General features: G+C 37.5%; 7 protein-coding genes across 12 annotated transcripts in view; 5 read left to right on the top strand and 2 right to left on the bottom strand.

The window, feature by feature from the left end:
• Positions 1 to 11,357: 11,357 nt before the first annotated feature.
• il1rapl2 (interleukin 1 receptor accessory protein-like 2) lies at positions 11,358 to 56,245 on the top strand. Its single transcript, XM_048179657.1, has 6 exons — positions 11,358 to 15,461; positions 23,914 to 24,043; positions 36,501 to 36,646; positions 39,899 to 40,039; positions 42,865 to 43,035; positions 54,622 to 56,245. Exons 2-6 carry the CDS (start codon positions 23,916 to 23,918, stop codon positions 55,305 to 55,307), a joined length of 1,272 nt encoding a protein of 423 aa, XP_048035614.1. The 5' UTR covers positions 11,358 to 15,461; positions 23,914 to 23,915; the 3' UTR covers positions 55,308 to 56,245.
• Positions 56,246 to 56,705: 460 nt separating this feature from the next.
• si:zfos-2326c3.2 (misshapen-like kinase 1) lies at positions 56,706 to 132,675 on the top strand. 2 transcript variants are annotated; one of them, XM_048179644.1, is made up of 32 exons: positions 56,706 to 56,901; positions 57,351 to 57,416; positions 75,364 to 75,420; positions 78,057 to 78,182; positions 79,448 to 79,558; positions 82,121 to 82,211; positions 82,370 to 82,500; positions 82,714 to 82,768; positions 82,874 to 82,952; positions 85,206 to 85,381; positions 86,838 to 86,910; positions 89,681 to 89,867; positions 90,555 to 90,668; positions 91,699 to 91,764; positions 92,510 to 92,626; positions 92,752 to 92,898; positions 93,664 to 93,783; positions 94,661 to 94,722; positions 94,848 to 94,924; positions 95,037 to 95,110; positions 96,759 to 96,844; positions 98,135 to 98,225; positions 98,474 to 98,596; positions 102,602 to 102,722; positions 102,809 to 102,964; positions 104,110 to 104,253; positions 107,467 to 107,601; positions 108,965 to 109,065; positions 111,976 to 112,125; positions 125,184 to 125,343; positions 129,601 to 129,740; positions 129,939 to 132,675. In XM_048179644.1, exons 1-32 carry the CDS (start codon positions 56,845 to 56,847, stop codon positions 130,020 to 130,022), a joined length of 3,477 nt encoding a protein of 1,158 aa, XP_048035601.1. In that variant the 5' UTR covers positions 56,706 to 56,844; the 3' UTR covers positions 130,023 to 132,675. The 2 variants fall into 2 exon arrangements, with proteins under 2 accessions (XP_048035601.1, XP_048035600.1); XM_048179643.1 differs by having other exon boundaries at positions 98,471 to 98,596.
• A 406-nt stretch (positions 132,676 to 133,081) lies between these two features.
• On the bottom strand, positions 133,082 to 139,783 carry tmem129 (transmembrane protein 129, E3 ubiquitin protein ligase). Its single transcript, XM_048179645.1, has 4 exons — positions 139,353 to 139,783; positions 135,914 to 136,388; positions 135,666 to 135,825; positions 133,082 to 134,705 (listed from the first exon to the last, which is right to left on the bottom strand). The coding sequence occupies exons 1-4, from the start codon at positions 139,555 to 139,557 to the stop codon at positions 134,457 to 134,459; spliced, it is 1,089 nt and encodes a 362-aa protein (XP_048035602.1). The 5' UTR covers positions 139,558 to 139,783; the 3' UTR covers positions 133,082 to 134,456.
• A 335-nt stretch (positions 139,784 to 140,118) lies between these two features.
• Positions 140,119 to 145,088, top strand: LOC125261081. Its single transcript, XM_048179646.1, has 3 exons — positions 140,119 to 141,031; positions 141,573 to 141,770; positions 144,438 to 145,088. The coding sequence occupies exons 1-3, from the start codon at positions 140,620 to 140,622 to the stop codon at positions 144,821 to 144,823; spliced, it is 996 nt and encodes a 331-aa protein (XP_048035603.1). The 5' UTR covers positions 140,119 to 140,619; the 3' UTR covers positions 144,824 to 145,088.
• A 20,486-nt stretch (positions 145,089 to 165,574) lies between these two features.
• atoh8 (atonal bHLH transcription factor 8) lies at positions 165,575 to 169,322 on the top strand. Its single transcript, XM_048179656.1, has 3 exons — positions 165,575 to 166,618; positions 167,227 to 167,418; positions 168,894 to 169,322. The coding sequence occupies exons 1-3, from the start codon at positions 166,019 to 166,021 to the stop codon at positions 168,897 to 168,899; spliced, it is 798 nt and encodes a 265-aa protein (XP_048035613.1). The 5' UTR covers positions 165,575 to 166,018; the 3' UTR covers positions 168,900 to 169,322.
• Positions 169,323 to 175,939: 6,617 nt separating this feature from the next.
• st3gal5 (ST3 beta-galactoside alpha-2,3-sialyltransferase 5) lies at positions 175,940 to 217,012 on the bottom strand. 5 transcript variants are annotated; one of them, XM_048179635.1, is made up of 9 exons: positions 216,222 to 217,012; positions 196,962 to 197,049; positions 196,643 to 196,769; positions 196,402 to 196,522; positions 188,921 to 189,258; positions 177,177 to 177,363; positions 176,925 to 177,083; positions 176,609 to 176,834; positions 175,940 to 176,191 (listed from the first exon to the last, which is right to left on the bottom strand). In XM_048179635.1, the coding sequence occupies exons 3-9, from the start codon at positions 196,678 to 196,680 to the stop codon at positions 176,151 to 176,153; spliced, it is 1,110 nt and encodes a 369-aa protein (XP_048035592.1). In that variant the 5' UTR covers positions 196,681 to 196,769; positions 196,962 to 197,049; positions 216,222 to 217,012; the 3' UTR covers positions 175,940 to 176,150. The 5 variants fall into 5 exon arrangements, with proteins under 5 accessions (XP_048035592.1, XP_048035593.1, XP_048035591.1 ...); XM_048179636.1 differs by lacking the exon at positions 196,962 to 197,049 and having other exon boundaries at positions 216,222 to 216,331; positions 216,550 to 217,011; XM_048179634.1 differs by lacking the exon at positions 196,962 to 197,049 and having other exon boundaries at positions 216,222 to 217,011.
• Positions 217,013 to 238,005: 20,993 nt separating this feature from the next.
• Positions 238,006 to 253,797, top strand: part of LOC125261072 — a 23,286-nt gene continuing 7,494 nt past the window's right edge. The window contains exons 1-8 of the mRNA XM_048179628.1: positions 238,006 to 238,328; positions 238,542 to 238,735; positions 239,539 to 239,648; positions 245,889 to 245,924; positions 251,570 to 252,375; positions 252,459 to 252,592; positions 253,291 to 253,418; positions 253,522 to 253,667. Of these exons, the coding sequence (XP_048035585.1) occupies positions 238,675 to 238,735; positions 239,539 to 239,648; positions 245,889 to 245,924; positions 251,570 to 252,375; positions 252,459 to 252,592; positions 253,291 to 253,418; positions 253,522 to 253,667 (1,421 nt within the window). The 5' untranslated portion in view covers positions 238,006 to 238,328; positions 238,542 to 238,674. The remainder of the gene's footprint in view (positions 238,329 to 238,541; positions 238,736 to 239,538; positions 239,649 to 245,888; positions 245,925 to 251,569; positions 252,376 to 252,458; positions 252,593 to 253,290; positions 253,419 to 253,521; positions 253,668 to 253,797) is intronic.

Raw genomic sequence — 253,797 nt, 5'->3', positions numbered from 1 at the left:
GTCATATACAATACGCTAGTGCAAGTATATAACAATTAGTACAAACTTTGACCTGTGAAGGGCAGTAATACACTTAAGCCGCGCACACACTTAACGATTGTAAGGCCGATTATGAATGTAAATTGATACTTAGGACTGATCGCGCTCAAACGCGTCCAGTCAGAGCCAGTTGCGTTCAGTCTGCGATTACAGTCGGTGTTCAAATTCCATGTATAAGTATATAAATCGGCTCCAGTCGAAGGAAACAATCGGTATGTGTGTTCAGTTCATTCTTAGAATGTTTCAGCTAATCGTTAGGTGTGTCCCCGGCTTTAGCAGTGTCTACACTGATGGAAAAGAAGAAGAAGAGAGCTAGTTCAAGATGAGAATTTATGGTTAAAACGTATATAATTGTATTATTTTTTTTAGAAAATGAGTGATGGTCTCTCTAGATAAGACCCTTATTCCTCGTCTGGGATCGTGTATAACGCTTTGAAGCTGCACCGAAACTGTAATTTTGACCTTCAACTGTTTGGGCTCCATTGAAGTCCACTATAGGGAGAAAAATCTGGAATGGAATGTTTTCATCAAAAACCTTAATTTCTTTTCAACTGAAGAAAGAAGGACATGGACATCTTGGATGACATGGGGGTGAGTAAATTATTAGGAAATTTTAATTTGAAAGTGAACTAATCCTTTAAGAAGACCTTTGTCTGAAAATACAAACATTAATTTAATGGATTCTTATTTGCTACTTAAATCAACAACATTTTAAAAAACATCAAATATTAGATCAAACTACCAAAATTAGAGTAAACTTTGCATTGCTGCCCACGATCACGTCAAGGATCATACAAATTTACATGTGCATTTTGAAAAACGGATGTTTAGGAAAGTGCTACGGCAAGCTTTTGTGCCATCTAGTGGTTTAGAGGAAAATAAAATCAAAGGCGCCTTTTGCCCCGCCTTTAGCCTCGTTGGACCCTACTATCACGTCATACAATTGTGTCTTTGCACTCTGTCGCATTCTGTCACTGTAAACTGGCCTGTCAATCATCTTTCATGTGGAAAACTCTCCTTATATTAATGCATAATGATGCATTTAAAAGTTAATGGCCAATCGAATCTTTTTAAAAGTCCACATTGGTATTGCAGATGAAATATAACACAGATAATATTAAATAAATGTTTTCAATCAGGTTAAACTGATTATTAGTCACTCAGGATATGTCACACATATCCGCCATGTTTTGTAGTTTTTTTTTTAACACTTTTTACTCGTGTTTGTAGTTCTGAAATGAATCCTCATCCAGAGCGCAATGGGTTGTGGGCAATATTAGCCTTTATAGTGTGCACAGATCCACACTTCGAAAATCTACTTTGGTAACACTTAAGGTCTTTAAACTAGTTGCTTATTAGCATGCATATTACTAGAATATTGGCTGTTTATTAGTAATTATTAAGCAAATATGAATGCCTTAAGGCCCCGATATACTTCAAACAAAGTTCTTTTTCATTCTTCGTTTAGGGGTAAAACAAAATTCGAAATATGTGACCAGTGATATACTGTTAACGAACATCTGACGCCGCCCACACTGCTGAGAGCGACATTTAGATGAATATGTAACTATGTGCCGTGCACTCTCTTCTCAGTAAACAAAAATGAGTAAAACAGCAAGCATTTTTTATAGAAAGCATAAGAAAAGTGTGGGTATGTTAGCATGAGCTCTGCAAATTAGTACTCCAGTCATGTTTATTTATATAGCACTTTATTCAATAGATTGCTTAAAATCAAGCAGCATTACATTATCAAACATAAAAAAACAATGTCAGTGCCTCATTTTATCAGAAGCACAACTTCATTTTGTACTATAAAGCAGATATTTAGTGTGTTCATGTTTTCACCCGTAGAGATCTTACCTCAACAAACTCAAACACACGAAATGAGTCAGAGAAGCGTTCCATGCGAGTGAAGGCGGAGTCTAGGCGCACACCTCACGTTATCGTCACTGACCAATGGTAGTACGAAGGTGTTTTGCAGCTGGAGCGAACTTTTCCTGAAAGTTCGCTTTGGCAAGCCATTTCGAACTTCCAAAAAGAACACAAAACGAACTTCGTTTTGGCCTGATTTTGTTCAAAATTATGCTACATCAGTTCGTTCTTCGATTTCGTTTGAAGTATATTGGGGCCTTTATTCTGCATGACCTTATTCTACATTCTTAATCCTACCCAATACCTAAACTTAACAACTAACTTACTAACTATTAATAAGCAGTAAATTAGGAGTTTATTGAGGGAAAAGTCATAGTTAATAGTGAATATATGTTCCCTATACCAAAGTGTTACCTAAATCTTAACAAAAGAAGGGAAGAATATACCTTGCACAATTAAGCAAGGTGTTCTGGGTAGGGTCTCGCTGGGTAGGGTCTCGCAGCTGTGGCAGAGGGCTAGGGAATAAAACATGTATAAACATTACAAAATATATTACCAATTACACAACAAATACTAATTACAAATCTATTACTATTTTAATATTCCATACAGTCTGGCAGGCAGCCATATATAATTTGAGACAAAGAAAATTGTCCATTCAACACTGAATAAAAAAAAAAAAAGGATAATGTTTTTAATATATGTATGCTATGCCATCTAAAACAGTAAAAGGATGTTAGCCAGTCAACGGATTAACAACTCCCTATAGCGGTTCAGACTGTCTGTGGAATATTAGAATAATTTGGAATAGATAGTCTGTGTGGAGACTATATTGCCAACACAATGGTGTTGCATGAGCAATTTACAAAATAACTGTTGGAAGAGAGAACTAGCCAGAGTGTGTGTGTGTGTACGTTATACTCGCATCAGTCTTATGAAAGATGCTATTCTCCTTAAAGTGGGCAAGTAGGCATAGGATAATGCAGATGGCCTTGCTGCCATTCTCTTCTTGATAGGCATCCAAGACTTCACCCACACCTGTTGTCTTGTGTTGTTAAAAGTATTCGATTATGGTCTTCCTTCTTTGCTCAATGGCTGCTGGCAGCTTCTCCAGGATGGAAATACTGGTCAGCTCACTGAAGTGAAAGAAGAGGAAAACAGAAATGGCCAGTTGTCCTTGATTTTGGATATGCTGAGCATGGCACTGGAGCATGTAAGTATCACACAGATCCCTCTTTTTGTTTTTGCATTGTGCTCTCTCATCTGATCAACAACACTTCTGACCATTGCTCTTCTCACTGCTGGATTTGGTCTAGTTGAATTTGTGATAACTGACTATACCTCTGATGGCATCTTCTCCCAGTTTATTTTAAAATTTACAGGCTATGATGTGTGTGCTGATGGCAGAAGTCGTCCTCTGTCATTGAATGTTCTTGGTGTACCTGGGTAACATAGGGTTGAGGAGGTTTGTGGACTTTCCAGAGGAGACAGGGCTGAGGAGGGATCTGGACATCCCAGGGGAAATGAGGCTGAAGAGGGACCTGGAAAAAATATTTTGATCATTAGAACCTTATGATCCAGACACGCTAATGTTGTATTTCAACACCCACTATGGTATTTTCTACTTGAATCAATAACATTTATATTCTTTTTTTTTACAAACCCGATTCCAAAAAAGTTGGGACACTGTACAAGTTGTGAATAAAAACAGAATGCAATGATGTGGAAGTTTCAAATTTCAATATTTTATTCAGAATACAACATAGATGACATATCAAATGTTTAAACTGAGAAAATGTATCATTTTAAGGGAAAAATAAGTTGATTTTAAATTTCATGGTATCAACACATCTCAAAAATGTTGGGACAAGGCCATGTTTACCACTGTGTGGCATCCCCTCTTCTTTTTATAACAGTCTGCAAACGTCTTGGGACTGAGGAGACAAGTTGCTCAAGTTTAGGAATAGGAATGTTGTCCCATTCTTGTCTAATACAGGCTTCTAGTTGCTCAACTGTCTTAGGTCTTCTTTGTTGCATCTTCCTCTTTATGATGCGGCAAATGTTTGCTGTGGGTGAAAGATCTGAACTGCAGGCTGGCCATTTCAGTACCCGGATCCTTCTTCTACGCAGCCATGATGTTGTAATTGTAATGCAGTATGCGGTCTGGCATTGTCATGTTGGAAAATGCAAGGTCTTCCCTGAAAGAGACAACATCTGGATTGGAGCATATGTTGTTCTATAACTTGGATATACCTTTCAGCATTGATGGTGCCTTTCCAGATGTGTAAGCTGCCCATGCCACACGCACTCATGCAACCCCATACCATCAGAGATGCAGGCTTCTGAACTGAGCGCTGATAACAACTTGGGTTGTCCTTGTCCTCTTTAGTCCGGATGACATGGGGTCCCAGTTTTCCAAAAAGAACTTCAAATTTTGATTCGTCTGACCACAGTTTTCCACTTTGCCACAGTCCATTTTAAATGAGCCTTGGCCCAGAGAAAACGCCTGTGCTTCTGGATCATGTTTAGATATGGCTTCTTTTTTGACCTATTGAGTTTTAGCCGGCAACGGCGAATGGCACGGTGGATTGTGTTCACCGACAATGTTTTCTGGAAGTATTCCTGAGCCCATGTTGTGATTTCCTTTACAGTAGCATTCCTGTATGTGATGCAGTGCCGTCTAAGGGCCCGAAGATCACGGGCATCCAGTATGGTTTTCCGGCCTTGACCCTTATGCACAGAGATTGTTCCAGATTTTCTGAATCTTTGGATGATATTATGCACTGTAGATGATGATAACTTCAAACTCTTTGCAATTTTTCTCTGAGGCTCATTTCTGATATTGCTCCACTATTTTTTGCCACAGCATTGGGGGAATTGGTGATCCTCTGCCCATTTTGACTTCTGAAAGACACTGCCACTCTGAGAGGCTCTTTTTATACCCAATCATGTTGCCATTTGACCTAATAAGTTGCAAATTGGTCCTCCAGCTGTTCCTTATATGTACATTTAACTTTTCCTGCCTCTTATTGCTACCTGTCCCAACTTTTTTGGAATGTGTAGCTCTCATGAAATCCAAAATGAGTCAATATTTGGCATGACATTTCAAAATGTCTCACTTTCAACATTTGATATGTTATCTATATTCTATTGTGAATAAAATAAAAGTTTATGAGATTTGTAAATTATTGCATTCCTTTTTTATTCACAATTTGTACAGTGTCCCAACTTTTTTGGAATCAGGTTTGTATTTATTTAAACATTTTTAGTGCCGCTAGTCTGAACTTGCAGGAGAAAGTGAAGTCTATAGTAGAATGGTAGCTACATTATGCTATTTCTATCTAGAAAAAGCTCACAAAACAAGTGAAAAACTATTTAAAAGACAACCCTAAAGAAGAAATTTAATTCAATTAGAATAGAGAGAATATCGTAAAAGATTGGGTGGACTTTACTCTTATGTCAAAAAACATGTCCCTCTCCTACAATATATCATTGAATAGGTAACATAACTTACTTTAAGCAGTGACCACTTGTCTTTTGTTTTCCTCCTTTTGTTCTTTAAGTGTAACTGAATCTCAATCTACTGGGATATATTAATAGAAACATTACCTTTTGGTGTAAAGGCACAAATGAGCCTTCTGCACTGTATTGGATGGAGGTAGATCATAAGATCATCTTCCTTCAAATAGCAGAGGTCCTTCCTGCTCTGCACACCAAGGCTCTACAGGCCTGCCATCAAGGATGTCAAGATATTTGGGGGAGCCCTGGAAAGGGAGCCTTTCTGATCTCCTCTGATGCAAACTGCTCTTGGGCTGGCCCTAATATGCAATAGACCCCAATGTCACTCAACTACACAAACAAATATTTTTCTAAGATGAAGGACAAAGAGCCATGGTGAACTATGACCAGCTCTATCTTGCCAACCTCCAATTCTTCTTCAGTTTTCCCCAACAAGATATACATGCCCTTTTTGTATGAAGTGTCCTTCACTGTCACTGCATGAGATGCTACTGTGTCTTTAAAATTCCAAATTCAAACCAACAACAGCCTCTTTGATTTTTTTCACTGTAGTCATTTACGTAGAATGCTGTGCCCTTATCAAATAACACACTCGGCTGGAACATTTCGCCTGCACTCAAATAGGCTTGGAAGAGTTAGTATCGCTCTGCAACTGTCTTGCAGATGTTTTTGAAATTGTGCAACTTTCTAGCACATCTCTTGAAGAAAGAGTGCTTGCTGTCAAACTTGAGAGTCCAAAGGCGAATTAGGGGGCCAAACAAGGTAATGAGCTGTGGATAATGAAGAAGATAGTGGTGTTTGGGCTTCAGGGGCTGATCAGGAAAGAGCTGCCTTCAAAAGTATATGTAGTCCTCAATAAGTATTTTAAGATAAGCGACCTGATCCAGCAGCACAAGTTGCCAAATAGCATTGAAATACCAGTTCTGGGCTGCATGTCCAGTAAGTTTATTGCTACCTGGTGAAACATCAGCTAGTTTGTCGTAGGCATCATTCCCCTGATACTTAAACTGATCTATGCACCTGTTGAGATGTAGATAACTGAAATGGTTATCCTTAACTAAATAACCATCAAACAAAGCAAGGTCACTCAAAACAATGTCTTCAAACAGGTCATGCCCAAGACACGGGGGCAGCCCAGGCTGGCAAACATGAAAGAAGGATAGTTGGTTAAAAGGAGAATTTGACATAATGCCACTCTCGAAATTTCTGCCACTGGTACCTAATTCCTGCAGATGATTCTGATAGGACTGTTCTGTTCGTGTGTTGCCACACAATAGCAGAGAGTTCTGAAAAGTAGCTCTTTCTACATCACAGTATCTGCAAAAGCAATGGATCTTACTGAAGTTCTCAACAGAACCGCTGATACTAAAATATATAAAGGCCTGCATGTTGCACAAGAGAACAAGTTGCATTTGATCTGTGGTGGATCTGTTATGAGGCAAAATCTGTCATAGTTAGATAAACTGCTGCAATCTTATGTTTCTTTCTTGAAGAGCCAAGTGGATTGACAACTTAGAATGCATCCTGATAGAATATCAGACCAAGCGAGGATGGCTCCATTTTAAGTAAAGGGCTGCATTGAGCTCCCTTCCCATCATTAATGTCCTGGAAAAGACCCTCTGATGATGGTTGGGAACATGTTGCTGCATACTGTTCTTGAATAGACTTGCTTTTAAAAAGTGTAGCCAATGTTTCTTGAACAGGAACATACTAGGCAAACAATTCACTACCTTTATAAGAACAGAGGTACAGGCTCAACATAATTAAAATGTTTTTTTAAAAGTGGTCTTTCTTTTATGGTCTGTGCTCAAAGGCCCACTGTTACAGGCAGTGAGGAGGTCTTCTTTTCTGATTTCCACCAATGTTATTGATTGTGGCCTCTGGGACTCCAAGGACAGTTAGTTTGTCACTTAAGTTATTAAGCAAATTTGTCAGACTGATATCATGGACATCTTGATATTCCTCAATAATAATATGCTGTATTGTAGTAGCAGGCAACAGTAGTTTAGCCTGAGGTGCACACTGAGGAAAATATTCTGTGGCAACGCACATTTCTACATTAGAGGGATCTACATGCACAATACTCTCATTTTTGTATTTCCTAGAAATATGAGATGCAAAACTCGACACAAAACTTGCCATCACATCCTCTAAATGAGCATTGAACTTGTAATCCTTCTTGCAAGTGTGACCTCAAATGACAAGCTAAAGATGAAGATTCACACCTTACAGCACAAAAGTCACATTGTATAGGAGTATCACATAATGGTAGCTGACTGTTCCTCAAAGGCCAATCTGCTTTGTGGTCTCTGTACATGTGAGCTTTAAGAGCAGTAAGCTTAAAGTACTGTATGTTCTTGGGTATTCTGGCACACCACACTGATATACGTGATTAGCGCTATTATTAGGAATCTTAATGTGCTGAATAAACTTAAGCACTGTATCAAAAACACTTCCACTCATGCTAAACTTGCAATGAAACATTTTCAGAAAAGAGACCAAGAGAGATTAAATAGAAGAGGTGGATCCACACTGTTCCTATGCAGAGGCTGCTAAGGGCACATGGCTGGCTAACTTAGCTGGCTAGCTAACAAAGATCACACCACGTGGTGGTCAGAAATGGTTATAGAACACCAAAAGATTATTTATGTATTTATATACGCTATACAATTGATAAATGGCAGGACAACCCCCCAGGGAGGACGTATGGTTAAGTTTGTCCATTTGCTAACTTAGCTCATTTTAATACTACTGATAATTTGCCGCCTTCTCCAAAGACAAGGAGAGCAGTGAAAGCCTTTCAACAGAATCCAGGCTCAGAACCCTTTCAGAAAAAAATATTTAATAACGATGCTGTTTGGTTTAAATTGTGCACACACAGTTTATTTTAGATTCAGACAACTTACATGAAACATGTTCTGCTCTTCCATCCTGGTTCGCCAAGCACAAAGTAACGTTATAACATCTCTCTAACGTAGTTCATAGATACGGGAAGAAGGAGGCGGGAACCAGCGAATGTTTAAACAAATTTATTATATAAAATAAACAAAGAACAAAACGAAAGTAATGCCAGCAGACCCTCACGGACATCTGCCAGCCACACAAACATAAAGTAGAGTCCAGGCCTGGTCCTCTCTCGTCCTTCACTGTCGTCGCTCCTCTTTTTATGCTTCCGGAGCTCCTTTGTGAGAGATTCGAGACCGGTGCAACGCGCAGCTCCGTCACGGCTCTCGCCCACCCTGCTCGTCACAATCTGAAGATACCAGATGCTATATTCAGCTTAGCTCACAATTATGGCTAACTTACAGAATTAAATAAAGATACCAGCACTGTCGTTTAATTAAAGCCCATATTTCAACTGACGTCTGCTTGTGTTTGTGACTGTAATATCTACAAGCTTCGTTACTGTTGCCGATCATGCTAGTGTGCAAACCACAATGACTTCAAGACCCCAGATTACAAGACAGCAAAACAAAAGTCATAATAACATTACAATGGCCTGTCCGTTAGCATGTGTAATCAATGCAATAATAACCTGAGCTTAGGAAGCTGACCGGGCTAATGCTTATTTTTACAGTCCATGGGCTAAAGGCTTGTGCACACCAGGACGAATATTGCGCACAATTATCACCGACGTTTAACGCCTCGTGACTAAACCAAGGGGGCCAATGTGAGTGTGCACACAGACGCACAAAACAGCGGGTGTAAAAGCGTCATTTTTAAACAAACGCCTCGTCTATTTCATAAATGTTTATATGCACTACCGTTCACTTGCACTACTGTCATTGTGACTTATTTACAAGTTTCATTTCTGACTACCATCTCCTCATGTCATGTGTATATATATATATGCCATTTTATATCTGTATTTTTGTTTTATTTACATTCAAGAAATATTATTTAGAATGTCTATTCATAAATATGTTTATTTGCACTACCATTCACTTGCCCTATGCACAAGCACCATATACTGTCAGGGAGTGAATTTGTACTCACTCGGCAAAATCGCTTAGGTATGAACACAAAGACACGTTGGAAAATGTCTTGAATAACACTGGCATTAAGCACACGTGATGTTTGAATACTTCTGGTACAAGAATTTCAAAATTCAAACAGCAGCGATCCCACAATGCTTTGTGGTGGCTGAAAAATAATGCTTCTACAGTGTAGTTACAATAATATTACAGGAGTGTTCATAAATTTCCGATCATGTATTTGCATTTACAATAAAAACATGAATACAATGTGTTGTAAAATTTATTGTAAAAATTACATAAATTGCTAACAGTGTATGCCAGGTTATAGAGATGTGTTTTTAGTCTCAATTTAGCATGTCTCAATTCTTCAACAGTGTGTCTGTTTCCCGAACAATGCTAGGAAGACTGTTGCAAAGTTTAGGTGCTAAATAGGAAAAAGGACCTACCGCCTGCAGTTGATTTTGATATTCTAGGTATTATCAACTGGCTAAAATTTTGAGATCACAATAGACATGAAGAACTATAGTGCGTTAAGAGCTCGCTCAAGTACTGGTTAGCTAAACCATTTAGTACTTTGTAAGTAATTAGCAAGATTTCAAAATGTATACGATGTTTAATAGGGAGCCAATGCAGTGTTGACAGAACCGAGCTAATATGGCCATACTTCCTGTTTCTAGTAATAACTCTAGCTGCTGCATTTTGGACCAGCTGGAGTTTTTTTATTAAGCGTGCAGGGCCACCCAGTAAAGCATTACAATAATCTAGCCTTGATGTCATGAATGCATGAACTAACTGTTCTGCATTTGTCATTGAGTGCATATGTCATAGTTTAGATATATATTTTTTAAGATGGAAGAATGTGGTTTTACAGATATAAAAAATGTGGCTTTCTAATGCTATTTTTTCTGAGACATTCATAATCATTACTTTTGCTGGCTTTGTGGCAAGCTTTATGTGTGTGCTTGAGTGCGGAATAGGCTAAATATTTTAGGCTATATATCTTCAAAATCTTGTGTAAAGCTTTCCCAAAAGAATGGAAGCTGTTATCCCTGCAAAGAGCAGATCATGTATTAAATGCAATGTCATTAAAGTCCCTGTTGATGTAATGATCAGGTGTCCCAATAGTCCATATACAGTAGTGTAATTGCATTACAGCTGGAAACTGACATGTTAGCCCACACCAAGTATGTGTTCTGAGAAGCATAGAAATTGAAGTTAGGCGGAGTGGGATAAGAAGTGGTTGGAAGATTTATATTTAATAGGAAAGGATGGAAGAGTTAATGGGAAATGGAGGCATCAGCAGAAGGGCCACAATGTCCTCAGTGTGTGAGAGGAAGTGAGGCTGTGGATGGGAAGTGATGGGTCCAGATGCACAGGGTCAGGTGTCATGACGTATCTGGACCTCGAGGACAGCTGGTGCTTGCTTGTGAAAGAGAGGCATCAGCCAGAGACAAAGAGATGTGATGCTGGATAGAGATCCATTGTCACGCACTCACTGGTGGAGTGAGTCTGCTCAGTAAGACCATGACCAGAACATTTTAAAGTAGGCAGATCCTGCTAGGCGTGAAGCATACAAGATTAGTTGTTAGTCCTGCTCTTTACAGAAGATTTGTATATGAATCTTAATAACTAGATCAGCTATCTGATGCTCTGAGCTTTTAAGCAATTCTCAATAGAGAGAAGCTTTTTACACACTGTGAACTTAAACGTTGGTGAAATATCCACAAATTTTCACTTTTTCAAATGGCAGGAAAAGACTCACAGATTATTAGTTAAACCTTTTTTAAGGTCTGCCTAAGGGGTGACTGATGAAAATTTAGCTCTGGTTAAGTTGCATGAAACCGTGTTAGCACAATACCAAAGCAAATATGATACTGGGTATACTTGTGCTTTAAATGGAATTCATCTTCATACTGACTCATTGTTGAGGTATGAGGTATTTAAATGTGATGCAGAAAAGTAAAACTTGATGCAATTTGCACACAAATTATCTATTCACACAGAGAGAAACAAATATTACTTATTGAATAATTCAATTACTGCAGGTTTGCAAAAAGTCTAGTTTCTGTATATCCCAAAGTGTTTGAATATAGAATTTCACCCTTCACACCACACCATTTTCTCTTGAACTTTGTGTTAATGCATTAACTACAGTAAAACATTCCATTAATCATTGATCATTTTAATCTTTTGACAGTAGATCTATAAGTAATGGACTTTTTAAATAGACCAAGTAAAACTGCAACTGTATGTCAGAGAATATTGATTTTGGACCTGGTGTATTTTATTCTGTGATTTAATTAACTTGAACGGTGCATTGCTAACATGGATTCTAGAAGATTTTAGCAGGCTTTTCTTCTGGGCAGACACACAGATAGCAGAAGAAGTGAGAGGGGGTGGTGAAGTATTGCACAGGGAGCTGTTTGAAAAAAAAAATGAGAGGGGTGGGTGGAATGGAAAGTGGCACAATCCCATGAAATGGATGCGGATGAGCCGAGCTGTCCTTGTCTGTATTGCCTCTGCCAGGATCTGCCATTGGTTCTGAATTTGTGGTCATTTTCTGAGAAAATGTTAAGAAGCATTGTTCTTTAGTGCTGTTATTCTGTACTGTATAGCATTATAGCTTGTCTAATGGCCCATAGATAGAGTCCAAATGAATTCACTTTACTCTTGTGCATCTAAAACAATTGGAGCTGTCCAAAGAGACGCAGCTATTGCACCATTCAGAAGCACATAAGGTCAAGCTCAGATAGGACGTAAGTCGCTTTAACAGCTCGAGGCATATAGTTAGGGTAGTTTTTATCTAAACTCAGTTTGCCAGAGGCTAATGACAGTATGACAGCAGACCCACTTACTTTCGAACAATGTAATTTGAACATCAAGAGGACTTAATTTTCCTAACATTTTATTTGTTAATAAGCGGAGCTGTTAAAAAATTCTGCCCATGAAAATCCGAAGTCAGCAAAAGAAACCGTGCTGTGGTTTTTGCATCATTGTAACTAATTGCATTGCTCCAGAGACACTGTACAAATGCCAGTGGAGAAAGCCAGTCCTGTTCACAAGTGTTGAATAAACACGTTCTCACCGTATCATAAACACCTCACTGGGGTTCACAATTATCTCTAAACTTTACTGACATGGCAAAATGGTTATCTGATCACTGGCATGTGTGTTTGATCCCAGAGTAGCTGCAAAAAAAAAGAGAAGGGTTGGAGATGTAAAGGGAGTGTGAGCTGATAAAGACATGGAGAAGGGAGGTCTGGTGAACAGTCCAGTCTTCTGTTGACAAGAATGATAGCTTTCATTTGCATGCTAAAGCTGCAGCTGCCCCCTCAAGATGGATGAGGGTCTCGACCTCATCCCTCACTCCTTTTGCAGTATTCCTGCACAATATAGAGAGACAAGATTATACCAAAAGGATAAGCATTTATATAGCACATAATGAACCCAAACTCTCCTTGTAAGGTGACCTCATGGAACTGAGCCTGTTTGTCCTGAAAATTAGCTCAGTAGACAGTATAGCATACAGCAGTGATTCCGATTTCAAACTCAGGTGGCGACCCAACACGGCAACAAAATCATACAAAAAAAACATTGAAATTTATCCATATTTCTGTGTACTGAGCGCTTGGATAACATCTGTTTTCATTTAATTTCTATAACGCTTTTCACAATAGACATTGTTTCAAAGCAGCATTACAGAAATTCATAATATTAATCTTTATAATACCTTATTGCCTTATAGTTCACATTGAGCGGTTTGGAACTTCATGAGCAATAGTATAGTTTACATTTACTGAGATTTGCTATTAGTACAGTATATATCACTTTATGTGAGTATGTGTATGTGTATGTTTGCAGTGATATTCAGGATTATGTTCTCAGTGGCCATGAGTAGTTTTATTCGTGGTAGTGTTAAAAACCACATTTGTCCTACACATGCAATATATTCAGTTACTGTATACTACAGGGCTGTTGAATGCTTGAATATGATTGGTTAACGAAAGTTCTAAGGTGTGCAATTATTTTCAGGGAAACGCACTGCTAAAGTTGTTCCAGGCAGGTCTTATCACTTCGCCAAATGATTTCAGTTTACAGCCTACAACAGCAAAAGAACCGAAACCCACAAAGACATTGACCAAGCAAATAAATATAAACAATAGGATAAAAACCACAAATTATTTCCATGTTTTTTTGTTTTATTATGTACAGAAAGCACATACTCTCTTTCTCCCACTCTCTCTCCCACTCAAACGCACACACATACAGTACAGAGACAGAAAGGTCTTGTCAGCGTTGCTCTGATGATTTCATCAGTAAAATAGTTTAGCAACTAAAAAGCTACATGACATTTCTCACTAGTGAGGTAATATCGGTGCTGTGTTTGAAGCAGTTAAACTTACAGTTTCGCTATTAGTAGAGACACTGCTGTCGAACACTGTTGAGAGATGCAGAGACTCAATCAGGCTTAATCTCTCTCTGATAACTGCATGAGGGGTCATTTGCACTACACCATTTTCAGCTAAAAATGGAAAATTTTTTGGTTTTTGCCATTCATTTACACAAGAAGATGTAAATGGTTTCAAAACAGGTTTCAAAGTGCTAGTTTAAAAAAAAAAAACGATACAGTTATTGTATCTGTGTAGACTACAAAAATGTGAATTTGTGAAAACTGTGACGTCATGTGCATGATTATGTGTTCAATCTATAGGTGTATAGTTTTTTTTTTTTTTTTTTTTTTTTTTTTTTACAAGTGACATGGACAGCTACTGGTCTGGCAGCATAATACATCTTTTTTAATTGTTTTTGCAGATCTGTGTTAATGGGATCATTTTGACAACGTTTTTGTCTGTACATGAAAAAAGTGAAGGAAAAACTACTCTAAAATTCTGTTTTGGAATTAGCAACGGAGGCATGGGATGAGATGCTTAAGAAATGAGTCCGACTCCTATACACAAGAGCATTTTAAGGACAAAAACCTAACAAATGTCAACATCTGATCGATGTCTTGTGGTGTGGCAACCGTAAGTATGTAAGTGGAATAATTGACTCTTGTCCATTGAATTATTGGAAAATAAAGCTCACTCAAAGTAACTTCGCTTCGCATCGTGGCTGCATTACCGCTTCAGGTGTGCATTATTTTATAATAATTCAATGGCCCTTCGTCAATTTTTCCTTACTTAATGCCATATGTGTCTGCAATGGAAAACAGACATTTTATGCACTATAACAGATGGTCACATCCCAGATTGCTGTAATAGTTAGAAAAAACAAAGACGTCCTGTAGGTCATCCCATAGAGCAAGGTGCAAACAACGGCAGTTCCCGCATAGATCTATTTTCTAAATGTTTGTTATAGAGCTTATTATGAACAATTCATCTGTGCATATGTTAACATTGGTAAAAAATGTTTTGAATTCGTAATTTTTCATGAGAATGTCATAATTGGATCTTGTGGTGAAGCGACTTCTCTCTGGTGACGTTTGCAGGACTTCTCCAATCATTCAGTGAGTTTCAACCCACTCCTGCAATCTGCAACGCCTACATCTCAACATCCAATCAACAACGATTAACCACCCTATATTTTTCTTTTTTGAAAATCCACTCCATAATCCACAATATACTCGGATGTACTTCACAATGTGGAAGAAAAGATTTGTTGTTGTTACTTCAGTAAGGGCTCTATTTTGTACCTGTGTTAGTGCAGAGCTAGACACTACAGGCATGCTCTACGTCTTATTCACTTTTTGTGGGGGTATTCAACGAAACTTGCATGAGAGGTTCAAGTTAATGTGATGACAGTCAGTTATGCCTAAACTGAGAGTGTACTTGCACAAAAATGAAAAAAACGTTACCCTTGCCCAATGACTTTACAAATAGAACGTACCGGGTTAGACAGCAAAGAGGATGTAGTTTTAAGTTATTGAGATATATATTTCATTCAGTACCCTATTGCTAAAGTGTGTTTATTGTTTTGCAGCACTTCTTACAACCAGACCACCAAAAGTCTTGTTCCCATCAGAGAGACAGGCCACAGCTATAGACGTCCAACTCGGTGAGTCCTTCTTCACAATCTGACAGACATGCCACCCCATCTCTACAACACAAAAAAAAATGTTTTTTTTTCTTTTATAAAAGTGCTTTGTTACAGTCAGGCATGATGAATATGAAACAAGTAAAACACAAACAACAAATGCGGAGAACCACAGAGCTCATGACCTTGGCTGAATAATTCCATAAAATCAAAATTAAGGCTTTGTGGAATTGAATCCATCTCTGCTAACGTTGAGGTCATCTATACTCTCCTATAAAATGACAAAATGTACTTTAAGCAGATGATTTTAAAATGTAGTCTTTCTCTTCAAGGAAAACGGGCCAAAATATTGATAACATCTTTTTCTGCGGGGATGCGTACACTTGTTTTTGTCCAATAAAATGGTCCGTAGAAAGACAATATCCCTCCCCTTTATTTATACATAGCACATGCACAGATCTAATACTACAACAGTCAACAGATACTGTAATAACTCAGGCATAAAATCATAAGCAAATAATATGACATCCTTCTATTAGGATGCATCATTCCAGGCATGGGCTCTTTATCAGAACCGCCACTCACATATATTGATTTACATATATTGTGGCCGTTCATTAATGGTACAATCTTTCAAGGGCTCTTATGTTATCCTGCACTGTGATGTAAATGCTCTTTTAATTATTATTAAGTATCCAAGTTATTAAGAGTTTGTAACATATCACAATTTCCTCCATATTATTTACATACTATGGCTTGCATTAAAACACTAAAAAAAGTACAGCATATATTGGTGGATATGATTTCCAATGAGACTTATAAATAAACTTCCTTCAGCTGTATAAAAGCATAGTTTCATGAATAGCCAGAAGTTTCTGCAGGTTCATTTACCCTACATGTTTAGCAATTCTTAGCAAATGGACAATTAGGAGAGGATGCCACAAATGTAGGATGTAATTGGTGGTCAAGTGGTCTCTGGTGCTGTGATATGCATTTTATTCATTTTAATGATTAACAAGGAACATTTTTCATTTTTGTGTGAGATCGCTACATGGTGAATAGAAGCAGCAAAACAAGCAGTTTGAAAAGGAATAAAATATTGCCAGATTTTTATGTTCGCATTCATCTGACAAATACTTCTTGAATGAGTTTCAGTATATATTTTGTCTCATGAAAATATTTGTCTAAACTTTAAGATTATTCACATTATTCACAGTGTTAACATGTATATATAATAAACTTCATTCAGAAGTACTAATAGTTCAGTCAAACTATTTTCCCCAGTATTTGTGTGGGCTGATTATTTTTTGACAATTTTATGCTTGTAAAGCATCACTCCACTTTTTGCATTTCTAAAAATATTTCTCTAAAGAACTCTAATAACACTGACACGACTTGTAAGGTGCAGCCGTATCCCTCATGAAGGGAATGCCACGACAGATAAACTGTCTTGCTGCCAAAGGAAATGACTAAAACCACACACCCGGAAATCATCCTCTAATCTGGCATCTGTATTATGAACGTACAGTAACTGAAACATTCACCCCAGCACAATACAATGTAACAAATACTAACAGTAACTTTCATTTAATCACTGTGGCGTGCAGAATTTTTGCAGCATTTATATCATCTGACACAATCAGTCCAGTGCCTATATAAGAGGCATTTCTGTCAAACGCCTCCTCTTTCTTTTCAAAGTATTTACTCCTGTCTGGATGCATTTGTAAGGCTCCTCGTCCAACCTCGGGCTGTTGTCAGAAGCAAAATAGCTTGAGATTTCACATGTTTAATCTGTCGGCTCCCACTAAATTATAACACATTATTCGATGCATTGACATTGAGACAGCACAGGAAATGGACTTTCTGAGTCATTGAAATGTCAACTATTTCTCAATAAATTAACTGTATGCCAGATGACTGCTAGCACTAGAGATCTGCAAGCATTCTACAAGAAGTCCATTTGCTGGTAGTGTTGTGCAATTAAAGCATTAGTCAGAAGTGTCTGTTACACAGTGAAATTGTTTTTACATTTTCTGTCATAGTGACATTTTCAGAAGTAAGCAAACATTTGCTTTACACACCCAGAGCAAAAAAGATGATGGTCAAATTCTCAGACAAGTGCAGTGTTCAAAAAAAGCATACTATGATGTTTCTGAAAGTCTCTTATACTCACCAAGGCTGCATTTATTTAAACAAAAATGCATTTAAAAACAGCAGTATGGTGAAACATTTTTTAATATAATTTAAAGTAAGTTTTTTCCATATTTAATATATTTTAAAATGTAATTTATTTCTGTTATGCAAAGCTAAATCACACGAAAATGCGTATCAATAGTATGAGTTTGTAATCTCGTAGAATATATACGCCAAAATGAGTTTTGGCGTGCTTATGGTACGCAGTTTTTGGCGTGCATATGATACGCACTTTATGGCGTATTATACGTACGAAACCCCCACTCCCCCACCCCCATCCTACCCAAGATCATATACACGCCATAAAGTGCGTATCATATGCACGCGAAAAAACTGTATACCATAAGCATGCCAAAACTCATTTTGGCGTATATATTCTACGAGATTACAAACTCATACTATTGATACGCATTCTCATGTGATCGTGCTTCAGCATCGTTACTCCAGTCTTCAGTGTCACATAATCTTTCAGATATCATTCTAATATGCCGATTTGCTGCTCAGTTATAATTATTTATTATTGGTGCTCAATTATTAATAATGGTTCTTGTCATTATCAATGTTGAAAACAATTTTTGCTGCTTAATATATTTGTGGAAACCATGATAGTTTTTCATTTTTTTTTTTAAAATATGCATGTCATGATTTCTACAAAAACATTAAGCAGCAAAATTGTTTTTCCACATTAATAAAACAGCTGATTGTTTTTTAATTGCTTACACATTAAAAGTGGTACTTGAGGCCCACTCAATAGTGAAACCATTCACTCACATATCTAATCTTCAGACCAAGTCTGCAAAACTGTAAGCACGTTATCTGCTTTACACTCAGTTTGCAATTGTAAAACAAACTTTTTGCAAAACTCTAAACACAGTTCTCTACAGTAGACACATAATTTAAAACTAACAACATGTGTTTCATTTGGAACCTACACCCAATGATCATGTGTATAAAAAAATAATAATAATAAAAAAATAAAAAAACACTTACACCTAATTTGTTCACTTAGAAATCAAATGTTTGGAGAAACAAATATATTTTTTACCATTGCATTTCTGTTTATTTTGTAAATATATACTGAATATGCATATTAGTAAAGTCAAGTCACCTTTATTTTTATAGTGCTTTATACAATACAGACCATTTCAAGGGCTCTTATGTTATCCTGCACTGTGATGTAAATGCTCTTTTAATTATTATTAAGTATCCAAGTTATTAAGAGTTTGTAGCATATCACAATTTCCTCCATATTATTTACATACTATGGCTTGCATTAAAACACTAAAAAAAGTACAGCATATATTGGTGGATATGATTTCCAATGAGACTTATAAGTAAACTTCCTTCAGCTGTATAAAAGCATAGTTTCATGAATAGCCAGAAGTTTCTGCAGGTTCATTTACCCTACATGTTTAGCAATTCTTAGCAAATGGACAATTAGGAGAGGATGCCACAAATGTAGGATGTAATTATTGTGCAAGTGGAAGTGGTCTCTGGTGCTGTAATATGCATTTTATTCATTTTAATGATTAACAAGGAACATTTTTCATTTTTGTGTGAGATCGCTACAGGGTGAATAGAAGCAGCAAAACAAGCAGTTTGGAAAGGAATAAAATATTGCCAGATTTTTATGTTCGCATTCATCTGACAAATACTTCTTGAATGAGTTTCAGTATATACTTTGTCTCATGAAAATATTTGTCTAAACTTTAAGCTTATTCACATTATTCACATCATTCACAGACCATTTCAATGCAGCTTCACAATAGTAACAAATTCAAATTATGCTGTAAAGCAGCTCTGTCATTATTCAGCTCAAGTCACAAGATAGTAGTGTTTTACATTTGTCATATGTGTGTGCATTTTGACATGGCTATTCATTTGATTGTTTGGTAGATTTACCATGCAAATTTTTTTTAGAAGAGTTCAAATAATTTTGAATGAACTGTTTGCTTTTGCAAGAGATGTGTGATGTTTTGCATGTTGTGTGCATATTTGTGTGTAGAGTTTGGAGAAATGGAGCATACTTTCAGAAATTGTGCATAAGCAATTAAAAAAAAACTGTAATAAAAATGTTACTAGTGCAGCAAATCAGCTATTAGAAGGATTTCTAAAGGACTGACACTGAAAACTGGTCTGGAGTAATTCAGCTTTGTATCACAGGAATAAATGACATTTTTGAATATATTAAAAAGGAAAACTTTTTTTTAAGAATTGTGATAATATTTCACAATGTAACTTTTTTACTGTATTTTTGATCAAATAAATAATACAGCTTTGGTGAGAGAATTCTTTCTCACCAAAAATCACAATTGTTCCAAACTTTTGACTGGTATGTACACAGTTCCTGGATCAATGACTACATTTGCTAAAATAGCACACACATGCATACTCATTGTTTGGTCAGACAGACTTGACCAAATGTCAAGATATTTTACACATAATTGGATAAAAAAATAAAATTGCAAAATAAAACGTTTAACTCGTCACATTCCATAAGATCATGTGACAAATGTTGAAAGTCTTGTTCTTTAAAGAAGTCGTTCTCTTGTTCCTCGGTCAGTGACGCTCTCACACTGCTGCCACCTGCTCAGATTCACAGATGTGACAGTGATGCTCACCTCATGGGTCACAGGTCGGCCACAGTCAGTCTGTTCAGTGCATGACAGTAGCTGTCCAGAGCTCAACATCACCTGTGTTCATAGTGTAGATCGACAGCGCTGACTCCCTGGAACCAGAGAGAGCACAGTGAAAAATTTTGCTTATTTCAAGGTGAATTGTGCAATTTCTGCACCAAACAAAATTACAAAAAAGAACTTTTCTGTGGACATTGAGTTTGCTGTTTGTTTGTGCTCAATGCCACAATGCTGGAGTGTCTTTGGTGCTTGTCAGAGAATTTCTGAGGTGTTCTGAGGCTCTTTTGTGTCACTATGGTTGCTAAGATATTGTCGATCTACTGTTGTGTGAAAGTTATGTGTAAGTTATAACTTACCTAGTTTTGATGTAAAGGGCCACTAAGTTATACTCACAAACAGGCAGAGTTATATTTCACTCTTCAATAAACAATTAACCATAAATAAAGTTATTAAAGGAGGGATAAGTAGATTTTGAAAAACGCTGTTGGACATTGTTGATATTTAAAATCAACCCAAATAAACCCACCCTCTCTTCATTGCTCCACCTCCAAAACTCACTCTCCAATCCTAACCACCCTGCTCCGAGTCGGTCTTGAACCCCAGCCCAATCGCTGCTGGCAGGCAAGGCGAGTGCACTAACAATGACGCTAAACACCGCATTCTCTAGCGGTCGTCAGTGCGCATTGGTTTACCTGTACAACTCTCACTATCTGGCCACTGTTACACATGCAATGCGAAAGTGGATGTCTGTGTTTATCACAGCTGATGCGCAACAAAATGCTTCATGAAAAATAAAGCACAGATGATGAACGAATGATAAGGAAGCACAAAAAATGAAAGTACAGTACACAAGAGTAAATACAAACGTTTACAGATATTACAGAGTTTGTTGTTAGTCGCCAACAGCACAGCAGCTCCAGACAATCATGACACACAAAACCAGTGTTACTCACATGTGAAGCGGAATCAAAGCAGCCTCTGTGTCTGTTTTCAGACCTTCCTGCTTAGCTCTCTCCAGTGCTGGAAAGCTTTTCTAATATTAATGCGGGTCCTAAAGTTCTTGCCCAGTCATAACCCTTTGTTCCAGTGATATTCTTTTGAGCTCTTTTGTATTGTGTCTCATCATCTCTCTTTCTGTCTGCAGTTATTTTATTTTTTTCAGATTTCCTCTTACTCATTCTGTCTCCTCGACCATTATAGCTACTGCTGATTGGTTGCACGTTTGTTGATGGTGTCGGCCAACTATGTTTTTCAAAATCTACTTACCTCACCTTTAACACATGCTCATAAATCGTTACTGTATTACAGTTTTTTTCAACTGCTTACACACAAAATCCTTACTTGTCAGACAATTTCTGAAACCTGATACTTAAACACCAGAACCACACACCAAATCTGCAAAACTATACACTAATTATCGGTCTTCGCTTCAGTTTTCAATTTCATAAAACACTTTTTGCAAAACACAACACACAATTCTCTGTGTAACACACAAAAATATAACAAGAATATATCCTTTTTCAAACACAACCATTGTTTCTGTCCAACTACACATTGTTGATGTGTTTATTTTAATTTGTACTGTGTAATACTGTATTCATAACCACAAATTCTTACAGTAAAAAAAATAAATAGTTTGGTTGCAATCTTGCTTTCATGTTTACCGTGAATTTTTTAACATCTCTCAGCCAATTACTTTTAATTTTTTACAGAAATGTACATAGGAGCTCATGAAAGAAGAGCTTTAGGTTTTTTTCATTTTACAAGAGATGCGAGGCATTTTGCGTGTGCAATTCTTGGATTTGTGTGTAAAGTTTTAACAAAAAAGAGGCATAGTTTTGAAATTGTGTGTAAGCAGTTGAAAAAACTGTAATTAGTCTGAAAGGGCCATTTTGAGCTATTCCATGTTTAGTTGTTTTCTTTTAGGTTGAATCATCTAAAACAAGCTTTTACTTCAGTCCAATTCCTAAAATAGTATTTTGATCATGATCCGAACACCAGATGAAGATTGTGATTATTACAGACTATAAAATGAATGTGAAAACTGAAAAATGTGCTATACATAGCTCATGTTTAGATTGTATGCATAGTTGACCCTGATCATCGAGGAAGTATTTTATTATGTATGAGAAACCATCTGCTATTTCTTTAACAATGAATTTTTGTGTGTGTTACTCGGCACAATGATCCTCAAACACACTGGATATGATTACTGGAGCAAACTGGATAAGTATTCACCATTAAAACATTGTGGCTGGCCACAGCCTCATTCATTTGCATCTCCTACCATTTTCTGTCTCTTAAAAGCTGTAATTACAGGCAGAGGAAGCTCTTCACTGCCTGTGCTGTTAATGCTGTTGAAAGGCCTGAAGGGTTTTTAGACATTATTTGCATATAATCAGCATATGTGAGAATAGTGGATCAGTGCCGTAAATAAAGCAGTATTATTCAGCAGGTAACTAATGGCAGTGAGTTTATGCAATCCGCTTGTCTTAGCAATACTGCAACATGAAAACAACAGTTCTCTATACAATCAGCATTCGGGTAATTAAAAGAAAAGCATTTTGACACTCTTACTCTAAAGAACTGTATGCTAAGATTAATAATTTGAAGGATTCAGAGCATAAAACCTAAAAAAAAAAAAAAAAATGGCATGCTTATTAATCTATGCATTTAAAGACCACATTAAAAATACATTTCATACAGAAAATAAGTTGTATCTTTATACCCGCGTTAGATGCAGGATTGGGCTCTACATCTTACTCAATTATTGTGAGAGCACTAAATCTAAGAGCAATTTTCATGCCAGCACAACACAGTAGTGGATGTGGGTGGAAGTGTTTGCGCTATCAGTGGGCAGACGTGCTGAAACCGGAGGTGTATAAAGAGGAGGTCAGTGTAAAGAAACAGTGCCAAACATCTTTTTGTGGAAAATGGGTCATTGCTCTTTAGGTGTCTGAGAACATGATTAGGATGTGTAAGGCACTTTTTATTTTTTACATAAAGGTTGCACCACTTGACATTTACATTAAAATGTTTATTAAAAGATAAAAAAATAAATAATAATAGAAAATAAATATAATTTAAATCAATAAATGCTATGTAAAAAAAGATGAACTTTTTGATTTTTTATTTTCATAATCTTTGACATATACCGAATTTTAAGTGATGCACAGTTTGTCTGATGATGCTGTTGGCAGGCGTCTAAACGGCGTCTTACAGACAGATGCACAGGATGGTGTGGGCACGATTATTTCACCCTGTGAATGTTCCTTTTCTATGTGGGTGAGAATATGAGTCTGTGAGAGTTTCTTACTTTGACCTTTGATTGCTTTTAAAGGGTATTGGCCTGATTTGACTGCAGCAATGCATTAGTTTTTTCAAAGAGCAATGCTTTTATTCATTTGCTGAATTTCTCTCTTATATCTTTCCCTTGGAACAGCAGTTCAGTGTTCATTTGTCTGTTATACATGGGTTTTGTTTATCCAGGTCATTGTAGGATCTGCTCTTGAATCTCCTAGCATGAGTAAAGAAATCAAATATTATTATTTTATTTTTTTATTTTCTTTTATTTTTTCATGCAGGAAGAGATTTGATCTATTTAATGCTGATTAATATCTTATTTTGTTTTTCTTTTTTGACAGGCATGCGTCTCATCTTAGACTGCAAGGCTTTTTTCGGCTACAGCGGTGATTCTAGGCCCATCATCTACTGGATGAAGGGGGATAAATTTGTAGAGGAGTTGGAAGGACACATAAGAGAGAGTGAAGTCAGGTACTGTTTTCTTGGCTTATTACCTGTTACTACTTGAATTAAGAACAATAAACTATAAATAGATAGAGCATGCCTGATTTATCCGAGCTGAAACTGAAGAGCAGACTAGGATTATATAACAGCACACTAACAACCTACAGGGAAACAGGTGTGACAGCATCCATGATGATTACTGAGGGCGTAGAGACCTCTAGTGGACAAGTGTGCAAAAAGATGTACCCTGGATAGAATAAAATAGATTTTTGTTGCCACATGACAAAAAACAAAACAAGTTATATATACTCATTGGTGGGGGGTGGGTGGGGGTGATAACTTCACCCCAGAGAACAGTAATGGTGAGAACATAACACAGCTACAGCTGAATTGAACTGAATCCACTTTTCTGGCAAAGTATGCCTTGTCTGAACATATAAATAAAAATAAAAGTCACATATTTTCCAATATATGACAAGTGGCTATTCCTTATGTGTTATTCGATATGTTGAATAATTAAAAAATATTATTACATATATATATATATATATATATTGAAAAATAAATAATAAAAATATTATTCAATATGAACATGAACACAATTATAATTGAAAATTATATGAACACAATATGTTATTCTGTATATGTTCATTTTCCAATATTCCTTATATCGTTCAAATATAAGGAAATATATGTTCTGAACTCCCACCACCAAATTTCATATTGTAAGTTTTTGTAAGTTTCGTAATGGACAAGCTATCTACCCAGTGTGTTTCCCTGCCTACAGCCCGAGATGCTGGGACAGGCTACAGAACACAAGCGCTTTGGAAAACAGTCATGGGGGGTTGGACCCTTGGTCATATTTCTTGATGCATGTTTGATGGGTGAAGAGCTATTCTACTGATCAATGTGTTTGTTTCCTTGTTATGGTGTCAGAGCTGCCATAGCACTCGATGAGGGATGATGTTCACTCCACAAGAAGTTTCTGACTGACTCTGAATTTCCATAGTAAAGTCTTTGCTATGACTATCTTATAAGTAAATTTGAGTTACGGTATGTTGTAATTTTATAGTATTGCTAATATATGTGCCCAGAAACTTAGCCTGTAATTTGTTGCCTGTTGATAGTGTTTGGGTGTTTAGTGTTTTGCAAGTGTCTGAAATCTACAGTTATTTCAGTAGTTTATGATGTGTTCAAATCATGAAGTGTGACCGCAGCATTACACTTTGAAGGCATGCAGATCTCCAGCAGCAGAACTCAGTGTCTCTGAGGTTGACTCAAACTCACATTTTCTTCAGCTGAACATGGACACACACACACACACACACACACACACACACACACTGTCAGCCAACATGTCTGACAGCAGCACATTCTCCAAATACTGTTGTTAAGCCACCATCACCTTCCTACACTCTAAAGAAAAATGGTTCTAAACAGTACCAAATTAGGATTCTTCAGCTTGTAACAATAGCAGAACCATTTTCATTAGGTTCCATAAAGTACCATGCTTTAAAAGTGCTATGTATGACCTCAATAGTGTGATAAATAACCTTTTTAATAACAATTAATTATTTTCATTAATATTAGTATCTTTATATTATTAATGTTAGTATCATTAATATTATGGGTATTATTTTATTTATTTTTTTCATTTTATTTTTTTGGCCTGGTCTTATAATGTCTTGTAGCCTCTAATATGGTTTTACATAAAATAAAATAAAAAACAGCATGTTGTGTCAAATACGTACTTTTATTTTTTATTAACGTGAAATTGTAGCAAAAATGACAGTGCTCTAACAACAGTTATTAGCTGAATACATTAATAAATGACAATTGACATTGAACATTAATAATTACATAAGGAAGTAAAACAGAAAATAGATGTAGGTCTAATGAAGACCGAGACTTTAAGTCTGTCATTTTTGTGTAATTGAGTGGTACTTTCTCTCTGCAGATGATGAGGTTGTGGGATGTCACAGCATCTGAAACACACAATTGAGTTTAGAATCTGTCTCTTCCATTTGTTTATGTAAAGATAGTTATGTTAATGAAGGCCAAAAGTAGCAAAAATTGACAGAATGTGAGCCCCAGTGTTAAAAGTGATATAAAGTCATGGGATAGCTTTAATGCTTTTTTGTTTGTTTGTTTGTTTGTTTATTTGTTTGTTGTTTCTGGGTATGTTTATGCATAAACCCAAGTAATAATAATAAAAAAAGTCGAACAATATGGATCATAAATTCAATATCTCTTAGTGGAGAAGAGAAGTATCCTTAAAGGGTTAGTTCACCCAAAAATGAAAATTCTGTCATTTATTACTTACCCTCATGCCGTTCCACACTCGTAAGACCTTTGTTAATCTTTGGAACACAAATTAAGATATTTTTGTTGAAATCTGATGGCTCCATGAGGCCTGCATAGGGAGCAATGACATTTCCTCTCTCAAGATCCATAAAGGTACTAAAAACATATCTAAATCAGTTCATGTGAGTACAGTGGTTCAGTGTTAATATTATAAAGCGACGAGAGTATTCTTGGTGAGCCAAATCAGCTGTTCGGAGCGCCAAAGTCATGTGATTTCAGCAGTTTGACACAATCCGAATCATGATTCGATATGCTGATTCATTATGCTACGAAGCTTCCTGAAGCAGTGTTTTGAAATCGGCTAAATAAGTCATTATTTTGTTTTTTTGGCACATCAAAAATATTCTCGTCGCTTTATAATATTAATATTAATATTGAACCACTGTACTCACATGAACTGATTTAAATATGTTTTTAGTACATTAATGGATCTTGAGAGAGGAAATGTCATTGCTGGCTATGGAGGCCTCACTGAGTCATCGGATTTCAACAAAAATATCTTAATTTGTTGTTCTGAAGATTAACAAAGGTCTTATGGGTGTGGAACAGCATGAGGGTGAATAATAAATGACAGAATTTTCATTTTTGGGTGAACTAACCGTTTAACTAAACAGAGCTTGTGGTGGTCACACTAACATGTTCTGTTAAATAAAAAAAAAAAAAAAGGAAAAGAAAAAAAAAAAGACATGATTGGTAGGACACCAGATATTTGATATTTGAAAGTTAAAATGTATAGACATTTTAAGAAAGAAATCATTTACCTGTTGAGAGTAGGCATGGGCCAGTATGAGATTTTGATGGTATGATAACCTTAAGCAAAAATATCATCGTTTCACACTATCACGGTATTGCGATTACAGCTCTAAAATGTGTTATTTTAAAATGTCTAGTTAAAAACAACTTTTTTCCTTTGAACACAATATATTTCTAAACAACATAGAATATTTGGAAAAGTAGTAAACATGTAAATAATTAATATAAATAATTTAATTCTTCTTAATTAAAATTAAAATTATATAAATAAAATAAATGCAGTTATTTAAGTGAGCCTAAACCTGCAGCTCAACAATAATTAGAACGAAATTGAATTTTCTGCACAAAAAAAAAAGTTGCAGTCACTTGAGTTAAACATGTGATCAGCTAAATAAGATATTTATAGTTAATATTTATAATAAATAAGATATTAATAGTTATAATAAAAATATTAAAAAGTATTAATAGAGATATTATATGATATAACAAATGATTATATCATATGATAACTCTATTAATAATTTTAGAGTTTATATTACAGAACAACAGTAATATTTCAATACTAATATTGATGGATATCTTTATTTCTTGCTTTCAAACGTTAAATCATTGAGCTTTTATTTTGACGGAAAACCACAGGGAGATCCAGGAAGATGTTTTTCCTTGACAATAGATTTATAAACTACACTCTCAGTACAGATGTTTTGTGCACATTGCGTTCATATGCAAATGATAAGCGACTCAAACACACAGCACTTGCAGAGCAGCATTTTCTGTGAATCGAAGCTGAAAGCTGCATGTTTTACTCCATACAGTGCGTCAGACTATATATTTCTATAGTAATTACATCACAACTGTTGCAATTTGATGATCGCATTAAGACACATCACATTCTCACATCTATGCATTGTCAAATGCATAGATAAAAAAAGTTTAAAAAGTTACTGGGCAACTGGTGAATTAGCGCTTTAGTGCTGATTTTTACTCTCATTTCGCGCTTTGAACCCTGGCAATCATGCTAATAGTGTTCCGACTAGTGATGTGTCGATCTTGAACGATTCGTTCATTTTGAACGAATCTTTAATGTGACTCGGGAAGAACGAGTCATCTCGGGGATGCGCATGCGCAATATTCTATAGGTTCTGTACTGCTAGTAGTAGTTCACCTGTTTCAGTCAATGCAGTCTGAGCCGGAAAGAGAATTGATTAGTTCATTTCATGAGTCTTTCGGGTTTTTGAGTCGTTCCTCAATCACGTGACAGCCACTTCACTTTGTTGTGAACACCAGTCAAGATGGCATTCCAGGGACCAGTTTACGACAGGGCCCCTCTCTAACTGCTTGTGTGTAGGAAGATGTGCCACACCGTGATTGGATCTTTGGTGAATGAACATTAATAAATGTTCAGCAACATCAGATAAGATGTTGGGACAACTACCAGACACCCCTTCCAGAACAGGAAGGGGGACGTTCTGCACCCACCAAAACCAAGGAGAAGACTTCTCATTGGACGACACATTGACTCTAACCACCAAACTCATTCCTAAGGTTTAGGCAAGGACTGCCATAAAAATTCCTTCAGGACCTCCTGGTTGGAGCAGCGGTGACTGAAATAAAGAAAGGCCACAGATATCTATCTAAATCCATTCATATGAGCTGTTTTTTTATGTCGCATCAAAGATGTAAAGTGCAGGAATCCTCCAGGCTGTGTGCAATGTAGTGAGTAACATGACCCCTCCCCCTCTGTTGGTGCGAGCAGTCAGTCACGTGTGTGTGTGTGTGTGTGTGTGTGTGTGTGTGTGTGTGTGTGTGTGTGTGTGTGTGTGTGTGTGTGTGTGTAGGATGACAGAAGTTGAATGATAAATAAGCAGTTATTTATCACCATTTTACCAGAGCCATTAGGTGGCTCCCATAAGCATTCCCATACGATTCTCTTCCATTCTACATTCAGTTCAACAGCATTGCATTTATCCATTCTGTGTTCACTTCATTTATTTGTTTCTTTGATTTAATTCAGTATTCTCCTTTGATTATTATTTTACTATCTTTTAGAAGTGCATATTCATTATTTCATTATTAAGTGTTGTAGTATTTACTCTTGCATGTCTATTGTTAATAAATTTCATTGATTTTATTATAACTGTGTCTTCCTTGTGTTGATGACCAAAGACTCTACTAGTTGACCGGACTCTCACAAATCCTTCAGATAAATCAGTTGACCGACTCCCTCCATTTTATATTAATTCTGAATTACTGAACAGCTCTTTTGGAGTGTTCTTAAATTGTTAAGATAGTATTCTTAACTGGTGCCCCGTATTACAAAAGGAGGGAGGGGTCATCTGATACACTCATAACCACGCCTTAAGTGACACATGATCAAAAATCACTACGTCACAGGTGAATGGAGTAAAAATCACTACAACTTCATCTTTTTCGATGGGGGAAAAAGTTTCAGGGGTTCACCTCCTTCTGTCATCCTACACACACACACACACACACACACACACACACACACACACACACACACACACACACACACACACACACACACACGTGACTGACTGCTCGCACCAACAGAGGGGGAGGGGTCATGTTACTCACTACATTGCACACAGCCTGGAGGATTCCTGCACTTTACATCTTTGATGCGACATAAAAAAACAGCTCATACCACAAGAACGGTATCATGGAAAAATTTTGTGGTTTTGAAACCGTTACGTTTTCAAATCGCGGTATACCTTGAAACCGGTAACCGGCCCTTAGTTGAGAGTGTGTTGACAGTCTTTGCAATTGACCCTTCGCCAGGAGTTTGATTGACAAGCGATCTAACCAATCCTCAGTGGACTTGAACTTGAAAAATTATGTGTACTAACGTCTTTCCACGTTTGAAACAACATTCCTTCTCATGTACATTCATGTTTATTTGATGCTATAAAGTAACTAGTAGGAAGAGATGATCGATGCACGAGCTGCTTGAGCTGAGGCGCTACAGCAATCTGTCACGACACATCAAAATTCTTAAAAAAAAAACACAATTTGAAAGCTGGGACTTTGTTTAATATCATAAGTAACCTGCTCCGTCTTGTCTGTCGACGTGTTGTTAGTGTCCTCTTTGCTCCGCGATGTATTTTTCACTCTGTGTTGCATTACAGCGCCATGGCAAAAGCAACAGTAACTAAGGGGAGTGGTTCTTTGCGAAGGGTCAATTGGATGACTGAGCTCCAGAAAATCAGTAATGAGGTGGCTTTGACAGTTACAGATTTGAAAAACAAAAAGGCGGGAAAAAAGAACCCTCTAACACAAAGAATCATTTCAGCATATAAAGGGTTCTTCAGGACCATACAGTTCTAAATAGAACTGTTACTACATGTAAAGAACCTTTTAAAGAACCATCTTTTTCTGAAACAAAAGTGCTGGATCTATTTGCAAACAGTTATTCCTTCAAACCTGAAGTGTAATTTTTAATTTAGCTTGAGGAAAAAAGAGAGAAACAGAACAACACCTATAAAATAATGAGATCAGAACAAGACTCACTGAAAACGAGGGTTGAATCCAAAATTGCCCCCTATACCCTCATTCACTATTCCCTACATTAGTTTACTACAGTTCACTTGAAGTAGTGAATGAAAATGAGTGAGTGAATTCAGACACTGCAATGCACCGGAAGGGCTGCCACTTTTGCATAGTTTGTGCTTAGCCTACTGTTTAATAATCATTTGAAACTTAGCAAACTTGCAGCTCCGGTAATAAGATGAAAGGATTTATATTGAATTCTGTCATGAAAATTATGCATAAACCTTAGATAAACAATTTAATAATCAATTAAAAATGAATTTGTATTACACTGTACACCGCGGACGAGCGGTTTGTAAAATGATGAATGGATGAATGGGTGATTCAGCTGTTGGTGCCATCTTCTGGCAAGACATGGGAATTCAAATCAAACACTGTGGCAACAGATAACAGAGACAAAGGAAACTGAAATGGGAACGGTGCAAAACTAACAGGCTAACAACTTAAAACAAATGCACAATCAAACAAAACCCCTCAATCTCAGAAACAGAAGTAACATATCTCAAGATGTGTCCACACCCATTCACACCTGTCTTACATGTTTGCCTTACCACTTTACCAACAATAGTATGTAACAGTACATTGGTAAGGCAAACAGGTGTGAATGAGTTTGGACACATCTTGAGTTCCCTTTCGAAAGGGAACTTCTACTCTGCGTTTGCCATAAACGCACTGGGGAACGTCACGTGACCCAGGTGTCTGAAAGCACTATCCAACAACTCCAATTCCTATTGGCCGGCGACAGCCTATGATGTCATACGGCACGACCCGGAAGTATAAAGGAGCACCTGGAGAGACAGTCACCATGCATATAACTCGGATTGTAGGCTTTATGATATTTAGCCTCCTTCTAGTTAGCAGTTGTTTTCTACAATGCTGATTAACTGATCATGGTTTGCTCACATATGTACAATTTTTGTATGTGAGCTTAATATGCTGCCTCAGGTTGGCACCCGCTTATATATAGCAGGCCCTTTTTAAATAAAAAAAGCGGCCTCTATTTAAGTGTTTGGTGAACCCTTTCCCCAGTGTTACTGAGTGCATCACCTGTTGGATTGCATACTCAGGGTAGCTAGATCACTTTTTGAAGAAAGTTTGTATCTGTCAGCTCCCTTTCAGTTATCTGTTTATCAGCTATATTGCATATAACGGTGATTGTAGGCTGGACTATTCAGCCTCCTTCTAGTTAACAATAGTTTCGTATTGGCTGTTTAATGGATATCAGTTTGCTCACATACTGTTTTATTATTACACTGCTTCAGGCCCTGCAGCATGTCTGTTTGAGGTAGCAGGCTTAATTAGCCTCCCTTAGACCATGTTGGTTGTGTTGGTTCCCTTTAGTCACAGAACTTAGGGTACTTTGCCTGTTTGGAAAGTGTAGCCTAGCACAGGTAGTAGATAGCTTCCCATAGTTAGTGGGTTAGAGCTGGTTCCCTGTAGCTTGGTTCCCTGGAAATTCACGAGCTGAAGCCACGTGTCATTGAATCGGCAGGCCCCTTCAGGCCTCCTTTTTAGTTTACATGTTGGCACAGATTGTGTTTTTTCTGTGCGGCTCAGGATGAGATGTCAGTAGTGAAACCTTACTGAGGTTTGGTTTAACCTATTGTTGCCTCTTTGAGTCGATGATTCTAGTTGAGCTAAGAGCCACCTAGCGCTTAGGTTGGATCTTTGTGCTCCCGGAAACGGCCATGAGACTTACGCCATGTGTCCTGAAGGATGCTAAGCCTGCGGGCCGCCTTTTTTGGCCAGGGGCCCAAGTGGTAGATTCAACCCCCTCTTTTGCAGGTTGTTTACCAGGCTTGGGACTTAAACACTGCCACGAGCTGATGCCACGTGTCTGTTGAGGTTATAGGCCTTCCAAGCCTTCCTTAATACGTGTTGGCGTATGCTGTACTCCTCTTGCTTAAAGAGTAAAAGGTGCTTTTACTGAGTACACTGCTTGTCGGATTGTGTTGGGTGGATTATCATAAGAACACTGTGCAGCTTTCTATTGCTGCCATGGAAGTTGTCTGTCTGCCGCAGGCTTAGACAGATGTTCAGAATGGCTTTACCAAAAACAGGCCACTTTCTGAAGTTTACTTCTGTTTTTATATATATAAAACTGTTGTCATGTTGTAAGCCCCTCTCGGGCCTCCATGAGTATGTGCTCTTGGCATAGTCTACCTGTTAGGTGAGCTCTGCGCTTCCCCCTTGGGGTTGGGTTTGTAATAGTGCTTAGCTCCCTAAGCTGATTATGATGGTTAGGCCTTGATCAGGCCCCGTCTTAAGAATCAGCCCCAGGCTGGTTTGTGCTCCCCTTTTCAGGGTTTTCAGCGCACAGCCTCCTCAGTGCATTAATTAAGCACTGGGTAGATCCTAGGTCGAGCGGATTATCTCCCCTCGATATGAGGGTTCATAGCACTCAGCTGAGTTCTGCTCTCCAGGATGCCCGTCTCTACGCGTGGGTCTGAGCTGGTTTCTGCCTTTCTGCAGTCACTCTTATCTACTATCTTCCTGAAGAATGCGTTTTAGAGGCTCTGTATTCAGACAGGGTTGGCCTGAACTAAGTCTGTTCCCCTAGAAGACCAGGTCGGCCTCCCTGGTGGCAATGAGGGTGACCCCGTTCCCCTCAAGAGTGACGGGCCGAGGTTCCCTTTGGTTCCTTGGCCACATTCCCTTAAAGGGACCACTTTTCTTTACGGAAAATTGGGTTCCGGACGCCTTAGCGATTTCTTTAGGCTCTATTTGTTAAAAGAGAAAGGTAGAAGCCTTTTGGAAGTTCAGCTTGGGCTGTTGGCTAAAGGGAATGCTGTCACTGACAGCCTAGAGTGACCCGAGGGGGAGTTGCTGAGCAGTTTGAGAACTGCTTTGAGGCCTTTGTCTCAGCCATATTTTTGGCAGGCACTCCCCTCGAGCATGGCGGCATGGGTATATCGTTCCCCAATGAGTTTATGGCAAATGCAGAGTAGAAGTTCCCTTTCGAAAGGGAACGTCTCAGGTTACGTATGTAACCATGGTTCCCTGAGAACAGGGAACGAGACTCTGCGTTTCCTTGCCATGCTTCAGGTTGCCTGCCTACAGAACAGTCCCTCAAGACGATAGATGGTGACTGTCTCTCCAGGAGCTCCTTTATATTCCCGGGTCGCGCCGTATGACGTCATAGGCTGTCGCCGGCCAATAGGAATTGGAGTTGTTGGATAGTGCTTTCAGACTCCTTGGTCACGTGACGTTCCCCAATGCGTTTATGGCAAACGCAGAGTCTCGTTCCCTGTTCTCAGGGAACCATGGTTACATACGTAACCTGAGACGTTATTACTCTATAACAAAATATAGGTGAAAGAACAAAAATAATTCTTGGAGTATTTATATAAATGCTAAAACAATTTGCTAATTAGTTTATCTGGGGACATCTTCATTTGTAAAGAACAATGTAAGTTAAATTGTTATAATACTACCATTAAAAAGTTTAAGTTAAAAGTTGTTTCTTTCGAGAGAGAGAAATTAATTATTTTATTTAGCAATGATGCAATAAATTGATCAAAAGTAACTGTAAAGACTTCATCTTCATCCAAAAAAATTTTTTTTTCAAAAATGTCAAATGTTCTTTTGAACTTGATCTAAAAATCCTAAAAAATGTAGTAATACCTGCTGAAAATTCAGCTTTACCATCACAGGAATTACTTACTTTATATATATATATATATATATATATATATAAAAAAAAAAAAAAACATTCAAACAGAAAATCTTTTTTTTTTTTTTTTTTTATAATAGTTCACAATATTACTGTTTTTACAGAAAATAAGTAAAGTAAATGCAGCCTTGGTGGGCAGAGGAGACTTCTTTCAAAAACACTTAAAAAATGACTAAACATTTAAAAGATTTTCTGTTTAGGCTGAATTTACAATTATATGTATATAAAACAATCAAAGTTTATGGTATGTCCCCATTCAGTAATGTGTGTGATACCCACATTGACGGGACCAGATGGCCACAAAAGGATAGTAAAACCTAGTGTAAAAAGTTTGTTATAGGTGGCACAGATTAAATGGGACAGTTCAAGCAATCACAATGTGTCCATTTCAGAATGATCATTCAAAAACAGGAAAAATGGTAGAATATCTGTTATAATGAGCAACCTTGTTTCAATGATCTACAACATAATTCCTTTGAGGGCTTCATCAAGAGGTGTTTCATCTGTTTGAGCCATTATCAGCTGTTATCTCTTTTGATCTTCCTTTGACATCTGTTTGATCTTTATGAAGTACTCTCTCATTTCAGGTGACTAATGCTTGTCAGTTACAGATAGAGACGCAGGATCCTTATTTATAGTGAAGCTTTCTTCATGTTTCACATATGAAGTATAAAGAATTCTCATCAAGAAAACAACCAGGTCTTGAGGCTGCATAATGTCACAATTGACAAGGAGCTTTGGGGAATAATTTATTATTTCTTTGAATTTATTTTATCTTCAGTATAGGCCTAAGTTTTGAAAGGATGGCATTTTAAAGGATGGAACTGGTACAATATCAGTATGTAAATTATTATAAATGATAATAAAATGTTTTATTATAAAAAAGTTTTTCTTTTTTTGATTTGGTTTGCTTGACATCTCTCATTTGTAGGAACATAAAGCATGGTGGAAATGTTGTAATAGGATTCATGTGATCTGAATGCTTTGCTTCTTTTCATTTCTATTTAATTATATACATTTGGAAGCGGTAGTTCACCGCACATCTGTTCCAAAATCTGTGTTTCTTTCTTACTGGAAAAGAAAAGCTATTTTAAAAAATAAGTCACTTGTGTCCCGGTGTTGTTTTGCCACACATGTTCAGATGCGAGAGAATCCAAATATGAGAGCAAGAGACCAATTCATCCTAGAGGATCTTAAAATTGTGAAGCAGCGTGTTTAAAGAAATGTAAAACTGATCAACAGGTATGAAGTTTTCCTATGGGGGCCGTGTTTGTTCAGTATATTCATTAAAGCCATGATATTTCTCCTAGATTAATTTAGATTGTGTTTACACTTTGTCAACACATATTTGTCACGTCCCAACTTTTCTTGATTTGGAGATATATCCAAATCGAATTTTCGTCTTTGGGACTGAAAATTCGATGTCCACTGTTTCCAAAATCACACTGAAACGTGGACACATCTGACCTCAGCACACATTTCCACTGTCTTTTGAACCATCTGAGATGAACTCTGGCATCTCTGCATTGAACTGATGTAAAGCTTTCTCTTTGTTTAACAGAGATTCAAGTTGCATTTCTTGATGCAGTGGCAGACTTTAAATGACAACGGTTTTCCAAAGTACTCCCAAACCAATTTCTCTGGATTCCCTGAATCTTTTTGCAGTATTATATGGTAGATGGTGAAAGACCTAAGTACTTTGCAATCTTGCATTAAGAAGTGAGATTTTGTGAATTGTTTGACAATTCTCTCATGAAATTTGGCACAAAGTGGTGAGCCATGACCCATCTTTGCTCGCAAAACAGAGTCTTTGGTGGATGTTCCTTTTATACCCCAAATACGATACCCTGACCTAATACCAGTTCACCTTCCTATTGTGGACCATTTCAAATCCGTTTAACTTGGAAATTCTGTAATCTTTTCAAAATTATTTTTGCATTTTTGTGTGTTGCAGCCATCCAAATTAATTGTGTTTTACAAAATGTCCCAACTTTTCTTGATTTGGGGGTATATATATATATATATATATATATATATATATATATATATATATATATAAATATTTATAATATAGCATGAAAGTATGCTAATGTGAACATAAGGGTGCCATGTGTGTTTGTGCAGGGTGGTGCGAGAGTTTCTGGGGGAGAAGGAGGTGGAGCTCTCTCTGATTTTTGATGCTGTGGATGAGATGGACATGGGCAACTACACCTGTAATGTGGAGAACCACATTGGCCGTGGCAGTGGAAGTGCCATCCTGCAGAAGAGAGGTAAATCATTTGGAAGAATTCCATACGGCCCATAGATGTTTTGCATGTTTTCAGCTCAGCCATAGACACAGCAGTAGATCTGGGGGGTATTCCAGAAATCAGGTTATGTGACTTACCTGGGTCATTTTACTCAGAGTAAGCAGATAACCTCAAGTTTTGGTTCTAAAACCTGAGGTAACTTTCAGGGCAAGTAGTCATAGCAACATATTTTTGGAACATAACCAGCTCCACAGCAGGTAGCAATGTTTATTTTACTCTAATTCAGTGGTTCTCAAACTTTTTTCCCAGTGGGCCGCACAGTGGTCCAAGTGAAAGTCTCACGGTCCGCATATAATTTACATATGACGTCACCAATGCAAACCAATCAGATTTAATGTTATCGTATTAGCACTATTATAGATGTTGCACACAATAAATAACAAATAAAAACGAACTTACTGACATTAGCTTTACAATAATTATCAGTAATGCTCAATGAACACACAAACTGTATAAATCACTTTAAGTTGCTATTTAATTCTGTATGACTTTATGACTCTCTTCAACAGCGTCGCAATAGTCACCAAACAATCACATAAACGCCTTAATAAGCAAATGTTACTCAGCTCTTTTTACAAACAACATTGAGCGCACTGTAATTACAATCTCTGACGATATCAAGCATTCGGTCACGTCGCAATCCCTCGCGCAGCATCGGAGCGCCCGCAGAGTTGGATTCATTCCAGCCGCGGGTGCGCTGATGCGGTTAGTTTTACTGATTTAAAACACATCAAACAAACACATCGAATTCACAGTTCAGTCTTTTGAAATTGTAGGTTTTGCTTGTCAAGTAGCCTAGTTTACTACAGAGCAAACAGAAAGGCCGTCCATCTCGCTCAACTGATTCTTCCATTCTTCTTACCTTCGATGCTGCGACTCTTCTTGCATGTGTTCCTTCATTGTATGTTCCTCATTTTGTTTTTCTCCTCTAATAACAAATTTGACCATTTTTGACCAGGCTTAAATTTACAAAATTAATGGCTACTGTTTGAATTCTTCCTAAGCGCGCACTTGTGTTTGTTTCGTTAACTGAGTGATTGCATCATTAGCCTACATTGCCTGATGTCTGAAAATAATAAATGCTCACCAAAATTATTTTATATGACAAATAAAGCATTATAGCTCATTTATATTTATTTAATTCACTTCAATTTAAATTTTAAAACAAAAATAAATTGTATGCTATATATATATATATATATATATATATATATATATATATATATATAATTTTTTTTTTTTTTTTTTTTTTTTTAATTGTGATCGGCATATCGCGAGCCGCATTTACATTCGTGACGGGCCGCAGGTTGAGAACCACTGCTCCACACTTTTTTTTACAGTCTATGCTCCACACCCATTCAAATGCTTGCTGCAGTGAAGTGTCGCATCGCGCGACTCGCGCCCAATTACACTCACTGGATGTCATGGCAACTGAATCATCAAGGAAAACTTTAAATATCTCGCCTTCGCTTTAATTTCTGATCATCTCCAAAAAGACATAAAACACTAAACAAATGATTCTGGCATGCGTTTATCAAAGTAGGAAATCCAGACTTTTAATCCCTTAACACAATTAACGTTACTGCTGTTGAAATACGAAATTGAGGCGGGTCCGGATCCGGACCGGAGTCCGGACTTTGAGAAGTGCTGCTCTAATTCTTTTTCTTTTTTTTTTATTCTCATCTCACACATCGTGGCACTCAAAAGGTAGCACTTAACAGTTTTTTTTTAGTTCAGTCATTCTTTTTTCATTTATAATTTACATCAAACAAATAATAAAATCCTTGTTCAAAGTAATAAAAAAAATTATTAAAGATTAAATGATATGATTAAAAATTATTACACAACTGCCCCGTAGGTGGCCATATCGTCATTAAACAAAAGAAGAAGAAAGCAGTATGGCGTGCTTCTTCTTAGCGTCCATGTGACGCTTGGTTGACAACACACATTCAATGAGGATGTTAAAATAAACAAAAAAAACTCAACTTTCAGGTCATCGTCAACACCACTGACGAGTAGACATTGAACAATAAGCATGTCTCAGCCAGGTTCGTCACTTTTTGGGGTCCCCTTGAAACATTTGTCTGTGCTATTTGTACACGTTGCATGTTTCTGTATTTGGTTGAGTTGTGAACTCTTGCAGCGCATTTCTGTATTTGGTTGCATTGTGATTATTTGCAGCACATGTGCTTTTGTGCTGTCAAACTGATGAAGATGTTTTCTTAATTTACTTTTACTTTTAATTTACTTCTTAATTCAACAGTTGCAGCGCATTGAGCTCTCTCGGCCACCATGCTGTACTAGTTAATAATAAACATAACTTAAATTAAGTTTCGGGCACTGACATAAGCTCCACTTGTGCTGTGGGCTTGAAAGAAGGGTTTTTTCATCCTTTTTTTTCCTGCAGTGCATTTCACATATTGCTGCTGGTTTGGGCTTATGAAAGGGATAAAGGGATAGTTCACCCAAAAATGAAAATGATCCCATGATTTAATCACCCTCAAGCCATCCTAGGTGTATATGACTATCTTCTTTCAGACGAACACAATCGGAGATATATTTAAAAATATCCTTAGTCCTCTAAGGTTTGTAATGGTTGTGAATGGGGGGTCACGTTTAGAAACCAAAAATAATGCATCCATCCATAAAAAAAGTAATCCATATGACTCCAGGGGGTTAATAGAGTCCTTCTGAACTGAATCGATGTGTTTTTGTAAGAAAAATATCCATATTTAAAAGTTTATAAATTCAAAAAACTACTTCCGGTGGATGACTGTACACAGAATGCGCAAGTCGATTTGTGGCTTAAGAGAAATGTCGGAGGATTTCGATATAAGAGAAGAGGAGCTTAAATTTGTTGCACAGTATTTGTTTGAACCACAAGAGACATCTCAGCTTACAATACTCCTACATCCTATGTCATACATCACGTCAGAGGATTACTCATTTGGCTCAAGTCGACTTGTAGACAGCTGCTATGACCTTGGCTACAAATTACTGATGATTTTGTGGTGAGATGTGGTGGAAATTACATATTGTTTGCATATTATGACCAATTATCAGTTGGGAAATTTGTTCTTTTTTTTGTCACATTTGTCGATTTTTAAATGTGTAGACATAAAGAAGATTGATTAAATTTTTTGCCCATTGTCTTGCTGTACATTACTGTGGACAGTGAAGATGTGATGAATGTGTGTTTCTGTTCTCATGTAGACATGTACAGGTTGGAGTTGGTTGGTGGTCTGGGTGCCATCATGCTGTTATTGGGGATCTTCACAGCCATCTATAAGTGCTATAATGTGGAGATCATGCTGTGCTACCGCCGACACTTCGGCAGCGATGAGGCAGATGATGGTACGTAATAATAGTAATAATATTACTACTACTACTACTACTACTACTAAGAATAATAATAATAATAATAATACTATTTTTTTTTCTTCTGCATTGATTGATTGTCCTGAACACAAAAGCTGTCCTGGATTAGCTGATTAGCTAAATAATGTCTCTCTCTCCCTACAAACATGCCTAAAATACATGTAACAAACAGTTAGCTATACAATTAGCTGAAAGTGAAAACAGAATAATTCTTCATAAATAGCAGCTTACCCTTACTCACAGAAACTAAACCACAAAGTTCTTACAACACAAGTAAAACAATTCAGTCATTTTACAGAATTAAATGTATCCAATGGCACAGTAACTAAACAGACAAACCAACAGGTCCAGGGCCACGGGAGTGCTTCTGATGGAGTGAGATGCAATTATGTCATTTGACCTATAATGAAACATTCAGACAGCGCAGAGCATAGAGAGCATTTCTGTCCATGTTCCAACATTTCACCATTCACCAAACAGTGGGAGCAAAGGGAGGAGCGATTAATGCTCAGTGTTTTGCAATGGAACCAGACATTGTACATGATTATGTACTTGCTTTTTTTGATTGTGGGTAGGCCTATATGATGTTGTGTCCGCATGTTTTTGGCCATGTCATGTACAGTTTATTGTAATATGGAAATGGAAATAAGAAAACAGGACAAGTATATATGTATAAAACATGTAATGTTGCAGCTGTTTTGTTTGTTGTTGTTTTTTGTTTGTTTGTTTTTGTTTTTTGACATAAGTACTGCCTAAGCAAAATACAATTATTTTATCAAAACACATTCAAAAGGTTTAAAATCCAAACCGATCTTTTTTTCTTTTTTTTTCCAATTTCGTATGAATTTGTACTTTGCAATTCATTAAACTTGAAGCTGCACTCTTAAACCTAACCCTTCATGGAGTGAGAGCATGTCATACAAATAAGATCATCAATTTTCCAAAAATGTAAAATGGCTAAAAATTGGCATGAACTGACCATTTAATAACAATAATATTTCATGTATAATATGATGAAAAGATTGATGCTCTGAATAATATATATATATATATATATATATATATATCCCTTAAACAGGCATGACTGGAAAATGATCAGCAAAAGATCATTTCATGTCACTTTTTATATCATCTGGACTTAAGTAAAACATATCCAAAGGAATTTTTAAAATATATAATGTAGTTTGGGTTTTATAAGTTGTATCTCCCAGTACATGTTGCCTGTTTTTGGGTATAAAAAAGGATTATCCACAGTATTGTACAGTATCCCTGTACTGGTCAATTCATTACTGCAAATTCCGGGGTGATGAGTGAGGGGTCAGTTGTGGGTGGTGGGAGGTCCAGTAGAAATCTCATTCCAGGACCGGGGCCCTTAGGGAAGACACTTATAGGCCCTCCACATGTGGACATTTTTATTTTTTTATCTCAAAATACATAGATTGAGAAGGGGCACTGTGTTCAGTGGGCCCTGAGGCCTGGAGGGCCTATAAGGGTCTTCCCTAAGGGCCCTGGTCCTGGAATGAGATTTCTACTGGACCTCCCACCACCCACAACCGACCCCTCATTCATCACCCCAGAATTCGCAATAATGCAATGACCAGTGCAGGGAGCCCAGTTTACCTTGAAACACCATTCATTGTCAATACTGTTGATAATCAATGTTTTATACTCGAAACAGGCAACGTGTACTGGGAGATACATACTTTTCATAATGCGGTAAATAACAAAGACCATGAGCAACATATAAGTTAATTTTCTTTTTCAACATTTTAAGACAATGTTCATAATTAATAATAGCAAGTTGTTTTGCTTTTTTTTTCTGAAAAAAAGTAAGATTAATATATATTTACTTATCACAAAATCTGAATGTCCTGCACCAGTGGCGCCCAGGCTATGATAAATGATAAAAGGATTTGATGAAAAAAATCTTTCTTATGCCCCAAACAAACACTAAAGACTATGTATCTTGTGGTACATATTGCCTGATTTAGGGTTAATATATATTATATATATATAATATATTCATACTACAAATTAAATTTACCATCTTTTAAAAAATACATTCAAGTGTACTGTACATTACCTAGTTAATTTTTATGAAAAGTTATGTTGCGTTACGTTACTTTTGCAGCACTTTCTCTCATCTGGTCTGAGCTTGCTTGGTTTTTTGATTAAAAAAAAAGTTCTATATCTAACAAATGTAAAGGCTCTTTCACACCAAAAGTGAAATGAATAAGCCTCAGGCTGAAGGAAATGCAAATTTATGCCTCTACAGTAGAGGGCACAGCTCAAACAAACCTTTCAGCTGTGCATTTTTACTTCAGCATAATAAATAAATAAATAAATAAAAATTAAACACAAATGTGTTGTTTATCTAAAGTCATTTTTGCTTATTGGTATGGTTGAATTGGATCACCAAAGGTCAGAAGCAAAGACATTGGTTAATAAACTGAGATTAAATACATAAAGTTTATTTTTATAGTTTTGTTCAGTTTGTCTAAAAGCAAATAACACTCCCCATAGGTTGATTGAATGAATGAATGAATAAATAAATATATATATAAATAAAACAAACATTTTTAAGTAGTTTTTTTGTTTTTACTTTATATAAATGTTTTTGTCTTATATTTTATCGTATATTTTATTGTATATTTTAATTTATATTAAATCAGAATTTAAGGTTTAATATAATTAATTACATATAATTTGGGAAAAACTCATTCATTTTGCCGTAACAAATTAGAATATTTTTTAAGTAATTAAGTTTTTTTTTTAGTGTAAAACGTATCTGTTCCTTTCAGACACCAAGGAATATGACGCCTACCTCTCTTACACCAAAGTGGACTTGGAATCAGTGGAGCGAGAGATGAGCGAGGAGGAACTGTTTGCTCTGGAGATCTTACCTGACGTTCTGGAGAAACATTACGGATATAAACTCTTCATTCCACACCGGGACCTCATACCCAGCAGCAGTAAGAACAACACCCTGTTTTCACATTGTTTCATCCTTTCCCCTTCAATTCATGAGTGCAAATTAGTGCAATTAAAATTTAATTTGGCACACGACTGACATGGCCTTGCGCACCAGCCTGCTGGAGACATACACATACAGTAGCATTATGCAAGTGTTTCTGCCTTGTAACTGCAGCTCTACATTTGTCATCTAATCAATTCTAGGGTACTGGAAAGATGTGTAAGAGATAATGTCACAAAATAAACACTGATAGGTGTCCTGTGGCCTGTACCACAAAGTGAGTAGAACAAACTCAGGATACCAGGATCGGTTTTGCTTTGACAAAACCGACCATGTCCAACCACTCATTATAAACTTTTGTCAGCTCAAATCCTGAGTTTGTGATTAGTCTACATGCACAGAGAATTATGACATTTGCAGAAAACGGAGAGTATTGTGAAACGAGCTGATGATGAAGAGTTGCTTGTTAACAATATGAAGAGTTGAAACACATTTAACACAGAAAGAAGAAACTGCAGAATGGTGTTAATTTCGTCACCTATTTTTAATTTAGTCTTAGTCTTGTGCCAAATGTCCTTGTTAGTTTTAGTCATATTTAGTCATTCACATATCTTTTTTTGTTAGTCAAGTTTTAGTCGACTAAACGTCTCGTCATTTTAGTCTAGTTTTAGTCAAAAGAAAACTCAAGGTATCTTAGTCAAGTTTTAGTCGACTAAAAGTCTTTTAATTTTAGTCTAGTTTTAGTCAAAAAATTGTAGTCTTTTTTTTTGAAAATAACACATTATTACTGAGATTATTACTGATAAACATTTCAGTAAAAAAAGTGTTTCACATATCTCAAACATTGGTTAAATGTCATAATTACCTGACAAAATACACTTGTTGAAAGATTTTTGTTGAATGCAAATGTTAAACGTGTCTGGTTTTCAATTTCTGATTTAGGAGACACATTCACAGATGATTAACCTGTTCTGAAGAGTATTTTATTTTAACCAACAATTCAAAAGCTAGCATGTCGTCGTCGCTCGTCACTCGTGTTCGCTTTGGGTGTTGTGTGTTCAGCAGTTTCGTGTTGCAGCCACAGGCGTATGAGACCTGTAAACAGGGGGGAGCCAGACATTGTAAACATTCGGGGCTTAACCCAAATCTATGTTTGTCCAAAGACATTTTAATTTTCTATTAACAGCTTTACTGACATGAAAGGAGCTTTTGTTGTCGTATTCTTGTTCAGAAAATGTACATTATTTGACACTGTAATTTGTAAAACTTTATTGAACGTACCAGCTCTAGGGGGGTCTGGGGGCATGCCCCCCCCCCCGGGAAGAAAATTTTGTACATTTTAAAGATAAATTCATTAATCTGGTGAACTTTGAGAGTTCAAAATAAAGAGCTCCAACCCATGTTCAGTATCCAAATTGAACAAAGAAAAAGTCTGTGCATTGAGTTGTACCTGAATCCACAGTTAAAAATAAATCATCCACCCGCCCAATGATATTCTTTGATTTTAGATATCTGAACCTGATCATCCCAATTATTCACATTCTCAGTCTTAAGCATGATGATATGGTAACATATCACACTGATCACGTACGACACACTACGTTGCTTTTAAATGAACATTTATTTAAAATGTTCCCTTCAACCTTAAATTGTCACTGTTTCATTACATCATTGTTGGAAAACACTCTTATCAGAATAATGTCTGTTAGTTAAGCTTGTGTATATTTTTAGTTAAAGCTGTTAAAGGTGCTAAAGAGGATGTTTTGTTTTATACATTTTTGCAATATTACTTGAAACTGTCTTTACTAACTGATAAAAGACTATTTATTAGGTGCACTGAAAAGGAATAATATTAATATACATCATCTGTGCACGAGGTAGGGCCTTAAAAGCATCAGCCAATCGTTTACTTTAACGATTGGCCCTCTGGCTTGTCAATCACTGCCATGACGTTCCTTGTGCGAGACGTGTGCGGCTGCGCGCTCCAGTAACTTTCTACACTCTACAGGTGCCGCATGCTGTGTTTTTGTCAGGAGACAGGAGTAACAACTGCAGATTATGAGTTACCTGCGGTGAGTCTGACATAATGAATCCATTAACACGACACAGCGAATACCAGTGGTAAACACTCGTGTTCCAATACTCGTGCACGAGTTTTGGGAGGCGTTCCCTCGAAATGAGCTGTGAAGGAGGGGGGTTGTTCTTACGCATGTGCTCATTTAAAAAACTCTCTAACAGTCTTTGGTTTCTCAGTCGACGAAAAGATCCTCTTTAGCACCTTTAAGTTATAAAGCAATATCTCAAGTAGGGTTTTTCCTTTGTGTTTTATAAAATGACCACTAGGAGGTGCTCTAGGCATGTTTTCCTTGATTGGTTTTACATGAAGAGAAATACGTTCAGTTGAAAACGAAAGTAAAAGAGTGACGCACATTCGTTGCGTCTTACCATGAAATGAGAGTTCCATGTCTTTATTAAAATCAATACATTAATGAATTATCTCTCATCCAACCGCAATTAATTGGAATGTTATTATTTATTACGTGGACCGCCCGACCCGCTGATTATCCGCAGTATCGAACGGTTCGAGAATGGACACAGGCCGGGAACCGCAACAGAACCGTGTCGGTGGAAAATGAGTGTCTGAGTTTTGTCGACAGCCAGAGGTGGCACAAAATGTGATGGAGGCGGCCGCCTCGTAGTTCTCTATACAGGAAAAACCCTGCTGACAGAAAATGTTGCGGTTTAAAGTGGATTCGTTTTCAATGCTACACACAATGTTCTACATTAAATATTTAGCTAACAGTCTAAATAAGAAGTTACTTAGCAACAGAAAATATGATTATCCTGACCTGAGCTGATTTACTGAATCAACCAACTCACATCTCCTTTCTTTCATTTCATCATGGATGAAATGAAAGAAAGGAGATGTGAGTTGGTTGAAGTCATCTGTTGCTGTTTCTGGCGTTTCATCGCTGACTGTGCCGCAACTGCGATACCTGCTCATTAGGACTTTCAATGAGCTGTTTTTAGAGTGTGCATGCGACGTTCCTGGACGCGGATGCGCGCATCGACACAGGCAGACTCTCTGTGTTCTGCTCCTCCATGGCGATGACTGCGTGCGGGTTAAAAAAATCATAAATTAATTTGAAAGTGGGGGGGACACAAACGGGATTTTGAAAAGTGGGGGGGACATGTCCCTCCTGTCCCCAGTGGAAATTATGCCCTTGGGAACATGTATGTACATGTTTGTGTTTTTGAAGGAATAACGTTTATGCGTGGTTATTGAAAAAACAAAAAACTTAAGTCAGTGAAATAAAGCCAAAAAAAAATATATATATTAAATCTGTTCACAAGACTTCTGGGTATTGGATGTTGTAGACTCGAGTTTTTGCTTCAAAATGATGTAAAATTATCCTGCCTACTCGTTCATATAAAACAATATATTGATTTAGTTTTTGTAAGACAATTTTTGTCAAGAAACAAGTATGCATGGAGGCATGAATCATCATGAATATTCCTGTAATCTGAGAACACCTGAGAAGACAAAAGAATCGCATAAAGACTTCTAATGACCTGCATAATAATGAGGCCTTTCAGTCAAGTAGGCTGTGAAAAAACCCTCTGTCATCATGTCTCAAGCTCATCATGGTGAATATCAAACATACAGAAAAAACAGCAATACTGTGAATTAGTATTACAATTTAAAATAATGGTATTCTATTATATACTTTAAAATATAATGTATTTCTGTGATGCAAAGTGTCTGAACAATTATGTTACCTCTATGGACTTTTAGCTTAACAGCATGCACATTTGGAGAAATATTTATGGATTCTCATATGTTTGTCAATTTTCTATACAGAGGAGTAATATTTATTCAATATTTATTGTCATCACTATGAGTGCTGGATACTGTGTTTTTCAATTCATACTTGCAGCCAGAGGGCGCTCTGTGCACATTTAGTCCACAAATTAATCTAAAGAAGAACAGGACATTCCAGGAACTGATGGCATGTCTTCCAGAGGTCTCTAACCATGGCTTTAACATACATATAAACACTTTTCAAGTGGCCGTGGCCGCATTAGCGGATAATGAGCTGAATCACGGACTTCTGACATGTCTCTTTTCATACAGATTACATAAACACAGAATTTTTGTTTTCAATTTGACTTACACACTTTAAAACCTGACATTTCAACGTGTCTTTAGACATAAGTCAAATTTTTTTGTGATTAGTATTCACTAAGTTACACTTCATTTTCTGAGAACTATCAGATTGGACTTTGTTCAGAGGGAGACGACAGATCACACATCATGTTAGTTTTCTTTATTTTGCAAAAAGCACAACATTTTGTTTTGTACACAAATAAAAGATATTCCACAGATTAAAATGGTGTATAACTCTTAATTGTATGTGCGACGTTGACTGAGTATTTTGAGTCTCTTTCACACTGGTAAGAAAAAAACCGAGGTGGTATCGCCAGCGTCCCGAGGGAGTTAACAAAGTTCGGGAGGAGCACATTCAGGTAATAAACGAATCAGCTCGGAGTCCTCCCCCGGACAGCATGCCAAATGTGCATAAATTACTGTATTTGATTTCATGTACATGTGATCTTGTGAGCCCCTACATAGTGCACTATGTGCCATTCACCATGTAGACAATTGTAATTGTGTGAACAAGTGACCGATTTTAGCCGCTGTTACGTACAGAGACACGGAGACAGATGTAAAAGCAAACCAGGTGAGTTTATTGCACAAAAGCAGAGCACTGAGTGATAGTAAGCAGATATGTGGTTCTTGAGAGATGTATGGAATGTAATACTGTCCTTTTCAAACTTGCAGAAGCTGAAGTAGAGATGCACTGGAGGGAGACGGTGGAGACACTCACACACACAGGCAGGTAGGCACACGAGGAGAACAGGAGACGAAGGAGATGAAGGAGATCGCTGGAGCAGGTAAGTATGTCGTTGGGAGTCCTTAAGGTAAGCATACATGTGCTGTAGTGCAAACGAGACCGGACAGTGAGTGTGTGTGAGTGTGGTGGCTTTATAGTGGTGGTGATGATGGTGCTGATGATCTTCAGGTGGCGGTGATTAGTATGCTGGTGATTGAGTGCGTGGGTAAGGAAGTGAGGTGGAACCTGACGTGTCTGTGACAGTACCCCCCCTCCCACGGCCCGCTCCTGAGGGCCGCGGACCCCGACGTCGTGGTGGTCTTCCTCTGGGGCGTGGAGCAGGTCTGTCTGGGTGGTTGGTGTGGAAGGTCTGTAACAGAATAGGATCAAGGATATCATTCTTCGGGACCCATGAGCGTTCCTCGGGGCCATAGCCTTCCCAGTCGACGAGATACTCGAGTCGACCACCACGGCGCCGGGAGTCCAGGATCTCTCGAACCACGTAAGCTGTGCCGTCCTCCAGGATGAGTGGAAGGGGGGGCTCGGCGGCTGTCACGTCAGGTTCTGTGGAGGGAACAACAGAAGGGTGGTGAGGTTTCAGCAGTGATACATGAAATGTGGGGTGAATCCTACTGTACTGTGGAGGGAGCTGGAGTCGGTAGGTGACGGGGTTGATCTGCCGAAGGATGGTGAACGGGCCAATGAAGCGGGGACTCAGCTTCTTGCAGGGCAGACGCATCCTGATGTCCCTGGTGGACAGCCAGACCTTCTGCCCCGGTTGGTATACTGGAGCGTCGGAGCGCCGAAGGTCGGCTGCCATCTTGCGTCTGCGCAGGGCTCTCTGCAGTTGGTGGTGAGCTGAGTCCCAAACCCTCTCGCTCTCCCGGAACCAGTAGTCGACTGCAGGGACGTTGGAGGGTTCCCCATCCCAGGGGAATAGTGGGGGTTGGTAGCCGAGTACGCACTGGAAGGGTGTTAGTCCAGTTGTGGCTTGGCGGAGGGAGTTCTGTGCGTACTCGGCCCAACCCAGGTACTGGTTCCAGGAGTTCTGGTGGCCGTGACAGAAGGTACGCAGGAAGCGGCCTATCTCCTGAATCTTCCGTTCCGTCTGCCCGTTCGACTGAGGGTGGTACCCAGATGACAGGCTGACGGTCACACCCAGGAGGGAGAAGAAGGCCTTCCAAACGTGAGAGACAAACTGGGGTCCTCTGTCGGAGACTATGTCTTCAGGAATTCCATAATAGCGAAACACATGGTTAAACATCAACTCAGCAGTGGCCATGGCGGTAGGTAGACCCTCCAGGGGTATCAGACGGCAGGACTTTGAGAAGCGGTCTACTACCACCAGGATGCATGTGTGACCGTCAGACTCAGGGAGGTCAGTGACGAAGTCCACTCCCAGGTGTGACCAGGGTCTCTCAGGAACGGGCAGAGGAAGAAGCTTGCCGGTGGGAAGATGGCGTGGGCTCTTTGAGATGGCGCACTCCCTGCAGCCCTGCACGTACCTCCTGACATCGTTGGCCATGTTGGGCCACCAGAAGCGTTGTTTGAGCAACGAGAGGGTCTCATTGGCCCCCGGGTGGCCAGTGCCAAGTGAAGAGTGGGTATTGTGCAGGAGTGGAGTGCGACGTGCCCGTGTGACGTATTGCAAGCCTTGGGGGCAACCCGGCGGAGTGCGTGTGGAGGCATTGGAGGAGGGCATGGTCTCCTCGGACCACTGGATAGGGTTTACGAAGATGGACTCCGGTAGAATTGTCTCGGGAACTTCGGGCTTTACTTCAGGGGCGTAGAGACGAGACAAGGCGTCAGCTTTGGTATTCTTAGAACCAGGGCGATAAGAGATTGAGAAGTTGAACCTTGAGAAGAACATAGCCCAGCGAGCTTGACGAGGGTTGAGCCTTTTGGCAGCCTTCAGATATTCTAGGTTCTTATGATCCGTAAGAACTTGAAAGGGATGAGTAGTCCCCTCCAACCAATGCCTCCACTCCTCAAGGGCAAGTTTGACGGCCAGGAGTTCGCGGTCACCGATGTCATAGTTGACCTCCGCCGGGTTGAGCTTGCGGGAGAAGAAGGCTCATGGATGGAGTCTACTTGGTGTCCCCTGCTGCTGTGAAAGAACCGCTCCCACTCCGGTGGTGGAGGCGTCCACTTCCACGACGAATGGGAGATCTGGGTTAGGGTGGACGAGGAGGGGAGCGGTTGTGAAGGCTCTTTTAAGGGTCTCGAAGGCGTTGGTGGCTTGTGGGGACCAGGACAGAGACTTGGGCTGATGACGGAGTAGGTTGGTGAGTGGACTGACGATGGTACTGTAGTTCTTGATAAATCGGCGGTAGAAGTTGGAGAAACCTAGGAAGCGTTGGAGTTCTTTGATTGTTGATGGAATGGGCCAGGACTGGATAGCGGAGACCTTCCCCTCGTCCATCCGGATGCCACTGTGATCAATTACATACCCCAGGAAATGGACAGAGGGCTGGTGGAAGGAGCATTTTTCCGCTTTAAGGAAGAGGTGGAATTGCCGTAAGCTTTGGAGGACCTCCGCAACGTGGTGGCGATGTTCGGCCAAGCTCCGGGAGTAGATGAGGATGTCATCAATATATACCAGTACGAACTTGTGGAGAAACTCCCGGAGCACCTCGTGTATGAAGTCCTGGAATACGGAGGGGGCGTTGACCAGGCCATACGGCATGACGAGATACTCGTAGTGTCCGGTGGGCGTGACAAAGGCGGTCTTCCACTCGTCCCCCTCACGTATCCGGACGAGGTTGTACGCGCTGCGGAGGTCCAACTTAGTGAACACAGTGGCACCGCGGAGATGTTCCAGGGCCGCTGGGACGAGGGGAAGTGGGTAGCGGAATTTGATTGTGATCTTGTTGAGGGCACGGTAATCAATGCAGGGCCTCAAGCCTCCGTCCTTCCTAGCCACAAAAAAGAAGCTTGAAGCAGCAGGGGAAGTAGACGGGCGGATGTAACCTTGTTCGAGTGCCTCCTTGATGTATTCCTCCATGGCCTTCTCCTCCGGTAGTGATAGGGGGTAGATGCGTCCCCTGGGCACTGGCTCACCCGGTAGCAGATCGATGGCACAGTCCCATGGCCGGTGTGGAGGAAGCTTGGAGGCGCGTTGCGGGCAGAAGACGTCACTGAAGGGGGCGTAGTCCGGGGGAACATCCACAGAGCGCTTCTCTACAGGGCTTTCGATGGACGTGGCATTGATGGCGAGAGACTTGGAGCGTGGAGATTTCGGAACGGGAAGCGCTGGGAAACAGTCTGGGAAGCAGTGGTCGCCCCACTTCAGGACTTCGCCCGTGCGCCAAGAGATGGTGGGGTTGTGTTGTTCCAGCCACGGGCGCCCTAGAACCACGTCAGCGGTGGATTCCTCCAGAACCAGCAGATGTATATTCTCCGTATGCAGAATGCCGACACAGAGTTGAAGAGGTCCCACACAATGACGGATGTTCTTACGGCTCAGGGGTTTGCCCGTGATGGAGTGGATTTGATAGCTAATCGGAGACGGGGAGATCTTGAGCTTGAGTTGACGACAGAGGGTTCCTGAGATGAAATTTCCTGCTGACCCTGAGTCGAGGAGCGCCACCACTGGAATAGAGGCATTTGCAGCAGTAAGAATTACAATAGTAGTGAGTGGTTTCATTTTCTGAATGGAGGGGAAAATTGCACTCACCACGGGCCGAGGAGGACGAGTTGGGCATGTGGAGATTACATGCCCCGGAGATCCACAGTATAAACACAGGTTTAGGGTCAGCCTTCTTTGTCTTTCATTCGGTGTGAGACGTGAATGATCTATTTGCATGGGTTCGGTGGCTGGTTCTGGAGGGCTGACGGGCTCGGACCGACGGAGGAGGTTGGTGGTGGATGACTGGCCCTGGTGCTCTAAGAGACACGACTGCATACGAGTACCCACGCGGATGGCGAGTTGGATGAAGCGTTCTAGTCCCATCGAGTCCTCGTATGCAGGAAAGTAGTGATGAGGGCTTGTTCATTCCATCCGCTGGTGGCAGCAAGCGTTCGGAACTGCAAGGCATAATCGTTAACAGATAGATTTCTTTGCTTCAGATTATAGAGTTTCTCACCAGTCGAAGAGTCCGCCAGAGGTTTCCCGAAGACCTCACGGAAGTGAGAGACGAACGCCGTGTAAGACTTGACAACAGGGCCCTTCTGTGTCCACAGGGAGTCTGCCCATTGCAGGGCCTTACCTTGCAGTTGCGAAATGATAAATGCTATCTTTGCTGTGTCGGTAGTGTAGAGGTGCGGCTGCATCTCCAGGACCAGTTCGCATTGGAGAAGGAATCCGCTGCATTCCTCCGCCGATCCACTGTAGGGCGCCGGTTTGGCCATGGGACTGGCAGTGAATGCTGGGGAAGAAGCGGTGATGGTGGGTGCGGAAGCAGCCGCGTTGATGGATGACGGTGATGATGGCTGTGGTGTGAGTGCTCGGCGCAGCGCGTCCACGAGCTCTTGAAATGGATCGTGGGTGCTCATGCTGTGAAGTTGTTAGGGTCCGGTCTTCTGTTACGTACAGAGACACGGAGACAGATGTAAAAGCAAACCAGGTGAGTTTATTGCACAAAAGCAGAGCACTGAGTGATAGTAAGCAGATATGTGGTTCTTGAGAGATGTATGGAATGTAATACTGTCCTTTTCAAACTTGCAGAAGCTGAAGTAGAGATGCACTGGAGGGAGACGGTGGAGACACTCACACACACAGGCAGGTAGGCACACGAGGAGAACAGGAGACGAAGGAGATGAAGGAGATCGCTGGAGCAGGTAAGTATGTCGTTGGGAGTCCTTAAGGTAAGCATACATGTGCTGTAGTGCAAACGAGACCGGACAGTGAGTGTGTGTGAGTGTGGTGGCTTTATAGTGGTGGTGATGATGGTGCTGATGATCTTCAGGTGGCGGTGATTAGTATGCTGGTGATTGAGTGCGTGGGTAAGGAAGTGAGGTGGAACCTGACGTGTCTGTGACAGCCGCAGCTTCAGCGTCTATTTATAATGTAGAGGGCAGGATGATTTAGATTCTAGAGAGCATTTGATTGGACAAAACATCTGATGATAAGCTGAAGTGCAGGGTGATGTCATCAAAATTGTTGATCCATATTGGACAGAAGACTGTAAGCTTTGAATGCTTATATCTTCTAAATGTGAATTTTGTCATTGTTTTGGAGCACACTCTAGCCTATAGATAACAGTAAGACTAACATATTCATACTAAAAGCCAAAAAACTTAAATTTTGATTTCATGGGGACTTTAACGCTTCAATAACATTTTGCTACTGTAGGTGGTTGCTTACCTCCCACCATAGGTGCCGATCCCGTGGGTGCTTGGGGGCTCAAGCACCCAAGGAGAAACAATATATTCGCCATTCATTTTATCCAATCAAAAAAATGATTGAGATCTGGGAATGTGTGTTTTGGTTGGTAATCATAGGTGGAGTGAACCAACTCCAGGGTAAGGCTAGTGAGATGCACTTCCCCTTTAAAAACAAATACTTTTCCTTTTAAGTTTCAATTTACATGTCACCACACAACCTACACAATAGATTATTAGACAACTCTACACAAGACAAGTCTATACATTAGAAGCTTCCAATAAATTATTTGTTATTAAATTGTTCACAAACCACTGTTAATTTTAACAGAAAAGCAAGCATACTATACGTGGGATTTGGCGTGGCAGAAAGCACACAAAAAACAGTCCCTTTTTAATCACTAAAGCTGTCACTCTTCTTAACTCTTAACGAATCTGTACAATGAACCTCTTATTTACATTATGTCTGCACTTTGTTATAATGAGAGGATTTGTGAGCGCAGAACTCAGAATACACTCACCATTTTGTTCAGTGCTAACTTAAACACCTCTGATTGGCCATTGCGTTCAAGAAATCAACAGATATGTTTGTGAATATCAACATTTCTCAACGCTGCAAAACACATTGCAAATAGAAACCTTTGACACTCTCCAGAGTGCAAACACAGATGTGCACTGGATCATTTGACAAATCTGTTTTGCCTTTATGCTGTTATTATGGAGAAAACTAATCCTAGACCAGCAGTTATGGGCAGCTTTTCCCCCTAAAATCAGTCAGAAGCAGCAGCAGGCACTGTTTAATAATAAAATTCTACGCTAGTCTCAAGCCCGTGGCCAGGGGAAGGCTAAGCCTTGCCCAACCAGGCGCTCTGTTGTTAATGTATTTGCAGTCCGATTGGTAGGGAGTGTGGGCACCCACCGGCAGAAACATAACACCCACAGTATCCCCCAGATATGGCTCAGGTCCCTCTTTTAAGTCTAGGTGTGTCTTCTACAATATTGTTTTGCCTGTTTCTTTGTCCATCGGACAGAAATTTATAGCAAGATCTTGTAGAACTTTTCTACAATATGTGACTTGAGATTTTATTTATTTATTTATTTATTTATATTATTATTATTATTATTATTATTTTTTGTAATTGGAGGTATTTGAGGTATCATCACTCATGTCCATCACATGGCACAAATGGAATAGGACAAACCCCTAAATACAACCTAAATTTAGTTGTCATTGCAGATCACGTCATATTGCTTTGCACAAACTTTAAGCTCTTTCTGAATCACCCAATTTATTTGAATCTCTTTTTGTTGTAGCATGACATTTGTGCATGACATCCATAGTCATTTGTCTTTCTCTGTGTCTCCAGCATACATTGAGGATCTGGCCCGGAGTGTGGAGCAGAGCAGGCGTCTTATTATCGTCTTGACCCCCGAGTTTGTGGCCCGTCGTGGGTGGAGCATTTTCCAGTTTGAGCCGCGGCTGCACAGCATGTTGGTGACGGGTGAAATCAAGGTGATTATGATTGAATGCTCGGACCTCCGCAACGTCATCAACTACCAGGAAGTAGAAGACCTCAAACACACCATCCGAGTGCTGTCGCTCATTAAGTGGCACGGCCCCAAAAGCAACCAGCTGAAATCCAAGTTCTGGAAGCAGGTCCGGTACGAGATGCCAGCTAAGAAAAAAGAGATCGTGTCCCGCCGGCAAGTCATGGACTCGGGCGAGCAAGGGCTCTTTAGCGACCTGCAGGCCGTACCTACGGTTGCCATGACTGCGACCTCGGCATCACTAGCACCGGCTCATGTTGAAATACCAGACTATAATGAGCCCAGCCACCTGGAAATGCGCCATTTCTGCCGCAACTATGAATACGAGCTGCCCACCACTGCTATAGCTACGCTCAGCGGCCGTCACATGTACTGCAATTTGCCCATGCCACTGCTGAATGGACGTCTGACACAAAATAACATCGAGAAACCCAAGAAAGATATTCACTTGAACAGCCCATTTGTACAGCTGTCTGGACAAGAACTTTCCAGTGATATCTGGTAGAGCACCTCGCAGCAATCGCCCAGCGGGCCCGAGACATAGCTTTGTCTATATCATTTTTTCGTCCCTTTTATCTGCATGATTTCATCTAGTTAAGATTAAAGAGAAAAAAAAAAGCAAAAGAAACAGAATGGTTTATCTTGCTTTCTTCCAACCTTTAGTGTTTCCATACTTTGTTCAGACAGATGAAGAGCTACTGATATTGTTTTCCTACTTGAATTTTAAGGTTATTATACCATGTACAGTTATTCCATGAAACACTGCATCTGCATCTGCATCTTCAAGTGAACCAAAATTAAAGGTTTTATTTGACTTTATCACTTTGGTTGTTATAGCACAATAATGTAAAGACACATCAGCTCATAGCTTTAAAGAATATTACATTCTATTTATGCAAATAAATACTATTCAAATCTAATAAGCACATTAATATTGTTTGTAGCTAGTAAGGAGGAGGTATTTACATGTTTGATACAGCTTTGTTTTTCCTTGATCAGAATTCTGTTTTGATTGTTTTTCATACATTATAGATAGATAGATACATCTTGTTTATATAGTGTATCTGTACTATAAATTAAGCATTTCAGTGCTGTTAATGATCTAACAGTTTTTATTTTTAAATTTTATTAACATTGATTGATGTTCATTATCAATTTATTGAATTTATATGCAATTTTGCCCTCTTACATGTTTAAAGACATTGATGATAACTAAAATCAGTTATTTCATTTTGTATACTCACGACTTGTATGCCATTTTACTTTTCAGATACATGTGGAATAGTACAAATATCCGAGCTGTTATTTAACAAATATTCACAAACCTAGCAGCTTGTCTGATTCACATGTTTTTAGTTTTGAAGTAGCTTAAATTATTTGTAATATACCTTGCAAAAATAATTGTTATCAGACCACCAAAATAAATAAATATGAGTAATAAAATCTGAGAGATTACTTTTTAATTGCAGGACAAACTGAAGAAATGTTTGGGGGTTTTTATGTTGTAAAACTGACAAAGGTGATAGAATGTTTCAAATGTGCATTTTTGATTAAAAGTTTTTAATAAAACTTATGCCAGTTTTAAAAAGCAAAAGCAAACTCTAATATATAGAGATGGGAAGCTTTGTTTTGTTTTAAGCAGAGGAAGGAGCAGCTTTTCACTTTCTACTCCTGTTCCGCGTTTCCTGTGTTTGTCCTGAGGAATGACAAATCCTACTAAAGTAAAGGACTAGCATATGAATATTAATTAGATCATATTGACGTTTCTTTGTAACTTTCCGGGAGCGTCTAGGAACATGAGCTAATTAATATTTAGCAGCTAAGTTGGACTGATATATTGGTTAATACGCCTGTTGTGAACGCCCACTTACCAATATTAGCAAGTCAGTTCCAACTGCTGGGCGAGAGTTCCGTTATGTTATTAATTATTCATGAGCCAAGCCTTCGCTATAGTAGGATTAAACACGCCGAAGATGGGCAGACATACTGTTCCTTAAACCATGATCAGTTAAGAAACTGATATTGATAGACGAGCTCAAAAAATGGCGAGAGACTTCACTACAACAAGTCTGAGCAACATTGACCTCGCCTCTTTACGGGTAAGTACAAGTGCTACTGTGTTTATTTTCTTAATCCTGTAGTTTTGCATCTTTTCAACAGCAGCGATTGGTCGAGGCTTTGTAAAAAGTTTCTCTCAACGCTTGTGTTAGTAACGATAACTTCTGTTAAATGTACTTCAAATGCAATTTCAAGTTTGGCCCTTAAGTGGCCCTTAAACTCAGCTGACGTTTAACTGTTACACCTTGGGAAATATTCGTGTACTTTTTCTTCACTTGTCATTGTCAATCGTATATGATCTGGGAATTGTCACAGAGGGTTAAGTAGAGCGAAAACATGGACCGTGTCTCAAATCACGGCGAGCTGCCAACCTAGATATCACTGTGGACATCATTGCTTTATTCAAATCGAGTAAGCTACATCATTGTCTCAAACCTAATGAGATGCCTTGTGAATATGATCAGTCAATCCTTGTCATTTTTCATTTCAGGATCCTGCAGGGATATTCGAGCTCATCGAGGTGGTCGGCAATGGGACATATGGACAGGTTTACAAGGTTTGTTCTGGTGTCTCTTTTTATTGCTTTGATTGTTTTTTATTTTTGAAAGTTCAAACTCGCATATTTTGTAAGTGAAACATGATAGTAATGTGCAAGAGAATGCAGCATTGCAGTTGTTGTGGATCAGCCTTTTGTTCTTAAAGCTCTCTGACCACGAGTAGCACTAGTAACATAAATAGTTTTGTGGGAAATTTTTCTAATGAAACCTGCAAGTGTGGTTTTGGTCTTTGACACACTCTCTGGGTGGAGCTCACTTCCTCACAAAGGCCACAACATGCTTCACATAAATATCACATCTTTAAAGAAGTGTGTTCTAAGCCCAAACATCCTGTGCAGTGGGATGTGTAACACAGACATATGTGTTTGATTCAGCTCAGGGTGGATCTGTTACAGTTGCACAAGTCACTTGACAGCAATAGTCCCACTGTGGATCATCTTGAGCAACAGAAACTAACAGAACGCTTTTTTTCTCTTCTTTCTGCCATTCTTCAAAAAGACTGCAGTAAAAGCAGCACAACATGTAGGGTGTTCTCTTCTGATGGGAAGTACACAGATTAGTATTTCTATTTCAGGGTTCGATATTGAAATTGTGTGATACTGCATCAAGTACCATATACCACACATGACTTTTTCCACATTGCTACTAGTGTTGGTCAGTGATCTCTGATACATAGATTAAACCCATCTAAAAAGTTATTTCTCAAAACATTTGCAATTATTTTGTTAAAGGTCCCATTCTTCGTGATCCCATGTTTCCAACTTTAGTTAGTGTGTAATGTTGTTGTTAGAGTATAAATAAAATCTGTAAAATTTTAAAGCTCAAAGTTCAATGCCAAGCGAGATATTTTATTTAACAGAAATAGCCTACAACGAACGGCCTGTTTGGACTACATCCCTCTACTTCCTTCTTTAATGACGTCACTAAAACTGACGTTGACTAACCTCCGCCCACAGGAATACACAAAAAAAGGGGGCGTGGTCTTGTTGCGCTCCCACGGAGAAGAGCAAGAGTTGCGTTTGTAAAGTGTTTGTCGCCATGTCGTCGAAACGCTGTTATTTTCATCCCGCAGTCCAATCACCTTTGTTTGGCCTTTCCAGGGACGCTGTACTTAGAAATCAGTGGTTACAATTTATGTTTAACTCGGTTCCCGAAAATTATAATCCACATGTTAAACTATGTGCAGCACATTTTACTGAGGACAGCTTCCTGAATCTCAGTCAGTTTAATGCCGGATTCGCACAAAGATTATTTTTGAAAGATGGAGCAGTTCCCTCTTTGTCTGGAGAAGGCGTTGTTTGTGGACCACAACCGGTAAGTGCATTTTATTATTTACGTTGGTGCGTTTAACAGTTTCTGTAACTTATCACACAAAGGGCAACGCTGTTTAGCTTTGTTAACTAGATGGCAATTAAAACTTATCCGACCAAAACTTTTAAAAAGTGTAGTAATTCAACCGGACACCATCGATTGTTGGTGTTTGTTATGATCAGTTTAAATTATTTGTTGATTATATCTGTTGTTTACTGTTTAACCACATGCTGGTTTAGCTGCAGCCACGCGAATCATTGTTCTATGTTTAGGCCTATGTAACGTTACCTACTGTAAATAAACAGCTTACCATTGTGACACATCCTGTAAAAGACATGTTTGCACAGGTTCTACTCGATCCTCTTCATCTATGTTCTCCGGGTCTGATTCCGGCTCAAATTGATAAGGTAAAATTAAAGACATGTTTACGATAACACTGAGCGCATGCATCTCCCCGTTATGGTAAGAGGCGTGACCTTTCCGGGCAAGGAGCGCTAAGCTGCTGTCGAATCACAACACAGGAACCGCTGGCACAATCAGAACTCGTTACGTATTTCTGAAGGAGGGACTTCATAGAACAAGGAAGTCATCAGCCCGTTTTTATGACAGTGGAAACAGCGGTATACAGATAAGTAAATTATGTGAAAAATACTGTGTTTTTTTACACGCGAAACATGAACACATGTTATATTGCACACTATAAACACAATCAAAGCTTCAAAAAACCACGAAGAACGGGACCTTTAAAGGTACACAGTGTAGTTTTGGACCTGTTAAAAAAACAAAACTGCAGTCTAAAAATACTGGGTTAAAAACAATCCAATTTGGGTTATTTGGCAACCCAGCGCTGGGTAAATATTGGACAGAACATATGCTGGGTTATTTTTTTTTTTACCAATCTTGCTGGGTTTTATACATTAACCCATTTGCTGGATTGTTTTTTAATCAGTACTGGTTCAGTCAATTTGATATTGGTTTTTAATTTAAAATAAATAAAAATGCACTCTAAAATCTTTATACATATAGGACAGGAACAGTTCATATACAATATTTTTTTATTCAATGGCAAGTCAGTCTTTCACAATCATAAATTTCTCCAAAACTAGTGCACTAGATCAACAGCGCTCCTATTATAGTCAGTGGAGCGCACGCCAACCTTGTTACATTTGACAGCGATGTTGCACGTGTTTCAGCCCTGGTCTCTTCGTTGAACAATTAAAATGACCAAGCAGCTGAGATACAGAAAAATTACCCAGCACCTAGGTAAAAATATTAAAAATAACCCAATAAAATTACCCATCAGGCTGAACCCAGCATTTGGGTAAAAAATAAATAAATAAATAAATAAAATAACCCAGCATTTTCAGAGTGACCCAGCACATGGGTAAAAATAATAAAAATAACCCAATAAAATTACCCAGCAAGCTGAACCCAGCATTTGGGTTAAAAAACAACCCAGCATTTTTTTAGAGTGTGCATGCATTCTGTGGAAGAACATTGTTTTGGTTGTGCTTAGGCTCTGCACTACTCTGAGAGCTACATATGGCAATTTATTTGTTCAATAAAATACCCCACTCACCCGTTGAGTAATAAAAATACCATCTCCAAGTCGCTTTTACAACATTTAAAGGTGCTCTAAGTGAACCTGGGTGGATGTAACTTCCTGTTGACGTTCAAAATGTTGTCAAACAAAACAGAGGCTAGCTAGACCCTCCCTCCTCCTCCTCCTACCCCTCCCCTCCGTGCTTCCTGAAACAGTCATGAATGCGCATTTAAAATCATTCTTGTCGGTTATTGGCTGGAGCTTGTTTATTATGGTTCGTGGTCCAGGCTGCACCAGTTTGTTTTTATTGCCGTTTTTGGAGCTTGTGGCGACTACAGAGACCGCGTTTTTTTACAGTGTGTTCAGGGGACAGGCAGCTAGCGGATAGTGAGGAGATGTTTGCTGTGTGTGACAAAAAATGTTTTGGCCTAAAAACGCGTGACATCACTTAGAGCACCTTTAAGTCCCTCAGGTCTCACCATCTCCGAAAAGCCAAGCCAATGTTGATTGTGGTTTTATTAAGAGCTCTGTCAGGCTCTTCTCTGTTCGGTGTTTGTTTAAAACGGGGAATTTCCTGGAAGTTCGAAATTTAGCGTGTTCCATGTCAATTTTTCTCGTTCGTTGTGACAGCTAACCTATGCCACTCCCACACAAGACATGCCTCAATGTAGATAGAGCAACGTTTCTCTATTTACGAATAGGACAAGACACGGATGGGTAAGTGACATATGTATACAATTTACCATAAAAACCATCCTGACAGGTCTAAAATAAACGTTTATAATAGGCTTACCATAATGAATCAAAAACACGTTTTGGAAGAAGGATTGAGGATGTATTGACTCATTATTTAAACGTAGTTCATTTTGAATGGGAAAAAAAGTTAAATGTAAAGGTACACTATGTAATTTGTTATGTTGTCAAATAATTTTCAGCCTAGGAAAATCACATCCCAAATCCAGGAACCTGCTTTAGCAGCATTCTAAATATGAAATTCCACAGCTAGTTCTGTTTAGAGCTTTCTTACACACAAACTTGTTTCATCATGTATTTTCACTTAAGAACACACATCCAATCACTTTACTTCCTAGAATAGTGTGCTTTCACTGTTACTACATACAAGTTGACATGAAACCGTAATTGCAACAGACTTTTCTTCCCATTGTCTTGAGTCTTTCGGTGACATTGAATAGGCCATTCACGTGATGTGTATATATATATATATATATATATATATATATATATATATATATATATATATATATATATATATATATATATATATATATAATTAAAGGGATAGTTCACCCAAAAATGAAAATTTGATGTTTATCTGCTTACCCCCAGGGCATCCAAGATGTTTGTGGCTTGATGATTTTTAACTGCAACCGTTGCCGTCTGTCAGCCGTATAATGCGTGTCTATGTTAACACAATTTATAAGAGTCAATAAACATGCACAAACAAATCCAAATTAAACCCTGTGGCTTGTGACGACACATTGATGTCCTAAGACACGGAACGATCGGTTTGTGCGAGAAACCGAACAGTATTTATATCATTTTTTACCTCCAATACACCATGTCCAACTGCGTTCTGCACTCGTTTAGTGAGGTCTGATCGCGCTCTGACAACGACAGTGATGTCTCGTGCATATACTTCAATGAGTGCTAGACATCACTTCGGCTGTCAGAGCGCGATCAGACTTCACTAAACTGTTGTTTTTACAGTTGATTTACTGCATGGCTTAAGATTCAAATGTACATGAAATGTTTGAAATGTACATTTATTTATTCAACACTTTTCGAAGCTTATTCATTGACTGTCAATTTTGTCATTTTTTTTCTCTTGCTGAATGCCTTGTAGAATAAAAACGTGAATAAAAGCTCTGTATGCCCTGCTCCACTCGCATTCGTTTCTATTGACAGGGACGCATTCCTCAGCAGTAGAGGTATCCCAAAAACATTATCCCAAAAACATTATGGTAACAATGTGTTTTAGAACAACGTGGAAACACACAAATCTCTCTGCATTAATCAAAAAAGAAAAAAAAAGAGAGAAAAAAACAAGCCTGTATTTGTTCAGGATTTGAACCCATGTCACTGGCATTTTTGGTCAATGCTCTACCACTCGACTATGAATCCTTTCTGTTAAATGCCCAAAAATTCCCTTTTCCAGCAGTAGCCTAACCAGCGTGTCCGCGCATGCGAGAGAGAGAGAGCATGTTCAATCGTCTCACTTTGTAATTGTAAAAACAATCAGCTGTTAAAACCTGTTAAAAATACATCAGTGAAATATTAAATGCAGTTTCAAATGTTTTATTTTTTAAATAATTTGGCCACAATATTGACAACGTAAATAAATCCACCTGTTAGAAAACTAGGCTATCACTGTTCCACCTAAAAATGCTCCCTTTCTGTCATTTTATTTATTTTATGGCATAATGCTCACCTTGTGTAATAATCTAAAATACTGGCTAGTATACTGGCTGCTAAATACTGGCTGCCATCACCGTAGCCTAATATTTCACTGTGACTAGTGTTGTCACGATACTGGAATTTCTAACTTTGATAGGATACCTTAAAAAGTATCGATATTCAATACCATTTTCGATACCATGCGGAAAAAACACTGCATATACTGTCATATAGATATTTTTAATATTATTTCTTTTTTTGTCCATCCATTGAATGTCTAGGCAATCAAAAAACTTCTTCTGAAGAGATCACTTTATATGATAAAGCTTTTAACCTTTTTTAACCCTCTGGAGTCTGAGGCTGATTTGGGGCTTGGAGAAGTTTTGACATGCAATAATATGTGAGGAACATGTATGTACATGTTTGTATTTTTGAAGGAATAATGTTTATGCGTGGTTATTGAAAAAACAAAAAACTTAAGTCACTGAAATAAGGCCAAAAAAAGTATATTAAATCTGTGTTCACAAGACTTTTGGGTATTGGAGGTTGTAGGCTAGAGTTTTTGCTTCAGAATTATGTAAAAAATTATGCTGCCTACTCCTTCATATAAAACAATATATTGATTTAGTATTTGTAAGACACTTTTTGTCAAGAAACACAGTATGTGTGGAGGCGTGAATCTGCATGAATAATGGGCCATTTACACCTGAGAAGACAAAAGAATCACATACTAATGACCTTAAATGACTTGCATATTAATGAGGCCTTTCAGTCAGGTAGGCTGTGAAAAAAAACCCTCTGTAATAATGTCTCAGCTCATCATAAACAGCAATACTGTGAAATATTATTACAATTTAAAATAATGGTATTCTATTATATTCTTTAAAATAAAATGTATTTCTGTGATGCAAAGTGTCTGAACAATTATGTTACCTCTATGGCATTTCATATAGGCTTTTAGCTTAAAAGCATGCACATTTGGAGAAATATTGATGGATTCTTATATATTTATGTCAATTTTCTATACTGAGAAGTAATATTTATTGTCATCACTATGAGTGCTGGATACTGTGTTTTCAATTCATACTTGCAGCCGGAGGGCGCTCTCTGTACACCTTTAGGCCACAAATTCATATAAAGAAGAAAAGGAACTAGGAACTAACAGCATGTCTTCTAGAGATCGCTAACCATTGCTTTAACATCGAAATAAACACTTTTCAAGACAATAAATACACGATTGAGACGATGAATGCATGTATTGCCTCTGAATTTGCGTCTGAATAGCACTGGCTCCATGGGCGTGGCCGCATTAGCGGATAATGAGCTGAATCACAGACTTCTGACATGGCTCCTCTTTTCATACAGATTACATAAACACAGAATGTTTGTTTTCGATTTGACTTGCACGATTTAAAACCTGACATTTCAATGTTTCTTTAGACATAAGTGTCATTTTTTTTGTCATTAGTATTCATAAGTTACAGTTCATTTTCTGAGAACTATCAGATTGGACTTCGTTCAGAGGGAGAGGAGAGATCACGCATCATGTTAGTTTTCTTTATTTTACAAAAAGCACAACATTGTGTTTTTACTCTGAGTGTACACAAATAAAAGAAGACATTCTATAGTTTCAATTGATATATTACTTATGTCTCTATGACAAGAAATGACGGAGTATTTTAAGTCTGTTTTGCTGCAATGTGAAAAAAATCCTGCAAAACGCGCCGGCGCGTTTTCAGACCTCAGGGAGTTAATATAAAAACTTTGATCAATTACCATTACAATTATCTCAAAAATATTTGCCAACTCAATTTATTTGTTTTTACAGTGGGATAATTTTGTTGCAATAGCTTACACACAGCACATGGAAGCTTGATTTCAAATGGTAAATTGAATTTAAAAAAAGTAAACAGTGATAAGAACAAATAAACAAATTACTAACAATAACACAAATAAATGCAGATTTAAATATTAAATAAAGATACAAATGATATAGACTTGCTTTATTTTTCCAGGTAAGTCTAACCGTATTCAGGTAAGAAACTGAATAAAGAAACAAAGTAATCAAATTTAAAGTTAATTGGTCAAGAGCAGTAAGTGATTTTCTCTTTATCTTTTGTTGTTTTGCATTAACAACATAGAGAGCGGCACGTTTATTAGGCTGCTGTCCCTTTATGACATGGTGCATGCATGGATCCACAATACTGTTACTGTCACACATTCTTCCTGAACTGTTATAGACTCTGTTTACATTAATACTCACCAACACTGGCATTGTGACATTATTTTTGAGTTTATTTGGCTATTAATATGCCATGGAAAAATAGTGCATCTTGGCACTTTATGTCAGAGGTGTCTTTAATATGTGTGCGCGCTTTGGATGTGAGCAGGAAATCTGTAGAAATGAGTAGAATTATGCAGGAATGAGTAGAATTATGCGCAATCCTGCACCGAAATTCAGACCTGGTTTAACCAACACTATTTGACCAGAGTGAATGAGACGACTGAATGAGAGGAGGCGGATGTGTGTCAACTCGCTGTCAGAGAGGAGAGCAAGAACGCACAGCTGGTATCGGTGTATCGATACTGCAGAAATTAGTATTGGAATCGTTTTAGATTACGCATGAAAATATTGATATTTTTGACAACACTAACTGTAACAGTAGTCAAATAGCTGTAACATTAAGCACTTATATGATAGGATAAATAATTAGCCAAGATTAAATGTTATAACACTGTTACTATTGTTGTTGTTATTATTATTATTATTATTACCAGTAATTTATTTAGTTATTTTATCTTCATTTATCTTCATTTACACAGACAGTGGTGTTGTTTCAAAACCATGTTGCTAACTAAACAACATTTAGTTTTATTCTAATATCAATTTACAGTCCGTTTTTTTTTTTTTTTTTTTTTTAGAAGAATTTTGATTATTATTAGAGTTAAATTCTCCCTCCTTCTAGCAACCTGCTAGAAAAAAAATCTAAATCTGGCCATGTTCATTAACCATCTCCTGGTTTTAGGATAACAATGCAGTGTTTTTATCCCATACTTATCACAGTTTTAGACACTGGTAAAACATAAGTCAGAAACAATGTATTGTTTTTAATAAAGACTTTAAGATCCTTTTCTCCACAGTTCCTCCCGAGCTCTAATGTGGATCGGTTTTCACAGCTTTTCAACACGGTTTTAAAGAAATTACTGGAGAACTGCTTTTCTCAAGTATAATCCAGTTGTCACCCTTTTTAGACAGCACTTCCTGTTTATGTCCCAGTTCACTGGCATCCTGGAGAACACGAGGAAATCCCCTCAGACAGGAATATCAACTGAAATCTGCTAACATGTTCAGCTCAAAACTCAGTTGAAACTATAATTCATTTTGTTTCACACTCCTAATGTGCAAAACATGGGAGGGTTATGCACCAAAGTTTAATACTTGATGTTCAGTTTGGTTTGCTAGCAACAGCCTGACCATTACTACTAATATGGTCAGATTACTGTCCTGTTTCCAGTATTTTCTTTTAGTTCCTCATTTAAACATGGTGTTCGGGAGGATGATGTCATCGAGGTAGTTTCCTGTCCCTGATTTACGCTGGAGTATGTGTCTGAGCCATGACACAGCAGCCCTCAAAGTGCTCGAATGCTGATTTCCAAACCGTGACTGTTACTTTGAATTACATCATGCTTGGTGTTCAGTTGTCCCTGTGCAGACCGACCCATTTACACTGAACCGCATTACATCATGAAGAACAGGGAGTCGCTCAGTATAGTCTGATCAGCAGTGTCTTAAAGCATAGTTTAGCTCCAACTTGCCTCAACACACCTGCCTAGAAGTTTATGCTTAGTAAGACCTTGATTAGCTGGTGTAGTGTGTTTAATTGGGGTTGGAGCTAAACTCTGCAGAACAGTGGCCCTTACAGGGCTCACTCTGAGCTGTCACTCTGCGCTGTGTATTGTAATCCACAAAAGTGTGAGGTGCAGGATTAATGGGATATGAGAAACTTTAATGAACACAGGAAATCAACAAGCAAGTACACATTTACGTTCACATGTTTATCATTAAGTTCCCTTGTTAATCCTGTGTATATATTCTCCCTGTTCTGTTCAATCCTTTGTCAGTTCTTGTCGTGTGCTAAGTGGTGTTAGTGGATTGATTTCCTTGCGTATCTACTCCTTGTTTATTAAAAGTATTGCCTGGGATTCCTCTGCATCATGCATCTCCTTAACACCTGTATATCCGTGACAAGATCACTTATACTGGACAATTTTTGCACTTTGTTTCATATCAAAAATAACAAAGCAAAAGCTTATTCTGATTTACTGGATGAGACAACAAAAAGTTTTGTTCATTCATCAACTGAAAACATAGACTAAAAGAATGATTAATGAGATTTAAGAATGAATGTTGGTTAATCAAAATGAGAATGAATTAAAATCAAGAAATCAATATTTTCAACTTGGCCCTATTTCGAAATGTGATTTTAAATCAGATACATTTAAACATGTATTTGTGATTCCTCTTATTATCATTGTTGTGTGACAGATTGATTGATCATCATCATTTTGCACGTTTAAGTACACCAGCCAGACAGCTATTATTTAATGTCCCACCGCTCCTGACCTTTAGGAATTGGAATTACTAGGCTGTCTGACCAGTGTAAAAGTTGACTAGGAGGTAAAAATAAATAAGTAAATAAATAAATTATTTATATATATATATATATATATATATATATATATAATTTTTTTTTTTTTTTTTTTTTTTTTTTTTACATTTTTCTTGTATTTATTGCTGTTTGATTGTCATTCTGTTATTGACATAATAGACAGCAGCAGATGCCATATTTTGTTCCATCTGTGTGAATATCTACATTCTACATAGAGCTGAACATAGAGCTGAATGATTGAGACACAACTGTGCTAGTGTTTCTTAGTAAAATGGGAGGGTGTCAGCTGTTGCTGAAACCATATTTTGCAAGAATGATGGAGAAACTGCTAATTTTCAGTTACTAGGTACTTCCCAGTACATTTTTAAGCAAAGTGACTTTGACCTGTCCCAACTTCTTTCAAAAAAGTCTTACAACTATCTCATATTTGTTTTATAATTTATTAAAATAAGCTGAATTCATTGTGGTAATAATAATCATCTAATTTTACTTTCTTTTTTATTTAAAACAATATGTAACAGTACCCCACATTATGTGTGGTACTCCTATTGCAAAAATGTGACATTTCTTGGAATTGTAACACATAGGATGTGACTTAATTTGCACCCTTTCTACAGCATGCGGGAAGTGCAGTCTAGTCATCTTTATTTATATAGCGCTTATTTATATGCAGTGCAGATTTTTTTCAACGTAACTTTACAGTGATAAACAGGAAAATAAAGGCTTAGATATACTTTAAACGAAATTCTTTTTCGTTCTTTGTTTAGGGGTAAAACGAAGTTCAAAATGCGTGACCAACGATATACTGTAATCGAACATCTGACACCAGCCACACTGCTGAGAGCAGCGTTTAGATGAATATGTAAATATGTGCCGTGCACTTTCTTTTCAGTAACAAAATAAATACAACAAAAGTGAGAAAACAGCAAGCATTCTTAAGCAGGATATAACCATGATCCGCACATCACTTTCGTGCGCTCTCGCAGAATGTCCTGAGCGACTCCGTTCAAGGCCAGCAAGTTGGAGGGCCAGAGTGAAAGTGATCTTTTCGGCACAGAACCCCATTTTCTAGTGGGGATGGGCAAAACGGTTCGAAAATGGACACAACGGAACCGTGGTAAAGGGGTATCTGAGCATGTGACTACCTGTCTGAGTTTTGTCAACACTTGACAGCCGGAGGCGGCACGAAATTTGACGGAGGCGGCCACCTCGTAATTCTCTATGCAGGAAAAACCCTGTAGAATCATTCTTCTGAGGCCTCCGCTCACCTGAGTTCCAGCTAGACAGTGACATCAAGTGTTCGGCCCTCTGTGAGGCCACCTTGGTAAACTGTTTTTGATTGGACCCATCTCGGGCCCTATTTTTATTTGGCTCAGAGATGCTGACCTTGAGTCAGGCAGGATTGAGCATGTTCTTTCAGCTCCCCTGGGGTCCTCAGGGGTTGAACCAGATCTCCCTAGTATAGCGACAAGATGAAGGAACTCATTTTACTTTGCCTGTATTCCCTTAAAGGTAATGCCTGTCGGGGACTGGCATTACCAGACCTTGAGCTGGTAAGGGTAAGGGTTCTTCTTTGCATAGAGCATGGGCCTAGGTTGTGGCGTTAAGGAATAGTGTCACTGCCAGCCCCATGTTTGACCTGAGTGAGGGATTGGTCTCTGGCATCTAAGTCCATTGAACCTTTTTTTTTTTTTGCTTATCTTAGCCATTTAGGCAGTTATTCCCTCAGCATTGCAGAGTGGGTACTCATTCCCCAATGTGTCTTTGGAAGCAGTGCAAGTTCCCATTCGAAAGGGAATGTCTCAGGTTACGAATGTAACCATAAATTGTAAATGTGTTCAGCATTCTGCAACAAATATTTTTCGGACTATTTTAAAATGTGAAGTGAGCAGGATATTAAAATTTTACATATGGCTTCGGCAGGCATGTATTATCATACTAAGTGGGGTAGCCAGTCTCAGAGCCCTCCTCAGCTCTACAGCACCCCACAATTTTCCAATGTAAATCTGTGGTGAAAAATGGAACGGCAGCGCGCTGTAATTGTGAGACATTGGGGCAGATTTCAGGCTGTCCCGCTTATTTTCACGTTAGCTAGCGTAAACCTCGCTCCAGTCCAGACCAAAAAGATATCAATCCGCTTCAGCTATGTGTGTATTAGTCTGCATCTGGTCAGTAACTAGTTGGCATGTGGACTAGCGTAAAAAATTAATAAAAAGTAGCTATAAATCCTTTAGTTTAAACGTGCTTGTGTGAATAGCTTTAAGATTTATAGTAGCCTACTGTTGTGTTTGTTTAATGTTTGGAAAGAACATTCCTCACTGGAATTCCTCCACAACTTTTATTTTTATTTTTTTTTTATTAAACTTTCAAAACATTTCAACAACAAGTTCTTGACACATTTCACACATTTTGTAAGTATAAATTGAAACACAACAATAATTTAAATAAAAAAAGAAACAAAACAAATGAACTTAAAATTAATGGGCATCACAAACATTAAATTCATTAGCAAAGATACAGTTCTTTGGGCTTTTCAAATTAAATAAACTTTAACTACTAAATAAACTTTAAAGGCTGTTTCAAAATTGGGTTTTGAGTTACTCCATTTAGTTTGATGAATATAAAATTTTCCTAATAATAAAAACAAATCGATAATAGGCCTAGTCGTATTCATTTGAATGAAATATGTTTCCCTCATTTGAGTGGGACTTTTTTTGGGCTGTTCTCGGGATTGTGTAACAAATGAAACACTGACAACTTGTAATATTTTAAAACAACGTGTCTTGTGTGTTAATCAACATTAGAGCGCCACCCTCAGGCCGAATAATGCAACGTCTGCCAAAAGTGTTCTGCATGTATTCAGCGATTTAGAATATAAAGCATGCAAAAATGTTTAAGCTATCATAAACTAGTGCTGAGACCCAGAATCTGCCCTACTTTAATTTATGGTTAAGAACTGCTATGGGAAACTATATTATGCTTGATAAAGATTGTATCTAGGCCTATTGATGAAATATGTCTATATGATGAAATTCGTTAAAAATTTTTATTCAAAGTCTTCATTCATTAATTTCAAACAATATTTTTTACATAGTTAATTCATTTAAATTAATATTTTTAATAGAGTAATTTATAACATTTAGACATTTATAAATCGACTCCTTTATAAATCGGGCCCCTCCCCCTTTCATACGTTCTGCGATCCATGTGTTGACGTGTACTACAGGTGCCCTCTTATACTCATGGTCACACACGTAGCCACGTCACAGGCTGTCGCCGGCCAATGAAATTGTTGAGTTTGAATCAGGTGCTTCAGAGTCACGCCGGAGGCATTCCCCAATGTGTCTTCGGACACAGTGTCTTGTTCCCCTTCACAGGGAACCATGGTTACATGCGTAACCTGAAATGTTTTCTCCCAACTGTTTACATTCACTTAAGATATAATCGACTGTTTATGTAAACCTTGTGTGTATTTGACAGTTTAAGCACAATGAGATGCGAAAGATAACAGTTCAGTAATCACATGCTGTTTGACAGGCTTTTAGTGTGCACACACTTCAAGTGTATGTGCTCAGAAAAGTACATGTCAGAACTGTGTGAGAATAAAATGTTTAACTGGCAAGGCTTTAAAGGTGCTAAAGAGGATCTTTTCGTCGACTGAGAAACCAAAGACCGTTACTGAGTTTTTGAAATGAGCGCATGCGTAAGAACAACCCCCCTCCTTCACAGCTCATTTCAAGGGAACGCCTCCCAAAACTCGTGCACGAGTATTGGAACACGAGTGTTTACCACCGGCATTCGCTGTGTTGTGTTAGTGGATTCATTATGTCGGACTCACCGCAGGTAACTCATAACCCCGGCATGTTTCCATCCAGACCACGAGACGGAGCGGTAGCACCATTTTACTGTTTCTAGTTGAAGTGAGCAGCTTGTCAAAACAGCGGTGTGGATCACACCACAAGCACTAAGGATCGTTTATGGTAATGATATTTCAGCGCTATATCCTCTAGTAGTTTTATCTAAAGCCAAACGCGCTTCATTCAAGCCCTTTCAGCTCAATGCTCATTCTCTCTTTCTTCAAAAATTGTGACATCACACACTTCTATACCTTCATCATACATACAATACTATATGGTTAACTTCAGAAGAAATTTCAGATTTTCAGACCATTGGTGGCAGGTGACAACTGGACAACGGTGTAGGCCTGCAGCTGTTTATGTGATCAGTGTGTCACTGCTTGATTTATTATTAGTAGTAGTAGTATTTCTTGTAAAAAAATATCAGTCTTTGTCACTTTATCATTAAATGCTATACTTGACACCATACTAATGTAATGTTGACTGTCTTTATGTGAATGTGGAACTTGAAAACAGAAAAGGAACTGTGCCATTTTAAGGTCTGTGTATTTGAGCATGACATATGAAACATTAGCCAATAGCCATAATTAGATGCCATATTTCAGCTCACTGAGGCATCCTGGACCTCTTTGGGTTCATGTATCATTTCTTCTATAATTGCCCAAAGAATGTTTGTTTTTCCCCACAGTAAGTACACCGATATTAGGTGTTCCTCTGTGAAAATATATCTGTTTTGCCTGTTTTCATTTTTCTGGATTCGCTGTTTTATGATTTTATAAAAAATTTTCATCAAAAATGTATGGGTTGTAGTGAAGATTTTACCTGTGTATATATGGTATGACAATAGTTTGGTCAAATGAACCGATGAAATGCTGGTGAAGTGGCTCACAGAGCAGCTCTGCAGATGAAGTTTATGTGTTCATGTCGTCGTCATGTAGTGAGATGCAGATGAGCACCACGTGTGCTTGAGTTTCTGTAGTAGAACAAACTGAGATGTGCACAACATGCAGACTTAAGATTTCAACCAGCAGTCTTTAATATTCACACACACACTAGTCCATATCGGCATTTGATTACGTGTACAGCTCTACTTTTTCTCTATTCATCCAAATTTTACCAAATTCTGTGAAATTTACATTATACAGTAAATTCCTTGGATTCCAGGATCAGGCTAACAGCACAGTATTGTTGAGCAACTCAGATACTTAACCAATATACAGTTTTAAGAAAAAGTATGTGAACCACTTGCAGAAAATGTGAAAAAATGTAACAAATTAAGAGAGATCATACAAAATGCATGTTATTTTTTGTTTAGTACTGTCCTGGGTAAGATATTTTACATAAAAGATGTTTACATTAGGGGTGTAACAATACATCGATATAGATCGATACATCAATCTAATGTCTAACGATCCGATGCATCGATGCAATGCGTAAAAAATCGATACCTGTGGGCTATTTATAGAGGCACCTTTGTTTTAACACTCTCCACATTTTCACACAATATCAGTCTATGCATTATCGCCAACACGTGCATTCTCGTTTAAACTAACTTTCAGAACTTGTGAAAGACACTCGGGACAGTAGATGGAACTGTCACTGGCTGATCGGGCCAGTGCTGAATCTTTAAGAAAGTTTATAATTTGCTTGTGTTTAAAGCCTTGCAAATAGCAGTGCGCACACATCTCAAACAGTGTCCGTTAGATCACAACACTGGAGAATAGAGTGCTATGAATCGTTCTTCACACACACAGTAACTGAAATTAAAACTGTTAAAAGAATATGGTCAATAAACTGCCGCATAAGAGCGTCGCGCACTGTTACTCTGCGTTGCTTCAAGCACATCATTCTGCACACGGGATTGGAGCCTTTATAATAAATTTGCACAATGAAAGAATATTAATAGCCTGTCTTGTTTTGTCCTACCTATAATATGTTGTTGCCTCATTAAAAACCTGCGCTATACTTTTAAAAGAAATGTCTTTTAATTATGTGTATGTGTGTATGTATTCCTTGTTTATCAGTTTTTTGACATTACACATTTTAGCACAGAACTAAAATACTTTCTTGACTGTTGTCATGTCATAAGCTGTCATTAGATTACTGTGTGAATTTTTTATTTGTGGATCACCCAATCAGGGTTCAGGATGTGAAATTTTGAAATAAATGTTTGTTATATATTTTGGTTGCAGTTGTGAGTTAATAAACATTTAACTGGTTGTGTAAAATAGGGTCAAAATATCGAAATATTAATCGAATTGTATCGTAATCGTATCGCAGAACTTTTTGAGGCATCGGAAAATATCGAATCGCTGGCTATGAGAATCTATATTGTATCGAATCGTGATGAACTGTCCGATTTACACCCCTAGTTTACATATAGTCCAGAAGAAGAAAAAAAAAAAAAAAAGCTGAATTTATTGAAATGGCCCCATTCAAAAGTATGTGAACCATTGGTTCTTAATACTGTGTGTGGTTACCTGGATGATCTATGACTGTTTTTTTTTTTTTTTGGTTTTGTGATGGTTGTTCATGAGTCCCTTGTTTGTTCTGAGCAGTTAAACTGAGCTCTGTTCTTCAGAAAAATCCTCCAGGTCCTGCAGATTCTTCAGTTTTTAAGCATTTTTTTTTTTGAATATTTGAACCCTTTCCAGCAGTGACTGTATGATTTTCAGATCCATTTTATCACACTGAGGACAACTGAGGTACTCAAACACAACTATTAAAAAAGATTCAAACATTCACTGATGCTCCAGAAGGAAACACAATGCATTAAGAGTTGGGGGGTGAAAACTTTTGGATTTGAATATCAAGGTAAATTGTACTTATTTTTTCTTCCGGGAAACATGCAAGTATCTTTTGTTGCTTTCAGAGGGCAGTACTAAATGAAAAGCAATGATATTTCAATAAAAAAAGAACAATTTGGACATCTTCATCCTGTTCAAAAGTCCCCCACATTTTCACAGATTCTGCAAGTGGTTCACATACTTTTTCTTACAACTGTAATAAATAAGAGAATAATCAGAATATTTAGCTGCTACAAGTTCATCTGACATTTATAGGGCTTTATTACAGCTGAGCTGTAAATGTTCTAGCAATAAAAGAATTGACTGCTCTTCCTTATTTATTTATATATATATATATATATATATATATATATATATATATATATATATATATATATATATATATATATATATATATATATATATATATATATATATATATATATATATATATATATATATAATATAGAACCCCATTAGCTTCCACGAATGGTCGCTAATCTTCCTGGGGTCCATTTTACAAAATCAAAACATATTATATACAATCACATCACACTTTTTACAATATGTTAGCAAAAGAATAAATACAATTCAATTTGAGTCATTACACTTAATTTTCATTACAGATCATACATTTTTTCACCATCTTTTTAAAATAATATCTGTTGCTTATTTGTCTTATACACATTGACAGTTGATTCCAAGCTACCGAGGATCTAAATAGTACAGTTCTCCTCATACAATTTGACTGTGCAAAAGGAACAACTAAATCACCAGAGCTGACCTGCCGAGTAATATGTTGGTGGCAATACCCACTGTACACCAATTTATCCACAAAAAATCTGGGATTGTTTTTATAGATGGCATTATGCATGTAGCACAGAAGACTTATCTTTAATTTATCCTGTACCTTCAGCCATATTAATATAGTGTGCATCTCATTCACACTGGTCCTGTACGAACAGCCAAGAGCTACCCTGGCAGCTCTATTCTGTGCAAGTTGAAGGTTTTTCAAGTGCTCCTGTGTAGCACTGGACCAAATAACTGAGCAGTACTCCAGGTGTGACAAGACCAGAGACTGGACAACTGTTCTCATGACTGAGGGTGGACAAAACGGCACACACTTCCTAGACAAAGCAATGCCTCTGCCCATCCTGGAAACAATATGATTTATTTGATCAGTCCATGATCAAATAAAACACCTGATTTGTCACTGTATACACTATGGAGCTACTCATTCATTTTGAGACACTTCAGAGATGAAGCACACAAGTGCAGACATTATAAACATTCACATGTTCACGTCCTTCAGAAGGGCCACATGGTCGTGTGTTGTTTCTCATTGTTGTCCTTGTGTTTGACAGGGTCGGCATGTGAAAACAGGACAGCTGGCAGCAATCAAGGTCATGGATGTGACTGAGGTATGAGCTTCTTCACCTTTCTTATGTATAAATGTAAGAATTTGACATTAAAGATGACACATTTATTAAGGTATGCCCTGGAAATCAATGGCATATATCACAAATATGCTGATTTAAGTAAGAGCTGATCGAACACTGATGAGAATATTGATTCAGAATAATTTTTTTCTCAGACATACATAGACTTAATGTCGAGCTCTGCTGAAACATTTTTTATTTTTTTTGTTTGATATTTCTGATATCTAACATTGATAACACAAGCTTTTATGCTTGGGGTTGCCAGATGACAAGAGTTCTAACCCCTCAAATAGAGCTTTGCTCCTAAATGGATATTTTGCCAAATTTTGCTGCATTTAGACCTTCAAAGATTAAACAGGTGAACACGTCAAAACGAATGCAGCATTGCGACCATAAAGCATCATCATTCACCCGTTCATAAAGACAAAAATACCAGCTAAAAAGTATTCCCAACATGTTGTACCTTTTATTTAAAGTAGCCTACTTTGACCTGTTGCTTTCACAAACACCCAAAAGAGCCGGGAATGTAACGTTTGGGGAGCTGGGGGAAGCACAAAGGGGTGTTTTGTATTGCTTTATTTTTGTAATTCCACTGGGTGCTACTAGTGTTGCAGAAACTATATACTTCACCTTTAATATTACAAATTTCACTGATTTAGGTTTTGAGAGAACCATATACATATTTTGTTTTATTTTTTCCAGTTTTCATAATCGAGAATATTAATGTAATAAATATTTTCTGGAGGTCAAATAAACCATGCCTCTGAGTTGATGTGAGTTGACTCTAGATTGACAGTTGTGATTAATAATCACATTTATAATTTTTGAGCAAAATAATTGTTTATTTGTTTGCCCATTATCATGAATCCCTAAATGAAATACACTTGGTAAGGAGAAAACAGCTAATCATACACTAAAAGACCAAAGGTTTGGTGTACTTGACAACTTCTGACATGTCAGAGTGGTGTGCTGTTTATGGAACACATATATTTTATTTTTTTTTAATGCACAGGCCTCTTTCAAACAACAGTGATGTACAGTGATTTACAAAATGTAATATAAGTCTAAGGTGTCCCCTGAATGTGTCTGTGAAGTTTCAGCTCAAAATACCCCATAGATTTTTTTAAATTATTTTTTTTAAACTGCCTATTTTGAGGCATAATTAGAAATGCGCCGATTCATGCTGCGGCCCCTTTAAATTCTCGTGCTCTCCGCCCACGGAGCTCGTGCTTGCCTTGAACAGCAAAAACAAAGTTCACACAGCTAATATAACCCTCAAAATGGATCTTTACAAAGTGTTCGTCATGCATGCTGCATGCATACATCGGATTATGTGAGTATTGTATTTATTTGGATGTTTACATTTGATTCTAAATGATTTTGAGGCTATGCTCCGTGGCTAACGGCTAATGCTACACTGTTGGAGAGATTTATAAAGAATGAAGTTGTTTATGAATTATACAGACTGCAAGTGTTTAAAAATGAAAATAGTGACATCTCTTGTCTCCGTGAATACAGTAAGAAACAATGGTAACTTTAACCACATTTAACAATACATTAGCAACATGCTAAAGAAACATTTAGAAAGACAATTTACAAATATCACTAAAAATATCATGATATCATGTATCATGTCAGTTATTATTGCTCCATCTGCCATTTTTCGCTATTGTCCTTGCTTGCTTACCTAGTCTGATGATTCAGCTGTGCACAGATCCAGACGTCCTTCCTTTGTGTAATGCCTTGAACATGGGCTGGCATATGCAAATATTGGGGGCGTACATATTAATGATCCCGACTGTTACGTAACAGTTTGTTATGTTGAGATTTGCCTGTTCTTCGGAGGTCTTTTAAACAAATGAGATTTATATAAGGAGGAAACAATGGTGTTTGAGACTCACTGTATGTCATTTCCATGTACTGAACTCTTGTTATTCAACTATGCCAAGGTTAATTCAATTTTTAACTCTAGGGTACCTTGAATGAATGAATGAATGAATTAATTAATTAATTATTCATGATATCACAACCAGACAGTCTGCCTGGCCACTACACAAGCAATGTGATAGCCAAACTCATTACACAAGGCAACAAGCCTGTTTGATTCTTTGCGCAGAATTTAATTTTTGTAACTTGACCGTGGATTCAGTGCATGAATATACAGATTTTAGTCAATACAAGTGTTTTTTTTAGTCAATATGAGTCAGTTATAACGGTTTCAGGGAAAGACTCAGAACTCCCCATCACAGAAGTGCTGTTTCCTGGTTCTCTTTCCGTCTTGCATTATCTGCCATGGGAGATAACGGAGCAATGTAGTGCTCATTTGAACCCCAGACTCCAGATTTCCTTTCCCTTGACCATCACTTCCATACACACCTCTCCTGTCTTTCCTCTTAGGACTGTGAAATCAGCCTTTACATATAAATGCTTATGTTTTGGAGTCCCTTCTTTATAAAGGGAGTCTCAATATATTGTTCTTCCTTAAGTCAGTAATGACATTTTCTATATTCTCTTGTTTTAACAGGCATTGTTATTCCTACTGTCATTTTCATTATTTAAGTTGACTCATGGTGAAATAGATCAAATAAAATTTTACAAATGTATTTTGTCTTCCGCAGGATGAGGAAGATGAAATCAAACTGGAGATTAACATGTTGAAAACGCATTCCCATCACAGGAACATAGCCACGTATTACGGTGCTTTTGTTAAGAAAAGTCCTGCAGGTCAGGATGACCAGCTTTGGGTGAGTATCTACTGAACCCAAATAAACAATCAACCTGATTTCCTCTAGAGGCTCTTAACTGCATGTGTATAGTGTCTCACATTACTAGAAGAGCCATAGTTTATGCGTATGAGGTTACAGAGACACCTTCCAAAAGGGTCCCAAACAAAATCAGGCTTTAACGACTGCTGTGTCCAGTTACTGTATGTGTTGTTATTATAAGGTTTCTAGTCATCCACAAAGGGGCAGTTCACCCAAAAATGTCATCATTTATTCACACTCATGTAGTTCCAAACATTTATGACTTTTTTTTTTTCTTTGAAACACAAAAGACTGTATTTTGAAAAACAGAATTAGCATATTTTGGTCAACCATATTGTCTAAAGCAGAACTCACACCTGAAGAGATTTTTCTGACATTTGCACCTAGAACCCAGTGATGGAGAAATCTAGCTTTGTTTGTTTTCTTCTGCTGTTTTTTCCTCACACGACAGAATGGCAACAGCAACCATGGGTGGGAGCTGCGCTTTTCTTGCTCTCTGGACACGTTTTACACTGATGGTTACTTTTGTGCTGTGCTTATCTGTTGTGGATCCCAACCTGCAATAGCTGTTCTGAGATCTTTTCATGGACATTGCTGTAGGCTTTGATTGTTTAAAGTTGTAGCAAAAAATGTAAAGTGTATTATCGCACAGGCACAGCTCTATATGTGTGTATCCACATACAAACAGTATACTCACATAAGGTGATATATACTATGTAGCAAATCTCAACTGCTTGTAAACTATCGCATTGAAGATAAGGCATGAATATATTCATATATAATATCGCGATTTTCTGTGAATCTATACAAATACATTTGACTTGGCAAACTTAAAATTTAAAAGTAAATGCTCAGTACTTCTCCATATTTAGCAGTGTAAATTTACAACAGTAAGTATTGACTATGACAAGTCTGTGTGGCTGCTAACCTCCCACTGCTCTGCTGTTACGATACCTTTTAAAAGGGTCCCTCAAAAAGTTATTTTAAAAGTTCATTAACTGCATTGGGAAAGGGCCTATTGCATTCTTTCCCTCAGCAGACCATATCTTCAGGGCCTTCAAGGCCACTGTGTGAGGGTGTGTGGGGTGTGTTGACGTTTAACTGAAGGACCTTACTATCCTGATTAAGCTACTGAGATAAATAACAATGTAGATAGCCAGTCTAGACATCTATGCTGTCACTTTTTTGTTAGAAGTGAGATGTTAAATGTGCTTTCTGCTTTCTTTGTGTGTCTTGGCCTTCAGCTGGTGATGGAGTACTGCGGCGCAGGGTCAGTCACAGACCTGCTGAAAAAGACCAAAGGGAACTGCCTGAAGGAGGACTGGATTGCTTACATCTGTAGAGAGGTTCTGAGAGTGAGTAATCACATCTAAAGACTATTGATTGGCCATTGAAAAAAAAAAACTAAAACAATGTTAAGGCGTTTAGGTGGAGGGAAATCCTTAAGAGGAGGCAGACTCAGCTACAAGAACCTCTCCTGTGGCATTACAGTGAGCGTAGTATATATGCTATAGTAAATATGATCTAGTTATCTAGTTTGTGTAAAATAAATTATATGTTCATTGAATAAATGAAACAATTACAACTTTCAGTATGTTTGCAAGGACAAATTGAAACTGTAAGGATCATAATTAGTTTGTACTTTTTAAATTAGCTAGAGAGATCAGTCCACCTGGCTGATATATGCCTTTTTTCTTAAGTCTTCTTAACTGACAGTGCTAAGTGTAAGCTCACTATTTTCATGTAGTCTGAATTACATAACACGAATGCAGTATTTTATGACAAAATGCAGTTATCCTTTAATGTGTATTGTACCAGAAAGATAAAAAACAGTTGCATTTCATCATTGGATGAAGTCTATACTTCAGTTAGTGCACAAAAGTTTATGTGGATAACAGAAAACATACATAAAATCCCCCCAGCATATTATAATTGCATTTCATCCACAAACTTTTTTGAAGGAGACATGCATTTTGTTGCCGAAAGGGCTTGATTGGATTATGAAATGCATTCTGTCCACAAAGCATTTTTGTACAATCCATTTCATCCTTCAGCATATTATAAAATGCATTATCAAGTAGAAAATTGTGAAATTTCATCTGGTCTAGAGAAAATAAAGCTGGTTCTTTTATTGATTTTATAAACATAATCTTAAAGGGCACCTATTATGCAAAATTCATTTTTACATGTTGTTTGAACATAAATGTCAGCAGTGCATGTACACAACTACCCTATAATGTATAATAAAAATCTACCCACTCCTCTTTTTTTAATCCCCATGAATCATAAGCATTGTCTCAGAACAAGTCTCGTTTGCAGATTCTAGCTTTTGTGATGTCACAAATGATTAGGCTCTGCCCACAACTGCCCAATTAGCATAGACCCCTCCCTGAATGAGCTGTACACAGTCTGCCATGTTTATGTCCTCACCAGTATTTTTCAGGAACATTTGTGTAAAAAATGTATTCTTATTAAAGCTACTAAGTTATTCAATCAAGAGCAGTGAGTGATTTCTGTTTTTCTTTTGTTGTCTGATTCATATTAACAGCATATATAGCAATAGGTACTGAATATTACGCTGCTTTCACTTTAATTCACAGATTTCTTAACCGACTGTGTTTATGTGAACTTTGTGTGTTTTTGACATAACCTTTTGTGTATTTGACAGTTTAAGTGCAATAACACGTGAAAGAGAACTTGGTTTAATACTCACGGAACATTAAGTCTGACATCCAGCTTTCTGTGCGTGTGCTTCGGATGTGTACACTCAGAAAACCATATATCAGAAATATAGCAGATATTAAACTTTCATGAAGATAAAGACCCTCAATGTCACATGAGCATGATCGCGATAGGGATAATAATCAAAACCAAACAGATTTTTTGCCACAGTATCCAAGGCACGAGCTGTAGGCTCCACCCTCTTCCGGAAAGCGGGATGGGGAGCAGCAGCTCATTTGCATTTAAAGATACATGTACAAAAACAGCATGTTTTTCCTTCCGCTCAAAAATGCTGCTCATTTACAGCATCATGGTATAATAAATTACCTGTGGGATATTTTGAGCTGAAACTTCACAGACACATTCTGGGGAGACCTGAGACTTATTTTATATCTTGTCACAGGGGGCATAATAGGTCCCCTTCAATAAATGACATTACTTGCATACATGCTCTATTCACAGTCAACTATAAGAAAGTGAATCTTATAATTGTATTTAAATAACATTTCTATTAACTCTTCTGTAATTTGTAAAGTCATTTGTTCATTTGTAAAGTCATTTCCATCAAAATTACAAAAAAGTGTTTTTTAAATTAATTAATTAATTAAATTAATTAATTAATAGTTTTTAAAGAAAGGATGGAGCAAGGTGAAATAATTTTTTATGCTGATCAACATGATGCCACAAATGATGTCGACTGAGCTTAATCCGAAATATTCCTTTAATTCCATAAGTGAAAGTGTCCAATAACAGGTAGCTCATGAAATAATGTAGTATTTGGCTGGACACATGTCTGCCCCATCAGGTGACTCACTCTATGTTAAATTAATCATCTAATGCTATGTCTGGGATCTTCGTCTCATTTGACACAGTATTATTAATTTCTTTGTGTAAAACATTTCTTTTTTTTTAAATGAAGCAAAACTGCAAGTGCGCCTAAGATATGTGGTAAGCTAGCATGTCTATCACACCACTTTACAAATTGTCTTGGATTATCATGCAAGCTATTGAAACTAAACATTTTCACTAATCATTTGAAGACATGCACATTATTAAAATAAAGAGAAAAGAAAAGAAAAAATTTTAAGAAAAGTGAAACAGCTATTTTTTTTTAAATATATAAAAAAAGAATATTAATATCTGGTGTGGGTATTTGTCTGTTTGTGACACTGATTTGCTACTGTTTGTGTTCTCAGGGTCTGTTACACTTGCACTCAAATCATGTGATTCATCGAGACATTAAAGGACAAAATGTGCTGCTGACAGAGAATGCTGAGATTAAACTCGGTAAAACCAGAAACAAACCATTACTAGCATTAAACTCTTAAATGCTTTATATGAAAAACAATACATGGTCACGGTCACATGACAAATACTGTAAGTGCTGGTACAGTATATATGGCTGAAGACATTGTTTAACTATTTAAATGATTTCCTGTTTTCAGTGGATTTTGGTGTCAGTGCTCAGTTAGACAGGACGATTGGCAGAAGAAACACATTCATCGGGACACCATATTGGATGGCACCAGAGGTGATCGCGTGTGATGAGAATCCTGACTCTACATACGATTATAGGGTAAGCAGGCAGGCTGTCCATGGACTGAGAGCCAATTAAGCGACTAATAGTATTATTTTGTCATCAACATTTCCACATTTGCTAACTTGATTCTCAAAAAAGGGAATCATTTACTATTCATTGGCAAAGTGATATTTCAGTATACTGTTGTACTGTACATGAGTGGTTTAATATGTTCATGAAATACATTGGAAAATGTTACTCTATTTTTAGAGTGATGTGTGGTCTCTGGGTATCACAGCTTTGGAGATGGCAGAGGGAGCACCACGTGAGTTTACACAATTCCTAGGGATATTCCTGAAAAAACTTTTACATAACTCTATACAAGTTGCATATGATTCAATGGTTCTTTGTTTTCCACATTTCTCCACAGCCTTGTGTGATATGCATCCAATGAGAGCACTGTTTCTAATTCCACGGAACCCTCCTCCCAAACTAAAGTCAAAGAAATGGTAAGATTACTTTTATTATAGAGAGCATTTGCGACACGTGCCAGCTAGAATGTCTTCAGTAGAATTTCCAGTGAGATCTCTCACAGTAGTTTTGGTTTACACTGGTATTGTTAGTTCCAGTAAAGGATTATTTTGCATATTTGACAGCATAGGAGTAATTTATGGGTGGGATGGGTGGGACATGTCCCCACCACTTGTTTTCGTTTGTTTGTGTTAAATAAGAGGTGATCTGACGCTGGGATATGTTGTTTTTTAAATCATGCTGATTAAGTATATTAAGTATTTTTTAAGTATATTTAGGTATATTAAGTAAATTTTTTATAGTATATATTTATATATATATATATATATATATATATATATATATATATATATATATATATATATATATATATATATATATATATATATATACAGGTCCAAAAAATTAGCATATTGTGATAAAAGTTCATTATTTTCCATAATGTAATGATAAAAATTAAACTTTCATATATTTTAGATTCATTGCACACCAACTGAAATATTTCAGGTCTTTTATTGTTTTAATACTGATGATTTTGGCATACATCTCATGAAAACCCAAAATTCCTATCTCAAAAAATTAGCATATTTCATCCGACCAATAAAAGAAAAGTGTTTTTAATACAAAAAAAGTCAACCTTCAAATAATTATGTTCAGTTATGCACTCAATACTTGGTCGGGAATCCTTTTGCAGAAATGACTGCTTCAATGCGGCGTGGCATGGAGGCAATCAGCCTGTGGCACTGCTGAGGTGTTATGGAGGCCCAGGATGCTTCGATAGCGGCCTTAAGCTCATCCAGAGTGTTGGGTCTTGCGTCTCTCAACTTTCTCTTCACAATATTCCACAGATTCTCTATGGGGTTCAGGTCAGGAGAGTTGGCAGGCCAATTGAGCACAGTAATACCATGGTCAGTAAACCATTTACCAGTGGTTTTGGCACTGTGAGCAGGTTCCAGGTCGTGCTGAAAAACGAAATCTTCATCTCCATAAAGCTTTTCAGCAGATGGAAGCATGAAGTGCTCCAAAATCTCCTGATAGCTAGCTGCATTGACCCTGACCTTGATAAAACACAGTGGACCAACACCAGCAGCTGACATGGCACCCCAGACCATCACTGACTGTGGGTACTTGACACTGGACTTCAGGCATTTTGGCATTTCCTTCTCCCCAGTCTTCCTCCAGACTCTGGCACCTTGATTTCCGAATGACATGCAAAACTGAGCAACAGTCCAGTGCTGCTTCTCTGTAGCCCAGGTCAGGCGCTTCTGCCGCTGTTTCTGGTTCAAAAGTGGCTTGACCTGGGGAATGCGGCACCTGTAGCCCATTTCCTGCACACGCCTGTGCACGGTGGCTCTGGATGTTTCTACTCCAGACTCAGTCCACTGCTTCCGCAGGTCCCCCAAGGTCTGGAATCGGTCCTTCTCCACAATCTTCCTCAGGGTCCGGTCACCTCTTCTCGTTGTGCACCGTTTTTTGCCACACTTTTTCCTTCCCACAGACTTCCCACTGAGGTGCCTTGATACAGCACTCTGGGAACAGCCTATTCGTTCAGAAATTTCTTTCTGTGTCTTACCCTCTCGCTTGAGGGTGTCAATGATGGCCTTCTGGACAGCAGTCAGGTCGGCAGTCTTACCCATGATTGCGGTTTTGAGTAATGAACCAGGCTGGGAGTTTTTAAAAGCCTCAGGAATCTTTTGCAGGTGTTTAGAGTTAATTAGTTGATTCAGATGATTAGGTTAATAGCTCGTTTAGAGAACCTTTTCATGATATGCTAATTTTTTGAGAATTTTGGGTTTTCATGAGCTGTATGCCAAAATCATCAGTATTAAAACAATAAAAGACCTGAAATATTTCAGTTGGTGTGCAATGAATCTAAAATATATGAAAGTTTAATTTTTATCATTACATTATGGAAAATAATGAACTTTTATCACAATATGCTAATTTTTTGAGAAGGACCTGTGTATGTATATATATATATATATATATATATATATATATATATATATATATATATATATATATATATATATATATATATATATATATATATATAATTTTTTTTTTTTATTTAATGTAAAGTATATTTTGTTATTTTCACTGCACTATTGAATTATCAGTAGTAGATATTAGTGAATGACAAGTATTGGTAATAAAATAAAAGCATTTAGCAGATATACTGTCACACTGAAGGCATGTATGCAGTAAATCTATTTTTATTGCTCCTCAAGGTCTAAAAAGTTTCTGACATTTGTGGAAAGTTGTTTGGTGAAGAACTACCTCCACAGGCCGTCCACAGAGACCCTCTTACGCCATTCCTTCATTAAAGACCTTCCTAATGAACGACAAGTACGCATCACACTCAAAGATCATCTGGACAGAACCAGGAAGAGGAGACGCGAGAAAGGTGAGAAACACATAGTCTGAAAGGCGAGACATGTAGTATTCTTTTAGCTTGAATGAATAGACATTCTGATTTAGACTGGCGGGGTCATTTCAGGCTATGGTCTTTCTCTTTCCAACTTTTGGGATTTTTGCATATGCCTGAAATGACAGTGTTGTTAAAAGTAGTTTTAATAAGTCTCACACACTCATTAAAGGTGCCCTCGAATGAAAAATTGAATTTATCTTGGCATAGTTAAATAACAAGAGTTCAGTACATGGAAATGATATACAGTGAGTCTCAAACTCCATTGTTTCCTCCTTCTTATATAAATCTCATTTGTTTAAAAGACCTCCGAAGAACAGGCGAATCTCAACATAACACGAATCTCAACTGTTACGTAACAGTCGGGGTGTACGCCCCCAATATTTGCATATGCCAGCCCACGTTTCCAACATTATAAAAGGCATTAGACAAGGGCAGCCAGTATTAACGTCTGGATGTGCACAACCAAATCATCAGATTAGGTAAGCAAGCAAGAACAATAGCAAAAAATGGCAGATGGAGCAATAATAACTGACATGATCCATGATAACATGATATTTTTAGTGATATTTGTAAACTGTCTTTCTAAATGTTTCGTTAGCATGTTGCTAATGTACTGTTAAATGTGGTTAAAGTTACCATCGGTTATTACTGTATTCACAGAGACAAGAGAGCCGTCGCTATTTTCATTTTTAAACACTTGCAGTCTGTATAATGCATAAACACAACTTCATTCTTTATAAATCTCTCCAACAGTGTAGTATTACCCGTTAGCCACGGAGCACTATCAAACTCATTCAAAATCAGAAGTAAACAATATAACAGTATACAATACTCACATAATCCGATGCATGCATGCCGCATGCATGACGAACACTTTGTAAAGATCCATTTTGAGGGTTATTTTAGCTGTGTAAACTTTGTTAAGGCACTGTTCAAGGCAAGCGCGAGCTCTGTGGGCGGAGAGCATGGGATTTAAAGGGGCCGCAGCATAAAATCGGCGCGTTTATAATGATGCCCCAAAATAGGCAGTTAAAAAAATTTAATAAAAAAAAATCTATTGGGTATTTTGAGCTGAAACTTCACAGACACATTCAGGGGACACCTTAGACTTATATTACATCTTTTAAAAACATAATCTATGGCACCTTTAAAAACAAATTGTGTCCTAGTGCTGCAGGCAACGTTTTCCGAGCACCTCTCCCCCTCTTCTACTGTGCAAGCATGAGAAAAATTTTCTCACATACTGGATGAATGTTAATGTCGACGACAACAGACATCAGTTAAATCATGACTTGGGTCCTCGCCTATGTAGTTGACCTTTTATTAGTTGATATCCACTATTATATCCACTATTCAGTATAATTTGCTTTTGGTTTGGGTATCACTGTTGACCTAATTTGTCTCAAGTTCTGTTTGTGACCAATCTTAACAGAGGGAACGGAATATGAATACAGTGGAAGTGAAGATGAAGACGATGGCATAAATGAAGATGAAGGTGAACCCAGGTATGTCTTAATTTATATTTTCGAAAAATAAAACGACAGCAATCTGTATATTACACCTCTTGGAGGGAGGAGATTGTCTGACAACAAAGAGGGCTTGATAGCCATTACAAAAGCACAGCAACTGATTTCATTTTGATGAAAAGACAAACTAGACTCTCTTCCATAATCAGGTTTGGCTAATACCAACTAATGAAAAATGTTGACATTAACATTGTATGTGTTTGTTTGTTTGTTTGTTTGTGAGTGAGAGTGTGTGCATCAGCATTAGTGGTCATAATACACAATAACATTTTCATATAAAATACATTTCTTGAGAAACGTATTTTCTCAAAATTCACAAACAAAAGAAAAAAAAAGAAATTGTTTACTTCAGTGGTTCCCAAACTTTTTAGCGTGGAGTATCCCCTGAAGGGATTACCATCCTTCTGCGTACCCCCTCTCTTCCACACCTTTACCATTAAGGGACAATATTTGCCCCCTAAATTGTTTTTCCAGTGCATACTTTTACCTTTATGAATAACTTTATAAAATGTTTTAAATAAAAATAAAAATGTTCAATTAATTTTCTGGTGCATATTTTTAACTTTATGAATAACTTTATAAAATAAATGTTTTAAATAAAAATGTTCAATAGAGAACATAGTTTTACCATCATTTTGTGCAGTAAAAATATTTTATTATTAATATTTTTTTATTAAAAATAAGAACAAAGAAGCAAATGACCAACAATAAGACAAATACAGTGTAACAAATTTGAATTAAAAAAACGTTTTTCAAGTAAAAAAAAGGTTTATATTGAAAAAATGTAGTTATAAATAGTACAGAAATTAAATAATCAAATGTAAAACAAAAAAAATAGATATTGCATAGTATCTAGCATAGCGTCAGTTCTGGCAGGTCACGTCAGTCAAGCTTGCATCAGCTGACACCCAGGTGACTTGCGTCTACCTATAGGAATACGACGCCTATTACGGCATCTATATATAAGCTCCTCCGTATTATCAGCAGCTATTGCATTTCTCAGGAGCAAATTACCCTCCTCCATCCCCAGCTCCTCCTCTCTTCAGTCAGGATTGGCCTTATTATTTCCCCTGAATCAGACTAATTTTCGAAAAATGTGTATGTTAAATCATGACATTTAATGATATCTGCATGTTGGTCCTGTTCTGTTTACCCTGGGGGGTTTATTGCTGCTCTCCCTGCTCTTATCCATGCTAGGCTGCATGGATGCGCAGGGAGTTCTTGTCCAGAACAGAACCATACCGCCAATACAAACTCTATGCATTATCTATCATATTTGACGATAGTGGTCCTGACAGAACTTCACTGTATGTATTAAATATATTTTTATTCTTATTAAAGCTACAAAAGTTATTCACTCAGGAGCAACAAGTTTTGTCTGATTAACATTAAAGGGGTCATTACAATACATTTTTTTAATTAATTTAATATGTTCTTTGAGGTTTACTTATAATGTTAATACAGCTTTTTGCACAAATAAAATTTCCTGCACAAAATATAATAGCGTTGGCATAGAATATAAAATGTAACAATAAAGTTTACTGTGGCTTTATAAATTAAAGGGTTAGTTCACCCAAAAATGAAAATTCTGTCATTTATTACTTACCCTCATGCTGTTCCAAACTCTTTAATTTAAAACATAAAAAAGCACACCTTCTACACATTCTTTGTTCTTCATTTAAAAAACTTTGTATTTTTGTGTAGTTAATTAAGAGAAGGTACACCTCCATCTTGCTCCAACGAAAGTGACTTGAACGCACCTGACACCTTAAACACAATTTCCCAACTCATAAATATTAACTTCCCAGGAGGACATGAAAGCACCATAATGCTTTTTAACATCAAGCACGTCCTGCTCTTTATTGTCTCATTTATGTTTCATCACTCTAAAGCATCAATAGTGCTGTGCTGTGCGTATATATTTACAATTCCATGATATACACAATATAGCAACATCTCTAACAATAGACATTTTATAGTCTTTACGATTATATATCATCATAGCACCCAGCCCTCACATCATATAATAAGGTAAAATTTACAAATAACATAATGACAAATTAGCTAGTGTGATGTACATGCTACACTTATGAAAAATACCCTACTGTCCTGGAAAACCATCATTGTGTTCTACCAGAAGGGTTAGCTAACCGGGAATGGTTTGTATCGAACTGTGCTGAACTGTTCCTCAGCCTGCTAAGAACTGTTTGGCCTGATGGCGGAAAAACGCTAGAATGTTTTCTTTGGAATAACATGCACTGATGAAGCGTTGAAAATAAGACCAGGAAAGTGCATTAGAAAAGTAAATATCAGTATGGATTTTATGTTGACTTGAGAGATTTGGATTAATGAACTATAGTAGATCATTTTGAAGCCTAAATGATAACAACATGGCATAATCAGCAGGAAGCTCAATGATGTTTGTGCCACAAAACAAAAAAGTAGATCAAAATAAATAAATGAAATAAAATGAAAGTTAAATTGTTACTTAAATTAAAAATTGCCTTTAAATCATAAATTGCCTTGTGACCCATAAAATGACTCTGCAGTGGCCATCTATTCTGATAAGCACAGGTCAGCGAGTGTGTCACCCAATGCTCGGGTTAATGTGCTCTGTCAGTAGTCTCCACATGGCAGATGGCATGAAAACCTGACAGCCCTGCATGACCCTTTGCACAAATGTTCATTTTCAGCATCGCCCTTGTCTTAGGTTTGGTCGTTTCTCATGTTATTTTCTTTGTGCTCATAGCTCTATAGTGAATCTTCCTGGAGAGTCTATGTTAAGACGAGAGTTCCTGCGTCTGCAGCAGGAGACACACTCACAAACACAACTACTCCAACAAGTACATAATCAAGACAACTACAAAAGACAATTGCTCGCGGACCGACAGAAGAGAATCCAACAACAACAGGAGGAAAGACGACGCCTCGAAGATGTATGAATGAATCTTTTTTTTTTTAAGATTGTGTAATGAGTGCATGAGCACATTTCAGAGAAGAAATGTTTGTTTCACCATGCAAATGGAGAGTGACACACTTTGTTTTACTCTACAACACCAAGCTTTATTACAAGTTTAATGTTTGTTTGCTTTAGATTTTCAGTGTCCTTTCAAAAGTTTGAAAATCGTATTTGTAGCATGGTTTATTAGAAGTTCCTCGTCTTTCATTCTGCCTAAATCTTTTAAATTTGTATGCTAGCAGTCAAACATTTGGACACACTTGAATTAATTTGTTTTTCAAGATTTTAAAAACCCTTTGGCCTGAAAGGTTGTATGAGAATTTTTTTCGTAGGCGTGTCAAAATTGGGCCAACATACAAATCTCTTTACAAACCTATCATTTTCATTTAAAAATTGTATGAGTTGAAACAGAAGTGAATGGAAAAGCAGGGTTCAGTGTGCTCCAAGTGTCCAGAATACACGGAAACTCCTTAAATTAGCATCCCAGGATGCACCTTATTACGTTTGAAAGCTGGAATCTATACAAAAGAAGAAGCTGAAATAGACCATTTGTGTTATTTCCTACTATTATGCAAAGTAGAAAATAGTAAAAATGAAGAACAAGTCAGGGTGTCCAAATGTTTTTTACTGGCGGTTCATAGCAGATGTGTTTGTGTTTGGACAGCATCAGGAAAGGCTGTTACACGATACCGGACTCCAGTGGCCAGAGCTTCAGGAGATGTTATGGCAAGAAGAGACTGATGTTACTGAGAAAAGCAAAAGAAATCACAAGAAACCGGTTAGAATTTATGAATTCAGTGTTCCTTTTCATTAGGATGTTTTGTCAAACAGTCACTGCAATGAACAGATTATGATGCATCACTACATGTGTGTGTGTGGTGATTGTTATTGTGTGCATGTACAGTGTAATTCCAGGTGAGGTCAGTTCATTTTCTCACAGCAGTTCTTGCTGCCTTGTGAAGTAACCTTCACTAATCAAACTGAATCACACAACATAAATACCATATTTTCTGTAAAATATTTTTTTTATTTATTTAGTTTTTTAAAATCACCAGTGATGTAGATCTGATTTTTTTTTCTTGTCAAATTAACAGAAATCATTAATGAATGGACAATGCAACAAGTCAGTTGTTTGCAGATTAGACTTTATTGGTCAGTGAGTTCATACTGAAATGTTTTATTTCGTGGGTTTTTGATTTTATCTCTCCTCACATTCAACTTTAATTCAGTTTGTGCTTGTTAGGCAAGGTAAGGCATGTGAAGTTTATTTATAGGCTATAGCTCATTTCCCACATGCCAGTAATTCAGTTTCACTTTAAATTTATTTAGGCTTCCTGTTTATAATAAATGTTGTTTATAATGATTGGCATTATAATTAGTTTATTTTTCATTCTTGTTCTGTATACCATTAAATTTGACATTATCTGTATGTATATATATATATATATATATATATATATATATATATATATATATATATATATATATATATATATATATATATATATATATATATATAATAAACATACAGATAATGTCTGTATATGTCACATTTTATTATTACATTTAGAAATAATGTAAAATACTGGTCAAATGTTTACAAACATTTAAAACACTATAATCATGTATTTTAGTTATCTCAACAATGCAATTTTGACCTGGCGTGACTTATATTCAGGTGCAACCTATTTTCCAGAAAATAACATTTGTTCTTAAGTGCCACTGTCATAAATGTTCACCTCAAAACTCACCGCTGCTTTTCTGGTGTAATGTGCTGCTGTTTGTCTTTTATTCTCATTGGATTTTAGCCCAAAGACGGTGAACATCACAAGACTGAAGTTGAATCAACATCTCTAAGTCTTTTTGCTGAGCAGGTAAATTAATTCTGCTTGAAATTTTTCTCAGATATAGACATTCTGCCAAATATAATGTCATTCTGACACCTAATATAAAGTAGGACCAATTTTTCTTTACTTGATATCAAAGTGGCATCTAAAATGATTAATTAATAAAAGTTTTTCAATTATCTCATCAGCTTTAAAACTACTGATATTTATACAATTTGTTTATAGGAAAGGTTTTAAACATACAATTATGCCATAGTATTTTATTTTAAATTTCTTATTATTAAAACACCATTTTAAATCGCTTTCTTAGTCTGTTCATTTGTGCGGATGGTTGTGCCACCTGTCATTTTGTGGGTTTAAGATACCAAAACATAAAATAATATTTATTGTTTGAATTTACTGAAAATACTAAATAGGTTTTATAAAATACAGAAAGTGATACATGTCATGATTTTTTTTTTTTTAATTTAAAAGCAAATAATGCATTTACACACAAAAATATGCACGTCATGAGATATATATATATATATATATATATATATATATATATATATATATATATATATATATATACACAGTAAGCTGCTAATTTGACTCTTTTTCTCACATAATTCATTTCATTTGAAATCAGTATTTCATGCCTGTTTAGTTTGCTGCACTTTTTTGGGGGGTCCTGATCACCCTGCCGGGGTTTGTTTTTTGAAACCGACTGTACATTACCCCTGTCTTAGTGATGTGTTAATGCATGTCTGTTTGTCGACCACACCATCAGTCTCAGGGCAGAAAACCCCAACGCACGCTTCCCAGAGATCAGTCACAGCTGCTGTTGCTGCAGCACGACCACGGACACCAGCAGAAGAGCACTAGAGCAATCTCACCACACGATGGGGTAAAAACACACTGTCATGGGATTTCTGTCAACACAAGTCTACATTGGTTTATAACATAATGTATTATGAATTTGATTGTCCTGTTTGGATGGCCTCTATAATATTGTGAAACTCTGACATTCAGCTGGCAGGTAAACTGGAATCCCTGGACACCCATCTTGTCAATCTGAATAATATAGCTATCAGGATTCCTCATGTTCAGTCACGTCTGGGATCAGGAAGCAACTCCAGTCCTTGTACTCCAGCGCTCCAGAGAGCCACCAAACAGCCGGTACGACATCACAAACATGACAACTGTCCCTGAATCTACTCCTAAACAATCAAATTATCAAAGATGTCAGTTATCTTTTGCAATAAAGACCTTGATGTTCTATAACAACATGCTGTAGCTTTCAGGACCCAGAATTTCCTCCACAAGAAGTACTGTATGATGAATATAATTAATCCTCAACAGTCTGAAGAATCACATCATTACAAATGAGAGGCTGCTGAAATGTATTCCTGATCCATTTCAGTCTGAGTTTGAGTAACACATTTTATCATAGTGTGTTTTATGAATCTGTAAGTGTAATGCAGACTTTGTGAGAACAGCTTAGTGCTGTTACTCATTTCACAAGTTAGTTAGATGTTGGAGATTGTTTATATAGAAGTCCACTTCGAGTTCAGATTCCAGTGACAAGTTGTATCTCATGGCAAATGCAGTTTTAGTTGTTCTGTTTTCAGTGAAAAAACCTTAATTAACATTATAGGTGGACATCAGGGAGAAAATAGAATGATAAAAATATATGATATTAGATGTTATAGTTTATTTCTGTTTTTCTCTATTTGATTTCAAGTTGTAGCATGGAACATTATTTGCACATACATACAAAACGTATGAACATAATTTACAGAGCTTTACAAAGGCCAAATTCACTGACTCAAGCTATGATGAAAAAAAAATTAATAATTGTTCAGTGTAATGACAAGGATGTAGAATACAGCACTGAAAAACAGTTAAAGGAGTGAAAGACTCTGTAATATGTGTTGATTTCAGAACATGAACGTGTGTCCCAGTCGAGAGATTCATCACAGCAGCTCTATGTCTGATGTCACTGCTCCTCTCTCACCAACACAAGATGAAGTCTTCTTCAACCCTGATGATCAGCCACCAAAGGTTTGTCCTCGAGACAGCATTTCAGTTGTCAGCACAGCATGGGTTGTCCTTAGATATATCTCCACAGTGTGAATAAATATCATGACATTTTTCAACAGCTGAAATTCAAACCTAAGATACTATATCATACTATACTTTTCATTATAGTAATCATTCAAATTTATAAAAGTTTAGCTGTGTCAGAAAGTTTGTATAGGTGGCAACTGCTAAAATTGTGGTAAATCAGCTTCCTCTTCCAAAGGGAGGTGCCTTCCTTCCTTCTAATGTGACAGATCCATTCAAAATACAGTGCAGTGGATGACCTTTGTTAGACAAAGCTTGTTCTCTTTTGCACAGTGACCTCAAGTGAATCGGGATTAAGTCCAATAACCAAACCAGCCTTTCTAATTAAAATTGATTAGAAGGGCTGGTTTGGTTATTGGACTTAATCCTAATTCACTTGAGGTCACAGTGGAAAAGAGAACAAGGGCAAAAATAAAAATGATTCCGTCTTACAAGGGTCATCCTCTACACTGTATTTTTAGTGGACTTAAAAGTTAATTTATTGGAAGATTAGTGATGCCTCAGTGTTCTACAGAGCAATTTAGAAGGTCTTTTATTCCTACTGCAGTTAGGTTTTTCAATGAAGTTGTGTAATTCTTTTCATGTATTGACTTTTTTTTTTTAATGTTTAATTGTCTATTTGTGTTGTTTGTACTGTGAAATGGTGGCAAATGAGTTTCCTTTTACAGGGATTAATAAAGTTTTCTAGCTAAAGCAGAAATATGGTTAACACAAAAAATAAAAATACCACAGAAAAGGCCTAAAATGTAGGTCAAAGGCATTGCACCTAGAACAAGAATGAAGAAATGTTTATTTTTGCAAATATTGTCTCAAGATTCCAGAACGAACAACATCAAAATTCAAAGATGTCACGAGCCATCACAGATATGGATCCGGGTAAGCTGTGTCCTTGTAGGACACAAGAAACTTTTTCAAACCAACATTAATTAGGCTCAGTTGAAGCCCCTCATTATCCTCAGACAAGAAACTGTGGCTGTTTTTGTTTCTTGACTTTCTGTCAGTGGAGATCGTCAGTCTTCTTTGGACAGCAGTGTTAAAATGTCCTACTCTAACAGCTCAACGAGCAGCTCACATTCAGGTGTGTTTTTCTTTAGCTGTAACGTATTGAAAACTATATTAGAACAGAATAAGGTCAGTTATTCAAGCATAATGTCTTGTACACTGTCATATAGACTTTCTTGATCTTGCAGGTTACTGTATGCCGGACATTCCAGCTCATCAAAACAGAAACTCTCAAAGTTCAGGAACATCACCACCAACCCAGGTGTGAATCTGTATTTCATATTTGAAAATGTTGCGACGCTTAAGCCTTAAACCTTGCAAAGCTTTTTACACAGCTGCTTTCAACTTTTTATGTGGAGACTCTTTAAAGTATTTATTTCCCCAACCAAATATATAATATTAAAATCAGTATCACCCGTTTACACCAAGATCAGTAACTATAATGACAACTAAGCTTGCGCTGCAGTTTTGTCGTCTGCCGCTTTGAATGCTCGAGCTCTTTAAAGCAGGATGGATTCTGATTGGCTGTCAAAGTTTTTATTGTTTTTCTTCTGGGGGAAATAAAGTGATTCCAATGAGGTAACACTTTACAATACGGGGGCACTAATATGCATTAATTCATGCTTAACTAATGCACAGATAATCATGTTTTAATGTATGACTCATGAAGAACTAAACCATTAATTAATGAATACTGCATCAGCAACTAATAAAGAGTCTATATGATTAATAGATTAAGTAATATATGAATTGCTATTAATTAAATGTGTCATGATGTATTCATTCCTTAATAACATATTTTATTAACTAAAAGTCTAAATATGTTAACTACCAAAATGGGTTGAAGCCATGTACTTCAACTTCCAGTTGTCTGCTTTAATTAATCATTAACTAATGATTTGAAAATGTATCATTATGTTATGACTTTACTTGTTGAGGCACATGACTATTAACTAAGTAATATGTAATTAATGGGATTTGACAGTTGCACACGCAGTGAGTGTAATGTCAGAGAATGTGTTTGAAGAATGGGTAAGTTGGGCTGCACACAAATATCAGCACACCAGAATCTGAACTACAGACTGATGTTACACTGTGTTTAAACTGGATGTGACCAATGTAGAATCACTATCAATGATTAAAATGGGTTCTATTCTCTTTGTCCGGACTTGACACAGTGTTACGAAATAGCAGTGCCTGGCTGCATGTTCTGCCTTTGAATCCTTGACCTCAAGCTTAAAGGATTAGTTCAAATTAAAGTTTCCTGATAATTTGCTCACCCCCATGTCATCCAAGATGTCCATGTCCATATTCCTGTGCCATGAACAACAAGGTTCTGGATGTGGCAGTTTATCTGGTACAGTGGAGTCCCAGTTGTAGATGATTGGAAATTAAAATCCATGGCTTAGTGTAGATGTCAAAACCATAATGACATTACTTAACAATTAGTTAATAGTCATGTGCCTCAACAAGTAAAGTCATAACATAATGATACATTTGCAAATCATTAGTTATTGATTAATTAAAGCAGACAACTGAATGTTGAAGTACATGGCTTCAACCTATTGTGGTAATTAACACATTAACTTACACTATTAATTAATAAAATGTGTTATTAAGGAATTAATACATTCGGACACATTTAATTAATAACAATTCATATATTACTTAATCTATTAATCATATAGAAACTTTATTAGTTGCTGATGCAGTAATCATTGATTTAATGGTTTAGTTCTTCATGAGTCATACATTAAAACACGATTATCTGTGCATTAGTTAAGCATGAATTAATGCATATTAGTGCGCCCGTATTACCACTATATCTTTATCATTATAGTTAGTGTTCTTGGTGTGAACGTGCCTTAAAGATTGTTTGTTTTTCATATCAAACTGTTTTCATCTTTAAGGGTTTGGGAATGAAGTCGCACTTCAGCCCATTAATGAAGCTTGCAGAATATTCTTCCTCCAGTGATGAAGATGATGAGAAGACTAGGTAATCTCACCTTGACGGTTTGCTCTCCTCTGAAAGTTGACCAAATTAAAAACAATAGTACAGATAGTCAAAGATTACAAGACATTCATGAGGTGACTGACAAAGTGATTTTGAGGTTATACTTTATATAATATACTTCTTTTTTTTAGCACTTTTTAAGGTCATGCTAAGTTTATCAGCCATGTAATGCCTTAAAGGGATGAAAATTCTGTCATCATGTTGTTCCAAACCTGTATGACTTCTTCTTACTTCTGTGGAACATGCAAAAACATTTGTTTTTGTCCATACAAAGAAAGTCAATGGGCTTCAATGTTGCTGGGTTACCAGCGTTCCTAAAAATATGTTCTTTTGTGCTCCACAGAAAAGGGAATACAGTTTTTGGAATAACATGAGTAAATGATGACAGAGTTGTTTTTGGGTGAACTGTCCCTTTCAACAGTGATTGCAAACAATTTAAACTCCATACCAAAATAATCCTAATATGATTTAAATCGATGTGAAAGGAGACATATGGTTGGTGCCGGATGGATAGGTCCCTATGTCAAAGGTTGTGAACACACTGCATGTCACTGAATCAAGACAATGAATACCTCACAATGCAGAGTTGAAGTGCCTGTGGCATTCACATTTCTGATATTCTGCCGATGTCCTACCAACGTCAAATCACATTAGCTTGTGTTGATCATTCTCTGTATGGAAAACAGCTAGTTCTCTAGCAGCCTGACAAAGACATTGCAGCTTTGCTCCAGAGTAGGGCTGCATGATTTCACCGAAAAATCACATTGTGCTTATTTTGACAGACATGATAAACATGAAGACAAAAAAGAACAAAATAAAATCACATTGAAACAGCACTGATCAAACACTACACAAAAGAGAAGTTTATTCAAGTGTGCTAGTCGTATACTTCTTTTAAACTGAAAATGAAAGAGTATACTTTCAGTCTACTTTTTGTATTTACCAGTTATACTTAACTTATACTTAAGTATATTTGACTTACACTGACAGGTATACAGTGAAGTCCAAGTATATTTGACCTAACTATTTTAAGTATATGGTATTCTATGTATAATTGTCTTGTAGTTGTTTACTCTTTTCATAGAGTCAGCTAATTAAATACTTTTTCATACATATTGGCTTCTTTGAGGTAGTATTCCAGCGTTTTACATACCATTTTAAAACTAACTTCATAAAAACATTATAAAATGTTAATGTAAAAAGTGTGGGTGGAACTGAACTTGATCTTTTTCTTTGCTGTCATGAAAATTGATCTGACTGTGTTTTTTCTAGGTCACCGTTGAGCAATGGAAGGCCCTTGTTATCCAGAGGGCAGTTTAATGATATCATTCTTCAGCCTCATCTCAATGTGAAAGCGCAGCAGGTAAAGTCACTTTCAGTGTGTTGGTTTGGAGAACAGGCTAAAACAGCTGACAAACATACCAGTATTTATTGAAAATTTTATTTATTTATGCCTTTGATTTTATTGTGATACTGCAGCTCATTTTCACCAGTGGAGACTGATTGTATTTGTTGTAATTATTCAGTCCATCAGTGTTTCTGAGATACTGTCACCTTTTTCAAAGTGTGATTTCATGTCCTAAAAAACAGATGTTCATGTTTCTCCAGCAGAGTGCAGCAAAGCCAAGGCCTTCTGGATCCCAATCCAATGACAGCTACCACCTGCCGGACCTCCTGCACAAGAGCCCCACACATGAGCTCACCTGCCACCAAGACACCACGCAGAGCTTTGATGTAGGTCTTCATCTTGATATCTTCTGGCTTTTTTCAGACCCCTGATAGCAGCAGTTTAACATCATTTGAGAGTTTTGGTTTTGATAGATGTGTGCTGTACATGCATACTGTGATCATGGACACACGCAATACTCATGTTCCAGATGTAAGCAGTTAGAGCTTTAGTAACGTTCAGCCTCTGCCCAAGCCTAAGGGTGCTTTCACACATGGTTCGATTGCCTGGTCCGAACCCGAGCTCAATTGCTCCTCCTGCCCCTGCCCCTGACCCTGCTGGATTGTGTTCACATTATATTATTTGGGTCCAAACCGTGGTGTGTTTGCATCATCAAAGCACCAGCTGTTTACCTCGGTTGCTGGTAACAACAATGCAGGAGAAGGCGGCAAAATGCATAACGTTGCTCTTATATTAAACTTTTATATTTTGGGTTTTGAAATTTTTTTTTTTTTTTCAAAGTGTCTGCACATAGATGCACTTGTCTATCTGCTGTGAATGTGCTGCAAATGTACTAAAGAACGCGGTAATCCATTTCTGCTCAAGGCAAGCAAAAATGGGATATACATTCTCTTCTCTCTGATTGCAGTGCGTCAGTCACACTGGTCAGAAAAGTGAGAGAGAACACACACAAGCTTAAAGTTTTACAAATCATATGTTATCAATAGAGGTTCACTTCAGAGATTTAGTACAATTGTGTTCATATCAGCAAACCGCATTCACATCATCCAAATGAACCGAACTCTGACGTCAGTCGAACCTGGGTGTGCACCAAAAGTGCTAGCCTGAAAGCACCCTAAGAGTTTGAGAAGGAGATGACACTTTATCAGTTGTACATTTTACACAGATGTGAGACTGTTTTAAGCCAGTCATCATTTCGATGTAAGCTAATAAAGAAGCTAATTGATTGAGGCCACTCTAATTTAAAGCCATTTAAACAGCTTTCACACATTAACAGAAATATTTTAGGTAAGTTAGCCTGGGGGGTAAAATCTTATATCATGATATGAGTAATTTTTTTTCATGATAACGATATATATCACAATGTAGTTATTTTTGCATTAAAAGGTTTTTATAAAAAAAAAAAAAAAATATTGTCACCAATTTCAATATTCCTAAAAAAACTACCAGCCTAAGTAAAAAAAAAAAAAAAAATCTCAAGCTTACTGAAGATGAGTAAAAAAATAATAACAAGGAAATTAATTACAAGCAATTGGACAAAACTACAGTAGAACAAAGAAAGAAACAAGATGAAACAAATGAAATAGAACTACCTGAAAAATTCAAGCACTAAATAAAAAAAATAGACTACATAAATTGTATAAAGTAATTAATGTACAAAAAAAAAAAAAACATGGCTTAGTCTTCTATTAAATATAAATGTATTCTTATGAATGCATGTGTGGCATGAATGCAAATTCCCATGATAAACCTCTGGGATTTTGGAGCACAAACTTGTAACAGTAGGTCAACATAACAACGTGTTCTTTAATTGATTCCCTGTCTTATTCTACCCTCTAGTGGCTATAGAGAAAATGCTGTTATCATCACTTAGTGTAAATAGAATGTATCGCTATTTTCACATAGTTTAAATAACATCTACAGCTATATACCCAATAAATGCTTTTAATATTATTAAACACTCGTCAGGCAGGTTATTTCCACTTTTAGAACATTATTTTCATTTTTCGAAAACACAGCGTTCGCAGTAAAGTGAGCCGACACGTTACTGTTGTGCCACTGAAGACGTTGAAATGTGTGCGTCTTTTATTAAACTTGATATACAATAACAAGTTATGTCGAAATAACGAGGTATGTCGTAATAATGACTTATGTCGAAATAATGACTTAATATCGAGATATAATATCGAAATAACGAGAGTTTTTTTTTCCCTCCCCACCATAAGTTTTCTTAAGTTTTTTTTCTCCACCATGTGGTTCAGGGCTTCCGTAATTTCTTAACAGTTTACATTCACTTACAGTGGTGCTCAGAATTATTGGCACCCTTGGTAAATATGATCAAAGATGGCTGTAAAAATAAATCTGTATTGTTTATCCTTTTGATCTTTAATTCATAAACTTAGCAAAAATCTAACCTTTCATTGAAGAAAAAGAATTGAAAGTGGGGGAAAAGTCACATTATGAAATAAATGTTTATATCCAAAACACGTTGGCCACAATTATTGGCACCCTTTTATTCAATAGTTTTTGCAACCTCCTTTTGCCAAGAAAACAGTTCTGATTTGTCTTCTATAATGCCTGATGAGTTTGGAGAATACCTGACAAGAGATCAGAGACCATTCCTTCATGCAGAATCTCTCCAGAACCTTCAGATTCCCAGCTCCATGTTGGTGCTTCTTCTCTTCAGTTCACTTCACTCATTTTCTTTAGGGTTCAGGTCAGGGAACTGGGAAGACCATGGCAGAAGCTTCATTTTGTGCTCAGTGACACATTTTTGTGTTGGTTTTGATGTTTGTTTTGGATCATTGTCCTGATGGAAGATCCAACCATGGCTCATTATAGGATTTCTAGCAGAAGCGGTCAGGTTTTGATTTTTTTTATCTGTTGATATTTGGTAGAATCCATGATACCATTTTGTCCAGGACTTCCAGCAGAAAAATAGGCCCACAACATTAAAGATCCAGCAGTATATTTAACCCTGGACATGGGGTACTTTTTATCCATGTGTGCACCAAACCCATCTGGTGGGTTTGCTGCCAAAAAGCTATTTTTTTTTTTAGTTTCATCTGACCATAGAAGCCGGTCCCATTTGAAGTTCCAATCATGTCTGACAACTTAATATACTGGAGACTGTTTCTGGATGAGAGCAGAGGATTTTTCTTTAAAACCTCCTGAACAACTTGTGGGGATGTAGGTGCTGTTTGATATTTTTTTTATCGCTTTCTGATACTCAAGACTCAACTAATCTCTGCAATTCTCCAACTGTGATCCTTGGAGAGTCTTTGGCCCTTTGGCATTAGGACGATTTAGACACATGTCCTCTTCCAGGCAGATTTGTAACATGTTTAGTTAATTGGAACTTCTTAATTATTGCCCTGATAGTTGAAATGGGGATTTTCAATACTTTAGCTATTTTCTTACAGCTACTTTCTATATTGTGAAGCTCAGCAATCTTTTGCTGCACATCATATAGCACATCACCCTGGTGTGCTAAAAAAAATGTAAATATGACTGGGAATATACTTTAGAGATATTTTACTCATAAAAAATTCTAGGGGTGCCAATAATTATGGCCAACATGTTTTGGAGAAAAACATTTATTTCATAATGTGATTTTCCCCCCACTTTCAATTATTTTCCTTCAATGAAAGGTTAGATTTTTTACTCATTTTATGAATTAAAGATCAAAAGGATAAACAATGCAGATTTATTTTTACAGTCATCTTTGATCATATTTACCAAGGGTGCCAATCTGAGCACCACTGTAAGACATAAATGACTGTTTATGAGGATACTCGCAAAGATGGGAATTTTGACACATAAGTATTTGTAACTGACTGTTCAAGCCCAAAAAGGTGACAAAAGAACTCAGTTAAGTACTCACAGCAGCAGCTTCATGTACGCACGTCTCTCAGACAATGCTCAGAAACCATCTCACAGAAAGCTCGCACATATACAGAAATGAGCTCTCTTTCGCTTCTTATTGCTATCTCATTTTTTTGAACCGCAATGCTTAAAAACGCATGCAAACGATAAGCTTTCATGACCAACAATGTGACATAAGCATAACTGTAATAGAGACGATAGTCCAAAATCTTTACTGGTTGACACATTTCTACTGGTTAATCGTGTGTACCAGAATATCACCCACCCCTAAGTTACAATATTTGTTGTTGTTTTTTTTCCCCTTTTTTTCATAGATGTAAAAATATTGTAAAAGAGAATTATGTTACATTGTGTCTAGAACCATGATCTTGACCTTGATCATACTTGCATTATCATGTAAAATTCTCCCCCTTGATGTTTGTGCTTGTGTCATTCTGTATTTACAGAAATTATTCAATAATCAGCCAGGAAAAAGCACATCCTCTTCCTCTTCCTCATTCTCACCTTTTATTGACCCTCGTTTGCTGCAGATATCACCACCTCAGAGTCCGCAGGGATACGACCAACGTGAGTCCACATATCTGATGCCCACTGACATGTATAAAATGTCAGTGTATAAAACACATATATAAATCTCTTTCTCTGTCTGTCAGTGAATGACAGGTGTGAACCATGCATTAGACAGCCCCACAGGAAGGGCTCTGTGGTGAATGTCAACCCCACCAACATTCGACCTCAGAGTGATGCCCCAGAGATCCGCAAATATAAAAAGAAGTTCAATGCTGAAATCCTCTGCGCTAGCCTGTGGGGTGAGACATGTTCATATTCACACATCACATTTCAGAAATACATGTAGTGCTGACTTTTGATTTTAATAAAGACCATTTGCATGTTCCTGCTGAAATCAAATATAAAAGAATAAAATAAATGAATGAATGTTATATGAAATAAATGCTACACATCCCTGCTATGGCATCTTCTCAGTAAGGAATCTTTAAAACCACTATAAAACTTGGAAAAGTTCACTTTATGTTCACTTCACTTTATATTATAGAACATATAAAGCTGATATGAAATCTACTTTGTTAATTTTTCATATAATACTATGGAGCAAAATACCTACTGTTTTTCATCTAAATCAGCTGTCTTCTGAGAAATATTGTGCTGTCTAGATTACAGATTATTTTTTTACACATCTTTTCATTATATATTTTGACCTTTGTTTGATATTGTTACTATTTTATTATGGAATAAAAATGTTTGGCCAAATTTCCACATAAAATAATTGGTTTCAGCACTATTGAAATCAGTAAGAAGAGTCCAGTCATTGACTGCTCAGAATGATTGTAATTATATCTCATATATATGGTAGGTTTATTTCAGTAAGTTTGATGATGCACACATGACCCACATCCTGATACATAGTGTAGACACACCCACCTTAGTCACATCTGTACATGAAATAACAGACTTCCTGTGTTAATAACTCTGACTGAATAACTTGTAATTCCACCCATATATTACATGATAACTATTTAAACATGTTTTTATCAAAAATCTTTTCAATGTGTATTTTTTGTTTTGTGGCCGTATTTTTGTATTTGTTTTGTGGCCGTATTTCAGTGCCTTAAGTATTTTTGTTTTTTCAATAACCACACATAAATGTTATTCTCAAAAATACATCCATGTGCATACATGTTGCTCACATATTATGGTAGCCTAGTTCGTGCTGAATACAGTGTAATGACACTTTTGTCATTAATATGTTTATAAGCAACTAAACAAAGCACAAATGTCAGGGCATGTCAAAACTTCTCCAGGGCCCCAAAAATCCTCAGACCCCAGAGGGTTAAAGCAGATATTGCATGCAGTGAAATGCTGTTTTATTTAGTATAATTGTGCTGTTGAACAGGAAGATCTGTATCTTTCCTCACTGTGACTGCTGTGTGTTTAGGTGTGAATTTGTTGGTGGGCACAGAGAGCGGCCTGTGGCTGCTGGACCGTAGTGGTCAGGGCAAAGTTTACTCTCTCATCAGCCGCAGACGCTTCCAACAGATGGACGTACTGGAGGGCCTCAATGTACTCATCACTATATCAGGTACATAGTGTACATAAAGCACTTTACTACAATAAATATTATTCTTATATTTATACGAGCAAATTAAAGGTGCCATCGAATGAAAAATTGAATTTACCTCAGCATAGTTCAATAACAAGAGTTACATGGAAATGACATACAGTGAGTCTCAAACACCACTGTTTCCTCCTTCCTGTATAAATCTAATTTGTTTAAAAGACCTTCGATAAACAGGCGAATCTCAACATAACACCGACTGTTACGTAACAGTCGGGATCATTAATATGTATGCCCCCAATATTTGCATATGCCAGCCCATGTTAAGGCATTAGACAAGGGCAGGACGTCTGGATCTGTGCACAGCTGAATCATCAGACTAGGTAAGTAAGCAAGGCAATAGCGAAAAATGGCAGATGGAGCGATAATAACTGACATAATCCATGATGATATGATATTTTTAGTGATATTTGTAAATTGTCTTTCTAAAGGTTTCGTTAGCATGTTGCTAATGTACTGTTAAATGTGGTTAAAGTTACCATCATTTATTACTGTATTCACAGAGATAAGAGCCGTCACTATTTTCATTTTTTTAAACACTTGCAGTCTGTATAATTCATAAACACAACTTCATTCTTTATAAATCTCTCTAAAAGTGTGTAATTTTAGCTTAAGCCACAGAGCACAGCCTCAAACTCATTCAGAATCAAATGTAAACATCCAAATAAATACTGTACTCACTGGAATCGATGCATGCATGCAGCATGAATGACGAACACTTTGTAAAGATCCATTTTGAGGGTTATATTAGCTGTGTGAACTTTGTGTATGCTGTTTAAGGCAGTCGAGAGCTCGCGGGGGCGGGGGAACGCCAGAATTAAAGGGGCCGCATGCTAAATCGGTGCATATGTAATTATGGCTGAAAATAGGCAGTTAAAAAAAAAATTTATTAATAAAATCTATGGGGTATTTTGAGCTGAAACTTCACAGACACATTCAGGGGACACCTTAGACTTATATTACATCTTGTTAAAACTAGTTCTAGGGCACCTTTAATGAACAAAATCAAGAGTTTTTGACAAATCCTGCAAGAGACCAGGAAGAATTGACCATAAGACTAAAAAAGCTTTATCACATTAATAATTTGGGAACTCTAGTTGGATGAGCCGCACTTGAAGCTGAGATTTAAAAAAAAACGGTTTTGTGCCACTTGGAAAAACGGTACCAAAGCAAATACAATAAAATAAAAAAAATCCTCAAAATATTAATCAAACTAACTAAACACACACACATAGCATTAGCATGCTAATGGATATGACCATTTTAAAAGGGGTAGTTTGCCCAAAAATGTAAATTCTTTTTAAAATGATTGAAAAATAATTTACTCACTTTCTTTCTTCTGTGGAACATAATAGAAGATATTTTAATGTTGGTAACCAGTTTCAGTTCCCTTTGACTTTCATTGTTTTTTGTGTCCAGTTGAACATGTGAAAACATGCTGAATATAATTGCATGAGCGAGTTGTAATTGCATGAGCGAATTCGTTGTCTGTCTTATGAAGTTCATGGAAACACAATATATTTTCATTCATAGAGGAGTTTCCTTAGTGCATTTATTATACAAAGCATTGCTTATATGTTCCATTAGTACATTAAAAAATGTGGTTTCTCGTGCATGATTGAGCTCATTGACTTCTATAAATACATTAAGGCAAAACTCGTATTTCTTTGCAAACAAAATGCATCAGTTATATGTTCCATTTGTCGATGAATTACATTTGTTTCACACTACTTGATATAACCCACTACCTTCTGTTCTTATGGTCAAATGCATATTCTTGTTTGAGTGTACCTGCATGACACTGCTTACTGAAAAGAGTAACTTTGCATGTAAATGCATATCTGCCACTTAGCATTGCCCCTTTGTGAATATGTACTGACTTTTAACACTGTTTCCTCACTAGCAATGTTGTCTTCCTGCTTCTGCTTCTATTGAAGTTATTGAAAAAGTGCATATTCTCGCGCTGACTTTGCTTATATGCGTGTAATTATTTAACTCCTTGCGTCATACACAACTTCATCAGACATGCTTACTTTGAATGTTGTGTATGGTTGCTTCAATTAGGAATTGATAAATGCAGATCAAGCAGCAGTGTTTTGTGATTTGGAATTTGGGGACATAAATCTTGGAAAAAGATTTGTTTATAAATTGATCATGTGACACTGAAGACTGGAGTAATGATGCTGCAAATTCAGCATAGCCTTCAAAGGAATAAATTACATTTTTAAATATATTCAAATAGAAAACAGTTCTTTTAAATTGTAGTAATATTTTACAATATTATTGCTTTCTGTATTTTTGATCAAATAAATGCAGCCATCTTAATTATTCCAAACTTTTGACCAGTAGTGTGTATAGTGTGTAGCGAATTAGCTCAAAAGGGAAATATGAATAATTAATCATAACTTATTATAAATATTTGAATCAGTTAATCGAATTAACCTGATGTAGCTGAATTAATATTATAATCAATTAATCTGTTCAGCCAGCGAACACTCAGTATTGATCGTCTATCAACTCTTCAGAAAGGATATTTTCTGTGGCCACAGGAAAATAACTCTTTCTTAGCATGTAGCTGTGATCTTAATCATTATCAGTGACATTGGTTAATAAGCAGATCAGAATCAACTCGCAAGAATGTGCACACAAGTTTTATTTAACTAAATCATGAACACATAGCTAGACTAAACACACACAGACATACACAAATCACACATACATAGGGAATGAGAGAGTGGAAATGAATTTCAACCGTAGTGTAACAGAGGAATGACGCTATGAAAAGAGTCATTTAACGAGCTGGAAGAACAATCAGTTTCTCACTATAAAGCACCTTTTTTAACAAAGGGGTTCAAACTTAATACTAAATCGCCATTTAGTGTTCAAATGTACGATACTTGCAAATGCATTAGATGTAGAGGAGCATCTGGATCTGCAGGCTCAGGAGAAATTCTTGATGGTTCTGTCCAGTGGTGCCGAAGTTATAATCAGTATCTTCTGCAGTGAATGAAGAAAAGACGACAAACTTGCGCTGTTAATTTGTGTCCATTTATACTCTGATAAATGACATTATGGAGTCTGCATGTTGTGAAGATTGACTTTCACAATTGTGTGTTGGATCGCTCCAGATGCTACAATAGCTTGTAATGTAATTTATACTTTATTTCTTGTGGAAAGGTAAGAAAAACAAGCTGAGGCTGTACTACCTGTCCTGGCTGAGAAATAAGATCTTGCGTAATGATCCAGAGGTGGAAAAGAAACAGGGCTGGACCTCAGTGGGAGAACTGGAGGGGTGTGTCAGCTACAAAGTAGGTGAGTGCAGAGCAAGACAACATTTTAAATATGTTTCTGTTGCAATGGACTTTACCAACAAACATCAGTGTGCTACATCTCAAGCAGTTTTACTGTATAAGAGGGCTAAACTCATTTTAGTGCAGGCATTTGAGGTAAGCCACTAAAAACATTCTAAGTGTTATAATTATAAACACTGACATTTATTATAGACAAATAGTAAGTCTGGATCAAAATGGCTCATCTTTTAAAACGGTAGTTCACCCAAAAATGAAAATTATCCCATGATTTACTCACCCTCAAGCCATCCTAGGTGTATATGACTATCTTCTATCAGACAAACACAGAGTTATATTAAAAAATATCCTTGCTCTTCCAAGCTTTATAATGGTAGTGAATGGCACTCCTGATTTTGAAGCCCAAAAAAGTGCATCCATCCATCATAAAAGTAATCCATACAACTCCAGGGCAATGGGTTTTTGTAAGAAAAATATCCGTATTTAAAATTTTATAAACTAAAATAACTAGCTTCCGGCAGATTGCCTACGCAAGTCAACTTGCGCCAAAAGAGTAACTTCTGACGCAATGTGTGACGTAGGATGTAGGAGTAACGTAAGCTTAGACACTGCTCGCGGTTCAAACAGATAGGGCTGGGCAACAAACTCAAGCTCCTCTTCTCTTATATCAAAATACTCCGATATTTCTCTTTAAAAATACTAGGTTTAGACTTTTAATTCCTGACCAATGTTATGTTTTGCTCTATCCTTTGCGCTTCCGCGTTCGTCAACACATCATGCGTCAGGTCGGAGCTTACTCTTTTGCCGTAAGACGATTTGCATAGACCATCTGCCGGAAGCTACTTATTTTAGTGTATAAAGATTTAAATATGGCCATTTTTCTTACAAAAATGCTTCAGAAGGCCTTTATTAACCCCCTGGAGCCGTGAGGATATCTTTTATGATGTATGGATGCACATTTTTGGGATTTCAAAATCAGGAGAGCCATTCAATACCATTATAAAGCTTGGAAGAGACAGGATATTTTATAAACTCCATGATTATGTTTGTCTGAAAGAATATAGTCATATACACATAGGATGGCTTGAGGGTGAGTAAATCATGGGATCATTTTCATTTTTGGATGAACTATCCCTTTAAGAGTGATTTTTGGTGGTTGTATTTGTAATCACAGAATGACACACAATAATAAATAAATTTCAGTGTCATAATTGTGGTCAGTGTTTTTGCACTAATGGAAAACAATATGCATTTAAGCAGGGGTATGTATGTACTATAATAATGTAGGCTAGAATGGTTTGATAAATGTCTTTCTTCCATGTAATCACCATTTTGATTATCATTTAACTCATACTAACTTCTTTCAGTTCGCTATGAAAAAATCAAGTTCCTGGTCATCGCCTTGAGGAGCGCTGTGGAGATCTATGCATGGGCTCCCAAGCCATACCACAAGTTCATGGCTTTCAAAGTAAGTCTTATTATGTTATCTCTATATGTTAGTAGAGATGACCATTGTGAAATGTCACAAAGGCTGCCAAAATGTTTCTGGGTCATATTTCATAACTGAAAAATAAATAAAAAGAGGAAATTATGAGAAGCGAAAGAGATTGATATTACCACAGTGCAAAATTAATTATTACAAAATGCAAAATTATAAATAAGTAATTATTAAATTATAAAACATTTGTGCTTCATGAAGTATTTGTCGTTCTGCCCATAAGTTAAGCTTTTTAGAAAAAAAATCAGGTGAGCCACGAGAAAGTGTTTGGTGTTTTACTGCCGCTAGTGTTCATTTAATCTGGAAATCACAGTGAAATTCAAGTATAGGGTTGAAATATAAAGCCCTTAATATGTTTCTAAGATTACTAGTACAGTACATCTAATTATTTTTATAGACCAAGGCCCAGGAGGCAGTTATGATCATAACCATACTTTCTAATGTGATATTTCTAATTACCTGCTGTTTACTTTTATATATTGTTCCATTTCAAAAAAGAATAGGGTGGCGTAATGATAGTGTAATAATGCATAATGTAACTGGAAGTTTTTGGAAATGGGTCATTTTTGAGTACGTGTCCTACTTCACTGCTGTCCTAAGAGACTTACTCTACTTCTGACATGAAGTTCTGACATTTATATTTATAACATCGACTCAGATTGTTGTCCTGTCCATTTTTATGGACATGAAAACATAGTATGTTTACTTTTTTCAAAGAAAATATTACCTGCAACTATCTTCCTCAGTTTGGTGTAGCAATGGGCATCACATTTTGCTACTGGAGTTCTTGACGGATAAATCATTATAGCTATATCTTATAAAGATCTGCATCATTATATCTTCATTATATCTGCATCATATCTTGGCCCATTGCATCACACTTTGCATCAGCCATGTTATAAAAAATAAAAAAAATACTAAAACTGAAAACATCAAAGCACTCAAAAGCATTGTGTGCGATCACTTAGCAATCACTTAGACTTGAGTCCAGTTCACAATCACAGACTAGTTCTGGTTACCCTAATAGCAGTTATGAACCTTGCTGCCACTAAGATTTTTCCTTGACACCAAATGAGTTTTTATGCTGCTAAAAAAGGAACATTCCGGAAAAATGTTCTATATTGATTGCACCATTACGTAATGCATTAAGAATGAACACATGGTCTTTGTGACCGCAAATATTGGACTGTGAGTCGACACACAATTAATTGTCATTCGTGCAACACATGATCTTATATATGTTGTTCCACACATCACCCTTATACGTGATTTGATCATCATGTAAAATCAGGTAATTAAAAGACACTAACAATACGTCGACAGACAAGACAGAGAACGTTACTTTTAATATGAAACAAAGTCTCAAATTTCAAATTTTGTAATTTTTAAAGAAATTTAAACAATAATTTCCATTTTGTGGCTGTTTAATGTGTCGTGAAAGATCACTGTAGCACCTCAGTTCAAGTGGCTTGTGAATCGATCATGTCATCCTACTAGTTAGGCTAATTTATAACATCAAATAAACATGAATGAACATCAGAAGGAATGTTGTTTCAACCATGGAAAGACATCAGTACACACCATTTTTCAAGTTCAAGTCCACTGACGTTAATCTACTAACTCCCCTGACTGCTTTGTCTGACAAAACGGTGGATTCGGCATTATGGTTGGTTAGATTGCCTGTCAATCAGACTCCCAGCAAAGGGTCATTTGCCTCACTGCAATATTTAACTTCTAGATCTTGTGGACACAAAAGTGGTAGCTGATAGGAGACAAATCATGTGAGCTCCACTGTCACCACTCTCATTGGTAGTCACTGCGTCAAGTCATTCCTCATTTGCATAAAGCTGAACTTTTCTTAAAACAGGCCCACATCCTGTCACCTAGGGTCACTGCCGTTTATGTCGCTGGAAGTCACCAACTCTCATAGAATGTGTATGTATTCAGATCACACCAAGCCACTGATGTGCACAAGGCCAACTCAATAAACAAGAAACACTTGGAAAGTGTCACCATAATTCTCTTAATAAGCATAAATTATGTTTTTGTCATGGCTGGCAAGACCTTGTATTGTCAAACTTTGACATTGTGTTTTTAATATGCCTTGTCAGGTTTGAAAAGTTCTTTTAAAGATGAGGAATGCATCCTCTGTGTGTAACAAATTGCTGTCTGATATGTCACTCCAGATACTGTCAAAAATGGTTAAACCTTTCACAAAATTCTGTATTTTGTAAATATGAATTTTGACGTCCATATAATTGCACATTTATGACCCATAATTGTTTTCATAATTGTTCTCAAAAACTTCCTATGCAGCCCCAAAAGACCATTAACTGAATCTCAACTGCAAAAACAACTCTGACATCCTCTGGTTTATGATGTCAGAAGCCCAAAAGCTGTGCTTACACCACCAGTGTTTTCTCTTTCACATTATTGAAGACAATACTGTATAAATTGATCTCAGTTCCCCTTTTTTGTTCTCACATTAGCTGTGAATATATAATATATATATTATATCCAGTAACTGAAGATGACAATAACCAAAATGCTGGAAAGTTGACAAACCAAGTCCAGTTAAGGCACAGGTTCATCTGTTCACAGTTCCGTTGACACATCACAAATTAACTGCAAATTTCCTAAAAATGTATGGGTGTGAGTCGGGTTATGGAATTTGAAGCACAATGTTTACAAAGACACTGTTATTGAAACAGATACAAACAATATTAGCCCAATCAGTGTCTTAGTGGAGAAACTCCTCACCCGGAAAAATAAATTAATAATAAAGAATAAAAAAGCGTCATTTTTTTTGGCAATATTGTTTTCATCCTTTGTTTATTTCCCAGTAGATGAGTAACTCAGTTGTTCTTTATCTTTGGTCAGTCTTTCAGCTCACTGCCGCAGAAGCCCCTCTCAGTTGACCTGACGGTGGAGAATGGACAGAGATTAAAGGTCATCTATGGGTCTCACTCTGGCTTTCATGCTATTGATGTGGATTCAGGGACGCCCTTCGATCTGTACCTGCCCAGTCATGTGAGTATCCCAGCAAGCACTTGTCTACAGCTGTAGCAGTCCAGCTATCTGTTGTAATTTGATTTTCCTTTCAAGTTAATGTTTTTGGGTCATGCTAGCATGCTAGGTCACTGAAAAAATCAAGCAAACATCCAGTATGGTCAGCTGTAACACTGTTATGATATATGGTCCCATGTTGTCTGCACTGATGGTGGAACACCACTGAAAATGATTCACAAAAACATAAATTCACAAAAACACTTATGCATACATAAAAACTGCATATGCATATATAAAAACAATCACAGTATAAAATGTGTCAGTATATTTTATTTAGCACATTGAAAATGAGTGTCACAACTGTCCTGCGATAGTACTCCTAGTTTTATAGGAATTAATAGTTTTTTGTCATTTATTTTGTTGGTAGACAGATACAATCAATTTGGCACTCATTCAGAACCTTGATGTCAAAATGGTCCTCACTTGTAACACTGGCTGTCTGATTTTCACAACACTGCATTGTGCATTCATATCTTTAAAGAAGCCTTGCACTTGCTGAATCATTTGTTTATCATCATGAATAGGGTTGGGAACTAAGAACCAGTTCTTATCTAGAAAAGTACCAGAACCGTTCTAAGTTACAGTTCTCGAAAACAGCTCTGATGTGATGGGTGGGCAAAGTGCGAGGAGCATATAGTTTAATAGAGACGTCTCACCTCATGAATATTATAGCAATGAATGCACTGAAAAGCCTTCACGCTACTCATATACGTCAGATATCAATGCAGAGAGAGAGAGATGCACAAAAGAATGACGATTTGCCCGTGTATATTAAATCTTTGACAAAAATAATATTGTGACATTCAAATCTGCGTTCACACTGCCACTGATCTCGAAAGGTTGTCATGTTTAGATATAAACAGCTTCACAAACAATCTTTTCAAACACACAGTATCATTATTTCTGTTACAAATATTCCAGTTATCACAGAAGTAGGCTATACAAAAGTTTATTATTCAGATATAAATGCTGATGTCTACGTTAATAGAATAAATCACCTTTTGAAAGTAACTGTGTGCTTCAAATAACGATTGTATCGGTTGCATTGTTACGCCACTAAGTGGCAACAAATTACTTTTAAAAATGTATATATCACTGAATCTTTCTTTCAGAAACAAGTTTCACTTGTCTGGATCTTACATGTGTGTTCAAGCATCTTATTAGGGCCCGAGCACCGAAGGTGTGAGGACCCTATTGTAATTGCTTTTTGAAGGATATTTTGAATTTTCTCTGAAAATTTTTTGCAGTTTTTGCCAGTTCCAGACATTGTACTTTAATAAAATTCTCCTAGAGATTTTGTCAGATCATATAACATCATATTTGGTCAGTCTAATCTAAAGGCCTTTGTGACATTAAATTGCGAAGATCTTGAGTTTTCGTTGATTTTGACAGGCTCCCAAGGGCTCCCAGGCTGTCCGTGGCAGCCTGTCAAAATCTGATGTTTCACCAAGTTGTTGTAACTCGGCATACAATGTCCAACCTGCCCCAAACTTCACACGTTTGATAAGCATCCTGGCCTAAAGACATCTACATATAAATGTTCAGTTAGTCATAGCGCCACCAGTTGGCAACAGGAAATGGCATGCTGACATGCATAAGTGCTAATGTGATTTAACGCCACGAAACAGGAATTTGTTGTAACTCAGGCATACAATTTCCAGTCTGCCCCAAATTTCACATGTTTGAGAAGAGTCCTGCCCTGAACACATCTACATGACAATATTCAGTTATAGTAATAGCGCCACCCACTTGCAACAGGAAGTGACGTGTTTAACAATGTGATGCACTAGCAACATACTAAAATATGCAATTGAGTGCTAAACATGCTAAAACACGCTAGCAACACTTGTCACAGTCATCGGCTCACTGAGATACCTACATTCTGTTCCTGATCCGTCACCAGTTTTCTGTCTTCCGTCTTCTGTTCCCCATCATTGTCTTCCTGGATCCTCTGTTTATCAGTCTTTATCACCTCGTCACCTGCACCAGAAACACCATTTTAAGACCAGCTAATTCTACAAGCAACTATCATCTGCTAATATCCTCACCTGTTGCTTTCCCACTCTGTTCTCCCTTAATCTGCAATAAAGACTCTTTGTTTGCACTTACCTCGTCTGTCCTCTTCTGCTTGTGACAGCTGAGTGCTAAAGCATGAAACAGGAAGTTGTTGTAACTCAAGCATACAGTGTCCAATCTGCCTCACGCTTCACGTTTGATAAGTGCCATGGCCTGTAGACATCTACACGGCAAAATTTAGTTAAAGTCATATACAAATACAAATGACTGACTTAGTCCTCCTATATTTATATACCTAAATGCGTATTGCCCACCGTGCTCCGTTTTCCTGAAGATACCGGGTGGCGGTGGCACAGGTGTGAGGGCCATTTCATTGCTGCTTGCAGTTTTAATTTGTGTTAATTTGTGGTAGCACTTTACAATAAGGTTTGTTAACATTAGTTAATGTATTAACTAACATGAACTAACCATGAGCAATACATTTGTTACTGTATTTGTTAATCTTTGTTAACCTTAGTTAATAAAAACACAGCTGTTTATAGTTTGTTCATGTTACTTCACAGTGCATTAACTTATGTTAACAAATACAACTCTTGATTTTAATTAAGTATTAGTAAATGTTGAAATTAACATTAAGATTAATAAATGCTCTGGAAATGCAGTTCATTTTTAGTTAATATTAATGTAGTTAACTAATGTTAACTAATGAACCTTAATGTAAAGTGTTAGCGAATTTGTCAATATTAGCAGTCTGTTAAACTCATTTTACAAGTATAATAAACACAAAAAGGACTGTTTGAGTTAAGTATTGTGCATTTTTTCCCTTACTACTACTTTTTATTGGTTGTTTAATAATTTTAATAGAACCAGAATCGTTAGGCGGAACCGGAACTGGAAAATTGATTCCCAGCCTAATCATGAAATACCATAGGAATGTTAATTTAGATCAACCCACACAAGATACTGATTACTGATTACGGTACTGGCAAGTCACACTAACAAAAAAAAAATCAGAAATTGGAATCTGCCAAGAAAATTGGAATTAGTGTATCTCTACAAAGAATTAATAACTGTACATCAGTGACCTTGAGCTTGGGGAAGGCGCTTTATAAACCAAGGCGCCTTGGTTCAAGGCAGTCCAAGGTCATACACAAGAGATCGATACACAAGGGAAAACGCTCAGAATTGTCAGCAGGGCAAAACAAACAGAACCCCGTGACAGTAAATTAAACCAACATGACAAGAACAGAACAAACAGAGAATAAATAGACAGACACTAATTACAGAACTCAAAACAGCTGGATACAATGACGGGAAATGAGTCCAGGAGTGGGTTATGGGAAATGTAGTCAAAAGAGTGGAGAGGAATAGTCCGGGTTGGAGTGCCCTCTGGTGGCTCAATAGGGCACTCCAACCTGTGATCATGACACCTGTGGCCTTCCTACCTGTCTAACAGGTAGGAAATATACAGAAATGAAATAAAGTTATCAAACACTTTGCAGTCTTCACTACATAAATTATTAATTAAATAAATGTAATCCTTATTAAAGCTACAGTTTCCTGTTACCTTTGTTCTTTGATTAACATTGGTTTATTAGGCAACTGGTTTGCTGTGACTTTAAAGGGTTAGTTCACCCAAAAATGAAATTTCTGTCATTAATTACTCACCCTAATGTTGTTCCAAACTGTATGTAGCATTTTTGCACCTTTACTTTGTTCTCACAAGTAATCAAAATGATATTGATTTTGGGGTGAAATGTGACTTGGGTGTGTTTTCTTGAGATTCACCCTTAAACAAAAGCAGGCATATGAAAATGCAGTTACTAGATTTTAAAATGCATCACACTCATTTTCCTTCTACCAAACACTACAGTTCAGAGATGGCATAAATATGTACAGCATGTAGAACAGAAAAATGTGATGATATAGAGCTGCATTTCACTGTATTACTGACGTCCACACACACCCACACAGCAGCATATCCTTTACAGTGAGGAAGAGCGATGACTGTAGTGTTCATCCACGGCTGTGCCGCCCCCCTCCTAGCATCGGCCCACACTCCAGTGAGGTGTCCCACATAGTTACGGACTAGTTCACCCTCACAATCTGTGTGTGTGTGTGTGTGTGTGTGTGTGCGTGTGTGCTAGATTCTCCAAACTGATCTCTCATCCAAAAATAACTCTGCAGCCTTTGCTACGTTCCCAAAGCATAAGCCCATTGAAATGACCTGTTATCTGACTTTTTTTTTTTTTTCTTTTTTTTCTAATAACAGGCAGTAGATAAATTTAGAGTTGAACTAGCGGCAAGAAACAGAACTGGAAGCTGGGCGGCACTAGATCATGTAGCCTTCCATACGAACATTTTCTTATTCATTCCCTCCCATTCTCTCATCATTCTTTGTCACTTTTTCACATTCTCACAGACATTGCTTTTAATGCAATTGCATTTTTCCATCTTTCACATAGCTGTTGTCTTTCACTTGCACATACTCATTATCAAAGTCCTTCCACACTCAAGCTGCTCTTTGCGTGGTGTAATTTTCTCACTTGGGAACGCACTCCCTTTTTGTGGCGGTGTGTTTGCACGGCTGGCACTCATGAGAATCCCACGGCAGAGGATAAAGATCGCTCTGCGGCTCTGGATGCCTGTATTGATGCTCAGGATTGTGGTGGCTCTACAGAGGGATGGCAGTACAGTGTGTGTGAATTTATTTCTGAGTCAGGCAAGTACAGTGGGAGTGTGTAAATGATATAGACATGTAAGTACAAATGATTGAGAATATCTGTTCTAATACTTTACTGTCATGAGCTTTTTAGACATGTCTAAGAAAAGTGGCTAAGATTTTTTATTTTTTTATTATTTTTTATTAGCTATGCCAAAGGTAACACATAACGTTTAATATTAAAATGTGTTTAATTCTTGTAATTGAATGAAAATAATTGCATGGTCATCGCATTTACTTAATTAGAGGTGTGCGATACGCTTCCCTGCCATTGAAAGAATTTTCCAGCTTGTTTTCACTGTAGTATGGTAAGTGGGCACTATTATGCATCTTCTGAAAGAGTAGAGAATCTCCGGATAAAAACACAGGTGAAAAAGGAGCACAAACAAGCGATAAAAGTATTGCTTATGCATGTTGTAGTCTTTGGGGGAAAAAACTTGATTTTCTCAGCTTTTTCTTAAAAAGGTTGTCTTTTTTTATGAAACTTACCCACATTCAAGTGTTGATAAAAAAAAAATGCATGAAGCTAGAATAAAACGTTTTGTTTTTTTTTAAAGCAAAGGCTCTGTTCTTCTTTTTGATAGACACGTTCTACGGAAGCCCTAAACGGCCATGGATTACAATTTTTTTTTTTTTTTTTTTTCTCGTGATCTCGAGATAACAAAAGTTGTTTTCTCGTGATCACGACTTAATTTTCTCGTGATCTCGAGATAACAAAAGTTGTTTTCTCGTGATCACGACTTATTTTTCTCGTGATCTCGAGATAACAAAAGTTGATATAACAATAGTTGATTACAATGATTGATTCTGAAACACACTGTACACGGATTCTACTGTTGCTATAGTAACGAACACAACTTTGACGCGCATCTGATCGACGGATAAAACATGCGCTCTTATATCTTGTGGATATTTCATCTAAATGTTTACTTCATTTAATAATAAAGTTTACAATAAATAAATACATATAGGCTATTTAGTCACTGTTCAATAAATGTACGCTTAACATATTGTTTGTGTAATTAACATAATATTCAACAGAGCATCTCAAGCGCAGGCAGAGTGCCTTCAGAAAGATGCCAGATTATTCTATAATTCTAAAACCTTTTAGATTAAACCAACTTTATTTTCCATACTCATTAAAAAAAAAAAAAAAAAAAAAAAAAATATATATATATATATATATATATATATATATATATATATATATATATATATATATATATATATATATATATATATATATATATATATATATATATATATATATATATTACATAATGTGTATGTTATTTTTATTCGTCATGTAGGATAGGCTATGACATCATGTGCTTTAAACTGTCTTCCTCCTATCTTCCATTAAAAAGAGGTGCAAAATATTTATAATCAGTCATTTAACAGTAGAGTTAATCGCTTTAGGCACACAATACTGCACAATATAAAGCGATCAGGAAAACTATCTCTGTCCGAAACTCGTACAATCTGAGCCAATATGAACTAATACAGTAAAGTGGATATTTACAGCGCATCACCAGTTATATTTGGTAATATACTGCCACCTGTTGGCACATTTGTGTAATTTAGAGCAGAGATTAAGTCGTGATCATGACAAAACAACTTTTGTTATCTCGAGATCACGAGAAAACAAGATAGAAAAAAATAGTAATCCATGGCCGTTTAGGGCTTCCGTACATGTTCAGATATTCATACAACAAAATATTCTGGGGGCCATGAATTTTTTGTGAACATTATCAAAAATGCTGGCGGTGGCTGGCAACTTAAAAATGCAATAGCATGTCACAAAAGCAAGATGACAACATGGCAAGTTATAACCTTAATTAAACTAAACTATACCTGTTCTATCCTCATGCAGCATATTCTCTGGCTCTGTAAGCATCTTAAAACAGTTCCCATACAAGCGATTTATCGATTATCATGACAGAATATACTAATCAATGACTTTACGATATCCCACATCAGCTACATAAATTAAGCAACTAACCATTCAGAAACGCCTTGTTGCATTTTTTGTCACTTCTTCTTGAGTCTCTCCATCATTGTCCGACTTGGGTTTGAACATAAAAGGCTGAACAGTTTCTGACATTCTGAGTGTTTTTGCTCACCCTCAAAAAGTGACAAATTTAACATGCTATAACAAAATTATCTGTGGGGTATTTTGAGCTAACACTTCACATACACACTCTGGGGACATCAGACTTATTTTACATCTTGTAAAAATGGCATTATACCACCCCTTTAAGTTAACGTAAACAGTTGGGAATAAAAACACACATGTAACAGTATATTTGATCCATGCATTCGGTCTTAAAGGTGCCCTAGAACGTTCTTTCACAAGATGTAATATAAGTCTAAGGTGTCCCCTGAATGTGTCTGTGAAGTTTCAGCTCAAAATACCCCATAGATTTTTTTTAATTAATTTTTTTAACTGCCTATTTTGGGGCATCATTAACTATGCGCCGATTCAGTGTGTGGCCCCTTTAAATCTTGCGCTCCATGCCCCCCGAGCTCTCGACTGTAATACAGTGCATAAACAAAGTTCACACAGCTAATATAACCCTCAAATGGATCTTTACCAGATGTCCGTCATGCATGCTGCATGCATGCTTCGGATCATGTGAGTATAGTATTTATTTGGATGTAGTGCTCTGTGGCTAAAGCTAACATTACACACTGTTGGAGAGATTTATAAAGAATCAAGATGTGTTTATGCATTATACAGACTGCAAGTGTTTAAAAATGAAAATAGCAACGGCTCTTGTCTCCGTGAATACAGTAATAAACGATGGTAACTTTAACCACATTTAACAGTACATTAGCATCATGCTAACGAAACACACAATTTTGTATGCCTTCCTAATTTTGACCTAGAACATTTTAGCATGTTATTGCACTAAAAACCTCTCTGAATATTATAGCAACACCTTGGCAACCAACTAAAACACACTATAATGGCTGTCTACGCTGCAAATTTTTGTAATTTCATTCATTAGTAATTTTGTAAATAATTGTTGTGATGTTTACATAGTGTTGTTGCCTAAAACACCTGCAGTGGCTAAGCCTTGGCAATGTCTGCATTTGAGATTGACATTTACATATCATCATATTTACTATCAGGTGTGTTTCATAGTGTAACTCATTAAAGGTTCAGTGTGTAAATTTAGCGGCATCTAGCGGTGAGGTTATGAATTGCAACCAACGGCTCAGTCCACTGCTCACCCTTCCCTTTCGAATTACATAGAGAAGCTACGGTGACCAACACAGGACAAAGATGTTGTCGTTTGAGACAGAAGAGAGTAGCCAGTCAAGCAATGAGGTTTCTTTACAAAGATAAATTAAGAAATTATATTTACTTAATTATTCAGTAAAACGCAATGTTAATGTGAATATTATTGCTACTTGTTCGTCATTTTGTCAGTGTTTTATTCGCTGACTTTAGCTTGCTTTTTTGCATGCTAGTTAGTACAAGGTAAGAGTAGTAAAGCAGCTAGCTAATGGTAAATAGCTGCGCTGTTCAAGCATTTTTAACATTGACAAGGGAAAAACATTACTTCTCTGTGATTATTCCCATCTTGTAGCTAAAGCTATCAAACAACAGTTTTCACTTACATTGCTAAAGTTGGACTAACATACATGTCCTGCAGAAAACAGGCAACTTCAGAGTCGCTTTGAAAACATTTGTCCTGCATCAGCACGTTCCTGCAAAAATCCACACCGTGTTTATCCTGGATTACTGCCGTTGTCTGTCCCGACTTCGTCTGGCTGTATCATGTTTTCACTTCTTTGACGATGAAGATTGATGCTCTGTCGGCTCTTGTGCAAAATAATATGTGTGGTCCTTCATTTGTTCAAATTTCACTTCTCTTCTTACTTCAAAGAACGGTCTCTGCTTCTAATAAACCAGACAACTACTGCTAATACTACTTCTTCTTCATATATATTCAACATAGTGACGATGCAAGCTGCCTCTAAAAACGAAGAAGAAGAAGAACAACAACAACATAGTGACAGTTTGTCCATTTAGGGCTATTGTAGAAACACGGTGCCGCAAAATGGCGACTTCCATGTAAGGGGACCCGCGGTGTATGTAGATAGAAATGACTCATTCTAAGGTAATAAAAACATAACTGTTTAAGTAAGGCCTTTGTACACCACTGAAAATATAGTTATGTATATTATATTGCATTTCTGTCAATAGATCTCCTAAATATTACACACTGGACCTTTAAGGGTCAAGGGAGGTGATAGATAGGCGTAGATCAGAATAATCCCAAAAGTGTCTTTATTGAGAAATATGCAAGGATAGGGGTGCTATTTATAAATTGGTGAGGAAAAGAAAAGAAAAGAAAAGAAAAGAAAAGAAAAGAAAAGAAAAGAAAAGAAAAGAAAAGAAAAGAAAAATATGTACAAACACTAAACTGAGTACACTTCATTATTATTTGCAAAGAACCAAGAAAATTTGCTTTAAACAGCACAAAAAATGATTTTGCTTTAACATCTCACTGACCCACTCCTCTCTCCCCAAAGGATGAGGTTTGACAAACTAAATTCCCCCCAGAATAGGAACTGGAATAAACCAAATCTTTAATAATTAAATGAAGTTGAAAAGGCATTAAACAAATGTCTAAAGGAGAAATAAACAACAGTTAAAAAATGTTACAATTAAAATAGTTTTCATATGACACATTTGTCAAAGTAAAATATCAAAAATACTTATGTCTGGACCTTTAAGTATGCAACCTGCCCCATGTGCCCACCCCAAACATGCAGCACAACCCAGAAGTGGGTAGCAGCTGAGCTATTGAGAATGTTGGATGAGAGCCTTACCCATTACCTGGACCTAAAGAATCATTCAAACCATAAAAATAAATGGTAAAGTACCAACTGTAGGTGTAATGTCCTTATTACGCTATAAAGAATGAAAATTGGAGAGCAGTAATGAAGCCACAGTAATGAATGTGACAAGAAACATAGGAAACAAGGTCTCTCTCTTTCTCTCTCTCTGTCTCTCTCTCTCTCTCTCACATAAACACACACACAAACACACACACACATATATATATATATATATATTTGAGCTAGAAAGTTTACATGCCCCTTGCAGAATCTGCAAAAATGTTAATCGTTTTAACAAAATAAGAAGAATCATAAAAATTGTATGTTATTTTTTTTTTATTTAGTACTGTCCTGAATAAGCTATTTCACATAACAGATGTTTATATAAAGTCCACAAGACAAAAAATAAATAAATAAAAAAAGCTGAATTTTTAAAAAATACCCAGTTCAAAAGTTTACATACCCTTAATTCTTAATACTGTGTGTGGTTACCTGGATGATTCACGACTGTTTGTTTATTTTGTGATGGTTGTTCATGAGTACCTTGTTTGTCCTGAGCAGTTAAACTGTAGCCTGGTAATACCAGACTCTGCTACTTCACTTTGCTTCGTAGACAGAGTCTGGAATGGCATAATAGAGAAGTGTTTTCTCTCTCGCTAGGGGGCGCTTGTCTGAAGTTTAAAATCATTGGTTACCCGTAAGCCAATCAGATACGTTTAGTTATGACGTATGTTATGGGCCTGTACAGCCGCATCGAAGCACAGACATCATGCATCGAACTCAAATCTATGATTGAACTTCCACTGTAAACCTGTTGTAAACACATGATGATGCGAGCGAAATACCGGAGTGAACATGGCTGTAAACGACTTTTGCAGATTATGCGAAGTTAATGCATCCCGAAGTTTGCATCCCGTGTCTCGTTTCCCATTTCCGCGGTCGTTTCGGTTTTCGATTTCTCTAACCTACAATGTAAAACTCGGCGCTTAGCTAACCCTCTGTTCGTTGATTGGCCCGGCTGTTTCCAGACCGGTGGCAAACACAAAGCTCTGACGCTGTATCAGACTGAGTACAGAAGTGAAATGAAATTGAGCGGAAGTAGGAAGTCTGACGTAGTCAGGCTAGTTAAACTGAGCTCTGTTCTTCAGAAAAATCCTCCATGTCCTGCAAATTCTTTGATTTTCCAGCATCTTCTGCATATTTGAACCTTTTCCAACAATGACTGTATGATTTTGAGATCCAGAAAATTATGTTCTTTCCAAAGACTACAGCATGTGCATAAGCAATGCTTCTATTGCTTGTTTCTGCTTCTTTATCGCCTGTGTTTTGATCTGGAGATCCTGTATGGCGTTATTTTACTGTCTAATGTCGAGAGCACATTATTGTGACACGAGAGCACATACAAGTAATGCGCGAGCGCGGATTTCCTTTGCTCTCGCACAAAACTGGATGCGCGCGCTCAAAAAATACATGCTCTCTTATGAACTGTCTCTCCTCTCCCTCAGATATTGCGTGTGCACGCTCAAACTGTGTCCTGCACGCTCGCGAATCTCTCGGTGCTCTTGCAAAAATTAATTTGCTTAACGAATAATATTAAAAAAAGGTAACATTTTACAATTAGGTTTTTATTTGTTAACATTTAGTTAATGTTTTATCTAACATGAACTAACAATGTACAATACATTACTGTAATTATTAATCATTGTTAATTTTAGTTGAAAATACAGCTGTTTGTTAGTTCACAGTGCATTTACGAATGTTAACAAATACAACTTTTGATTTTAATAATGTATTAGTAAATGTTGAAATTAACATTAACAAAGATTAATAAATGCTGTAGAAGTGCAGTTCATTATTAGTTCATGTTAACTAATGCAGTTAACTAATGTTAATGAGATCTTACTGTAAAGTATTACCAAAAATATCTTCTGATTTATAACAGAACAAAATCAGGGTCAGATCATCATTCCCTAAATACTTAAAATGTGGAGATCAAATATACCACCATATTAGTGAATTTCTTTTGAGGTCTGGTAAAACATAACATACAAAAATACTTTGGCTATAAGCTCATATGTATGCACAATTAATCAAAAGAATGCAGTCTTATTCCTAAATGACAATGATTCGTTATGTCTATTAAACCTTTGAAATTACGGAATATTTAAACTTGCTTTTGCATTGCCGCTGAAAGCAGTGGTCATGTAAGCTATATGTTTTAAACAGCCTCACAAAGTGTTTTCAACAACATACTATTGCTACTTCTGTGTTGCAAACATTAAATAATAACGCAAGTATTGCAATAACAATTTATCGTCTGAATATACACTCATTTCAGTAATTAAAACGAGTAAATGACCTTTGAAACTAATGTTATTACACTGTTCTGCCAGTAGGTGGTGACCAGTGACTGTTAAAATGATCAAAATCATTAATTCAAGAGATTCGTTTAAAAACACTGGACGAAACATGTCTTCATTAATTTCAAACGATTTTGTAATGAATTCATTTAAATTAATAATTTTTTCATAACATTTTACACATTTCTAAATAGACTGATTTATAACATTAAATTACTTGTTTAATCTTTTGTTTTAAATTAATGTTTAATTTAATGTTTTGGTCCATGATATTGGCTAATATGTTGGTTTTGGATAAATCGTTCAGTGGACTTTGACCTGTAATGGAATGCAGTTAGATAAGCTTATTAATATAGAAATCATCAATTTCTAAGATAGGCCTACATTTTGATTAATACTATTAAATATTATTAAATTGTAATGAAATTAAATATCCATCTTTGTCGAAAGAATTTCAGGCGCAGTTCACTCTCAGCCAATAAGATTCCACGTAGCATTTTCATCGATCAGTCGTCTATTCTGATTGGTTGATAACATTTGACAGTGTTTAATCCATAAGCAAATTAATTTCTAGTGCAAGAGCACAGAGAGATTCGTGAGCACACAGGACACAGTTTGAGCACGCACACGCAATATCTGAGTGAGAGGAGAGACGGTTCATAAGAGAGCATTTTTGGTTTCGCAGCTCTGGAAATAAAATCATATTGAGGATGAAGCAGAGAATAAATGCTTCCATAAATGAACACATTATTGAAGAAAACATACAGCCAATATTTGCAACTTTAAAAATTAAAATAGGTAGTCCTTTGTTTTAATATTTATTGCCTTAGCATAAAAATGGGCTGTAGTACTTTTATGTTACAACCAGGTGATCCCTGCTGCATTATGTGCTGCAACCAGTAAATGCACTTGAGAGGAGCTATGGATAATTTGAATTCATGGCATATAAAGTACAGTAGAGTGATGTATTTGTGACTTCTATTTGCTCAGACCGGATGGAGGTTAATCTGTATTTATTAAGGCAATTACTGTTATCCTCTTTATAACAGAATGTCTGTGTGTTTCAGATCCCAGGTCTGATTCGGCCGCATGCCATCATCATCCTTCCCAGCAGCAGTGGGATGGAGCTGTTGCTGTGTTACGAGGATGAGGGTGTCTATATTGACACCTATGGCCACATCACCAAGGAGACGGTGCTGCAGTGGGGGGAGATGCCCGCCTCTGTCGGTAAGTTTCAGCACTCGATAAGCACAGCTGCAACGTCTGTTAGTAAGACTATGCACATCGTTGAACTTCAGCTTGTAAATAATGCACAGTACAGACATGCAATGATTTATGATCTATAGATAATGCGGCTTAATTATGATACCTATGTTTTTTTGTTTCTCTTGTTTTTTGATGCAGCTGTATAAATGTGGTCTGGTCATGAGCTATATTACTGCTCTTGAGGTGCAGTCATACTAAGGAAGTTCTTATAATTATGTGACTGATGTGAATGAGATTCTAAATGCGAAAAAGCAAAACAAGTCATTTGGATGGATGAGTCATCTTTCAGCCCACTTCCTACACATGAGCAGATTTGTGTGTGGAGAAAGTCACAGCAGTTCTGTGTTAAGGCCTGTTCACACCAAAAATAATAACGTTTTAAAAATCACACCTGGGGCATTTTCTCCCTTAGTCCTGTTCATTTAGGCTTATTTGAACATGGCAATCACGCTCTGATCCACACTAAAACAATGGCTCCGAGATCGCCTTAACGAGGTGGTCTCGGCCAGGTTGAAAATGAACTCTGGGGCGGTTCGGTTGAGGTCAGAAAGCAGTCTGACCCAACGGACCAACTAACCAAGCGGTATCGTTATTCATAACAGGAAATTGTTTTATAAAAAGCAGAAATGTCTGATTCTGTGAGTGAGCACATTTCACAGTTGAAAACCAAAGAACGCTTCTTTATCTTAAAATGTTGTGTAATTGCTCTTCTTCATGCATTGCAAGAATGCTGTCCTGACGAAGTCTTGATTCCTGCTCTAACAGCATTATAATTTATTTATTTTTTATCAGTTAGAGCGGGAATGTTTTGCATTTATGTTCTGAAAACATATCTGAAGTGTGCTTCAGCTATGTTTTCAGAACATAAATGCAAAACATTTTGCTTAGAATAAACATAATGTGGTCTGACTGTGGTAACTGTGGTCTCAGCTTGGAGGATGTGTTCTCTACTGAGATCTACGTGTTCAGTGTAATAAACGAGATGGCCCACAGCATGTTTAAAGCGAAAATCTCACTTTCCTTTACTTTTCCAAAGCTCAACATTAAAGCAGGGTTCCTTAAAGGGATAGTTCACCCAAAAATGAAAATTTGATGTTTATCTGCTTACCCCCAGGGCATCCAAGATGTAGGTGACTTTGTTTCTTCAGTAGAACACAAATGATAATTTTTAACTCTAACCGTTGTGGTCTGTCAGTCGTATAATGCATGTCAATGGGAATTCCATCTATAAGAGTCAAAAAAACATGCACAGACAAATCCAAATTAAACCCTGCAGCTCGTGGCGACACATTAATGTCCTAAGACACGAAACGATCGGTTTGTGCGAGAAACCAAACAGTATTTATATAATTTTTTACCTCTAATACACCACTATGTCCAACTGCCTTGAGCATCCAGTGTGTGAGGTCTGAATGCACTCTGATGCTGGAAGTGATCACTCGCACTCATTAACATATACACGCAAGAGATCACTTCCGGCATCAGAGCGCATTTTCAGACCTCACCAACCGGATGCTCAAGGCAGCTGGAAATAGTGGTGTATTAGAGGTAAAAAAATTATATAAATGCTGTTCGGTTTCTCACACACACCGATTGTTTTGTGTCTTAGGACATCAATGTATCGTCACGAGCCGAAGGGTTTAATTTGGATTTGTCTGTGCATGTTTTTTTTTACTCTTCTAGAGGGAGTTCCCATTGACATGCATTATGACTGACAGACCGCAACGGTTGGAGTAAAAATCATAATTTTTGTTCTACTGAAGAAACAAAGTCACCTACATCTTGGTTGCCCTGGGGGTAAGCAGATAAGCATCAATTTTTCATTTTTGGGTGAACTATACCTTTAAAAGAGGTTTCAAGACACCTTCATCTCTAAAGTGGTTCCAGACTCTGCTGTTCTCTTAAAGTGCTATTAGTAAGACTATTAGTCTTGTTTGGACTAGATTAGTGGTGATGGACAAGACTAGCAGGTCATCAGGATATCCTGTGTTTTAAATGCATGTCTCTGGCATGGAATGTTAGTGAACTGTTTAGTTTAGAAACTTTACTGGCCACAATGTGGAAAATTGTCAACGATGAAAAAGTTTTGTTTTGAAGAAGTTTTAAAAAGTATTGCAAAAAAACATGAGTATGTAAACATATAAAAACAATAAAAATGATAAAATATATATATAATACAACCTTGATGAGCTAACTACGAATTCGATATTCAGATTTATTTTGGAACAAATGACAGCACATTCTTGGTGTTCCGTGGTTTCCTAAAAATAAGGGTAAAAGCCAGAGTTTAGATCACAGAGAACAGTGCCTTACTAAGACAAAGTTACTGGTAATATTGTGGCTAAAATGTCCTTTACTCAATGTTATCTTGTTAATTATTGAATATCACACTTACAGTAATGCTGCTTACCTGCAGCCCAGTCACAGTCATTCTCATATTCAGAACAACTGCATTCTTATGATTTTGCTTAATCATGAAAAGGATTTTTACCTACAGTTGTGGCCAGAATTATTAGCCCCCTTCATAAATATGATCAAAGATGACTCTAAAAAATAAATCTGCATTGTTTATCCTTTTGAACTTTAATTCGTAAAATTAGCAAAAATCTAACCTTTCATTGAAGGAAAAGAATTGAAAGTGGGGGGAAAATAACATTAAGAAATAAATCTTTTTCTCCAAAACACGTTGCCCACAATTATTAGCACCCCTAGAATTTTTTATGAGTAAAATATCTCTGAAGTATATTCCCATTCATATTTACATTTTTTTTTAACTCACCGGGGTGATCATGAACATGAAATTGTCCAGCCATGACTTCCTGTTCCACAGGAGAATAAACATGAGGAAACACAGACGGCAAATTTCCTTAATCATTCATCACGATGAGAAAAAACAAAGAATATAGTTCTGATGTGTAGCAAATGCTTGTCGAGCTTCACAAAATAGAAAGTGGCTGTAAGAAAATAGCTGAAGCATTGAAAATCCCAATTTCCACTATCAGGGCTATAATTGAGAAGTTCCAATCAATTAAAGATGTTACAAATCTGCCTAGAAGAGGACGCGTGTCTAAATCATCCTAATGCGCAGTGAGGAGGAATGTTTAAGTGGCCAAAGACTCTCCAAGGATCACAGCTGGAGAATTGCAGAGATTAGTTGAGTCTTGAATCTCAGAAAGCCTAAAAAAAAATTATCAAAAGTACCTACATCCCCACAAGTTGTTCGGGAGGGTTTCAAGAAAAATCCTCTGCTCTCATCCAGAAACAATCTCCAGCATATTCAGTTGTCAGACAAGACTGGAACATCAAACGGGACAAGCTTCTATGATCAAGATGAAACTAAAACAAGAGCTTCTTGGCAGCAAACCCACCAGATGGGTTTGGTGCACACATGGATAAAAGTGTCCCATGCCCACGGTTAAATATACTGCTGGATCTTTAATGTTGTGGGCCTATTTTTGTGCTGGAGGTCCTGGACAACTTGTTCAGATATATCGTATCATGGATTCTATCAAATACCAACAGATAAAAAGTCAAAACCTGACCACTTCTGCTAGAAATCTTATAATGGGCTGTGGTTGGATCATCCGTCGGGACAATGATCCAAAACAAACATCAAAACCAGCACAAAAATGTGTCAATGAGCACAAAATGAAGCTTCTGACATGGCCATCCCAGTCCCCTGACCTGAACCCTAAAGAAAATGAGTCGTGTGAACTGAAGAGAAGAAGCACCAACATGGAGCTGGGAATCTGAAGGATCTGGAGAGATTCTGTATGGAGGAATGGTCTCTGATCTCTTCTCGGGTGTTCTCCAAACTCATCAGGCGTTATAGAAGAAGACTCAGAGCTGTTATCTTGGCAAAAGGAGGTTGCAAAAAGTATTGAATAAAAGGGTGCCAATAATTGTGGGCAATGTGTTTTGGAGAAAAACATTTATTTCATAATGTTATTTCTCCCCCACTTTCAATTCTTTTCCTTCAATGAAAGGTTAGATTTTTGCTAATTTTATAAATTAAAGATCAAAAGGATAAACAATGCAGATTTATTTTTTGAGTCATCTTTGATCATATTTATGAAGGGGGCTAATAATTCTGGCCACAACTGTACATCGCCTTCATATAGTTCAGATGAATATATTGATGCATTGTTAAAACTTCACTCATTCTTTTTCAGAGTTGACTTGATGTTGTTTTGCATCTGTTTCTTTGTTTTATGGCAGCCTACCTTCAGTCAAATCAAGTGATGGGATGGGGGGAGAAAGCCATAGAACTCAGATCTGCCAAGACTGCAAGTCTAGAGGGAGTCTTCATGCACAAAAAGGCTCAGAAGCTCAAGTTCCTGTGTGAGAGAAACGATAAAGTAAGAAAATCTTTCTATATGCTTGTGTAATAACACATTTAGAAATGCAAAAAATCTCTCCAAAAAAAGTCTTCCAGAACAAAGAACCATTTTTAAAGAGGTTGTCTGGGCATTATAAGCATATGAATAGTCAAAAGGTTTGGAACATAAAACATCAGGTATTATGTCTAAATGAAAAGCCCCTGTGTTTCTCTGCAGGTGTTTTTTGCTTCTGTCCAGTCGGGTGGATGCAGTCAGATCTACTTTATGACGTTAGGACAGAACTCGCTCTTCAACTGGTGATCTTTTGGATCACCAACAGAGGGTGTTGCTGGGTAAAAGCATCCAAATTACTCTGTATAGACTTTGTCCATTGCACAATCTCTGCAAATAAGATTCAAATAGTAATTTTTTCCATGTTCACATGTTAACGTTTTCAATAGAAGTGATATATACATATTAAATGATTTAATACATGTAAAATAGCTGATATATTGCACCCTGTCTGACAGTGTCAGCATTTGTCGTCTTGATCTGTGCTTAACCCCAAAACATAAACCTTGTTTTGGATTTTAATTTTATTTCTCTTTCTATTGTCATGTCATATCTTGCAAAAATAGGCTTGATATTTTGTTCCTAATACCTAATTATTTTATTGTATAACAACAACCATGGCTGGTACACGGTTTAGTGTGAAACCAATACTAATAGCTAGTAGATGAATGACTAACTGTTATACAAATATTGTTGTTTGCCGACAATTCAGAACTGAATTGATACAATAACTGTGCACTTTCAGCTTTCATTTTATGGACTTTTCAGGTAAACAAATGTAATGATCAGTTTAATTATAACAAATGACAGTTTATCTTCGTTGTATTTGTTTATTATAGCTCTCACCATAATAAAACACAAACATAACTGGACACATAATCATGATAAACATTATATAAATGAAAGGTTTGTTTGGCTGTTGGTTGCAGGTCTTTTACATGAAGACTAAATGTTCAATGTTTCCTTATCTATCTGTGAGGAGTCTGAACATCATTATTTATTTGCTGCTGGTTTTGTTTTAGATCTTGTCAGCATGAGCAAGAAAACTAAATTTGGGAAAGAAAAAATAAATAATTCTTCTGTACATTTGAGAATTCATTATTCGATTACCATCAGTCATTAAGGAAGCACCAGTGCGGCCACAATTTCCATATTTGTTGTTGATCACATTTCACAGATGACAAAGTTTGTTTTATTTTAGCTTCCTTTTCAAACCTTTCTATTTTGTCCTCTGGTTCTGGCTAATCACAGCCTTTGATTCCTACTTCCACAAGTTTCTTTACGCACATCTCCAGTTTCACAGAGCTATATTTCAGCTCAAGTTTAGGGGTGATTGATAAACACAAATCCTTACTTCACAAAGACTGGTATTTTGAAGCCAGACAGTTTATTAAATTACAATATGCTTATGGTGTGTTTTTTTTTTTTTTTGTTTGGGGTTTTTTTTATGCTGTAACATGGAGCCTTAAAATTCAGTGTGAATTAGATTCTCATTTGAGTTCTATGGCTTAATATGTGTTTTCTGTGCAGTATTTGTTAAATGGGTAGCACCTTATTTTACAGTTCTGTTCCCCATGTACATACTAGCAATTACTATAACTAGGTACTAACCCTGAACCAACCCCTAAACCTAACCTTAGCCCATGTGGTACCTTATATTATCAGTACTTTCTTGGGTAAGTACACTGTAAGCACACCGTAAGTACATGTACTGTAAAATGAAGTGTAACCGTTAAATGTTGAAGAAAGATTAAGAAAAAGTTCTGTAATATTTTTATTATGCTTTGCATGAAAATATCATACAGTAACATATGCATGGACGTGAACGTGGTGATGTCTAGAGAAGTGAGTTGAGATGGTTGATTCTTTTGGAAAATGAATGGAGCAAAGAAAAGCACCAGGAAGTGGGAGATGATCATATGAACATTTTAAAGAAAGTTGGAATGTCGGAAATCAAAGTTAGAAAATGAGAGTTAAGGAGCTTGGGATACGTGAGATTGGTAACTGCTGAATTGTTATATCTGAGATTTATGTACTCAAAGCATCTGTGTTTGTAAAGATGCAATGAAAGATCGTTTTAAACCATTCCTTGAAATTCCAAATGTATGCACTTTGCATTGCTTTTATACAGACTAACTTGCTTGTTCATGCAGCTGTTCTATTTTCAAACATTAATGATTTATCTCATTTATGGAACAATAGTAAAATGAAAAATATGATCAGAAATGTAGATCAGAAATGCTGTTTTGTGATCTTGTAAAGGATCATGATCATTGCAGCAGAAGACTGTCCATCACAGTGCACTGATTTCATTCTGTAAATCAGTAAAGCATCTCAGTATATCGTGAAGGAGAGAGTTGCATTATCATTAGCTTTTGTTGTATTGGATGCTGAAGTAGTGTTTCAGTAATTCTCCCATTAGTTTGGGCATAAACAAACCCTAATGTGTGGAAATGCTCATTTAAACTTTTCTTTTCAAATAACTTTTTCATAGTAATTTTTTTTTTCTTTTTTCTGTCAAAGCAAGACATGTCCATATATTCTCAACTGTGCCTTAATGTGTGTTCTGAGTGGTGTCTAACAATTTTATTTGGGTTTTGTTTTAAAATTAAAATGTCTTCTTGACAGTTGGTTTCTGTACTTTCATTTTGAAAGACAATATTGTACATTAACTGCAGCAAAGGTTTTAATTCAAAGTTTTTTTGTAACCGTGTAATTCGACTGTATATTACTGAATATATTCCTAAATACTGTGTTTTATAGACAGCTAATTATCTAACAGCATAACAGCAAGTACCATATAATCATTATGCTTGTTGGGTTTAGATTGTAACAAAGCTGCATATCTATATTTTGTGTCATGTGTGGCTGAATTGAGCCAAATAAATGCTTTAAGAATGGACTGGTCAGTATGTCTGTGTTGTTCTCGTACACTGGATGGAAGGTTTATGCTGATTCTATATGTTAAAACAACACAAAGATTCATAATACACGATTTGCAGGAATAAACCATTGTGGACTTGCATCTTTTTCAAGATCTCAATCACTCCCATTTAAACTCTATCAATTCTGTGAGCTTAGTGTCAGTAACCCAGCCTTCCTTTAGGTTACAGTGATTTAGAAGTTCCCACTGTGTTTTCTGCATGCATAACTTTAATTTATAAAGAAATCCCCTATTGTATTTGAGAAAAAAATTCTTTTAACAAAGTACAAAGATCACTTTCCCTCAAAGAAAAGGAAAAAAAGAAGTTGTGTGTCCAAAACATTACAAGAAATAATTTGAATGAAAATAATACACAAATATGCAATTGTTGTCCTGGTCAGATATATTAGACTTTATTACAAGAATGAAGCAACATGAAGTTTCTCCATTTATGAAAGTTTGATGTAAGGCCAAGTGCATCTGATCAAATTATGTGAACATTTTGTATGCTGTTTCTATAAATTTTTGTAATCCGCTATAAAAATAGTGGGCTTTATTTTGTAAAATATTGCGTAGAAACTGTCTTACATTTGATCTTGCGATCATTTCTCAAATGTGCACGTGATTCATAGAATGAACTTACACACAGAAAATGCATGCATGCCTCTCTTTCAGATGACAATTGTGAAATCTGTATATCACAAATGATTTTGAAGTGTACAGCTGAATGGTTTCTGCCTTAGACGACATCTAATAAACGTTATTTACATTTTTTTTTTTTTTTTTTTTTTTTAAATAAAAAAAAAACACCAGTCATGAATCCTTTAATTTAGAATGCCGAGCTGCAAGAATAGCTTAGATTAGAAACCTGATTACACTGACAAGGAAAGGTGCTTAGGTCTGCTCAGACCCTTATATGGCGCTAAGCACCTTTCTACGTCAAAGACCGTTTTTATAAATATGAGCGTTGGCGTGGATTTATGCGTACACACACTCTTATCTGCGCGTACGCACGCTTTATAAATGAGGCCCATGAATCTCACAAAAAGCATCTAGCTCATATTTCATGTCAAAAAATTACCAGCTATGGTCATTTTTAATTAATTTTTTTCATACTAGAAATATTTTTAATTCTAATTAAATTCTTCACACAAAAAAGTTCAACAAAATATAAATTATACAGCTGTAATGTGACTTTTTTTTAACAAAATCCCATCTATGTCTAGAAAACATTATCTTTGTAACATTACATGTTTAAGCTTGAGTTTGCAAGAGGCCTGACACTCTTTCACACTGACCCCAGGTCAGCATGCCATCCTTGGTATTGAGTCCTGCCATTAAGATCCTTTGCACTATGACAGCACCTTCATGACTTTAGGCACATTCCCTCCAAAAGAAACAAATGAACTGTAAAACCATTGCAACAAATATGATGGTATATACATACATTCACAAAATTTTGCCCATACAGTAATAAGAATATTTTTGCAATACCGCAATGATAAATGAAGGGCAAATCTGCATAACAGTGGAAAAATATAGATTTTTTTCTTTTCTTTTTTTAAACTATGCTTAAGCAAAATCAAATGTATTGTTTCTTCTGGCTTTTCCTGGTCACGAGATTCACTGTCATTGGATATGATTGTAGCTTGGGAGGCACAAAGGTTTTGAAAAAGCAAACAGAAGTGCTCAGAAATACCAGGTTCAGTGTCGTAAAGGCCTACAGACGTGAAAAGACTGAACTGAATTAATGTCAATCCTCAATTAATTGGACAAACATCCAAAATGCAGAACTTGGCCCTGCAAGTGGGACATGGTACCCTGCTGCTTAGCCATGTCTCCGGCTGCTGCTGGTCCTGTCGACTGGCAAACCATTTGCCCATACATGTGAGGCACCACATGGGGCGACAGTAGCACTGCTGGCATTCGCCTTCACGGTCTCCCTGGCACAGTCGCAGAAGCTTTACGTTGGCATTGACTTGCATACATCCAATACATGGTTCAAGTTCCTAACAGGAAATAGCAAAGTTGACAGTTATTTTTTAAAGAAAAAAAACCCATACGTTTCAGTTTCTAAAAATTAACATTCTCCAACCAATTCATGCAGTGTGGTTCATTCAGACTTTCATGTTAATAACTCCGTCCTAAATGCTTGATATTGATATAGTGTGATGGCTGGGTTGCAGAAGTAAAATCCCATCTATAGACAAACCAACAATGTGTTTACATGGACTCCCATAAAGCATTGCAAATGATGCAATTAAGTCGAACCTTGCAAGAACAAATCTCTTCCGGAAGCTCAAACGTGCTGCGTAAAACACGAGAACAAACCTCAGTGGTTCTCGCATGTCAGCTGAACATGCTTGAGCTTCCGTGTACCATAACTGATGTCTGAGTTGATGAATGTTTATATGTGAATAAAAGCCTAAATTCAATCTGTTCATCACATAAAGCAATCATGTCTCTTCAGAAAATTTGGACTAAACCACTCAATTCATATGGGTTAGTTTACGATCTTTTAGGAACCTTTTGAGGCATCAAATTGTCAGTTGTGAAGCTGTCTATATGGAGGGACAGAAAGCTCTCAGATTTTAGTAAAAATATCTTCATTTGTGTTCCGAAGAAGAATGAAAGTCTTTCTTTAAAGGAACAACATGAGGGTGAGTAAATGATGACAGAATTTTCATTTTTGAGTGAACTAACCCTTTAATTGATATTTTTAAGTTGAAATGTTAAAAAACATGTGGAATATTACCCTACATTAATAAATGCTGTAGTCCATGATGCCTATTAATTCATCTAACCGTATTTAATTGTAATTGTTAACAATTACATTGTTGGCAGTGTTTCATAATATGAATTAGTACACTCTTGAATCTTTTGAATCGTTTTCTATTTTGCCCTTCAAGTCTTCAAACTCTACTGAAGAAGTCTGTGAAATGGCTATAAAAGAACGGGAGAAATCTCACCTGGCCACTTGGACACCTGTAGTCTTCATTCAACCTCACATATGACTTAAACGTCTCCAAAAAGAGCTCACTCATTGTCAAATGGATGACAACATTGGCGGCGTTTCTGATGGGTGCGTGCAGTTTCTCTTGCAGCTCAACATATTCGGTGGATTTCAGCCTGCAAGGGAAAGTACAGAGACCCTTGCACATCACTGAAGAAAATGAAAGGAGGCAGTGGCACATCCATTTCCTAAATATGAAATTACCTTATGTCAAAAGGCTTGACTCTGGGATTGATACTGGCAACAGTAATGGTGACAATTTGCACCGGCGTGTTCAATTCAGCCGACAGGCTGTGATGCTTGGAGTCTGTGACAGTCAGATGACAGTCCTGATGCAAGGCAACATGCAAGGAGTACGTCGTGACCTTCATCACCCAAGTATCAGTCACAATCACTCTCGCGCTAGGAGAACCGGAAGCAAATTTATCGATGCGGCGAAACTCTGTGTTGATGGATGAGGCGACAGCCCTCCAGCTGGAGTGTGGTAAGGCATGTGTGTTGAGCGCCTGACATATCGGATGATTCGCCCATCCACGTCTGGACCAATAGAAAGCAAGTGCACAACTCAAAAGCTGGATGGCCAGTGACAACCCAAAGTATACTTGCCATCCCTGATTTGCATGATGGATGTACATGAGATTCTGTTCTGGAGCAGCAAAACACATTCCTATGTAGTATCCTGCAACACAAGTATAACATCACACAGTGATCTGAAAACTGCACAGGGAGCAATGATAAACACTATGTTCATGTGAGGAAAACACATTATTCGATGCATTAACCCTATAGCCTACTGTATCATATTTGATACACAAATTTCTTAGGCCTTTAAATGATCAACTTTATGAAAAATGCACACAATCGACTACATGCCTTCTGTCATCTGATTGATAGTTTATACTTTTTTTAGCAAGTAAAAGGACTTTTAGTATAATTAGAAAAATGTCCCCCTTCAGCTCATGATTTTTTTTATAAAAATCTTGTTCAAATGTGAGTATCAAATATGATCCATTAGCCTTTTGAGGTAATGTTTGTTCATCTCTCAATCATCACTGTATTCCATTGCATTATATGCTTTGAAACTACAGAGCTTTGATCATAAAACTAAGCATTTAAATTATATAAATATATATTATTGGAAGATAGAGAGTGATATCTGATATTTATATGCATTTTATGCAAGTAATCTACTGTTTTGTTAAAAATTTCATTGATTTACATTACAAGCTATCAGAATTTCATCTTACTTTTTGTTCATTTAAATAACAGCATCTGCACCAAATTGCATATTTTTTCCTCAGTTTCAGCCTCTGAATAAAATTTAATGCATTGCATATATAATTGTAACGGTAACACAGTAACACTAATGATAAGGTTCATTAGTTAACATTAACTAATAATGAACTGCACTTATACAGCATTTATTAATCTTTGTTCATTTCAATATTTACTAATGCATTATTAAAATCTTGTTAACTTTAGTTAATGCACTGAGCTAACATGAACAAACAATGAACTATATTTTCATTAACTAACGTTAACAAAGATTAGTAAATACAGTAACAAATGTATTGCTCATGGTTAGTTCATGTTAGATAATAAATTAACTAATGTTTAACTAATGAACCTTATTTTAAATTGTTACCTATGTAACTAATTTTGTAGCATTATTGGATGATAACTGCATGCTATTGTTTATAACAGCACAGTGCACAGCATAAATGAGTACACCCCCTCTGAACAAATACAAAACTGAAATGCTGAAATGTATTAAACATATACTTAATAAAAACAGAGAAATATACGTCATGATGTGTCATATATGTTATTTTATATATGTCAATTTTGTTTAAATGAAGGATTGCAGAAATGAGTACACCCTAGATTTAATTCAACAAATGAATAATATTCTAGTACTCAGTATGTCCTCCATAATTTTAAGTATACTGCTATGTTTACCCTTGGCAAAGGGGGTATAAGTTCATGACAAATTGTCACATCTGTGCTGTTTAACTCCTAGATGATGACCCTCATTAAATGCCCTGATCTTTAATGGGGAGTGTTAATCAACTCGTCTCTAGAGAATACCCCACACAGGTGCTCAAGAGTATTAAGATTGGGTTAAATACATGTCCACAGAAGGCTTTTCACCTTGTATTATTTACATCACACAGTGGTGTGTGGATTCATAACAGCACTGATAAAGCACAACTCCCTCCCACCTTCAGCACTCATACATCCCTATATAAGAGCTTTAATACCACTGAACTTCACTGTGGGAACCAGACACTTCTCACTTTACTCATCCTCTAGCAGCATCATAACATTTTGAATGCTGTTAGATCCAAAATGATTGACTTGGTCTCATGAGACCAGAGTATGGATTCCCAGAAGTCTATATTTTACTTAATTGTGCTTTGGCTACAGTAGGTAGTTCCAGTGTGGACAATTCATGTCACTTCTACAGGCTGCATCTAACCCTGTGAGATAAAAAGTCACTCTTTTCATACCTTTTGCTGGCTCTAAGACACTCACTAGTTATTTCTCCTGCTCTTTATCTAGCAAAAAAAAAAAAAATCCCTCATCACTAAATGAAAGCATAAAATGAAGGCCGGATTATTTCAGGGGCCTTGTCGCAAGTCCATTGTTTTTGAATTTATGTGTTACTTTTGTTATATTTTCACACTTAAAACAATGATTTGGTAATCCTCTTGTACCACAGTTTTTTTGTTTGTTTGTTTGTTTTTTGCTAATAAGTCCCCTGACGATTCTTTCCCAAGTGGTTCCATTGTTGTCAGCATTAAGTCTGAGAATGATTCAGTGGGCTAAAACACTTTTAATTGTCAAGAAATTACTTCTCTTTAAATGTTTTGGTTCAACATACTTACCTTTTGATCAAAAATTGCCTTAAACTTACACCAAAAAATATATATATATATATATTTAGTTTTATTATTTATAACTTTCAGGAGGATGTACTCATTTTTGCAACAACATTTTATCACTTTAATAAGAAAATCGTATTATATACATGCTTCTTTGATAATTGATCAAGCAGACTTGCTGGAACATTATATCTCTAAAGAACCCTCACATGTCCTAACATACGAAACAGCAACTGTTTGCACACTGTATCTCTTAGCAAGTAAAGTATAGCAAGTCAACCGTAAATCATATGCGTGCTGAAAAAATTTTGAAAAATGCTGAAAAATGCTATTCATACTGTCTGTCTCTGAAAGTTGTGCTTTCAATTTATTATCACAATCATAAACACGCTGCTTTGTAGCGCAAATAATTTTTTACTGCACTTTGTTATTCAGCAGTCTCGCACCTTCTATTTAGCTTACTTCCACACTGCAAAATAAGCAAGCAGGATGTATACCGGATACAGTATGCTTTTTGTTTGTTTTGTTTTTTTGGTATAGGGAGAATGCACAGGTGATCTGCATTATTTTGCATCTGATTGGCCATGTGACAACAAGGTCTTTAAAGTAGTAGTATGAAAATATAGCAACTGTTGTCTATACTGCAAGTTTTGGTAGAACATCAACAACACGAGCATTTCAAATGTTGTGATTTTTTAAATTAATGCTACATTAATTATATTTAAACCATTACAGAAAGATTTTTACCAGTGTCATACCAAGCGGCAAGAAGCTGTGGAAGAGCACAGTGAGTGTTGTTCGTCTGATGTGGTGCTGAATGAAGCTGATGTCTTCACTGCCCAGCCACTCTGAGAACATGTGCTGCACCGTCAAACCAGCCGAACGAAACTCATTCGGCGTAAAAACAAAACACAAGACAAATACTATATAAGCCAGAGTAAATGTGGCGTCCGGCCTGTCCATGTTTACATATACACACGCGTGAAGCTAGATACAACTTCGTGAAATAAAAGGACAATGACTCGTAAAAAGTAACGAATATCCTCGATTCTTTTTTTATCCCTCTTGTCGAACATAAATAACTATAAATAATTAAAATTTGTCAGTGAACAGCTTAGTAAACGCAATCAGCATGTTTAAAGCTATTAAATGACAATAGAGGACGTGGCAATGATGTTTTCAAAATAAAAGTCACAGCCGCACTGAAATATAAAATAAAAGTTAAAGGGTCTATTCCAATATTTATTTGTAAATCCATAATTATATCCATAATCCATATCTCGATGTGCAGTGCTGGGCAAGTGAAAGCTGAGATCAGCGCTATCATAATGTGAGGGTTTATTATTATCATTAATGGAAGACAATGTTTCTTACAATTCTGAGCATTTTCATGCAGCATTTGTCTGTGTGAGGGGTCCATATGGGTCAGAAGTTGATAACCCTGTACTAAACAAGCAAAATGTTTTAAACTGTTGCTGAGTAATATTAACATGTCATATATTTGTGAATGAACAAAAAGTAAAGTATACTGATAAAAGCCAAAATGTCATGTATTTTTCCATTAAGAAGCAACATTGCACTTCCTTCTTATAATTGTTATTATGCATAATTATGAGTGTTTACTGACCACGTTTACATGCGCAAGTATTGGGGTCATATTTCTCTCTTTTTTACGTGTAGGATTATATATTCGTCATGTGAGCGCTATAATCCGATTGACATCAGAAGAGTTGGCCGACAATTGATTGACAGCCTACCCAACCTATGAGGCTGCAACCCAAAGTATACAACCAATTAGAGTGGGACACTTGAAAGACTGGGGGACGGGACGCAGCCTTGTGATTGGCTGTATTCTCAAATCCTCAGCCTCGCGGGCACCATTCCGTTCTATACATTACTAGAATCCGAATCAAACAACTGGCGTTAGTCTGAATTTTGTCTCACCTGAACACTTTATTCTGAATACCCTATTAATATAACGGAATATTTCTAAGTAACTGCGGCTTCTGCGAGATATAGGCAGAGATGTCAAGCAATCGAAGAAGCACACATTTCTGGAGCGAGGAAGAGACGGATTTCCTTTTACAAACTTTAAAAGAGATGAACATAGACCGATACAGAGACGGACGGAAGCACCGCAACAGTCTGATCTTCAGGAAGGTTTGCGCTAGACATAAGGAGGCAGGCTTTGCGCGCTCATGTGATCAAGTCAAACATCGCTGGAAAACCCTCAAATCCATTTACTATAAGGCCAAGAAACAAAACACCAGCAGCTCTAATGCGGCATTTAAACATTTTGATACTATGGAAGAAATTTTTGGACATAGACCTTTGGTTGTTATGGCAAATCAAACCGAAGTTGAGATCGACTTAAAAAACGAATCCCCTTTGTCGGACAGCAAATGCTTCACTTTTGAGGATGGTGAATGTGATGATGGTGAGTGTCAATGTAAAAAAAAATAAAAAATACCAAGGTAGTATTTTTTTTTTTTTTTTTTTTTTACAACGATGATATCAGGACATTTATGACATTTATCATGTAGACCTATATCTTTAGTAGCCTACATTAAATTATATATGTATATGTGTGTGTGTGTAGACATTTTGATAAAGTTTTCTCCCAAAATATTGAGAAAATGTACACGATTAAAACAATAAGTGGCCAAAAAGAAATGTTTCTTTTAATATTGGCAAGGTGCATTTATTCATATAGCCTAGCACATTTCAGTCCCATTCAAAGTGCTATAATAAATAAATAATAAATAAACATACATAAAAAGTCCAATTAAAATCATTTACGATCTTAAGCTCATTTTTAAAATGGACAAACAATGAATAAGGATGAATACAAGGACATGAAATAATAATGCAGCACAATAAAAGTAACAGTACTCAGCTGGTGAACACAAACCTTTTCAGAAGAAGTATGTAGTTGTGAGAGATTTTTGAATTTCTAACCTCACATTTGTCTGTTAAAGATAATGGAGTGGATGACGTGGAAGGTGGAATTCAAGAAGTCCAGTCAGTGAAAACGGAGAATGAACCCCTCATCCTCGCACAACCATCTCATGAGAGCTCCACCTCTACAGAAAGCTCCACACCCACCCAGCCATTCACTTCTACAGACAGCATCACATCTACACAGCCATCCACTTCCCAGCAGCCTCCTGCTCAAGGTCTGATTTCTCATCCTAGTTTAGCTTGAACAGTGCTGTGATTCATTACAGGTGTTGTGCCTTCTTTTTAATGATTATGTTCCTTGGGGTTCATTTATAATGTTTGTGAAGTTACAAATTGTGACAGAACAAAATGTAAACAACCAGCGAGTACAGAAATCACCCGTTGTAAAAAATGAAGCAACCGTGAACTGAAAAGAGTCTCTAAACCACAAGCTCCAGTTCAAAACTTGTATCCTGACATCCATCAATATTTAGAGGACACCTTGGAAAATCTTGGTAGTTTACAATATATGTTTAGTTTGCATACCCTGCTGAAAATCCAGCATTGCTAGTCATCAGCATAAGGTATGTTTTGCAAGCCCAAAACAAAATTATGTTTGTTTTATATATCACTACTTGGTGTGTTTTCATAGTTAAATAAAGACAAAAGCAAATTTAAATTGTAATAAATTACTTAAGAAAAACACATGTTGCAGGTTACTGTTTTACTGGTACACAGCAAAACGCACATTGCTAACGAACACTGCTTAGTTTTCATATGGTCTCAATCTATTAAGAGTAAAAGTAACACTGAAAAAACGTTGCAGTGATAAATAGATTCACTCTACAAGTGATGATTGACCATTAGTGATGAACACCTGTGGTTAAGAATTCAAAACTTAAGATGACATCAATAATATAATCATAACTAAAGTAATTAAAATGTTAAGTTCTACTTTCAACAGAGGGATGTTATGATGCATTCACACGGGGCGTCGGCGTTAACGCTTCTCATTTACTTTGAATGGGTGATGTCATGTGTTGCCGAACTGAATTGTGGGTTCCGTCGCACCGCTTCAGTCGCGTTGCAAGCGGCAGAAGTTGAAGATTTCTCGACTTTTCAAGCGCCAACGCAGGCGTCAGCCAATCAGATCACTTTATGCAAACACCCTTGAGCAGTCGCTAGCCAATTGCGTTCGTGCAACACCGGAAAGTAATGTGATTAGCTGTTATCACTATAACTGTCACGTCAACAAGCTTCAGACACACCCTCCGTTAAGCGTTGACGCTGACGCCCCGTGTAAATGCAGCCTTACATGCTAGCCTTTTTTTAGTCTAGGGGTAATGGCATAGCAATAACAAATTTTGGAGACAGAGCACAGGAACTTCTTGTTTCCAGCCCCAGTAACACACATTCAGAACAAATTAGCTTAAATAGGTGTTTATTGAATCAGAAGAAAAAGATAAAGGAAAAACATAAGCTTTAGGACGGGGCAAAGGCCAACACAACAAACAAAAAGTTTCTAACTCTAACGTTAACCAGAACTCACCTATACATAAACAAAAAGAAAATAACAGATGAACTTGCCTATCTCCCTGACTACACAACCAAGAGAAAAGCCGTTTCAAACAAAAAGGATACCCACCTCCCTATAGGTTTCCTTAAAAGAAAATCTTAAATTCTGAACAAAAGTCTCAACTACGTTCATGCAACACCAATGGTTAACACTTGTCAGTTACAGAAAACAGTAGTTATCTGGAGGGTGGAGGGTGGAGGGTGGAGGGTGGAGGGCGGTGGGCGGTGGGCGGTGGGCGGTGGGCGGTCCTCTCCCTTTCCACTTGCTGCAAGGCAGTGCTGGCTTTATATGATGGCTTTCTCCTGGCTGCAGCCAATCAGTGGTGCTGAGGTGAATAGGCAGCAAATCAGAAACAGGTGAACCCAATGACCTCCATGAGAATAGTAGCGGTAAACATGGAAAAAAAAGAAAACAAACACACCACAAAGCACATAGAACAATCACAAATAAAATATGTCTCAGGACGTAACAGAGCAAAAGAAATTACAAAGTTATAATTATATTTAAGAATAAATCATGTTTTAATCTTATTGATTTTCTTTCACATGTGTTAAATATAGAAAAATGGCAGCAAAAAAAGCTTGTTCCCAAAACACTGCTTGCTTACAGACAACTGGCCTGCTCACAAACCCTGCAAGACCGTGCTGGTGAACCAGCTTCACCAGCTTTGGTTGGCTTGAGAACAGCATGACTATGCTGGTCCAGCCGCTAGACTAACACTAAACAGTAAAAACCAGCATGGGATTCGTGCTGGTTTATGCGGAATTTTTCAGCAGGGTAGCCTCTTTCCATTTATTTGTAGATCTGTATTTATTTGCTAACGTGTGAAAGTGAGGAAGATTTGAGAACCAGGGAGGTGTCCTGCTTACAATGCCCTAGTAGGCGATGACCCACACTTTGAGAAGCACTGGCCTAAATGGTGCATGTTCATATATGATGCACTAGAGTTCATTCAGTATGTCCAGAAAAGTTTTGGATATGATCCTCTCACTTGCTGTGAGGACTTGTGCAGTAACGCGATCTCATGCATGTGTGCGATTGTCCAACGTTTTACAAATGTGTGTATAAATCACCTGTGATGAAACGGCGTTCCCGCTCATGAATAATGTGGAAAATCTAATAACATATTGTTCTTTGTATAATTCAGAAGAATATAAAAATGAAATGGCGCAAAACTTCCAAAAATCACCACTTCACCCTAATGTTCTGCTTAATACTGTTGATTTCAACAATACATATCTGTTAACATGAAATTGATAATATGTGTCCAAATAGCTTATGGGGCCACTGTCATTTAGCTGATGGTATCTGTTTCTTCTTCTTTCAGGTATGTTCAGACGCAGAAGGGCTTGTTGCACTGCACTGCACACCCAGTATCAAGACTTTCTTGAAAGAATGCAGCAGACACAAAACACGTGGCTGGAGCGGCAACTGGAACAGAGCCATGCACGAGAGGAACGTCTCGTTGCTAGAGTTCTGGCTGAACATACCCGTTCTATGGAGGCCTTAGTCAACCAGCTGTTTGCAGGGTTAAGAAGCCTCCTGCCCCAGTCCCATCCCAACCTGCAGTCGAATCCCCAGCCCGATATCCTCGATACACACCCTGCAGAGCACTGGCAGCCTGTGCACCAGTCAACATTAAGCATGACTTCTCGGCCAGAAGACGATTCAAATGGCCACACGTCAGAGACTCTGAACCTACCATCAAAGTGATTCAAAGAGTTATTTAAAACCTGGTGTATATTGTTAATATTGATGCATTCGTAGATTTCATTTTGAGCAACCCTTGGACTGGTTTGTAAAACTTAAAGTAGCAATCGATTATTTATTTTACATTAAGTTCAGAAGCCATGTTGTTTTATTTAGCTTACTGTGACATATTAGCTTATGTTTAAAGGATTTATTGTTTTTTTTTGTACCAGCTTCTGAATGAAGTATCTATATTCAGCCATGAATAAAGAGTCTCTGTCTAATGTAATTTATCAGGAGCCATGACATGCTATGTTTGAAAAATATGTTTTCATGAGTCTTATCTATTAATTTTATGATTTCTGAAGGATTATGTGACACCAAAGCCTGGAGAAAGGGCTGCTGAAAATTCAGCTCTGCCATCTTAGGGATGTTACATTTTGAAATATATTTAAAAAGAACATTGTAAATTGTAATAATATTGCACATATTACTGTTTTTACTGTATTTTGATCAAATAAATGCAACCTTGGTGAGCAGAAGAGACTTCTTCAAAAACATTACTTCTTACAACTACTTACAACATAAACATGGTAGAATGTATGAATTGCTATGTCCACAAATCCCCCATTATCAAACATTTAATATCAATGTAAAATAAAATCACAGATAATTATATACATTTTCTCCAAATGTTGCTCTGGATTCTTCCACAATCCAGCAACATGTAGCATATGTGAAATGGATAGATGTGGATGTGTGTGTGAGGCCTGTAATGGACTGTCCATATGTACTGTCCCCGCCTGTGCCCCGTGACACTGGGACAGACTCCAGACCTTACAGAGGACAAGTGCTTTGGAGATAGGTTGGATGGATGTGCCACACTGGGTCACTAAGTGAAGTTCCTAAACGTAATTTAGGGAGGAGCGAGCCCATCTAATCTTCCAATCAACAACCAGAGTATATAAGCAGCTGCTTACCTCTCTTCAGTCTCAGCTGTACCAGCATCCCTCCACCTCCCCAAACTCCACCTTCATCTCAGGTACCTTGCCCTATGTAATCATATCCTATATTTATTCACTGTGGGGGGTATATCAGAGCTCGAGTTGAAGCTGCTTCATCGAGCCCCTCATCAGTGGACAGCAAGCCAAATTAGCTAACCTAATACCCTAAAGATTATATGGGCAAACAAACTCGTTAACTTATGTTTTATTAACAAAGTTTGGGAGGAGTACGTTCAGATAATTAACCTAATTAACACGAAAGGAGCACATTCAGTTAATCAACTCAACGATAAGAGGTAATATATATACAGCAGACTTACCTCTGTTCATTGACAGTTTATCAGCATCCCTCCACCACCCCATCTCCTCACTTAGTTCTAACTAATCTTATCACAACCGGGGGAGTACTCTGGGTTCAGGCCAAAATTCAGAGCTCGGAGCCCTCCCCCTGGACAGCACACCAAATACAGATAACCTTTACTCTATCTAATTATATGTAAGTGTGAACTGATGAAACTCATTTTGAAGTCTTTATAGCGCACACTTCCTTTCAAATGTATCAGTTCCAGTCTTTCTTTTCAAAACTTAAAAGTTACTATTAGTTTAAGCGCCATGTATCAGCTAACTAACATCTTATTGCCACGTTTAGAAACTAGTTTCAGATTCTTGTCAAACAGAACAAGGAAACACTTAGTTGAGCTGTTGTGCATTCCTTTATCTGTGTTTAAAGAAACTGCAACTTTTTGAGCTGTTGTGAACATCTCTATCTTTGTGTATAGCAGCAAAATTGACAGAGATCAGCTGCTCAGTGTGTCTGGATCTCCTGAAGGATCCAGTGGCTGTTGCCATTCAGTTACTGTCAGAGCTGCATAATAGACTGCTGCAATCAGCAGGATCAGAATGAGTTTGCAGCTGATCCCAGCGCAGACACGTCTTGTCTCCATGACCTGTTTTAAATATTAGTGTGTGCTGAAATGCTGGAGAAACTCAAGAAGACAAAAGTCCAAGCTGTTGTCCCTGCTTTCTGTTATGCTGGAGTTGGACATGTGGAGTGTGACGTCTGTAGGCTTACTGGAAGAAAACACAAATCGCTTAAGTCCTACCTAATGTGTCTGGAATTTTACTGTTGAACTCATTCTGATTTTCAGACCAACAACATGAATGGGGAATGAATGCTGGACACCTGGTGCTCAAAAATCACACTCAGCAGTCCGCAACACACTTTCAAGGGAAGTGGGACAAGAGCGGTTCAGTGATGAGGCCCATGGTAAAAATCTGTGGTCTCCCACAAAGACCTGATTCTAGTGTCTCCATTCTTCTCTATTAAAAACTGCACATTGGAGTTGCCTTTTATGATAGATACATGACTCCCAGCTGCCCACTAACAGATGTCATGCAGAGAGCAGCTTGGGAATCAGGTACGGTAAAGCTGCGCCAAAAAAGAATAATAGTGCCCTTAATGTTTGGTGCAAGTGATAGTGGTTCTGAACAGGTCACTGTCCCTGGATTGGGTAAGGACCAGTCTGAATGAATGGTGACGGGAGGTCAAGTCAGATATTATATTTTTTTGGAATGTTCTATACAACACTTTTCTATTCTCACAGTAGCCATGAATAACAAATTTAACAGTTGCAGCGTCCACCTGTGTATCAGAACTCCTATTAAAATCATGACACACGTGATCTGCCATTCTGAGCACAGTGTGGCGAGTTCACCTGCCTATCCGGTCTGGAAAAATAAAGGTAAACGTATTTGACTTGCTGTCCTCAAAGGACAAGCTGACTTAATTTGACTAGAAACTGAATAAGTGCAAAATATTGTTTTCTGCAGTGACAGAGAATAAACATTGGGCAGTAAAGAAAACAAGCACTGGCAAAGACTTACTGAAATAGGTGAGGATAGAGAAAAGGGAGAAGGTAAAGCATTTTTCATTATTATTATACTGACAAAGAGACTAAACTTCTTGTAGTGTCCAGCTCCTGTAGAATAGGAATGTATGTGCAGGAACCCTTCTACATGGTTTCTGACACAATAAAAATAGGTCTGTTCTGAGACAGCAGGGCTGGAAAAAACAATGCTAAATAAAATTTAATTATTAACCATGTTTCACAGCAACAATAGCAAATATGCATCCTTTTTTTGTTTTCTTTTTAAAGAAAATGCTCTGGGGATTTTTCAAAGGCTATGTGTCCAGTTATTATTATTTTAGTTTGATTCATGAGACTAATCACTAGTCCACAGCAATATTTAATAATCTTTAGGTTGAGTTTCTGCTCAAAATTCAGCTCAATATAATCCAACCCATTTTCCCACAACAATACACATTTTGAAGTCTCCTTTAACTGATTTAAAGCCTTATAGTTACATAACAGAATGGATTTTTTAAATCTCCTTGTGTTTAGCCTGGCACAGGTCATACATGTATAAAAGTGATGCCATGGTCTGAAATTATTGATTATGTGGCCCTGGATGATGATAATGTATGTAATATCCAACAGGTCGGCCTATTAAATGTCTGCACAACAGATGTAACTGATGCATAAAATCATGTTGAGGAACTATTACTTTTCAAGATGACTGGACTTACTATTAGTAAATACCTAGAACTATTAATATAACCACCTAGAACACCAAAGCAATCACACAGAAATGCACATTTGACATTAAAGAAATAATATTGAGTTAGGATGCACCAAACTTATGCAGGGCTGTTTAATTCTGGCATTATCACTGACATTGATTTTCAGGCTCTTAATTACTGAATTACATTTTTTCTTTTAATTAAAATTCATAGTGGGTTGGGGGAGCGGTATAAACTATTCATCTCTACCACTAGATGTCATAATAGTGCTGTAAGGATCCTGCAAACACTCTATAAGGCTCACTGTGCTTCCAGTGCTTTGCCTGACATCAACAAGACTTAAACTAAACACAAATAATGGGGAAGTAATAAAGGAAATAATAGTTTAATTTAATAGTTTAATTAAGTATTTTCATATACATGTATAGGGAAGAATGAGGAGTGTTGCAACAGCTTTTACTTAAATGTCTATAACTCTGCTCTGCTATATATGCTATATATACTCTGCTGTATCAAATTTTTATAAAATCTTGTATATGGATAAAATTTAAGTGTCTAAATGATGTAAATTAATGCCAAGTACAATGAGTGCTGTTTTAACCTACCAAAAATTTGTCCTTGACCTGAAAATCCTTCATATTTAAACAGATGGACTTACAAACTCTATTGTCACCTCAGGAGACTGATGATTGTGTTTGACAATGATTTCATCCATTTAAAATTGGTTAAACAGGACATACATGTACTTTTATTAATTATATACTGAACTACATTATTATTATTATTATTTTATTTAGCTCAAACTAGTTTGAATTAATGTGTTTTTTTTTTTATTATTATTATTTTACAGCAGTGAATAAATAATTTGCACCAAAACTGCATTAACCTACATAGTAAACCAAAGTCTTATTGGAAAGTAACTGACTCCTACTATGATTCATTACTTTGACTTCATCTTACCATCACAAGCAAGAAAGCATGATAATCTACAAAACTTATAAGTTTAATAGTTGATAAGATATACATTTGAATGCAATAAACAGACGGAACCCTTTTCAAACATTGTAAATGTGTGAGAATACAATGAATGACCTCACTAGAGAGCATAACAGCACTGACAGCTGGAAATATTTACTTGTGAGTTCTTGTGGAGCGCTGGCGTCAGGCAGGGCACAGTCAGTGCCAGAGGAATGTAATATCAGAAGAACAGCAGGTCGCTGGATGACTGGCACATTGCCCAGGAACAAACGGACGCCCTTATGTTTGGGGGGGGGGGGGGGGGGTGTTAAGAGGAAGAAGTATAAAGGCAAGCAATGTTTAAGTGACTTCTTCTCTCTGAAGAAAAACACTGGCCTCACTGTCCTTTTATTAATAATAATAATAATAATAATAATAATAATAACAACAATGTTCAAATTTTAAGTAACTGGTTTGCTCACATTTCCATGCAGCAGACAGTTTTCTTTGTTGTTGTTGTTGTTGTTTTCTCACAAGTGTCTCACTGTTATCAGAACTGTATTTCAGTAGTTTGTAAGCAGATGTATATCCAGAGCATTTGTATGCAGTTCATTCTGTGACATCACTTGGAACTGCAGGACCTGCCACTGATCACACGCAGTAAACACATTTATCTCTGCCACAAGTTATTTTCCCCCATTTTAAACAGAAGAAAGGCTTTCTTATAGTGGTGGGGACAAAATCAGCCATGATAAAAGCAGCTGGAGATTTTTTAGAAAGTCTTTATTAACAACAAGAAGCTACAACCAACATACCTGGACAACAAAAGACCTGTGATATGGCAAAACAAAACAGAAATAAAATTAGAAAACAATGAAGAGACAGAAGATAACCATACTAGACTAGCTGGCAACTAGGGACATGAGCAAGGATACAAAACAAACCACAAACACTCGGCTTGTGTGCTCACAATGAAAGACAAACTATGGTGCATGAATGTTCGAACCTCAACACTGAACCAAAACCGAACTAGACAGGAGTGATCTGAACACCCCACTCCACATATAAAACAAAGCATGCGAACGGATGAGAGAGTGCATGGCTTGGGCACACTCAAAGCCGCATGTTCACAAAAAGACGAGACAACACATGAGTTGTCACAAAACCAAGAATAATCAGACCGAAGTGACAGAACACCACGCTTTGCACATAAAACAAAGCATGTGGAGAAGAGAGTGCAAGGTTTGAGCACACTCCAAGCCGCATGTACACACAGAGACAATACGAAACATGAGTGTCAGGGCCCTGTCAGAAAACCAAGAATAAACCAGAATGAAGTGACAGAACCCTGACATACTATGTATTACCCTGACACATATGTGTGTCACTACACCAAATCGTGGTAACACTTTAAAATAATGGTCCATCATTAATAAGTAACTATGCAGTAAGTAATGCAGGACTAATGAGCAGTACTACATTAACCCTTCAGCTACTACTATTAACTAAAACAGAAACAAGCTTAACCCATTTTAGCCCACCGGCAACTATAGTTGCCACAGTATGGTTGTCATTTTCCTTTTGTACGTTTTTTTGTAGATGTTTTCCATGTTTTATGTCTCAATTACATGCAAGAAAACAACCAATACTTAGTCAACAGGCCCGGATTAACACAGTGTAGTGTCCTAAAGTGACCACATTTGAAGTACCCCCCAAACCCCCCACCCCCATACAATTTAGTGCAACATGAACATGGTATACTAAATATGTTTATTTCCATCCTAAAAGGCATGTATGAGGACTACATGCAAAACCATTTGTTTAAAAAAAAACAAATAAGCAAGCCCAAGAAAGACTGTTGCAAGCCATCATATTAACAGCTGAATTCAGCACCACAGACGTGCGCAGCAGCAAAACACACACACTGAACTTTACAAGCATCTAAGCAACAATCTAAAAGAGAAAAACCGTTCCACAAATTTCACATCGACGACAGCGTCACATATTTGCCGAGAAATAATAAGCCTTACCTAAGCAGAAAATCTTTTTTTTTCTAAAATTTGTGCATGCAAAATCGTTCATTAATTCTGCCTTCACGTGCTATTGAATTATCGTAAATTGTTTTTGTAAATTTTTCCTAGGTAAAAATTTGCACATCAACATTTACATATATGTGTAATCATTTTAAGCGTATTGTATGTCTTATACACAGCGAAATTTGCCTGCATTTGACCGAAATTACAGAATCGTCAGCCACCGTGACCGGACTACCTAGATAGCACTGTGAATGTTTATATGGTTTTCAGGGCATGGGACACTACATAGGCCTATAATTGTGGTTTTAATAAGATTTTCTCAATAAATAGGCAAGAATAAACCTGGTGTCCTCCATGCAGTGGCATGCACAGACATCCGCGAGGGCAGGGGCGAAATCGCGTTCTGGGGGAGGAGAAATGGGAACGCGGGGGCACCGCGATGTAGAGACCTACATCGGATGGGACGGATTTTTCAGTCCCGCGCCCGCCCGCCCTCTCCCGTAGGATTCAGTCCCACTCTTTTATGCAGCACTAGCTGTCTGCATAAAAACTCGTTTTTAGTGGTGAGAGGATTCTAACATAAACACCTGATTGTGTTGCGTCTCCATTGCGTGTCAGAAATCAACAGATATGTCTGTGATTGGCTACATTGCTCAACACAGCAAACACAAGTTATAAATAGAATCTCGCATATGCTTGCGAATGTGAATAGTTTTTATTTATAGGCTATAGACCCCTTAATCGCCTACGTCACGGTGACGTCACCGCTCTAGCTGGAGGCAAAACATAAATAAGAGCTAATAGCGGGCGCGCTAAAAGTTTTAGGTTTTGACTTTAAAATGTTGTCTTGTTGTGTTTTTGGCTGCCAGAATAGAAGGAACAGGACTTTTGGTTCAAAACTAAAGTTTTACCAGATCCCGGCAGACATTCCTTCACAGAAATCAAAAAGATAATTGTGGTTGAAAGCAATACGGCGTACAGACTGGACAAAGACGATCATAAATAATGCTTGTGTTTGCAGTGCACACTTCATATCAGGTAAAATAATCGATGCATATGTAATGGTGTGTTGGTTTTATCTAGTACAAAAAGGCAAGTTTCTGTTTTATAGGTGAAAAGTCGCCAACTTTCAGCGCACTAGCTAGCTTAAATGTTAAACAAACATACAGCGATAGATGTGTGTGCCATCCTTTGAATGGGCTCTTAAAATAATCCACATTGCTAGCCATAATCATAGTTAGCCCAGCGTTAGGTTAGACAATAAGCCTTTACAAAATTCCCCGAACCACCCGAAAGTAATTCATATGTTGTCTAGGAAATATCCAAAACTTAAGTTAATTTACAAAAATAGCTGTCACGCTCCCGCAGAGTCATTGACTGTACATATTCGGACAGATCCGAACCTTCTTCTGCATCTACGCATCTATTAAATCCCTCCTAAAACATGCTAGCTTACGCTTGTCAACATTGAGTGCAGCGTCTCTTTTTGCCTCCAGCTAAGCCCCGCCCACCAGGAAACGTTGCAATGTTTACAAACTTTTAAGGGGTCTATTAGTTGTTTTTGATGCTTTTTTTGCAATATATAAATAAAAATTTATTAGTTTTTATTTATTTTATGTTTAAATATTTCTATTTTGCGGCAAATCATTTTTCATATTCTCCCGCAACCCGCACACGATAGTGTCTCACCGCCCGCGCCCATCAAATCTTGTCCCGTGCCGCACTCTGTTGCTTTGGGTCCCGCGGATCTGGGAGTGCAGGCCTCTACCGCTATGCGACCTCAAAGGGCACTTTCACTTTCGCGATCAAAGGGGCAGGGCTCTTTATATTCTCTCTGTATATATTGTATCATTAACTGTTAATTTTGTATCCGTAACTTTCCAGATAAATATATACAAAACATGATTAAAAAAAAAAAAGTCTAGTCTTTATCACTTGGTGCCCCCCCTATTGGCTGGTGCCCCAGGGCACTCGCCCAATCCCGTCTATGGATAATCCGGCCCTGTTAGTCAAAAGTCCAAGCGGCAACTATAGTTGCCGTTGAGTAAATGACTTGTAAGGGTCATTTATATTCCACATATATCATGTGGAAATGGGGTATACTGTGTTTAATGGATTAATACATCAAGGTTATTGGTCTTGTTTAGTGCTTTTTGCTTTCATAATATTTTGTATTGTTATTTAATATATATTTTTATTTGTTAATTTATTTATTTTTTTATTTATTTATTTTTTGTTTGTTTGTTATATGTGACACTGGACTACAAAACCAGTCACAAGGGTAAATTTTTTGAAATTGAGATTTATACACTGTCTTAAAGGTGAATATACATAAGCTTTCCATTAATGTATGGTTTGTTAGGATAGGACATTTGGCCGAGATACAACTATTTGAAAATCTGGAATCTGAAGGTGCAAAAAAAAAAAAAAAAAATCTAAATATTGAGAAAATTGCCTTAAAGTTGTCCAAATGAAGTCCTTAACAATGTATATTCACTCACAAAAATATTTTTTTATATATTTACAGTAGAAAATTTACAAAATATTTTCATGGAACATGATCTTTACTTAATATCCTAATGATTTTTGGCATTAAAGAAAAAAAATCTATAATTTTTGCCCATACAATGTATTGTTGGCTATAGCTACAAATATACCCTTGTGAATTATGACTGGGTTTGTGGTCCAGGGTCACATATAGGAGTAATTTTGATTCCCAATGCTCTGTTGGAGCAACTTAATGGCTGCACTTTGTTCTGCACTATGTTCCACCACTTTAAAACAAACGGATTTGTTGTTTGTTGTGTTTTCATATTCAAGAAATTATAAGCTAGATGCAGCTTTTTTTGTGTTCACATCGAATGTTCTTCAACTTTGATTGATCTGTTGATCTGTTGAAAGCAGTTATTTTGAGTTAGATGCATAAATGTTATCCTCCTATTCAAATTTTACATTGAAGGGGTGCATACAACATATTTGCCCACCGGCAACTATAGTTGCCGCACATCCAAATACGTTTTTTAAGAAAAAAAAACAAAAACCTGGGAAAAATAAATGCAGAACATGTTTACATAGGACACTATTAACAGGACTATATGCATGAAACCATTCAGAAAAAAATTTGGGCACAAATGGGTTAACTAATCAGTAAGTAATATCGAATTTAGGAGATAGTTCCTTATGCATCACTAATTAATCAAGTACCTAGTCATTCTTCAAGAACTACTAGTGATCTAGACCTTATCTCTTTAAATATCCCAAAACAGCCATGTCAGTCACTTTCTCAATAAACACAATGTTTTTTGTTTGTTTGTTTTTGTGATTTCAGTGCAAACAGGCTAAACTAAATGGAACTCAGTTACATTCTTCAAATTTAATAGTGATTCAAGAATATGAATGATTACCTGATTAAGCAATAATCAGGGAGCAGGAGTTAAAGCATAGGATACCATCAAGTCCCAGGTCAGGTGATTATGCTTTCGACAACATCTCAAAGTATAATCAATGTCAGCATTATCAGAAGGGTGCTTCTCTTTTTTTTCTCTTTCTTATCTTCATCTGCCTTCACTCCTAATAAAGGAGCAATGTGTTCTGCAAGCACTGATGGATGCAAGACTTCAGCTATGAGTGACATTCTTGCTCACGTTCATGTCTCTTGCACTTCAAAAATACTGTTCAATGATGTTAGAACTTTATTCAGGAAATTCCTAATAAATATTACTAAAACAGTGATCCATTTTGTAAGAATGTAGAAAAATTGATGCTTTATTCAAGCACTTTAAAGACACACTTTGAAGTTTTCGCCTCTAGAGGTTGCTTATTCAAAACAAATGCATAGCTTTATGACACCTTGATTTCGCAGAATAATGGGAGGTGTTGTCTTCACCTCTACAGCAGGTGGAAAAGAATCTGACAGGACTCGGGCAGAAATCATATTCATAGATGAGCTAATGTACTAAATATTTATTAACATTACTGGAGTATGAAGCAGGGTGTGGTTGAAAACCATTGGAGCAGAATGAGGCCACTGGAGCAATTGCTAATGAGAGACAAGTGTGACACACAACACGACTCGAGAGCAGTGGAGCTTTTATTATGCTGCAGATGAGTGCTTCCGCTTCTTCCGGTCATGAGTATGTGGGGTAAAGCAGCACTGTTTTATCATATTAGATACATTTGTGTGTCAATGTTAATACTGTTGAATCAACATTACACTGATTGATTCTACATCACATATGTTGAATCAAAATTGAAATTAACAAAAATAATCAATGGTAATATTGTTGAGTGTTACACTATGATTGATTCTACATCACTGATGCTGAATCAATATTGGAATTAACAAAAATAATCAAATGTACTGTCAGTGAGGGACAGCAATGAGGAAGGCAAAGTTGGCAAAGGTGGGCATGGTGATCAGCTGCTTCGTTAAAATAAAGCTGCAGAATTGGCAAGCTGTGTTCTCGTTCACAATCCTCTCGTTCACAATCACCAGAATACTTATCATCTGCACCTGCACCTCATCACACCAGCACTATATAGAGTATCGTACACCGGATCCATTTGTCGCATGGGTAGATGAGGTACGATCCTCCCTCACACCGCCATCCACGAGTATGTCACCCGCTGTCACTCCCAACCTCGTGAACGCTGTTCGTCAGGCACTCCTCCAACCAGCACCCGCTGCAATGACTTCTTCAGCTGCCTCTGTCAGTCCCAGGGCCCGACCAGCGACATTCTCGGGTATGGCGGAGGATTGCAGCGGGTTTCTCCTCCAGTGTTCACTGTATTTGGAAGCACAATCTCATCTCTTCGCAACCGAATGTGCAAGGGTGGCGTTTATCATCTCTCTGCTATCAGGACGAGCATTACAATGGGCTCAACCACTTTGGGAATCCAACGCTCCAGTAACAGCCACCATTAATGATTTCTTCAGCCATTTCAGAGAAGTTTTCGGACAGAATACCACTGACCTTTCCATGCACAACCAACTGTTCAATTTGCGCCAGTGCGATGAGACCGTGAGTATGTATGCTCATATGTATGCGCACTTTGGCGGCTGCAAGTGGATGGAATGAGACGGCACTTATCACGGCGTTCCGCCAGGGAGTCAATCCTCATGTTAAACAGTTAATGGTCATGTACGATGATACTATGGGATTGGAAAATCTCATCCAGAAGACTATACGTGTGGTTCAGCGCTTCTCAGCATGTTCGGTGCTTCCACCCGCTGCCAGTCCTCTGCCTACCTCACCATCTGTCGCCCTTCCAGCACCTGAACAGATGCAGGTGGATTCCTTCCGCCTCACCCGAGTGGAGTGTCAAAGAAGAATTCAACATCGGCTCTGTCTCTACTGTGAGGGAGAAGGCCATGTCATCGCGGTCTGTCCCATCCGACCACCACGCCCAGCGGTGAGTACCTTTCATGGTCCAGCCCGTATTGCACCTCTTACAAGAACTACTGTCCTACTGTTAAACTCTCATGTCTGTGTTTCAGCACAAGCCCTCCTAGACTCCAGTTCAGCAGGAAACTTCATCAGCACCCAAGTTCTTCAGAAATTGAATGTACGCCAAAAACGATGTCAACAAGATCTCCGGATCCAAACCATCCAAGGAAAGCCACTGAGTCGTGGTCGCATCAAACACTTTTCTCCCACGCTGACGCTCTGCATCAGCTGCCTGCATTCAGAGGAGATCACGTTAATGGTGCTGGAAGGATCTACTGCTGATGTAATCCTGGGACGCCCCTGGTTCACACAACATCAACCACATAATGGAACACTGGTGAGATCCTGAAATGGAGTCCTGTTTATCTCCTATCAAGAAACCTCCTTCGACGCTCCAAGCTTATTCCTCTTCTCTCCACCTCCATTGAGAGTCCTGAGACAGATCTGAAAGTAGAAATTCTTCCAGAATACCAGGCGTTCCAGGATGTCTTCAGTAAGCCGTTGGCCACACAACTACCACCTCACCGGCCACGGGACTGCGCTATCGACCTGCTGCCTGGGGCTACTCTACCCAAGGGTAGAGGGTAGTCAGCCTGTCCTCTGGATACCATCCACAGACCAATGGCCAGACTGAGCAGAAGATTCAGGAGATCGGGAGGTACCTGCGGTTGTATTGCCACCGAAACCAGGACAGCTGGAGCCAGTTCCTGCCCTGGGTGGAGTATGTGATACCGGGTGTGGGCGACTCTCAACAATGGGGTCCAATGCTGGAATACCTTGTCGACTGGGAGGCCCAGATGAACATTCCTGGTCTACTGTCATGACATCCTCGACCCCTCACTTCTAACCCAGTTCCATACCGACCATCCGGACCGTCCTGCTCCTCGGGGTCCAGGTAGACCTCGTCATGACTCTATCAACGTGCTCATAACTGCTACTTACCTGCCAGTGCTGATCCTGTGTTCATACCTCTGTTCTAATAAACTACCTGTTGTTGACTCCTCTTCTTGTTCCCGTCTGTGTCTGACAGGCTGCATTTGTCTAGTGTGCATTCATGCATATCATATGACAAAACAAATAGCATTTTGCTTGTTTTACTAAAACATATCATTTTCAGTAAAAAAAGTAATAATATTAAGTATTGGTCTGCATTTATCATTATTATTGTGTGTAAGTGTTGGGGTGGGCTAGCAATTCAATTAATTCTGAGGTAATCTTAATTTAAGTAGTGATACTTACATTTTTATAGTATAAAATCAAGTCTTCTCCAAAGGCTAAATTATCGAGCAGCTGCCTGACGTCTCCTTTGTGCAGACATTGCAAACTCTGAGGAAAATCGTACTAGGTACAGTTGTTACTAGGTACAGTTGTTACTGTCGAATTACTGGTGCTATGAGGTGTTAGTGCACCTGTCGCTCATATCTTTTTTTTTTTTTTTTATTGCAGATCTTGTAATTACATACAAGATCAGGGAAAATACCATGGTTGTATTTTTAACAATGAGCAATAATAATGATAAATAAACATTGTAGCATATACACACGTATCAGGACAATCAATAAACTTTGGAATGTTCAGAACGCTTTTAGCATGCTGGACTGGGTTGTAAATCTCATCTCGGCTCCGACCAGTCGGCATAAGATGAGCCCACTTGACACCTTTGTGGACCCGTGAGGGTAAACAGAAAACTCCAACTTCCTCACTTTGGTGACTTCAAAAGGAGCATGAATGAGCATGTGAAGAATGCACTCCATCTCGAAATCCGATCTGATAGTCATTAAGTATGCAAATTCTGATGCTGCGCATCTATTGGCCGCTACAATTCAGGAGGTGTGTTAGCTTGGGTTTCCATAAAAACAACGACACACACCTTCTCCTGTGTTCTCCCGATTGTCTCACGAGCACCTCGTGCACGTCTCTCTCGGACGTCTCCGGTGACCACGTGCTGCCATCGCGCTCAGCTTCGGGACCGCCATCTTCCAGCGAAACTCACTCTCAAGTCCTCAGTTCAAACCTTCCCGCGGAACAGAAGAAGCCAACGAACTGCACCAGCGCTAAACTGAAATTCGACACGCACAACCAATGCAAGTATACTGCCGTTTCTCAATCTTAGATGACGAAACTGATTTCCGTGCTGGCTTAGGACTGTTTGTAAGTTTGCTACTTGCCTTCTCTCTTTCCTTCTCTACTTCCACTCTTGTACATAGGTGTGTATATTCTTGTATATATATTTAGACGTATAACCTCTGTATTCGTAGTTTGCATATATTAAAACGTTATTCACGCTCGATTGTTCTGTTTGTTCTTTCAACTGAAGACCAAGTCACTTTAACGTTTTTTCGATCGTTTTATGCTTTGATGCTATAATAGCAAGTTGTTCTCATGGCCAGAGAATAACTCCGTTCATAATATTCTATGAGAAGCAGCGGTTTGCTGGACGAGCTGGTAGTTTCTCTAAATAATTATTGAACCTGAACTAATCACATATGTAATCAATTATAATTTGTTGTAATTGATTCACAATATATGTTTAATGCCCCCTTGGGTCAATATGTGCATAATAATTCATAGAACCTTATGAATTATTATATTCATATTCCACCCATAAATTGATTAATAAACGCTACATCGTTGCAACATAAATATCATGGGTTTGCATACATCATATCATATGAGATTACATACACAGAAAAAAGCACACTGACAAGGTTAAATATCTTTGAATAATTTATCATAATGCATATATACACATATATATATATATATATATATATACACTGCTCAAAAAATTTAAAGGAACACTTTTTAATGAGAGAATAGCATCAAGTCAGTTAAACTACTGGGATATTGATGTGGTCGTAGCAGAGGGGGATGTTAATCAGTTTTAGCTGCTTTGGTGTTAATAAAATTAACAACAGGTGCACTAGATGGGCAACGAGACAACCCCCAAAACAGAAATGGTTTTACAGGTGGAGGCCACTGACATTTTTTTCCCTACTCATCGTCACTACTGGTAGCATGAGGCGATACCTGAACCCTACAGCTCCTCCAGGATGGCACATCAATACGTGCCATTGAAGGTTTTCTGTGTCTCCCAGCACAGTCTCAAGAGCATGGAGGAGATTCCAGGAGATAGGCAGTTACTCTAGGAGAGCTGGACAGGGCCGTAGAAGGTCCTTAACCCATCAGCAGGACCGGTATCTGATCCTTTGTGTAAGGAGGATCACCTCCAGCAGGCCACTGGTGTGAATGTCTCTGACCAAACAATCAGAAACAGACTTCATGAGGGTGGCCTGAGGGCCCGACATCCTCTAGTGGGCCTGTGCTCACTGCCTGGCATTGTGGAGCTCGATTGGCATTTGCCATTGAACACCAGAATTGGCGGCCTGTGCTTTTCACAGATGAGAGCAGGCTCACCCTGAGCATGTGACAGACGTGAAAGGGTCTGGAGAATCCGTGGAGAACGTTATGCTGCCTGTAACATCGTTCAGCATGACCAGTTTGGTGTTGGGTCAGTGATGGTCTGGGAAGGCAGACCTTTACAGGCTAGACAATAGCACCCTGACTGCCATTAGGTATCAGGATGAAATCCTTGGACCCATTGTCAGACCCTACGCCGGTGCAGTGGGTCCTGGGTGGGTCTTGGGTTCCTCCTGGTGCACGACAATGCCCGGCCTCATGTGGCAAGAGTATGCAGGCTATTTCTGGAGGATGAAGGAATTGATACCATTGAATGGCCCCCACGCTCGCCTGACCTAAATCCAGTAGAATACTTCTGGGACATTATGTTTTGGTCCATCCAACGCCGCCAGGTTACACCTCAGACTGTCCAGGAGCTCAGTGATGCCCTGGTCCATATCTGGGTGGAAATACCCCAGGACACCATCCATCGTCTCTTTAGGAGCATGCCCCGACATTGTCAGGCATGCATACAAGCATGTGGGAGCCATACCAACTACTGAGTACCATTTTGAGTTCCTGCAATGAAATTTCAGCAAAATGGACTAGCCTGCTTCATCATTTTTTCTCTTAGATTTTTGGGGTGTCTTTGAATTCAGTCCTCTGTAGGTTGATAATTTTCATTTCCATCAAACGATGTGGCATCCTTTTGTTCCTAACACATTACCAGTCCATATGAATATAGATATCCAGCATGATATTTTTCCCTATTGAGATCTGATGTGTTTTCAAAGTGTTCCTTTAATTTTTTTGAGCAGTGTATATATGCCTGAGGGATGAAATGAGAGTTAAATTCAACAAGAAAAGGATGAAAACAAAGTAGATTTAAATCACTTTTTGCTTGTGGATGAAAATGTTTGCATATAAAATAAAGAAATTAACAACATATTCAATAATATCTTTAAGGGTAAAACTGTGTGTCCGATTAGTTGGGTTAAAAATATAAGAACTTAAATTAACCCAAAATGTATTGGTTATACTACAAAATAAATGGGCAGCTGTTTCTTCAACAAGACCACAAAATGAGCAAGTTTAATCAATATAAAGATATTTACAGATAGGTGAATTAAACCTGTCACTCATATCTTTTAAGTTGTTGTGCTTGTGATAATGTTGTAGGTCACATGATAACGTCAACATGGCGGATGATGTCTGGATCACATACTTAGCGGGATCAGGCTATATATTACCTACCCTTTTAGCGCTTGTTAAGTACACTGTAAAATATCAACAGTTGAGAAAACTTAAAAGTTTAAGGCAACCAGCTGCAGGAGATTTTTGAGTTTTCTCAACTTGTTGTAAATTTAACATGTTATACAACAAGAAGTTGAGAAAACTCAAAAATCTCCTCCAGCTGGTTACCTTAAACTTTTAATTTTATCTTGAAGAATAAAAGGATTAGGTTTTTTCAATGAAAATTTAATATGAAAAAAAAATATATATATATGAAAATTCAATGAAAAAAATATGGATGTCAATGGTCACCGTCAGCTGTCTGAGGCCTGTTGCATGAAGCTAGTTGAACAAACTCTGAGTTTCAGAGTAGGTTTGGAGTTGAAAAATCCATATAAATCCAACCTTGTTTAGATCAGGTTCAACGCGCTCACAACGCTCAGTATAAACTTTCTCTGTCAACTAAGGTTTAATCCAGAGTTTGCGATTAACTCTGAAGCACATGCACCTGAAAGTGTGACACGTGCGGCAAACAGCCAATCACAGGGAACACGGAGAACGTCTGTTTGATTCATTTCTTGCAAGAGAGCAGCGCAATTCACTTCTCTTCTGAAGATTAAGAGATCATTATGAAAAATATCATGAAATTAAATGCTTTTACAAAGCAGGAATAAACACTGCTGCTGCAGCGAAAGTTTGAGAAGGCAACTGAAAGAAAATCTGACTATATCAATGCATGTGAATCAAACAAATAGACCTTATATTTTATATAGTTTCACAAAGAGCTCAAAAGAATACATGTAAGCTTAACCTGTTTTAAAGCTTTATGTTTTAATGCATGTATTATATTTCAATTTAAAAGCAAAGTTTAATATTGTCAATTAATATATGAATATATTATATGAATTATACATAATTATAATTCATATAATATAAATAAATAAATAAATAATAATTAGCAGCAAAAGATGAGCAATTTTGTCTCTAAAATGTTTTAACTACAAACTGATTTAATTTGGAGCAAGAGATACAGGGGAACAGGCTTTATTGCATCAGATACATGTCACTTTACTCACAGCTGATTGGTCGAGTTTGAGTTTGCGATCTCTAACACAGAATAAAACCTGCTCCGGAGAAGGTTAGCCATGTAGCGTAAGTTACCATAGCAATGAAACCTGCTAAAAACCAATCCACTTTCATGAGCCCGAAAAACCAGACTTAAAAACCAAACAGTAGCACCTGTGTTTTCTCTCAAAAGAGGAAGCATCAGTTAGACTACTGAGAAGCGCACATGGAAAACCAAAATGGGCATTTGCCAATCAGTGGCCAATTTCAAACTACAATGAATGTTTTTCAACAGTTTTTCAACAGTCTTGCTAAAATCATGAAGGCCCACCCCTAAACTAAGCCCCCAGTGGATTAGAGCAAATCGAGTAAAGTGGTTGAAAATGCCTATTGTGGTTTGAAAGCACCCCATTGATTGGGAAACACCCTCTAGTGTTCTGCAGAGACACATACCTGCATGTTCTTGTGGGCATCAACTACAAATCACTATTAGTTCAATGTCGCTGTCTCCACCCGTATGATGTTGACTTTCATCAAAATTTCAATGCGGATCCAATACTCAAACATTGAAATGTCAACCTCAACCAAAATGATGGTTTGGATCAAAACTCAACATTGCATCAATGTCACCATGCTATCTTTGCCCCCACTCCCTCTCATGAGGTGCTTGTATATGCACATGAGTACAGTCGATAATCCCAATAGTATTGGGCATATTTTCTAAAAGAAAAATTATACTTGGTCTTGGAAATCTGGTCAACCTTTGGAAATGAGACAAATTGAATGAGCAGTGTGATTGACACAGCTTCCACCACATAATTTACAGTTGATTTGTCCACTTCTATATTGTCTCTAAAAAAAAGTTTCAGATGCATAGTAGAGCAGAACAATAAGGAAGAGAAGTATACAAAGGAAGAGAAGTATACAGAATCAAAAGTTGTATTTGTTAACATTAGTCAATGCACTGTGAATTAATTAACATGTTTTTTTATTAACAAATATTAACAAAGATTAATAAATACTGTGACAGATGTATTGCTCATGTTAGTTTGTGTTAGTTAATACATTAACTAATGTTAACAAATGAGTCCTTATTGTAAAGTGTTACCCCTTAATCTCTTGTTGTGACAACATTTTGCTAGTGACCTTGTGTCACACACAGGCTTCAACATTCAGCATGCAAACAGAACATTTTTTAGTGTTTAAGTGTTATTAAGTGTTCTGTTTAACTCAGACTTTTATACATTTTTTACTTGCTACAAATTAAAGTTCTTTTGAAGTCTACAAATTATCCATAAACTAAATTTATGTCAAGTACAATAATTGCTGTTACAACCTTCCTCACCGGTGAGAGTTGTAACAGTAAGTGGGGTGTGTTGTAAAAACAGACATCAGTTTAAATTTTGTACACACATTCATTTTTAATCAAATTATCTTGTTAAAAATCCTTTTTATACCAACCCCATAAAGCCCTTCTTCAATGCCACCACATTACATTTAAGCAATGTAATTAAAGAATGTGAAATATAGGAAAAATATTATTCTAAAACAGCAAAGCAAGTTGAAACTGTTTAACAAGTACATAAAAAATGTATTAAGAATAAAAAAGGGCATAAAAGACTGTGTGTGTGTGTGTGTGTGTGTGTGTGTGTGTGTGTGTGTGTGTGTGTGTGTGTGTGTGTGTGTGTGTGTGTGTGTGTGTGTGTGTGTGTGTGTGTGTGTGTATGTGTCTCTTTCACAGTTCACTCTTTACCAGAAGTGAGAAAGTAGTGAACTCTCACTGTTTGCTCAGCTATGACATTACTGTATAGCAAGGAAATTTCTAATTTCTAAGTGTGAAATTATGATGTTACAACAACTGATCCTATGTTACAACCATCCCTGGTCTCCCCTACACTCAAAACAAAAAAACAAAAAAATAAAGAAAAAAATAAAAATAAAGAAAAGAAAATTGCTTGTTTAATTTACTTAAAGACACCAAAAATTCAAAATGGACAATTCTTATTTTTAATGCTGCATTGCAGTATTATAAATTATTTATCCGTGTACATCATTACTTTTTTAAAAATGCATGTCCTTTTAAACTTTTGATTAAAAATATGAATGTTCCCTTCCCCTTGTAATGACATCTCTTCCTGAGATGATGTGTGCACTGGCACAATATGACTGTCCAATATCCAGTTTCAGTCCCTCCCCTCCAGCAACCTGATAAACATATGAAATGAATGCAGTAATTAACAAATGACAACAATATTCCAATCAATTCCCAATGGGCAAAATCAAGTCCTGCCCTACACTTTTGGATATAGGTCACAACAGGAAAGAAAAGTTGGTTGCAATGTCCGGTCATGTGTTAATGTCAGTGTGGGGATTAGTGTTTTCTCACTTGTTCATCCCTTTTATTTCACCTGCTCTCCCCAAGAGGCTATTTTGGAGTTTATTGAGCATATTATTTTTGAGTGTACTAACTTTCATGTAGTACATGATGAATAAGCTTTGAATTACTTTTAAGAAATACATTCCAGGAGCTGAAAACAAAAACAAATAGTTGCATGAACTAAAATTAAAAAAAAAAAAAGATTTCACTGTGTGCAACCACCTATTAAAAAGTGTGCTTACAGCCTTTTGACTGAACAATTCAGAATTTATGGATGGGTTTTATTATTGGGTTATGATTCCATGACATTTCTGTTTAATTAGGACCACTTGATAGGTTTAGTAATAACTACTTTGGGGTTTACAGTCAACAATAACCTTGTTTATCCTAAGCAGAAATATATTAATAAATAAAAATAAGATTAGGTCAACAAACTTTTTAAATTTGAGAGATGTTTGCATTTACAGTGTTTTAGGTGTAAAAATTTTGTAGCTTCTGAGATGTAGACTTTGTGGCAACATGCTCCCGAATACATTATTATAATAATTGTGATTATGAATTACTGCCATCAAACCTCACCATTAATTCGGTCCGACCTACTTTTTTTTTTTTTTTTTTTTTTTTTTTTTTTTTTAACAAAGTCTATATTAGGTATGACAATGCCGTAATCATTATTATTATTATTATTATTATTATTATTATTATTATTATCAACATTGAAAAACTGTCGAGAGAATGCTTTCATTGGTAATGTGTCAGGTCCTCTTGAGGGTTTATTTTGGGCGGTCTCTCGGCGCTGACTTATCTCACCAACAGGGGCTTCTGTGTTAACTGAGGCTGAATAAACACAGATGAACTGTCGAGCACATTCACAAAAATGTCCTGGCAATGTCTGCCTGACTTCACAGGACTCTTGGAAACCACAGGAGAAGCACGTCACCTCAAAAATACACTGACATGGAGATTTAAACAAGCGAAGCAGACATGTTCCTCCTAGAAGACTTGACTGCAGCTAACCGAGCGCTGATTTGACACTTACAGCGTGCTTTGTGTATTACCTCTCAACAACATTTCTCTTCCTTTCATTTTTTTTTTTTTTTAGTCAGGGTGGACATCCGAAATGAAGAATCCACATCTAAACGGTCATTGCAAGATCCTAAACACCGTGTCAGGAGACAAGAAATTAAAACGGAAAGCACGAGATCCAATTAAGCGTGCCAGTGACGATCATTTACCTTACTTCAAATTGTATAAGAACTCGCATCTAATGGCCGAGACACTGGGAGATAGTTGTCCAAAAGAGACGCACGGTTCGGAAATCGTCGCGGCGAGTGGCGAAAACGAACTTTTAAATACTGCCGTAGATATGAGGATTAACACCGTGATTTCTGGAGAGATACCTGACTCGAAACTAAGATCCATCTCCGAGAAGACTGTCAATAACAAAATTGCTAAAACAAGCTCGCAAGTTTCGGGTTTGAGCAGTTCACAGGTTTTTCCTTTGGAGCGCGTTGTGTTGTCTCAGCGCGCAGCCTCTCAGGCGCCTGCAGCCAGCGGCATAAGCGAGAGCGCGGAATCACCTAGGAGACGCGCTGGAGAGCAGTCCGGCGTAGTCACGGAGATCAAAGCCATTCAGCAGACTCGAAGACTACTGGCGAACGCGCGCGAGAGGACGCGCGTGCACACCATCAGTGCAGCCTTTGAGGCGCTCAGAAAGCAGGTAAATTCCCGCATGCGAATTATATTATATTGTTTGCGAATAAAAACAAAGGAAGCTGTAAAGAAACTTTATTACAATTTTCATTTTTCAACAAAAGAAAGAAATGGTCCTATATTGCCGATAGCTTAATAAAAAGTAATTTTAGTTTTTGCCGTTTTCATGGAAATGTTATATAATTGAATTATCCTATCAGCACAAACCAAAGTTTAAATTATGAAAAACCTAGGAGTGATGGAGTCAGATCACCAATGAATATAAACACATCCATGCTGCCATCTGCCATACACTCATGCACTGTTTTTTTTTTTTTTCTCCAAGTCTAACAACTTGAGAAGACAGCCATGATCAAATAAATAACTGTTTAAATACATTAACAGTGTTGAATTATTGCAACAAACACCCAAATGCTTTTAGTGTAACAGAGTAACCTTCTTGTGAAGTAGATTTTTGATGAATTACTAATAGATTAAGTATTTTGATTTTTTGTTTTGCGAGAGATACTAGACTTTTTAGGCATCATGTCCTCATAATCATAACAGAATGAAATTGATTTTTATATTCATGGCCTGCTTTTTCTCACTTTATGACACCCTAATCTACTTTTACAGGTACCCTGCTACTCTTATGGGCAGAAGCTTTCAAAGCTGGCTATATTAAGAATAGCTTGCAACTACATACTGTCCCTTGCTCAGCTTGCCGACCTGGACTATACGCCAGACCACCGCAACATGAGCTTCAGAGAGTGTGTGGAGCAGTGCACTAGAACTCTACAGGCTGAGGGTCGGTCCAAGAAGAGGAAGGTAAATAGTCAGTAGGGAAGAAGTTTTCCAGTGTCTCATGAAGGGCTACTGTATCCTGTGTCTAGGGCTGATAAAACCAGGAGACAAACCTCATTTCCCACCTTTGATTTGCTCTTTAACTTTTAACTGTCATGTAATGGAAGTATTTGCTAATGGTTATCTGTATTATATTATTTTGGAAAAGAAAACAAACCCATGTCTTTAGAAAGGCATGTTGCTCTCATGTGAACCATGACATTTGCCCAGCAAACTGTGAATAATTATAGACTGCCTAACAGAAGGATAAGGCAGAACTGCATTCTGTATTCTTAGACATAATTCTGTCATCCATTAGTTATTTTCTGCAAAATAATGATAATGGTAACCAAGGCAGAACATATATTATGTGTATACATACCAATTAGAGAGAATTTCCCCTTGCCTAATAATGATCCCATTAAATGAAATTATCATCAACTTTTGTCAGAGGCAGTACTGGCTGTTCCGCCAGCTTTTTCCTCCACTATGCTGAGAAAGCATCCCGGGCGAATAAATGGAGTGATTGATGTGTTTTTGCGGGGAGTTTTATGACACAGTCATCTATGTAGTCCCAATTTCCTGCAGCGTTATCCTATATCAACATGTGCGTTCCCTCGGTAATGATGGTCTTTGTGCTCATGGTTTGTGTACAGTTACCCATATATTTTCTGTGATCCTCTTGTAGGAAAGAATGGAAAGTTTTTATCAACAATTGAGCAGCTGTGACAAACCTAATCCGTGGTTATGCTAAATAGTTAGGTTGCACTTAATTTAGGCATGAAGGGTCTTCAGAAGCCCAACAAATTATGTGTGAAGGAAGGCAACCCTCCATCCCTATGTGAGCTAATACGTTCCTTCAGCAAAGCACATTGAAAGGAAGCTGTTTGAGTGCGCCTCCCCCTCCCCCCGCTAGAGCCAGACACCAGATGTTCGCAACACTAGTTGGGAAGTCCTGCTGGCGCCACTCAGGGCAGAGGGCAGAGGGAAGGCACGCGAGCTGGAACCCAGAGAACTCGCTCACTACAGGAATTGGCACATTCCCCAGCGCGGTCTTGGCTGACTCCCCAGTTCTCCCTTGGCCATCTGTTCCAAAAAAACACTTTGAAATAAAAAAGCACCGATCATCACTCTCTTAGGATACGGGCTCCAAAGAGCAGCTGTTACAGAGGCGAGGGGGAAACAGGAGGAGGGTTTGGAGGAGGGGCACTGTCCAAGAAAGAAATCCCTTTGTCAAGTAGAGCCAGTGAGTCTGAGGGGAAAAATGTTTTGGCAAAGCAGAGCGATGAAAAGCACTGAGTGAACATGGAAATGTGCATGAGTGTTGCAATTCGGCAACATTTTTCAAAAAGTCATTTTTTAAAAATTGATTAGACCACTATATCTAGTCAGAATATTATCCTTTTTGTGTGTTTGTATTTTTGTCAACTAATTGGTATTTTTGTTTTTGTTCACAATAGGAATAAAATGAAGAATGTCTTCTGTGAATTTTGGGAAAGAAGGACCTCATTAAATTAACATGAAGACACTTTCCCCATGTGGGGGAGAAAAAAACCCTGTAATGTAATGAAAGTGTAATGTGAGTTTTACGCTGCACTATTGACTTTACTACAGATAACAGTGTCAAAAACACAATCTCCTATAAACCTGTCTAGGTTCTAAATATGCTATTGTACAACTTTTGCACAAACATTTTTCAAACAGATGATGTGAAATCAGTTTCACTTTCCATTGTTGCATAATTGGTTGCAACAGTTACAGACTGTTTATTATTTTTATTTTTTCAGTTTGTTTTGCAGTGTTCCTATACAGTATAAAAAATCCCACATACACTTAAAATAAAGGTTCCCAAAGGTTTTTCTTTTCTTTTCTTTTCTTTTCTTTTCTTTTCTTTTCTTTATTATTATTATTATTATTATTATTATTATTATTATTTTATTTTTTTTGCTTTGATGTCATAGAATAATTTTTGGTTCCCCAAAGAACCTTTCAGTGAACCATTTTATTTTCTTAGCATGAAGTTTTAATAATCTAAATAACCCTTTTCCACTATAAAGAACCTTTTGTGGAATGGAAAGATTCCATGAATGTTAAAGGTTCTTCATGGAACCATCAATGCCAGTAAAGAACCTTTATTTTTAAGAGTGTATCTACAAGTTCCTATGCATATTCTGTCAAAAATGTCCTGCCATGCGCTAGATCAAGAAACTGCACATTTTCTTTTTCTTTTAAATTCATATAATTGTTATTTTTCATTTGATTAAATTACATTATAAACACAGATATAAATGAAAATTGCATATAATTAATTGAAAACTCATCTCCTGTCTTCCATTTGGTTTGTATAACATTAACATACTTGTATACAGGAGAATATACTTCAGAAAATGTATGTTCTGAGCTGTGGCTTTGTCAGCCAGTTGTTTATGTTAGTCTGTATTTTATAAATGTATTTACTGTTAAAATACTTAACTATGTTGTAGTTAATATAATACAAGAATTAATTTTCATTACAGAAGTTGTTCTTATTTGGAGGCAGCAATTAGCAATTGTTGGTGATCTGCCAAAAACAAACAAACAAAAAAAATCTAGAGGAAACCTGTGTAGGATTCCTATCAGCAAGTCACAAACATTTAACTTCTGCATCATCAAAACTTAATGAATGTTTTATTTATGCCAAAGTCAGTATTATGTGTTTATATAACATGCCAGAAACACATTAATCACTGCAATAATGATCCAATCATAGACTCTTAAGTATTTACGTATTTAAATTCAGAAGGTGACTTTTTCTGTTTTTTTTTTTTTTTTGGCAAGGCAGTGTATATAATGTATTTAATTGTATGTATTTGTTATGAATTAAAGTCTTACACTTTCTGTTCCACCAATGAGAAAATGAAAAAACTTAGGTTGTTGAATGTTTAGTGTTTGATCAATGTGTTTATAAGCATTTTAACTACTAACACTTTGTTAACCAAACATATTTTAAGATTGTAGACAGCCCAAGGTCATCTTTTTGGACAGGTTACATGATTATTGATTTCAGTAATGAAACTCTACATAGCACAAGCTGACAGGTCAACATTATCTTTTTCCCCAGCATCACCTGTCTAGATCTGCTTCAGGGGGAACTTACGCATGTCTTTTTTCATTACAAGTTTCTTGTTTGCTAAGTTTTATTTACTTACTTTTAAACTGATCTTTTAATGAAAATGAAATCTCAGAAATGTCTGTTAAAATGATTGGAAATGGGGAAGTGATGTCAGAATATTACTAATGTTGTCTCATGTAAAAGGAAATATAAGAGGTCAAATATAGACACTTATCTCAAGGTGTCTATAATCACATTTTAAGTTTAAAAGTAATTTGTAATTATTTTATTATAAGTGCCTTTCATAGTAAGACTAACACTTTAACACAATCACAGATACTTGTTTTACTCCATACCACAGACTTTCTAAAAAGTGGGACATTTCATTATCTGTCTCCAATTGCTGAGAGCTGCCTTAGGAGAAGTCCATCCTCATGCCAAACCTGGGTTCGAGTCTGTCCTAAAGGGCAGACCCTTCAAGCTATCTGTAAGGGAGAAGTGTCTAACTCACATCAGCCGAGGTAGCTCAGGGGTCAATGCTTGGCCCCCTCTTTTTCTATATACCTAACATCACTGAACCCAGTTATACAGGCACAGACTGGCCATAGGGAGCATCAGGATTTTTCCCATCCTGGTCAGGGTGAAGGCTAGCCATGCTGTCATAACTAGTTTTCAATACACAAATTATTTAAATGGAGAAAAAGAATACCATCAAGCTGGCCATTTGTATGACAGGGAGAGTAGTTTAACTGACCTCTTACACCCATTCATACCTTCTTGCAAAAGTTGCTGTCTAGGCAAGGAGATATAGAACAGTGATAAAATAATAAAACAAACCAAATGACATTTCACAATTTGTGTCATCAGCTAGGATAAACAGATGCATCTAAAACAGAGACAAATGAAACAGTCTGATGGCGTATTGGGCAAAAATCAGAGGTGTAAAAAGTACTCAAAAATGTTACTCAAGTGAAAGTACAAGTACTGAGTGAAAATTTTACTCAATTAAAAGTAAAAATATCTGGCCAGAATCATACTTGAGTAAAAGTAAAAAAGTACTACATTAAAATTGTACTTGAGTATTAAAAAAGTAAAAGTAACAGCAAGAACGAAAACTAGAGATTCTTGTTTAAGCTTTTAATCTCTAAAAACATGAAGTGAATTAACCACATACAAAGTTTTATCCTCCTTTAGAACTGTTTGTGTTTAATTGTATTTAATTATTAAAACTATAAGACTACTACCTAATGCCAGTATGCAAAATGCTACTCAAAGTTCCAAAACCTCGGATTTAACTTGAGCAGAAGCTGATTTTCAAAATTGTGAGTGTCAAGCCTAGCTCTTTTGGGGCTAAAAATCAATCCTGCAGTGCCTGAAACACTGGTGTCTGAAACAGAGGCCAGATATCCATCCAACTCTTTGCTGGCTTCATGTGTTGTCTGTTTCAAAGAAGTGAAAAAATCTTTATCATCAGATGATCTGTTGGCCATGGGTGCTCTTGATTCTGTGGCTGATTTTTGACTTCCTCCATTTTCTTCCACTGACTGTTATACAGTGGGTATGGAAAGTACTGTACTCAGACCCCCTTAAATTTTTCACTCTTTGTTATATTGCAGCCATTTGCTAAAATCATTTAAGTTCATTTTTTCCTCATTAATGTACATACAGCACCCCATATTGACAGAAAAACATAGAATTGTTGACATTTTTGCAGATTTATTAAAAAAGAAAAACTGAAATATCACATAGTCCTAAGTATTCAGACCCTTTGTTCAGTATTTAGTAGAAGCACCCTTTTTGATCTAATACAGCCATGAGTCTTTTTGGGAAAGATGCAACAAGTTTTTCACACCTGGATTTGGGGATCCTCTGCCATTCCTGCTTGCAGATCCTCTCCAATTCTGTCAGGTTGGATGGTAAACGTTGGTGGACAGCCATTTTTAGGTCTCTCCAGAGATGCTCAATTGGGTTTAAGTCAGGGCTCTGGCTGGGCCATTCAAGAACAGTCACGGAGTTGTTGTGAAGCCACTCCTTCGTTATTTTAGCTGTGTGCTTAGGGTCATTGTCTTGTCTTAGGGTCAAGGTAAACCTTCGGCCCAGTCTGAGGTCCTGAGCACTCTGGAGAAGGTTTTCGTCCAGGATATCCCTGTACTTGGCCGCATTCATCTTTCCCTCGATTGCAACCAGTCGTCCTGTCCCTGCAGCTGAAAAACACCCTCACAGCATGATGCTGCCACCACCATGCTTCACTGTTGGGACTGTATTGGACAGGTGATGAGCAGTGCCTGGTTTTCTCCACACATACCGTTTAGAATTAAGGCCAAAAAGTTCTATCTTGGTCTCATCAGACCAGAGAATCTTATTTCTCACCATCTTGGAGTCCTTCAGGTGTTTTTTAGCAAACTCCATGCAGGCTTTCATGTGTCTTGCACTGAGGAGAGGCTTCCGTCGGGCCACTCTGCCATAAAGCCCCGACTGGTGGAGGCTGCAGTGATGGTTGACTTTCTACAACTTTCTCCCATCTCCCGACTGCATCTCTGGAGCTCAGCAACAGTAATCTTTGGGTTCTTCTTTACCTCGCTCATCAAGGCTCTTCTCCCCCAATAACTCAGTTTGGCTGGACGGCCAGCTCTAGGAAGGGTTCTGGTCATCCCAAACTTCTTCTATTTAAGGATTATGGAGGCCACTTAAGTGCAGCAGAAATTTTTTTGTAACCTTGGCCAGATCTGTGCCTTGCCACAATTATGTCTCTGAGCTCTTCAGGCAGTTCTTTTGACTTCATGATTCTCATTTGCTCTGACATGCACTGCGAGCTGTAAGGTCTTATATAGACAGGTGTGTGGCTTTCCTAATCAAGTCCAATCAGTATAATCAAACACAGCTGGACTCAAATGAAGGTGTAGAACCATCTCAAGGATGATCAGAAGAAATGGACAGCACCCGAGTTAAATATATGAGTGTCACAGCAAAGGGTCTGAATACTTAGGACCATGTGATATTTCAGTTTTTCTTTTTTAATAAATCTGCAAAAATGTCAACAATTCTGTGTTTTTCTGTCAATATGGGGTGCTGTGTGTACATTAATGAGGAAAAAAAATAACTTAAATGATTTTAGCAAATGGCTGCAATATAACAAAGAGTGAAAAATTTAAGGGGGTCTGAATACTTTCCGTACCCACTGTAATTTCCAGATCAACAAAGAGTATAGAACTCAAGAGGCGACACTCTGATACTTTTTAGGCAACAGTCACTAGATGGCGCTCCGGTAGCGCGGCCGCCATTATGGGGTGAAAATATTAACTGGACCATTGAATCCTTCACATCTTACGCACCCAAAATCTGTGAATTTCACTGCCAAATCAGAAGCACAGTAGAACAGTTTTTTAAATTAAGTCACCAGTAAATTGTATGGCTCCTACAGTAAATGTTGTATTGTCTTATATACGTTTTATTTGACCACTTGTGGAATCCAACCATTCATCCATCTGAGGTAATCTAGTTAGCCTACTTTATTGAGCATTTCCATTTTATGAAACTTTACACATTTATTAATAGTAAATTAATAATTAATTAATTTAAGATCATCATGTTTGCAGTGAACAATATATTTCAGACCTAGTGGAGTAATAATAATAATAATATCTAGGTCTGAATTGAAATAAGCTATATTGTACGTTTTAATGGATCACGCTACAAACATAATGATCTTATGATCTGCTGTGTCCATTATCGCATAATTCCCACTTTTGGACACTTTTGCTTCAATGGACATTAGACAACACTGCAAAATCAAGCTGTTATATTCATATATTTATTGTCCAACATTCTCAATTTTTCTGATGCATGTCATAATTTAATTTCATATGTCAGTATTAATTCAGTGTTTATAAGTCTAATACTAATACTAGATCTTTTAAAGAGTTTTAACCCAAACTGACTGAGAGCAAAAAGGTTTTGTGAAAAAGTTTATTTTTTTTTTTTTTTTGAACAAAGCAGCTGATATTGCCATAGAAACTAGTGGACTGCCAAGTCGCCTTCACCCCAAAATGGCGGAAATGCAAGGCCGCTGCTGGCGCAGGTGTTGCAATGGAACATTCTGTTGAGTGTCGCTTCTTGTTAGTGTATATTCTTTGAGGTCAAGATGCTGTGCATTGTGGTAATTGATGTGACATGACGTCACTTCCAAAGGACCAATGAACATGACTGACCAATTTCATGGAATGTGAAAATGAATCTCATTGAATAAATAACCTTTAAATTAAACTGGTCATCAGCACAATTCAACTGGTTTGGTAATAGCAAAAGAAAATAGAATGAAGTGATCTCCAAAAAATAAGTACTTTTTGACTGTAAATAAAATTGTAAGGAGTAAAAAGTACTCTTTTTTTCTCAAAAAATGTAATCAAGTAAAAGTATTGATTTTTAAATGTACTCAAGTAAAGTAAAAATACCCAAAAATAATACTTAAGTACAGTAATCAAGTAAAATTATTCAAGTACTTTACACCTCTGGCAAAAATGCTGTGAACCATGCAAAGAGGTTGTGTTTTCAGGAAAATCAGAATGACCTGTCTGAATATTCTGCCCAATGTTTTTTTTTTTTACATTAACTGGTCTTCCAGCTACAGTGCTATCTACTTGTTAAGTCTGACATCATGCATCACTGTTTCCAGGTCCAAATGCTATCAGATCCCAAAAGCAAACAACAAATGGTGCTAAAATACTCTTGTGGTGTCCTGTACAGAAACATTTATTTCACTCCCGAATCTCAGTCAAGCAGTCTGGGACACTAAGACTGTAGCATATACAGTTTTTTAAAAGCCTATCTTAAAGGATTAGTTTACTTTAAAGAAAAAAAAGTTTTGAACTGTGAGAGTTTTACACTTTCTTCGTAAGTTGAATATGGAGGGTGGTCTGGTAGAAGCTAGATATTTTTTACTTTAAAACTTGTTAAAAGATTTTCTTACACAAATGCATTGCTTCACTTCACTTCAGAAGGCTTTTATTACTCCACATGGCTCTGGGGGGTTAAGTTTATAATGGATGGATGCACTTTCTTGAGCTTCATACTCGCGTCCCGTTCACTGCCGTTATAAAGCTTGGATGCGTCAGGATATTTATTAACATACCTCCGACGTGTTCATCAGAAAGAAGAAAGTCATATACACCTAGGATGGCTTGAGGGTGAGTAAAGCTTAGGGAAATTTTCATTTTAAAGTCAACTAATCCTTTAAATATAAGCTTTAAATACACAATGCTCATAAATGGATGTTAGGAGAGTATTCTCACTTGAAACAGACCCAGAAACAGTATTTGATGTGTCACAACCGTGGATTATTCCTTAACAGATTATGCAAAATGAACAGTGCCACTGTGCATTTTGGATAATCTAATCCTACAATAAAAAATGAATAAATCACAATATTTCTTTATTTTATTTTGTATTTATTGCATTAATTTGTGTATACAGAATTAAAAAAAAGAAGACACAATTAAGAACTAACAATGTGCCTTATGACTTAATATGGATTTTGAATTGACAATACTATAGGGTTTTAACTGAAAACCTTTTAAACTTAAATGTTTTCTGTGTGTGTAATTATTATTATTACTGTTGTTATACCAATTTAAAAGACCCACACTTGCAGGAAAACTGCAACTGCTCCATCTGTTGGAAAAGTACAGTTATTGCAGTGAAAAATATTACATACATAATTGTAAATGACAAATTTTAAGCATGGTCAGACAAAAAAAAAATGAACAATTTAAATTAAATAAAAACAGACTTTTGCCTGACAGTTGCCAGACAAATTGCTTCAAATAACAACAAAATGTATTCTGGCAAAACATCTTTTTAAAACAAAAGACTAAAATGAAAATTAAAACTTTGACATAAAATAAAAGTCACAGCATCAGTCTCACAGGTTACTAAAACAAATTTTTTTTTCCATTGATAGAGTTTTCGAGTTCTTCCTCCACTTGCATGAATTCTTATACACATGTGCTATTGTGAAAGCTTGGCCCATAGAGGTGTTTGGTGGTAAAGAATACATTTAGCTTGAACAGAAGCTGCAGTGTATCCCACCTGTAAGGTCAGTAATACTGCCTGAAGTTACCAGATGCTTAAGAAAAACAGTCTCGGTCTGTACATCATGCATGGCTTCCTTTAACATGGATGTCATGGGTCTGTCGTCATAGTAATGAAGAGGAGCCTCTTTCTGGCTGAGGTTATAGCCAAAGCCTGCTAAGCTGACCTCATCACATATGTATGTTGCCAGGTTGAGAGCAGAGACTCCTATAGTAGGGACATTCTAGAGAGGGACCAGGGGAAAAAAATAATATATATTTATCTATTGTTTTTTTTTTTTTTCTCCTATAAAAAGGAATTAAAAGGAACTCACCTGGTCCCAGCCCCAGAGCCGTTCTCTAGCATTGGGATAGTGAAGTAGATCCAAGGCCGTCTCTCTAATAATCTCTGGATTCAGGAGACGGAATTGGGAGGCCTTGATTGGAACACTCACTGGCACATTCTGCCAGAAAAACAGCCAGTCCCACAGCGACTGAAAAGTTACAGGTTAAAACTTGATGTTCAGACATACTGTATTGAACAAAATTTTAAAAGACAATCATCTGATGAATAAACAAGCACTCACAACGGATGTCTTGGTAATCATTGCACGAAGCCAGTGGAAGTCCACAGACTTATAGATCACAGTCACATACTTGAGATCTAAATCCCTATCTTCCCACACCTTTGGACAGCTTTCAGGGTAACTCATCCTGATAGAGGTGCGGTTCCCCACATCGGCACTGAAATCTTGGACAGGACCACTGTTCAGTCTGCACAGAAACAAGTTTCCTCTGCTCTTTTAAACATTTACAAACAAACATTTGACAAGTGTGAAACTCAGTAAAAGGACCTTAAAATGGGTTGCAAGACAAAAACTACAATATACAAGTACTACAAAAAAAAAATGCACCTAACCGTTGACCAATTTCATGAACCTGCTTGTAGTGGCTACTAGGAGTGGGAATCAACAAAGACACAGTGATAAGATATTATCACGATTCTATACAATGCGAACAATACAATATTATTGTGATTTTAAACATTTTGCGCTATATGCTGAATATTGCAATAAAATATTTTGCTTTATAGCTTTATTTATTTAAATTTCTTTTATAACTGCAAATGTCCCCAAAGGAAAACTCTAAATAAATTTTTATCTAATAAAATAAAAGTTATTAGACTCTTCATTTCACATCTTCATATCCATCTCGTTAGTCTCTTCCTCGTATCTCAGAGATATTTTTTTAAATAATAATTACAGATGTTACAGAAATAAATATGCTTGCACATTCCAATGTTTGCACAACCAATTCAGTGTATTTGTTTTAAGCAATTTTACAAAGAACCTTACTTACACCCAAATGAACAAGTCAAAGATGTCACTATACACCTTTTCAGTTAGGAAATGTAATTACATGCTGAATAATATTTGTATTGTTGTTTTAGGAAGATACATAAATTTGCCAGTAACAGGTACTTAAAAACATACAACTTGGACGCTAGATGGTGCTATGGGGTTATTTTCGTTGAGAAAAAGGTTAGTGACACTGAGAAGGACTGACTCCTGATATTGGGTGAGTAAAACTCTGAGAAGGTCTACTACAAATCTGAAGTAAAAGTGGGCTGTGGAAACATCTGAATATATAGACAAAACAGGTTATATATGAGTTTTTGGAGGGCTTTTATTTTATTATGCAACATCAGTCCTGACATTGGGTAAGTGACACTCTGGAGAAGGTCTTCTATCAATCTGAAGTGAAATTGGGCTGTGGAAACAGAGACTTCTCTCTTTTTTTTTAGAGCTATCTAAATAATAATAATAATAATAATAATAATAATAATAAAAACAGTGTATGAGTTTTTGGAGGGCTTCAATTTTGTAATGCAACATCAACAAGTCCTGACATTGCGTGAATGATACCCTGAGAAGCTCTACTATCAATATGATGTGAAACTGGTCTCTGGAAACACAGACTCTTCTTTTCACAGTTATTTGAAGTGCTAGGCAAAACAGGTTGTATAGTTTTAGAGGGCTTTTATTTTGTAATTAAAAAAAATCAGACAGTCCTGAGACTGAGTGAGTAACACCCTGAGAAGGTCTACTATCAATCTAAAGTGTTTGTTTGTTTGTTTGTTTGTTTGTTTATGATTTAACGCCATACAAGCTACTTTGGCTATATTCATGGCGAGAACGAGATTTATTTTAATAAAAGGAAAAAAAAAAAAATAGATTTTTAAATTTAATCTTAGATAAAAATTCTAGAACTAAATCAGGCATTACTTCATTAAAAATCTTTTTGTAAAAGTCAACAGAAAAATAAAGAGATCTAACAGATTTCAAACTAACACAATCCATCAAAATATGCTTCAATGATAATGGATTTTGGCACAAAGGAGGATCTTAACCTAATAACAGAAACATATTCGTCATAATCTCCATAAATGCTGGGTGTCAATCTAAAGTGAAACTGGGCTGTGGAAACTATATGAATTTTCAGATTTCAAAGTATTTATTATTATTATTATTATTATTATTCCACATCAGACAGTTGTTTTGATATTTTCTGAACCTTAATTAATATTACTCAACATTTAAAGTAAATGTCACGTTATCAGGCCTATTTTTTATATTTGTATTATTTTAAATTTATTTATGCTGTTTGTGTCATTTATGTATTTTAAATTTATTTATTTATTCATTATTGACAGGTGAAGTGGCTTAAATGTGTATTCCACATCAGAGAGGGACTTTGATATTTTTTTTAACCTAATTATTATTACCCAACATTTAAAGCCATTTTCACATTATCAGGCCTCACTGTAAAAAATGAATCGTCGGCCTTGTAATTTTCATAAAAAAAGTAAGATATTAATTAAAAATAGTGTGTACATTTTATTAATAAAATTGTGGTTCAGTGTTGTACATTAAATAGGCTTGAATTGAGGAACCGATTAAGCTTATAAAATTAAGGAAAGAAGGCTACCTATTTATTTTAATAGAATTAGTTCTATTATGCGATTTTATTTAGAGTTTATTTACAATAACCATTGTTAATTCCCAGCATGTTTTGCATATGGCTGGAAATGGAGAGTAAATATTGAAGTGTTATTTTATGTGCTTTTGAGTGAAGGGAAATATCTGTTAATGTTTAATGTTCAGTTATCTTTGAAATTTGAAAGTTTCTGTTATGTTGAAGTTTTGACTGTTACCACAAACGTGGGCTAGAATGACTGTTTTTCAAATTGGAGGCTGGCCTGACCACAGTCTCATAACAGACATCTTTTACTGCTCCCGCTGTCTTTCTTGTCAAACGTGTTGTATTATGAGCAAGCGCACTGGCAGTGTAGATAAAGACTAATTTGCCAGTGGTTTCTTCAAAATTTTCCTATGGGGTTTTTATAATGGGGTTTTTCAACTTGAGTAAAATAAAGCCACGAGTTGTACACAACTTGATGAAATATTAAGCACACATACGTCTGCAAGATAAATATCTGTTGAAGATCGCTTCACCTGGAAAGCATCTGCTGTTTTCAAACATCTGATAGACGTCCTTAAGACGTCCGTTTTACATACATTCTAAATCATAAACATCTTAAAGACATTTTCTAAACATCTATTTGACAGGAAACATCCTATAGACAAATTGCAGATGAGCAAACACTCTAAAACAGTGGTTGGCAATAGGTGGCCCATGGGCCAAACTGGCCCGCCAGCAATAATATCTGGCCTGTGCCTGCAGCCAGATTATTCTGATAGTGGCTGGATCTGAAATTACGGAGCCCCGGACATGACATGGAGGAAAAAAAAAAAAAAAAAAAAAAAAAAAAAAAAAAGTAGGGTAAATCATGCGCAGGATTTACTAATTCATTCCCTTGATTTACTAAAATTTGTGCACGATTTACCATTTTGTTCCCTCGATTTATAAATCATCGAGGGAACGAAATAGTAAATCTTGTGCACGTTTTAGTAAATCGAGGGAACTAATTAGTACATTGTGTGCACGATTTAATTTTTTCTTGCATGTCATGTGCGGGGCTCCGTACAGATAAGACACACCGGCTTTGCATTCACAAAACCAGGTAGGATGAACACATAGTTGTCTTTGCATTCTTCTTTGTATGCCCTATTTTCGCTGTCAACTTTCCTCTTTGGACTCTTTGATACTGCCATTTTCTCTCACCAGCTAGCTTAAATACTATATTGTTTCTTTTAGATAGACAGTCTATCTAAAAGAAACAATATAGTACTTAACGTAAAGAAGACAGTATGAATCTACTTGAAAGCTAGCTTAAATGTTAACATAACTCTGCACACGACGTAATAGCGTACCTCCAGCATGCAAATAATTAAAAAAATGTTCCTTAGTACGTGAGAATGCCAAGGAATAATTCTGTGTGTAAACGTAGGCTACGTTGAATAATTATTACAATAAGTTAGGCTCCATTGTGTATCAAGCAAATTAAAATGATACTCATTTATTATTCACAATATGGAAATAAAACATAGTTCGTCATGAGCATGACTCAAACATGCCATTAATGGGCTTATTAATGTCCTATTTTATTTTTTGGTTATTTTTATCCATTCCACATCTCCCACATATGTGTGTTTTAACAAGGCGTGTCTGTGTTGGAAGTTGGTGAATGAAGATACTTGCCAGGTTGTGAGTCACTACTCTGCTTTATTAATTTATCTAGTGTAAAACCTGGACACTGCCACACAAATGTGGCTTTTTGTTAAAGACTGACATACTACAAGATTTAACACAGAGTAACAGCTCAATACCAGTTACAAAAGACACTGTAACAGTCTGTCACAGGCAATTCTAGTTGCATTTTTTATCAATTAGCCTAATTTCTTTAAAAAAATTCGTAAAAATTTTCTAGTGGCGAAAATTTTTTTTGGCCCGATGCCAAACTTAATTGCCGACCCCTGCTCCAAAAAAAAATACGTCTTCCAGATGTAAACACACATCAAATAGACGTCTTCGAGATGTATGTGTGCTATCAGGGTTCGACAACATAAACTGCACACACTCAAACCTACTTACTTATTAGAAACATGACTGCTTCAAAATGTGTGTTTTCGGTATGGGTATGTGCAGTTTGCATTGTAGAACAAAACGTCAAAGTTTTGCTTGACTGATGATGTTCGATGTCCCAAACAACGTCTATATTCCCATTTAGCAACTTGTTAGTAACCGCCTTTTACAAAACAAAAGCTTTAAAGGTGCCATAGAATTGAAAATTGAATTTACCTTGGCATAGTTGAATAACAAGAGTTCAGTACATGGAAATAACATACAGTGAGTCTCAAACACCATTGTTTCCTCCTCCTTATGTAAATCTCATTTGTTTAAAAGACCTCCGAAGAACAGGCGAATCTCAACATAACACCGACTGTTACGGAACAGTCGGGATCATTAATATGCACGCCCCCAACTTTTGCATATGCCAGCCCATGTTCAAGGCATTAGACAAGCCAGTATTAATGATCTGTGCACAGCTGAATCATCAGACTTTATGCAGGTAATCAAGCAAGGACAATAGCGAAAAATGGCAGATGGAGCAATAATAACTGACATGATCCATGATAACATGATATTTTTAAATTGTCTTTCTAAATGTTTCATTAACATGTTGCTAATGTACTGTTAAATGTGGTTAAAGTTACCATTGTTTCTTACTGTATTCACGGAGACAAGAACCAATGTTATTTTTATTATTAAACACTTGCAGTCTGTATAATTCATAAACACATCTTCATTCTTTATAAATCTCTCCAATAGTGTGTAATGTTAGCTTTAGCCCATTAGCCACACATAGGCTACTATCAAACTCATTCAGAATCAAATGTAAACATCCAAATAAATACCATACTTACATAATCAGGTATGCTGCATGACGAACACTTTGTAAAGATCCATTTTGAGGGTTATATTAGCTGTGTGAACTTTGTTTATGCAATGTATTATAGAGTCGCGAGCTTGGGGGCAGGGAGCGCGAGCATTTAAGGGGAAGCACGCCAAATCGGCTCATATTTAATGATGCCCCAAAATAGGCAGTTAAAAAAAATTAATTAAAAAAATCTATGGGGTATTTTGAGCTGAAACTTCACAGACACATTCAGGGGACAGCTTAGACTTATATTACATCTTGTGAAAAAAGGTGCCGTTCTATGGCACTGCACGACAGCATTCCATTAAGACAGCACTTCAGTGAAAGTTGCATTCCGAAGCTGTACAGGCAAGTTAAAGATAATATACAGCACACACTAACTTACGCAGAATGAGTCGAAATCACAACAGATGAATGGACATCCTGTACAACCAAAGCTTATGTAACTAAACCTGGCACATAATACCTAAATATCGATAAATCGATCGATATAGCCCTGAATCGAATCGAATCGTAATTGTATCGTGGAATTTTTTGAGGTATCGGAAAATATCGTATCGCTGGCTAACAGAATCGATATCATATCGTATCGTGATGAACTGTCCGATTTACACCCCTACTACTGATGTATTTAACATCGTAGAATAAAATGGGAAAATATCTTGACCTTGTGTTCACCACAGACCTTATTTCAAGCTTTCAACCAAAAACCCATTAAAACAAAAAACAAAAACAAGACATTTAATTCTAGTTCAGTTCCTGGTTTTGGCCTACAACAATACATCCCTATTTCAGTGTAGAGTCTGTAGATGGTTGAGGAAGGAGCGTGCGCATTCTTTAATGTATGACTTTATGAATGATAAAGCAATAAATATTTATTTCTGTCATGGTTAGCATGTGTATGAACTCGAATACGAAGAAGAAACAGGATAAATGTCTTTAATGACAAACTCAGAAGATCAGAGGCGTACACCAATATTTTTTTTATTTGCTAGTTATGCACCTATATGGATATTCAATGAGTGTTAATAATTTAAACTAATTTCATCCCGTACATAGGCAGATTATAATGCACACACAATGAGGGGTGAATACATAAGTAATTGGATTTTTAATACCTAACTTCACAGGTATAGATGTTAACTCATTGACATTTATATACTATAAAATAGGCACCTTTAAAAACTATACAGTAACACACAGAACCAATATGGGGACGATGCATTGGCATTAATTTGTGTTCTTTTAGCGTTGTTTTTAGTTTTTACCGAAAACTTACCCTGTTCAGACCATAATACACAAATGTGGACATGTCCACATTCAAGCATTTCATACAATAGGCTAAAACAGTCAGTGCATTAATTTATTTTCATTTTAATTTAATCATTAAGCAGACGTTTTTCTCCAAAGCAACTTAAAAATGAGAACAGGAGAAGCAATCTAATCAACATGAGGGCTACAATGCAAGTGCTGTGTCAAGTCCCAGTTATTCTAGCAAAGTGCACATTGTAAGGATTTTTTTTTTAAGTAAATAAATAAACAATAGAAATAGAAAAAGTGCTAATATTAATGGGTCAAGTGTTGACAAAAAAGTTATGTCTAAATAAATAAACGTAAGATGTCGCTCATGAATCAAATCAGACACCGCTATTGTGTCTTGGAGCAGGTGACATTTCTTCAGTTCAAAATAACTTGGAACATAATTATATATATACTATATGCAACTTTCATGTCGCTCATGAATCAAATCAGACACCGCTATTGTGTCTTGGAGCAGGTGACATTTCTTCAGTTCAAAATAACGTGGAACATAATCTATAATTATGTTCCATGTAAACATAATATATAGACTTGATACATTTCGTCTTTGAAATACAGGTTTGTGTATGTTTTATTTTATCTATACAATCATTGCTGTGCTGTAAATCATTTTATTTAATGCAAAGCAAACTACAGGGATGCGATGTCAGTAAACGAGCTCTGTCGCATCCGTCTTTCGGATGAAGGAAACTTGATACCTTGCATAAAATTAACAATTTATTCCTAAAGATACTGAATATAAATACTTTGGATATTGAAATGTGTTCTCAGAACTGTGCACTGATTGTTTATGGGCAGGTTATGGAAGCAGCCACAGCATCTTACAAGTGACACGGAGGGCAGTGGTCTGAAATTAGTTCTGCCGCCGAACACGAGCCCATCTCCAGCAGGAGAATCAGCAGCACTGCGGTGGAAACGGCATGGGACTTTTGATTACACTTGAATTACTTTTAGACCTAAATGTATAATTTTTATTTATAAAATGTTTGTTAAACAATTTTAAATGTATGCAATATTTTTAGGCATGGTAAAAACTATATAAAATAAGCTGCATTAAGAACTGTATCGAAAATAAAGTTATTATAAACCAGTGGATGTGTGGAGTATTTTACAAATGTTTAGATCAGTGATTCCCAACTGGGGGTATATATGGGTGTTCCAAGGAGTACACAAATGATTTAGATTTTGCTTGGTTTGTTCAGGCCTGTCGCTTATGCGTAATAGGCTTGCTAGGGGTGCAGTCAGTCGCCCCAGCTTCACCCCAACCTGGCGCGTTAATCGCTTCAAATGTGTCTATTTACGTAGTGATTTTGCAACATTTAGTATTGTAGCCAAGCACATGCTGAAAGCACTGTTGAAAATAATGGCCAATCATAATTGTTAAAGGTAGACTCAGCTCAATATCCCTCAAAACATTAAACAAGTTTCTTTTTAGTGCCAGTTTAATAAGTCCTACACTCACAAATCCTCTCATAAAAAGCGTAGTAGACCTAATTTAAAGATTTATTTGAAAGACATTGCGACTTTTTCTACTTTAGCGCATAAAGTGCTGAACTTTATAAGCCAATAAGTGCATATCTACCACTATCTACTGGTTATAATGGTATTTTTCGTGTCTTTTTTATTTTTAAAATGTTTATTTTTATTTTTAAAATAAGTGTTTGTTTTCAATTAAATGTTGGATTTCCTACATCTTGAAACTTTCAGTTTTACAAATGGGGACAATCTCTGAAGGATGAATAAATATATTTTTTTGTCATCATACTCAAAATAACATTTGAAGTCCTGGAATATCCAATTACATTGTATTTATTTAAAATTTTCCAATATCTTCACGTCTGAATTGTAATCAATAAAACTGGTTTATTGGTAAATTAGACAATGTGATATTTCAGTTTTTCTTTTTTAATAAATCTTCAAAAATGTCAACAATTCTGTGTTTTTCTGTCGATATGGGGTGCTGTGTGTACATTAATGAGGAAAAAAAATGAACTTAAATGGTTTTAGCAAATGGCTGCAATATAACAAAGAGTGAAAAATTTAAGGGGGTCTGAATACTTTCCGTACCCACTGTATGTGAAAGGAGAATGTAAGTGTGTGAAAGTGTTGAAATGAATGTATGTGAAAGGAGAATGTAAGTGTGAGAGTGCCAGAATGAATTATGGCTTATAAGAACCACCTGCAGAAAATGCAAGAAAATGTGAATAATTTTAACAAAATGAGAGATCATACAAAACGCATGATATTTTTTATTTAGTAGTGTCCTGAGTAAGATATTTTACACAAAAGATGTTTACATATAGTCCACAAGACAAAAAAAAAAAGCTGAATTTATTAAAATAAACCTGAAAAATAAATCACAAAAATTCCGTGCTGTGTGCACTGCATTATTAGGCTAATGTTTTTTATGCTATGAAGCCATTTGAAGCATCTGCCTTTCAAACGCGCCTAATTTAAATATTGTGCGGGAAACAGAAATCCGATCAGTTATCCAGATACAGAGGCCACTTAATGTGAACAAATATAAACGCGCTGTGTCCTGATTGCTAATGATCTGATCTGCTTGATCGGATCACGGTGATCGCATATTAATGCCAAGTGTAAACGCAGCCTTTGAGTCACTATTAATGAGCTGATAACCTTAATCAGGTGTGTTTGATTGAGGAGATATGCAAAATGTGCAGTGTTGGTGGGCCTCCAGGAATGTGGTTGGGAACCCCTGCTCTAGAAGGAAACGCGATGCATTAAACTTTTGAACATGAAGATGTCCAAATTTTTCTTATTTTGTTGAATTTTTTTTCCCCCCTTCATTTAGTACTGCCCTTTTTAATAGTTGTGTTTGAGTCCCTCAATTGTCCTCTGTGTGAAAAGATGGATCTCAAAATTATAGTCACTGCTGGAAAGGGCTCAAATATGCAAAAGGTGCTAGAAAACTGAAGAATTTGCAGGACCTGGAGGATTTTTCTGAAGAACAGTGCCCAGTTTAACTGCTCAGAACAAACAAGAACAAACAAGGGACTCATGAACAACCATTACAAAACAAAACAAACAAACCAACCAACCAGTCGTAGATCATCCAGGTAACCACACACAGTATTAAGAATGGTTCCCAAAATTTTTAATGGGGTTATTTTAATAAATTCAGCTATTTTTTTTGTCTTGTGGACTATATATAAACCTCTTTTATGTAAAATATCTTACTCAGGACAGTACTAAATAAAAAAAACTGCCCTACAAAGGCAAAGTGCAGTAACTACGCAAACACTGAAACTGAGAAAAACGCCTTTAAAGTTTTTACACCAGCCAGTCAAACACGTTGTAGGTAGATTAGTGGTAATGCATTCATGTAATGCCTTCTTAGGAAGAAATTTTTTATAGATAAAAACCATGACCACTGATGTGACCTTTGACCTCCAAAATGTAGATACTGCACTCTGCCTTTGGATGACCTTAAACAACTAAAACACTATTGCAAAAGCAAAGTGCAGTATCTACAAACTAAATGTGTTCATCCAACTTTCTTGTTGTGTTTCTTACTACATGTTGATTGTTTTTAATAACTTTAACATTTTTTTTTTTGACGTTTGCATGTTGTGAATGTTAAAATTGCTCTGAGGACTGGAGTAATGATGCTGGAAATTCAGCTTTAATCAGTGGAATAAATTACATTTTACAATAAATCCACATAGAAAATTTAGCTATTTGACTATTTTCGATCAAATAAATTCTGCCTTCCTCTTTCAAAAACATTAAAGAAGTATTATTTCAAACTTGATCACCAGTGTGTAAAATAATGCATGTGAACTAATTAGAAAATGATATATTTTAGACACTTTCCTAACACGGGACATAGGCTACTTAAATATGTTTGGTTAGGCCATGTTTAGTATAAGTTTGCGAATGATATTTCGAGTTTTATGAATAATTTTCAAATGATTGTGAAATTACTGAAGAAATCCTAATAACAGATACACAAACATTCACTCTTATCTGACATGCTGAAACAACGTTAATGTTTCTGTGTCCATTGTGTGACGAATAACGTCATTAAAATATGAAAAATCTGAAAAGGTCAGAAGTGCATGCCTGTAAATGAATGTCCGTTGTTTATTTATTTATTTATGTATTTATTTTTTAATCAAACAGTAAAAGTGCCACGCTGCTCGGTTTCTGTGGACAGTAGACAGACAGACAGACAGCGCTAGAGAGACTGAGCACACTAAGTTTTTTTGGCTGAAGTGGGTCGGCCGCGCCTGCACGAACAATTCGTCTGGGTTGACGGAGGATACACACTACGTAAATTTACTTTTATTCATTCTTCACATATATTTACATCGCAACGGGCCGGCCCACATTGTCCAGTGACCAACCGGGAAAACTCCCGGTACTCCCGATGGCCAGTCCGCCCCTGATTACGTTGAGTGTATAGCCATCAATGGAGCAGCGCAGGTAGGCTAAAATATCGGTCTAATTTGCTAGCAGCTAGCAAAGTTAATGTTAATTGATTATAAAGCTGTCATTTGCTTGGCTAGGAGTTAATATTTTGCTATCTTCCTTTCTCGTCTTTGGATATTTGCGTTTTAATGCGAGTTAAACTATCATGCCGCAGGGTGTCAAAGCCGGGAAAACAAAGCTAGAACGCAGTAACATCACTTACTGCGGTTTGCCTTGGTATTAGCTTCAATTTTGTAGTTACTGCAATTTTGACACCCTCGTTTCTCAGAAACGGGACAATTTTGAACCGGGATACTTTGTCACAAGACAGAACAGATGTTATAGAGCCCATTTCAAGCCATAACTCATTTTTGATCAAATGTGTAGTTACTGCGCTTTGCCTTTGGACAGCAGAAATAGCATGCATTTTTATTATATATATATATTCTTATTATTATATAATTATACTTTAAATATTTAGAATGTATTTGGCTGCTAATGGCTGTTTGGCTGAAATGATAGTTACTCTGATTTTGGAGGCAATTATAACCATTTCAGATCATAACATATATAAATATATATAACAAAACTATATCATCCAGCCCTAGAGGTCCTTTAGCTCAAAAAAAAACAAACAAAAAAAATACACACAAATTAATAGGAGCAGGCTCTCACCTGATGATGACATTGAACTGATTAAGAAGATGTCCAAGTCCTAATCCTTTCAGTATCCCTCCATTTCCAATCACTACACATCGACGACAATCTCGCCCTCCATGTCTCACTTCAGAAGAGGCTGGTAGGAGGTTCAAGATTTCCTGAAGCTTGCTCTTCAAATCCATGAAACCAAATGGTGGGGGATACTGGAATATTTTATCATTTAAATGAGTGTTCTTGTCCAAAAAGGGCTCAACCACTGGTGTGGAGCTGTGATGTTCAGCTTCCATTCTCTGTCGGGCAAAAGACGGTCTGCATTCTTTGGCCAGTATCTCTTTGACATAGGAATGGATGTGCTGTAAGTGAAAATACAGTGCTTAAAGCAAATCCTCATTTCAACACAAATTTGAAAACATTTATTTTTACCTTATACATAACAGCAAAAATAGTAATTTCATGTTTTGGCAATCGGGAACAGGCAGTAGTCTGGTTTAGATCCTACCTAACCGATTGCTACCACTTTGTGAAAATATCTGACCTAACAAAAGGGGGGGTAATTTATGATGTGCCACAAGAATCAAAGGCCCTATTCTCAGTTTGAACATGCTCTTTTAACCCTGTAACGCAGAGAGGCAAGGGAGAGCAGGATGCAAGTGCACCAAATTTTTTAAACAAAGATCAAAGTAAAAACAACAACAAAAAAAACAAACGAAAGGGGGGAACCAAAGTTATCAGAAAATTAATTTATTGCCATTTTCCTTATTAGGACACAAATAATACAATTTCATGATTTAAAAAAACAAACAAACAAACAAAAAACTTTGGAAGCAACAGAAGATACCTGCATGTTTCCCAGAAGACAAATTAAGTACAATTTACTTTGATCTTCAAATTCCAAAAATGTATATACATACATAAACATATATATACACTATATATATATATATATATATATATATATATATATATATATATATATATATATATATATATATATATATATATATATATATATATGTTTATGCACACACACACACACACACACACACACACACACACACACACACACACACAAGCTCCATTCAATATAGCTAACTAAATGATAAGTTAGCATCTAATGTAGTCCCAAAATGAATTGTGTGGTAAATTTTTGGTGTAGAATGAAATGTTTTCTTTAAAAGAACTGTTGGTAACGCTTTAGATTACAGCCCAGAAAGTACCGCATAATTATAACGAATTTACAGCGTAACTTTCGATAATTATAGTGTGCCTATAAAGTAAGTGCATGTAAGTATAGGGGAACAATATGTAAAGTCTTGGGAATAAAGGTGTAAACAACCAGGAAAATAGCAAATTATTTATACTTTAAGTATTTTAGAACTTAGGGGTACTTATACTATTATGATAGACAACAATCTTATGTTTGGGAGCAATTTAGCGAGAAAGTGCACTAAATAAGTTGTTTCAAGGCAAGTAGAAAGAACTATTGCAATCATTTTTAATACAGGGTAAGTATGCCATTGCGGGCTGTAAATTAAAGTGGTGCTTGTTACACTCTTGTTTCATGTAGTTACAGGGTAAGTAATAAAAAAAACCTGCAAACTAGAGGTCTGCGTGGGACTGTTTTTTTCGTCCCGCTCCTGCAATGGTTATATTCCGCACGAACCCGCTCCCGCCTAAAATTCACTCTATGTTCACCCGCTATCCGCATATAGTGATTTTCTTCCCGACCCGACGGGTCCCGCTAAAGATCGTTTTCAGAATCTCGCGTTTAAACTTCCCCTAAAGAAAGAGAGTGATTGAGAATAACATACAAAAAGTTGCATATTTACAAGATTTGTTATTTGTCTATAATGCTGTCAACACCATCCACGCAAGAACAGAATGACGCTGACTAACGACCGTTTCAGAGCGTCTCTCCTCCAAAATCCGATCACAAAGGTTGAATGTTCTCTGAAGGTGCACTCACGCAGACCTCTAATGCAAAGAACATATCTTGCCAGGTTTTTGAACGCCACCACTGCTGAAAGTTTTGTTCACTTCAAGTTCAAGCACAGATGCCCATGTCAATGCATCTCGGGAGCGACCGGGCTCCAGCCTAAAGTACACTATAGTTACCGACCGCAATCCGCCTTTCATTCAAAATGTATTCCTGTGCAGCAAGAAATCTTATCGGCTCTCCTGCGGGAATGCAGACCTCTACCGCAAACAATCTGATATCACTCGGAAAACTTTATTTGAAAAACGACTTATTTCAAAACAGATTTAAAGTTACAACACTTCTTATTCATTTCTCTTGCTTGGCTTCCTCCTCTTGTTCCTCTTCTTTTTCTTTCTAAATTTTTTCAACGCGTTCATCAAACAGCTATGGTAACTCGGATCAGACTACAAACACGTTGTGTCATGTCATCCTCTCCCAGCATTGTGTCCTGTTCCATTTGCCACATGTTCAGCATAGCTCTCTCTGTCAGAGACGAGGGATTTAGTATAGCAATATAGTATAGGTTTTATAATATAGGTTTCATAGACAATTGGAAAAGTTTTTGGGGCAGACCTGACCTGTTGAAAAGAGATGGTATTCATCCCTCCCGGGATGGTGCTGCTCTTCTCTCTAGTAATATGGCACATAGTCTTAGAACTGAAACATGACAAACTGGGGCCCAAGTCAGGAAGCAGACAGACTGGCTAAATTGACCGTCTGCTAGCTGCCTCACGTTACAGAAATCAGATAATTCCCAACACATAGAAACTCTTACACCTAGACATTATCACATAGAGACTGTGTCTGTACCCCGAATTAGTAAAAACAAAAAACTTCCAAACACATTTAATGGTACAAATTTAATTGATGTTCAACAAATAAAAAATAGAGATAATGATAAATGATAAAACTTGGGTTGTTAAATATTAGATCCCTTTCTTCAAAATCACTTATTGTAAATGATATTATCACAGACAATAATCTAGATGTGCTGTGTTTGACAGAAACCTGGCTAAAACCGGACGATTACACTACTTTAAATGAGTCTAGCCCTCAAGGTTATGATTATCGACACAATCCTCATCAGAAAGGCAAAAGGGGAGGTGTTGCTGTAATTTATAGTAATATTTACAGTATTAGTCAAAAGTCTTTCAAATATAATTCCTTCGAAGTGATGGTACTTTACGTAACATTATGTAAGTTGACATTTGTGCTGGCTACTGTATACAGGCCACCAGGACACCATACAGACTTTATCAAAGAATTTGCTGATTTTCTATCTGAGTTAGTACTAGCTGCAGATAAAGTCCTTGTTGTTGGCGATTTTAATATCCATGTAGATAATAAAAAAGACTCATTGGGATTGGCATTTACAGACATTCTAAACTCTATTGGTGTTAGACAACATGTGTCAGGACCCACTCATTGTCATTATCATACTTTAGATCTAATATTGTCACATGGAATCAATATTGATGCTGTTGAAATTCTGCAGCAGAGTGACGACATCTCAGATCATTATCCAGTCTTGTGTATACTATATTTAGTTAAGGTGGCTAAACTACCTCCCTGCCATAAATATGGTAGAACCATCACTTCTACTACTAAAGATTGCTTTATAAATAATCTTCCTGATCAGTTTCATCACCATAGCATACCAGACAGCTTAGAAGACTTTGATGTTGCAACAGAAACTATTGCCTCTGTCTTTTCCAGCACATTAGACTCAGTTGCTCCTTTGCATTTAAAAACGATTAAGGAAATTAATCTAATGGCATGGTACAATGAGCACACTCGGGCCCTAAAGGTAGCAGCCAGAATAATGGAGCAAAGCTGGAAGAAAACAAAAATAGAAGTATTTCGCATTTCGTGGAGAAAGAGAATGATTGAGTACAGAAAGGCCTTAAAATCTGCTAGATCTGCCTATTTTTCAAAACTTTTAGATGAAAATAAACACAACCCTAGGTATTTATTTGATACAGTGGCTAAATTAACAAGAAATAAAGTTTCAACTTCTGATGTTTCCAAAGAGCACAGCAGTAATGACTTTATGAACTTCTTTACTTGCAAGATTGATCATATTACAGAAAAAATTATAACCATGCAACCGTCTACTACAGTATTGCATCAGACAGTGCACTGTAGTGTCCCTGAGGAAAAATTCAATTCATTTACTGCTTTAGGAGAGGAAGAATTGTTTAAACTTGTTAAATCATCAAAATCAACAACATGTATTAGTCAATTAGTCAATAGAGAATTAGTCAATTACAGGCCGATCTCAAATCTCACTTTTCTGTCAAAAATACTAGAAAAGGCAGTATCATCACAACTATGTTCCTTTTTAGAAATAAATAGTATCTGTGAGGATTTCCAGTCAGGATTTAGACCGCACCATAGTACTGAGACAGCTCTCATTAGAGTTACTAATGATTTGCTCTTATCATCAGATCGTGGTTGCATTTGACACTATTGATCACAATATTCTTTTAAATAGACTCGAAAATTATGTTGGCATTGGTGGAATTGCATTGTCATGGTTCAAATCATACTTATCTGACCGTTATCAGTTTGTAGTAGTAAACAAAGAAATGTCATATCGATCACAAGTTCAATATGGAGTACCGCAAGGCTCAGTACTAAGACCATTGCTTTTCACTCTGTACATGCTACCCTTGGGAGATATCATTAGGAAGCATGGCGTTAGCTTTCACTGTTACGCTGAATGATACACAGCTCTATATTTCTTCGCGCCCTGACAAAACTTACCAATTCACAAAATTAATGGGATGCATAGCTGATATAAAAAAATGGATAACCAGTAATTTCTTACCACTAAATTCAGAAAAAAACAGAGATTCTAATTTTTGGACCAAAAAATTCTTCACATAATATCCTAGAATACTGTCTAACACTTGATGGCTGCTCTGTCAAGTCTTTGTCATCAGTTAGGAACCTGGGTGTGCTCTTTGATACCAATCTTTAATTTGAAGGCCATGTTACTAGCATCTGTAAAACCGCATTCTTCCATTTTAAATATATATTTAAACTACGACATATGCTCTCAATGAAAAATGCAAAACAGTTAGTTCATGCGTTCATGACCTCAAGGCTAGATTACTGTAACACTCTACTGGGTGGTTGTTCTGCTCGCCTGATAAATAAACTACAGCTCTTACAAAATGCAGCAGCTAGAGTTCTTACTAGAACTAGGAAGTATGACCATATTAGCCCAGTTCTGTCAACACTGCATTGGCTTCCTGTTAAACATTGTATAGATTTTAAAATTTTGCTAATTACTTACAAAGCACTAAATGGTTTAGCTCCCCAGTACCTGAGCGACCTCTTAAAGCATTATAGTCCTTCACGTCAATTGCGATCTCAAAATTCAGGCCAGATGATAATACCTAGAATATCAAAATCAACGCAGGCGGTAGATCCTTCTGCTGTTTGGCACCTAAACTCTGGAACAATCTTCCTAGCATTGTTCGGGAAGCAGACACACTCTGTCAGTTTAAATCTAGACTAAAACCGCATCTCTTTAACCTGGCATACACATAACACATTATCAATTTATATTTTCAAATCCATTAAAGGATTATTAGGCTGCATAAATTAGGTCAGCCAGAACCAGGAACACTTCCTATAACACCAAATGTACTCATTACATCAGAAGAAGAATAGCATCTATGCTAATATGCTAGTCGTTCTGTGAGACCAAGGACCTGCGCCTTGACACGACCACAGTGCAGCCCTGAAGTATCAGCAGAGATTGAGTCAACTAGATCATCCACTGTGAAGGCCTCATAAACACGACAACCAGTGGCACAGTTCCTCAACAACCGTCCATACCGGTGTGATGAATACGGTCCTCAAATGGATGGAACTGAAATAAATACTTTGAATGTTGCGATCCTATTGGACTTATGATAGCAACCTGAATCGTAACAAAGCACTGTTCGCCAGAGGAGAACTGGCCCCCCGATTAAGCCTGGTTTCTCCAAAGGTTTTTTTTTTTTCCATTTTAACACCTATTTGCCACTTGTTTGCCACCTGATGTCACCTGTTGGAGTTTGAGTTCCTTGCCGCTGTCGCCTTTGGCTTACTTAGTTGGGGACACTTGACATTTGACTTGACATCTGATATTCAACAGTGCTTTGATCTGCCTACATTGACACTATTCTTTAAAAGCTGCTGTGCAGCCAAAATGATGTAACAGTTATCAATGTAAAGCTGCTTTGACACAATCTACATTGTAAAAAGAACTATATAAATAAAGCTGACTTGATTTGACTTTCGTTTCTCTTGCTTGGCTTCCTCCTCCTCTTGTTCCTCTTCTTCTTTTTCTTTCACTTCCTGAATCTTAAGAGGGAATCCCATGTCATTTGCTATTCTGTATTAAGAGAAAATACAGTACACCGGAAATGTGCTCAACGTTTACTCATCTTTTACCCTCATGCTTAGTTCTAAAATACTGACAGTATAAATAATTTGTTATTTTCCTGGTTGTTACCCCTTTATTCCCAAGACTTAATATATTGTTCCCCTATACTTACACGTACTTACTTTATAGGTACACTATAATTATCGAAAGTTACGCTGTAAATTCGTTGTAATTATGCAGTACTTTCTGGGCTGTAATCTAAAGCATTACCAAACTGTTTTAAGTTTTAAGTGGAATTTTTAGAATTTTATTAGTTTTTGCTTAATTATTTTATGCTCTCAATTATTATAATAATAAGCTTATGGTGTAATCTGCAATGTAGCAATGTCCTTTGTGTGTATGCTTTCTTAAAAAAATACAGAAAACTGTATAAATACGGAAAAATAACCTTCCTGATTACTATTAGCCACACTGGCACAGTGAAATGATTAATGGACAACTGCAGACTTTGAACTCAAACTGTTGAATGGTTATTGAGCTCTTGGTCATAACAAATTATTTAACTCCTTGAACTTTATGATCAATGTTTATCGAGACAATAAAAAGGATAAGAGATTCAATGGGAAAGTACTCAATTAAAGGATTTTTTTGGTATATTTAGTCATGTTAGAGTGAATCATTTATTACTTACTATTTTCCACACTGTAGAATAATAAAGTTAATAAAACTATAAAATATCACTAATAGAAGAATGGGAATTATCCAGTGACCAAAAATAAAAATTTTCAATTCAAAAAGTCATGCATAGGCAGAATTAATATTCAAAGCACCCCAATAGTTGTGATGAACCAAATAATTTTAGGACATTGGTCATCATTAATATCACTTCAGTGGTGTGAAGTGAATCAACGGCACAGAATTCTAATAAAATAAATAAATAAATAAATAAAATAAATAAACAGTGTTCGTTACTTAGGATTAATGTCATTTTGAATTCGTCAAACATTTTTATTTGGTTAACCCCACAGAATATTAAATTAATATATATTAATATTAAATACTAAATTAAATTGGACCACAGAAATGGTGTAGATACTTCCTGAATCTGATGTAAAATTAAATTAAATGAAGACATACCTCTCGATATATGATGTCTACTGGTACTTCAACAGGCTTTGGGTCCGTGTGAAAGAGAGGCAGTTTTAAAAGTGCCAGTGAAAGCATTGCCAAGCTCAGAAGAGAAATAAGCAGCCTTTTGCTGAGGTAAAAAGGGTCAGGTAATTAACAACATCAATAACATGACATTTTTAGGTGAATTAATGTTTTAATGGTTTACGGGTAAGGAAGACATTTTAATATTATTATGTCTACTGTTTACCTGGGTTGACAAAGCCACGGTTTGACAGTTCTCCTCATTATGGTATGTGACCACCAAGTCCTCTCTTTATTTCTGCTGCCTAAAAAGGATCACAATGCACAGTGTTTCCGCATGTGACTGATGACACCTAAAAGAGGAACAAACCAGACGGATCACTTAAAATAGCACAAACATGCACAAAAAAGCGGTGTTAATGTATTTAATGTAGTAATGCATTTTAAAGTGTTCAGACTTGGCAGGTTTGGTTTGATTAAAATGAACTCAAATGAAATTGGTCTGTTAGTGTGGTTCATTTAAGTGTGAACGTTGCCATCCAAACCCTGGTGCTGAGATGGGTCTCAGTTCGCTTCCAAACAAACTCCAGTGCAGTTCAACTGAAATATGAACTTAACAGAGGCCAAAGACATCTAAAAACAAACCAAAAACAGGATGTAATGTCAATTTTTTGGGGAGTTTGTTTTTTTGTTCATTTTTAGTTTTGGTCTTAAAATGACAGTGTGAACACTAAGCCAGGACTATGAATCAGGGGCGTTTCCTCCAAGGAGGTAAGGGAGGCAATGCCTCCTCAAAAAAAAAAAAAAAAAAAAAAACTGGATGAGAAAATAATCGATATTACAAAAATAAAACAATGCAAATTAGGGATGCACCGATATGATTTTTTGGGGGCGATACCGATTTTAACAAACAATTATTGGCTGATACTGATATTTGTCACTTACTCTCTTATTTGAAATTTTGTCATCAAAATAGATAGTATTTTGATCATGTTTTAAATAAGCAAAGTTCAAAAACACCTGCATTAAAATATACTAGCAGGTTTATTGCTGCATCATCAAATAATTTTTAATGAACATGGATTAGATCCATTTAACATTCAGCAGGCCTACATAAAGACAACAGAACAAAGATACATATGAAATAAACAGTGCTTTTTAGGTAGGTTTAATAGTTTTTAGGGACAAAGTAAGCAAATGTAAAATAACACTGCATAATCTTCACTTTATAAATAATATACACATTAATCCTTTATTGTAACAGACTTTACTGTGATTATCTTCTAATTTGTTTTTGTATACATTTTAATATTTTTTGTAAGTTTAAAGGTGCCATAGAATTGAAAATTGAATTTACCTCGGCTTAGTTGAATAACAAGAGTTCAGTACACGGAAATGACATACAGTGAGTCTCAAACACCATGGTTTCCTCCTTCTTATGTAAATCTCATTTGTTTAAAAGACCTCAGAAGAACAGGCGAATATCAACATAACACCAACTGTTACGTAACAGTCGGGATCATTAATATGTATGCCCCCAATATTTGCATATGCCAGCTCATGTTCAAGGCATTAGACAAGGCAGTATTAACGATCTGTGCACAGCTGAATCATCAGACTAGGTAAGCAAGCAAGGACAATAGCGAAAAATGGCAGATGGAGCAATAATAACTGACATGATCCATGATATCATGATATATTTAGTGATATTTTTTAAATTGTCTTTCTAAATGTTTCGTTAGCATGTTGCTAATGTACTGTTAAATGTGGTTAAAGTTACCATCGTTTATTACTGTATTCACAGAGACAAGAGCCGTCGTTATTCCGTCATTATTTTCATTATTATACACTTGCAGTCTGTATAATTCATAAACAACTTCATTCTTTTTAAATCTCTCCAACAGTGTATAATGTTAGCTTATGCACTGTTGTATAATTGGGGGATTGTAGGGAAAAGCGCGTGACAATCTCATGCGATATATCGTGCAGCCCTACGTACCATAGTACTGAGACTGCTCTCATTAGAGTTACTAATGATTTGCTCTTATCATCAGATTGTGGTTGTATCTCTCCATTAGTATTACTGGATCTTAGAGCTGCATTTGACACTATTGATCACAATATTCTTTTAAATAGACTCGAAAATTATGTTGGCATTAGTGGAATTGCATTGGCATGGTTCAAATCATACTTATCTGACCGTTATCAGTTATCAGTTATCAACCGTCCATGCTGGCATGATGAATACGAGCCTCAACTGGATGGAACTGAAATAAATACTTTGAATGTTGCGATCCTATCGGACTTATGATAGCAACCTGAGTCGTAACAAAGCACTGTTTGCCAGAGAAGAACTGGCCCCCCGACTAAGCCTGGTTTCTCCCAAGGTTTTTTTTCTCCATTTTAACACCTATTTGCCACTTGTTTGCCACCTGATGTCATCTGTTGGAGTTTGGGTTCCTTGCTGCTGTCGCCTTTGGCTTGCTTAGTTGGGGACACTTGACATTTGTGCTTTGATCTGCCTGCATTGACACTATTCTTTAAGAGCTGCTGTGCAGCCAAAATAATGTACCAGTTATCAATGTAAAGCTGCTTTGACACAATCTACATTGTAAAAAGCGCTATATAAATAAAGGTGACTTGACTTGACAAACCTGCACAGCACAATCCGGCCCAACCAAACTATTCAATTACAAAAACAAAATTAGATTAACTATTGGAAAGATGCCACTAAATTACAAAAGAAGATGGAACTCTAGTTATACCTAAAAAGAGACAACAAACCATCAGAATATCTGAGTTGTGTGAAAGAACAAAGTGAGAAAGACCCTAACCAGATACAGGCTGTGTCTGAGCTGTGTCTGAGCTGTGTCTGAGCTGTGTCTGAGCTGTGTCTGAGCTGTGTCTGAGCTGTGTCTGAGCTGTGTCTGAGATGTATCTGAGATGTATCTGAGCTGTAGAAAGAGGACGGCACAGACAGAGATGGCAGCCGCGAGAACAGAGACCGTTGCCTTGTCCAAATACCAACACTTGCAATCTTGGACACTTAAGAGCTCGTGCATGCGACAGGAAGTGTGCAAGACTGTCCCATGTCTTAAAAATGCCCAAGTGCAGTGCCCTTAATGCACACTAAACCCACACTATCTTGAATACCACTTCTGAGCGGTATTCGAGGCTAAGCGTATCCCATCTTGCATACTCGGGAACTCACGTGCCCCGAAATCGCGAGATGTCAAGGAAAACATACGACTGTAAGTTAAATTATATGTATATTAGGGCTGGGCGATATATTGCATGCGATTCTCACGCGCATTTCGTCAGTAAAGCCGGTTCCCTGATTACCGCTAAATCGCCATCACCTGCTTTCAAATGGAGCGCCTTTTAATAGACAAAGCCGTAGATCACAGAGAAGCCACGCAAAATCGCGTTCAGTATCGAAGATGAATCGACTTCGATAATGAACCCGATTTTGCGTGGCTTATCAGTGATCTACGGCTTTGTCTATTAAAAGGCGCTCCATTTGAAAGCAGGTGATGGCGATTTAGCGGTAATCAGGGAACCGGCTTTTACGTGAGAATCGCATGCGATATATCGCCCAGCCCTAATGTATATGTATATGTATATATATATATATATATATATATATATATATATATATATATATATATATATATATATATATATATATATATATATATATAATACATACAATTTGGTAGTAAAATATAAAGTGCTGCGTATTTTATTGATGCAAAGATGAGTGGGCTATGTGTATTTTGTACATCATTTGCAACTTTTTATCACTCAAAGAAGCACCACAATTTTAAAATAGTGTCTTCTGTTAGTTACATAGCGACCACTGAACAGACATTTAAAACTGTATTTTAAAATGCAGAGTATTGAAAATAATAATTAAAAAAAAAAAAATCTAAACGCTTGCATTTTTTGCAAGACTATAAGTGTGTCCCATCGGGCAATCAAAAGTTCTACACACACTTGCGGTCTTCATGCCCACGTGAGCACTTGGGCCAAATACAGGAAATGTGTCATGTAAAACCGTAAAAGTGTATGTAAAAGTGTGGGTATTTGGACCAAGGTTATTATAGTTTTGCATTTTTCATTAGTTTTTTATTTTTATTTCGTTTTGACTTTTTGTTTTCAAATTCAGTTTAGTTTTAATTCGTTTTTAAATTGGGTTTGCTAGTTTAGTTTAGTTTTTATTTTTTGAAAATACTTAGTTTTAGTTTAGTTTTTATTAGTTTTAGTGTTAGTTTTAGTCTTTTTTTGTAATTTGGGTTATTTGTCAGGGGCAAGATTCAAAAAGGTCAGAAAAAGTATTATGTATTTAATAACTCAACAAAAACATCATACAATTTTAGAAAATATTAATTCAAAAATAAAACCAGTACATGAAATGTACATATGGGCACAAATATGTAAGCAGTCTCAACACTCCGCAGTAAATGCAAAATGTGTAAGTGACGTGTGCCAGTAAAAAACCTAAAGAGCCAACAGACTAAAGAAGACATATATGAACCGCATGTATTCAACCCATTTTTGAGCCACAACAAGACATTTCTGTCAGATTGTCAGGGAGCTCAATGAGAAAAGAACATGACAAATAACAAATAATAATAAAAAAAAACTTTAAATACAGCTTTTCAGTTTTTTTTTAGTGTGTGTGTGACACCTTCACAAAATTGCCAAAAAATCTACCAAAAATCAACACATCTTCTATATAGAATTCACACCCTATACAAATACCACAGCTGTACAATTTTCACACCCTATACTAAATTTACAATAGCCTACTCATCTGGACTTGGGTAAAGTTGGTTTTATATTCGCACATTCGGACTTCTGATAAATTCAGACTTTCCAATAAATGTGCAATAAATTAATGTTTGCGAATTTTAAGCAGCGACATGATATTGACAACAAACGATTGTCAACTTACAACATTTTTCACAGTCGATCAAAATAGGCAAGTATTGTTTTAATGGCATATTTACTTGTGAATGTCCACTGAATTTCCAATGTAGTGTGATTAACAAGGCTATTGAATACGGATGTCCGAATGTGCGAATATAAAACCAACTTTACCCAAGTCTCGTCTGGATTGAAGCAGCAAACATTCAGTGTAAAGGCCAATTCACACCGCACCGACAAACGCCAACAAACTCGTCTGTTGGAGTTTGTTGGATCGGTGTGATACTCCTGTTGGCGCTGGTCTGAGTCGGTTTTCACCAGACTGAACATGTTTAATCGGAGTTAGTTTGGTAGTCTGAGCATCCAACAAACGGCAACCAACTCTGACGTAATCTGACCTGACTACGAACCGTTGCCATGACGATGAGGCAGTCCCCTGCAAAGACAGCTGTTTGATCGCGCCCGCGCCCGCGCCTCACGCACACACAACAAATCAGCGGAAATGTGACATCGCAGCTTGTTCGTTATAAAAAATAAAATACAGTTAAAAAAAAATGAAAACATACAAAAGGTACAATAGTCCATAGTGCAATCCTTGCCATTCAGCAAGAGCACGTTAAGAGAGGTAACGTTAACCACCATGAGCAACGCAGGTTTACCTTCAGTGACACTAAAACTCTGTAAACTTTATTTTTTTCTCACAGTAATTTTCATTTTGGGTGAACTATGCAAACACATTTGGATTGAAGCAGCAAATATTCAGTGTAAGAGTAAACAAATGACATTATTTAATATTTGAATCACAGCTTATATGGTGTTTTGACATCGACAACCCAAGTGCATTTTACCTCAAACTTGCGTCTAGTTAACGTGCTGCAGTAGCAATCGCTTCTCGCGTCGACATCAACACGCTGACAAAGTTATATTCAGAATTAAAAATATTTTTATACCACTTTTTAATGTGTGTTTGTGTAAAGGTGTTCACGAGATACCAACCTTTAGCGAACTTGCTTTCAAAGTCGAACACTCGTTCTCATGGAGACGCGGTGTGCACTGAGGGGAGGGGCTGTGTGTGTGTGTGCGCGCGCGCGTGTATGTGAGAGACGCAGGGAAAAGAAATGCAGCTAAACGTTATTTGCTCTATGAAAGACATTGATAAAGACGAAAACTAAGGACATTTAATCTATAATTTTATTTTATTTTAGTTAGTTTTACTAAACACACATTACAGTTTTAGTTAGTTATCGTTTTTTTTGTAATGCCTCGTTTTTATTTTATTTCAGTTAACGACAATGTTTTTTCCCACCTAGTTTTCGTTTTTTCGTTCGTTTTCGTTAACGATTATAACCTTGATTTGGACAAGGCTAGAGTTCACTGTGGAGACAGAGAAACACTTCCTGCTGCACTGTGATCACTCTCAACATCGGACTATTTAACTAAATTCCAACTATTAGAACCAAATTTTATAGCATTATCAAATACAGAAAAATTAAGTCATATTCTGGGAGAAAACTCCAACTTGATTGCAACAGCAGCAAAATACATAACAGCTCACAATCTAAGAGAGTCAGCCAGTGGACAAAACTAGAGTCAGAAATATTCTTAACTTCTAATGTACAGGTTTTTTTTTTTCACTGTTATGAATGCCCGTGCAGCCGTGGACATTTTAATTTTGCTTTCAAATTAGCTATTTAAAATCGAGGTGCAAAAGAGGAATCCCCCCCAGTCCCGGTGAAAACGTTATTACTGATGTTGTCACACGTAGATTAAACAGTGGTAATATTTCCTCACCATCACAACCCTACTATAAAGAAACCACTAAGGAGATCGACAAGAGTCATGTTGTTTACAAAATAAGCCATTACTTGAGAAACACATTGAATCTGAGAGCTTACTAAACATCCAAACACCATCCGCACTGCTAAGAGCAGTGTTTTGATAGAATATGTAAATATGTGCTGCACACTTTCCTCTCAATAACAAAATAAACATAAAACAAAAATGACAGCCGTGGCAAGAAAGCATCTGATCAGAGTGATGTGGATGCTTGCAGCAGCTCTACAATTCAGCGCTCCAGTAAAGGCACGTGTATTTATATAGCAATTTTATTTATATTAAAATTTGAAATTAACCACTCAATTCATGGATTAGTTTTATGATCCCTTTATGAACTTTTTGAAGCGTCAAAGAGGTAGTTGCGTAGCGGTTTATGGAGGGAAATAAAGCTTTTTTTTTTTCCCAAAAAAAGTTTTTCCCAATGTTGCTTTCAAATGATTCACAAATCATTTATTTCCTGCAATGCATACAGATCTCCTATAACTTAGGAACCAATATCAGAAATATCAGAATAAATTTAGCAACAAAAAAATTTGATTTGACCCCAATACTTATCGAGGCATCTGTGTGGGCAGTGCATTAGGAAAACTGTTCTGCAGCATCATAAACAGCTGTATTGTCACACACATCTCCACACACAACATTTTAAATACACTGTGTTCCAAATTATTATGCAAGTGACACATCAGTAAGATTTCAGTACAATAAACATTCAGATTTTAGTTTTTCTAAGAAAATGTTTGTTTGTTTATTTATCTATGTCTTTTTAGATAACTGGTATCAATCTCAGACAAAATAATTTTCCAGGTCTAGGAAACCCAACTTAGAGGTTTTTCCCTGGCAAATTATTTTGTCTGAGATTGATACCAGTTATCTTATAAAGACATGGATAAATAAATCTTACTGATATGTCACTCACATAATAATTTGGAACACAGTGTAAAGCACAATTTGGATTTTTACCAAAACAATGCACATCCGACCACATCTATTCTCTTCACACTCTAATTAACAAAAAACATCAAGGACAAACAAAGGAAAATATTTGCATGTTTTTTAGATTTTAAAAAAGCATTTTGAAAAGCATTAAAACTCATTTTGGCATGACGGTTTACTGTACAAACTCCTACAAATTGGCATTGGCGGGAAAACTTTTGATATACAATCCCTGTACACCAACAGTAAATATGCGGTGAAAATCAATAACCACAGAACAGTGTTTTTCCGGCAGGGACGTGGAGTGAGGCAGGGATGCAGTCCGCGTCAGACATCTACATAAATGATCTGGCATCAGCACTAGAGCGTTCTACTGTCCCCGGCCTCACTCTACATCACACAGAGGTCAGATGTCTGCTGTACGCGGATGATCTGGTCCTGCTGTCCCGCACACCTGAGGGTCTCCAGCAAAGCCTGTCCCTGTTGGAACAGTACTGTCATGAGTGGGCCCTGACAGTCAGTCTGGAAAAAACCAGAGTAATGGTGTTCCAGAAAAAAATCTGATCTCAGGGAAACAAACACCAGTTCACTTATAAAGGCCAGGTCCTACAGCATAGCACCAGCTACTGTTATCTGGGCATTGACATCAGCCCTTCGGGAAGCTTTGGTCTGGCTGTCACAACACTGAGCGAAAGGGCTCGGAGGGGTTTTTATGCTATAAAGTCATGATGTGGTCACTTAAAGGTGCCCTAGAATTAAATATTGAATTTACCTTGGCATAGTTGAATAACAAGAGTTCAGTACATAGACATACACTGAGTTTCAAACTCCATTGTTTCCTTAGGGCTGGGCGATATATCGCATGCGATTCTCACGCGCATTTCGTCAGTAAAGCCGGTTCCCTGATTACCTCTAAATCGCCATCACCTGCTTTAAAATGGAGCGCCTTTTAATAGACAGAGCCGTAGTTCACTGATAAGCCACGCAAAATCGGGTTTAGCACCAAGCGTTGTTTACATAAGAAATAATAGGTTAGCAATTAAATGTGACGTCGCAGCCATGGAAACATTTTGGTTAATGCCGAATAAGAGAGGTGCGTGAGTCCATACATTTAAGCTTCGTATTCTGTTTTCCGAATCGCGATCTGGTCACCTGATTAGCAGAGAATTTAACAATATTCCATTAGTTATTCCACTGAACATGGAATCTGTTTCTTTTCCCAAATCTTCACTCACGCAGGGGATTATAACGTTTCTTTCGTTCGCATTCGGCTATTCGCATTATTTACTGTGGTAAAGTAGAAAAAACACTGTAGGACAGAAACCTTTTTGCTTGCACGTCAGTTTCTATTTAACAGAGTTTGTGCTTGTTATTAGACTTTATAAAGCGCGTCAAGTTTATTTGTATAGCGCGTTTCACACACCAGTGATTTTTACTTTCGTTTTCTCTGGCAGCGCTAAATCAAACATAGCCTGAATGTCTTGCCCCTGCGGAGGATAAAACACACTCTTCAGACCTTTTACAACAAGTGTCAGTTGTTTGTAACATCAGGAGATAACGAAGATATTATTAAAGAGAAATGGTCTCATTCCTGCTCGTGTCCCACATCCCTCTCAAAGCGCAAAGCGGCTATATTAAAGTAATAACGGGACTTTGGCTATATATGACGCGTCTTTGTGTGGAAATAAAAAACGAATGTGTTACGTTCAGGAGAAGACACACAAACAGCGATTTGGCAGAACGCTACTTTACTCACTGAAACTTCAGCAGCACAGAATACGGCACACCTGAGAGGCATGCGCACAAGTATGATTTCACAACAGTATTACGACAACAGATAACAATGAAGAACTGGTTAACAACCACAACATTTTCCCCCCTCCCACCAAGCTTAAGTATGAAATGTAGCTTCAAAGTCCTGGAAATGCGCAGGACGTGCCCTCGTCCTCACAGGGCGAGTTGACACAGGGGCATCTGCAGATTGTGGACTTTGACAGTGATCAGTTCCCACTTCCTGTCTGATTACTTCACCAGAATCCAGATTCGGTGGGGGCAGAATGGAGTCCATGACCATAGATCGGTTTAGGCTTTCCTCCACAGTGGAAGGTTTGGGCACTTTTCGGAGACAACTGGCATGCCAGCGGGATCCATTAGCAAGCTCAAAAGTGACTGGCCCTACTTGCCGTTTGACCTGAAGAGGCTCAGACAGGAAAGAGTCAAGTTTATTGCTGCGGTGTGGTCTACGGGCTCTTACCCAATCCCGTACTCGTATCTTGGTAGGCCGAGTGTGATGCTTGCGGTCATATCTGGCTTTCATGTTGCGCTGGTGTTGATGAACCTGTGCCCGGGCCGAAGTGTTCACTGGGAGCAGATGAGGTGGGCGCAATCTGGTCAATGGTAACTCCAGCTCTCTGCCGAGCATGAGACTGGCCGGGGATACTCCTGTAGTGGCATGCTGAGTGGCACGATAATGCAAGAGTGTCTGGGAGAGAGCAGCCTTAAAAGGAAAACCTTGGGCAAGGTGTGCGCGTATACCATTTTTCAGACTTTGGTTAAATCTTTCCATGCCACCATTAGCTTGGGGGTGGTAGTAGGCAGTACGTATATGGGCTATTCCCTTGGCTGACAGATAGGATGAAAACTCGCTGGAAATGAACTGCGGCCCATTATCTGTGGTAATGGCACGCGGGATGCCCCAACGGGAAAAGAGTTGCTCCAGGAAATCAATCATTGCAGAGGCTGTAACTGACCCCATAGGCACAACCTCAGGCCACTTCGAATGGAGGTCATACAACACAACTAGGAACCGCTGATGGTGGGGAACAGAGACAAGTTCTCCACAGATGTCCATCTGGAGATGCTCCCATGGCTTGGCGGGCCAGTCGACAGGCTGCAGGTGGCGGAGCTGGAGTTCCTGTTTTACCACTAAGTAGACAAGGTGTGCAGTCACGTACAAGAGCTTCTAGCTCTCTATCAATCCCTGGCCACCAAACCAAGTCTCTGCATCTCTGCTTCAGTTTAACTATCCCCACATGACCCTCGTGTGCCATTGAGAGAACCCGTTCCCTAAGTGGCGGGGGAATGACTGCTCTGTTTCCCCGTGCAATGCAAGACTCACCCCAACATGTCAGTTCTGACTTAACTCGTGAATAGGGGATCAGGTCAGAGCTCACCTGAGCTGGCCATCCTGACTGTATGTAGGTGCTGAGAGTAATGAATAGTGGGTCTGCTGCAGACTCTCGCTGAAGCTCCTCAAGAGACACTGATGACCGTAAGGGCTCATACACTAACTGCACAAGGTCACTCTCTATGTCTGACTCTGGCTGGCTGACTGTGCTGGTTGACTCCACAGATGAACGTGACAGTAAATCTGCAACCACATTGTTTTTTCCAGGGGTGAACTGCAGCTGATAATTGTACTGATTCAACCTATCAGCCCATCGGTGGAGTCTGAGTGGCTTGTGGCCAGTTCCTGAAGAGGACATGATGGCAGTAAGCGCCTGGTGGTCTGTTCTGAGTGTAAATGATCGTCCATATAAGTACATGTGCCAGCGCTCACATGCCCAAATGCACGCCAGCGCCTCTCTCTCTCCCACTGAGTACTTCTGCTCCGCTGTACTCAGAGCCCGCGAAGCAAATGCAATAGGCCTTTCAATGCCGCCATGCATCTGAGACAGGACTGCTCCAACTGCCACTGCTGATGCGTCACATGTCACTAGGGTGGGACTGGAGAGATCAAAATGAGCTAGTGTAGGTGGTGACGTGAGGTGGTGCTTGAGCTGTTGGATAGCACGTTCGCACTCTGCTGTCCATGCCCAGGAGGCGTTATGTTTGAGCAGCTGTCGCAGGGGGGCAGTGATTGCAGAATACTGAGGTAAGAATCTGAGATAGTAAGCAGTCATGCCGAGGAAGGATGCAAGCTTTCCAGCCGATGTTGGCACAGGAAGGTTGAGGATGGCCTCCACGTTGGACTGCAGTGGTGTGATACCCGAGCTGGACACTCGAAGACCAACAAAGTCTATTGCTGTGGCCGCAAACACACATTTATCTGCGTTCAATGTCAGATTGTGTCTACACAGAGCTGTGAACACCCGTCTCAGGCAGTCATCATGAGTGGCCACATCCTTTCCATGTACAACAATATCATCCAAGTACACAGCAGTACCCGGGAGCCCTGCTAGGACAGTGGCCATGATTTTCTGAAAGCAGCTAGGTGCTGAACTAAGGCCAAAAGGAATCCTCTTGAAGCGGAACACCCCCATGTGAGTCACAAATGCAGTCAGGTTTCTACTGTCTTTGTGCAGGGGTATCTGCATGTAACCTTGCTTTAGATCCAGTTTTGTGAACACTGAGGAGCCATGGAAAAGTGTGGTGAGCTCCTCAATCGTTGGTAGCGGGTATTTGTCTGGCACCACTGCCTTATTAGGCCCCCGAAGGTCAACACAGAGACGTATGCCCCCTGACCGTTTTTGCACAATCACAAGATTTGAGACCCAAGGAGAGGCATCAATGGGCTCAATGAGATCTGCTGTTAGCATGCCCTGCAGTTCAATAGTGACCTTGTCATGCATTGCGAGAGGCACTCTTCGAAGTGGCTGGATGACGGGTGGAACATCCGGGTTAAGCAAGGGTCTGTGGGCGAAAGCAGAAAGGCAGCCTAAACCACTGAATAATGTGGGAAACTGTGTGTGCCATGGGGAGTCCACTTGGAGGATAGTTGTTCCGCTGTTGTCATGCAGAGAAAAACCGAGACTAATGAACAGGTCCAGACCCAGAATATTGGCTCCTTGCTGTGTAATGTAGAACGGGAAATCTACCAGATGTTTTTGCCCATATTGTACTGGCAGCTTAACTACTCCAGTCACTGCAATGCTGGCTTGACCATACCCACAGAGTTTCAAAGGCGATGGTTGTAACTTCACGTCCGAGAAAAATTTCTTGTAGGTGGCCATATTAAGCAATGACACTTTAGCTCCTGTGTCAAGAAGTAGTGGGATGCAACAGTCTTTCAGCTGTACACCACATGTAGAGAAGGTGACTGAGTGAGGACCAACTGTGTGAATTACTGCTGGTGAGGGCCGAGATGTGTTAAGTGAAACTAGACTTTGATCTGCACCACCTTGCAAAGTGGTTAAGCTTACCGCAATGCCTACACTTCTGTCCGATTGCTGGGCAGTCTGGGGACCTGTTGGCATGGCGATTGGAGCCACAGTTTCCACACGTTTGTCTCTGTTGACTTGATTGAGGCTGTGTTTGCTGGATTACTGCACCTGCAGGCTGGAGCCCCCCTTCAGTGACTGCATTTGTGGGTACAGTGGTGAAATCAGTTTTAGCTGCATTATTCTCTGCTATTTTAGCTGCACATTGAGTAGCTTCTTCAATTTGGAGTGCCAGAGTGAGAGCCTTATCCAGTGTAAGTTTATCATCTTCAATAAGCAGTCTCTCTCTGACTCGTGCGCTGTTTGTTTGTCGTAATACTGTTCGTGCGCACAACAGTATTACGACAATAGATAACAATGAAGAACTGGTTAACAACCACAACAGAATGCTTTTTGAAATAATATTTAACTTTCTTATTATTTAGGTTACCATTATTTACCGATATTTATTTCATAGTTTTACAGGCTGTGTTGTTTCTCTGACGGAATAGCTAAAATAAACACGCACGTCTGTTACCCCTGTTGAAAAAACGAGCATATGCTGGTAAAGTAGGTTTTGAAGCTGGTATGCTGGTTTGAGCTGGTTTATGCTGGTCCAGGACCAGCTTAGGACTAGTATGGACCAGCAGGACCAGTTTAGGACCAGCATTTGACCAGCATACAGCTTCAAAACCTACCTTACCAGCATATGCAGTACACAATGGATGTTTGAGCATTTAATTATTTATTTATTTATTTTATATTTCAAAATGTATTTCATTGAGGTAGCCTATATATACACACACAAACACACACACTCCAAATCATATTTAATGTTTTTAAAATAGGCTATATAAAATAGTAAAATAGTTCCAATAGATTTTACTGTGGTACCGAAATTGGTACCGAGAACCGTAAAATTTTCATGGTATCGGTACCGACTACTGGAATTTTGGTACCGTGACAACACTAATCGGGTTCATTATCGAAGTCGATTCATCTTCGATACTGAACGCGATTTTGTGTGGCTTCTCCGTGAACTACGGCTTTGTCTATTAAAAGGCGCTCCATTTGAAAGCAGGTGATGGCGATTTAGCGGTAATCAGGGAACCGGCTTTACTGACGAAATGCGCGTGAGAATCGCATGCAATATATCGCCCAGCCCTACTTCATATATAAATCTCATTTGTTTAAAAGACCTCCGAAGAAAAGGCGAATCTCAACATAACACCGATTGTTACGTAACAGTCGGGGTGTACGCCCCCAATATTTGCATATGCCAGCTCATGATCGAGGCATTACACAAGGGCAGAACGTCTGGATGTGCACAGCTGAATCATCAGACTAGGTAAGCAAGAACAATAGCGAAAAATGGCAGATGGAGCAATAATAGCTGACAAGATCCATGATATCATGATATTTTTAGTGATATTTGTGAATTGTCTTTCTAAATGTTTCATTAGCATGTTGCTAATGTACTGTTAAATGTGGTTAAAGTTACCATCGTTTATTACTGTATTCACGGAGACGAGAGCCGTCGCTATTTTCATTTTTAAACACTTGCAGTCTGTATAATTCATAAACACAACTTCATTCTTTATAAATCTCTCCAACAGTGTGTAATGTTAGCTTTAGCCACGGAGCATACTATCAAACTCATTCAGAATCAAATGTAAACATCCAAATAAATACAATACTCACATGATCCGATGTATGCATGCAGCATGCATGACGAACATCTTGTAAAGATCCATTTTGAGGGTTATATTAGCTGTGTGAACTGTGTTTATGCTGTTCAAGGCAAGCGCGAGCTCCGGGGGCGGGAGAGCACGAGAATTAAAGGGGCCGCAACCTATATATCGGTGCATAGTTAATGATGCCCCAAAATAGGCAGTTAAAAAAAAGAATTAAAAAAAAAAAGAATTAAAAAAATATATGGGGTATTTTGAGCTGAAACTTCACAGACACATTCAGGTGACACCTTAGACTTCAGTGCTTCCCACAGGTTTGAAATATACTTGCGGTGGTAGCCGGGCGAAAAATCCTCCTATTACCCCTGGCACAAAAATGGTCTACTACATGTGACAAACAAACAATGTGTGATTTTTAACAGTGTTTTTATTTATTAAAAATTAATTTTAATTAAATAACATATTACATACCAATATTATGCATTATTATGCATTGTAAATTATGCAAAATTACAGCATTTGAATGGTTCACATTTTCCTATGTTCTCCTTGCTGTCATACAGTGTCTCTCTCAGTGAATGGGACACAGATTTTACTAGTAAAATTTATAAAATGAATAATATGTGTGTCAAATAATGTTCTTAGTCTTTTCTTTCTGTGGGGGAGACTACAATAATTTACTATGAATTAAATGGAAATCAAATTAAATACAATTTATAGTGTAACCAAAATACCAATAATGCCCAAAAGAAAAAGAAAAAACTTAGCGTGTGACTTTTAATTATAAACAAGCCCGAAATACACCGGGACTCTTATTTTGAAATGTCTGTACTATTGCAGGCTGATCCTTCAGATTCTTACAATCGTCTAAAACATTTTATATAAAGGCCATAAAGTAGACATTGTAGTAATTCATCAACTTGAGTTCATGAGCAATCACTTGGCATAAATCTGCGCTTTTCATTGATTGAGAATCACTTTGAAGCAGTCTGAAGCGCTGTTGCGCGAGCTTGTAGAAAGCGCAACAGTGCCCCCTTGTGACTTTGCACAATGCAGCGCCCGTTTGAATGTTAGCGGGAGTAAACAGTTCTGACGCACACATAACGAGCAGGTACAAAACGACTAGTTATTCGATCGTGGATGGTTTCATTATCTTGCGTGGATATAAAAGTATAAGAGGACAAAAATAATAATAGCAAAAATGTGTCTCCGAATATACTTGGGCGGCCGTTATTATACGTGGGCGGCCAGCCCAAGTAAAGTCTATGTGTGGGAAGCACTGGACTTACATTACATTTTTTAAAAAGAAGCTCTAGGGCACCTTTAAAATTACATATTAAAACTTGGATAAAATTATATAACTCAATAATAAAACCAATTCTTTTATATGGATGTGAAATTTGGGGACCAGTACAAAAGTTTTATCCCAATTTCTAAAAAAGTAGAAAAACTACAATTGGAAATTGGCAAAAACATTTTAGGAGTTCACAGAAGCACATCCAATGACACCTGCAGGGCTGAATTAAGTTTGTACCCACTAAACATTGAGATCCAGACGAGATGTGCTCAGTTCTGGCATCACCTCCATCATTCTGATCCAGATTCAGTCCAATATAAAGCCCTCCTCACCAATGAAACCTCAGCAGAATCTCATCCTCTAAACACACTCGCTCTTCAAGTTGTCCATGAAACTCAATTCCCAAATGACCACAGCTGCAACCTCAAAACTATTATTAAAGAAATTGACAAAAATCTAAAAGATACTCATGATGAATCACTAAAAGCACATTTTGAACTCCAAAATAAACTCCAATGTTACTCGACCCTAAATAGAACTACTAAATTGGCAAATTACCTATTAATGAAACAATTTCAAGAAAGACAAATCCTCTCCAAATACAGTGGCAAGAAAAAGTATGTGAACCACTTGCAGAATATGTGAAAATGTGAATAATTTTAATAAAATAAGAGAGATCATACAAAATGCATGTTATTTTTTGTTTAGTACTGTCCTAAGTAAGATATTTTACATAAAAGATGTTTGCATTTAGTTCACAAGACAAAATAGCAGCTGAATTTATTAAAATAACCCCATTCATACGTATGTGAACCATTGATTCTTAATACTGTGTGTCGTTACCTGGGGCCTGTACCATGAAGCTGGATTAGCTGGCTAGCCAGGTAAGTTTCAGATTAGTTTGCGCCAATCCTAGGTTTTAGGTACCATGAAAGTAACTTGACTTTTAGTGGTGTTCATCGCCATGGTAACTTACGCTCCACGGCTAACCTGCTCCAGGGCAGGTTATGTTCTGGTTCAGAGATCAAACTGAAATTGGACCAATCAGATGTGAGCAAAGTGACACTGACACACCCAACACAATAAAGTCACTCCCCCAGTTTCTCTTCCTCCAAATTAAAGGTCATTATATAGTAAAAACAAATATTTAATGATGAAATTGTCTGGGTTTTAATGATAATTAGAATTATTTTATGATTTATATATGATTTGTATAATATGATCTATATTTTTATTAATCCATTACACACGCAAGTTTAGTTTAACAGTTTTTATTTAGCATTTAGTTTCAATGAATATTACTATATATAGATCATATGTAATATAAATAAGCTGTAAATAAACTTTAAATATGATTACATGTGACCTTGTATGTTTGAGTCTCTATCGCTATATATTATCAACTATATAAACTAACTTCATAACTTTCACTTGCACTGATAGAGAAAGATCATTTCTTTTATTTGTCCTCTTTCACAGACAAGTATTTTCCATTAGTGTAAATGCGTTTAAATTCTTCATTTTCAGCAAAAGAGTTTTGAATGGTGCTGGCTCTCTCGTGAAAAGTGAATCAGAGTTTATCTCTGCTGCAAGGCATGTGATTGGCTGTTCACCACTGATGTCACAGATTCATGTGCACGTGCTCCACAAACTCAGGATCAAAGCCTGAGTTGACAGAAAAAGTTGATGATCAGCATCATGGTACCAACAAAGTCAGATTGGAGTGGATTGGTTTTGTCAACTCGAAACTAATCCTATAACCCTGAGTTTGTTCATCTACCATCATGGTACAGGCCCCTGGAGGATCTATGATTGTTTGTTTGTTTTGTGATGGTTGTTCATGAGTCTCTTGTTTGTCCTGAGCAGTTAAACTGAGCTCTGTTCTTCAGAAAAATCCTCTGGGTCCTGCAGATTCTTCAGTTTTCAAGCATTTTTTGCATATTTGAACCCTTTACAGCAGTGACTGAATGATTTTGAGATCCATCTTTTCACAATGAGAACAAATGAGGGACTCAAACTCAACTATAAAAAACCCAAAAGTTCAAACATTCACTGATGCTCCAGAAGGAAACACGATGCATTAAGAGCCGGGGGGTGAAAACTTTTGAATTCAAATATCAAGGTAAATTGTACTTAATTTTTCTTCCTGGAAACATGCAAGTATCTTCTGTTGCTTCTGAAGGGCAGTACTAAATGAAAAACAATAATATTTAAACAAAATAAGAAAAATTGTGACATCTTCATCCTGTTCAAAAGTTTTCACCCCCTGACTCTTAATGCATTATGTTTTCTTATGGAGCATCAGTGAATGTTTGAACCTTTTTTAATAGCTGTGTTTGAGTCCCTCAATTGTCCTCAGTATGAAAACATGGATCTCAAAATTATTCAGTCACTGTTGTAAAGGGTTCAAATATGCAAAAAATGCTTGAAAACTGAAGAATCTGCAAGACCTGAAGGATTTTTTCTGAAGAACAGAGCTTAGTTTAACTTTTCAGAACAAACAAGAAACTCATGAACAACCATCACAAACCAAAAAAAAAAAAACAGTCGTAGATCATCCAGGTAACCACACACAGTAGGCTATTAAGAATCAATGGTTCACATTCTTATGAATGGGGCCATTTTAATAAATTCAGCTATTGTTTTGTCTTGTGAACTAAATGCAAACATCTTTTATGTAAAATATCTTACTCAGGACAGTACTAAACAAAAAACAACATGCATTTTGTGTGATCTCTCTAATTTTATTAAAATTATTCACAAATTCTGCAAGTGGTTCACATACTTTTTTTGCCACTGTACACATTAAGTGACCATTATCTAGAAATAAGAGGAAGGCGAGAGAGAGCAGAAGATCTGTACACACTGTGATCTACAGCACATAGAGGATGAGAAACACTTTCTACTCATCTGTCCTAAATATCAAAATGTAAGAGAAACATTTCTCCCCATACTTAAAACACTGATTCCATCATTCATTGAACAGTGATACTAAGAAAATGCCCTTCATACTTGGTGAAGATGATAACACAGCTACACTAGCTGCAAAATATGTTAGTCATTCACAACATTAGAGACGGATCTCTCTAGAGAGACCTGCTTTATTTATTCATTTACTTAGATAGATTTATTTACTATGCTACATATGAACACGGCGCCAGCTTAGTTTTTTTAAGTAGAATAGGGAAGGCGTAGGACATACATTGTAAGCTTTTTGAAGAATACGGAAAGCGGAAGCTTGTGCATATATTGCACATCACAATAGCACCCAAACTATGGCAAGCTGTTTAGACTTTTATTCTTTCTCAGGATATGAATTCTTGATGATAATTCAATACTTGATATAAATAATTCAACTCTAGATATCAATAATTCAATTCTTAATATCAGATACTTCTTGATACTAGTAACAATGGCAATTTGATATGAGGAATAACATTTCCACTAGTAACAATGTTAATTTTTGATATCAACAATTCAATTTTCACTAGTTATAATGCAAATTTTTGATATCAACAATTCTTGATAACTGTAATTGTATTTTCACTAGTGAAATGTCACCATAGGTTGCCATTCAAATTCAATTGTTGATATCATGAATTGATTTCTTACTAGTTGAAATTCAAATTTCACATATCAGAAATACAGTTCTTACTAGTAAAAATCATAATTTTTGATATCAATAATTGTTACTAGTAAAAATGTGAATTGTAAACATCAAGAATTCAATTGGCACTAGTTGAAATGTCAGTTCTTGATATTAAAATTGCCATTGTTACTAGTGGGAAATGTAATTCCTGATATCAAGAACTGAATTGTTGATATCAAGAACTGAATTGATGATATCAAGAATTCATATCCTGAGAATGAATAAAAGTCCAAACGGCTTGCCATACACAGTTTATCGATAAAGTAGCATGCTCTCGTTTACACCTGATTGAATTAGTATAATAATGGTAAATCATCATTCACACTTACCTTTAGCTTTGTGTTCTCATAAGGATCCGCATACTGAACTAACTAATGATCCCCCGATGTCGATGTAGCTGTTATACATTTTTCTAACAGCGTGGGAATTTTCGAATGCACTGATCGACGCCGCAACCAAAACAAAAAAAACACACACACACACAAAACAGAATCTTAAGATTGTATCATGATCTCCCGAGATGTAACATACAAGCCATTATACAGATCTAGGCCAAAAGTGGCCACTGTTCAATAAACAAAACAATCGAAGGCGCTAAAGGAAATTCACAATTCATTCCACGACGTGAGTAAGCTTTCTGATGCAAAAACGAATTACCTATCGCTTCCTGGTGCGCCCAGTCACGTTATCTAATTAATATTCATTAGTCAAAGAGTTCCACTGTTTTTACACCTATGGTTTACACACTGTAGCGGAAAGAAACCTGCTCAGTGCCTATTAAATGCCTCTCTATGGGGCTATTATAATTATACACACGATTACAGTTAGGATATGCAAATTTTCAATCCGAATGAGCAAAGTAAATATACTGTGTTAATTTACTCTGTCACTGTCGTAAACCCAGCTAGTATAATCACAATAAACTGCAATATTTAGCCAAAAATATATAACAACTGCAAGCATCCAAAACAATATGATGCATAAACTAAACTCAACAGAAACTCGAAACGAGACTTATCATCGCGTTTTTCGATTGATATCTCCGTAAAGTTGCGCATTTATCCAGACAGAACCAGCCCAGCAGTATGCATAGGTGATTGTCAGCTCTGCCCTAACTTCCGGTCTGAGACTGCTCTTCTGGATGCTATCCTGAAACAAGATTTTTCCAGCAGACCTGCAGCGCCCGCAGCTTCAGGACATCAGCAGCGCCAGGCTTGCCTGGCTATCACCAGTGTCGAGACAAAACGTGTCTTCCCTCGAAATCGGGTCTCCATCAGCTATTTTTAACGTAGTTAAAACTTTAAACGGCATATAACAATCTTTTACGAATTTTAATCACGTGTTAAAGCCTATAGCCTACCCTTTATTTATTTATTTATTTATTTATTTATTTGCAGAGTTTGCACATGTTGAATAATATTAATTTAGATAAAGTTGAATGATCAGCGCTTTGAGTGTTTCTGTTATAGATAGTTAGACCTATGAACTGTTTATAGCCTATATTTTATATAAATATATATACAGGGTGCGATTTGTAGGGGGGGCGGGGGGATTTCCCCCCTTCTGGTCTATGTATCCCTGCCTCTGCTGAATTATTTTTATCCCCGGGGGGATGAAAAAAATCCCTCGCGGATGATGCTACTCCACAAACCACTAACAGAGCATATAAAATACCAAGAAAAGAAAAAAAAAAATCTTTTTTTAAAACATCACCAAGTAAAACGCTGCGTTTATATAGAACTGTCTCTTTACGACCACAACTAACGGGACACTTTTCAGACGCGCATTCCAACTTCGTCTCAGCGCCAGGCCCAAGTCAAATGAGCGCGGCCACTGATACTATATCGTTAGGTAACGTTAGGTGACGACGAGGGAGCTTCACTTGAACAACAGTGAACTGCAGTCAGATGAGATGTTGTGAGGCTATGTCGGTAAAACTCAGAAAAATTAACACGACTGTCCAATCAGCAGTTATACTGCGCTCGTGGCGCGCACTCAAGAATTGCATGCGCAAATGCGCCAGCGCGCGCTGCATAATTAGGCCGGGTTTACACTGCACGCGTGTGCGGCACGTTACGGCTGCGACGCGGCTACCGGAGCTGATACGCGGCCACTCTAGTCAATGCTCGTGTTTACACCAGCCGCGGCGCGGTGCGTTTGAGAAGCGTCCCAGAAGACGGAACAAAACCATGCCGGAGCCGTAACGCAACGCACACGCGTGCAGTGTAAACGAGGGGTTACTTTATTAAAGCGCAAAAGAACGAGCAATGACCGTCGTTGTTCTGTTGTAAGTTAAGTCATGAAATTACCAAACATGCGATTAAAGCTGCCTAAAAACTGTGCATGCATTTATTTGTTGATATGGTTTTAAATTGTTATCCAATTTGTTGGCCTTAAAACGTCTTAAAACTGCACATGTACACCAGGGAAATCTAAATTTTCTCGGGGGGGGCATGCCCCCGTAACCCCCTAGCAAACAACATTTTCTGACCTAGGTAATTATTAAACCCTGTGAACGGCCAGCTTATATTCTATCTAATGAAATATGAGGTAAATGTGCATTTCTCCAAATGTGCGCACTTTTGGACTAAAAGTTTGTATGTGTATGCACTGTGATCAAAAATAAATGGGACCAAACGCGATTGAGTGTAAAGTGTAAGAGCCATATGTTATTTGTTTCTATTTAGATGTGGAATAAATTTGTGTTAAACAATTGTATAATAATTATAAAGGTAAATAATTAAATAAGTATATTTCATTTCATATTGACGATGATGTCATTTCCGGAAAAGGTCGCTAGTCGTTGTGAAGCAATGGTGGAGCGAAACAGTTTTTTGACCGTGTAACATTTTTCCAGTTAATTTTGTTATTAAACTTATCTAAAGAAAGTTTCTGGACTACGGAATGTTATTCGAGTTCAAATCACGCTCACACAAGAAGAAGAAACAGGATTGATGAAAATTTAGAAGGATTGCTATCACATAAAGGTTTGTGTCTTGTTATTCTATTAATAACTACCGATTGATTTTGCATTTCTATCAGAAATTAAGAATTATTAGTGTCATTGTAGATAGTGTTGCAAATATCTAAGCTATCTAATACTTAAAATCTCAAGGTTAAATCAGAAGCCAAAAATAGTATATAGATCCACTGTGGTTTTTAACACATTTTCAACCCCGCGTGTGTGTGTGTGTGTGTATGTGTATGTGTATGTATGTATGTATATATGTATGTGTATGCATATGTATGTATTCATTAACATTAAACATGATTATTGTATAAAAATATTGCTGTACCTTATGCATGTACTAAATAACATAGATATAATTCCAATTAAAATCCTTGTGAAAATAACTCATATCTAATAAAGAAAATTGCCATGAGAAGCTCTGCCTTCACTTCAGCCCTGTTACCAATACAGTACAGCTGCAGACCCACAGCGCCAGCAGTTTCAGGCCAGCCAAAGCCACTTAAGCCGGGCACACATTTAACGACTAGTTAAAACATTCTAAGACTGTGCTCAACATACATACGATTGTTTCCTGCGACTGAAGCAGATTTATATACTTACACATGGAATTTGAACACCGACTGTAATTTCAGACTGAACGCAACTGGCTCTGACTGGAAGCGTTTGAGCACGATCAGTCATAAGTATCAATTTACATTCATTATCGGCCTTACAATTGTTAAGTGTGTGCGTGGCTTTAGGCAAGCCTCCAAGGTTAGCAACAACAACAACAACAACAAAAACTTGCGGCACACAGGCAATCACACCAAAGGCTGTTTAAAAAAAAAAGTAGAAGCTTTACTACGCTAAATAAACTGCTGTTGTGAGGAAATAGTGTATCACTTAATGAATCAACAGCCTGTCCACTAGAGATGCATGGATCAGCTCTAACGTCACCCGAATCCGCTGATAAAAATAAATCATCCACCCCTCACCCACCCGATCATCACATTACAATTCTCATTCAAATTCTCCGTGTTAAAGGTGCTCTAAGTATTATTTGAAGAACACTGTTGGATATTGTTGATATTTGAAATCAACCCAAACAAACCCACCCCTCTCTTCATTGCTCCGCCTCCAAAACTCCAATCCTAACCACCCTGCTCAGAGTCGGTCTTGAACTCCGACCCGATCGCTGCTGGCATGCGAGGCGAGTGCACTAACAATGGCGCTAAACACTGCGTTCTTAAGCGGTCGTCAGTGTGCAGTAGTTTAACAGCAAAACTCTCACTATCTGGCCACTGTTACACATGCAATGCGAGTAGATGTGTTTATCACAGCTGACGCACAACAAAATGCTTCACAAAAAATAAAGCGCAGTTGATGAACGAATAACAAGGAAGCACAAAAAGTGAACGTACAGTACACAAGAGTAAATACAAAGTGTTCGTTGTTAGTCACAAACAGCACAGCAGCTCCAGACAATCAAAACCCAGTATACTCACATGAGTGGGATCAAAGCAGCCTCCGCGTCTGTTTTCAGGCCTTCCCACTTAGCTCTCTCCAGCACTGGAAAGCTTTTCTAATATAAAAGTGGGTCCTAAAGTGCTTGCCCAGGCACAAACCTATATTCCAGTGATATTCTTTTGAGCTCTTTTGTATTGTGTCCCATTTCCTGTTCTGCAGTTTTTTTCAAATCTCCCTCTTGCTCATTCTCTCTCCTCGACCATCATACGCCGATTGCTGATTGGTTAGACGTTTGTTGTTGGTATTGGCCCGATTTCCATGTGGGTCCATATGATAACATACTGTATTACACTAAAGTAGACTGCTTTTAAATGACCATTTATTTAAAGAAAAAGTTATTTGGCAAAATTTGGCACATTTCTTTAATAGTCTAAACACAGGTTTTACTCCCTTCAAACTTACATTGTAACTGTTTCCGTTCCCGAACACATAGACAATTAAATACATTCAACCCAAGTAAAGGCTGGATACAGGCTTTATTAGTGTTTTGTCTGATACATACGCTTCACAGCCATTGCCAGGGCTGGGTAGGTTATTTTTAAAATGTCACTACAGATTACAAAATACATGCTTTAAAAAGTAATTTGTAACATATTTCGTTAGATTACCCACATTTTGTAACTTAATCTACATACTTTAGAATACTTTGGAATACTAATAAGTGTTACGCAAAAACAATGTAATTGCAAGATTTTATCTCACAATTCTGACTTTTTTCTCAGAATTGTGTGATTTGAGAGAATTGAGAGATGCAAACTCGCAGTTGCATGAAAAAAAGTCAGAATTGTTAGATAAAAAGTCACAATTTCTTTTTTTTTTTACAATTACAAGGGACTTACAAACAACTATTGCAAAACAGTCGTGGGTGACAGACAGTTAGGATTCAAGGGTATGTAAATTTTGAATGTGGCAATTTTTATAAATTCAGTCATTTTGTCTTGTGGAGTGTATGTAAACATCTGTTATGTGAAATAGCTTATTCAGGACAGTACTAAATAAAACATTTTTATATTCTCCTTTTTAAAATTTGCCTCTCTGTTTTGTCTCCATTGCTGCTTAAACAAGTGGACCCTGCAACTGCATAGCTTAACAAGAGTCTTCAAATTAGTGCCTGACGAAAAATTAAGCTTTAAACATGTTAATATTTCCATCATTATGTTGGAAAACATTCTTATCAGAATAATTTCTAAGTTTGTGTATATTTTTAGTTAAAACTGTTAAGTTATCCTAGGTGTACTGTATATGACTTTCTTCTTTCAGCCAGACACAGTCAGAGTTATATAAAATAATATCCTTGCTCTTCCCAGCTTTGTAATGGCACTGAATAGTGCCCGAGCTTTTGAATCTCCAAAAAGCGCATTCTTCCATCATAAAAGTAATCTATACAACTCCAGTGGGTTAATAAATGCCTTCTGAAGTGAAGCGATGGGTTCACTTCAGCTGAAAGAAGAAAGTCATATACACCTAGGATTACTTGAGGATGAGTAAATTATGGGATAAAATGTTACTGATCATGTGACTTCCGGTGTGAGTATGCTGTGCGCATTTGGCTGCCGCTTCACACCGGGGCTGTTTGTCTGTTTTGTTATTGTCCTCTTGCTTAAAATATATGCGTGACAGCTTCAACTTCAACTACATTTCTTTGATTCTGGTGCACAGAGGTGGTGTGCTCCGCTCTGCTGCTTGCTGTGGTGCTTTGTTTGGCCTATCTGATTTCACCGGCCTGCCTACCTGATGGTGTTTGTAGTGTGGTTGCTGCAAAGTATCTAAGTCTTTGACGGAAGGATTTTGTGTCGTGGTGGCTGTGTCATCGAATGTTCCAGTTTGCTGTTTGAGGTCCTGCAGATTGCACTTGTTTAGACTGTGTGGCATTCAAGATGTGATTTGACGCAGGTTGCTTGGTGTACCCACTATGAGGGGCTACGTGCTTCATTTTTATTCCTCTGCTCATTCTGTTCAGACCTCTGGTCCACTTTTTGTCTACTTCCACTCGGATTATGCATTTGTCTCATATTCCATTATCATTTGTGGTGTTTGATGTGCTGTATTGTATTGTTTCTTGTGTTTGTCCTGTTTTCACCATTTAATTTTATTCTGGACTGTGCATCTGACTCAGATTCCATGATCATCTGTGGTGTTTGATGTGTTTTGTATTTGCTCTGTTTTGTATGTATTTAGGTTTATTCATAAATTAAACGCATTATTATTATTATTATTATTTTCATTTTCATTTTTGGGTGAACTATTCCTTTAAGCAATATCTCATGCAGGTTTTGTCCTTTGTTTTTATATAATGACCACTAGGAGGTGCTCTAGGCATATGTTTTTCCTTGATTGGTTTTCCATTGTTGTTGAAAATTAAATTAAAAGAGTGATGCATGCTTTGCTGTGAAATAAGAGTTCTGTGTCCTTATTAAAAACAACACATTAATGATTTATCTCTCATCCACCCACAATTAATTGGAATGTTATTTTTTATTACTTGGCCTGCCCGACACACAGATTATGCATAGTGTCTGCAGATATAACTGCAGTCCGTTCATCACTACTGTCTGCTAATCGTCAACATGCGATTAAATATTTGTTTTGGATTGATCCATTTTTACAATGAGTTTACAATGAAAAAAATGCTTGTGAGATGGATCACTTATCTGAGCTCAACCAAACAGAACTTCGCCAACCACTCCCCCAGTTCCCACATCTCATCCATTAGAGGCATGGGCAGACAAATGTCATCCACCACCACATTCACCTGAAGACACAACACCCTGCAGACAAAGATCCTACCATATATGTCTTCTCACTCCCTTGAAGCAAGAGAGAGAGACGACGCTGGAGCATGAAGTGATCGAGCCCTCAGATAGTGAGTGGAGTACCCCCTAGTTGATGGCCCTAAAAAAGATAACACCCTGCACGTCTGAATTGACTTTCGAAAACTGAAATTCTAGTCGAGGTTCGACGCTTATCCAATGCCCCACATTGATAACCTCCTGGAAAGGATTGGCAGGGCTTGGCTCCTGACAACACTAGACCTGTGTGTATGACATAGGCGTAGCATAAGTTTAGGTGAGACTTGTCTAACGTGGAAGCGCAGAGGATAGAGCAAAAGAAATTGCCGGTCATGAAATAGAAGTCTAAAACCAGATGATATAAGAGAGCTATGTCCTACATTATAGGTCGGGTCAGAGGTATAACGTTTATAAAGTTTTAAATATGGACATTTATCTTACAAAAACCTAACATTGTTTCACTTCAGAAGGCATTTATTAACGCACTGGGGTCGTATGGATTACTTTTATGATGGATGGATGCGCTTTTTGGAGCTTCAAAAACTCAGACACAATGCCCCGCATTGAGAACGTCCTGGAAGGGATTGGCAGGGCTCGGCTCCTGACAACTCTAGACCTGTGCACAGGCTACTGGCAGGTGCCCCCTTGACCTTGTCTCAATGCCCTATATGGCATTCGGACTGTTTCAATTTACTGTCCTTCTTTTTGGCTTACATGGGGCACCTGCCACATTCCAGCCAGAGTCCTGCACACGGGTGGCTTCCCATGGGTCCTGTGTTCACGCTCTGTCTGAAAACTGTTAAAGGCAGCGTTGAGCTATAATGCTATAATAATACATTGTGACAGCTATAATGATTATATTAAAGGGAGTGTGCTTTACTCACTTTCTGTATTTAATCTATAAACAATTTGGATGAAGTTTTAGCCTATTTTTCATATTTTATTGCTTGTGTTAGGCTACATGAGAGAGTTATTTTTGTCTACCTTATGTAGGACATTTAATGCGGGTGCAGTTTGGTCGCGGTTTTTATGTCAAACGTGTGGGGTCGGGTACAGAATAAAATTATTAATGTTGCTGTTGGATAACGGGGTGGGTCTTCTATTAACTGCGGGTGCAGGGTGGGTGTGGGTTTATCAAACAGGACCCATGCAGGACTCTGATTCCAGCAACTAATAGACTTAGTCCTGCAAGGCTGTGATAAGTGGGCAGCCTTCTAACCAGATGACGTGATAATTTACAGTTATTTTAGCAACAGTCAGCTAAAGAGACAACATTAATATGTTTTTCTTGAGTTTAACCCTCAGGTATTTCTTACTTGGGTCACATTCATACTCCTTGGTGGTCAAAATTGACCAAACCCCTTGTATACGTATCAATTATCAATTAAATAGATGTACTATATTTTAGTTCATTAATATTTATTAATTATTTTGAAGAGATTTTTTGTTACTAATATTTGTGCATAGGGCTGGGCGATATATCGCATGCGATTGTCACGCGCATTTCGTCAGTAAAGCCGGTTCCCTGATTACCGCTAAATCGCCATCACCTGCTTTCAAATGGAGCAGCATTTAATAAACAGAGCCGTAGTTCACTGATAAGCTACGCAATATCGCGTTCATTATCGAAGGCGATTCATCTGCGATAATGAACGCGATATTGCGTAGCTTATCAGTGAACTACGGTTCTGCCTATTAAATGCCGCGCCATTTGAAAGCAGGTGATGGCGATTTAGCGGTAATCAGGGAACCGGCTTTACTGACGAAATGCGCGTGACAATCGCATGCGATATATCGCCCAGCCCTATTTGTGCAATAATTATGATTCATTAATGACCATTTAAAATAATATTTTTTGTTTGAGCTTTGTGACAGAAATTTTTATATTACAATTAGTTTAGTATTTAAGTTTAAAAATAGAGTAAAGGTTTTTAAATTCCAATGCAAAGAGGCAAATTATAGGCATCTGGTGGCCGGAAAAATACTATTCATATGTAATGCCATTGTTTAACCACTAGATGACTGTATGGCACTGTAATAAATACAGTACATGTATGTATACAGGTCCTTCTCAAAAAATTAGCATATTGTGATAAAAGTTCATTATTTTCCATAATGTAATGATAAAAATTAAACTTTCATATATTTTAGATTCATTGCACACCAACTGAAATATTTCAGGTCTTTTATTGTTTTAATACTGATGATTTTGGCATACAGCTCATGAAAACACAAAATTCCTATCTCAAAAAATTAGCATATCATGAAAAGGTTCTCTAAACGAGCTATTAACCTAATCATCTGAATCAACTAATTAACTCTAAACACCTGCAAAAGATTCCTGAGGCTTTTAAAAACTCCCAGCCTGGTTCATTACTCAAAACCGCAATCATGGGTAAGACTGCCGACCTGACTGCTGTCCAGAAGGCCATCATTGACACCCTCAAGCGAGAGGGTAAGACACAGAAAGAAATTTCTGAACGAATAGGCTGTTCCCAGAGTGCTGTATCAAGGCACCTCAGTGGGAAGTCTGTGGGAAGGAAAAAGTGTGGCAAAAAACGCTGCACAACGAGAAGAGGTGACCGGACCCTGAGGAAGATTGTGGAGAAGGACCGATTCTAGACCTTGGGGACCTGCGGAAGCAGTGGACTGAGTCTGGAGTAGAAACATCCAGAGCCACCGTGCACAGGCGTGTGCAGGAAATGGGCTACAGGTGCCGCATTCCCCAGGTCAAGCCACTTTTGAACCAGAAACAGCGGCAGAAGCGCCTGACCTGGGCTACAGAGAAGCAGCACTGGACTGTTGCTCAGTTTTGCATGTCATTCGGAAATCAAGGTGCCAGAGTCTGGAGGAAGACTGGGGAGAAGGAAATGCCAAAATGCCTGAAGTCCAGTGTCAAGTACCCACAGTCAGTGATGGTCTGGGGTGCCATGTCAGCTGCTGGTGTTGGTCCACTGTGTTTTATCAAGGGCAGGGTCAATGCAGTTAGCTATCAGGAGATTTTGGAGCACTTCATGCTTCCATCTGCTGAAAAGCTTTATGGAGATGAAGATTTCATTTTTCAGCACGACCTGGCACCTGCTCACAGTGCCAAAACCACTGGTAAATGGTTTACTGACCATGGTATTACTGTGCTCAATTGGCCTGCCAACTCTCCTGACCTGAACCCCATAGAGAATCTGTGGGATATTGTGAAGAGAAAGTTGAGAGACGCAAGACCCAACACTCTGGATGAGCTTAAGGCCGCTATCGAAGCATCCTGGGCCTCCATAACACCTCAGCAGTGCCACAGGCTGATTGCCTCCATGCCACGCCGTATTGAAGCAGTCATTTCTGCAAAAGGATTCCCGACCAAGTATTGAGTGCATAACTGAACATAACTGAGTCTCGCGTTCACTCCAGGTTTGGATACAAGTGTCCTGTAAGCTCTCTCCACATACAGTTCTGTGTCCAGAGGAAAATCCAAAGTGTCTCACAGGAGTTGTTAAACATAGTCAGTGATGGAATTTCAGTAATGGAATGTGTCCTCTGGCACATATAGCCTTATATTATCTCTTCTTGACCCGCTTTTTTGATCAATCTGTTTGATTTCCAGCTGCGACTGCATTTTTTTATCATTGTTTGCATTGTCTCTTCCACGTTTTGCATTTGTTTTTCAATGTCTTTAATGGAATATTATGTGTGACCAATTATTTTATTTGTCTTGTTTAATTCGATCTTGATTTCATCCAGCTGATGATTGTTCTCTTTGCAAAAGTTTTGAATTTCCTTCATGATTCGTTCCAGATTGATTTGCGTGTTATCTGGGTGAGACTGTTGGTGATTAGCATCTTGTTTTTGTGCTAATGCATTTACCTCGCTGGCACCTACTTGCTGTCTACCTTCAGTTTAGAGGGCCTCTATGTTAGTTTCCTGCTCTTCTCTCTTGTTTTCATTGTTGTCCCACTATTAAAGACTGCTTTAAAGAAAGTTTTTATTTCTTTTTCAAGTTTTAGTGAAACTATTAGTTAAATCATCAGAGGAGACAATGATCTATGTTGCCATTCCCTGGAATTAGTTAATTACAGACTGATCTCAAAAGAATAATGCAATTATTTTTTACTGTCTATTTTTAACATTATTAATATTAACATTATTATCTTTACAACTATGTTCCTTTTTAGAAAGAAATGATATCTGCAAGGATTTCCAGTCAGGATTTAAACCGTATCATAGTACTGTGACTGCTCTCATTAGAGTTACAAATGATTTGCTCTTATCATCCGATCATGGTTGTATCTCTCTATTAGTGTTACTGGATCTTAGTGCTGCATTTGATACTATCAACCACAACATTCTTTTGAATAGACTCGAAAATTATGTTGGCATTAGTGGAATTGCATTGGCATGGTTAAAATCATACTTATCTTGCCAGTTTGTAGCAGTAAATGAAGAGGTGTCATATCGATCACAAGTTCAGTATGGAGATGTCACAAACCAGACTCCAGCAGTTCCCTCTGCTCGCCACCAGAGGGATCCCTCTCCCGAATATTAATCCCCTTTGAACTACATTTCCCTCTCACGTACCTGTCACTAATAACCTTTGCGCCTGACTCACATCAGTGTACTACTTAAGCCGCTCTCAGACTCTACCTCATTGCAAATTTTTGTTTTGCCCTGGTGAACATCTCTGACCGTTTATTCCTGTGTCTTGCCTTCCTGTGGATTACCTTTGGACTGTTTATTCTCTTTGTGATTCTCTGCTGCCTGCCCTGGACTATCGTGAGCTGATTTCTGATTGTTTGCTGTCGACCCTGACCGCAAGCCAGTTTCTGGATTACGTGCTGCCTTATCTCTACTGTTGTGTTTGCTGGTGATTGACCTTGATTGTACGACCAAGTTTATAATAAAGCTGCAAATGGATCCTCAATTTGCTGAAGCCGCCTTACAGGAGTGCTGCAAGGCTCAGTACTAGGACCTAGGACTGTTGCTTTTCACCCTGTACATACTACTCTTGGGAGATATCATTAACTGTGGGACCTTATATAGACAGGTGTGTGCCTTTTCAAATCATGTCCAACCAACTGAATTTACCACAGGTGGACTTCAGTTAAGTTGTAGAAACATTTTAAGGATGATCAGTGGAAACAGAATGCACCTGAGCTTTTGAGTGTCATTGGAAAGTCTGTGAATACTTATGTACATGTGATCTTTTTCATTTTTTATTTTTAATAAATTTGCAAAGATTTCAAACAAACTTTTTTTTTTATTTATTTTTTTTTAAATGTGATGGTCTAAGGATGGTTTCACTAAATTGGTTCAGGCTGCAGAATTGCTGAATGACTAAAGAAATGTTATCAGAATAAACAAATAAAGAGGTGTTATTGACCGGCTCCCGCATCAGCATCACACGCATGCATTGTGCTGCTCATGTGATCGGCGTCTGGCAATACTGGGCCGGCATTTGGACGTAGAACCTGCAAGCGCTGGACCTAAACAGCGTATTAGTATGACACCGAAGAGATGATGTTAAATAAAGTTGTTATTTTTGTTTAGTTTTTGTGCACAAAAAGTATTCTCATCACTTCATAAGTTTGAACCACTGCAGTCACGTCGACTATTTTAACAATGTATTTAGTGCCTTTCTGGAACTTGAAAGTGGTGGTTAAATTACTGTCTATTATGGAATCAGAGAGCTGTCGGATTTCGTCAAAAATATCTTAATTTGTGTTCCGAAGATGAACAAATGTCTTACGGGTGTGGAACGACAAGAGGGTGAGTAATTAATGACAGAATTTTAATTTTGGGTGAACTAAACCTTTAAACACACTGTTACTTTCCCATTCAGATTTCTAGGGGCAAAGGGAAGTTTTAAAGAAAAAGTTAGTAGCGGCAAAGAGAGGGCTTTGAACCATTCTCAGTCCCAGTACTCAATACACAAAATAAGGTTAAAATCCATTTAAACAAATGAAGATGCATATTACGCTTGTTACGGTTGCTGTATATAAATGCACGACAAAGATGATGGTGAGTATATGAGTAGGTCTTTAATCAAACACAGGAGATCCCAACAGGGTAGAGACAGCATAACACACATGTTAACGTAAACGAGAACGGACAAGGAGTGAAGGAGAACACTGGGTATATATACAAGAGACCAACAAAGGGAACTAAACAAGGTGATGAGATAATTAACTAGACACAGGTGGAGCCGGGACGACGAGCATCCGAGGTGGAGACCGGGAACCTGAAGACTGAGACGGAGGCAGTGTGACTGAGGACGAAGGAGGAGATGGGGGGAAGGAGGAACCAGGTGAAACCGAAGGTGCAAGCTGGACAACGACTGGCCAAGTCGGAGCCTGTGGGACGAGGGAGGCCGGTGGAGTCTTGAGGCTGAGGGTTTCCGGTAGATCCGAGGGAGGAGCCACGGCGGAGGCGACATGTCGACAGGCCGCGGTGGAGTGTTGTGTTCGGAGGCTGGATGCGGAGCCAGGAGATCCTCTGGCCTAGGTGGAGCTGGTGGCCTGAAGCTTCGAATCGGGTCCATACACTTGAGTCATCGAGCTGAAGAATGGCTGAAGGGTACCAGAGGAGGCAGGAATGATGAGCAGACAGTTTGAGGAGGTGGGAGAGGGAGGCTGGACGGAACCAGCGGGGAGACAGGCAGTTCAGGGCTGGATGGAACCAGCAGGGAGATGGGCAGTTCAGGGCTGGACGGAACCAGCGGGGAAAGGAGACATAGGGAATTCTCCTCCTCAAACACATCCAATAAATCCAAAAAAGTTCCAGTGGCCATAGCAATCCCATCCACCGTGGTGAGGTTGTGGGCGGGGCTTTCCTCCCAGCCCTCGAACTCCACTAACACTCCCTCGGCAGTACACGATGTAACAGGCTCACGCACCTGGTCAGACACACCATACGGTTCCAACCCCGGGGCGACGACTCCTTCCGTCCTCTCCTCAGGATGGTCTCGTTCATCACGGCAGGTTGAACTCCATGGTCTGCGGTGGGCTCTCCTCTCTCCATCGTGCACGTAGTCAGTGGCGGGTGGCTGGTCTCTGGATGTGGAGTGGTGCTGGTGTCATCCTCAGCAGGGCTGATGGTGAACGGGCAATTGTTGTTCACCAACACCCACTCCACGAATGCTGCGAAGTCCTCTGTTGGACCACCCGCTGGAATGCGTGCCTTGGACCGTGCTCTGTGTATTTTATCACACCGGCCTGAGCGAGCGGTCCAGAAAGTTAGTCTGGCACGCAAGCTGGAGAAAGTCACTTGTGTGTTGTTCCAGCGAGCGGTCTCCCTGCTCCAGGCAGAGGAGCTGGACAGCGGGTAGAGCCATGAGAAAGAAAATAAACAAAAAACTGAGGAAAAAACACCACAAAAAAAATCACTGTTTAGGTCCATTCTTCTGTTACGGTTGCTGTATATCAACGCACAACAAAGATGAAGATGAGTATACGAGTAGGTCTTTAATCAAACACAGGAGATTCCAACATGGTAGAGACAGCATAACACACGTTAACGTAAACGAGAACAGACAAGGAACAGGCAATTTTATCACAGAGGAGCTTCGGGAGCATAAAGGAAGGAGTGACAGTTAAGGGCGGGAGAGGACCAAGTCTGGACTTTACTTCATGTTTTGTTTATGTGTGCGCGGCAGTCGTCCATGAGGGTCTGCCTCTCTTACTTTCGTTTTGTTGTTTGTTTATTTTGATATATTAAAGTGATTTAAATGTTCGCTGGTTCCCGCCTCCTTCCCTGAACTAACTAACCATGTTACAGTCAATTTAATTATTATGTTATTTTATATTATTATATATTATCTGTTATATTATAATAGATAATATATAATAATATAAAATAACATTAAAGACTCATTCCGTGTGGTCCCTTCCGACTGTATGCCTGTCCAGGTCACAGTCAGGGTGAATGCAACAGGCACATAGCGGTTGTCATCGCTGATATGCATCATGCCGACTGTCAAGACAAGAAAAGTATATGCAGAATGTCGTGCTTTTCAAGAAAAATGGACAAATTATTATTTTTTGGTTGAAGTGAAAGGCAAGCCAGTCTAGTTTGTGAGGATGCGCTTGCAGTGATGAAAAAGGCCAGTCTCGAGCATCATTACAGCATTCTGACAGAGACAATGTTACTCATGCAAGTTTTGTGGTGAGTGAGCTAATTGCTAAGAAGCTGAAACCTCATTCAGAAGGAGAGTTTGTGAAATAGTGCTTTGTTACCACTGTGGAGCTGCTAGCATTAGACAAAGTAAAACTGTTCCAAAGTGTCAGTTTATCTTGGAGAACCGTTGCATTACTGATATTGCACAAGGGATGGGCAGTATTTATGATACATGTATTTCAAATATGTATTTAAAATACAAAATAGTATTTTGTAATTTGTTTTTGATAGGGTTGATGAAAATGGCTTTGTATTTTGTATGAAAATACTTTAGGGTTTTGTATTTTTGTAGTTTTAAAATACTGTAAAATACTTTGTAAGAAGTCTACATGATGACATCATAAAAATGCAACCTCTGATTAGTGCTTACTCAGTGGTTTGCCCAGACTTGTTGAGTTCAGAACAGATGTTAAGTTTTGGTGTTCGTTTTAGTAGCCTAGGCTAAATAGTTTACTAATTTAAATAATGTACTTGAAAACTATTATACCGAGCAGCAGCCCCCTATATTTATGATTAACAATCAGTTGATTAATTTTATAAACTTGTTGCTATGAATACAGTTTCCATCAGTTGTCTTCTTATGAATGACTTGTTTGTCATTGAGTCAGTGTTGCTGATGCAAAGTAGGCCCTTTGTTACCAAACATCAAGTAACTAAATTAAGATACAATTATAAGTCATTCACAAACTGTAAAAAATTAAACTGTTGGTTACTTTAAAGGTGCCATAGAATTAAAAATTGAATTTACCTTGGCACAGAAGAACAGGCGAATCTCAACATGACACCGACTATGACGAAACAGTCGGGATCATTAATATGTACGCCCTCAAATTCATGCATATGCCAGCCCATGTTCAAGGCATTAGACAAGGCAGTATTAACGTCTGGATCTGTGCACAGCTGAATCATCAGACTTTATGCAGGTAAGAAAGCAAGGACAACAGCGAAAAATGGCAGAAAATGAGCAATAATAACTGACATGATCCATGATAACATGATATTTTTTAGTGATATTTGTAAATTGTCTTTCTAAATGTTTCATTAGCATGTTGCTATTGAACTGTTAAATGTGGTCAAAGTTACCATAATATCTTACTGTATTCACAGAGACAAGAGTTGTCGTTGTTTTCATTATTAAACACTTTCAGTCTGTATAATTCATAAACACATCTTCATTCTTTATAAATCTCTCCAACAGTGTGTAATGTTAGCTTTAGCCCGTTAGCCACGGAGCATAGCCTCAAACTCATTCAGAATCAAATGTATTATTGAGTCGCGAGCATTTAAAGGGAAGCATGCTGAATTGGCGCATATTTAATAATGTCCCAAAATAGGCAGTTAAAAATCTATGGGGTATTTTGAGCTGAAACTTCACAGACATATTCAGGGGACACTTTGGACTTATATTACATCTTGTGAAAAAGCATTCTATGGCACCTTTAAAACTAACCTTCATCTGGGAGATCACAGGGATATGTGAATATTTGATCTGTTTAAGACACAATAATTCCTACTACTAAATTCAGAAAAAACAGAGATTCTAATTTTTGGACCAAAAACTACTTCACGCAGTAACCTAGAATACTGTCTAACACTTGATGGCTGCTCTGTTAAGTCTTCGTCATCAGTTAGGAACCTGGGTGTGCTCTTTGATACCAATCTTTCATTTGAAGGCCATGTTACTAGCATCTGCAAAACCGCATTCTTCCATTTTAAATATATATCTAAACTACGACATATGCTCTCAATGAAAAATGCAGAACAGTTAGTTCATGCGTTCATGACCTCAAGGCTAGATTACTGTAACGCTCTACTGGGTGGTTGTTCCTCCCGCTTGATAAATAAACTACAGCTCGTACAAAATGCAGCAGCTAGAGTTCTTACTAGAACTAGGAAGTATGACCATATTAGCCCAGTTCTGTCATCACTGCATTGGCTTCCTGTTAAACATTGTATAGATTTTAAAATCTTGCTAATTACTTACAAAGCACTAAATGGTTTAGCTCCCCAGTACCTGAGCGAGCTCTTAATGCATTATAGTCCTTCACGTTTATTGCGATCTCAGAATTCAGCCCAGCTGATAATACCTAGAATATCAAAATCAACCGCAGGTGGTAGATCCTTCTCCTATTTGGCACCCAAACTCTGGAACAATCTTCCTAGCATTGTTCGGGATGCAGACACACTCTGTCAGTTTAAATCTAGACTAAAAACACATCTCTTTAACCTGGCATACACATAACACATTATCAATTTATATTTTCAAATCCGTTAAAGGATTATTAGGCTGCATAAATTAGGTCAGCCGGAACCGGGAACACTTCCTATAACACCAGATGTACTCGTTACATCAGACAAAGAATGGCATCTACGGTAATATTAGTCTTTCTGTTTATCCCGAGGTTTACCGTAGTCAACCGGATCCGGGCTGTATCCAGCTGAGACCAAGGACCTGCGCCTTGACACGACCACAACGCAGCCCTGAAGTATCAGCAGAGATCGAGTCGACTAGATCATCCACTGTGAAGGCCTCATCGACACGACAGCCAGTAGCACAGTTCCTCAATAAACCGTCCATACCGGCGTGATGAATACGATCCTCAACTGGATGGAACTGAAATAAATACTTTGAATGTTGTGATCCTATCAGATTTATGATAGCAACCTGATTCGTAACAAAGCACTGTTCGCCAGAGGAGAACTGGCCCCCCGACTAAGCCTGGTTTCTCCAAAGGTTTTTTTTTTCTCCATTTTAACACCTATTTGCCACTTGTTTGCCACCTGATGTCACCTGTTGGAGTTTGGGTTCCTTGCTGCTGTCGCCTTTGGCTTGCTTAGTTGGGGACACTTGACATTTGACTTGACATTTGATATTCAACAGTATTCTTGACATTTATTCAACAGTGCTTTGATCTGCCTGCATTGACACTATTCTTGAAGAGCTGCTGTGCAGCATAAATTATGTACCAGTTATCAATGTAAAGCTGCTTTGATACAATCTGCATTGTAAAAAGCGCTATATAAATAAAGGTGACTTGACTTGACTTGACAATATGTAAATTTTCGCCGCAAGAGGTCGCTTATTCAGTCGTTTATCCTTGATTGTGTGGAATCATGGGATGCGCTGTTTTCACGTCTACAGCCAGTGGAAAATAATCGGGATGGCACTCGGGCAGAAATCATGTTCATGGATGAGATCATTAACATTACTGTGGTATGAAGCAGAGCAGGACGGGTGATGTTGGAGCTGAACGAGACCGCTGGAGAGATTGCTAATGAGAGATGAGCGTGACATGTCTTGAGAGCAGCGGAACTTTTATTATGCCACAGTCACCGCTTCCGTTTTTTTTGGTCTAGTGCAGTGTTTCCCAACCACATTCCTGGAGGCCCACCAACACTGCACATTTTGCATGTCTCCTCAATTAAACACACCTGATTAGGGTTATCAGCTCAGTAGTGACTCAAAGATCTAAAATGGGTGTGTCAAACAAAGGAGACATGCAAAATGTGCAGTGTTGGTGGGCCTCCAGGAATGTGGTTGGGTACCACTGGTCTAGTGTATATGGGGTAATGCAGCGCTGTTTTATCATATTAGAAACATTTGTCTGTTGAAAGTTGTTATAATGCTACTCTGTGCGTTCGCTTGACAGCTGCTATGAGACGCTTGTTGCACGCTGCAGTAAGCTAGATCGATATTAGTCATGGTAAAACATGGTACACGCGGTAAATCAAGAAAACAAGATTTAAACAAGAAGCTATATAAATGATTAGGTTTCAGTCGATGAATGAATCCAAACAGTTCCTCATCTGTGTAATAAAACATATAATATGTGGATGAGGAATATAATGCATCTTTGGTGTTTTCATGGTTTCTACAAAATAAAACCGGAAATCGAGGGTAACGCGGGTATGATATCATTGATAGGCGACGCACGGACACGACCCGTGTCCTTGTTAAAATTGCATATTTCTTTGGATTTAAACATTCTTGGAAACATTTGGGATAATGTAAGTACACAAGTCAACAAAATATATAACATTGTTCTAGTGGTTTTTGTATAAAATTCCTACTGTACATATTGCGCCTTTAACTGGTTGCATATGTCAGTTTTATTGCATGACACGGGCAGAGAAAAGCTGTTGCTATCAAACATTGTTTACTTAATCAACTGAGTCAGTGTAATAGTGAAGGTTTGCAAAGAAATTTCATGCTCCCTTGTAAAAGTTTTTTTAGGATTTTTAAAATACAAAAATACAGTAGTTTATTTTGATACATGGTGTGGCTGCTGTATTTTGTAGTTTATTTTGATACACTTAAAATTAAGGTATTTGGTATTTTATTTTAAAATACATTTTGATGTATTTTTGCCCAACCCTGGCTGTACAGAGAAAAATTGACAAGGTAAATAACACTTTTGAGCGTAAACCACAGATTGTGCCAAGGGTAGAGCGAGTGTCATTGTTGTCTCATATCCTGGATGCTGAAGGTGGAGATGATTGATTGGAAATGTCCACAGAACACTGCATTCTATGAGGAGTAGTAGAAAATTACTAGTCATCCAATTTTTTACCTCAACTATACATTCCTTTAATTTAGTGAATTGGTATGTTTTGTCATGGCACGAAGAAATATAGAGCTGAAACTAACGCTGGGCTTCTTAACAGTGCATGTCAGAGCACAAACCAAGCCATGAAGTCCAGGGAATTGTCTGTAGACCTCCGAGACAGGATTTTATCAAGGCACAGATCTGGGGAAGGGTACAGAAAAATTTCTGCAGCATTGAAGGTCCCAATGAGCACAGTGGCCTCCATCATCTGTAAATGGAAGAAGTTTGGAACCACCAGAACTCTTCCTAGAGCGGGCCGCATGGCCAAACTGACCAAGAACCAAGAACTCTGACAGAGCTCCAGTGTTTCTCTGTGGAGAGAGGAGAACCTTCCAGAAGAACAACTATCTCTGCAGCACTCCACCAATCAGGCCTGTATGGTTGAGTAGCCAGACGGAAGCCACTCCTCAGTAAAAGGCACATGACAGCCCACCTGGAATTTGCCAAAAGGCACATGAAGGACTCTCAGTCCATAAGAAACAAATCTCTGGTCTGATGAAACAAAGATTAAACTCTTGGCCTGAATAGTGAATACTTGGCCTGAATGGCTGTGCACTGATGCTCCCCATCCAACCTGATGGAGCTTGAGAGGTCCTGCAAAGAAGAATGGGAGAAACTGCCCAAAAATAGGTGTGCCAAGCTTGTAGCGTAATACTCAAAAAGACTTGATGCTGTAATTGGTGCCAAAGGTGCTTCAACCAAGTATTGAGCAAAGGCTGTGAATACTTATGTACATGATTATTTTTTTCTTCTTTTTTTTTTTTTTTTATTATAAATTTGCAAAGATTCCAAACAAACTTCTTTCGTGTTGTCATGTTTGGTCTTGTTTGTAGAATTTTGAGGAAAATAATGAATTTAATCCATTTTGTAATAAGGCTGTAACATAACAAAATGTGGAAAAATTGAAGAGCTGCAAACTATCCGGTTCCACTGTATAGCCTCGAAAGCGCGTTAGCATGCACCGTTCTATATACAGAATATAGAAGTGCCAGTACTGTGTACAGGTGCGTACTGGCCCACTTCGAGCACTGGCTGCACATATAAGCATTGCTGAAACATGCCATCCTGCAGTGAATCATAGTGGTGACAGCATCATGCTGTGACAATGCTTCTCTGCAGCAGGGTTGCAAGGTTTTCACAACAAAATCCACCCAATTGCTACTCAAAACTATCCCAACCGCATTTCACGGGGGGTCCCACAGTAAAAATCACATTCCGGGGGGTAAAATCCCCATTTTTTGGTGGGGCTCCCCAGGTAAAAGTCACATTCCAGGGGATAAATATCATGTTGTTTGGGGTCACTTCAAACCGCGGACATGAAAAACAACCTGCGGCAACAGTGTAAAAGAAGCCCAATGCCACGGGAAAACCGCAGACTTGGCAACACTGTTCTGCAGCAGCTCCTGCAGGATTGAAGGTAAAGGAAAAAATACAGGAAAGTCTGCAGGACATCTAAGTGTTGGGATATTTTTTTTTTTTCCTAAAACAGTGACCTCAAGCATAAAGCCAAAATACACAAGATTTCAGTGGCCAAGTCAGAGTCCAGATCTCAATCCAAACAATTATTATAAATGCGTATGCAAACAATTATTTTAACAACACTAATACATTTGAACTATTTTGAAAAAATGTTTAACTTTTGAATTTTTCTGCTGAAGTGTCAATTCTCTTCTCTAAATTCTCTTTCAGTTGTAATGTAAAGCATGAAACTTCCAGTTAAATTATTAGTTTACTTTTGCTATTAAGTGAATTCAAATGAATGTACAAACAAAAACAAAATATGAATCTATATATTATAACTGCATTATAACAAATTAGAATTTGGTAAACTTTTTTTATTGCTTCAATTTTATTCTTTCTTAATTTTAATCTTTCTGGGAATGCCATACATTTGATAAGAATAATATATTAGCCTAATGATATATTTAAATATCACAGCATTCGCTAATGCCATTTTCAAAATGTAAAATTTCAATATGCAATAATTTCTGATACCGTCTCTCTCTCTCTCTCTCTCTCTCTCTCTCTCTCTCTCTCATATAGCCTATATATATATCGAGCATGTCTTTTGAGATGCTTAAATGTACTCAGCAGTGCACGTGGTGAATTTAATCAGTCAGTCACGAGTCCACCTGGGGACCGCCATGCTCGCTTATGCTTAGAAACGGCCCTGCTTAAAACAAACCTGCAGCGCTTCTTCAGCTTTTTCTTGCTTTAATAAAGTGCTTCGTGTACAAGCGGTAACTCCAATTTCCTCAATTTTACCGATTTTCGTCAAATATATAGACTGATCCAAAAAGATGAACATCCCTCCGAGAAAACGCAATTCTTATTTACAACACTAGACAGTGAACATCCACAAAGAAATTCAACCCAGAAAAACGAAGAAACTTCGCAGAAAAGGTAAAAAGTTGATACTGGTAAGTTTACCGTGTTGTAAGCAGTTAGTTAAACTAACTAGTGGTGGGCAGTAACAAAGTATTTCTACTTTGTTGTACTGGTAATTTTTTTTTAAACTAGTATTTTTTATTTTGCGAAACTCTTACTTTTACTTCACTGTTACTCGACTGTTACTGTACATTCCTTAAAACATATCGTTTCTTGTTATTTGAATAGAAGAAATCGCCACTTAATGACGCAAGAGTGATGTCCGTTTCGTGAACGAGATTCGAACCTGTTCGCGAATCGGATTGATCCAACTGTTGCTGTTCTTGAGTCAACAACTCACTGATTCAATGTTCCGTTCAAAATGAGCCAAGAACTGGGAAATCGTCAGAGCTTGAATCTGCGTGCAACTGATGGAGCGAAAAGTAAGTTACTGATGAATTTTAGCATTGGTTATTGTAAGTGAAATCATATTTAGGTCATAACTGTTATTTTTAATCTAAATTTGCTGTAAACGTGCAAGCTATTCAAGCACATCCATTGAAATGCTTAAATGTGGACATGTACTCATTTCGCGTGCCGCGTAGGCCTATAGGGAGGCGATTTTAGGTCAAATAAAAAATTAAATGGCCATGCGTCTTCCTCGCTGTTGTAGCATTTTCAAATTTAAAACTAGTAGCGTTCTCCTTAAAATGTTAACGTATTTTACCCCATGGTGTATTTTTATACTATTTGTAGCCACATATTTGCACAAATTTTGTTTTTCACCATTTTAAAAATACTATATAATGCATATTATTTCACAATTTTGCACATTTAAATTATCAGTAATTTAAATTGATGTTTTAGTGAGTTTAATGTTTTGATACTATTGATAATAGAAGTATTTACAGTGCATATTAAATGAATTCACTAATCTTTATCAGTGCTGACAAGTCTGACTAGTGCTCGCTAGAATAAAAATATGGTTAATCTATCACTACTTTTTAATTTTAATGTTTAATTGAAAGTACTTTTCACTATGCTGATTAAGTACTTTACTCTAAATCCAACAATGAGTTCTTGTACTTTATCCATGGATTTCATGTGATGTCACACAGTGGTGCGGTCGCCATTTGTAGGACCGACTTGCAACATGCCATCTATCTGCTCTGCTGTGGGCTGTGATTACAGCAAATCACAAAGAAATTAACGTTTTACAGTATCCCTACAAACTCTGTGTCCTCAGTAATGGATTGCTGCTATCGTAGGTTGCCACCATGCCCATGGGCGCCGTATAGGGGGGAAAAGTTAGGACGATTCCAAGGGCCCCTGACTGACAGGGGCCCCAACAAATGGGTAAAAACTAATTTAAAATTTTTATTATATTATACACTATATAAACCATCATCATTGAGTATATTTCAAATAATAATAAAATGAATGATGTCTTTGATTTTACTTATTTTGGCAATAAAAGTTAAATATCACCATTGACCAAAAAATAAAATATCCATATTGACCGACCACCCCCCTGTATCTGCATGAAATGGTTTGGTCCTGCCTTAGCGCACTCATCAGAGACGGTGTTTAGTTAGTCGCAGACAGTCAATCAATGCAAGGCGCGCAAGAAATACAGAGACCAGGGCTGGACTGGTAATCTGGCATACCGGGCATTTTCCCGGTGGGCCGACGCACTTTGGGGCTGATAAAAGGCTATTTTTTTTTTTTTTTTTTTTTTTTTTTGCCAAGGACTGGCCCATTGGTTTGTCTTCTGAACTGACAGGCCAAAGTGAGAGAGTCCTCCCCCTCCCGCGCTGTTTTTTGTTTTTAATTGGAGCGCATGACAAACTGCAAAAGGCAAATATACCCGCTCACCACTGCCGCCCTATGAAGTAATAAACAGCGCAAGTCGCTTGATGCCTTGATCCTTTCAGATTTGTCTCAGAATTGTTTAAAACAGTCGTGTGATATGGGAACATTACAGGTTCGGTGATGAATCTAGCTGAAAACAGCTGCGACCATGTAAAGACATGACGAGGTAAATTGGAAAATGCCAATACACACAACTACAAGCTTGTCAGTCCAAAACCACCACCTTTATAGTAATTTACCTTGCAGCTACTACCAGTGAAGAAATATGGTGTTTTGGCAGAAATGTATTTATTAAAAATGCTGCTATTATTAGGCCTACTTTTGTTTAATATTGCGGAATATAAATCACTTTCTTTCATAAAGACTGTTTTTGTATTTTCTGTGCTTACAATATTTTATTACACAATCTATTGTTTATTATTTATTTTAGAAACCATATACCCAAGGTAATAAGAAGCATGGTTTTACCTGTGCTCTGTCTACCATGATCTAAAGGTGATGATACACGGGGCAACTTTTTGAGCAATGTTGCTGGGCAATGTTGCCGTCAACGGGCAACCTGATGAGACACAGGGCAACTAATTAGGGCAACAGACAGTTGGCAGCAACTAATCAGAGAGGAGCAAATCTATTGCCAACTCAATAAATACTTTATTATAAACACTTGTTAGGCACTTTATTTCAACTTTTCAAATATTTTCTTCATTTTTATTAAAAATAAATGCCTTTCCGATCTGATTTGTGACAGGAAAAGGGAGAAGAGCGAGTTCGGCAAAAGGCGGATTCGAACCCGCGTCGATCGCATCAAAAGCTATTCAAATGTCAAACGCCCTACAGCCTACGCTACTACAGACGTTGAAAAATCCCGTCTTTTTAGTATTTAACTGAAATCATTCAATAGCTTCATTACAGCATACACACATTACTTTCGGACAGTTGTTGGTATTTTAAGCAATATATGAGGTAAATTCCCTGTTTTGGGTTGACGCATGACAATTTACTAGCGTAATAAAAGTTCACACTCCTTTTCTCCGCTCCACTGCCGCAGAGGCCGCCATCTTGTTTGAATTTTTTCTGAAATCTCCGAACCGGTCACGTGATCGGCTGCTAACATTCTGATTGGAGGTTCTCAAAAAATTGCCCACGACCGATCTAACGTATCCAGATATATATTTGTTGCTCATTCTCAGTGGGAAAGTGCCCAAGCAACGTTGCTCGGCAACATTGCCCGGCAACATTGCTCAAAAAGTTGCCCCGTGTATCATCACCTTTACAGTTAAAAGGGCAATTAAAGGATAATAACAAAACAGTTCTAAAGCCTGTATCCCATGGGATAAGGACAAAGCTTTATTTTTTATTTCTTTAAATATGTTTTATGACATTTTTAATAGTCCTAAGTAAAATGTTATTTCAATGAGAGCATCATGAAAGATAGATATCAGTGTCTTACATAAATTAGGTGTTAACTCTTTAAAAATGTTATTGTTTTAAAGGAGTAGTTCAACCCAAAATGTCTTAATTTACTCACCCTAATGTCATTACAAACATGAATTACTTTCTTTCTGTATAACAAAAAATAAAATAATTGGAGTCAAGGGTAGCTTAACCAAAATGGTTTGGTTGACAACATTCTTCAGAATATCTTCTTTTGTGTTTTACAGAAGAGAGAAAGTCATACAGGTTTGGAACAACATGAGAGTGAGTAAATGATGACAGAATTTAATAGCATTAAATTTACTTAACGGCATGAAAATCAGCCTCAGTCCAGCCCTGGTACTAGTATTGAACTACAAGAAGCAAGACAGTTGCAAGCCTTTGATTAGAGTTATGTAAAGCTTTTGATGGGACAGTTAGGTCCTAGAGATGTGGTGACAACAGCTGCGCAGAGGGGGCCCAATTAGATTTTTTTGTCATGGGGCCAAAATTCCTGGCGGCGCCCCTGACCATACCACCCGTCTTTACTGACAAATGTCGAGACCGCATTATAGAGTGCCCCAGGCAGTGGCGTAACTTTGTTTTAAAAAGTGGCTGGGACAGGAATGTGTATGTGCCATTAGTCCCGAGAGTATGTATATTAGTTAATAAATACGAGGATCCGCAGTTGATATCAGATTGTCCTGATGGATTGTCATTTTCGTTTAGCGTGCAAGAGGTTCTGGGTTCTAACCCCAACCGTGTATGATTTTTTTTTATTTTTTTTTTTATTAAAACCAAAGATGTTCAATAAGATTGTATATCAAGAGCAGGGATACGTTTATGTGTAGCTATTTTGTTTTGTGATTTCAACCTAACAAATAGAGAGTCTCTGCAACAGAGCGATAGATTGAAGCGCTCGTCCGTGTGAACACTGCTCAGTGTGCACGAGCGCCAAGAGAACACTGTTGCGCCTCTGATAGCAGCGACAACGAGCACTCAACAAGATTTCAAAAACAACACATTCTAGCGCCAGATCGCCTATTATTAACTCAAATTGATAATCAACTAGAGGTGTTTCTTTTGTATTACATATCCGTGCTACGAGAGGTTTCAAAAAGTGGTCGGGACATGTCCCACCCGTCCCACCCGTAAATTACGCCTATGGCCCCAGAGATGACGCGTTTTTGTAGGCCAACCCGGAAGTTAGCGGCGCACGGGTTCCCTCAGTTGAAAGCCTATGCATTTTTCCCATAGCCTTTTGGAAAATCGCAGAAAATAAGCTCTGTGTTTAACAAAGGGTTATGACACTTACACGTTTTGTCTGTCAAGATAATCTTTACAAGTTAACACAACATTTATAGATTTTGAAGCCTAAATAAAGTCGTCAGATATAAAAGGCTAACAGTACGCTATAAACGTCATCACCACCAAGCTTCCTCAAACTGTATTTAAAAAACAACTTTATTTAAAAACATGCTCGCTGATTATGATCTGCGCTGTGTATGAATACTTATCCACTTTTTCATGAGAAATGCTGTCCAAATGTCCCGTTTTTAATGATGACGTCTAAAGTCCCCTCCAAAGGAAGTAGTCCCTTTTAGCAATTTGTTAGCAACTGCCGATTTTAAGACACAGTAAAAGTTTAAAAAATCACAAGTGGGTTATAACTGGTGTGTTTTATGTCATAGATCAAAACGTGAAAGTATTTAGAGGCTTTGTTAACCACAGACCTTATTTCAGGCGATTTAGCAAAAACCCATTCAAAAAACCCATAGACTTGACGGCGTTGGAACCGGAAGTCCTAAAATGCTAACTTGCTTCCGGGTTTTGCTTACAAAAATGCGTCATCCCTGAGGCACTCTATTGTGACGCGAGAGCACATCCATGTAATGCGCGTGCGCGAATCTCTCCGCTCGCGCGCAATTTCCTTTGCTCTCGCGCAAAACTGGATTGCGCTTTCAAAATATAGTGCTCTCTTATGAACTGTGCACGTTCAAACTGTGTCCTGTGCATTCGTGAATCTCTTTGTGCTCTTGCACTAGAAATTAATTCACTTCTGGATTAAACGCTGTAAAAAGTTATCAACCAATCAGAATAGGTGACTGATCAATGAAAATGCTACATGGAATCTTATTGGATGAGAGTGAACTGCACCTGGAATTATTATGACAAAGATGTTTATTTTACATAGGCCCATACATACTTGAATAAACAAAAGTATTTTGCAGTATAGATAATACTAGTATAATAATAATGAAATCAGTTTCACAAGAAATGGCAGAGAAGCTCAAATTTGCATGTGATTGCATTTTAGCGTCTTTGTTTCCATAGTGACAGAGTCTTGAGAACATGCACCATAAATCTGCACTTAAAAAAAAACAAAAAAAACAAGAGTTGCTTCCCAAGTGACACACTATACACTATGCACTATGTACTTATGAATTTTATAAGTTTATTTGGTCATCTAACCAGTGGCAACTTTAACATGCTATAAATTATCTGTGGGGTATTTTGAGCTAAAACTTTACAATGCACACTCTGGGGACATCAGAGACTTATTTTACATCTTGTAAAATGGGGCATAATAGGTCCCCTTTAAACATCGGAGTCTGATGAATAGCTGATGAATAGCTCTATGTGGAAAGAATTAAAGGAGGGAGGAGGGGGGGGGGATCACACAGTTCCTGCCAATCTCATGTTAATCTTGTGTAACTATAGAGTAGTAGTGCATCTTTCACATCTCCAAAAAGTCTTTAGTTTTATCATATTTATAAAAGATACATGCGCTGTACAGAGTCTTTCTGAAAACAGCCGAGCGCCTGGAGGCATGCCGTGTGAGCGGAGCTAAAGAGTGACGAGCACGCACAGCTTTTGCGAAGCGATCGTCTGCAAGCTATCAATGGTCAGCTAAACAAATGTATTTAAACACACACAATACACCATCGCATTATTCCTAGATAACTTTTGAATCACTATAATGAATATAGCGTATAGTGAATGATGAATAATGAATTTATGAATTCACTACTATGTTCGTGTTGTTTACATTATTTGCACTTAGACTCCTGTTGCCAACAAAACAGATATTTGAAGCAGTTTTACTCACCACCTGTGGTTCCGACTCATGACTGGATCATTACCGCTGTGACTGCTCCATCTTTGTTTCAAACGATCTGTAAATCCAGAGTAGAACGGGACCTTGTTTATGAAACCATAAGCGCCGATCCTGAGGGCTCGACCAGCCACAGAAAAACACAAGATATTCTCCATTAATTTTAACCAATAAAAAAAGTGATTGCAACTATCAATTTCTATGGTTATTTCAATAACAAATATCAAGAGCTCATCAATGTAATGTGTGAGCACAAAACTCTCAGCTCCACTTAATTCTTTGGGAAGCAAGGTTATCTTTCCCTCACAACCAAAAACACACTTCTTTGGTAACATTGTTGATTTCGTGAAGTCCTGTGACCTGTGCAGCGCTGCCGACGACTTCCGTAAAGTCGAATGCGCGTTGATGGGCGTGCTCTTGCTCTCTCGCTCTGATCGACGTGTGCACAAGTGCACTGAACCGAAAGCCCTGTACCGAAACGGTTCGGTACGAATACGTGTACCGTTACACCCCTACTGAACACAGAGTAAGAAAATACCCATTTTAACCAATGTAAACATTATCTGTCAACTCAAAAAGTCAAGAAAATTCACACCACTATTATCATTAACACCAGTGGTATTATTATTATTAACAGCACTTTACAGACCATCATGCAAACATAAAACATGTTGATAAATCACATGTAGTCATTCTTTACAGGTTTCTTGAAAAGAAGACCAGTCTGTCTTCTTTTTCATTAACCTTCCACCAGTGAAGTGGGTCTGTGTCTGAATCTACATCAGGAGACATCAAATAAGCTGTCAGCTCAGCTTTGACTTTGTCGTCTTCTGATTGAATGACGTTGTGGTTGTGGTGCTGTTAAAAAAAAAGATTGCCACGGTTTTCTTCCTTTTGACCCCAACTTCTGTTCTCTGTTATTCCTGCTCCATGTCCTGAGTCATCTGAACTGTTGTCTCAAGATTTTTTGTCTGGCAACAAAGATGTCAGCTCCTTAACAACTGTTTGCTTGATTCCCTCCAACATGTCATGTTCGTACAGTTCGTATTGTAAGTTGTACGGAACCTGGGATCCATCAGTGAAGCTACACTGAGGAGTTCATCCGTCTCAGGGTCACTGTATTTGCAGTTGAAGTACTGCAGTATTATGCTTTTGATATGTTTTGTTAATTCTGTATCATTGTCTTGTGCTCGTAGAAAGCTACTGTTGAAAAGATGGAGCACTGGTTTGAGGTATGAGACACTCACATATGCTTCACCCGACAATGCATCAGTGAACTCTTACAGCTTTATTTACGGATTCCATGACATCAATGTCTTGCCATGTTGGAACAAACTGCAGAGTTTTTTTTATCAGAGCCAAGGACCTGAGATATGGCTTTCTCCTGTTCTAAAAGTTGCTCGGTCATCTTTTGTCTTGAACCCCACCTGGTGGGGCTCTCCGTAATGAGCTGATGAGAGGGTAGGCCGAGCTCAGCCTGTGCAGATGCGAGATCCCTTCTCTTTTTCCAGCTGAAGGAAAACACAATTACAACCACAATTAGCAGTTAAAAATAGCAGTTAATTTATCTGTGTGACAGAAATATTGTGAAGAGCTTTTTCCTTCATAACTTTAGATTATGAAAATGAGTCTATAACCATTAAACTGTCGTTTTTTTTTTTTTTTTTGACAGGAACAATGATTTTAATAAATTATACTTTTTTTTTTTCTTTTTTTTTTTTTTTTAAAGAAAATATTTATTAAATCTTTTTTTATTAAGAGTTGGTTAGACGTAAAATGGGGATAACTGTTATTATTAGTCAGCCAGCATTATTTTATTTATTTTTTAACTGTGATTTTATTGTTTGCATTATTAATCCTACTTACCAAAGGCATTGTGAAGACGATGTCCAAAGCACTGAAGATGGGTCCATTCGTTCATCTTCATTGCTTTAATCATGTTCATTCCACTATCACTGGTTACACACGCGTGTCGATCCTCCACAAGCTTCCAAGAAGCCAGTGCATCTTTAAGTCCTTGACCAATTATTTCCCCAGTATGATCGTCAGGAAAATAACATGTCTGAAGGCAAAAACTTAACATAATGGGCTTTGAGGCTCATGTAAGACTGAAGAGTACGACTACTACACAGGTCAGTCATCGTAGAAAAAAAAAGATGCCTTCTCACACTGCTCCGCTACTTTTTCATGCATATCAATGTACATTCGGGGAATAGCTACTTATGAAAAATACTTGCAGCTTGGCATCTTGTATTTTGGATCCACAGTGATCAACAGTGTGTAGCATTTTTATGAACCCTGGCTTTTCGAAGATGTGTATGGGAACCCTGTGCTTAGCGATATGAAATGCCACAGCGTCTGTAATTTCTTGCCATCGGGGCGCCGTTTTGTCGTAAGGAATGGCATTAGAAAATGATACCGCTAATGACAACTGCCGTTTTGCAATTTTAGGTGGACCGGTTTCACTTGGATGGCAGACTGTTGGCTTGTTTTCATCTCTTAAAGGTGCCCTAGATTCAAAAATTGAATTTACCTCGGCATAGTTAAATAACAAGAGTTCAGTACATGGAAAAGACATGCAGTGAGTCTCAAACTCCATTGCTTCCTCCTTGTTTAAAAGACCTCTGAAGAACAGGCAAATCTCAACATAACACCGACTGTTACGTAACAGTCAATAAACAATAAACACTGTACTTATGCGATTAGACATGCTGCATGACGAACACTTTGTAAAGATCCATTTTGAGGGTTATATTAGCTGTTTGAACTTTTTTTATGTTGTTTAAGGCAAGCGCGAGCTCTTGGGGCGTGGAGCACGGGATTTAAAGGGCCACACACCCTGAATCGGCTCATTTCTAATTATGCCCCAAAATAGGCAGTTAAAAAAATGAATTAAAAAAAAAATCTATGGGTTATTTTGAGCTGAAACTTCAGACACATTCAGGGGACACCTTAGACTTATATTACATCTTTTAAAAAAAAAGTTCTAGGGCACCTTTAACTTTGAGCATTCTTCGTATTCAGCTTGATGTCTTTGTCTCAAATGCTGGAATAAATTAGTCGTGCTGCCACCAGGGCCGCGTTATCCTAATGGGCAACATGGGCTGCAGCCCAGGGCCCCGAACACTGGGGGGCCCCCGAGACAATCTTCTTTTGCGTTTTAAAACACATCATCGTCACACACCCGAATCAAGAGTCACTGGCGCAGCGGACACACACGCAGGAATACAACCAGGACAGTGGCGTAGCGTCTGGGTATGCACATGCATATGGGCCTGGGTGGATTGGTGGCCTGCTATTACGGCCTTAACACCAAGGTATACTTCGGGTGTTCGCATCACGTAATTTTCTTCATCAGGAGGGTTCGCGGACGTCCGCGTGCAGCCCAATTTTTGTGATGGCACAGACCGTGTGTGTACTGTAACAGCCCATGCGAAAGTAAATTGAGTGCTTGAAAACAAAATGTCCACTGGATAGTGCACAGTGCACAAGCTGAATGCGTTTTTCTGCAGCCAAATACTTTCAAAGGCTCGTACGCGCGTCTGTGCGCGAGACAGAAGCCGTGTGCACATTCGTAAAATTTAAGTATAATAGAAATAATGTTGTCAATAACTTGCTAAAGCCTATCTATGTTAAATGTTACTACTAAAATCATTAAGAAGCTGAAGAAATGGACAAAGAAAGTGTCCATACCATGTCTTAACGATGATCTGTTGCATTTGACAGTCATTTTTAAAGTGGGTTTCTGAAACTTATGCATGCAGTAATGTAAGTAGTACAGAATTTTAAATGAGTCATATTGGTTTTCTGAAAGAAACGGCTACCTCTGCACATTTTAAGATACTGCACAAGATGTGAACAAATGTAACTTGTACACTTGTTGGAATGGATACTTTTTATTCAACAAAATAAAATGCACATAACACAGGATGGAAACATATTTAGAGAAGAAACTAATAGTAAATTTATTAGGAATAAAACATGCATTAAAAACGTCTGTGACAGAATAATTAATCAACTAGAATAATCTTCGGACACATCGCATCTGAAATGATGCTATGACCATTCTGAAATTCCAAAGCCAGAGTCGAATCGGTCGAATTTAAACTTGGACTTGTTAAAAAGCCTTTTTTAATTTTAATTTTATTTTGTACATTTTATAGATCAGCAATGCAAAGTCATAATGATGGAGGAGCGCATATGAGCCTACTGTTATTGTCAATCCTAGAAATGGTGGTGGTTTGCGTTTGTTAGCCCAGGGCCCCGTGAAGGCTTAACGCGGCACTGGCTGCCACTACTGGTCGCAACAGACTTTTTGCATATTTTGCATTTGACAAAAGTTTGTTCGTCTGACCTCTCAAATCCGAACCATTTCCAAACCACAGAGGAAACTTTACTACCTTTCTTTGGCACAAGGTCATCTTGACGTGAAGAGCCATCCATCTCCATGATGCGCTATTTCTACATTACATTTCTTCATTAAGTGCTGTCACGCGTGAGCAGTTAATCGGGCGCACCATCAGGTGGTCGGAAAATAACATCTCTTAATTCTTCTGCCACTGGTGCAATGACGATATATCTGATTGGATGCGCGAGTCAACATTTTTATTAAAAATCGCAATAATTCGATTTAAGAAAAAACAAAATCGTCTTAAAATGTAAATTCGAATTAATTGAAAAAATTGCCCAGCCCTACTTTGAGTATTCACCACTTGGTGGTTGGGACATGGTACTACAACTTAAATGGTTTAAAATGGCTTTCAAATATCTGTCCACTGTAGTGGACACCATGCATGAAAGGGGCTGCGTTCCACTCCAAATTTTTATGCTCCTTACTCGCTAACTTCCCTCCATCTCGTGGACTCGGATGTGGGTCATTACTTATGGTGCATGAGTGCCCACTACTGGCTTAAATGAATAAGGTTTAAAAATGCACTAAGCCCTTGATCACTTGGAATTGACTATAGAGATGATTTATTATTCCCCCCCCCCCCCCCCTTTTTTTTTTTTTTTTTGTTTTACGCACCATTCTATATGCTTCTAAGTTGTTGGAGAAAGTATATAATATACTATGTGTGTATGAGCTGCTGGAGAAAATAAAAATTACATAAACAAGAAGAAATCGAGGGGATGAGGGTCTGTCCATATAAACTTCCCTCATCCACTTCACAAAGTGGAACGCACTTCAAAATGGTGGCAGGGATTCCCCCGAGGGGAAGTGCTTAGGGAAGTTTGAGAGTGCATGTCTAAAATTGGAGTGGAACACAGCCAGGGTTAAATACCGTTGCTTTTCGTTGGTGGTGTGCTATTTTGGTGCGTGACATCTTTCCAATCACCAAGGAGATGCTACGCGTAGGTCCTAAAGATGGCGGCCATAACAAAAAAAAAAAGTCACGTGCCTAAAACCCATGGATATAGGAGCATATAGTTTTTCTAAATATATTTATTTATGACAAAATATTTATGACAAAAGTCAGGCTTTGTCTGACCAGCACACATTTAAGATGTTATTAAATCAAAGCAAGGGCAATTAAGAATGACTGCTTCTTCATTAAAAATTGAGTTAAAGAAAGTAATTATCTTATCTGTAACTTGCACAACACACAACATTAAACAGATTTTGACTTCATGTTTCCTCTACAATCAGCTGCTACTGCCTTTAAGAGAGTGAATACTAGGGCTGCCCTCGACTAAACATTTTTCTGGTCAACTAGTAGTCTTTTAGTAGTATTAGTAGTAGTTTAGTAATTTAGTAGTAGTAGACTAGTAGTATTTTAAGTGATTAGTCAAATAATTGCATGTTTATTAAAAAAAACCATATCAATCATAATAAAGAGCCTTTAATGCCTACATAGTCTAATCAGTGTTCAAGCGCACACACAAAGCTTTCCACAGTGCACCGGCAGAAGTAATGATTATAAATGCGTCAGGGGAAAACGGCAAGGAGACTGCTTTAACATTTTAATTATTGATAAACTAGTGTTTTCTGTAATTTCGGCTGCAGTGAAGTCGTTGATACTGACTCGTCATCTCCGCAATAGTGGACACGCCTATTTGCACGTTTCATACAGATTACAGATTGTTTTCCATTTAAATTGATTAATTTAAAATTAGACATTTTGCTTTGTCTGTGAGGCAAGTTTACATGGAGTTTTGGTTCTTTCTTTTCGGCGTGCCCAGGTTCACAGAGAGAGATGGCAGGAAGCGCACTCTGTTTGCTTTTATTATTTGTTCTTGTGAGTGCACACAAATAAAATACTCTTCACAGATTCAAAAGATATATTACTCTGATCTGTATGACAAGAAATGACGGAGTATTTTAAGTGCAAGTGATCGCACCGGTGCCTCCATGTTAGCTGGCATGCAGTAAGCTTGCTACTATTCAGCTTCCACACTCCGCACAAACACTTGAATAGCCCACATTTTTGTAGGTTAATGTTAAGGCGAGCGGCCATGTAAAGTTGCTACCACTTATGTTTCAGATGACAAGCCATATTTAAGTTAGATGAATGACAAGCAAACGTTTGTATGTCCTGCCTGATGTACTGTATTTACCACATAGACTTGCTTGACTTCGCCACTTTCTGTGAAAATTTTTGGACAAAAGGTTTGGTCGACTAAGCCTCTTCTCCTTGACTAATGGTTAGTTGACTATTGGGGGTAGCCCTAGTGAATACTGATACTTTTTTGTCTATACATTTAAATATCTTGAGCATTTCGTTCACTTTTTGTAAGATTTTAGCCCTGGTTAATTTCTGACCCTGGTCCATGTTATAAAATGTTTTTAACTAATGATTAAACAATTGCTCAAATGATAGAAGCAACATTGAACTTGAAACTGTTATGACATATGTTGGATGTTTTTGATCAAGAACAGCCAGCAGGATTTGCAGTTCAGAAGATCAACATGCATCAGAGAATACCTGCGAAAGGCCATCAAAATCAGATCTTCAACCCAAATCAGATTTATCCTAATCCAAAAAACACATTTCAGCAAAATACTGGAAGTGACGAAATTCATCGTCATAAGTTGTCATCCTCTCAGCTCATTCACTTTCTGAAAATGACTCGAAACTCAAAACAAGTGTCTGAACTGGCTTCATCAGCTACTGAAGTCAAATATAGGACCAACATAACTCAGGCATCATTGAGGCTAAAGCAGCAACAAAATATTAATGCAATGGCATCTGTGGATCAGAGAGTCCTGGTTATCACCAGTGCCAAGAAGGACGTGGAGAATGAGGTCTTTTCTGAGGGGAAATTTTCTGAACCCATATTTGCAGAGAAAAGCAACAGAGTTGATTGTGTGGCCTACCACTGGATGATTACCACAAACAGTGAATTGTGGGATACTGGGAATATTTTCTCAGAGACAAATCACTCGAAGGCCGAGCCATTCCCAAATGAAATGGTTGATTTTCTTTTCCAAGATGACTGGAAAATTGCCAACCTCTCCAGCCAAAGCAACTGTTCCTCAAAAGAAGAGTCGTGTCCTCTGGAGGGCTGTAAAGGCTCCGGCACACTGACTGATGAACTTGAAGATGATGTACATATCCAAATCCCAGAGTTTCAGAGTCGCAAATTTGAGGAGATACCAGTTGTTATCACCCACGTTGTTCACCCAAACAAGTTCTTCATCCAACACAAGGACACAAATCTTTGTGAACTGTCTGAAATCATGCTGTAAGTATCTTTGTTTTATTATTACTGTGTCTGTACAGTTCAGGTACTAGTATCTCTCTTTTTCTGTTTTCTTTATTATTAAGAAGTAGGAATAGCAGTAGATCTTTTGCAGAGATGAAAAGCATCCCAGATATTGGAGCTTATGTCATGGCGTGGTTTCCCAAGCAGGAGATATGGTGCCGTGGCCAGGTCATCAAAATTTGTCAGTTGAGTGGAGGTAAGACAAAGCCATTTTAAATGAGCAGTTCACCCAAAAATGTATATTTTCATTATCCTGTTCATAATTTATTTCATATGTGAAATGCAATGTTTTTTTCCTGCTGCCTTTGACAATCTGATTTTTCATGTTTAATTTCTAACTTTAGCAGTAACTCTAAACACCTCATTTTTTGTCATTGATGGAAATATTAAATACGTTTACATGTGCATCAGTAATGTGATTATTTTCAATATTCAGAGTAAATGTATTTTTACAGCTGTTCAACACATACCCCAATAAACATCTTCTTGCATCAAATGCAAAATACATTTCTATTGACTTTTTGGATTTAAGTATACTGCATTATATTCATGTCGCACAACATTGTCAACATAAAGTCAGTTTCTTCAGCAGCCCAAAAATGTAATGCACAGATTCGTAAACATAGCGGTAGCACAAGCACGTGCACTTCAGTCAGAGTGGAATAGATGCCATTAATGTTTTTACATGCCTGTTTATTGTGATTAACACACACCACATTACACCACATACACCACATTTTACTATGATTGTGGTTACTATGATTATGAGCTTAATGTAATCAAAGTATTGTGTTTATATGAAGTAAAATTTAATTGCAATATTGGCTAAGTCTCATTATAATCACACTATGAGTGTGCAGGTAAACGTAGTCATTGATGATAATTTCTGCACAGACATTAAGGTGGAAGTCAGGAGGATTGACTATGGAGATGACATTTGCGTGTCTCTTCGGGATATTAAGGAAATGAGTGGAGAAATTGCATCCAGACCTTTGCAAGCTCTGCAGGTCTCACTGGCAAATGTAGGTGATGGTATTAATATTATTGTAGTTTCAGTTTTGTATTTCAGTACTGTAGCTTTCTTTTTTTAAAGCATTAAGCTGTATTTTAACTTGTATGTTATAGGTGAGGCCAGTAAATGGAGAAACCTGGTCTTTTGAAGCGATCAGCTGGTTCAAAAGTAAAGTGCAGAGCAAGACTCTTTATGCCAGGATTTACCCAGAAGAAGAAGTTGAACTCTTCATGGAAAAGGGAAAGATTGGTGCCATGAGGTAAGTCGACCCTATTCTCATTTTAATTATTTTGACAAGACTTACAGTTGACGCTGACTAATCCCATCTAAAAAAAGATCTATTCCTACTTGAGCAAACTACTGTTATCAAACCATTTTTTTCCTTGTCT

This window comes from Megalobrama amblycephala, unplaced genomic scaffold (assembly GCF_018812025.1).
Source record: "Megalobrama amblycephala isolate DHTTF-2021 unplaced genomic scaffold, ASM1881202v1 scaffold265, whole genome shotgun sequence".
Classification (NCBI taxonomy): Eukaryota; Metazoa; Chordata; class Actinopteri; order Cypriniformes; family Xenocyprididae; genus Megalobrama; species Megalobrama amblycephala.
The sequence above is the reverse complement of the archived record's forward strand: the minus strand, read 5'-3'. Positions and strand labels throughout refer to the sequence as shown.

Coding starts and splice junctions, on each gene's coding strand:
- il1rapl2 (XM_048179657.1), top strand. CDS start 23,916: ATGCGTCTCATCTTAGACTGCAAGGCTTTTTTCGGCTACAGCGGTGAT. Junction 40,040..42,864: donor CAGCGATGAGGCAGATGATG/GTACGTAATAAT, acceptor TGTTCCTTTCAG/ACACCAAGGAATATGACGCC. Junction 43,036..54,621: donor GGACCTCATACCCAGCAGCA/GTAAGAACAACA, acceptor CTGTGTCTCCAG/CATACATTGAGGATCTGGCC.
- si:zfos-2326c3.2 (XM_048179643.1), top strand. CDS start 56,845: ATGGCGAGAGACTTCACTACAACAAGTCTGAGCAACATTGACCTCGCC. Junction 91,765..92,509: donor TAAGTCTTTTTGCTGAGCAG/GTAAATTAATTC, acceptor CCACACCATCAG/TCTCAGGGCAGAAAACCCCA. Junction 92,627..92,751: donor CAATCTCACCACACGATGGG/GTAAAAACACAC, acceptor TCTGACATTCAG/CTGGCAGGTAAACTGGAATC.
- tmem129 (XM_048179645.1), bottom strand. CDS start 139,557: ATGGACAGGCCGGACGCCACATTTACTCTGGCTTATATAGTATTTGTC. Junction 136,389..139,352: donor CCACAGCTTCTTGCCGCTTG/GTATGACACTGG, acceptor CTTGTGTTGCAG/GATACTACATAGGAATGTGT. Junction 134,706..135,665: donor ACAGGTGTCCAAGTGGCCAG/GTGAGATTTCTC, acceptor ATTTCCTGTTAG/GAACTTGAACCATGTATTGG.
- LOC125261081 (XM_048179646.1), top strand. CDS start 140,620: ATGTCAAGCAATCGAAGAAGCACACATTTCTGGAGCGAGGAAGAGACG. Junction 141,032..141,572: donor GGATGGTGAATGTGATGATG/GTGAGTGTCAAT, acceptor TGTCTGTTAAAG/ATAATGGAGTGGATGACGTG. Junction 141,771..144,437: donor CCAGCAGCCTCCTGCTCAAG/GTCTGATTTCTC, acceptor TTCTTCTTTCAG/GTATGTTCAGACGCAGAAGG.
- atoh8 (XM_048179656.1), top strand. CDS start 166,019: ATGAAGAATCCACATCTAAACGGTCATTGCAAGATCCTAAACACCGTG. Junction 166,619..167,226: donor TTGAGGCGCTCAGAAAGCAG/GTAAATTCCCGC, acceptor CTACTTTTACAG/GTACCCTGCTACTCTTATGG.
- st3gal5 (XM_048179635.1), bottom strand. CDS start 196,680: ATGAGGAGAACTGTCAAACCGTGGCTTTGTCAACCCAG. Junction 177,364..188,920: donor CAGTTCAATGTCATCATCAG/GTGAGAGCCTGC, acceptor GTTTCTGTGCAG/ACTGAACAGTGGTCCTGTCC. Junction 176,192..176,608: donor CAGTATTACTGACCTTACAG/GTGGGATACACT, acceptor CTTTTCCAACAG/ATGGAGCAGTTGCAGTTTTC.